Source organism: Phascolarctos cinereus, unplaced genomic scaffold, assembly GCF_003287225.1.
Source record: "Phascolarctos cinereus isolate Bilbo 61053 unplaced genomic scaffold, phaCin_HiC Scaffold_5;HRSCAF=322, whole genome shotgun sequence".
NCBI lineage: Eukaryota > Metazoa > Chordata > Mammalia > Diprotodontia > Phascolarctidae > Phascolarctos > Phascolarctos cinereus.
In genome coordinates, this window is record NW_027555958.1 from 191,986,951 (window position 1) to 192,230,743 (window position 243,793).

At 37.8% G+C, this 243,793-nt stretch overlaps 1 protein-coding gene across 1 annotated transcript; it reads left to right on the plus strand.

The window, feature by feature from the left end:
• The first annotated feature begins 111,586 nt into the window (after positions 1 to 111,586).
• IMPG1 (interphotoreceptor matrix proteoglycan 1) lies at positions 111,587 to 242,083 on the plus strand. Its single transcript, XM_078155616.1, has 16 exons — positions 111,587 to 111,626; positions 117,674 to 117,907; positions 126,599 to 126,765; positions 127,045 to 127,070; positions 135,794 to 135,864; positions 138,945 to 139,036; positions 140,578 to 140,733; positions 152,845 to 152,903; positions 159,888 to 159,908; positions 162,428 to 162,672; positions 167,324 to 167,400; positions 168,808 to 169,078; positions 207,243 to 207,739; positions 213,875 to 214,094; positions 241,159 to 241,365; positions 242,004 to 242,083. Exons 1-16 carry the CDS (start codon positions 111,587 to 111,589, stop codon positions 242,081 to 242,083), a joined length of 2,463 nt encoding a protein of 820 aa, XP_078011742.1.
• Positions 242,084 to 243,793: the final 1,710 nt, after the last annotated feature.

The window sequence follows — 243,793 nt, forward strand, 5'->3', positions numbered from 1 at the left end:
GTAAAATATAAGCTCCTTTTGGATAGGTACTGTCATTTTTTTTTCTTGTATTTGTATTCCCAGCTTGTCACATAAGTCCTTAATGAGTGCTTTATCTATCTTTTGTCTAAATTGTTCTCTTGGTTCTGCTCATTTCACTTTTCATCAGGTAAAATTGATGTGACTTTTTCAAAGATGAAGACAAATTCTTTAACCAAAGACAAAGCTCAGTAATGTAAATAACAACCACAAAAAGATTAAAAAGTATAGGCATAGAAAGGCCCTTTTCTAATATGATTGAAATAAAGCTTTCCAATGCAAAGAGTAAAACAAACATACCCCCTCTCCGCACCATTATTTTACATAGTTCTAGAAATGATAGTTTCACCAAAATGACAAGAGATCAATATTAAAGGCATAAACATTAGCAGAGTACAAAAATTATCCCTATATTCAAATGGCATAATGGTGTGTACAGAAAACACAATAGAACTGAAAAAAAGAAATTAATTGAAATGATTAATAGCTTCACCAATGAAATAAATCCAAAATAGGTCATCACCACTTCTGAGCAAGGTTAGCAAAGAACAACAAAGGCAGAGAAATTATAGTGGGAGAAGTTCCCTAACAAAAAAGGATATTTGGGATTTGACCTACCAGGATGCATATGGGATTCATGTGGATACAACTGCAGAGAACTCTGCAGAAACTGTAGGGTAGGGTAGGGAGGAAGACAAATATTTGAAAAAAGCATCCACTGAGCATAATTGGACAATAATATAAGCAACGATTGAATTGCAGATTTCATGTTGTGCCATTCACATTGTTGAGGAGATACTTTTTTGCAGTTGAATGGGATATCAGAGTTCATTTCACAGATGTTAGGCTGTATTGTTGAGCAGTGGTCATGGATACTGTTTGGTGCAATTTGAGGAGCAGTGAGATGAATCAACGAAACAGACTAGATGGACAGAAAAGAGGGATGGTCAGGAAGAGCAGCCTATTGTTTAAGGAATCCAGGAGCTGAATTGCCAGGTGAGGTACTCCTTTTCTTTTTTTGTTAGGGACTACTGAAAGGTTTATAGAAAAGTTAGGGAGAAATTTGATTTATATTGGAGATGTGATAGTTGGGTCACTAAGGCAATCTTTGACAAAGATCATCTTTTGTAGAGAACAAAAGAAATGGTAGAATTAGAAAAGGATGAATGTTGTCAAAAAGTAATTTTATACAGTGGATGTATGACATGAATGTGGAGGGTGACACCATGGAAAAGTTGGAGGGAAATGAGTTTGAGTGTTTTTCATGGCTATGGGTACAGAGAGAATTCTTGGCAAAGCAGGAGATAGGATATCATGTAACACAGACTGGACGATTTTGACAATATGGACTTGAGAAGCAGTTGTAAGAATAAAGTCAAAGAGGATGCAATTAAAGAAGAGGTACAGTAAAGTGGGAGGGAAAGTTTATATGAGTATCACCAATAGGAGTCTGATATCAAAAATCTAGAGAGAGTTGACACAGTATGTAATACCAACAGTCATTCTCCAAGGAATGAGTGGTTGGGAGATGTAGATGGTAGTTTTCATGGGAGGATTTGCCAACTATGAATGCTCAAATAAATGACCATGATAAGAGCGTGTTTCAAATCATTAGCAGTGAGGGAAATGCAAGTTGATATGGCTCTGAGATTTCCCTCAACACCATGCACACTGGAAAAGATGCCAAAGGATGGGAAAAATCAATGTTGGAGACACTGTGGGAATACAGGCACACCAATGGACTGCTGTGGCTGTGAGATTGTTTGGCCATTCTGGATGCCAATTTGGAGCTGTAGAAAAGGAGTCCCTGGGCTGCTCATTTCTTTTGACCCAGTAATCACTTTGCTGGGCACCCACTCCAGGGCTGTCAAAGACAGAGATGGGGGTCCAATAGATAACCAAAATATTCACAGCAACACTCTTCATGGTAGCAAAGAAATAGAAATAGCCACGATGGTGGAGTGAAAAGGTAGTCATTCCCACTCTCCCCTATCAAACTCTGAAAACCCAGAAAATATCACCCAAGAAAAAAACCCTGGAACAGCTGAACTAGAAGAAAGACAGGGAGCAGCAGGGCAGCAGCCTAGCAAATGGGTCTCCCAGTGCCTCAGCAAAAATAAGGGAGGCAGAACTACAATGCCCCAGGCAGATAAGTACCCTGCGGCATTCATCTGAAAATAGGTGAAGAAAGCAACCTAAAGGCTTTCTAAAGCCCCAGCCTTGCTGGTTCCAGCCCAACACCAGGTGAGCTGTCAGAGCCCTGCAGCCTCCAATTGTGAAGAAATCCTGAGGCCCAGGTGGACCTCTGAGTGCCTCAGTGATGGCAGGGAACCATTGGAAATCAGCTCAGAAAACCACCAGGCACCTCAGCAATCTACCACAAAGGAATCTCCCAGTACATTAGCAGAAATGAGGGATACAACACTGCAGGGGCCCCAGGCAGATAAACACCCTGCAGCACCCATCTAAAAGGAGCTGAAGAAAGCTAAAGGAAAGGAAAAGCAGGCAACCTAGAATTGCCTGAAAGTTCCAGCCTTGCTGATTCCAGCCCAACATGAGGTAAGCTGCCAGAAACCTACAGCCTCCAATTGCCAGCATAAGAAGCCCCAGCACACAAAGCCAGTGACCAAGACCTAGGCTCCCAACACAAGAAGCTTGGGTCAGTACCCTCTGTTCCCCAGCAGGAGAGCTCAATCTCTTTAAAGGCCAGGGAATAAAGAAACACCATGAGTAAAAAGAAACTTACCATAGATTCATATTATGAGAAGAGTGAAGATCAAGACAGAAATTCTGAAGAGGACAACATTGTCAACAAACCCACATCTGCAACAACAAAAGGGAATATGAACTGGTCTGAAGCCCAAAAAGCCTTCTTAGAAGAGCTCAAGAAGGATTTTAATAGTCAAATGAGAGAGGTAGAAGAGTCCTTCAAAAATACAATTGGCCAATTGGAAAAAAAATACACTGAAGAAAACAAGTCCCTAAAAAACACAATTGGCCAATTGAAGAAGGAAGGACAAAAACTAACAGAAGAGTACACTGAAGAAAACAAGTCCCTAAAAAACACAATTGGCCAATTGAAGAAGGAAGTACAAAAACTAACAGAAAACAATCTGTTAAAAACTAGAATTGGACAAATGGAAACTAATGTCTCTATGAGAGAGCAAGAATCAGTCAAACAGAAACAAAAAAATGAAAAAATAGATGAAAATGTAAAATACCTCATCAGTAAAACAACCGACCTGGAAAACTGACTCAGGAGAGACAATTTAAAAATTATTGGACTACCTGAAAATCATGATGAAAAAAAGAGCCTGGACAGTATCTTTCAGGAAATCATAAAGGAAAACTGCCCAGAAGTCCTAGAACCAGAAGGGAAAATAACCATAGAAAGAATCCAGATCACCACCTGAAAGAGATCCCAAATTGACAACCAAGGAATATAATAGCAAAATTCCAAAATTACCAGATGAAAGAGAAGGTGCTGCAAGCAGCCAGAAAGAAACAATTTAAATATCATGGAACCACAGTCAGGATTACACAGGACCTTGCAGCTTCTACATTAAAAGACCGCAGGGCATGGAACATGATATTCCATAAGGCAAAGGAGCTTGGAATGCAGCCAAGGATCAATTACCCAGCAAAAATGAGCATCATTTTTCAAGGGAGGAGTGGATATTCAACAAAATAGGAGACTTCCAAACTTTCCTGATAAAAAGACCAGAGCTCAACAAAAAATTTGATCTTCAAGTACAGGACTCAAGAAGGACTTAAAAAGGTAAATGGGACAGAAGGATACAATATGTTGTTAATGGGGGGGGCTGTTTAAACCCCTACAAGGGAATATGAGACTTGCAACCCTTGAGAACTGTATTGTTATTACACCTTGTTAAAGGAGTATACATAAAGAGGGTGGATATTAGTTGACTTTGATGTAATGATAAAAAAAAATCTAATCAAGTGGGTTAAATGGATCCAAATAAGTGGATCAATCTGATCTTAGAAAATGTACTGAGAAAGGAGGAGGCAGACAAGGGTAAATTACATTACAGGAAAAGACACAAAATCCTATTACAGCAGAGGGAAAGAAGGAGGGGGGAGCATTGTTTGAACCTTACTCTCATCAGATTTGGCTCAAGAAGGGCATAAATAATCAGTTAGGTATAGAAATCTAACTTGCCCTATAGGCAGTAGGAGGGAAAAGGGGAAAGAAAAGGGAGGGGGAAAGAAAAGGAGGGGGAAAGGGAAGGGAAAGCAGTAAGACTAAAGGGGAAGAAAAGGGAAAGGGATAATAAAAGGGGAGGGACTGAAGGAGGGTGGTCAAAAGCAAAACACTAGTGAAGGGGGAAAGGAAAAAGGAGAAAGAAAAGCATAAATGGGGGAAAGGATGGAGAAAAAGACACAGATAGTAATCATAACTGTGAATGTGAATGGGATGAACTCTCCCATAAAACGGAAATGGATTGCAGAATGGATTAAAAACCATAATCCTACAATATGTTGTTTACAGGAAACACATTTGAAAAAGAGTGACACATACAGGGTAAAGGTAAAAGGCTGGAGCAGAATATATTATGCGTCAGCTGAAGTAAAAAAAGCAGGGGTAGCAATCCTGATCTCAGACAAAGCAAAAGCAAAAATAGATCTAATCAAAAGAGATAAGGAAGGAAACTACATCCTGCTAAAAGGCACCATAGACAATGAAGTAATATCATTACTAAACATATATGCACCAAATGGTATAGCATCCAAATTCTTACAGGAGAAGTTCAGGGAGTTACAGGAAGAAATAGACAGCAAAACTATACTAGTGGGGGACCTGAACCTCCCCTCTCAGCACTAGATAAGTCTAACCACAAAATAAACAAGAAAGAAGTTAAGGAGGTGAATAGAACATTAGAAAAGTTAGGTATGATAGACCTCTGGAGAAAACTGAATGGGGATAGAAAGGAATATACTTTTTTCTCGGCAGTACATGGCACATACACAAAAATTGACCATGTACTAGGGCATAAAAACCTCACAATCCAATGCAGAAAGGCAGAAATATTAAATGCATCCTTTTCAGATCATGATGCAATAAAAATTATATGTAATAAAGGGCCATGGAAAGATAGACTAAAAAATAATTGGAAACTAAATAATCTAATCCTAAAAAATGATTGGGTCAAACAACAAATCATAGAAACAATCAATAATTTCATTCAAGAGAATGACAATAATGAGACAACATACCAAAACCTATGGGATGCAGTGAAAGCAGTTCTTAGGGGAAGTTTTATATCTCTAAATGCTTACATAAATAAAATAGAAAAAGAGGAGATTAATGAATTGGGCATACAACTAAAAAAAACTAGAAAAGGAACAACTTAAAAGTCCTCAACTAAACATTAATTAGAAATATTGAAAACCAAAGGAAAAATTAATATAATTGAAATTAAGAAAACTATTGAACTAATAAATAAAACTAAGAGCTGGTTTTATGAAAAAAACAATAAAATAGATAAACCTTTGGTTAATTTAATTTAAAAAAAGAAAGAAGAAAACCAAATTACTAGTATCAAGAATGAAAAGGGCAAAGCTACCACCAAGGAAGAGGAAATTACAACAGTAATTAGGAATTATTTTGCACAACTATATGCCAACAAATTTGACAATCTTAGTGAAATGGATACATATTTACAAAAAAGTAAATTGTAGATTAATGAAGAGGAAGTAAAATACTTAAATAACCCAATCTCAGAAAAAGAAATTGAACAAGCCATTTATGAACTCCCTAGGAAAATTCTCCAGGGTCAGATGGATTTACATGCGAATTCTATCAAACATTTAAAGAACAATTAATTCCAATACTATATAGACTATTTGGGAAAATAGGTGAAGAAGGAGTCTTACCAAATTCTTTTTATGATACAAATATGGTGTTGATACCTAAACCAGGAAGAGTCAAAATAGAGAAAGAAAATTATAGACCAATTTCTCTAATGAATATAGATACAAAAATTTTAAACAAAATACTAATAGATTGCAGCAACTTATCACAAGAATAATACACTATGAAGAGGTAGGATTTATACCAGGAATGCAGGGTTGGTTCAATATTAGGAAAACTCTAAGCATCATTGAGCATATCAACACCAAAACCAACAGAAACCACATGATCATCTCAATAGATGCAGAAAAAGCTTTTGATAAAATACAACACCCATTCCTATTAAAAACACTAGAAAGCATAGGTATAAATGGAGTCTTCCTTAAAATAATAAATAGCATATATCTAAAACCTTCAGCAAGCATTATATGTAATGGGGACAGGCTAGAAGCATTTCCAATAACATTGGGGGTGAAACAAGGATGTCCATTGTCACCACTGTTATTCAACATTGTACTGGAAACCTTAGCTTTAGCAATAAGAGAAGAAAAAGAAATTGAAGGCATTAGAATAGGCAAAGAAGAAACAAAGCTATCACTCTTTGCAGATGACATGATGATATACTTAGAGAATCCTAGAGAATCAAGTAAAAAACTACTTGAAATAATAACAACTTTAGCAAAGTTGCAGGCTATAAAATAAACCCACATAAATCATCAGCATTTCTATATATTACCAACAAAGCCCAACAGCAAGAGATAGAAAGAGAAATCCCATTTAAACTTACTGTAGACATTATAAAATATTTAGGAGTCTACCTCCCAAAGCAAACCCAGGAACTCTATGAACACAATTACAAAACACTTTTCACACAAATAAAATCAGATCTAAATAATTGGAAAAACATCAGTTGCTCATGGGTAGGCTGAGCTAATATAATAAAAATGACAATCCTACCTAAGCTAATTTACTTATTCAGTGCCATACCAATCAAACTACCAAAAATTATTTTATAGAGTTAGAAAAAATAATAACAAGATTCATTTGGAAAAACAAAAGGTCCAGAATATCAAAGGAACTAATGAAAAGAAATGCAGGGGAAGGTGGCCTAGCAATTCCAGATCTTAAATTGTATTATAAAGCAGCAATCATCAAAACTGCTTGGTACTGGCTAAGAAATAGGGAGGTGGATCAGTGGAATAGGTTAAATATGCAAGACACAGTAGTCAATGACTATAGTAATCTTTATTTGATAAACCCAAAGACCCAGCTTCTGGGATAAGAACCCACTCTTTGAAAAAAAAACTGCTGGGAAAACTGGAAAAGAGTATGGCAGAAACTAGGCATAGACCCAAATCTCACACCATATACCAAAATAAAGTCAAAATGGGTTCATGACTTAGATATAAAGGCTGATACCATAAGTAAACTGGGAGAACAAGGAATAGTTTACCTATCAGATCTATGGAGAACAGAAGAATTCATGACCAAACAGGAGATAGAGAACATTATGAAAAGCAAAATGGATAATTTTGATTACATTAAATTGAAAAGTTTTTGCACAAACAAAGCCAATGCAACTAAGATTAGAAGGAAGGTAGAAAATTGGGAAAGAATTTTTACAACAAGTCTCTCTGATAAAGGCCTTGTTTCTAAAATATATATAGAGAATTAAGACAAATTTATAAGAACACAAGCCATTCCCCAATTGATAAATGGTCAAAGGATATGAACAGACAGTTCTCAGATGAAGAAATTAAAGCCATCTATAGTCATATGAAAAAATGCTCTAAATCATTATTGATTAGAGAAATGCAAATCAAAACAACTCTGAGGTACCACATCACACCTATCAGATTGGCCAACATGACAAAACAGGAAAATGATAATGTTGGAAAGATGTGGAAAATTGGAACACTAATACATTGTTGGTGGAGTTCTGAAATGATCCAACCATTTTGGAGAACAAGTTGGAACTATGCCCAAGGGCTACAAAAATGTGCATACCCTTTGATCCAGCAATAGCACTTCTAGGGCTATATCCCAAAGAGATCAAATAAATGGGAAAAGGACCCACATGTACAAAAATATTCATAGCAGCTCTTTTTGTGGTGGCAAAGAATTGGAAATTGAGAGGATGCCCATCAATTGGGGAATGGCTGAGCAAGTTGTGGTATATGAATGTAATGGAATACTATTGTGCTATAAGAAATGATGAACAGGCTGACTTCAGAAAAACCTGGAAAGACTTATATGGTCTGACGTTAAGTGAAGTGAGCAGAATCAAGATGACTTTGTACACAGTAACAGCCACATTATGCGATGACTAATATTGTTAAACTGAACCCTTCTCAGCATTACAAGGATGTAGGACATCTCCAGAGGCCTTGTGATGGAAAATGATGTCCACATTCAAAGAAAGAACTATGGAAGTTGAATCGCTATCACTTATTTTTACCTTCTGTTCAGTTTTGTTTCATCTTTCTGATGGTTCCTCCTATTGGTTTTAATTTTTACTTACAACTTCGCTAATGTGAAAATATGTTTAATAGGAATGTAAATGTAAAGCCTGTATCAGATTGTGTGCCATCTTGGGGAGGATGGGGGGAAATTTTTTCAACTCAAAAGCATATGGAAGTGATTGTTGATAAATAAAAATAAATTAATAAAATTTAAAAAAAAAAAGAAAAAAGAAATAGAAACAAAATGGTGGCCAATTAAGTAAATAAATGGGAAAAAGACCAAATTAAAGTATATGAATGTAATAGCATATTATTTTGAGGTAAGAAGTTATGAATAAGGGGAACACAGAGAATCATGAGAAACTTCGTGTGGGTTGATGCAGAAAAAAATAGACAATCAAGCGAAGAATGAATATGATGGCTACAACAATATAAATGCAAAAATCACTAGTAGAAGTTTCAATAAAAGTTTCAAAGGACAGATAATGAATCAAACTTCCCCTCACAATAGAGAAGTGCAGGACTACTGGGATGGAATATTGCAAATACTGTCAGAATCAGTTACTGTAAACAGTATTTTGCCTTAATTGTTCTTCTTTGTTATGAGGTAAGGCAACTTTGTGATTCAGTGGAGACTCATCTTCCTGAGTTCAAATCCAGCCTTAGCTATATGACCCTGGGCAAGGCACTTAACCCTATTTACCTCAGTTTCCCTATCTATAAAATGAGCTAGAGAAGGAAATGGCAAACCACTCCAGCATCTTTGCCAAGAAAATCCCAAATGAGGACACAAAGAGTTGGATATGACTGAAAAACAGCTAAACAATAAAACAACAAAAAAGGGTCAAATCTGAGGGAGGAGGAATTGAAGTGATTGATGTAAGAAAAAAAGGTAACAATAAGACTTTTTTTTAAGAAACAAGGGTAGGTAACTGAGGATATATACATTCCTATAAAGATAGTTCCAGGAACACAAACACCCAGGAGAAGCTGAAGTTAGAAATAAATGCAAAGGACAATGAAGGAGGCCTTTTTAAAAAAGCTATGTTGACAATAAATAGAAGAAAGAGGACTAGCATTACTTTTCAGGTATATGGAGTAACGAAAGAAAATGATGGGTAAAGGTAACTGATTAATGTTCAATTTCCTTGTTTTTTCATCTGTACTGAGGAGAATGATTTCCAGAACAAAAATGGTTGCCTTTGAATTAAAATCCAAGCTTAGTGAACAGGTGCACACACACACACTTTTTTAAGAAAACAGAATGATTGTGTGATTCAATGACTATGTCTGAAAACATAGGCAACATTTTGTCCTAGTAGTGCCCCATTTGCCTGCCATAAGAAGAGAGGAATATGTCCTTCTATGTTATCCAAGACACTAGGCTTTTCAGTTATTAAGAACTGGACTTCCTTTTAATGTTATTTTTATTTAAATCATTATAGCCATTGTGTATATATTTCTTTTATGAATCTTTCCACATTTCTCTGAATTCCTTTTGATTTCTATTATTTGTTATGCTGTCAATAAATTAAATCTAGGAGACTGAGTGTGTTGATATTACATATATATATATATATATATATATATATATATATATATATATATATATATATATATATACAGAGAAGGAAGGGAGGCAAAAGATTATGGGAAAATAAGTTTCTCCAGTTTATTTAGTAAATAATATTTTATGAGCTGGGGTGAAGACTGGGAGCTAATTAATTAATTAATGAGAAAGATGTTTTAATTTTAAAATTTTTATGGGAATATTTAGCAATTTATGAGGAAAATATTAGAACATATTCCTCAATTGCCTTAGAACCCAAGAGAATGACTAAGGTAATCACCAATTAGCAGGCTGAAAGGTGGGGATTTTTGTGATTGGCTACTTCTGTAGCCAGTCATATCAACTGTCTAACCTCAACCAAATATACATAGAGGGGTAGACACTAAAAATCTGTTCCACATCAATGCTGAAATACACACATGAACAGTCAAGCAAATACACGTATATATGAATACAGACATACAACTTGCCTTTACTTCTCTGCTTTTAGGTCATTTCTCCCTTAAATACCAATAATGTCCTCAAAAAAATGGTAAATCAAGACAAAAGGGGGAAAAATGAGGGACAAATAATCTGAGAGTACTGGGAGAAAATTCAAGACATTTCCACAATTTACTTTTACAGCAAATTAAGATCAAACCTCTGAGGCACTTTCATCAAGTACCGTGAGCAAGCTCACATGACCAGTATAGCCACGGTTGAAAGAAAGAATCCCCTCCCTTTAGTGATTCCTTCATATTTATCCCCTATGGTTCAGTTTTACTCCTTTATATATAAACCATTTTGGATGACTATATTATGAAGCTCCTCAAAATAGCAGTTGTTGACAATATCAATGTGTTATAAAAAAGATTAGTTAAGCATGAAAAATTTAAAGTGGTACAGAGTTGTGATTCTGGTTTATTTTCCTTAAGAGATTTTGTTTCTAATGCATCCTAACAGATGGGTTGCCATGGAGACATATATACTCACTTAAGATATTTGCCAGTGTCATGGGAGATACTCACTATAACATGAAACAAATCCAACTGAACAAACAGGTAGCTTGGAAAGCTGTTTTGGGGGAGTTGGGGGGAGTGCTTCTGTGATCCTGCATGATAGTTCACGTTTAATATGCTTTCTGTGATCTAGACATGCCTTCCCCAACCCCCTACCTCAAACCCATTTTTGGAGCTCTCCATGTCTAGAAACATCCATTCTAGACTCTGCTACGCTGAAAATATCTGTTACCCATTCTGTACTCAATTGATCCTCCTAACAAATGCCTGATGTCTCCTGGCCCGTGATTATCAAAATCAGGGAATCGATCAGCTATATCTTCTAGGATATTGTTACCTCCAAAAAAAACTCCTAACCCTAGTCCCTTTACTTGAGCTATCCTGTTTATAGATGAGGAAACTGATTTGACCAAGGTCCTACAAATGGCAAAACTGGGATTTGAGGCATGAGATTTCCTCATACCGAACTAGAAAGAGTAACAAGAGCCTGACATAACCTGAGTACTAGGTGTGCAGAGCAGCATTTCACAGGATGATCAACCCCCATCCTCCTCCTGTGATGGTCCTAAGATCATTATACAGCTGAGAGCAAAATGTCGTTGTATTCTTATCTCTCTGGTGACTGAAATCCAAATGATATTCCTTACCCAGAATCCCTCTTCCTTTGCCTACTCTTTTTCTTCCTTATGTCTCAAGATAGATCTTAAGCTTTCGCTTTTGTTAGTTGAGAACAAGGACTGGGCCTGTGGTTTCATTGATATAGCAGACTTCTGAGTGAAGAAATTCATTCTGCTAATGGAAATCAGCCCCTGTTCTGCAACTTACAGCCTTTGTGGGATCCCTGGGGACACTGGGAAGTTAAGTGACTTGCTCAAGATCATGTGATCAGTACGTATTAGAAGTAGGACTTGATTCCAGATCTTGACTCTGAAGCTAGCTCTCTCTCTTTCTCTCTCTCTTTGAATTGATTCACTGGTAAGGCGCTAAATGACACAGTGGATAGAGCAATGGACCTGGAGTCAGGAAGACTTGACTTCAAATCTAGCCTCAGATACTTACTAGCTATGTGACCCTGGTCAAATTGCTTAACACTATCTGCCTCAGTTTCACCATCTATTGTTGTTGTTCAGTCACTTCAGTAATGTCCACCTCTTCAGGACCTCATTTGGGGTTTTCTTGGCAAAGATATTGGAGTGGTTTGCCATTTCCTTCTCCAGCTCATTTTACAGAAAAGGAACTGAGGCAAACAGACTTGCCCAGGTTCACACAGTGTCAGAGGCCAGATTTGAACTTAGGAAAATAAGTCTTCCTGACTTCAGCTCTGGCACTCTATCCACTGCACCACCTAGCTAGCTGCACCTTATCATCTATAAAGTGGGGATAATAATAGCACATACCTCAAAGGATGGTTGTGAGGATCAAATGAGATAATATTTGCAAAATGATTTTCAAAACTTAAAGTTCTACATAAATGGTAGTTATCTTTATTATTGTTATTATTCTTCACCATCCTACCTCTCACATGTTAGTCAAACATTCATAATATAAGTCTATTGTTTTAACATTTCTGGATCACCTACTTCTTCTGTGAAAGCCCCTAAGTCCCTAAATCATCTGGAAAAGAGTAGGATACAAACATTGATTATGTTTGTACAATAATGAACTACTATTATGAACAAGACACTGTATTGGAACCAGAGCATACAAAGGGGGGAAAAAAGAAAGTAAATAGGCTTTGCTCTCAAGGAATTTGCATCTGACTGAAGGGGAACAACATATACCCAGAGAAGTGAAAAACAAAGTAATTTGAGGAGCAAGAATGTATTAATAATTAGGGGACCAAATGAAGTATTGCTAATTATTAGTGAGTTTCTCTAAATGTTCCCCTTCATATGTAATAGTATATTAATTGCTTTGAGACTCTTGAATAAAATCAACAGAAATGCAAGAAGCAAACTGATCTATCCATCTATATAGAAAAAGAAGTAAATGAAAAATTAATACTACACAGCCACGCAACTGGATGTGCAACTTGTCAAATTAGTCCAAATACAACTTGAATAGGCCATGCAAATGGACATCAAGCTGGATCCAGAATTTAGCTGAAGGTGATAAACATGAATCACATTTGACAAATTGTGCAGGCGTTTCAATGATTTCAATGATATTTTATGGCTACAGTAATGAAAATCCTTGATTTTAGAATAAATTCAGTTTGACTCAAGAAGCATTTAGTTAACACATCTGATAGGCAAGGCACTGTAACACTCCTTCCAGATTCAAATTACAAATAAACTCGAGTCAATGCAAAAATGCAAAATGCCTGCAAAAGACAAATAGTGTTATCAACCATCACTGAATGCATAGAACAGAATTCTAAAAAAGACTGTTGAGCACCTGTATGAAAAGAAGGCAAACCAGTCATCTGGCAAGGACAAAGCATTATAGATGGAGAGCCCAAATGGACTCAAGAACAAAAGGAAGGCCTGTTACAGTGTGGTAGGTATATAGTCAGTACAGGAGCTGTAGAAAAACATTGGCAAGAATTGAATAAGGTGAGAAGTAGATGGGTTTGAGTTTTATTAGTTGAGAAAGTTTTCAGACTAGTGACGTTAGGGATACACCAAAGAACCGGAGTATTATCAGGTAGAACATGTGTAGATGGAAATAACTAGTTCAAGTAGTTCAAAAGCCACAGAAGAGTGAATAATATTAGTAAATATTAGTAAAAATCCAAAGAGAATGCCACCCTACCTCCACATCAGCAGCTATTTCTAAGAGTCTAATAGAAAATTACTGGCATCAAAATACAAAAATTAATTAGATAAGAAATTTGTTAAACTGTTAAGGTAGGGAATAAGTGGGAATATTGATCTGTTAGTGCTTGAATTCAGGAAGAATTGTATTCAAGTTCTGCATCAGAAAATGATTAGCTGTGTGACCATGGGCAAGTCATATGTCCTCTCAATGTATTCAGGCAACTCTCTAAAACACAAATGTGGTGCCATGTTAGTAAAGAGATTTTCCTCCCAAGGAATTTTCCATATTAATGAAATCACAGGTTTTATTTTCCCTTTTTTCAGAAATGTAGAGGGAGGGGAAATAGATTTCTATGAATTTTTTAAAAATTTAATAAATAGAAGGGTAGGCCAGGGTTACAATTGTGTAATGTTGCGTGTTTGGTTTTGGTGGGGTTTTTTTCAGATAAGGTTACTGTTGTCAGTTTTGTTTAATTATTTTACTTTGTGACAAGAGAGCTTTCATGCAGTAAAGTAATCTGTAAATGTTTGCACATCAATCTGGCTTTTTTTTTTGATCACAGGTCCAGAGACCATGCCCCAAATGGTTTTCCTAATCAAAAGTAAACTACTGAGAAACACAGAATGTGTCCACTTGGACAAGCCTTTTGCAAATGGGTGATGGACTCCATTTACCTGTCTTCACGATACAAAAAAGTTTCATCCCTGTTTAAAAAAAAAAACCTACAAATCACCTGGTCCAGAGATATGATGGAATTTAGAGCTAAAAGAGACATTGGATGTCATCTTGTCCAATTTCTTTCATTTACTGTTGAGGAAACTAAGGCCCAAAGTAGGTTAACAAGTTATCCTTGGTATTGCAGGTAGGAAATGGTACAGCAGGGATTCCAAAGCAGATTCTTTGACTTCAAATCTAGTACTCTTCCTATTTACAAAGGATCAAATGTCAAAGGAAACTACCTCTAAAACGTGAAAATAATGATTGTTCTGATGAGTCTTTTAAATTAAATAATACAGATACATATAGATATATGTATTGCTCATTACTATGATAGCCAACCTAGGAAACAGTCCTATCTTTCCTTTTTGCCTGTTCCTTTTTTAAATTTTTTAATTAAAATTTTAAATTAACAAGCATTCATTTTTTCCCCACTACCACCGCCTCCCCTCCACCTCCCAAAAAAGAAAATTGCAACCCTTGTAACAAACATATGTAATTGAGCAAAACAAATTTCCATTTTGGTCATGTCCTAAAATGTGTGTCTCATTCTACATATTTCCTTCATCACATCTCTGTCAGAACATTCTTCACCATAGGTCCTCTGTAATCATGGTTGATTATTATGTTAATCAAAGTTCTTAAGTCTTTCAAAGCTGTACATGTTTACATTGCTGTTGTTATTGTATAAATTATTCTCCTGGTTCTGCTTATTTCACTAAATCAGTTCATATAAAAAACTAAATCAGTTCATACATAAAGTCCTCCCAGGTTTCTTAAAAACATCCCTTTCATCAATTCTTACAGCACAATAAAATTTCATTACACTCATTTGCCACAATTTTTTCAGTGATTCGCCAGTTGACAGGTAATTCCCTATCCTTCAGTTCTTTGCCACCACAAAGACAGCTCCAATAAAATGTTTTTTGCATGTTTAGGACTTTTCCCTCCTTTTTGATTTCCTTGGGGTATAGGTCTAATAGTACAATAGCTGGGTAAAAGAGTATTCACTGTTTAACAACTTTTGGATCATACTTTCAAATTACTTTCTTTTTTGTCTTGTTTTATTGACATAATTTGTTTTTATATTGCAATCTTGAATACCACCACTCTGTCATGAGAGCTTTCCTATAACAAAGTTGAAAAAATTAAGCAAAATGAATAATACAGTGACTTTATATGAAGTCACTACAAAATTCAACATCTACAGTACCTCCCAACCTCTCTATTTTAAGTGTTTTTATTAGTAAAAATCAATTTTCTCTCTCCTACCCTCTACCCCAATGTAAAAAAGAAAAAAAATCCTTATAATAAATATGTGTAGTCAAGCAAAACAAACTTCTTCATTAGAGGTATATAAATACATACATATGTACATATACATACACACACACACACAAATATGTTATTGGTCCTCTGGAATCATTGATGTCCATGATATTTTATCATATTATTTATAATTTTCAAAGTTGTTTGTCTTTTTAGTGTTACAGTTATATAAATTGTTCTTGTTCTATTCATTTCATTTCTTATCAGTTTTTATAAAAGTCTTCATAATTGTTGATTTTATAATATTGATGCTATAATATAAATTGCTTTTCTGGATCTTACTTCCTTCACAATTCATATAAGTCTTTCTCTGTTTCATTGTAATCATCCATTTCTTCATTTCTACAGCAAAATAGTATTCTATTATATTCATACGCCATATCTTATTCATCCATTTCTCAGTTCATAGGCATCCCTTTAGCTTCCAATTTGTTTGTTTTGTTTTGTTTTTGTTACCACAAAATGAGATGCTATAAATAATTCTGTAAATGCAAAACCTTTTTCTATTTCATTTATCTTTTGGGTACAGACTTGGCCCTTATATGACTAGATTATGCACTATTCAGTAACATTTTATGTGTAACTTTACATTGCTTTCCAGAATGGTTGTACCCATTCCCAGATCTATCAACAGTGCATCAGTATGCCGCTTTTCTCACTGCCCTTCCAGTATCTATCATTTTATTTTTCATCATCTTTGACATTCTGATAAGTATGAAATGGAATCTCAGAATTGCTTTAATTTGTAAATCTCTGTTTAATATATTTTTTCATAAGGCTGTAGACAGCCTCAATTTCTTCCTTTGAGAATTGCCTATTCATATCTTTGTACTATTTATCAGTTGGAAAATGGTGACTCTTTTTCTTATAAATTTGAAACAACTCCTTATAAATCTTACAAATGAGCCTCTTGTAAGAGAAACTAGACATGAGGATTTTTTCCCAGTTTTTTCCCTTTTAATCTTAACTTTGTTGGATTTACTTTTTGTGTGTAAAAAATTTATGTAATCAAATCATCCATTTTATCTTGTGTGATCCACTTTATCCCTTTTTTGTTCATGAACTTTTCTCCTCTCCATAGATCTCATAGGCAATTTTTTTCCTTCATTTTCTAATTTGTTTATGGTATGAACTTTTATGTCTAGGTCATCCATTCATGTGAAGCTTACCTTGGCATAAGGTGCAAGGTTTTGGACTAAATCTAATTTCTCCCTTATTGCTGCCCAATTTTTCCAACATATTTTTGCCAAATAATGAGTCCTTATCAAAGTGGCTGGGATCTTTGGATTTATTGAAGAGTAAGGTACTAGGTACATTTGCTTCTATGTGTTATGTACCTAATCTGTTTTGTTTAATTGATCTCTTTACTTATTATCCAGTACCAAAATTTTGAGGTTTACTGCTGTAGTATGGTTTGAGCTCTGACATCCTGAGACCCCTTTTTCCCTACTGCTTTTCATTATTTCCTTTAGAAATTTTTTTTTGAATGGCGGCCCCCAACGGCTGCCACAGGACGGGCTAGCTGGAGACCATGGAGGCGGAGGAGGGAGGCCTCGCACCTTCAGCCCTGGGGACCTGAGAACATTGGGATGCTGTATACGAAAGAGAACTGCAGATTTCTCAAGAACGTGGAGATTCAGGAGAAATATGGTTTGGAGAAGAAAGTATGAACCGATTAATCAAGTGGATGGAAAAATGCAGGATCCCATTGGATGCTTGAGTGCTTGACAGTGGAACTGGCAATGGGATCTTTCTACTTGAATTGGATTTGAAATTCTGGAAGAATTGCCAACACCCACGTTTACCTTTGGAGGGAGATCTGGAAACAGGTAACAGCACAGGTTTTCCAAAAAAGGTGAGGTCTTTCTCTGGACAAATTAATTTTCCTTTTGAAAAAGCCTGAATGTCAGGTTCATTCTGACAGAGGTCGACATGTCAGCAAATCATTCCTCAGTACATGGCAAAACAGAGGGCTGCACATGCCAAATGCTTACAGTGGGGCAGTGAGAAATCCTGGACCTGCAAGAGGCTGGTTTGGAGAGGCTGACAGAATTATTTTGAATATATCTTATATTTGGGATGTACGTACTTTCTTCTTTGATTAAAACAAATCTCTGTAATTGCTGAACAATTTAAAATGTGGAAGCAGTAAAGTAACTTTGTAATTTAAAAAAAATTTTTTATCTCTTTGTTTCCATATGTATTTTTGTTTTGTTTTGTTTTTTTCAGTTCTATAAAGTAATCCTTTGGTTGTTTTATTGATATGGCACTGAATAAGAAATTAATTAAGTAGCATTATTATTTTTATTATATTGATTCATTCTTCTCACGATCAATTAATATTTTTCCAAATATTTAGTTCTGTTTATAATTTCTGTCAGCAGTAATTTGTAGTTATATTTATATGGTTTGCTTCTTGCTCGGTGAGCTCTCAGACATTTTAAACACTTTATAGTTATGTTAAATGGAATTTCTCTTTCTATATCTTTCTTCTGAGCTTAATTTCTATTATATTGAAATATAGATGATTTTTGTGAACTTACTTTTTCTCCTGCAAGTTTGCTGAAGTTAATTCTTTCCTTTAATTCTGGTTGATTCTGCAGGGTTCTTTGAGTACATCATCACATCATCTGCAAAAAAAAAAGGGTAATATTGTTTCTTCTTTACCTCTGCTTATCACCTCTTTTTGTCTTTGTGTTATTTCTTTTGTTTGTTTTTTCATTTTTGTTTTTTTAGGCAATGGGGTTAAGTGACTTGCCCAGGGTCACACAGCTAGTAAGTGTTATATGTCTGAGGCTAGATTTGAACTCAGGTCCTTCTGAATCCAGGGCCGGTGCTCCATCCACTGTGCCACCTAACTGCCCCCTTTGTCTTATTTCTATTGCCAGGATTTCTAATAAGGCATCAAATAGAAGTGATGACAATGAACAACCTTGTTTCACCTGTGGCTTCATTAAAACAGATTCTAGTTTATCTCTACTATATATAAAGACAACTTTTTTATTTTAGATATACAATATTTATCATGTTAAGGAAAGATGTTTTTTATTGCTATGATTTCTAGTGTTTTTAATAAAAATGAGTGTTATATTTTGTTAAAAGTTTACCTTACATCTATTGTTAAAATCACATAACTTTTGTTGATTTTGCTATTAATATGGTTAGATTTATGGTTTTTATAATATTAAATCAACCATGCATTTCTGGCATAAATTAAACCTGTTCTGAGTATATAATCTTTCCTGATTCACTTTTTTGTTATATTTTAAATTTTTTGTATTAATATCCATTAGGAGTATAGCAGTCTGGAGCTTTCTTTTTCTCTTTTGAATCTCACTGGTTTACGTATCAAGACCATAGCTATGTCATGGAAAGAATTTGGTGGGATCTTTTATTTTGCTATTTTTGTGAACAGCTTATGTAATACTGAGATTAATAATTTCTGATGATAAATGAGAGGGAGCAAGAGGGACAGGCAAGGAGCAGGTGTAGAACATGGTAACAGTGGCAGCAGGCCACATTTCCTATGAGGCTATGAGCCTAAGCCTCAGGAGGAGGAAACAAGAGTTCAAATTCTCAAGGGTTATGCTGCCCAGAAGCTGGTGCTCATTGGTGGAAGTAGGAGACTACTGTGAAGAATGAAAAAATCTTGATGCAATTACCAGGTTTCCAACATTCCACTCCAGTTACAGAAAATCAAGCCTTCTCTCATTGGAGTCATGATGCTTTGGAAGGGTTTAGGACCCAAACCACAAAGAGGGGAAGAAGAATCAAACTTTACAATGGGAATACAGACTATGATTTCTGTTACCTTGCTTTTCATTTTTGCCCTGAATAAATATTCTACATTTCTAAACTTAATGATATCTTTGGTTTCTTAGCAAGCATGAAATTGAATACTTTTGACACAAGCTAACTATAAAAATCCTAGGACTTGTCTGAGTGGTAGCAAAATGAGCCATAGAAGTTGTTACTGAGAATTCCAGAGTATAAATCCAATCTGTCCTATTAGAGGAGAAATTCCGAAAAATCAAGTTACATATATATTATATGTAATGAAATCAATATTTCAAACATCAAGTAATCACTTTATAGCATCACTATGTTTTAGGAATAGGCACTGTATAGCATTACAGTAGCCAAATGTAATTAAATGTATTTTTAATAAAAGCTAAATTTTAAAGTCATCTGCTCTCTGGGTATTACATAAATTATATTTTGACTAACAGATTGCTAGTCCAAGGTCTAGTTGACCTCACTCATGCTAAAGAAATCCCTCCTCTTCAGCCTAAAGCTAATCCCACTCCTGTTAAATCTGAATAATATGTACAGTTCATCTCCTTTATGGTAACTTATTCAACTGCATAGAAGTATGTTATATAATAATAATATGTTCGTTTTCATAGTAACTCATAGTTTTTATTAAACTTTCCTTTCCATTATCACATTTGATTTTCATAAGAGCCCTGCAAGGTAAAAAAATCAGATATCATTATCCCCATTTGATACATGAGAAGTGTGAGGCCCAGAGAGTTTACATGATTGGCCTCTAGCAGCATGTTTATTCCACTCTATAATGAAGTAAAAATGGCAAATATAGGGTATAGTTTATGCCTTCAAAGCTGTGTCCATTTCTACAGAACCAGACACATTAATTAGATTTCTCTAAACAATATAGCTCATAGAATTTGGAGCTAGAAGGGACATGAGATCATCTAGCTCAAGAGTTCTTAGACTAACAGTCAATGGATAGATTTAAAGGGGTCCATGAATTTGTACCTTTAGTATTTTGAAAACTATATTTCAACATAGGTTTCCTTTGTAACCCCATATGTTTCATTTTATTCACTTAAACATTTTCTGAGAAGGGGTTCATAGTTTCACCAGATTGCCAAAGGGATACGTGACAAAAAGAAGATTAAGAAATCCAGAGAGTCTATCATTTCCTCATACACATGAATTTAATAGATGAGGGACACTGAAGCCTAGAGGTCACACAGGTTGTAAAATTATGATTTGAACTCAAATGTCATCTACCTCCAAATGCACTACCTATAATCAGATGGTAAAGAGTCAGGGAAAGGGGGTGATGTGCAAACATCAACATGTATGACCAGAGAAGAGAACAGCTTTGTAACTAGCAAAGATCATGCTCAGATTATGAGCCTGTCAAAAGAGGACCACAATCCATGGTGAATGTAGCTATTTTCTGGGGCCACTAACAATGGCCTGGAATTACAACTTAGCCCTCCACCAGGAAGTAAGAGCTCACCCCAAGTCTCTCCCCTTGACTTCCTTAGTCTACCATTTTCTTCTTAGAAGTAGAGTACAGTAATACCTCACTGAACTTTGGATCACATTCTGCGCACCTCAGTTATGCAGAATATAACCTCAAACCTATGAGTCCAAAAACATAAAAAGATGAACTGTAAGTGATAGTTATATGTGTATATAAATATGTAGATTGATAGATAGATGATAGACAAAAGCACATAAGCGACCAAAATATATATAATAATTTCCATGCACTCAATATAAAGCTTATTGATGAAAGGAAAGCCTATTGGGCTTTCAACTCACACCCGTTTTTCTTAATTCAGACAAAATTTTAACAAGTTTTGCTGTCTGTTTTCCAATTAACAAGAGATTAACCAAAAAAAATGAAGGGGCTGGGAAGCAGGGAGAGAACAAAAGTGAAGTTTTAGATGATCATCTTATTTCTTCTCCTTGATCTTATTATTCAGAATCATTGTTTGCTGAGGGAAAAAGAAAAAAATGTTCTCACCCTGCTACTTTTCCTAGGGGCATTTCAGTAAAGCAGTAGATAGAGATTCAGGCCTGAAGTCAGGAAGACCTGAGTTCAAATGTGACCTCAGACGTTTACTAGCTATGTGACCCTAGGCAAGTCACTTGATCCCATTTGCGTCAGTTCTTCATCTGTAAAATCAGCTGAAGAAGGAAATGCAAACCACTCCAGTATCTTGGCCAAGAAAACCCCAAATGGGATCTCGAAGAGTTGGACACAGTTGAAACAAAGGATAAACAACAATTATCCACTTATGCAATTGTCTCTCCAATGACTTTATTCCCATTGTATTCTCTGTCCTAAAATCCTCCTTCCTTTCCCCACTTTTGCATGCTCTTCAAGTGCCTTGTTAGGCTAAAAGTATAACATAGTGGATAGTATGCTGGACTTGGAGTCAGAAATACCAGGTTTCAAATCTCACCTCTGACATTTGTCAGCTGTGTAATCTTAGGCAAGCCACTTAACCTCTCTGAGTTTCAGTTTCTTCATCAGTAAATCAGTCTTTTTCAGCTCTAAAATAATGTCAGCTCAGGAATTATTTTTTTTTCAGTACAGTGCCTGATATGTAATAGGAACTTAGACTTCTTGAATGATTGATCTTATAATCTTAATGACTTCCCTTGTGTTAATTAAAGGGTACCTTTTAATTATAAACTATTCCAAATAAAGGATTATTGTTTTAAACATTATTAGCTGATCTGTCTCTTCTATGAAAAAAACCCTCTCCCTTCCAAAACCCACTGCAATATGCTGGGACAGTAGGTACCTTACTTACTCCCTTTAAAAAATTAATCGATCAAAAACTATACTTACTAAGCATTTACACTGTATCCAGGACTATGATTTCCACCCCCCTTAAAATGTTCTAGCACTTTTATGACCTTCATAAGATGATTTTATGAAGAAAATGAGGACTAATATATGAGTAAATGTTCATCAGATTTTAAGAGTTAAAAGGGACCTTAGCACATCACCAACCCCTTCATTTTACAAGTAAGGACAGGCCCAGAGGAAGTAAGTTACTTGCCCAAGGTCACACAAGTAGAAAAGGAAATGGTTCAGCCTGAATATGGGATATCTATTCTTCATTCCTGGAGAAAACACATAATGTAAAAAGCCCTCTTTACTCTTTTATCATGCCTCATTTCAGATGACATATATATTCTTCAATAGATTCAAAAGCAAAGTTTTAAAGTTTATGTTCTATTCTGTGTTTTATTATGTGGACATTTGCCAAAATCTTTCTCATCTGTAACCATTTTAGTTCTCTCTGACCCAAGCTTATGAATTGGATATCAATTTGTAGAGGGGAAATGTAAATTGTGCCTTATTGGGTTGCTGAGACCGCCTAAACAGTGACACAGCCTCAGTTTGAAAACTGCTTCAGGTGGACCCTTTTCATACAAAATTACTTCAGTCAATGTGGACTGCTCACTGGCAATTATATGATGCAGCTTCTCTCTGAATCATCTTACTAAAAAGATAATAAAGCAATCTAACCTTTTTTCTTCTGTTTTGACTTTGAGATCCACCATGTGGAGAACTGATTCATGTCATTTTGCAGACATGAAGCCCAAACAACTGATCAGATGCACAAGTGTAAATTCTAGTTCCCCAAAATAAAATTTTATAGTTGGCTTCCCTCTCTCCCATCGTCCCCAGAAACAACCTTGACATGCACTCTAAGAATATACATCCTGTCTTTCCTGGGAATCTATGACCCAATGAAGCAGCCAGAGTAACAAAACCATAACTATGGCAAGTAGAATGGGGCCTTGACTCAGGTCACCAAAATTCAGAAGGGAGCCAACAGCACCATCGTTTTCCTTACAACATAGAAACAACTGAGCATTAACATCTCGTTAGCAAGAATAATTAGTAAAATTAGGAAGCCATGTGGTAGTTGTTTCCTCCTCCAAGTGATATTCCACGTAAGATCTCCTTGGGCTGGGCCCTATCCACCTGCAACTGAATTGAGACACATTTTTGGCACTTCCTTTGGGCACAAATTTGCTCGTTATACCTCTGAAAGGCAATGGTTATTCCTTATTCATTCATTTAATATTCATCAGTCCAACATTTGAGTTTCTGTTGTCCTCCTCCCTCCTTCCTAGGAACTGATTTGTATTTACTCTGTATCTATATGCAAGCATATGTATGCAGAGACAGATAGACAGACTTAGAGATGGAGCCAGCTCCTATCAGCTGATAAGTCAATTATTAAATTTTCAATGAGAACATTTACACATCAGAAATCATAAGATTCTACAAATCAAGACAGTGTTTGAGAGACTCTGAAGAAAAGGTGTGAAAGGGAAGAGTTGTTAGACTACCCATCAAACTGAAGGTCTACAGAGCTGTTACGTGGACTACATTGTTGTATACCTGTGAAACTTGGATAATATACCAGTGTTAGGCCAGAAAACTGAATCGCTTCTATTTGCATTGTCTTGGGAAGATTCTGAAGATCAGCCGGCAAGATAAGGTACCAGACACTGAGGCCATTTCTCAAACTAAACTGCCAAGTATTCAAACTTTACTGCAAAGAACACAGTTCCCATGGGTTGGCCACTTTGTTCGAATGCTAAACATATTTGCCTGAAAGACTATTTTATGAAGAACTCATACGGGGCCAGAACTCACATGGAGGTCAGGAGAAACAATACAAAGACATTCTCAAGGACTCTCTGAAGAACTTTGGAATCAGTTTGTGACACAGTAGACACCGGCAAAGACCAGCCCACATCAAAAAAAGTGCTGTTACATGAGAGAAACAGAGTTATAATATTTCTAAATAAATGTGAAATGCACAAATTTTGAGACATCTCCACTGCAAATGTTGATGTGGACTATTTGTGCCTGACCTGTGAATCTTCCAAGCTCATACTGGTCTGTTCAGCCACCGTGGACACACTTTACCTTGATTCCAACGTAGTGATGTCATTTTGCTCCTCTACAAGAAAAAAGGACAACTAACTTGCTGAACCAGTTAAACATTTCCTACATCCCTAGAAAGATAAAAGTTGGGTAGACTACCTGGAAATTTGTCACTAGACTTCCCAGTAATGAGGAGGAGATTTTTTTTTTGTCTAAAGCAATATATGTTTATTTCTTTTTTTATTTTAATTTATTTATTTTTAGTTTTCAACATTTACTTCCACAAGATTTTGAGTTCCAAATTTTCACCCCATCTCACCCCTCCCCCCAGCTCAAGATGGCATACATTCTGAATACCCCTTCCCCTAATCTGCCCTCCCTTCTATCTCTCCCCCCCTTTCTCTTATCCCCTTCCCCTTCTCCTTTCCTGTAAGGCAGGATAGATTTCTGTACCCCATTTCCTGTATTTCTTATTTCCCAGTTGCATGTGAAAACATTTTTTTAAACATGTGTTTTTAAAACTTTGAGTTCCAAATTTTCTCCCTTCCTCTCTCCCCACTCACTCTCTTTGAAAAGACAAGCAACTCAATATATGTTATCCAGGTACAGTTATGCAAAACACTTCCATAGTAGTAACGTTGTGAAAAACTAACTCTATTTCCTTTAATCCTATTCTGCCCCCCATTTATTCTATTCTTTCTTTTGACCCTGTCCCTCCTCAGAAGTGTTTGCTTCTGATTACACCCTTTCCCAATCTGCCCTCCTCTCTATCATTCCCCTGCTCTCCTGTCCCCTTCTCCCCCTATTTTCCTGTAGGGTAAGACAGATTTCCATACCCCAATTGAGTGTATATGTTATTCCGTCCTTAAGCCAAATCCTATGAGAATAAGATTCACTCATTCCATCTCACCTTCTCCTGTTTCCCCTCCACTTTAAGAGCCTTTTCTTTTCTGTTTTATGTGAGATAATTTACCCCATTCTACCTCTCCCTTTCTCCTCCTCCCAGTATAATCCTCTCAACACCCCTTAATTTTATTCTCCAGATATCACCCCTTCATCTTCAACTCACCCTGTGCCCTCTATGTATCTATCTGTATCTATATCTATATACATATCTATATCTATATACGTATATACTTGAATTGTTTCTTTCTGGCTGCTTGTTATATTTTCTCCTTGACCTGGGAATTCTGTAATTTGTCTACAATATTCCTAGGAGTTTTCCTATGGGAATCTCTTTCAGGAGGAGATCAGTGGATTCTTTCAATTTCTATTTTTCCCTCTGGTTCTAAAACATCAGGGCAGTTTTCCTTGATAACTTCTTGAAAAATGATGTCTAGGCTATTTTTTTGATCATGGCTTTCAGGTAGTCCAACAATTTTTAAATTCTCTCTCCTAGATCTATTTTCCAAGTCAGTTGTTTTTCCAGTGAGATATTTCACATTGCTTTCTAATTTTTCATTCTTTTGGATTTGTTTTACACTGTCTTGATTTCTCATAAAGTCACTAGCTTCCAATTGCTCTATTCTAATTTTTAAGGAAGTATTTTCTTCAGTAATCTTTTGAACTTCCTTTTCCATTTGGCCAATTTTGCTTTTTAGGGCATTCTTCTCCTCATTGGCTTTTTGGACCTCTTTTGCCATTTGGGTTAGGCTATTTTTTAAGGTGTTATTTTCTTCAGTATTTTTTTGGGTCTCCTTTAGCAAGCTGTTGACTTGTTTTTCATGATTTTCTTGCATCACTCTCATTTCTCTTCCCAATTTTTCCTCTACTTCTCTTACTTGCTTCTCAAACTCCTTTTTTGAGCTCTTCCAAGGCCTGGGAGTGATTCATATTTTTCTTGGAGGCTTTGGATGTAGGAGCTATGACTTTGTTGTCTTCTTCTGGTTGTATGTTTTGATCTTCTTTGTTACCAAAAAAAAAGATTCTGTGGTCTGACACTTCTTGCGAGGTTTGCTTATGATCCCAGCCAATTATTTGAGTTAAAAACTCTCTATTAAAGGAGAGGTCTGCTTCCAATGTGGAGAATGTACTGCCCCAAGCTTTAGGGGTTTGTACAGCTGTTTTCAGAGATACTTCTAGGGGACCTGTAAATTTTCAGTTCTTCCAAGGTGGTATGATAAGGGGCAAGGTGTTTACTCCTTTCCTGGTCTGTGAGGAGAATTTCCTCTCCTCAGCCACTATAAGCTCTGCCACACCAGCACTCCTCCTTGCCCCAGGACTGTCCCTCAGAACTGTGACTCAGATCCAAGCACAGGCAAAGCAAGAGATTCCTGCCTCAGCACTGGCAAAGAGATTCCTGCAACACCCCTCTGATCAGCCACTCGATTCCCCCTCAGTCTGTGGGCCAGAAGCTCTGAAAGTAGCCACCACCCTGGGGCCAAGCTCGGGAACTGGGGCTGAAGCCACCATGCTTCTCTCTCTCCATAGATACAGACTTTTCCCACTGACCTTCTAAGTTGTCTTTGGCGTTTGTGGATTGAGAAGTCTGGAAACTGCCACAGCTACCTGCAGTTCAATCCTATGAGGTCTGCTCCAGGTTTGCTGTGGGCGTGCCCACGCCAAACTGCACTCCTCTCTCACCCAGCATGATATACGTTTCTAATCAACTGTCCAGATTATCTTGGGCTGGAAATTTGTTTCACTCTGTCTTTTTGTGGGTTCTGCTGCTTTAGAATTTGTTTACAGCCATTTTTACAGGTATTTGGAGGGATTTGGGGGAGAGCTCAAGCAAGTCACTGCTTTCACTCAGCCATCTTGGCTCCACCCCCATGAGGAGAAGATATTAAGAAGGCTCAAGGGGCAGCTAGATGGCACAGGGGATAGAGCACTGGCCCTGGATTCAGGAAGACCTGAGTTCAAATCCAGCCTCAGACACTTGATACTCACTTGCTATGTGACCCCGAGCAAGTCATTTAACCCCAATGCCTAGCCCAAAAAAGAAAAGGCTCAACAGATAGTATCAGCAAATCCTGGGGAGATGTATGTGAATTGACGCAGTGAAGTGAGCAAAACCAGGAGAACATTACACATAGTGACAGCAATATTGTAAGGATGAGCATCTGTGAAAGACTTAGCTACTCTGTTCAGGGCAATGATTCAAGATAACTCCAACGGACCCACTGTGAAAAATGCTATTCACCTCTAGAGAATAACTTATAAATGAGTACAGATTGAAGCATACATTTTTTCACTTTATTTTTCTTGTGTGTGTGTGTGTGTGTGTGTGTATGCGTGTTTTCTTTTGCAATGCAGCTAATGTGGAAATGTTTTACATAACTTCACATTTATAACTGATATCATATTCCTTGCTTTCTCAAGGGATAGGAGAAGGGCAAGAGGGAGAGAGAATTTGGAACTCAAATTTTTAAAAAATGAATGTTTAAAAAATTTTCATGTAATTTGGAAATACTTAACAATAAATTTTTAAAAGGCTCTGAACACGCCTAAAAAGAAAAAGTTTGTCTGAAGATAGGTTTAAGAACTAGACACATACAATAGCTGGAGAATGAGACCATACTCTAGTCCAGTGGTTCCCAAAGTGGGCGAAACTGCCCCCAGAAGGCGCTGTAACTGTGGGGGAGGGAGGAGGTAGTAACCTTGGTGCAATTGTACGCTTAATCTGAGACTTCTTTCCTAGTTTGTAAGATTTCTAGGGGTTTCTGAGTAATTTTTTTAAAGCGGGTAGTAGAAACCAAATAAATTTAGGACCTCTGCAGTCTAGTCCTAATAGTGCAAGAGCAAGGATTTCATTATGCTGAACTAAGAAACTTCTCAGGTGAGCACTTATATCCCCCCGTGGAGGAACCACTTAAGTTCTAGATGAGGAATGCTTCTGAAGCACTACAACAGTGGCAAAGGATTTATGGAGAGAAATGGAAGAGGTTAGTGCAAAACCTCAAGAGACTAGCATTAGATCTCATATGTAGTCACACATTACATGACCCTGAAGTCAGGACTGGAAAGAGTAGAGAGGTAATTTGGGGAAGCAGAGACCCTGTAGTGAACCTATTCCTGGTTCATCAGTATCTGTCAACACAAAGAGCAGAAGTGCTCACATTTTGTGCTAGGTATGCACAGGCTTCTCCAGGAGCTTGACATCAAAGGAACACTGCAGCCAGAAGATGAAGTCAGGTCACGGAAAGTCTGGTGAAAAGTACATCAGTAGCAAAACTATTCTTGTTAGAAAGACAAAGAATCAAAAAACCAAAGGCCATAGCATCCAGAGTGTGGCAGGAGCAACAATTAGTATTAGTCCAGGCTAGGTTTTCCTTAAGAGGTATTGAAACTATCTTAGAGATGTGATTTGTTATGGCTTAATCCATTGACATAGATTCTTGAATGCCTAAGTACAAAAGCCAACCACTGACATATGCTTTTAACCAATCATGCCATCCTAGCAAATGTGAAGGCAGGGTTGCTGCACCAGAATGAATAAATTCTGTGTCTTTGCTGAATCCATTTTCCATGCTATTGTTAAGTAAACCTTCTTTTGTTAAGCGTCATATGTTTCATTTATTCCAATTTTAATTGTTAAGTAAACCTTCTTCTGTTAATGTTAGATATTTCATTTGTCCCAAACTTAAGCCCAAACTACCCTAATTCAGGCTTGAGTCAGGCCTGGCCCAGAACACAATATAATAACACTCGCAAACAACCATAGTCAAAAAGATAGAATCATATTCTGTTACAACTGTAAACTAGTTAGACGCTGAATAGATCATTATCCAACCCCGTTATGAGAATTGGTCTATCACTAGTCCCTAACCAACAGAAGTGATTCTGTTTAACCATTGACTGAACCACCTATGTACTGGGAAGTTCCTATGTACACAACACTGGTATAATCAGCTTCATTTAGGTAAGAAATGCAAATGCCTCCCTTGCTCATAATCAATTTATCGAACTTCATCTAACTCAGCGGTGCAAGGTTAACAAACTTTCCTAATAATAATGCTCTTTTGATCGATGAGGGACAGAGGTCCTCAATTCAAGTCATCAGCTGATTGCTTGATTGACTCCCCCTAAAATACTCCTTCCACTCAGTCCCTATGAATCTGCCCAGCAACAACAATCAGGTGTAAGAGCACAGACCCAAAGTTCTAGGTTCTCCTCATCATGAAGGGCTGGGGAATTGCAGGCTTGGATAGAGAACCAGCCCTGGAGTCAGGAGGACCTGAGTTCAAATCTGACCTCAGACACTTGACACTCACTAGATGTGTGACCCTGGGCAAGTCACTTAACCCCAATTGCCTCACAAAAAAAGGAAGAAATTAAAGGCTTTTATGCGTATGAGTAATCAGCTGCACATAAGAGAGGAATATGGAATTGTGTGTTACATGCTTATGTTAATTTGAAAACCCTAATATTCCTGTTGCTCATGTATTTGTGGCCATGAGAATAACTATTGTTTGTTTCTATGGTGCTATCTAATCCTGCCATGAATCAACTGCTTCTGTTTCACAGAAAGAAAGAAAAAGTAGGGGTATCTGCACACAATAAGCTTCTGATTAGCTCATTTTCTTTATCTTATACTGTAGCTCAGAAACAAAAAGAAGGTCCACCACTGGGAGGAGATAGAGCCAGGGATTGAATGTAATATCTAGTCTATGTTACATGTTATTATTGCTTTAATTTTTATTATGCATTCACTAATCCTAAGCACACCAACTTGTGTACTTAAAATATGACCTTGGATAGAGAATAAATGAAACAATATACTGGGAAGGGTAGGGAAAGGGTATAGCTAAGCAGGTGTGGGACAGAATTAGAGAATGAGTGTTCTTAGATAAAAGCCAAGGAGGTCACTACCATAGCCACAACGAAGGAATGTGGAATGAAATAACCATTGGTACCTATGACTCAAACAGTCATAGAACTCGGTGTCTGGCTACTGTTTCTCTCTGTGTGTCTGTCTGACTGCCTCCTTCTGTCTCCCTCTGTCTCTATCTGTCTCTCTGTCTCTGTCTCTCTCTGTCTCGTTATCTATATATCTATCTCTGTCTCTCTGTCTTTTTCTCTCTCTCTCTTTTCTGTGTGTGTATGTGTGTCCCCACCTTGCTCCAGCCCTAGCTCTGAAAAGGGGACTCTGTTCAAGCATCCCAGATGTTCATTCCCAAAGAGTGGCATCTTACTGTCACAGAGCCAACACCAACAGTGCCAGCCATACCTATGTTTCAGCTTCTAAGACCACTATGTTTCTTTAAGTCTCTTTGTTTTCTGTCTTCAAAAATTTCCATACAGATGAGGGCATGTGACCTTTTACATTAACAATCCATAGTAGCAGAGAAAAGAAGATTGAATTTGGAGTGAAAGGAGTTCTGTTCAAGTTCAAATTTTGTTATTTTACTTACACTTAGACAAGTCACTTCCCCACTCTTAGAACATAAATGAGGCATATGAGGAGATCATGGTAGAGGTACAGAGAGAAACTCAAATGTTCAAAGGATCACAAGCCAAGTAGTTTATTACTCACAGGCATTCAAGTTTATAGCTTCCCAGCTCTTCATGGTAAGGGACACAGGAGTTCTGGATCTCTGCCCTTATGTCTGTTTGTTGTTGTTGAACAGATTCATAGGGACTGAGTGGGAAGAGAATTTCAGGAAGAGTCAATCAAGTAACCAGCTGATCACTTGAACTGAGGACCTCTGTCCCTTATCACAAGAGCATTGTGTATGCTAACCTTGCATACCTGGATTAGATGTAGGTTGATAAACTGATTATGATCAAGGGAGATTTACATTCCTTCCAGAAATGAAGCTGACTATACCAGTATTGTGGACATAGGAATTTCCCAGTACAAAGGGGATTCAATCAGTGATCAAAGAACTGCTTCTGTTAGTTAAGGCCTACCAATAGGCCCAAACCTAACAATGGGGTTGGATAAAGTCATAAACTAAGAGCTAGAAGATATTTTGGAAATCATCTAGTACTCAGGAGGAAACTAAGGCCTAAAGAAGTGAATAACTTGCCCACAGTCACAAAGCCAGTAAGTAGAAAAGCTGGTATTCAAACCCAGACTCTCATGCCAAAGTCATCACTTTTTCCACTGAACCATGACTTCTATGGCTCCTTCCAGGTCTCAGTCCTATGATCCTGATAGACCTAAATGTCCTATGGAATTGGAATTATTAATTCTCCTCCCCAGATATTCCAAAATGGTGACAGACTAATGGAGAGAGGACATTCCTGAACAAATAGTCGCATCTACCTGCCCCTCTCAACCCAGCCCTATACTCTTATTCTCACAACCCAGTGAGATAGTACAATCCCCATCTTTACAAATGAGGAAATCAAGGCTAAGTAAGGTGGAGATTTATGCCCATATTCACACAACACAACAAATGTCAGGCTTGAATAGAAAGCTCACTAGACCTGAGATCAGAAATCCCAAATCTCTGTTGTTAGAAGCTTAACTTCAACCACCTCTATGTATTAGCTGTATGACCTTGCACAAGTCACCTAATTTCAATGAGCCTCAGCTTCCTCACTGCAAAAGGCATTTACATAGGTCTAGTGTGAGAATTAACTGAGATAGTCTCCATAGATATCCTTATCTTTAAAAAGCACTGTAAAAATAAGCTGTTATCTAGAAAGGTCCAGTCTCACTAGCCTGATTACAATTCTATTTCTTCTCTTGGAAAGACATGCCTAATTATAGTGAGCTTTGGGTATCTATGCCAATGAAGAGGAAAAGAGGCTGGGAGAGTATTGTAAGAGTCATGTAAAATGCATTTTGTGATTCTATTCTCCTCAATACATTTTCCCTTTCAAATTTTGCTTGGCTTAGGCTGATATTCATATTGTTGCCTTCCGTGGTAATAAAAAAAGAAAGATTGGTGACCAGACATGTGCCATCTGTGACAAAGATTAAACCTGGGATTACATAATTTTATAGATAATACAACAAAGAGGGTGTTACATATATAATCAAAGTTGATTGAATCATATTACTTGTTCCTTCTCCAAAAACTTACTTATCAAGGTAACTCATGGTGTTTCTTTTTTCTCTTCCCTATATACCTGTCATTTAACCTTTCCAAAGGAAGAAGGAATTGTATTTGTACTGGGGCCATAGAGCCTTCAGACACGTCATAACAAGGTTTCTTGGATTCCCTATCAGGTAGCCCAGTCTTCAAAAAGGCTTTATAGCTGTACTTTCTTTCCACTTGGCTGTGGCTGAGATAAATGGTCTCTATGAATATTTATATCTTAAAGAATGCAACTTCAGTAGGGTTTCTAGTTGAGAAGATAAGGCACCTTGGGAACTTGAGCCCTTCAGTTTGTTCCTTGTAGGACTGATCCATCATCCTTTCTTATAAGTTTACTTTAAAGCTGTTACATGCAATTTGCAGCCCCCATTAAAACATCTGCTTCAAAGCACCTTACTGAGAAACTGGAGGACAAACATAGGAAAGATGTACTTTGGGTACAGAAAGAAGACAAAGGAGGTTTTGATGATCAGGCCCAGTGGTTGTTAATACTATATTTTATCCTGAGACTTTTCTCTAAAAATCTCAAAGTGCTTTGAAAAGGAATGATAATTAAATTTCTGGAATGCTGCTGGTAAGATAGGGTATAGGTGTTAAGCTCTCTTTTCAGCTACTCACTTGCCAAGATAAGCCTTCCTCTCATACAAGAAGCTAAAAAAATCAGTTTGACTTCCTTCTTTCCTTTCCATCCTCCCTGCCAAGGAAGTTTACCCATCAGTAGAAAGACAACTATATTATTGATATAATGAAGGGAAGTCTCCATTCCAACTTGACCATTCAACATTTTGAATTTAGAACACAGACATTTAAAAATGGAAAGGACTTTATCTTGGAAATCATTAAATCTAAAAACCATATTTTACAGGTGAAGAAAGTCTTATCCAAGATCATAGAGCCAGTTAGTGGCAGAGTCTAGACTGAAACTCAAAGCTTCTGGTGCTCAATCTATACAATAGTAGTTCCAATCACTTAGAATGTTGAAATCTAGACTTTTTTCTGTGCCTTTTTTCCTGGGTTCTCTTTAGCTTGAAAATCAATTTTCTTTCCATTCAAATAAAGTGTAAGTGGGGGGTTTTTTAATCCAACTGATGATACTATCAAATTGTCCTAGCCTAGGTTCATTTGGAAAGTATTGATAGAAAGCTAAGGATATGGATTCCACTCCTATGCAAGCCAGTAAGTATTACATGGAGCAGGGTGGGAGGGGAAGAAGAGAGAAGAGTTGAGAATTTAGGATTGGAAGGGATCTTAGACATAATCTAGTATTATTATAATAATAGCTACATTGACAGCACTTTAAGATTTACAAAGCATTTTATACTTTATTAATAATAATAATAATGATGATGATGATGATAATGTGTTAACCTACAGCCCTATGAGGATGATACTTTAATTACTATCGATAGTTATTATTCACATCTTCCAGATTAAAAAAAAACAGTAGCATGGATAGGCTAAATGATTTGTGTATGATCACATAGCTTGTAAATATTGGAGTCAGGATTCAAATACAGGTCTGTACAGACACCAGGTCTATAGTGCAGGGGAATCTAGACAAAAAGTGTAGCCTCACAGTAGTAGATTAAACTTTATCATTACTAACAAGGGGAGGAAGAAAACAACTGCTAGCAGGGCCTGTCTCAGTGTTAGCCTCTATATCCCAACAACATTCCAGGTGAAGGCTCAGAGTCCTTCAGGGCTCAAACATACATATCATTTGGGATAAGACAAAGAATCAGTATAACACCAATGGGAGACTGCCTTATTATCTATATGACCAATAAAATAAAGGTATTTTCTAAATTACAAAGGAAGAAAAGAAGGAAGGAAAGAAGGAAGGAAAGAAAAAAGCATTTAGTAAGCACCTAATACATGCTAGACACTATGCTCAGCACTTTACAGAGACGTAGGAATGAGGACTAAGAAAGTAGGGAACTTAATCTTTACGGTACCATTCCAACAATAGGCTAGAAAGTGACAATGTGGTCACACCAGTCAAACCTAACCCATGGACAACATCCAACCTGCTTTCCACCACAACATACTACCTATCTAGTGAGGGTGTCTGGGGTATTCAGGGAGGACTAGCACCTCTGATGTAAGGTTTTCCAAGCCCTTTTTAGGGCTTCTCATCCACCTTGTCCACTTTCACCCAATTCCCACCTGTGGCTCCAAGAAGCTGTAGCATGCCCAGTGGCCACTCCCTAGTAAAACCACCTTGGCAGATAAGCTAAACCAGGTTGAGGGAAACTGACAGGCCTCAAAGCCATCAGTGAGTTAGGGGGATGTTTACTCCAAGCATGTGAAGCCTTCCTGCAGTGGAATGGGCAGATAAGAACAATTTATTTCAACAGCCATGAAGACAGCTAAAGCAGGTGCTATGGAGTGCTTAGAGCTTAGTCAGACACCAAAGATGCTAAGGTCATCCATTGCATCCTGGGTCATTGCCAGTCATCCTGACTTTTATCTTGCTACTGGAGTTTGATGATTCTAGAAGAGAGGGTGAGGCTGATGACTTGGTGCAACTCTGCCTCATTTAAATCCAATTCACACATGAGTCAAGACATCACCCTGTGATGTCTTTGGTCCTCTTTGAAATGAAGGATAAACAACTACCTAGTTATAACCACCTCATTTTATAGATGAGAAAATTGAGAAAGTAAGTGATATTCCCATAGTCACACAGATCCTATATAATAGATCCAGGATTGGAGCTAAAATGCTTGGCATACAAATTCCAGATTATATTATTATAGACTTAGAGGTGGAAAGGATCTGAACAGTCATCAAGTCTTCTTATTTTACAGATGAGGAAACTGAGGCCCAGAGATCTCTCCCCCTGGACTCAGATAATTCCTTTGACCTCAACCAGCTCTGATTAATATGTAACTGGCCACAATGAGGCCTAGCTTAAAGAATGAAAATGAATCAATGGAAATACGTGGAAATGTGCAATTTTGCTGCCTTTATGAAATTGGAAGGGACCTCAGAGATTATTGAGTGCAACCATTAACTGATGAAGCCCAAAAAAGTGAAGTGACTTCTCTGGGTTAGAAATTAAGTGATACTTGCAGGACTAGAATCCATATTTCCCAACTCCTAAGCTAGTCAGTCCTCTTTCCAGTATACCACACTGCCTCTTCCCTCAAAACAAGCATAAAAATCATTCAAAGCATAAATTATGCTGATGGAGCCATATATAATATCACAGAAGCTCAAAGCAAAAACAGCCTACAGAAGTCAAATAGCACCTGTGCCTGCCTGAGAATCCTTTCTGCAATATCCCCAACAAATGATCTTCTAGTTACCACTGGAACAATTGTATGGTAATTAGGTAACTGGATTTGCCATCTAGCAAACTAGGGCTCAAGTCCTACCTCAAAGCATTTCCTGTGGGCTCCTAAGTGTGTGAACTTGGGCAAGCTGCTTCACATTACCATGCCTCAGTTTCCTCATATGCAAAATGAAGTGGTTGGACTCCATGACCTCTAGGGTCCCTTTTTGCTCTAAATCTATGATCCTGTGACCTGAGATAGCCCATTCCTTTATAGATAGTTCTACTGGTTAAGAAGTTTTTCTTGATATTGCAAAGCTTAAATTTGCCTCTCTGCAACTTCCCTCCACTTCTACTCTTCAGGCCGCATGGAACAAGTCAGTTCCCTATGCCCTATGATAGCCCTTCCAAATACTTAAAGGGCTAGCATGCCAGAGAGCACACCACTGTGCCTCAAAAGTGAATCTGGTTGAAAAGCTATTAATTATTTCATAATGGATCTTCCTGGCTTGCATAGCAGTGGCCGTTCAGACTTCCCACTGCAAATAAGAGTCAGCAGTAGTCTTGCTAACTTAGGCATTATATTGCAGTCTTCCCAACATAGACTCACTCTTTTGACCATCCTTGCATCCACCAGAAACTTGGATTCTACTGGGTCTTTCAGCTCTGAGAGATGAACCTTTTGACTTATCTTACTAGGAACCAGGCCTCTAAACATTTCCTGTAGGCTCCTTGCCATGCCTCAATGCAGATACTCTTCCCCTCCTCTATACCTCCACCTTTACAGAATCCCTTTATGTGCTGTCTTTCACCATTAAAATATAAGCTTCTTGAGGTCAGGGAATTGTCTTGTTTGCTTGTGCCTAACACTTAGTCAACACTTAAATTCTTTACCTACCTATCTCCTAGTTGGAGGCATGGTTTCTTGAACTCATCATTTTAGGGCAGTCCATCAGATAGGAAGCTATGACTCAAGATACATTGGAGTTTTCATGGAGAGCATCTAATTAGCATTCATTCTTCTCAAAACACTTTTGTTTCTATAGAATCTGATTGAACAGGTAGAAAATTTGAGACATGTCAAAATGGAAATGTCAGAAATCATGGATTAAAGAAAACTAGAATATTTGAGCCATTTTACAGGATTATTAAGTCCCACTTCTTTTTTGCTACCAGTGATCTTTGGGATTCTGGCACAATTTGACTTTTGTCTTTTGTACCTTTTGCTACAAGAAGAAAAGTGAACTTTAAAGAGAAATAATTATCCAATTGGACCTAGTATATTAGAATAAAAAGCAGTAAGAGTGATAAATAATGAAACTCAAAAAGGAACACAGTGTCCCTGTCCATGGAGTGAGTCATTTTCAAAATTGGCATTAATTTTTGGAGAGCTCCATACATACAATGTAGAAAGGAATGGGTTAGACAGCAGTTTTTAGAGTTTAGAAACCAAGCAGAAGCTTCTAAGGAAACCTATGTGGAGTGATTTGAAAAACAATAAAAAGCTCCATCTGCCTGAAGGCCTGATATGGCCCTGATCTCCCTCCTACCTGACATGAAATTATCTTTTATATATAAGTTTTACCAATTAAAAGACTGAGACCCAGAGTATAAGGTGACTCCCTCAAGCAAGACTGGAAACATAGTCTTCTGACTCCTGTAACTCTCTTATCAGACAGACAGACAGATAGATATAAACACACATATAAATATATGTATATATATATATATATATATTTATATGTATGTATTATATATAATATGAAGCTCCTCATATACTGATAAAGATTGACAGCTCATCAGTTATTTTTATAGGCTTAGTGAATTTCCTGGCGTCCCTGAAAGGTTAATTTAAAAATATAAGAATGTTAGCATACAAGCTCCTCAAGAGGAGAGACTGTTTTGTTCTTCATATTTGCATCCTCAGTGCCTGCACAGTAAGTGCTTATTAAATGCTTGCTGATTAAGTCACCCACCCATGGTCAATATATGCCCAGTATAGCTCAAAGGCAAGAAGATCTGAATCCAGGTCTTCTTCCTGGCCAACCCTTTATCCAGTATCTAGGGATAACGTATTTCTACCTGAAGGATAAATCTGGCCCACCACATGTTTTTGTATGTCCCACAAGCTAAGAATGTTTTCTCACATTTTAAATACAAAAAAAACCCCTTCATTTTAAAAATGTAAAAACCATTCTTAGCTCAGGCCATGCAAAAATAGGCAGCACGCTAGATTTGGTTGGCCCATTTCCTGTACCTTGCTGATCCCTAAGTCTATACCATTCTGACTCCCTTACATGATTAAATAACTGTAAAGGTACTAATAAGTTCCACAACCAAGTGGAAGTATGCATTGTTTCCAGAAGACACTGAGACTTTAATCTATGAGATCATCAGTATAGGTACCTCCCCACCCTAGTCAGATCTCAGCCTCTCAATGTTTTTCTTATGCTATGCTGTTATTGTCCATGTCTTCCCATAAATCTTTCATAGAATATCTACCAAATGCTTACTCTTGTCTTTTTTTGTTTTTAATTAATTGATTAAACTTTTCTCTATTGTTATCTATATCAACACAGCTAATCTTATTCAACAAACCCCAGATCATTAATATCTCAGTGAGGTATATAACAGAAACACATGCTCACCAAATATGTTTACAACTTAAATAGAGGAAATATGGTCAAAGTTCAAGTTGAAGAGAGATTCCCTGTAGACACTCACCAGATGTTCCTGCTTGCACATGACATTGTATTGTTTGATCAAGTCTCAGAACTTTTCAGAACCTCTTAAAAGAGATCTAAAATTGCCAGAGATTGGCTTTCTGTGTTTTTTTCTCTAAAATCTACTATAACCTGATTTATAAATAATTTTGACTTGAATTTTTAAGATAATATGTAAAGTAATACTATTTAAAATAACTGAGCATATTTCCTGTTTTATTCAAGACAAAGGTCCTTACATTTTGCATTGTGTAACTTTTAAAAGATGAATTTATCCTCTATTTTTATAATATCTAATTATAGCAAAAATATTATAATGGAAAAGATAGTAATGCCTTACCATCCATATAGGAAAAACTAAATAGATGAAGAACATCTGGTATGTATGATATATAAGTGGAAGGACAACGTATAGAGATCATCCATCATTATATACAGTATGTCCCAAAAGTCTTAGTGCAATTTTAAGCTTTAGTAATTGCAGAAGTATAAAAGCTGTACACTTATAAAATATACCATTTTAAAGTGTAATTTTTAGAATTTACTGTGCTATACATAGGTATTTTGGTGAATTTTTGATAAGGTTTTTTTTAATTTAACAAAAAGCAGTACCCTGTCTTGCTTTGCATGAAAGTTTCAGAATGACACTTTCTCAGCCTTCTTTCTTGATCACCTCAGTCACCTGGCATACCTCCATTAGACTTTTTCTTGTTGGGCCACATCAAAACTGTTGTGTATGCATAAAAACCTCGTGCCTTGGATGAACTTAAGGTTAATATTAGAAACATAATCCTAGGGGCAGGTAGGTGGTACAGTGGATAGAGAACTGGCTCTGAAGTCAGGAAGACCTGAGTTCAAACCCGGACTCAGACCAAACACTTGACACTTATTAGCTGTGTGACCCTGGGCAAGTCACTTAACCCCAATTACCAAAAAAAAAAAAAATGCAATCCTTTCTATCAATAAGCAGAAGCCAATGAAACTTTTTACAAAGTTCAAAAATCAACTAGAATGATATATAACACAATATTACAGCTATGTTGAACTTTAATAATAAACAGCAAAATTTTACATTTTTAAATAATTCTCCTCTCAAATGGTGCTTTTTGTAAATTTTAGCATCTATATTTCTGAAATTATTAGAGATTAAACTTTACTAAGTCTTTTGAGGTAGCAATATTTCTTAGTTCAATCCTACAAATTGACAATGAGCTGAGCCCAGGACTTAATAGGAGAAATAAAACAAGTTAAATAGCTTTTAGGGAACTCAAAATTTTTTTGCTAATGCAGCCTAATCCTCTCCCTGAAATAAGGGCTCATCTTTTGAGCACCAAGAGCTGAGAGTCATAGACTTGTAGATTATCTCAAAAACTGCAGTTGAGGATTACCTGAAGGACAGCAGAGAGGTACATAGTAAACATAATCAGGATGCAACACACAGCTAAACTGGAATTCCCCAAAATGATCTGTATAAAATGTGTCGAAAAAAGAAATACACAGTTGAAAAAGGAGATAGGACTCAATGTGGATAGATTGCCTGAATCTACCATTAAAAAAAAACTAATTAGGAAAGAACCTAATTAGGTACCTTTCACAGTTGTGGTTAGGGCATGAATTCTTACTAAAAATGGGTACAGATAATTACAGAAGACAAAATAGACAAATGGACAGAAACCAAATAGTTTTGATTACATGAAATTGCAAGACTTTTTCACAAACAAAATTAATGACTATCAAGAAGCCAATGGCTGAACAAATTATGGTCTGTAAATATAAGGGAACATAATTGTGCCATAAGAAGTGACCAAAGGGACTCATTCAGGAAAACCCTGGGAAGATGTCTGTAAATTGTTACAGAGTGAAGTGGGCAGGATCATAAGGATACTTTATATAATGACTGCAACATTATAAAGGTAGACAATTTTGGAAGACTAAATTACAATTAATGTAAAGCCTAGGTATAACTAATAGATGACCTACCTCTTAGCAGTGATAAACTAAAGTTACACAATGGTACATGCATTTTCATACATGACCAATGCAATACAAATTTATTTTGCTTGTAACTAAAGAGGTCTCATAATTTTCTTTTTTTTTTAATGTTTTTTTTCCATATGCTTTTGAGTTGAAAATTTTTCTCCCTTTTCCTCCCCACAACCCTCCCCAAGACGGCGCACAATCTGACATAGGCTTTACATTTACATACCCATTAAACATATTTTCACATTAGTGAAGTTGTAAGTAAACCAATAGGAGGAACCATCAGAAAGATGAAACAAAACTCAACAGAAGGTAAAAATAAGTGATAGTGGTTCGACTTCCATACTTCTTTCTTTGGATATGGACAGCATTTTCCATCCCAAGGCCTCTGGAGGTGTCTTAGATCCTCATAATGCTGAGAAGGGTTCAGTTTAACATTCTTAGTCATTGCATAACGTGGCTGTTATTGTGTCAGCCTGTTCATCATTTCTTATAGCACAACAGTATTCCATTACATTCATATACCACAACTTGCTCAGCCATTCCCCAATTGATGGGCATCCTCTCAATTTCCAATTTTTGGCCACCACAAAAAGAGCTGCTATGAATATTTTTGTACATGTGGGTCCTTTTCCCATTTGTTTGATAAGAGGTCTCATAATTTTCGCAGCAGTAAACAGCATCCTAGGACTAAGAACAAAGACAGAGCATATTGGGTGTTACTTCAGGCCAGGGATTTATCAGAGTTAAGATTGTGAAGGATTCTAGGGTGGTGGTACACTGCAGGAGGAGGAAGGTGGGCGACAGACTAAAAGAAGAGTTGATCAGACTAACAGTTATAATGACATGAAAGAGGAAATCAGCAGGAGTGGGAAGAAGGTTGAAGAACTGTGGCCAGAGTACCAAGCAGGTATTCAAAATTTGAAGATTTTTGTCCCACCTTCTCCATAATCAGTGAATAGCTTCAGGCAGAACATTTCATGTGCTTCCTACTTTCCTGCTATATGAATGATCATGATGACAGCTGTAAGATACTTTGAACTTTTCCTCCCTCAAACTCTGTATGTAGGGCATCAGTCTCTCTGTGTGTGTACTAATGCCTTTGGTCCTTTCTCCCCAGGTGAATTGCTCTGCTGCACAAGCAGATACTAATTCTCCATTGTCCTTCTGAGAATGAAGAACAATGTTATATTTTGAAAGATACTGGGGGGAGGGGAATACAGAGGAAAAAAACAAGAGGCCAAAATTAAATGTATCTTCTTCCAGTGCACTAATTAACAACTAGAACAAAAATGAGAACCTTAAAACTCCATTCAATTTACTTTTAGTTAATTAATATGCATGTTAATTGCAAGTTGGAAATTTACCTTGCCCCCTTTTGTTTTACCCTTCGGGTGAAGACATTCAAGTGAGACAGCAGGACCAGGGAACAGCCATGGCACAGCTCAGAGCATAGGCTGTCACTTAGCAAGAGGTCCTGTAAGGGAAAAGGGAATTCATAGCTCAAAGATTACATGAAAGTACATAATCAAATAAACAAGTGATGTATCTGGGAAGAAAAACGGAAACTGATAGAAGAGTGTGTCTGGCACAGATAGTTGTGAGGATAATCAAATAAACAAGAGAGGGAATTAAGTAGGAAAAGGAGAGGAAAACTAGAAAGATTTACAGGAATCCAAAGATCAATTCCTTCAGGAGAAAAGGGGTCGGGGGAAGCCTGAGTAGGACACAGCTGAAGAGGAATAAGAGGTGGAGATGGCAAAAAATAGCAAACAGCATGAAGAGAGATGTATGCTAAGTTAACATTTAGACTTGCTAAACATTTCTCCAGAAGCATTATCTTTTTTGAGAAGACAGCACCTCAACCACACATCTCTCTTATCTCCTTACCTCCACCCACCTCTATTTGATTTGTTTATTTATTCAATAAGCATTTTTTAACCTACCTATATATTCAAGACACTGCACTTGGTGCTGGGGGAATAAAGACAGAAATGAAATTGTCCTTTTCATTCAATTGATACCACACAGCTGTGTACTCCATGCAGCTGGAACACTAGAGTGCCTACCAAGCAAGGTAATATGAGCTCAACAAAAGTCAAACTATTGAATAACATTTGGAGTCTGCTTTCCTGGTCTCCAGGGAAAAGAATGAGGTTTGAAAAGATCATAGGATCATAGATCTACAGCTGGACATGGCTGTAGAGATCATCAAGTCCATCCTCCCCCCATTTTACAGATGAAGAAACAGGTTCAGAATGATTAAGTGACTTGTCCAAGGTCACACAAATAACAAAACTGGAATTTGAACCCAGGTTCTCTGACTCCAAATCCAGAATTCTTTCTACTGTAACGTGTGTATTCCTTTATATATTACTAAACTATTAGATGGAATTTTCCTTTATCATTTCATTAGAGGCATTAAAATTGTCACCAAATAAATTGTGTGAAGCACTAATGAGAGCAAACAAAGAAAAAGAAAGAAAGAAAACAGTCTGGCCTTTGGCATCCATTTCAAGAACCTGAAATTCCAAATCAATTTACATTTACTCAACTAATATTTATTGAACATCCACTCTGTCCCAGAAATTTTGCTCTAGGTATGGTAGAAATACTTCTCCCATATATATCTGCCCTCTGCAAGTTTATAATCTTCCAGAACAATTAGCCTATCTCATACTCCAAATGTCTAAATGGTGATATTGTTCATTAACTCAGGAAATGGTGGGTTATGCAACTCAATTTAATGAAATAATTGGTGTAACTAGTTTGTGAAATTCATATCAATATGAAGCTGTCCAAAATATATTAAAAGTTGAGTATTTATTTGAATCAAGTCAATGTACAATTTGATTCTTGATGATTTTAGTACAAAAGTGGTGATAAGGGAAGATAGTACAAGGCAAAAAATATGTTGAACATGGTTCAACATTAAATAATGAAAGAGGGGGCAGCTAGGTGGCGCAGTGGATAGAGCACCAGCCCTGAAGTCAGGAGGACCTGAGTTCAAATCCGACCCCAGATCAAACATTTGTCACATTACTAGCTGTGTGACCCTGGGCAAGTCACTTAACCCTAATTGCCTATAAAAAAAAAGAGACCAAAAGTTTTTAAATTTCCCAGAATTATTACACTTGCAAAATGGACTACAAGAATATAAATAAATGAAAAGAACTAATGACAAAACAATTGAAACTAAATGTTAAACATTTATAAAGGATTATGGCTGGCCCAAAGAAGAGGTATGAGAAAACACCTTTCCCTGCTCCTTGAAGAGGTCAGGGCCCACAAATGTGAAATAGTGTATATAATGTCAGATTTTTTTTGATGTGTTGATTAATTTTTTACTGATTTTTGTTCTTCCTCTTTCTTTCTTAAAAAAAATTCTTTGTTGTAAGGAATGGCTTTCCAGGAGAAGGAGAGGGGAAAATACCGAAGGAAATTTAGATGATATAAAAACAAAAAAATCAACAAAATCTATTTAAAAAGAATAGAGTTGGTTTAGATAGCACTGAATACAACAAAGAATAAAACTGGCTAAATCATAACAAGTGGGTGATGTCTGATTTCCAACATTTGAGTGACTAGATGCAGGAGTGGGGAACTCTGCTGCATCAAGGCCTCATGTAACCTTCTAGGTCCTTGGGTGTAGCCTTTTGACAGAGTCCAAGTTTTATAAAATAAATCATTTTATTAAGGGGATTAGACAAAACCTAATAAGATGAAATTTAATAAAGTCTTATTGTTGGGTTAAAATCAGTTTCATAAGTACAGAATGGGGAATGTGTGACTAGATAATATTGTGTATGAAAAAAATCTGGTAATTTTATCCGATTGCAAGGTCAGTATGAATCGATAATGCTATATGCCATTCAAGAAAGCTAATGCATGGGATACTAATGGACTAGTTGGTGGAGTTGTGAATTAGTCCAAACATTTTGAAGAACAATTTGAAACTACGGTCCAAATGGCTATAAAACTGCACATACCCTTTCAAACTGATACCACTACTATCTCTGTATCCCAAAAAGATCAAATAAAAGGGGAAATGACCTATTTGTACAAAAATATTCGTAGTAATTCTTTTTGTGGTGGCAAATAATTGGAAATTGAGGGTTTGCCCATCGATTAGGGAATAGCTGAACAAGCTGTGGTATATGATTGTGATGGCATATTATTGTGCTATAAGCAATGATGAGCAGAATTGTGTCAGAAAAACCTAGGAAGACTTACATGAACTGATTCAAAGTGAAGCGAGCAAACCAGGAAGACATTATACACAGTAACAGCATTGTAAGGATGATCAACTTTGAAAGGCAGTTGCTTTCGTTGAGACAAAATCCAAGACAATTCCAAAGGTCCCAATATCAAATAAATAAATAAATGCTGTCTACCTCCAGAAATGATAAACTCTGAGTGCAGATTGAAGCATACTTCTATTACTTTCATTACTTTTCTTGCTTTTTGTGTGTGTTTTCTCTTGCAACATGGCTAACATGGAAATATGTTTTGCATGACTGCATGTATTTGGTCAATTTCAATTGTTTCTGATTCTCTGTGACCTCATTTGGGGTTTTCTTGGCAAATATACTGGAGTGTTTTGCCATTTCCTTCTCCATCTCGTTTTATAGATAAGAAAACTGAAGCAAACAGGGTTAAGTGATTTGCCAGGAGTCATATCGTTTCTAAGGGCATGAGACTTGATTTGGATTCATGTCTTCCTGACTCCATGCTCAGCACTCTATCCGCTGAACCATGAAGCTGTCCTTTACATGTAAAAATCTATGTCTTATTGTTTGCCTTCTCAAGGGGTGGGGAAGGGACAAGAGGAAGGTAAAAAATTTGGAACTCAAATTTTTCAAGAATTAATGTTAAATATTTAACATGTAATTGGGAAATATTAACAAAATAAAAATTTAAAAGAAAGATAATGCAATCTTAGACTGTAGTAACTTAGTCCTAGAGTCAAAGACTAGGGAGATAATAATGTTGTATTTTCCCCACATTAGAGTGCATCTCTAGTAGCATGTGTCTGTGTAACATTTTAGGAAGGACATTGAATGGCACATAAATGAACATTACCAGACTGCTGAAGTGCCTTGAGTTCATGTATTGTGAGTGAGTTGAGGGAATGTCGACTGTTTGTCCTAGAAAAGTTAAGACTGTAGGGGACATGGTAGCTAATGTTTTCAAATATTTGAAGGTCCATCAAATGCAAGAGGGATTTAACCAGTTCTATTTGGCCCCAGAGGGAAGAACTAGAAGTTTGTATAGAAAGAACTGAAAATTATATAGAGATTTTATTTAAAGAGTAAAACCAATGTCCTAATACAATGATTGAAAGGTGCAATGGACTCCCATGAGAAGTTCTGGGTTCCCCCTCACTGGAGGTCTTCAGATAAAACCTAGATAACCACTTATTATATATGTTTTAAAGTATATTTGTTTTTAGGTACAGATTAGATTATATGCCCTTGGAAGTCTCTTCAAATACTAAGGTTCTTTGATTCTATATTTCTGTTCTCATGTCATGCTTTTTGAAAGATCATTTCCCCGGTTTTGCTTTCCATTACTTTGTAAGTCAATAATGCTTGTTCCATGCTGTTTTGAAAATGAATTTGTACTCCAAACTAGAGTTGCCCTTAGTTGTCAAATCTCTCTATCTGGTGAGGGAATCAACTATTTTTGATGAAGGAAATTTCTGGGCTTTTTAAACTTCCTTATGATTACTTTACCCAAGTCAAACTATTCTAAAAGATAATAGTCTTCAGTCAGTGTCATTACTTTTACCCATTTTTAGTCATTTATTTACATGGATAAACTTGAAGCTGTTGTCATCATACTCAGTGCCTTTTCATTTTTATCCTGCCTTCTAATTTTGTGTGACTTTTTTCCTTTTCTCTAAGAGAGAGATACACACATACACACACACACACACACACACACACACATACACATACATACATACCTACATACACTAGTCAATGATTTTACTCTATATAGATAGATGACACTGTAGTGCATCAATTGTTAGAAACCAAAGATTTTCCACTTGTTATGGATTAGTCATAGTGCCGAAGAATTTATACTTGCCATCCACAAGGAAAATCCAAGTGCATGAGGAATGTTGCTTGTCCAGATTATGACGTTCAGTTAAATGATTTTTTTTAAGTTTCAGCATGCAGAACTTGGAGAAATAATACTAATAAAGAGTTAAATGGGCTCAGAATTAAGAACAGAAGATCAGGCTGGATTGCCTTTGGGGAAATTATAGAGGTCTTTTAATGACCCCTAAAACAAAGGTCAATCTTTTTAAGAGCAATATTCTAACCGTGTTGTGAGCTATACAATGCAGACTCCCAAAAATTGGAAATTAGTTTCATTCAGAGGGCAATGGAATGGTTCATGTTGGATGTATGCAGGCTTTATCATATAACAAATAAGGAACCATAAAGAAGAACCTGAAAAAATAATGTCATCAAATAACTGAATCAGCTAAAAACAAGGTAGGTTAGTCAGGTGGTGAGAATGAGGGATGGTTGATGCATTGCTCATATACTCCTCTGGAAGTCTCATAATGTTAAGGGTAGAGCCCTCTGTGTTAACTTCATAGAACATGAACCAGAGTTGCACAGGATGGGCTAGCATGGATGGGTTGCAATCTCCATCACTAAAGGTGAAATCCATATCCATGAATTCATAGCTCCATTTAAGCATTTTAATTTCTTTTGAATGAGGTATATCTTTCTGGAGATACATTTCAGTCATGGGTCTCATACCGTCAAATGTCAGTAATATACTTGAAACCTTGTATCATTAGTTTATCTTGCTTATCACCATACATTGTGCATTTGTAAACAGGGCTCTTAAACAATGTGTGTTATTGCTGACTCATTTGTTAGATTTTGTCTTCTGTGAAATACTTGTAATTTCTACTATTTTGTTGATATGTTGTAGCTGCTCTCTATAATATTGAGCTTAGTGAATATATGAAGGCAGTTCTCTACCTGTACCCCTCTTTGTCCTTCCAAAAGGAAAACTGAAAATCAACAAAGAAATATCATACCAAAAATATGTGCTAATGAAAATGGGAGAAAAATTAATAGATATGAAAAGGAACAGATTGCCAGCATTTCAATGGCTATTCTTTCGCATCATCATTGACAAGGTAGTGAAACCATTATGGTTGGATATGACTACTTCAATATCGAATGTGCTATATGAGGAAGTGAGAATGAAATTTAAGAAGATTAAGTCAGAGAGAATGGTTAGACCTGACCAAATATACAAGGGAGAGAGTTGTGCTTGAGGCCAGTGAATTTTAAAGCTACTCAGTGATCCATTTTAAAGGTTTTTCAAAGAAGAAAATCCCAAAAGAATGGAAAAGAGAATGGACCAGTATTATCCCTAAAAACAGTGACAGTGACTGAGAAGATATCAATAAATACTAACATATAGTCTATTTTCTCAACCCTATAAAATCTGTTTGTGAATAACCTGTGTACTTACTGAGAATATCTTTGATGAAACTATATGAAGGGAATAGGTCACATTTCATGAGCAATTTTCTATAGTAGATAGCATCTATGTAGTAATACATTTGGCTGAAAGCTGCAAAGAATGCAACATTCCAATGTGTTTGCTGTTTATTTACTACAAGAAAGCATTTCACTGAGTAGAACAAAACAGAACCTTCAAGGTTCTTCTAATCAAGTGTCTCTCATACATAAAAATCATATAAGATTCTTTCACATATGCAACCATAGAGATACCTTTGTTCAATGATCCTCATTGAGAAAATATCAACCTAGAAATAAACAGAAGAAAATAAAGTAAATGAAAACTTCCCATTGCCCAGACTATGACATAGAGATGGGTGACTAGGCCATTTAGTTAGTCTATCAGGATATATTTCTAGGAAATTGGACTCAGAATTGAATAGAAAGATGAAGTCATGTTAGATCTCATTTGGGGCACTGCATGTTATTTTCAGTAACCCCAAAGTGATCCTTAGTACAAAAGCCTGTCTTTTCAAAACTAATGTTCTCCTAGATCTATTCTAAGTATTGCTAAGAATCAGGGAACAGAATCTCAAAAGAAGCAAAATTGGACACAACCCATAGGGTAGTGCAAAGACAAATGGTGTATCTAAATAGACCACATAGTGTTCCCAATGATAAATTAGGCAAAAGTAGCATAAAAGACATCAGCAAGGACAATTATGACTAGAAAAGTAGTTGAACAGCAATGTACTGAAAGTGAAGGATAACAGATGGCCAGCCCAAATGTTGTACTGCAGAATAGATAATATTAAAAGGTGTATATGAGAGCCTTAAGGGCAGTGGGTAGATCCTTTAGAAAGGAACATTGATAAGATTAGCAGAGAATAAGAAGCATGGATGATATGTAATCACAGTAAAGGGAATATCCACATTGATGAGACCAAAGACAAATGTATTCATTTGGACCACTTAATGCATGATAGGAAAAACAAATGTTACTAATAAGGGTTGAGAGTAATAAGAAAATCAAAGGAGGAATAAGACTATTGCTCAACATGGATGGGAAAAATGATAAAGGATGACAGAAAAAAATGAGATCTACATAATTCCTTTTTTTCTCAACCAAGAAGAAGAATCTTTTAACTGAGAAGGATAGACTAAAAATGGTTAACAAGGAATTACATATGTAGGGAGACAAGATGGTGAGCTTTCATGCTCATCAAAATACAAAGCAAAAGTCAGTGATTGGTTGCTGGTCAATATATAAGGAGTATGTTGCTGAATGTTGCCCACGTGTGGGATGCCACTCAAATTAAAAATAAAACAAAACACAGAGGTGTCCAAGGAGAAACAGAAAGTTAATTTATTATAGCTATAATTATTATTATTATTATTTCAAATCTCAAGATTTGGGTGTCCTCACACCAATGGCTCTGATGAGAGAAGACCACCCTCAGAGGTAGAAGTCAGTTTTATGTAACCCTGGTTCAATTCCCCTTTCTCTCCCAACTGTCCATTAATGTTAATTCAGCTCACAATCTCACATGTGGAACTCTAACATAAGACAAAGGACATAGCATACATCTCTAGATTTCTTAGTTTGTTGAGACAATGTCAAAGAAGCAATGAAAAATGTGCAGTTAGGCTAGACTTTGTACTGTGGAGCCAGTTTACCGTGAAAGATAATTTACAATTATTTTGGAAGGTCTCAGAGATTGAACAGACAATGAAGAGAACTGGAAGACATCTGAGTAAGGTCCAGTCAAAGGGAGATAAGGCGAGTAGATAAGGAACCTTTTAAGGGTTTTCTGGAGCCAGATTGTTTTTAGGGACAAAGGCGCATCTGAATAAGATTAAAAGGTAAGTTAAGGCTTAACCACTGGACAAATTTTGACTGCTAATATCTGGCACTAAAAAGAGAAGATCTTACAGTAATCTATTCTTAACCCTATCCTACCTTCTGAACTCATTACCTTAATTACACTGAGAAGTCTTCACTGGGACATCCCATTCACCCATGTAGGTGAAGTGTATCCAAAAGGGTCTGTCTAGATGTGTAAAATAGGAGATCTGAATAAATATCTCTAGTGTCTCCTCTGTCCACCCTTCTCCAAGGAGACTTTGATTCCTGCCAGGAGGAAAAGTAGATTAGCACCAGAAGCTGGCTGCTCTGTTCCCTTCAGAGATAGGAAGTACTGGGATAGAACTGTATCTACCTGAACCCTAAACATTGTTAGTCTAGGGGAAATAATTTTTAGTTTTAATTTGCTCTCTTGATTGCTATCCCTTAATGAGGAAGGATCATCCCAAGCTATTTATCAAAGGCTTGACCTCCAAACAAATGCCAGTTCCATAAAGACGACACATAGATGATAGCAAATAAACTATTTTTTCCAAGCCAATAGCAAACCAAAATCAAAGAAGGTATACAAATGGAAATATATCAGACAATACACAGAATGAATGTGTTCTCTCACTGGGAGTGAGCTCTCTCAGCTCAACTAAGAGTCCCAGATTTCACACAAGAGGAAATTCCTTGATATCTCTAGTATACTAGGCCAGGGATGAGGAGATGATCAAGGTGCTGATTCCCCTACATGTTTTCTTTCCAGATTTTCTCTCCCTTCAGAGACTTCTTTCTAAAGACAATGTAGAAGCATTTATCTTTTCTCTCAAAGCTCAAAAATAGAAGACCAGGTTCTCTTCTCCCAATCTCTCACCAACCCTGCCCCTCATACAAGTGTGGAACATTGGGTGATTATCTCCACCGAGTCAAATCTTAATGTAAATAGGCTTTGAGCCACAGGTTACATATATAACAAAGACAAGAATGTGTAACAAGGATAGTCTTTACCATCTTTCTTCACTTAGTTTTGTTCTTGCCCAACTTCATTTGCATGCCAATAAAAGGATGTTCTGTGAGTGAGGTAGGCTTTAATATAGCAGTCTATGGTTTTTTTTTCTTTTTTAAAGGCATTGTCCCCAAAACAATTTGTATGAACATAGGATCTCAAGAAGGCATACAGCAAAAGTTAGAAAGGATTTCCTAACCCTAAGTCAGATGTGAGATCTCTGACTACGAATCAGCACAAGGTAATTTTAAATTATTAATTTAATAACTAATAAATATCAATTATTAAATAATGATTATATAATATATAATAATTGTAAATTGTTATAATCAATAAAATTAGTATAATCTATAATTAAATTATAATTAATAATTTAATATTATAGTGATTATATAATGATGTAATTAATAATTAATAAAGTTATTAATCCAACTGGAAGTATTCTGCAAATTTTTATTAGTTTTCCCTGGTTACATGTCTTAGCTTAGGTAGAATCTTCAAATTATGGGCTAACAAGACTTTTGTAAGGAATACTGTTTGTGAAAGTATAATGGTGACTAGTGAGAGTCAACATAGTTTCTTCAAAAATTGGTTTTTCTGAACCAACTTTATTTTCTGTTTTGATGGGGTTACTAGATTGGCGTATCAGAGGAATGCCATAAGTGTAGTATAGTGTGCCTGAATTCCAGCAAGACATTTGACAAAACCTTTCAGACAAAAAAAAAATGGAGAAGTACAAGCTGCACCACAGTACAGTTAAATGAGTTCAGAACTGATTGAATGACAAGACCCAATGAGAAGTAATTAATGGCTCAATGTCAAGCTGAAAAGAGGTCCGTAGTGGAGTTCCCTGGAGATCTCTCCATGACCTTTTGTTGTTCTTCATTTTTATAAATTGTCTGGTTGAAAGCAAAGATGCCATTCTTAACAAATTCTCAGATGTCGCCAAACTAGGAAGTTTAGCTTACAGAGGAATGAAAGAGACATTGTGGATCACAATGAGCTAGAATAACAAGGAAAAACAGTAAGATGTCACTAGAGATAAATGTTACATAAATTTAATAGAGATGTGAAGTTTTAAACTGGGTTCAAAAAACAGTCACATGAGTAGAGAATTAAAGAATCTTTTCTAAGCAATTCTTTGTGTGAAAAAGACAATAGGGAGTTAGGGCAATAGTGGACTGAAAGTTCAAGATGAGTTAGCAGCCCAATATGGCATCAAAAAAAAAAAAGCTAAAAGAAGTTGTTTGTGGCCAGAACAAGGTAGATGAAAGTACAGCTATACTCTGCCTTGGTCAGACCACATCTGGATTTTCTTTCAGTTCATGGTGCCCCATATTGAGAAGGACTTTGAGAAATGGGAATATGTCCCTGTTAAGGGTGATCAGAAAGATGAAAGGACTATATACCATCCCATATTCACAATATGAATGAAATGAAACTAAATCAAAACTCTTCCCCAAGGAAAACACTAAGAACAGGCCAAAAGGAGAGTCAATACTCAAAATATCACTAGTCCTATTTCTAGCCTTGCTCCAGCACCCATCACCTGGTGAAACAGCTCTTGTAGTAGCAACGGGGCCAGCCATACTATCAACTACCAATTCCCAACCAATCAACTACCACCTACAGGACAAAAAGGTCAGCTTAGATGAAGCAGCAAGGCATCCTGAGAGAGAAATAGGGGGCAGCATGTGCAAGGCAAGTTAAATTATCACCACCACCAGTTGTGAACTAATCCACCCAATTGCAATTCGATTCTGGAGTGCAATTTGGAATTATGCCCAAAGGCCTGTAACACTATGCAACCTTTTGATCCAGAAATAGGCTTATATACGAAAGAAATTTTAAAGGGGGTCGGAGGAACATATTTGTACAAAAAAATATTTATAGCAGATCTTTTTGCAGTGTCAAAGAAGTGGAAATTAAGGGGATGTCCAACAATTGTGGAATGGCTGAACAAGTTGTGGTATATGAATGTAATGGAATATTATAGTACTATAAGAAATGATGAGCCGATATGATGGGGTTCTTGGGTGCTGTGTTTGGGTGCTTGTACTTGGACCCCAATTTCTCCCTAGCCTCAGAAACACTGTCCCTGACAGTTTCTCCCCAGCCCAAGGACTTAGTAATTACTCATGAGTGGGCCCCAGCAAGACCCTTATCTCTCTCCCTGGTGCAGTTCCAAACAGCACCTGAAGGATTTATTGGTTTAAACTGGCTTTGCACTGGGTCATAAAGACATTCTTACCCACTACTATGCTATCCTACCACCCTGCCACATTATCTACATCCTGGACTCCTCATTAACTGGATTCTAGACTTAAGACACATGTATACTCCCTACCTCTATCTTGTCTAACAAGATATTGATTGGTGGCAGACTGGACCCTGAACTCTAGTTGACTTAGTGACGTAGCAGGCCTAAAACCACACCTCCATGTGGCCCCCCCTTGTGGGCTTTTCCTAGTGAACTCTGGGTAAAACGCTTATGCAGTAGGTACAAGAAGTGCATGTTCTTTTAAGAACTGACTACTCCTTAACCACTCCCTAATCCCACCCTGAATTCCCTAGTTAGCATATTTGGCACATGTTTTATTGTATTTTATCCTATATAAACTTTAACTGTACCTCTCTAAGGTTGCAGGATCCTTTAAGAATCCTTGCCTGCTGAAAAGCATTAACATTAAACTTTGCCACCTTGACTTAAAGAATGCTTGAGTCTGTGAATTCATTCCAGATGACCCATCCTGTAATTCAGTCTTTGAGGGGTTACAACCTCTCAATCTCTCAGCCTGCAGCATTTAGATTTCAGGAAAACCTGGAAAGATGTGTATGAACTGATGCAAAGTGAAGTGAGCAGAACTAGGAGGACACTGTGCACAGTAGCAGCAACACTGTGCATTGATCAACTGTGAATGACTTAGCTATTCTCAGCATTAAAATGCTCCAAGACAATTACAAAGGATTCATGATGAAAATGCTATCCACTTACCGAGAAAGAAATGATGGAATCTGAATGCAGATTGAAGCATACCATTTTTCACTTTCTGCATTTTTGTGGGTTTTTTCCTTTGTGTCTGAGTTTTCTTTCACATGACTAATACGGTAACATGTTTTACATGATTGAACATATATAGCTTGTATTAAATTGCTTGTGTCTTGGGGAGGGGATAGGTGAGGGGAAAAAGATAAAAACTTTGGAAAAATTTTAAATTTTTAAATGAATATTAAAAAATTGTCTTTACATGTAACTGGGGAGAAATAAAATATTATTTTTTTAAAAGTCACCACCACCTTAACCATCATCTCCCCTCAGACCCTGAGATAGCCTAAGGATCCTTAACCTAAGAGCACCCAAGACCACTGATCCTGCTTCCAATGTGGGCCCTTGCACCCATCATTGAGAGAAGCAACCACTAGGGAAAAGGGGTCCACTTTCTTTTGCCAACACAAACCCTAAATGCTAATCAGCTGTCACCAATGGATAAGTAAGCCCCAGATCTCTGAGGTAAAGGTGTAACATGCCCCAAAACACCCATCCTGCTCCTGATTCAGTCCTCATAGCTATCCTGGGAAGCAATTCCTGTGGACATGAAGGCCCAGAAGCTACATTTGTAGTTAGTTGCTGCAGCTACAGCTACTGAAGACCCAAAATATAAAGCTAGTATTTGACAGGATTTGAACTCAGATTCCTTACAAATCCTGTACACTGTCACCAAGCTACCTTTCTGCACATATCACACTTGACTTTCCTATCATTCCTCCCACCAACCAACACTCCCCAACTCAAAAGCCCCTTCCTTAGCCTGTACTCTCTTATTTGTGTTGAAGCTCACTTTTGTATTTGTATTCTCAGCTCTTAGTGAAGTGTCTGGTACATAAATCCTTTCCTTGCATTCATTCATTTTTTTTTTCAAAATGAGAAAGAGTAGATATAAATATATGTAAACAAAAGTAATAATAACTTTAAAAAAAACAAGACATATTATTTCACTGATAGAGGGAGTTGCTATTTCTTTTACCAAAGTAGACAGGCCTTCTCTGAAACTTAATAGTCTTAAAGAATTGCCTGGTACACTGAAATTTTAATTGAGTAGTCTATAGGGATAAGGACAGGATGTGATAGAGGCAGGATCTGACCCCAAGTCTTCCTAATTCTGAGGCTGGTTCTCTATTCACTAAGCCATGTTGCCTTTCAATGAAAAATATATCTACATAATAATAATAAAATAATTATATAGAATTTTACTTATTAAGAAAACAATACATCACCAGTGGCAAGGGAATTTTAAAGATAGTAATGTGCCATCTGGGGAGATGATGAAATTTACCTTACTTCTTTTGCTTCACTTTCATTCTGGATCAAATTCATTTGTATGCAATAGCAGAGGGGATGCCTAGTAATTTCTAACCCTAAGTCAGCTAGCTGTATGAAATAAAGGACTCTAATTTGTCCCCAGAATTGAAGGGTTAAAAAGAAAAGACAATCTTAGCCTGAGTATTTTGCCTGGGGTTTTTAGCTGAATTAGTCATTCTTGGGCCCCGGATATAAAGAACCAAAGAACTGTCAGCCTGCTCTCATCAAGGAGAAGCTTTCTAATCGTTATTCCATAATAGGTGGGAGCAAAGATTGCCAGAATGTCTTCCCAAAAAAAGATAAAATTCACAAGCTAGATTTGGCAGAAGTTGAATGGCCCTGCAACCAATGGAAATGTTTAGCAGCAGCCAGCAGAGCAGTGACCAGGAGAGACAATGCATCTAGCAATGACCTCAAGACTAGTAGCAACAATGAGGGCAGCAAAGGACTATACCCAAAAGAGAGCAGAAATGCAACGACTAGCAGAGAGAATTTCAGCAGCCTTGAAGCATCAGAAGCATGAGTTGCCCTTCAAAAAAGCGTGTGTGCTAACTCTGTATCCTCGTGCATTATACCTAGAGGCATCCATCCTTTCTGCTAATAAAATACTTGTATGTGGGAAAGTACGCCCTAGGTTTATGGGGAGAAGGTTCTACTGATTTTTTTTTTGCTGTATTATTTCATGAAATTATTTTGTTTTGAACTAATTGTATCTCTGGGCAGCTAGGCAGCAAAGCAGATACAGTACCAAACCTGAAGTCAGGAAGATTCATCTTCCTGAGTTCAAATCTGGCTTTAGACACTTACTAGCTGTGTGACCCCGGGCAAATCACTTAACCCTGTTTGCCTCAGTGCCTCATCTATAAAGTAAGCTGGAGAAGGAAATGGCAAACCACTTTAGTAACTTTGCCAAGAAAATGCCAACTGGGGTCACAAAGAGTCAGACATGACTAAACAACTAAACGACAAACAATGCATCTCCTTGTTGGCCAATGTATTTCTAGGGGCTCACAAACTGCACCTCTGAGTGGATGAAGATGTACAGAACAGCTCAAATCTAGGGTAATTTTTTCCCTGTGGGCCCTGAATTGCAAGAAGATACTAAATAGGTGCTAAAATGTGATGATTTCATTTGAGATCCAAAACACTCCTGTGAGGTATATACTGCAGATATAATCACTCCCATTTTGCGAATAAAAAAATCAAAGTTCAGTAAAGTGAAGTAACTTGTCCATGGTCACACAACTAGTACTACAAATGTCAGACATAAGATTTGAACTCAGGTCTGCTTGATTTCTAGGACTCTCTCTGCAATTTGCTTCACTTTCATTCTAGTTCAAATTCATTTGCATGCAACATCAAAAGGGATGTCTGGGAATATCTAACCCTAAATCTACTAGCTATATGGAATAAAGGACTCTAGTTTGTCCCCAGATGCGAAGGATTATGTCACATTGACACAATCTGCAGCTGTACAGAGAGTCCCACAGCTGCTGAGTAACTATGAAGGTGAGAATGTAGGATAACACAGGAACTGGCTCCAGATAGTTTAAGGATGTAGGATTTTAACCAGCTTTGAGATTGAGAGAGACTGTTACAACAAAGGCCACAAGAAAATAGTCAGAGACAGGCCATAAAAGAAATAATTTCTCAAAAAATGACCAATTTTTACATGTTTCAGTTCCAAGTTTCACTCTCAGAACTTGAATAACTAAAGAGCAAATAATTGATGCACCTGGAGTTGTTACAAAGATTGCCAGAATTTTTTTACCGAGTTTGTCACTGGAGTGCACGTACTGCATGAACCAAAATAATGTCACAAGCAGGAAAATATATAGGTGCAAGATCAAAGACAGTCAAGGACACCTCCCTAGGGAACTGCAGAGAGTGGGAAAAAAACATCAGCAATGCTGAAACTAGAGGGGTGAAAGTACTGAACTGCACATAGACAGGAATATGATTTAAACTATGCTAGTGTCATGCTGGATAAACCAATAAAGGAGGTTTAATCGCTGCAACAAAAGCCCAAGGTTAACAGAGACAAACTTCACCAAGCGATCTGCTGCAATAATCCTATAAAAGATGACTTGGGTCAGCAGATATACCCAGACTATTCTCTAGACCAGGAAAACTTCAATGGAATAGACTGAAAAGGACTCAGATACAAATCTATCTAAGGGGGTGAGAGTTAGGGAAGCAGGAACAGGGAGAAATGAGCTCTTAGACAGACAGATGAAATTATTCTTGAAATTATAATGAAAACCAGCTCCAGGAGGAAAAAAAGTCTTTGATAGGAAAGACAGGGGAGAGAATAAGCTTATTATCAGCATGATGAGTCCCCAAGTCCAAGCACAGTCTGAGTAGTGCAGCGTGTACAGTAAATGTAAAAGAAACCACTAACTTAGGCAACAATGAACTTTATATTTTAAAATTCTGGAATCTAATGAAGTTGTCAGGAGGAAATGAGCAATAGTTAATTCCAACTTCCAAATGACCCCCTCATTCTTACAAGTTTCTAAGAGAACTCAGAAAAGGGAAATCTGTCCCAATGGACAGAAGTAACTATAAGGACAGGAATTTAGCCCCTTCCAGAGCTGGACAAAGAGAATTACAGAAAGTTTTCTCTGCACCCCCAGCAGGGCAGGAATAGGTAAAAAAGACAATTAGGTTAAATCCATTTTTGGCACCTTCAATTGCTGCTATTATTCATAGAATAATGAAAAGACTGATCTTATTTTCAATAAGAGGTATACATGTATATTGTTTTTGATGTTTTGCATGCCCCTGTATTCCCTCTACTATATATTCCTCTGGATAACTCAGTCATCCAGGCCTCAACTGAAGCAACATCTTAGTGACTACAAAAGGAGGCAAATAACTGCAGCTCCCCAGGGACTATTTAGGAAGGACCATAAAGAAGGAGTTGTTGATGGTGGTCACATTAGAGCTACAGGGACTGGCTAGGATAGGACAGTAATTGTATAAGAACTTAAGATCGGCTTGCTGGGTGGTAGTAAACATCTTGGTTGTATGTAGCAGAGAGACTGGTGAGTCATTAAACCTCAATAGTCAATAAACACTTATTAAGTGTCAGGGATTATGCTAAATGCTGAGGATACAAATAAAAAGTAAGACAATTCCAGTCCTCAAGGAGTTTTATAATCTAATGAGTAAGGACAACATACAAAGGAATTTGAAAGGGGAGGAGGCAGAGAAGGTACCAGGTGAAGGGACATGAGGGAGAAATTGGAAGAAGTCTGAAAGGAGTGCCACTGGTGGTAAATGGGAAGAGTGAAAGAGATTTGGAGAGTGATATTGAAGACAGTTCTTTCTGTATAAGGGCGATTTTAGTGATTATGAAGGGGAAGAGAGAGGGAGGGAGGGAGGAAAAAAAAAACAAAGAAGGAAATGAAAGGAATCCGAGAGTATAGAATTGGGCTAGCATAGAGCTGGTGGGACCCTGAATGTGCATTTGATCTAGGTGTAAGGCAAGCTGTGTGTGACATCCTTGGAAGCAACATAAAGTAATGGGTTTTGTGTTGAATGTGGGGTCTTGAAGAACTAAGTTCAGATCCTACCTCAGATACTTACTAGCTGTGTGACACTGGCCAAGCCACTTTAATTCTTTTAGCCTCAGTTTCTTCGTCTGTAAGGTAGGAATAATAGCACCTACTTCACAGGTGTTGTGAGGATCAAATGAAATAATATATCAAGTGTTTTACTTACCTTAAAGTGCTATATAATGGTGAGCCATCATTATTATTATGCTACTGTCCTCTCACACAGCAGAGAAAGATATGAGCAAAGACTATAAGATCACATTCTGTTTCTTACCTAAATCACGGGTTCCTGAGTTCCTCTTAGTTTTTGCATAGGAAGAGTTTGAGAGAGACAGGGTGATCAAATTGTAGGGCTCTTTCCTTGTAGCATATTAAGTTGTTTGTCTTGTTGCTTGGTTTTTCTTAAATTATATCATTATATTTTATAAAGTATTGTTTTACACAGTGGATAGAGCACCAGCCCTGGATTCAGGAGGACCTGAGTTCAAATCCAGCCTCAGACACATAACAGTTACTAGCTGTGTGACCCTGGGCAAGTCACTTAACCCCACTGCCTAGCCAAAAAAAATAAAATAAAATAAAGTATTGTTTCACAAAATCCACTTTTTTTAATGAGTTGGTTTTAATGAGCTCTTTATTGCATGCATTAAATGGATACTATCTTCACTAATAAGCCTGCCTAAATTTCCCATCCTGCAATATTATTTCTTTCCAAAAAAAATCTCCCTCTAAAGGATTTGCCCAGCTTCCTAGAAGTTTGTTTTTTAAAAAAACATTGTATATGTAATCATATAATATATAAATACATTTATTTTTAAATACATAGCTTAAAGTGTATGTATGTGTATATATCTATTTTTCTATCATATATATTTCAGGATTACCAATAAATTACTTGGGCTACATATAGTTATATCTTGGTCTTGATAATGATCAACCCCCTCCTTTTCCAGTCATGCCTGTCCTAAATATCAGATCATAAAGATAAGTCTTCCTGACTGCAGGTCCTGAACTCTATACACTGCACCATTAAGGTGCTCTGAAAGCATTACACTGTTTCACAAATGATTCAGCCTGATCTCTCCCTTTTGCTCTATTCTGGACTTGGCTCAAAAAATGGGGTGGTACTATTTCACTTCCAAAGTTTTGTCAATTTTCATTCATATTGTAAAATTATGTATCAACAGATTTGTGATTGTTGGGGTAGTAATCTCTCTACTGGACAGCTCGTGATGCAGTGGATAGAGCACCAGCCCTAAAGTTAGGAGGACCTGAATTCAAATACAGCCTCAGACACTTCTTAACTGTGTGACTTAGGGCAAGTCACTTAACTCTAATTGCCTCAATTATCTCATCTGTCAAATGAGCTGAAGAAGGAAATGGCAAGCCACTCCAGTATCTTTGCCAAGAAAACCTTAAATGGGGTCACAACTGAAATGACTCAACAACAATCTCTCTACTAGCACAAATTACAACCCTTTCATATTTCCTCATCAATCAATAAATCAAGTAACATTATTAAGCAATTACTACGTGTCATGCACAATGTCAAAGCAATGCAAATCCAAATTAAAAATGAAAGCACTCCCTGCTGTCAAGAAACTTACAATCTAGGCAGTTCTTAACCATTCCACCTCTGATAAATTCTCCATAGGGCACTGATTCATTGTACTGAAGGGCTTCACCTAGGTGTTTTATCACACATGGGTATTCTGATTCAATCCATGATTGTTGGATGGGGGAAGGCAGGAACTGCAGAAATCTGTTATTTCATCGATATAACAAACTCCTGGTAAAGAAACAGCTTCAGCCAATACAGATCGTCAACTTCTCCATAACATAAAGTCTTAAAGAGTTGCATGTGACAGTGAGAAGGTAAGTAACTCACCCAGAGTCACACAAGCAATATATGTCAGGGGTAAGACTTGAACCCAGATTTTCATGACTCTAAAACCCGCTCTTTTTCCACTACACCATGCTGCCTCACCATCTTTCTTTCTTTCTCTTTTCTGTCTTTTTTTTCTTTCTTTTTACAATTTTAGAGAATTCCTAGTGAGAAACTTCTGCCTCAATTTCTGTTTGTATCAGTTTCCTCAACTGCAGAATGGGTATAATGATGGCACCATCTACTAAAGTTGTTGCAAGGATCAAATGAGATAATATTTGTAAAGTGCTTAACATAGTACCTGGCATACAGCAGGTGCTAAATAAATGCTTGCTCTGTTCCACTTCCCTTCATTTACCTTCCCTTCCCCTGCCTAATGATTATGGCATTAAAATGTAAAGATAAACCATTGCTCATCCAATATGGTCAGAATAGAAGTATTTATGCAAGAATTCTTATTTCTGATCTCTCTGCACAAGATTGTGCCTATCTTCATTTTATTCAGTCTTGAATCCCATCTCCACGGCGGCAGTAATAGCTGTGGTGAATGGTTGGGCTCCATGTCTAACCGTGTGAAGTTTTTTTTTCTGTAATATTAGCATTTGTCCTAGATAGATGAGACAGTCTCATTTATTACACATGCATACCCCATTTATCATATCTTTTGGTTTCTGGAGCCCTTGACAGGTTGAGCTTTCTCTGAAGTGGTATGAGCTTAGCCTATACCAGAGTCCCTGGGAAGATCTCTATATGAATCACCCAGCCTATCTTTGTGGGAGAAGCTAAAGTTAATTCATGGTTCTGTGGACAACTCCAACCTGACATCCTGAAATTGAGGCAATTTTCTTAGCAATACAAAATTGGTTCATCCATCCCCTCCTAGAGTCTTCACAGTGATACCAGGCAGACCCAGCAGCCCATCACGGGTAAATTCCCATCTCCAGGAGGTGAAGAAATCCTCCAAGTTATAAAAAATTACTATAAGTATTTCATAGAACAATACCATCTCAACATCATTGTTTTCCCCCGAAAGAAATGTAGTTTTAGTGCATTTTATTACAAAGTTAGAAATTGGGTCTGACACCCTTTTTATAATTAGCATATGCATTGTTTGAATGCAAATGATGCTACTTAATTAGCCTAGTATTTCCCTTGTTTGCACTATTAATTTGCTTAGCAAAGCTTCTCTTTTTCTAGGTACAGGTAAAACTGTATTATAAAAATTCTATATAAAATAGTTGAATGCCCCAACTGATGTGTCATGGCTGCAGTAACAGCTCTTTGTTGAGTCAGTTACAATAAATCACAGAATTTTAAAGCTGTCAGATGTGTAATGCTCACCTTTGGGCCCCTTTAGAGCTTGCTCAGCAGACATACCAGACAAATGCATGCAAACTTGGGATAGGCCTGCTTCTGGGCATGTGTAAAGGAAGGCCCCATCTCCTCCAATGCTCTCATTTCTGAATATTTGCAGATATTTTCTCACTGCTTCTTATTTGCCATGGTGACTCAGGAGTTGTTACTGTATGATGATGAAAAGTCTTTTAATTAATTGTTGAGCCAAAACTCTATGGATATACTAAAAGGGAAATCCTTGCCCTTTGGGCTTCCTCCTCCTGATGGCTTTGAAGGTCAAGGATGGTAGGATATAGGGAGTGCACTTCCCCCTACCTGGCTGGTTTTGAGCTCATTGCTTCCTAGTAAAGTCTATGCCTAAGATGGGACAACTGACTCATGTCTTCTTCCTTGGCACCTGAATATTAGGATAGCAGCTACCAGAGTAGTTATTTATTGTTTATCATTCCCTTTTCTATGTGGTAATAAAATTATCAATTCCATACCTAATGTCCTCAGTATACCTTTTTTTCACTCTTCCCCCATGCTGGGGCAAACCCTTAGACTAGAGGGAAAAAAATAGAATCAGTTCCTGTGAGAATGAGGAACCTACTTCCCCTACTGAGAGATCAGGTTCCCCAAGTTGAGCCTGGGCAAACCTCAAGGGCAAGAAAAGTAAGACAGTCCTTATTCAATAGAAGTTCACTTTCTAATAGGAAATATCAGCTGCCATCCAAAGGAAAGACTCAGTGGTCATTAGGGCATAGTGAAAAAGCAAATAGGAATTTGTCTTCTTTAGCTACGTTTCCATTAACAAAACCATATCAGTTTCTAATGTTGAACCAGTTGATGGTGAGAACTTTCTTTCTGAGTCTTTAGTAACTGTTGTGTGTAGAGGCTGCTGAGGCTACAGCTGCTGCAGAAGCAGTTACCAGGTTGCATCTCCACAAAATTTGCTCCCCTGGATGATGACTGGTGAGGCGGAAAGGCTGAAATCAGAGCCAGTAATCTAGGAATGGGGCACTGTTATTCCACAAACTCTTGGGATCACTTCATCATCAGAAGCCTTTGTCTGGCAATTGATATCAGTGGTTGTAGAGGTAATAGGCCCCTTTCTCAATACAAGCTATTCCCTTGGATGATGACTATAGGGAAGCTGGGCTAAAAGCAGAGCTACTGGCCCGGGAGTGCTGTTATTCCTAGAAGTGTGGAGCACAGGGTCCTGGACTATCTCCACTGGAGTCTGAGGGGAGATGGTAGTCTTAGTGGTGGAAATTGTTTGACCCCATCTATCACATGCCACCTTCCGTCCTTCAGATTGCCTTGCTGTTTTATATATGCTTATCTGTATATTTACTTTTATGTCAAAAAGATGGGAAGGAAGGAAGGAAGGAAGGAAGGAAGGAAGGAAGGAAGGAAGGAAGGAAGGAAGGAAGGAAGGAAGGAAGGAAGGAAGGAGGGAAGGAAGGAAGGAGGGAAGGAAGGAAGGAAGGAAGGAAGGAAGGAAGGAAGGAAGGAAGGAAGGAAGGAAGGAAGGAAGGAAGGAAGGAAGGAAGGAAGGAAGGAAGAAGGGATGAACCTTTTTATTTGTCAGAGGCTTGCTTAACATGAATGGCCCAGGTACTCTAAGGGATCTTTTATTTTTCTGACTCGTTGGCTTAAAATGAAAACTGGGATCTTTGGTATATGGGACTCCTTTGAGGCTAGTTCCCTCTATAAGCACTCAACTGATGATCTTTCCCCAAGCCTTTTCTTCTTGACCACCTGAGATAAACTTGCTCCCCAGTGAGAGTTTCGTTGACACTATTCTCTTGGTAATCCTCCTATTCCTCTGAACAGACCTTCTGAGATTCTTTTGTTGACTCATCATCCATATCTTTCCCTCTGTGTTCCTTGGCCTTAAGACTCTGCCTTAAAAAGGTCTTTATAAACTTTCCTAAAACAATTATAAAAGATCTGAATCATAAATCTTTGCTCTGTATGCTAAAAGAAAACTAGCAGAGCCCACTCTTCATCTTTCAGAGGAAAATTAGCTCCTCAGCTAAAGACTTTCAGCTGAAGCCTAAAGTTTAAAGAAAAGAGAAGCTTTGCAGGGTCCTACCTCCAATAAATCCATTCCTGGCCACAAGCAACAGTTAAGTGACTTGCCCAAGGTCATGCTGGAGCTAGCCTCTAAAGCCCAATTATCTGCCTTCACATCTCATTTCAGTTCTGCAATTTACTACCAAGAGAACAAAGTAAATATGGGGCTAATGAACAAGCCCCAAGCTAATGAACAAGAAAGGCTAGGGCAAAACTCTCTGAGACAACCCACACTTTGAAATTTTGAAGGACATCCTAAAACTTGATAATCTCTGTTCCTCATTGTTCACACCAATAGGGTTTAAAATACCTTTAGAGTAACTGAAAGCTTGCAGGCTTGCCTCAGCATGTGGCATGTATGGAAGGAGCAATAAGAATTCATCTTAACTGATAGGGAGTCAAAGAAAGATATAAACCGAGGTCTAGAGCACTGGGTGATAAGAATAGAAAACAAAGTAGGTAGGTCAATTATTTTGGTTCCACAGAAATAGAAAAACAGTAAATAGGATATCTCAAAATGTTTTCCCATAGAAGCATTGCTCTTCATGGTGATAATGTCACTAAAACCTATATTAGTATGTTGCTATGCTTCAGCTATGATAGTTTTGTTTGGCTTTTGTGGAGTGACCTAGACACCAGGCAGCATGATGTATTGTAAAGAATGATGGGTTTGGAGTCAGGTGATCTGGGCTTGAATGCCAGCTCTGACACTTACCATCTATGGTACCTTGCACACCTCTTTGTGTTTCAGTCTCCTCTTCTGTAAATTGAGGGGGTGGACTCAATGGCCTCCAAAGTCTCTAAATTTCATCCAATAATGAAATGCTAGCTTTGCTACTTATTACTTGTGTGATCTTGGATACGTCACTTAAGCTTTCTTTAAATGTTTGGTTTTTTTACATTGTAGTTATTTATTGACCTACCACTTTCTATCACTACCACTAACTTTGCTCTTGTTAATGTGACAGTGGAGGTAGTTGTATACTGAGTTGGTGAGAAGGCAGGCAAATATTCATCTAGCCATTTTTGTAGGCCAAGCTACTCCTGCCCTGGGGTGTGACTTTTCCCTCTACGGAATGATTTTCCATTCAAATCAGGCCCATGAAAATAGCACTTACCCACCTCAGTAACACTCTGTCAAGTCACTGCCCCACTAATGCTACTGGCTTGTTTTCCTGGACTTACTCCAGTATTCTGCATACTCTGGCAATCTATAAAATTAAAACGATAACTCATTTCTACCTTTAAGCCCCCAGCCAGAGAATGCACTCTGGCAAAATACTACAGTTTTGAATCTCTTTCCCTCTCCCCTCCTCATTTTCCCAGCTTATCCTCTCAAAGCAGCATTTTAACACATTAAACACACAGTTTAGGGGCAGCCAGGTGACACAGTGGATAGAGCACTGGCCCTGAAGTCAAGAGAACCTGAGTTCAAATCTGGCCTCAGCTCAAACTCTTGACACTTATTAGTTGTGTGACCCTGGGCAAGTCACTTAACCCCAATTGCCTAAAAAGAAAAAAAAACATACAGTTTAGCAATTCAGACAGTTAACAACTTTATCACATTTTCCAACTTAGAAGACAGAGTAAAGTTTAAATACAAAGGGGTAAATAAACTTTAAAAAACACCAATAAGCCCCTCACTCCCCCTTGCCCATAAACCACCTATACTTGGCTATGCTTTCCTATTACCCAAGCGACACAAACTTTTCCTGCAGGTCTTCTAAGTTATCTTGGACTGGAAAATTGTTTCACTCCATCCTTTTGTAGGTTCTGTCACTCCAGAGGCTTGATTTAAAGTTATTTTGAGGGAAACTGTGGGGAGCTTAGGCAACTTCCTGCCTTTTATCTATCATCTTGGTTCCACCAGTCAGTCTTATAAATAATTTGATACACAAACACACACACATATACATACACATAAATACCTGTATGTATATATGTATACACACATACACATATATGTATACCCCCAAATCAAAGGCCGAAAAAAGGTGCCACATATACCAAAGTCTTCATAATACCAAAATACTAGAAATAAAGCAAATATCTAAAATACAGTGACACATATGATAATAGCTAACATTTATATAGAGCTTGTTCTATGCTTACATAGTAAGCACTTGACAAATAATTATTGACTCACTGATTTAATGAGGATCAAATAAATTGTTGAATCTAATCTTTATCTATTTTTCTTTCTCTCTATTATCCAGACCTATTTTTAGGTACAGTGAACTCACTGGGGTAGAAATTTACTTAACCAATAGAGATTGACAATGTATCCTTGACCTATACTCAGAGAGAACTTTTTCAGTTGCTGAGAAGTTAATGATTTGCCATGGTCACATAGTTCATATCAGAAGCAGGATTAACCCAGATCTTCTCTACTCTGAGTCCATCCTGTATATCAATATATCATCCCATCAAAGTCAACTTATACCCTCACCTTCTGTCTATGTATATTCCTTCTTACTGCTCTAATAGAGATACAATTCTTAAGAGTTACAAGCATCATCTTCCCATGTAGGGATGTAAACAGTTTAACCTTATTGAATAGGGGTTTTTTTCCTGTTTACCTTTTTATGCTTATTTTGAGCTTTGTATTTGAAAATGGAATTTTCTGTTTAGTTCTGGTCTTTTTATCAGGAATATTTGAAAGTCCCCTATTTCATTGAATATCCACTTTACCCCCTAGAAGATTATGCTTAATTTTGCTGGGTAGTTGATTCTTGGTTGTAATCCAAGCTCTTTTTCCCTTCTGGAATATCATATTCCAAGCCCTCATTCCTTTAATGGAGAAGCTGCTAAATCCTGTGTGAGTCTGACTGTGACCCCTTGACATTTGAACTGTTTCTGGCTGCTTACAGCATTTTCTCCATGACCTGAGAGCTCTGGAATTTGGCTATAATATTTCTGGGAGTTTTAATTTTGAGATTTAATTCAGGAAGTGATTGATAAATTCTTTCAATTAGTATTTTACCATTCAGGAAGTGATTGACAAATTCTTTCAATTAGTGTTTTACCCTCTGGTTCTAAGATATCAGGGCAGTTTTCTTTGATAATTTCTTGAAAGATGCTGTACAGGCTCTGTTTTTGATCATGGCTTTTAGGTAGTTCAGTAATTCTTAAATTATCTCTCCTGGATTGACTTTCTAGATCAGTTGTTTTTCAAGTGAGGTATTTTACCTTTTCTTCTATTTTTTTCTTTTTTTTTATTTTGTCATAAAGTCATTACTTCCACTTGTCCAATTCCAATTTTTAAGGAATTATTTTCTTCAGCTAGTTTTTGTACCTCCTTTTCTGTTTGGTCAATTCTACTTTTTGAGGAATTGTTTTCTTCATGAATTTTTGTACATCTTTTCCCATTTTGGGGCTTCCTTTACCAAGCTGTTGACTGGCTGTGCTGAGGCCTCTGGGCCTGCCAGGCCTGCTACATTGAGGCTGGAGGCCTCACAATTAGCCCACTCTACCTCTGGCTTGCTGAGTCATCAGCATGAGGCCTCAGCTGCTGATCTGTGCTAAGGCTAGGGGTCCCCTGCTGGCTTGTATCTCTTAGAAAAAAATAGAACATTGCTGGATTATGAGAAATTAGGAATAAAAATTTCAGAGAAACATGAGAAATCTTGTATTAATGGATGTGGAGCAAATTAAGGAGAACCAAAGAAATGTTATATAGAATAACTACAACAATGCAAATGAAGACAGCACTCAGAAGGAGTCGAATCTAAATTGGAATGACAAGCCTTAGTCCCAAAGAACAGAATATGAAACATATTTCCCTCTTCTTGGTAGAGTTGTGAGAGCTAGGATATGCAATATTTTGAATCCTTAGAGGATTACAGAAATATGTTGCTATCTTCACTACCCTTCTCCCATCAATGCCAAGTTGACTAGACCACTAAAGAGGAATGTCTGCTGGTAGGGAAGGAGTCTCCTAATGTTCTCCTCCTTATTTCCCAAAGAATTGTGGCATATGGATATAATAGAATACTATTGAGTTATAAGAAATGATGAACACATAGATTTCAGAAAAACCTGGAAAGTCTTATATGAATTGATGCAGATTGAAGTGAGCAGAACCAGGAGAACATTGTACACAGTAACAGCAACATTGTGCAGGGATCAATTGATTGACTTAGCTCTTCTCAGCAATACAATGATCCAAGAAGGTTCCAAGAGATTCATGATGGAAAATTCTATCAACATGCAGAGAAAGAACTGATGGAATCTGAATGCAGACCAAAGCATAATATTTTCACTTTACTTTTTCAAGCTTTTTTCCCCTTTTAGTCTGTTTCTTCTTTTAAAACATGATTAATATGGAAATATGTTTTATATTATGCACATATATAACCTATATCAAATTGCTTACCATTTTAGGGAGGGGGGAGAAAATTTGGCTCTCAAAATTTTATAAAAATTGAACATTAAAAATTGTCATACCAATCAAACTACCAAAAATTATTTTATAGAGCTAGCAAAAAATAATAAGATTCATTTGGAAGAACAAAAGGTCCAGAATATTAAGGAAACTAATGAAAAGAAATGCTATGGAAGGTGGCCTAGCCATTCCAGATGCATCATCATCAAAACTACTTGCTACTGGCTATGAAACAGAGTGGTAGATGAGTGGAACAGGTTAGATATGCAAGATACAGTAGTCAATAACTATAGTAATCTACCATATGATAAACTCAAAGATCCCAGCTTCTAGGATAAGAAATGATCCTTCACCATTTGACAAAAACTGCTGGGGGGGGCAGCTAGGTGGCGCAGTGGATAGAGCACTGGCCCTGAAGTTAGGAGGACCTGAGTTCAAATCCGGCCTCATACCAGACACTTGAAACTTACTAGCTGTATGACCCTGGGCAAGTCACTTAACCCCAATTGCAGAAAGAAAGAAAGAAAGAAAGAAAGAAAGAAAGAAAGAAAGAAAGAAAGAAAGAAAGAAGAGAGAGAGAGAGAGAGAGAGAGAGAGAGAGAGAGAGAGACAGACAGACAGACAGACAGACAGACAGACAGACAGAAACTGCTGGGAAAAGTGGAAAAGAGTATGGCAGAAACTAGGCATAGACCAAAATCTTATACCCTATATCAAAATAAAGTCAAAATGGGTGCACTATTTAGACATAAAGGCTGATACTATAAGCAAACTAGGAGAGCAAGAAATAGTTTACTTGTCAGATTCACGGAGAACAGAAGAATTTATGACCAAACAAAAGATAGAGAACATTATGAAATGCAAAATGGATAATTTTGATTACATTAAATTGAAAAGGTTTTGTACAAACAAAGCCAATGCAACTAAGATTCGGAGGGAAGCAGAAAACAGGGAAAGAATTTTTACAACCAGTGTCTTTGATAATGGCCTCATTTCTAAAATATATAGAGAAAGTCAAATTTATAAGATTACAAGTTGTATTCCAATTGATAAATGTTCAAAGGATATCAACAGACAGTGTTCAGATGAAGAAATTAAAGCTATCTATAGTCATATGAAAAAATGTTCTAAATCACTATTGATTAGAGAAATGCAAATCAAAATAACTCTGAGGTACCACATCACACCTATCAGATTGGCCAACATGACAAAACAGGAAAATGATAAATGTTGGAGAAGATTTGGGAAAATTGGAACACTAATGCATTGTTGGTGGAGTTGTGAAATGATCCAATCATTTTGGAGAATAATTTGGAACTATGACCAAAGGGCTATAAAAATGTACATACCCTTTGACCCAGTAATACCACTTCTAGGGCTGTATCCCAAAGAGTTCATAAAAATGGGAAAAGGACCCACACATACAAAAATATTTATAGTAGCTCTTTCTATGGTGGCAAAGATTTGGAAATTGAGGGGATGCCCGTCAATTGTTGAATGGCTGAACAAGTTGTGGTATATGAATGTAATGGAATATTATTGTGCTATAAGAAATGATGAGCAAGTGACTTTGGAAAAACCTGGAAAGACATATATGGACTGATGCTGAGTGAAATGAGCAGAACCAGGAGAACATTGTACACAGTAACAGCCACATTGTGCAATGACTAACTTTGATAGACTTAGCTCCTCTCACTCTAAGACATCTCTAAAAGTCTCATGATAGAAAATGCTATTCATATCCAGGGAAAGAACTATGGAATTCGAATGCAGATTGAAGCATACTATTTCCTCTTTTTTTTCCTTCTCTTTTGTTTCTTCTTTCTTATGGTTCTTCCTATTGGTTCTAATTCTTCTTTACATCATGACTAATGTGAAAATATGTTTAATAGGAATGTATAAGCAGAGCCTATATCAGATTGCATGCCGTCTTGGGCAGGGAGGTGGGGAAGAGGGGGAGAAAATCTAAAACTCAAAAGCTTATGTAAGTGAATATTGAGAACTAAAAATAAATTAATAAAAAATGAATTTTAAAAATTGTCTTTACATGTAATTGGAGAAAATAAAATGCTATTTAAAATAAAAAAAATATTTATAGGACTCAGTTAACTCATCTTTAAAATAAGGGTGTTAGATCCTTAAGGATAATCTCTAAAGAGTTCTTCCAGTTCTAAATAATATTATCTATGACCTAGTTACTACATATGACATCTTCCACGGGTTTCTGGTCACAGACAGAATTTTTCAGAGGCAGCATGGTATTCTGTGGCTAGTCTTGAAGTTAGGAAGATCTGTATCCAAATCCTGCCTCTGAGACTTACTAGCTGTGTGACCATGAGAAAGTCACTTAACCTCCTGGAGCCTCAGTTTCCTTTTCTGTAAAATGGAAATAATACTCTTAATGCCTACCTTGCTGCACTGTTATGAGGCACAAATGAGATAGTATGTGTAAAGTGCATTACAAACTTTAAAATATTATTGGTCAAATATCATTGGTAAATATGTAAGATATCATTTGTAAATATGAATTTCAACTTATTCATAATTTGGACACTGCCTGTACTAGTTCCCAGTTGGTAAGTAAAGTAAATATTTAGGTATTGCTTACAGCTTAATAATTGTCACCACCTGCAGATTAGCTCCTGAGCCCAACTCAGTAACTGACCTAATATATTATATTCAAGTAATAGAAAGGCCTACACAGAATTCTTTACTTGAGACATTTTTGCCTTTTCTATATAGAGTTGTCACTCCCATATTACATCAGTTTAGAAGCCAATTCCTTCATGTTTCCCCTTGACTTTTATCCCTGTGGATAAAAAAAATAGGCTCACTCAGCATAAGTATATATTCTGTGCTTTAGAGCATATTAGCAGAGCCAAATGCAATAATAGAGGGAGAAAGGGAATGGTGTGGCACTCACAGCTGCAAAATGGGAAGGGGTCTGGCTTTTACAGGATTTGTAGTTATAAATAGCTGCCAATTAAAGCATTTATCCAAATATTTGATTTGATCAAAAGTCTCTCAGCATCTGTCAACAAAAAGACAAAGAAATGACCTGAGAACTTATTTTGTTAATCAAAAAGCATTTTTAAAGTACTTCCTATGTGATGCATATTATACTAAGCACTGGGAATACCAATAAAAGCAAAAATAGAAAAATTGTCCCTGCCTTCATGGAGCTTATGTGCTATTGAGGGAGGCAACATGTAATTAAATAGGAATAAACACTATAGATTCAGGATAGAAGGGATGGAACATGAAGAGAAAAAATTCACATGCCTGGGGGCACTGGAAAGATCCCCTGCAAAAGGTAGTATTTGAGTGGTGTCTATAGAGATAGCAAGAGGCAAAGGTGAGGAAGATCATTCTAGGCATGAGGGACAGACAGTGTAAAGGTATGTAGACAGGAAACAAAGCATCCTATGCAAGGAATAGCAAGTATTCTTAGGCCACAGAGCATATATAAGTAAATCGTCAATAAACATTTACTAAGCACCTACTATATGTCAGGCAATGTGCTAAGCACTAGAGGTACAAAGAAAGGCAAAAGACATCCTCCCCATCCCAGCCCTCAAAGGGCCCACAATCTAAGTGGAGGGTCGGGTCAATATGCAAACAACTATTAACAAGCAAGCTTTGTGCTGGATAAATAAGAAATAATCAAGAGAGGGAAGGCCCTAGAATTAAGAGGGATTGAGAAAGGCTACCAGTAGAAGGTGGAATTTTAGCTGAGACTTGAAGGAAGCCAGGGAAGACAGGAGGTAGAGATAAGGAAGAAGAGCACTCAGTGTGTGAGGGTTAGCCAGTGAAAATGCCTGGAAATGGGAGATAGTGTCTTGTTCAAGGAACAACAATGAGGGATATATGGGAGGATGTAAGGTAAAAAGAAGATGAAAAAGGTAAGGAAGGGCTAGGTTATAAAAAGCTTTGAACAACTAACAGAGGATTTTAAAATTTTGATCCTGTTGATAGGGAGTCACTGGAGTTTATTAAATAGGCGGGTGATATGGTCTGAGCTACACTTAAGAAAGATCACTTTGACAGTTGAATGGAGGGTAAACTGGAGTGGGAAGAGACTTGAGGCAAGCAGATCAACTCACACACTACTGAAATAGTTCAGGCATGAGGTGAGGAATTGCTCCAAAGGAGTGGTAGTATCAGAGGAGAGAAGGGGGCATATACAAGAGATGTTACAAAGGTAAAATCAATAGGCCTTAGCAAAAGATTGGATGTAGGGGGAGGAGGTGAGACAGAATGAGGAATCAAGGAAGATATCTAGTTTGGGAACCTGGTGGATTGGGAGAATGTTGGTACCCCTGAGAGTAATAGGGAGGTTTGGAAGTGGATAAGGCTTTGGGGAAAAGATGATGAGTTCAATTTTGGACCCGCTGAATTTAAGATTTCTTACAGGACATATTATAATTGTCTACAGTCTATATATTATGTTTACAATTCAAGATGCCTAATAAGCAGTTGAAGGTCGGCAGAAAGGTTAGGGCTGGAAAAGCAGATGTGATGGGATAATTAAATCCATTGGAAATGAGGGGAATCACCATATGAAATAGTACAGAGGGAGAAGAGGGCTCAAGACAGATCCCTGGCAGACATCCACAGTTAATGGAGATGACCTGAATGAAGGTTCAACCAAAGGGGACTGCAGAAAGATCAGTCAGATGGGGAGAAGAACCAGGAGAGGGTAGTGTGCTGAAAACCTAGAGAGAAGAGAATATCAAGAACAGGGTTATTGACAGGGTCAAAGGCTTCAGAGACGTTAAGGAGGATGAGAAAAGGTCATTGGATGCAGCAACTAAGAGATCATCAGTAACTTTGGAGAGAGCAGCTTCTATTAAATGATAATATTCAAAGCTAGATTGTAGAAAATTAAGAAGAGAGTGAGAGGAGAGGAGAAGAACCTATCATAACTAACCTTCCCAAGGAGTTTATCCACAAAAGGCTGGAAAGATGAAAAGTGATGGCTGGAATAGATGGATTATATGGTGGGGTCAAGGCTGGTTGAGGACAGGGTATAAATATGCATGTTTGTAGGCTGTAAAGAAAGCAGCCAGTAGTTAGGGATAGATTGAAGATAAATGACAGAGTGAGAATAATAGAGGAGGCAATCTGTTATAGAAGACAGGACAGAATGGGTTCACTTATGCTTGTGGAGGGGTTAGCCTTGGCAAGAGCAAGAGCTACCTCGTCATATGAGATAAGGGTAAAGGAGGACATAGTGGCAGAAGACATCTAGGTTGTGTGAGATGAGAAGAGAAGAAGAGAGAGTTCTTGGTGAATGGCCTCAATTTTTCAATAAAATATGAGGCAAGGATCTCAGCTGAGAGGGTGGGATGAGGGGAAGCCATGGGAAGTTTGAGGAAGATTACAAAAGTTAAAAGAGTGCAGTGGAAAGTGACATAGTGAGTTAATTAGGGAGATATAAAAGGATTGCCTTGCAGGAGTGAGGACCAGTTGAAGTTATATAACATTTGTAATGGAATCGGTATGGAATCAGCTGAGCCCTTTTCAGGGCTGCTAATCCACCTCTGGTGCACACCTTCAGCCAACTTCACTTGTGACTTCAAGAAGCTATAGCCCATGCAGTGGCCACACTCTGGTAAACCATTTCAGCAGATGGGGTAAACCAGGTTAAGGCTAACTGACAGGCCTCAAACCCATAGGTGAGTTAGGGGAGTGTCTACTCCAAGCCGGTGAAGCCTTCCTCCAGTGGAATGGGAAGATGAGAACAATTTGTTCCAGTGGCCTTGAAGGCAGATGAAGCAGGCTCTGTGGAGCACTGAAAACTTGGTCAGACATTGCAGATGCAAATGTCACCCACTGCATCCTGAACCATTGCTAGTCATCTTGACTCTTTTCTTGCCACTAGACTCTCAGTCCTCTGGGCAATTCTCAGACATGTTGCTGATCTGCATTAATAAGAAGAGTTCCTCATCTAGAAGTTCCTTATACAAATAAAATCACAGGTCCAGTCTTTATGCCCAAAAATTCTTTCAAGATCTTAAGTTTAGAGCCACAAAGGACCTTAGAAGCCATTCACTCTGTCACCCTCATTCTACAGATGAAAAACTGAGACTCAGAAACAAATCACTTACCCAAGATCATCCAGGTAATAAGTAAAAGAACTAAGTCCCCTAGCTCCAAAAACAAGGGCTCTTCTTAACATAGTCTTTTCTGGGAGAGAAAAAGGCAACCTATCAAAATAGCAGCTGGCAATAACCAATCTTGATCCCAGAAGACAGTTGATGAAACACATTTCCTTCTGTTGGCAAAGAATTGAAGCACAATTTAAATACTGCATACACTGTAGATGTTCTTGCTGTCCTCACTCTGTTGCTTAAGCTTTTTTGGTTGTCACAAGGCAGGGGAAGAGTGAGGGAACATTAGGAAATGATTATGGTACAAAAACATAAGTCATCAGTATCACATTTAAAAAACAGGTGAAAAAGAAAGTTCTTGCTAGTTAGAGATGCATTCCCTGTAGTCTTGAAGGGCTTCTGGAATAATGGGAGGCCAAGTGTGAGGAAAATAAAAGCCAAAAATAAATCTGGACAGGCAGATTTATCTTCCTTATACAGTCCTAATTTCACAGATTAAGGCCCAAAAGAGGTTTCATTTACTACACAAAATTCAGTTTATAAAATGTCACTGAGTCAGATTATTTCTAACTTTTTCAAGGAGTCAGACACTAATGTTTCCGGAAAATCCCAGACCAATACAGAAGGGAGATAGCACATTGTCCAAATGCATTGACAGAGCTATGCGTGGCCCCAGAATCAGAATGGCAAGGCAGGTTTGCTGATTAGATTGTAAATCATAAGTAAGGAATTACGAGAGTGGGCTCAGTCAGTATTGTCCCTTAATGTCTAATTTTCACTGTAGTGGTCTAAAAACAATTCCATTTAAAGCTCTCAAAAATTAGCATAAGCAGATGACTAATTAAGAATTCAGTGCCTGTGTCACACACCTTCACATCCCACTGGCATCTGTCAGAGGTGAGCTTCTTGCTAATGAAACATCAGCCTGAGTGGGAAACAGAGAGACCCTGGCATAACAAACTAAATATTCATTTGTTCTTGAAGATGTCTGTGACTCCCATAAGGGCTTTGGAGAAAATTAAATGTCAGCTGCATTGGCATCAAGTTTCTCAATACCATCATTTTGGTATTGGTATTTGTTTGCCCCAGATTCAGGTTGGTCCTGTAGCAGTTACATTTAATGGTCCATCCATTTCTTGCTGATGCCACATAAAGTCCAGAATTTCAGTGCTGTTTCAGGGGCTGAAGAATTACAGTAAAGCCATAATTTATATCAAGCCCAGAGAGGTGGCAGAAGGTAGTGAAGAGAACACTGAATTTAACCCAAATGATACAGGTTTGAGGCCTGCCTCTATCACTTACTAGCATGTGAATATGGGAAAGTCACTTATAGCCTTTCTGACTATTCATCTATACAATGGGCCTAATGATTCTTTACCTACTGATTTCCATATATTTTAAATCCCAGACCTGTGGTTTCATTAGCACAAGGATATCCCAGTGAAGAAAATTCCTCTACCAATGCAGATTGTCAACTGCTGTGCAACTTTGACAGTTGCCTGTGTCATTAAGAGGTTAAGTGACTTGCCCTGACTCATACATCCAGTATCAGAAACAGTGTCAGAGACTGGAATCAAACCTTGCTCTTCCTCGCTCCACTGGACCACCCTGCCACTCTTTTACATCCTATGCCACAGAGTGGTGTGAAGATTGTAATGGTCAGGGGCACTATGAAGGCATATCATAGGATCATGGATTTAGAACCAAAGGGGCCTTAGATGTCAATCTAGTTGAACCCCCTTATTTTACTTATGAGGGAACTGAGGCCCAGTGAGGTTAAGTGACTTGCAGATATGAGCTCTACTTCTTGTAACATATGTGATACTAGGCAAATTATTTAACTTATCCAAATTTCATTTCCTTCATTAATTAAAAAAAGGAAGGAAGGAAGGAAGGAAGGGTAGGAAAAGAGGAAGGGAGGGAGGGAGAGAGAGGAAGGGAGGAAGGAAGGGACAAAGGGAGGAACTGAGGGAGGGAGGGACAAAGGAAGGAAAGAGGGAGGGACAGACAGAGGCAGAAGGGAAAGAACGGAGGGATGAACGAAGGAAGGAAAGAGAAGAAAGAAAAGAGAAATAAGAAAAGGAAAATAAGAAGGAAAAAGAAAAGAAAAAAAAGGGGGATTTGACCAGACCTGTGCCTGATCTGAAGCCTAAGATATCTCTTAGCTCTAAATCACCGAATCCTGGTATCAAATTAAATATTGTACATAAGGAACTTTACAGTCCTAAACCACTGTTAGCACAATAGTTAGCACAGTGATCAGCTTGAGGATATCTAGAGTACAGCAATACAATGGTGAAGTGCCTTTCCTTCATGGCAAATGAGATCTAGATAAAATAACTGGAAATGTTAAGTCTGCAGAAGAAAAGTATTTGAAGGGCTGTCAAGTGAAAAAGTGATCCGACCTGTTCTTGAGAACCCAGAAAGGCAAAACTAGGAGCAATGAGTAGAAAGCAAAAATAGGCAAGACTCTTGGCTTGACATCAGGAAGAATTTCCTAACAATTAGAACTATCCAAAGGTAGAATTGTCTTCTTCAGGAGATATTGAGTTCCTCCTCACCTGAAGTCTTCAAACAAAGGCTAGATCAGGCTGCTATAGAGGACTTGTTAGGAATGTCATAGGAAATTCTTTTTCAGATACGAGTCAGCTAAGAATGACCACTGAAGTCCCTTCCATCTCCTAAATTCTGTGATTTTTATGCTCTTGCTCCATGTTTTTGAGAACTAAATCTTAAGTTTTTCTCCTTGTCATAGTCACACTATGGGAAGAGAGCACTAGCAAGTGATGGAATGGTGCTATGACAAGAACATTGCACAAAGAGGGGGTAGAACACAGAACTCGAGTCAGAAGAACTGGTTTCAAGTCCTCATTCCACCCATTACTAGCAGTGTGGTATTATTTAATTCCACTTACTGTTTCTGAGTCTGCTTGCTCAAATATAAAATAAGGATAATATTTACTCCTACTATTTGCATCACATGAGATATTTTGACATAGTGGATAGAGAGATATTCTCAAAGGGAAGGGGACTGTCAGTTGCCTCTTCTCCCATCCCCAAGCACTTAGCACAGTGCCTGGTATATTTTAGGTACTTAATAAATGCTTATTGATTGATTGATTTATGCCCGGCAAGTGAGGGTGGATGGAGAGGCTTAATAAACGCTGGTGAAATGAATGAATACATCTAGAGCAAAGGAGAAATATATAAATTCAAAAACCCTTAGCTACTATTTGAACCACACTCCTGGTGACTGCTAATTGTCACCACCATATTTTGAGTTCAGCCTTCTAATCTGTGTATAAATATTTATGTGTGTATGAATGTGAGTGTTTTTATGAACTAGCTTTGTGATTACCTAGTTTGATCTTAACGAAATACAAGCTACCCAGGGCTATTCCTGGGAATCAGTTTGACAATTATTGCCATGCCCTACAGGGGGAGACATGTAAAAAGTAATTCAGAGATGTTGCCAAGACTCCAACATATTATTAGGGATGCTACTAGGAAAAAGTGATAAGCTCTATATTACTATGGCCCAGGAGGACACCCTGGAGGAATATGAGAATGATTCCAGCATCTGGAGACATTGATGAATGAGTCCTGCCAGATGCCAAATCTAAATGGCTCAGTGTGGAGTCCCCATAAGAATCTCTGCAGAAGAACAAAGAGTACCCATTCTGCAGTAAGCCAAGCCAGAGCCAGAGGGTCAGAGTATGTGTAAGCAGGTCATTGACAGGGAGTGGTTCTTAGGAAAGTATTTTGTAAGTTATAAAGCCCTATAGGAATTTGAACTGTTATGAATTTTTTTGTTAAGAATAAAGTTGGGCCTGGCCTACTGCCAGTAAATGTGAGATAGATATACACATATGCACATACACATATACATATATATACACATACATGTACATGTATGTGTATATAAACACAAATATGTAACTCATTTAGATTATACACACGCGCACACACACATGCACACTTACTTATTTGTTTATTTGCTGTTAACTCTAATCATAGCTAACACATAAAACAATGAGAAGCAACATGGCACAGTGACTAGAGAGCCAGCCCTGAGGTCAGAAACATCTGGGTTCAAGTCCTGCCTATGACTCATACTAGCAAGTCCTTTAATCTCTGAGTACCCCCAGATATCTCTATAAAGTGCAGAGCAGACAGTCATCTGCATTAACAGAGGGAGTTTCCTCACTGGAAATTCCCCAATAGCATCATAGACAGTTCTGGTTTCTCTCCACACCCTTCCCACAACCTGACATAAAAACCCATTTATATAGTGAGTTTGCAAAGCACTTTCCATGTTATCTTACTTACTTGAGCCCATTTTTACATATAAGGAAACTAAGGTTCAGAAGGGCTGAGTAACCTGCCTCTGCTCACAGAGGTAATGAGTCAGAAGTGGGATTTTAATTGAGATCTCTCCTGCCTTCAGGTCAAGAAATCCATCCATTCCTCCATATTGCTGTTCATTTGTTTGTAATATCCATAAATCATTGTGTACTTTTAAGGATGGGGGGGTGGGAAAGAATTGCACAATTCTCTGCAGGATCTCTGCATTCTTTGGGCTAATGTTTAATCTCTTTTTCCTTTGAATTGCTGTTTCTCAAGGGATTTACTCCACTGACAATGACAGTGAATGATATCTGTATGTTTTATCCCCTTAGACTATGAGTTGTGAAAGGACAAAACTGTAACTCTCATAACACTTTGCTACACAGTGTAGGGGGCTGCTGATTTTATGATCCAATCAATGTGGTCCTAGAAACCACATCATAAGGTAGTAGGCATGTGCTGAGTTTCATTCCAAATTGGTCTGCTGGAACAGTTGGCAATATGTGCTTACAGTTTCCCAGTTCTACCTCTAGGTGGCAGTTGTGTGTTAGATGGCCAATAGAATGTGATTGGAATGATCCCCAAAAACCTCAAAAAGTATAGAATCAGAAAGTTCTTTCTTCCTCCCCAGGAGTGATTACTTAAGAATAGAAAGAGTGGAGCCATAGAAATGTATTCTCAGAAAAAAACCTGAGTAATCTAGACAGTTCTCATCAGTGGTCATCATCCTTAAGTATCTGACCAAGTCAGGCCAGTAACTTCTTTCCTTCCCACTGTCTTCAGACAAGAAGAATTCCAATTCAGGTTTCTTCAGTGTTCTAGGAACACAAGTACAGAATGTCCATGTGCTAGTTTTCCCTGGATGAATTTCAACTAAGTTGAAGGTCATAAAGGATAAAGACAGAAGGAAGTAAACAAACTCAGGAAACTCAACAGAGGCTATGGTGACTGTGTAGTTATAACTATATAGATATAGTTAAGATCTTATCTTAAAAAGGCCAACATCTTTCACTGCATCTGGGACCTGTTGCTAGTTGTCTTGAATTACGTCTTGTCACTGGACTCCCCATGGTGGAGAGAGTGAGGCTGATGACTTTGCACAGCTCTGCCTCAGTTAAATCCAATTCACTTGCAAGTCGAGGTGATGAGGTCTAGAGGTTAGGAGTTTGTTTACTTCCTTCAGAATTTTCCTCATGTCAAGACAAAAAGCACTTGTTAAGTACCTACTACATGCCAGGCACATTGCTAAGTTCTAGGGAAAGACAAAAGGCAATCCTTGCTCTCCAGGAGCTCACAGTCTAATGGAGGAGATGACATGCAAACAACTATAACATAAACAAGTTATATAAATAATAAAGAATAAATTGTAAGTAATCATCAGAAAGAAGGCACTAACATTAAGAGAGACCCAGAAAGGCTTCTTGCAGAAGATGGAATTTTAGCTGGGACTCAAAGAAAGCCAGAGAAGCCAGTAATCTGTACCCTAGAGCTACAAGGTGTTTCCTTAATGTCAGATTTGCATTATTGACACAGATGAGACGGAAAGATTGGGAAATGGGTGTTGATGAGGCAGAGCCAAAAGAGGTAACTGGCAAAATGCCAAGAAACAAAAGCTGGGCTTCCACTATACTGTTTTAGACACAGATCCAAGTATTATCAATGATTAATTAATCAACAAACATTTGTTAAATGCCCTCTATGTTCTAGGCACTGTATGAAGTGCTTGGAATACAAATACAGGAACCTTGCACACAACTGCCATCTAGAGAAACTAGAAACTAGGGAAACTGTAAATATATATATTGCCAAATGTGTTGGAACAGACCCAATGTTAACAAAAACCAGTACATGCTTAGTTAACTGTATGACACTGCCTAATGATCTACTTTCCAAGACCACATTGATTGGATCATGAGATCAGGGGTCATTTAACACATAGCAGCGTTAGGAGAGCTACAGAGAACACAGCAGAGTAGGTCTTTGGTTTTGTTCTTTCACAGTTCATAGTCTAAAGGTGACATAGAGATATCAATAACTGTCATTAACAGTGGAGCAAATCTCTGTGAAAAAAATCAATTCAAAAGAAAAAGAAATTAAACATCATCCCAAATAATTAAGAGATCCTGCAGGAAATTGCATAATTCTTTTCCCCCAGAGAAGAAATTAAATGATTCCTGCTCTCAAAGAGCATACATGATTATGCTTGACTTTATTAAGGCATAGAAATGGCTCCCTAGGATATGAACTCCCTCTCCATTGCAGTTCAGAAGATCTTTCCTAGTGAGACAGAAGTTAGAAAAGCACAGATAAATTGACCATACTAGCCCAGAAATATGACCCTGATCCTAATTCACCCACACTGGAAAGGTGTCTCTTTCTCTTCCTCAGCTAATGATTCCATGAACCATTTCTGTGGAAACTAAAAATTCCTGCAACCTTCACCTTACCCAGGATAATTCTGTCCAAAGTAAGTTTGTTCCCAAAATCTATGTCAATGAAGGTATCTCTGCATTTTAGATTGTGGAATTGTTCTAGTGCTAAGTATGAGATAATAGAAGGAAAAATGTATACCTTGTGGTCTCTTATTGTGGCTTATGAATCCTTTGGCCCATGTAAAGAGAGAAGTAAGAAAGTCTCGTACAGTCAAAAAAAAAGCTAGATACAGAATCAGGAGACCTGGATTCAAATTCTGATTCTGAATGTGTGTGACCTTAGGCAAGTCACAGAATCTTACACTTCAAAGAATCCTTAAATGCCAGCTAGTCCAAACCATAACCACGACAGACCACATACCAAATAAGTGGTCTTCAAAGATCTGAGTGAGAGGATACCCACCAGAATGAGGCAGCCCATTCTACTTTTGGCTAGCCCTATTAGGAAGTTTTTCTTGACATTGTATTTAAATTTTCTTCTTAGTGACTTCCATCTATTTCTTCCAGTCCTTCCCTCTAGAGCCAAACAGAACAAACTTAATTTCTCTCCCAAGTGATAACCTTTCAAATATTTAAAGATACTTATCATATCCTTTCAAGTCTTCCCTTCTTTAGGTCAAACATCCCTAGCCCTTTCATGTTGTCTTATATGGCAAGATCATTTGGCCATTCACCATACTGGTTGCCCTTCACTTGAAACTCAGTTCATTAATATCCCTCCTAATCTGTGTTTGCCAGAACTGATCACAATATTCCTAATATCTGACCATAGTCATGAACAGAGGGAGGTGCAAAGTGGCACTTCATATTGTTCTAATAATAATAACTAGCTATTATTTGTTAGTAAAAAAAATACTTTAAAGTTTGCAAAGTGCTTTTTATATGTAATATTATTTGATTCTCACAACAACCCAGTGAGGTACATGCTATTATCATCCCCATTTTACAAATAAGGAAACTGAGGGGGGGAAAGATTAGGTGTTTTAGCCAGGATCACACAGCCTGCAAATTTCTGAGACAGTATGGAAACTCAATTCTTCAGGACTCCAGCACCCTACGCACTGTACCACTTAGCTGCCTCTCATGTCAACTGCCAATTTGCTCTCCTATTATTCTATTCACAATTATTTGTGTCAAAACATGGACAGACCCAAGTCATTTCATTTCCATTTTGATTCTTACTGAGGTTTGAGGAGGTTGGATTACTTGCAGGTGAGAAATCAAAGGCCAAATTAGGGCAAGCTCTGCAGAGCTAAGGCTGGAGTGAGGGCTCACCTATAGACCTGCTGAATTTCCAGAAGGGAGAAGGTTCTTGTCATCTCAATCTTCCTACTTGGGAAGAACCTCAGAAATTAATGAGGACAGATGAGGACATTGGTTCCTTCTCTCTTGGTTGCTATCATGCCCACCTTCACGAAAATGACCACCTCTCTGCTTCTGTCTTGTTGCAGATGTGATTGCAGCAAGCCTTTGTCAGATTTCACCTCTATTCTTTGCCTCCTTCTCCCTGCAAACAGCTTTTATCCTGTAACTGTTTGCTAATGGTAGAAAGGCTAATGATCAAGAAGGTGAGCTCTGAAGATCTGTCCCTACCTTAGAGGGCACTGCTTTAAGTGTTACTGCTGCTCCCACCCTGCTCCCACCCTGCTCCCATTCAACTGCTTTTCTCTCTCTTAGTAACAATGCCATATGAGCTGTCTGAGATATCGTATGTCGCTACACTGGGTGATACCTTGGTTAATAATGAAGGAGCTTAGCCAAGGCCACAAGAGATATGATCTTAGATATTTTGTCTCTGTCAGAGGTAGCAGGACATCACCTACTTCAGGCTTCAGTCAAAGCAATCAACTTGCAATTGTGCACATTTTCATACTTTTGTTCATGTTGTTTTCTGTCTGGCATACCATCCCTGCCTTGATTCCTTGCTTCCACATACACATCTCCATCATTTGGGATCCTTCGAAATCCCACTCAAATGCCACCTCCTCCAGGTGGCCTTTTTGGATCTCTCAGACTAGAATTTATACTTCCTTCCTGTGAACCCAGTGCCTTGAATTTAGTAGACAGTTGGGAAATTATTTCTGAGTTGAATAGAAATGAATAGTCACCAAGACTACAATTGGGTTAAAATAGTAACAGAATGAACAAAATTTTCCTCATGGGGTGGCTCAACATTTCAAGTTTGAAAGACTCTTTAATGATGTTGGACAGTTTGGAACCCAGAAATGTCTCATAAAATTGACCCATTTGGAAAGTAGTATTCTCTCTGCTCCTCTGCTAAAGAAGGAAACAAAGGGATCTTCAGAGAGAAATAGCATTTTATATGCACCCAAAGTACTCATTTAAGTATTGTACCCATAAGGCAGTCACTTGAAAATTTAAGTGGCAGGTCATATAGTCACCTTTCAGCACCTAGGATAGCTCCCTACACAGAAGTCGCCCCCAATAAATGTTTGTTGAATCTAATTTAATTTTGTCACAAAACAACCTTTTCTATTGGCTCTTCAGTTTTATAGCATTTTTCTTTCTTTTTCTGACAAGAAAAAAAATAGTATTTTCTGAAAGCCTATTTTTTAACAAAAAAAAATTTCCCTCTTTTAATGATGCCAGAAGGGGTACATTAAAGTAAAATGTAGGGTGATCATTAAAGGCCCTATGACCCATTTAGGTCTACTTATTTGGAATTATGGCTGCAGCATCAAAAAAATCACTACCCTATCCATGCCTTACTTGTACATTTTTAATGCATTAGAGAAATTCTACCAGACTGGAGAAAAAGAGGAAGACCTTACCTCTTTAAGAATCTATGATTATTGACAGACAACCAGCTAGAAGAAGAACTTCTGAATTAACTAACAGTGAGCTGCAATTAAATACAATAGCACTTAAAGGAGTTACTGTTGGTCCCTAAAAGCACTGTTTTAGCCATAATGGATGAATATCATTCTTGTTCTTGTGTATCAGGTGTTCTAATTAAACAGAAAAATGCATAAAGGTGCTGCTAGAACATAAAGAAAATGGCTTAAAGATCAGTTAACAACTGTTGGGTTTATTTGGTTAGTTGGTTGTTTTACCCAAAACAACCTTAGGTAACATATTTCCCTAAGAAGGACAATGTAGCAAAGTCATTTTCATTAATTTAAAATTATTTATTTTCTCTCCACTTAAAAAAAACTTAATTTCCCATAAAGCATGTGTGTATTAAATCTCCTTGGAGATGAACTTTACTGTATTGCATGGACCTTCACTGCCTACTATGTAGCCTTAAGCTCATATAATACTTAACAGCTCCCTATCATGGACAGGCTAGTGAGGACAGAGGAACTGGTAACTAGAGCACTTCTCTGGAAAGCTCAATGTAATGAAATATTTTATCTCAGAACTTCGAAATAGCAAAATTGAAGTTCAAAGTGCCATGATTCTTTTTAATGTGTTGTTGTTGGGTTTCTGAGGAATTCAGGATAACTATCATCATTTTAAAATTTTTTTTTAGAAATAGAAGCATTGAAAAACATGACCATTAAAAATTATAATAGGAAAACCTATTTTCAGCTAAATGAAAGAGAACAATGTGAATAAAGTATTAACACAAGTGTTAAGGACTCTGCTTCCAGTAATTCCCCAAAAGAACTAGAGCCTTTAAAATAGGGAACTCTTGACCTTCAAAATACTAGTGTGCGTTGTCACATTGGACTCTGTCTTTCCCTGTCTCTGTCTGTCTGTCTGTCTGTCTGTCTCTCTCTCTCTCTCTCTCTCTCTCTCTCTCTCTGTCTCTCTCTCTCTCTCTCTCTCACACACACACACACACACACACACACACACACACACACTTCATTGTGAAAATTTGAAAAACAGACGTGCTTAGAAAATGCACAGGTGGGTTTAAATGCACAGGATTAACTTTGTGGATATTTTAGGTAAAAAATAAACGCTATATGTAAGTCATACCCCAGGGCTACAAATAGCTGGGCTCATGGGTTACATCTGATTTCAGAAATGGCCCTAAAAGATCAATATCTCTATGGCTCATAATACTCACTCAGAATTTACAGCAGAAAATTTCCAAAAATGTTCATATCTAGGTTTCCACAACTGTGAGTAACAGGGCCCCTAGCTCCTATACTACACAGGCAGATGATTGCCTTAATCACATCCCATAGAAAATGCAGAAGATAAAAGGAATTCACCAGAGCCCATAAAGAGATAAAGAAAACTCATAAAGCTCTTCTTTGAAAGGAACTGAATTTGTCACCAGGAGAACAACATTATGGCGTTCCAGTGAAATCCTTCTCTTTCACAGGGCATGATGCAGTGCATCCAAAATTCATAATGCCTCCTTGTCTACTATCAATGCTTCCACTTCCTGTCCTCTTATTACCTTCTTTAACTCTACTGGTCTCATCATTCAACTGAAATTGCTTTCTCCAAAGTTACCAATGATCTTCCCTTCCCCCACCCCACGCAGAGTTAAATGACTTGCCCAATGTCACATAGCCAGTAAGTGTTAAGTGTCTGAGTGAGGTTGGATTTGACTTCAGGTTCTCCTGACTCCAGGGCCAGTGCTGTGTGTGCTGTGCCACCTAGATGCCCCACAATGATCTCTTTTTTTTTTCAGGCAATTGGGGTTAAGTGACTTGCCCTGGGTCACACAGCTAGTAAGTGTTAAGTGTTTGGTCTGAGGCCGGATTTGAACTCAGGTTCTCCTGACTTCAGGGCCAGTGCTTTATCCACTGTACCACCTAGCTGCCCCACATAATGATCCCTTCATTGCTGAATCAAATAGCTTTTTCTCAATGTTCATCCTTCTTGAGCTTTCTGCAGTTTTTGACATTGTTGACGATTTTCTTCTCTCTAGCTTTTTGTGATACTGATCTCTTCTCATTCTTCTCCTACCTGTCAAACCTCTTTTTTTCCCAGTCTCCTTTGCTGAATCTTCATCTGTGTCATGTTTGTTAAATGTGAATGTCCCCTAGAGCCCTGTCCAGTGCCCTCTTCTCTCTTCCCCTCTATACTTTTTCATTTGATGATCTCATCAGTTCCCATGAATTCAACTATCATCTTTATACAGATAATTATCAAATGTATTTGTCCCACCCTAGCCTCTGTCCTGACCTCCCATCCCACATCTTTAACTGCCTGCTAGACATCTCAAACTGGATGGCTTGTAGATAACTGAAGCTCAACATGTCCAGAACTGAGCTCTTTATCTTCATTTCTTCAACCCTTCCTTCTTCTTAACTTCCTCCCAGTCATTCAAGTTCACAACCTAGGTATCATTCTTGACTTCTCCACTCTGGCCCCAAATATCCAATCAGTTGCCAAGTCCCATCATTTCTACCTTCATAACATCTCTCGTGTATGCCCCTTCCTCTTCTCTAACACTGCCACCTTTCTGTACAGTCACTCATCACTTCATGCCTGGATCATTGCAATAGCTTAGTGGTTGGGTCTGGCTGGTCTCAAGTCTCTCCCACTCCAGCCCAAATAAATAGCTCTTCCTAAAGCATGCCTGACCATGTCAACACCATCCCTACTTCAATCAATTCCAGTGGCTTCCTATTATAAAATCCTCTATTAGGCTTATAAACCCCTCTATAATCCAGGTTCTTCCAACCCTTCTAGTCCTCTAGTCTTAAACCTTATGTGTATTCTGTAATCTAATGTCACCTGCTCCTTGCTGTTCCTCACACACAACACTCTATCTCTGGACTCCACATTTTTTCGCTGACTTTCCCCCTAGGCTGGAATGATTTCCCTCCTCATCTCCACCTCCTGCCTTTCCTTCATTCAAGTCTCAGCTAAAGTCCCACCCTCTGCAAGAAGCCTTTACCAATCCACCTAAATGATAGTGACTTCCCTGTTTATTATCTTCAATTTATCCTGCATCTTGTTTGTACATAGTTATTTACATGTTGTCTCCCCCATTAGACTGTAAAGTCTTTGAGGGCGGGTACTGTTGTCTGCCTCTATTTGTACCCCCAGCACTTAGTATAGTGCCTAGCACATAACATATGCTTGACAAATGAGACTGACAGTTACTTGGGCATCCCAGGACACTAGGTGCTTAAAAAATGCTACTTGGCTCACTTACTATAGTTGGACTCCCTGTCAAGTCAACCAACAAACACTGAGGCTTTTGCACAAGCAAATCCATGTCCATCAGACTTCATTTCCAAATAAATCACAGTTATAGAAGGGAACAAAACACACTGCTCTCTCATCTCATGATTTTAGACTTTTACTGTTCTCCAGTTTCAGGAGTGATATGGACAATCCACTGCTCAGGAACTCCTCTTCTCTCTCTAGAAAGGCAAAAAATCAAGCTCTTAGATCTGTGCTTACTCTTGAGACATTCCCCAAGGCAGGGGCTGTTAGAGAAATCTCCCATCTCAGCTCTTAGACAGAATTCCAGGATCACACTACCTAGAAAACTTAGAATTAGGATATAGGATAAAACAAAAAGTGCTTTGCCTGGCATACCATATCCCCCCCGAAACTGACTTGCACCTTCCTTTCCACCTTAATTTCTTACTGTTCTTGTTCGTATGCTCAACATTCCAGGGTGTATGGGATGTTCAGGGAGGACTAGCACCTCTGGCATTGGGGTTTGTTTAGCCCTTTTCAGGGCTGCTCATTCACCTTTGGTGTCCACCTATCACCCAACTCTCACCTGTGGCTCCAAGAACCTGTAGCATGTCCAGTGGCCACATCCCAGTAAAACCATCTTAGCAGATGAGCTAAACAAGCTTCAAACCTGTTAGGGTGAGTTAGGGAGATGTTTATCCCAAGCATATGAAGACTTCCCAGGCAGAATGAGTAGTTTCTTTCCAAAGGCCACAGAAGCAGGTGCTGTGAGGCACTTAGAGCTTGGTCAGATATCGAAGATGCCAAGGTCATCCACTGCATCTTGGGATCACCACCAATTGTCTTGACTTTTGTCTTGCCGCTGGACTTTGGTGACTCTGGAAGAGAGAGTGAGTCTGATGATTTTGCACAACTATGCCTCGCATCCAATTTACTCACAAGTCAAGACATCTCCTGTGATGTCATTGGCTCTCTTCAAAAATGAAGGACAAACAACTCAGCATTCCAGACAAACTATACTGCTAGCTATTCCTGTAACTCAATAGTCCTATCTCCTGCCTCCATGCCTTTTCAGTGAACACTCTCTCTCTCTCTCTCTCTCTCTCTCTCTCTCTCTCTCTCTCTCTCTCTCTCTCTCTCTCTCTCTCTCTCTTTCTCTTTCTCTCTCTCTCTCTCTTTCTCTTCTCTCTCTCTCTCTCTCTCTCTCTCTCTCTCTCTCTCTCTCTCTCTCTCTCTCTCTCTCTCTCTCTCTCTCTCTCTCTCTCTCTCTCTCTCTCTCTCTCTCTCTCTCTCTGTCTTTTCCCCAGTACCCAGCAAGATTTTAGATATATGCACATGCTAATGATAATTCATCCTTGAAAAACATTGTGAACTCATGTGCAAGCTAATAGCACCTTGAAAATGGCATTGGACTTAGAATCAAAGCACCTGTATTCAGATCCCTTGATTTTGATCCTTCTAGTGTCTTAATAGCTTTGTGCCTTCCGGCAAATCACCTTACTTCTCTGGGCCAGCTGATTTCTAGGTTCTTCCAGGTTCATTCAACCCTATGATCCTATACCCAAGACACATTAATATAACAGGATTATTTACGTAACAAAAGTTAAAGAACCATTTATTTTGTTATACCTGTCTACAACTATCCCTTGACCTATTCCAGCTAACAGTGATTTCTCTCCCTGTTCTGTGATTTTCAGCTTTAAAATGATTGCTCCAGATGTGATGACTATCAGTTGGGCAATGACCTTTTTTTAAAATTTAGCTAAAATTCGCTTCTCCCAATGTTTAATTAAAAGTAGGATGTAGGACCTGTTATTTGGTATGAGGCCAGAGAGGGTTTCCAGACCTCTAAAGGCCAAAATGGCAGATACCTTTAGGGAGGTAATTATCATCTTCCAATGGATTATTACCTGTTTGTATCATTTTGGAAACATCTTACCCTAAAATGTCAACCTTCCTTGGCCTTTGCCAGGAGGCCACTAGATAGGTGAATAGCTGATTTTTTAAGTTATTCCTTCTGTCAATGGCTACTTTTAATGGATTCTAGAGGCTTATTTATAATGCTATCCAGCACTCCTGGAACTGAGGCTGACAGATGCTACTCCAGAAGGTTAATAGGATGACAATTCTTCCATTGGCCCTTAAGAAGGGATTATGTCTAGCAGAAGATGAGCAGATTATTCCAGAAACAGAAACTGACAGCTTTTCCCCAGAAACTAGCACCCCCATTTGGTCCCTTGTGATAGACAGGCAAACCTGGAAGACTGATGCTCCACAGTCTATACTTTGATACTTGCTATGCCAATTCCTCCCAAGGACTCTAATATAGATAAATACATCAATCAATAAGCTTCATAATGGGAAGAATTTAAAGAAAGAAGAAAGACCATTTCAATTATTCTTTTGCTTTTAAAATAACTTCTGAGATAGTAATAAAAGGGATTTTTTTCCAATTGATTGTCATCAGAAGTAGTCCATGATCAATAACCAGAATGCATTTGGAAACTGGACTTATATTTTGTATTTTGGGACTTGCTCTCCAAGTTCAAGGATCCCAAGGTGAGTTCTAATTTAAATGGTTGCTATGTGCGAGTGTGTGTGTGTGTGTGTGTGTGTGTGTGTGTGTGTGTGTGTGCTAATTACTTGTTTATATAAAGCTTTGATGGATACAAACATTCAAGGTAGGAGAGGCCTGGTTGAACATTTGCTGCAAAACTTTAAGTTAAATTGCATTAAGCATTAGTTGACTTAAGTTAGAAGTTAGTTGAAAAGGAGAATTGATGCAAAAAAAATCTTGCACCATGTGGTTTTACAGCAGACAATTCTTATCATAAGATGCAGAATACATTTCAGGCACACATGACAAGTAGCAGCAGCAGTGTTATTTCCCTGAAATAGATCCTTCTTAGTTTCTTTGTGAAAACTCCAAATGCGAAATCTAAAAATATAATTTATGTCATTTGAAATTGCTCAGGAACAGGCATCACAACCTTCACCTAATCAAATCATCTGAAATAGGAAGATTTCTGTTTAAAATTCCTTTTTTTGTTAAAAAGAGGGAGGTGAGGTCTCCTATGACTGCAACTAAAATATGCTTAGAAATATTTTTCTAGTATGTACTGAAAGAAAGCAGCCACACACAATTCTTAGGGCTAATCTGAAAGTGACTAACAAAGGAAACCAGTCTAGAAATTAATAATGCTATGGAAAAAGAATGTATGTGTACTAATAGACACCTGCTGCAGGATTTTTTTTTCTTAGTCTGATCCCTATGATTAAATGGTTCACACCCTTTTGAAGACATTTGAAATAAACAACTTTTTCAAATCTATTAGGGTGATTGCATGTCTTTCAGAAAACTGAAACCAAAAATGGAACAGATTGTAAAGCATCTAAGAGAAAGCAAAAGCAGACAGTGCCTCTCTGGGTTAACTAATGAATACTTTCAGTTCCATCTAAGCACCACTTTCTTTTCAATCATTAATGTTTAATTTCTCTTTGACATCATTTGGGGAACACACAAGTTATTTTTTTTAATCTGGATAAGTTTGTTGCTTACATTTCCTTAATCTTTTATCATTGATATAATCTATTCGAAATTCATGCTATACTTTTTTGTTGAGAAAGAAAATAGTCTACCTAACAAATAAAGATTTATTTCTAATTAATATTAATTCATTGCAAATAGTAAAATTTGATTATTTAAAGATAAAGAGATATCATGAAGCATAACTGACATGAGCTCTGTGTGTGTGTGCGCGTGCGCGCATAAACTAGTTTAAGTTGACACACTGGACCAGTCAAATCAGTTTTAAAAAATCAACTAGCTGGTTTTTAAAAGTAACATAGCTTTTGCTATTTTTTATTAAAAAGGTTTTATCAATGTTTTGGGGGGGGTTGCCCCTGTCATTTCCTGATACAACCACTTCCAGTTGAACCCTCCTTTGTAAAAAAGAAAAAAATTGTTCTGTAGAGCCAAATGACACAGCAGTTATGTGCCATAACATTGAACTTCCCTTACCCCCAACTCTGATTAAGAAGAATAAAATGTGTTTCGTTATCCGTCCTCTAAGACTAATATTGGTCATTGCATTAACTAGAGATCAGTTTCTTTATGGTATTGTCTTCATTCACATTACAGTAGCCATTGTATATAGTGTTCTTGTTTCTTCATTCTATATCAGTTATATAAATCTTCCAATTTTTCCTTGAATTGTTAATTGTCATTATTTCTTATGGCACAATATTATATGACATTTGTATACCATAATTGGGTAAGACATTCCTCTAGTTAATTTTTAAAAATTATTACATGTTTTGATATTTGTTTATATGTATACTAAGAAATAGAATGAGGTAAGTTCATGAAAAAATATACTTCATAATAAGTCTATGCCAATAGATTTGAAAAATTGTTTATTTCAGATGTCTTCAAAAGGGCATGAACCATTTAATCACAGGGATCAGACTAAGCAAAAAAAAATAACATCCTGCAACAGGTGTCCTGACTTTTATACTCTAAATGAAACATATAATATGCCTGAACTAATGGAGTTGTAATTGTTCCAAAACATACTTTCCTGTGTGTAATTAATTGTTTATTATGGTTGTGTCTTCACAGAGAATGATTGGGGAAGATGGGGATAAGAGTGAGGTCAAATCATTAAAATAATCTTTTTTAAGAAATTCCTTCTGAGTATACATACTCAGCTTTAGCTAGGGTCAGATTAGTATCTGCTAACATTTGGGGGGGGGCCACTAAAATTTCAAAAGCTTTGTTTAGGTAGGCCAAACTCTAACTATAATTGCTTAAAGCCATAAGAATGTATAGTCTTTAGGGTTTCGAAAATTTACATGAAATGAAATTGCTTTTAGCTTGCCAAAAGATGCATAGTTCTATTCATTGTTCCAGGGAACAATGATTTCCATGCGGCTCTAAGACTTTTTTTCCCTAGGAAAACATGAGTTCCCTAGATACTAGTGCCAATGGCCATTGAGTTTTCAAAGCACTCTCCACTCTGCTCCTACCTCTCTACTTCACATCAATCATGTAATTTAATTGCTTATGACATTCTGGTGAGTCTTCCTCAGAGAGGAAGACATCAAATCTACCCTTGCCAAGCCCAGTAAAGGAGAGAGTATTTATGATAAGTGTGGTCCTTTTATATCATGTTTGGTCAGAGTATAAAATGAAATCTTTAACTAAGCTATTATTAGTTCACAAACTGCAGAGTAATTATTTTAGTAGCTAAGAAATGCCAGGAAATTTGCATGGAAAGATTGCCTCCTGATCCATTACTCCTGGGACATGTTCTCATTCCATAAAATTACATGGAAAAGAAGAAAAGAAATTTTGCTCATTGTTCTTCTGAGTATAGGGCATCAATCCTGTGCTGGAACCAGCTGCAGAGCAGTCCCTCTCAAAGATATATATTAAGACAGATCCAGTAACATTACCTCTACCTCCAACCTCTTTTATTGTCTGTTTGTGCTTCCCATTATGAATGATGTCATTTTGGAGGCAAATAGATAAAATGGCACCTTTGAAGAATCTGGCTAACACCAAAGGAAGCTGGGTAAATTAAAGGTTATTTAACTATGTGTCCAATTGTCCAAACTGTGGCACTCAGTTTGACTGGTCCTTTCTTAGAAAACAAGTGTCAGGGGTAGCTAGGCAACACAGTGGACAGAGCACCAGCCCTGGGGTCAGGAAGACTTTAGATCAAATCTAGGCTCAAACATTTACCGTGTGACGCTGAGCAAGTCACTTAACCCCAATTGCAGAAGGAAGGAAGGAGGGAAGGAAGGAAGGAGGGAAGGAAGGAGGGAAGGAAGGAGGGAAGGAAGGAAGGAAGGAAGGAAGGAAGGAAGGAAGGAAGGAAGGAAGGAAGGAAGGAAGGAAGGAAGGAAGGAAGGAAGGAAGGAGAAAAGAAAAGAAAATATGGCTGACTGGTGGCTCCATATTATTCCACTGAAGGCACTAATAGAACATCAAGCATATGAGCTAATTATGCTGACCTGATGTACTGCTTTCCATGGTCAATTCTGTCAGTTCTGACAGCCTGACTGTCTTGTATATCCCCTATATCTGAATATTAATAATCCTCTAAAATTTTTCAGGTTATTCTAAGTGCACAAGATCTGTTTCATAGATGTGGGGGCTAATTAGACTGTAGTGAGAAAGCAAAATTTTTTTTAAAATAGCTCATGGGGCGGGGAGTGTAGGGGGAGAGAAGAGCACTAGATTAAGATTCAGAGGCTCTGAGTTCAAATTCTACCTCTGCTACTTATGTAACCTTAGCCAAGCCATTTCCCTTCTCTGGGCCTCGGTTTCCTTATTTGTAAAATGACAGGGGTGGGACTAGGTGACCTCTAAGGTCCTTTCCATCTCCAAAGCCATGATCCTATGATTCTATTACATAAGAGCTGATATTTACTAGAGCCAAACATAGCCTATATCACAGAAACCAAAAATGAATGGCATTCATTTTGATTGTTACAAATGACCAGCACTGTATAAGAAACTATCAGTCATCTTATCAGGATCCAAGGTCAAACACTGCAATCACCATGGTTTTTCCCCTCATTCCTGCATCTCTCTTGAAGGATCTGGAACCTCTTGCTACTGCAAGGAGGAGAGCATTGCTACCATTAGGGTTGGGGATGTAATTTGGTGCAGTCAGAGGTCATTGAACATCATTGAGTTTCCACCTTCCAGACTGTGAGCTACTTTTGGTGTCTGCAGTTCATGTGCTCAGATAGAAGGAAGGCACTTTTCCAGTTTGTTTGATTTCAGCTTACATAGCACAAGGGAATCAAGTCAGACAAAACCATTGTAATTGTGGGAGGAGAGGGGGAGGAGAATGGGATTGGGAGGGTATGTGCCTTTCTTTCTCTCAGTCCAAGGTAAAGCACATGCCAAAATCCTGGTTACCATAAATTATTGTGGTAGTCTCCCCAAACTCCCACCGAAATTAGAATTCATATGTGGAAATGCTACATCAATCTCTTAACTACAGTATGCCCCTCTATAATTATTTATTGAAATCCTACTTCCCCTGCTTGTACCCCTACCTGAGTGACAAGGGATGGAGAAAGAGTAGGAAAGAGCTATACTACAGTGATAAATGTTTCTAAGTATGCATTTTCATTCAGCAGACAAATATTCTCCCTTTTATATTCAGTCATTCTTTAAGAAACAAAGCCTTCCTGTGGCCCATTGAAAAGTCATCTTAATTCACTTGGTATCCTCCCCTCCCCATTCAGCCATGTCTATTTCCTTTAACAGAATGAGTCTCCCACTTTCATAATTGCCCTTCAGAGAAGGGTCAAAGAAACTACACCAAAAGGCAAAACTGATGAGAAAAGCCAAAGCCACAAATTAATGAGTCTTTTCCTCTTCAAAAATCTACATATTTCATACCCAAAATGCCACTAATTGGGCTAATTTGGGGGCATTGTTATTCCTGCTGTGTTTATGAACAAACAAAAGACACATTCATTTAAATGCCACTCTGAAACATAATGAAATCATTACTAACACTTAAGACTTAGATTCACACAGAGCAATCAAAATGTTCTGCAGACATTAATAATACTTTCAGAATCCTTTAAAAATGTATTGAACACTTTTCCATATACATGCTGAAGTGGGCTTTTCCTCAGTTTATTACTTCCCAAGGCTTTTTTTCCTTTTTCAGATAGAAAAACTGAGACAAAAGTGCTAAAAAAAAAATTGTTCAGTCATACAAAATAAAAGTAGTAGAGCCAAAGCCCTAGATAGAATAGAACCCTGGAGATCTGCCGCCCATCTCATGCTCCATCCATTAGAAGAGACCCATCTTTTCCATCTAACAGTAGACTCATGTTTGGAATTAATCCTTTTCCTTCTTCCTCACTCAAAAGCAAACATCTACTGCCACACAGTTGAATGTTAAAGAAAAGTCCTAGGTCATATCTGCTGCCTGATCTTCCCATAAAAGTTGTGCATTGGGAACCAAAGACCTAGATCTCAACATAGTGACTGCCCCTTGATTAACTAAATAACTTCAGGCATATCTCTCAGTGCCCCTCATCTATACATTAAAGAGGATAGCATCACCCCAAGTGCCCAGAATCATTATAGAGCAATTAGGAAGCTTTGTCAGCTCCTCTGAGGTGCTGGGCTATTATATACTTTTACGGTTGTTTTAAATACTTACCTCCTGCTGTGTCATGGAATTCCTGGGCAGTCTTAAACTTAGGCCAAATTGTGGTTTGTTTTTCTCGGGTCTATAATTTCATTGGCCTAAGGAACTCCAAGTGAGGAAATTCCTTCTATCAATGCAGTCGGGCATATGCTGTAAAATGTATAGTCTTAGAGGGTTGTCTGGTATATTATGAAGTAACTTGCCAAGGGTCATATAAACAGTATGAGCCAGAGATATGACTTGAACTCAGATCTTCCTGACTCCATGGCTTGCTCTCAATCCACCACCCCATGACCACATAGACAGAGGCATTTGTCTCAATGATTTGATTTGAGGCAGCAAGAAGTTGTCCTTGGCTCAAAATGCATGTGCCCTATCCCATTCCACCATCAGACAGAAAAAAAAACCAATAATATCACAAGTACTCGCGTAAAGCAAATGCAAGAATTATCGAAACATTACAATATACATGAATCTCTCATGGGAAAGAATAGGCACACATTTATACGAACCTAGAAGAAAAACACATGAGCAAAGAAAACCCATGTGCTTAGAGTAATTCACAATTCTAGAACTGTAAGTAAACTTCAGGGTATTTCTTCTGTCTTAGAAACTGTCCAAAAATGTTCCATGATGAATGTAACTTCTGTGTTAACTAGATTTACCCCTCAACAGCATCATTTCCAGCTTCTGACTTAGCTAATGCCTGGAGCTAAAATAGTATTATGCTAATTTAGAAAAAGACAACTTTAATCCTAAAATGGGCAAAAGCCTCTCCAACCCTGCTCCTTTGCGTGATTCTTCTCCTCCTTCTCTATTTCCCCACCACAACAAGTGACAAGGTAGACAATCATCTTCTGTCTTTTCTTCTCAGCAAAAAATCGTTAACAGACAGAAATATATTCTATTTCTTGTTATTTTCTTAGCAGCAGGTGGCAATAGAGATCACTCCAGGTTCCCATTATCCAACTAATCTTCCCATCAGTGTGACAGGAGTGCTGTCACTGTTTGACACAGTTCTGAAATCTGTCTTTTCATCTATCTTCCTCAGCCCTCTCCCTCCTCTATCTCCACCTATTTCTTCCCTGACCTCTTATCTCCTCTGAGTTCCAGTTCTGTGAAGAACCCCAATTTAGCTTATTCATAACCAAATTTTCATCTTCTCAGATAAACTACATTTGTCCTACATCATATAAAAATACTAGAATCCATATTTCCCCAATTGTTAAACCAAAAGTTCTCCAATTGTTCAGATCACTGAGAAATACTGTATTCTCCTTTTGCCCTGGTATGCTGCTTGAATGGCTAACTTGTTAGATTCAAATTAGCAAATGCTGACTCAGAACTCTGAGTAAGACTTAATTTCAGTAACTGCTTTTCTTAGAACTTTGAGCAGACCTGTGCCCCAGAGAAGTGAACTGTCAAGGCAGACATAATTCATAACTGCTTCTCTCAGAAATAGATTTATGCCTCCAGACAAAAGAACTGACAAGGGTCTTTCCATTGTGTAAAAAAAAAAGATCTGAAAAAAAGTTTAATAAAATAGCACTGACTTAGGGCTTTTAAGAACAAAACACGAAAAATCAAATAAAAGTGTTTTCAAAAAGTATACAGCGCTATCCCAATATGATGTGCAAATTGGTGATGGCTCCTGAATATATATATACATGTGTGTGTATGTATATATATGACCTTCCTGTAGAAATGCAGCCAAATGCCATATCAAAGTCTGTTGTACCAATTCCAAGAAGCCTGAGGAGGTACTAGGAAAAGACAGGGTGAAGTGAATACAACGAGCTAAGGATTAGTTCTGTCAACGTGTATTTATTATGTTTACTATCCTTACTTATTAAGTAGTCTCTATGCCAAGCACTAAGGATACAACAAAAAAAAAGACAAAAAACCATCTCTTTCTCTCAAGGAATGTACATTTGAGTGGGCAGTTAATGTAAGGGAGAGAAATCTGTGAGAGTCCTAGAGGTGGAGCTGTCATTTGCCAGTTCGGTGTACTTTGTAGGATACTGAAATACCTGCTTGACCAAAAACTTCCATCCTCACTTCTGCCAGGCTGCCTAAATTACCACTTTTAGCCACTCTTTTTTTAATTGTGTTTTTAAAGCAAGGGTTTTTTACCTGGATTCCAAAGGCAGTCTGTGGATAGATTTCAGGAAGACTCTTAACTTGGATGAGAAGAAAATTCCATCTTTATTTTCACTAGACTTTGGTTTACTTTGTAATTGTATGTATTTTATTTTATGGATTTAAGAATATCACTCTGAGAAGGAATCCATAGGCTTCACCAGATGGCCAAAGGAGTACAAGACACACAAAACATTAAAAAAAAAAAAACCTGCTCTGGAAGGACCTTTTAATGGCAACCCAAAGAGGCCCTAATACCTTGGCATATTTTTAGACCTCCTAGGTAATTCCCACTCTAAGTCTATAATTAAGTGACTAGTCCCTTGCAATGAATAAATAAATGAGCATTTATTAAGTGCATAGTATGTGTGAAGCACTATGCCAAGTACTGAAAATACAAATAGAAAAGCTAGACAGTCCTTGCTCTCAAGGTGCTCATATTCTAATAAGGGGAGATAGCACATGTAGGGAGTTTCAACTACAAGTCAGACTGAAAGTCCCAGTGGTCTTTAAGGTGCAGCATCAAAGTACATGATAATATATCTAGAAAGCGTAGTGCTGAAAAGCAGAAAGCGAAGCCTTATATGAACGTAACACAGATCAGGTAAGTTTAGATGGGCAAGAAAAAGAAAGAAAACACCTGAACCATGTGGGGTACAACAGTGACGGACCCTAGATAAGAAGGGACTAACATGAGGACACTGGCTGATTATTGAAGGGGGCCACAGAGCAGGGAAGAAAACTCTGCAAGGAGTGGTAGGATTATTATGGCTGAGGATAAACCTTCATTGGGACTATTATTTTTTGTAATTTTATTTTTATTTTAGACAAATACTAAAACTTAAATACACAATAAGAAAAGAAAAAGAAGCATAAACTTAAATATTGAGACAAATATAAAATAAGAAAAGAAAAAAATTAGTAATATGCACACAGCAGAACATGAGATTCAAAATATACATCAATAAATTTCTATTTCAAGAAAGCCTATATAATAAATACTGGGCATTGTATTGAGAGCTGTCTACCTTTTCTTTGCTTCCCTGTAAGTTTTCTTTTGTTTTCTGCTGTGTACTTTTTACTTTGTTCTTTTTTTCCCCCTTCTTCCCCCCACCCAGAAGGCTAAAATTAAGCATGGATAGTTATATACAGGTATAGCTATATACATACACATATACATATATGTGGATAGACATACACACAATACATACATATACCTTTACATACATACACTTACACATACATATACTTAGATATCTATAATCATATTCATATATATACATATACATTCACATGCATCTATGTAAGACCATACTATACTAATTTGTCCTCTGTATCTCTGAGGGTGGATAACCTCTTCCTTCATACGTCCAAGTCTTTCCATATTTTTCCAAGTCCAACAATTGATCATTTCCTACACCACAGCAATATTCCAACCTCATACTGTGTACTTACTTTAATTAATACAAATCAACATTCATGAATATAGCTGACACATAGTGTTGTTTCCCTATTTTTCTCTTTTGATCAAATCTATTTTAGTCTTAACTTTGTCCGAGATCACGATTACCACCCCGCTCCTTCTTCCCTAACAAACTCTACTCCTGATCTTTACTTTATGTTTGTGCATATCTCTTATTTCCTATCCCTCCCAACTCTTCTACTTCTACCCACTACCTTGCCCTCCTATTACTTAATCTACCCCCCAAGTATCCTTCCCTTATCCTTCCATTTCCATTTACCTAAACATCCTTCTATGCACCACTTTAACCTATTCCTCCCCCATCTAATTCCTCTGTGTCAGTTCTTCCTTTTGTACCACATTTGTATAAAATAATAACTTTATTTAGCTGTTACTAAATGGTTTTATTTTTTTAAAATCACATCATACTCAGGTCTACTCCAATCTTTCTAATGAACTACCCAATTACTAATAACAATCTTAGACATATGTTTACATTTCCGCATATAAAAGGTAAACAGTCTATCTTTATTAAGTCCCTTGTAATTAGTCTTTAGTATGTACATTATATTTCTCTCAGTTCTTATATATGAAATCTTCTGCTAAGTTCAGATTGTGGTTTTTTTTTCAACAAAATCCTGAAAGTCTGACAATGCATTAAATATCCTTTATTTCATTCAGGATTATGCTTATCTTTTCTGGGTATGATATTTTCAGCCAGAACCCAAGTTCTTTTGCTGTTCTATATATGATGTTCTAAGACTGAGGTCTTTTAATGTCACCACTGCTAGGTCTTGTATTATTCTAATTGTGGCACCCCATATTTAAATTTTTTTCTTGTTTCTTGTAAATACTTTATCTTTGAGCTGGGGGTTTTGGAATTTGACTATGATATTCCTGCAGATTTTCCTCATAGGATCTCTTTCAGGTGGTGATTGGTAGATTTTTTCTATTTCTACTTTCCTTTCTTGTTCTAATGCTTCAGCTCAATTTTTTAAAAAAATTATTTCTTATATTATTGTATAAAAATTCTTTTTTTACTCATAGTTTTCAGGTAGTCTGATTATTCTTCTGTTTTCTCCTCTTAATCTATTCTCCAGATCAATTGTTTTGTCTTATGAGGTTTTACCTTCTCTTCTATTTTTATTATTTATATTTTGTTTTATTATTTATTGATCTCTTATAACTTCACTTGCTTCTCTTTGTCTTATTCTGAATTTCAAGGAGTTATTTTCTTCCTTAAGATTCTGGATCTCCTCTTCTAATTAGTTGACTCTTTTTATATTCTTCTTGTTTTACTTAGGTTGGTTTTTGTGTGTGTGTGTGTGTGTTTTGTTTTTCCTCAATCTCTCTCATTTGATTTTTAAGTCTTTTTTAAGTTCTTCTGAATTCTTTTTGGGCAAGTAACCATTTGATGTTACTCTTTAGGGTAGAAGAGAGTTTCTTTACTTTAGTATCCTCCTGTGAAGATGAACCCTGGTCTTCTCTATTACCATAGTAACCCTCTGGGGTTAGATTATTTCTCCTTTGCTGCTCATTTTTTTTGTAACCACCTATAGTCCTAGGAAATGGAAGATGGTGCCTCTGACCTCAGATCTTCCTTCAGTTCTCCCCTCTAGCCTGGAATTGAAACCAAGACCTCCAGCCTCCTGTAAGTGCCAACAGCCAGCAGTATCCCTGCCCCACTGCTTCTGTACTCACATGACATGTACTGGTTCCTTCTCAGCCCCAATGTGTTGTCTCTGCAGCACAGCTGGATCTGGCATTCCTTGTCAGAGAGGTTCCCTTGATCTTCCCCCTACTCAGATGCCCAACTCCCCTCACTGTGGGGCAGGTGGGAGAGGTTAAATGTTCCTGTGACTGGGACCCAGGCTGCCTTCCAACCCAGATAATCAAAGGACTCACTGCTCATTATTTAAGTGGAACCAGCATAGAGGTGTTTATTCTTCATGGGGACCAAATCTCACTCCGGGATTTTTTTTTAGATCTCCAATTGTCCCAGGAGGACCACTGTTCTGTCACTACTCTTATTTATTTTTACCACTTTATGTTTGCCCTGAGGCCCTATTTTATCTTGTTTGTGGGGAAATTTTAGAGAGCTTGGAATTTTCTGACCTACTCCACCATCTTCCCAGAATCCTATCCCATTGGGACTATTAAAGAAAGAGTTTGGTGACCAACTGATTTACATCTGTAATAAGATTTGAATTGATGCAAGAATAAATAGATGCAAATTACAAGAATGGAAATTCTGTTTGGGTAACGCTTGTACGTATAAAGCACCAACTTAAGCAGTTCAAGACAAAATTGTTTCAGTTAACTCATTAGATCTGTATGATTCTAAAAATAAACTTTTTGGCTGATCGTACAGTTCTGCCTAAAAGCAGAAGTTGGATTAAATGACTTCCCAATGTCCTTTCCAGCTCTGAGATACTATATCCCAAATCTTTATTTACTTCTTGAGGTCATTTTTCCCCCTAATATGATTCACTAAATGTAATACTTTGCTTATTGGCCCATGATTTTATAGGCATAGGTGAAGAACTCCCTCCGTCAATGGAGATAACATCTTCTCTGCAATTTGTTAAGGTCCACTTTCCCATTGCACAATGCTCAATCTTTAAATTAAATCCAAAAACTTGTATATTTTGGTCTTCTGGGTATTCTGTTGCATTAGTGCTACCTGGCCTATTAAATTTTTCTAAGGATGCCTGGGCCTTGTAATTTACCCTGCAGCTGCAACTTTAGGACTACCAGGTCCTTCTATCTTAAACATTTTGCCTCCACCAATTAGAACATGAGGTCCTTGAAAGACCACATTACTTTTCTATTTGTATCCCCAGTACTTAGCACCACATTTGGCATATAGAAGGTGTTTAACAAATGCTTCATTCATTCATTCATTCATTCTAGTTTTAGAGGTACCTGAAGTGATTAAGTCTCTGAATCAAGGTCATACAGTCAACATGGGGCAGAGGTCAGAATAAAACTAGTATAATATATTATATTCTATTCTACCTTATTAAATACAACATACTGGGTTATACCCAGTTCTGCTAACAAGTGACTGTGTGACCTTCACTAACATACTTATCTTCTCTCTTACAATCAGAAAAAAAAAATAACCCTGGAAAGCACTACTAAGGACTATGTAGTTCTGGGCAAGACTTTAAGAGCAGTGTGAGGTAATCTCTGTGCTGCCTTCCCATTTCTAAAATTGATTCTATCATTCTGCAATTTAACCTTTTCTTGACAAATAAGGATCATCACCATGAAAAAGCCCTCTTGTCTTTGGCCACAGCACTCTTTGGTGCTACCTCTTCTTTTGTAGCTAGGTTGCTATATGTGACTGCTATCCTTGCAAGTCTATTCCCACTGTCTAATCCTCTAAGATTGTCCTGATGCCTCTTATTTACAGAAGTCAGCTAGGAAATTCAGTCACTGAACTTGTAAAGAAGGAATAGCAAAACTTTCTGACAACTACTTAGGGGGCTCAAAGGCCTTTTTCTTTGGTTTGATTCAAGTTTATCTGCTTCTGGTTTAAGGCTACATTCTAGAGTACTAAGGTTTTCTGACCTCCTGAATACACTGGGCATTTCTACATAGAATCTGCTATGATAACATTTATTGCATAGAATCAATTAGATTCACTTCCTGAAACTCATATCATGTTTTTGTTAGGGTCTTAAAAGCCTATTGGCCAATCTCACAGACCTTGTCTAGCTAAAGTTGTTTGGTTTGAGTTTTTAATCCATACCTATTATTTCATCTGTGTAAAGAGCATGCAGGGGAAGAAATTCCCTCAACAGGGAATGCCCATCATCATCATCACTTTTATGTGGTATTGCTTCAGGCTGAGAGGTTGAGAGGTTGTGATTCCTCAAAGACTGAATTACAGGATGGGTTGTCTGGAATGAATTCAGTGACTCAAGCATTCGTTAAGTCAAGGTGGCAAAGTTTGTTGTTAAGCTTTTCAGCGGGCAAGGATTCTTAAAGGATCCTGCAACCTTAGAGAGGTACAGTTAAAGTTTATATAGGACAAAATACAACAAAACATATGCCAAATATGCTAACTAGGGGATTCAGGGTGGGACTAGGGAGTGGTTAAGGAGTGGTCAGTTCTTAAAAGAACATGCACTTCTTGTACCTACTGCACAGGTGTTTTACCCAGAGTTCACTAGGAAAAGCCCACAAGGAGGGCCACATGGAGGTGTGGTTTTAGGCCTGCTACATCACTAAGTCAACCAGAGTTCAGGGTAACTGAGAGTTGTTCAGTCTGCCACCAATCGATGTGTTGTTAGACAAGATAGAGGTAGGGAGTATACATATGTCTTAAGTCTAGAATACAGTTAATGAGGAGCCCAGGATGCAGATAATAAGGAAGGGTGGTAGGATAGTATAGTAGTGGGTAAGAATGTCTTTATGACCCAGAGCAAAGCCAGTTTAAACTAATAAATCCTTCAGGTGCTGTTTGGAACTGCACCAGGGAGAGAGATAAGGGTCTTGCTGGGGCCCACTCATGAGCAATTGCCAAGCACAAGGTCCTTGGGCTGGGGAGAAATTGTCAGGGACAGTGTTTCTGAGGCTAGGGAGAAATTGGGGTCCAAGTACAAGCACCCATACACAAGCACCCAAGTACCCCACCAGTATAATGCTGCCTATCACAAAAATAGGCAAGAAAAAGAAATGAAGGAGGTAAGTGTAGGCAAAGATGAAATGAAATTATTCTTTTTGCTGATGACAAAAATACAAAGGATTTTTTAAATTAGAAAACCCTAGAGAATAAACTGAAAAAAAAAAATATATATATATATATAATGCAAATTATCAGGGGAGAAAACAAACCCATACAAATAATTCACCTTCTGTATATTACCAACAAATCCAGCAAGAAGAAAGAGAAAGAGAAATTCCATTCAAAATAACTATAGAATGTATAAAATATTTGTGAGTCCACCTACCAAACCCCCACAGGAACAAATGCAAAACATTCTTTATGGAAATAAAGACAAATTTACATAATTGGAGAGATATTAGTTGCTCATCTTTGGGCCATATCAAAGAAGTAGTAGTAGTAGTAATAGTAGTAGTAAGTAGTCATAGTTGTAGTAGTAGTAGTAAATAGCTACTACTGCTATTTAGTGTCATATCAAATTATCAAACTAGAGCTAGAAAAAAATTCATCTAGAAGAGCAAAAGTTCCAAAATCTCAAAGGAAATAGGAAGAAAATGGGAAGGAAGTGACCTAGCATTACTAGATTCAAACTAGTAATTATCAAAACTATTTGATAGTGGGTAAAAAGTAAATCATTGAACAGATTGAAAATAGGGAGAGAAGACATAATAGAAGGCACAAGTTTCCAAAAGAAATAAGAAGGAATTAGATCAAAGTCAGCATAGGCTCATTAAAAGCAAGTTATGAAAGAATAACACCATCAGTAAAATACCATCACATCTGTATATTGTCCATGTACATGCCATGGACAAGATGGAGAGACCTAGGTTAAATATCCGTATAAGTGGGAATCCAAATGGGTTGAATAATCAGAATGAAAGCACAGTAATTAACAGACTGACATCATCTTGTTGGAAGGCTTCTAGTGGAGTACTCCAGTCATCTGACCTTGGCCCTATTGCTTTCAACATTTTAATCAATGGATTGGATGCAGGAAGAGATGACATGATAATCAACTCTATGGGTGATATGAAGCTAGGTGCAGAACCCCAAAAGACCTCAGCAAATTAAAAAAAAAAATCTGAAACTCATGAGTAAATGTAATATAGATAAAATTTTAGAATAGGAATAAACATAAACTTATGAGTAAATACAATAGTGATAAAATAAAAATATAATAGGGATAAAACCAAAAATCCTATAATGAAGTGAAAAGTTACACAGAATTTTAAAAGCTACCCAAATAGAGGAAGTGTGGAATGTGACTGGGCAACAGAAAATCATGAAAAAGACCTAGGGATTTTAATGTATTGCAAGTTCAATATGAGTCAACATTATGCAATGGCAGTCAAAAACAGCTAACATGACTTTAGTTTGCTTTAATAGAAACACGGTGACCAGAAAAAGAGGAATGATAGTTGCTTTGCATTCTTCCCTGGTTAAACTGCATTGGGTTCTGTTCCAAGTGCCAAATTTTAGTAAGAACCTTGGTAAGCTAGAGAGCCTACAGAGGAGGGAAACCAGTGTGATGAAGGGCTTTAAAACCATGCTGTTATGTGGGAGGGGTTGAAGGAATGGAGGATATTTAGCCCAGAAAAAAAAGAAGGCTCAGAGGAGATATGATAGCTTCTTTCAAATAACTGAGGAGCTGTGATGTGAAAAGGGGATTAGAAAGAAAGCAGAACAAGAGGCAATGAGGGGAAGTTGCAGAAAGACAGATATAGGCTTGATGTAAGAAACATTATTAAAGCTGTTTGAAATGGAATGGCTGAGTGAGGGAATGGGTGCAAAGGAAGGAAGATAATTGAAATATTTGACCTCTAACAGTCCTCTCAGCTCTAAAATTATGTAAATTAATGGTTCTATGATTAAAATAAAAACTATGCACAATAAAATCCTCCTATAATAATACTAACCTGTTAGGTGGGTAGAATTCCAACACCAGTGATTTAAAGGGGTCCCAATATACTCAGATTACCTAATGAGATTTTTACCAAAGGGAATGCAATCATCTATTTAATGAACATTTTCATTTTTCTCTAATTCAATTATTTCTTTCATCTTTGAATAATACTTGTCTTTTAATTACTAATAGTTATGAAAGCATTATGCTTCAGTTGATTCAAATTCAGCCCTTCATGTGGAGAAAGGCCTTGTACCCTGAAGAATCTGATTTATTTTTTGGTTGATTTCTAACAAATTACCTTCAATACAGCATTGAAATTCCACATTTTTCAATTTTAAAAAAAGTTTTCTTTTTAGCTCTTAAAAAAAGAGTCCCTCATTCCAGATCAACACTACTTAGAAATTCAGCTATGGGGATGATGTGTTTCATAGGCTGGGAAATACATACAAATGCATATGTGTATGTATGTTTACATACATGTGAATAGGCATGTATGAATTCCATGTGCATATTACATATATGCATACAGAGGTAAATGGCAAAGAGGACACTGAACATGAAGTCACAGGATCTGAATTCAAATCCCTAATCTAGCTTTGCCACTTAATAACTGTGTGACTTTGGATAAGTGACATCTTCCTTAAGCCTATTTCCTCATCTATAATATGAGGGGATTGGACTGGATGGTCTCTGAGGTTCACTCCAACTCTTATGTTTAAGCCATTTAACTTTTTTGAGCCTCAGTTTCCCCATCTGTAAAATAAGGGGGTTGGACTAAATAATCTCTAAGGTGCTTTCCAGTTTTAGATCCTATGAAGGCAAGAAGACTATGAGTGACAGAATCTCAGAATCAACAATAGAAAATGAAAATGTCAAACAGTAAACTCCAGTTGGAGTTAATAATAACTCACATTAATATAGTGCCTTAAGCTTTGCAAAACACTATATACTAATATATGTGTATAGATATACACATACATACATATCAATAGGTTTCTATTCTTAAAATGTTGCCATCTGAATCACACAAAAGAGGTGAATATTATCCACTTTGCTTCCTCAGCTTAAGTTTTTTTCCATTATTTGGCTGGGGTATTTATTGTAATCTAAATAAATGTTTCCCTTCCTTTGTAATCAGCCACCTACTTACCTCCACCCCTATTTCAGTTAATCCCCCCATTCATCTTCTCAAATTGCTCCACACAAACACACCAGGCAGCTGGAAACCAGCTTTTATCAGGGACTCGGTAATTCAGCCTGGGAAATTGTGTGGACTTGTGATAACTTAAATCAGAGGAGGAAGACCGTGTGGAGGTATAATCTCTGATGCCTGGAAGTGCAGTAGCTTGCTCCTACAGTTAAGAATCCTGGCTGCCCAACCTCACCAACACCACTGCTGTCAGTAATCAGGGTGGGCCTCCTCCCCTGCCTCCACATCTGCCCTATCTTCTTCTGTCCAAACCCTACACTTGAAAATTGAACTCTGATCAACACCTGATTCCAGAGAACCGGGGATGAAGAATACTACTCACCTCCTGGTGAACAGTAAAACATACATTTTTTGACATGACCAATGTAAGACTTTGTTTTGCTTACTGCATATTTTAAAGGGTTGTATTTTTCTTTTTTTTAAGTGGGGATGGGGTGGGGAGGGGAAAGAAAATAAATACTTTTGAGTTGAAAATAAATTAAAAAGAATGAATTTTAAGCAGCATCCTCACCTTATCTAGTCCAATCCCCTCATTTTCTACATGAGGAAACGGACTCAGACAGAGAAAGTAACCTGATCACAGTCACACAAATGGAAAATAACAGAACTGGGAATTTGAACATAGGTCCCCTGGCTCTAGATGCAGTGATGTTTCCACTATGCCAAACTGTATCTAGCTGCATGTGTTCACATAGCCCCACAAAGCTGAACTGCCATCAGTACATTCAAGTGTTTGCAAGCTATACTACTGGTAAATGAACATAGAGGGTTGGAATAAATAACCTATAATTATGCCCTATTCCAGTTTTAAATTCAATGATAGACAGACACATTTGTCTCCTGCTTTCTCCTACCCAACTCACACATCTTCTTGTCTCCTGTTGATTGGGCATGAAGTGAATGAAAAGTCTGAGACAGAGTTTCTGGGTAATTAACAATCAATTTATTAATTAGGCTAGCTGATAATAAATTGATGGTCACCAAAGACAACTAATGGAGATACTGAATGCTTTACTATGTCGTTAGTAAAAGGTGTGCCCCGACAGGTAAAAGATCAACCCTTTTTAGTGGACAATTAATGAAGAGGTAGATTTTCAAATGAGGAGGTGGGCTGAAAGCTCTCAGCTCCTCCTGCTGAGAATGTGGCTTGATCACAAGACTCAGTCACCTCCAGCAATCTGGACAAAGGAATCCACCTCTACCCAAACCATTCCGATTGGTTTTCTTCTTCATGAACTGGGTTACCCTAAACTCCAATGGGGTGAGGGCAATACAAGGACATGGCCTTGTAGATTGGGGTCTATTTATACTTTAAACAAAAGTAAGGTCTCCTAGTTAGGTACCATCCACAATCATGGAACACGTACCCTGAGGATCAGGCCAATCTCATCTATCAGCCTGGTACTTCAGAGACTGGCTCAATGACCTACAAGGACTGGTCCCTGAATGAGAAAATAGAAAGGAAAAACCTCAATCCTAATTTTAAATTGGTTGTTAATATAATAGAAAAATAATCACTTCTCTCAGGAACTAGGGGAAAATTGACCATTCCTATCAAATGGAGCTATAGTAATGCTGTGTTCATTTTTATGAAATAATCATAATAACAATGGTTCACAGTTTGTGGCATGCTGTCACTTTAAGGTTTGGAAAACATTTTAGATATATTATCTCATTTGAATTGAGGGGTCTAGTCAGTCTATTTCTACTGAATGTACCAACCATCCTTCTAGTCACTCAGGTTATCAACCTAGGAATTATCCTTGTGGTCTCAGCTCACATCCCAGTGACCAGATCTCATCATTCTGACTTCCATAACATTTCTCATATCTTTCTCTTTTTCTCCCAGTTTAAGACCTCATCACCTCACCTCCACTATTACAATAGCTTCCCAATTGGGTCTCTCTGCCTCAAGTCCAGGAAAATGGAAATCATCTTTCTGCTATTTCCATGTATCAGAGAGGAAAGAAAGCTGAGCATTCAGAGAACTAGACTCAAATTCTGCCTCTGATGCTTATTGGCTGTCTGTGTATCGATGAGTCACAACCTCTCTGAGCCTCAGTTTCCTGATCTATAAAACTGAGATAAAAAATGTCAACCTCACAGGTTATCATGAGGATCAAATGAGATAATAAATGTAAAATACTTTACAATTTTTAAAGGGGTAGGGAAATGTTTGCAAATATTCATTCATTTATTCAATAACTTTATTTAACAGTTGCATTCAACTTTTTGTGACCTCATTTAGGGTTTTCTTGGCAAAGATACTGGACTTCTCCAGCTCATTTTTACAACTGAGAAATTGAGGCAAACAGGGTTAAATGACTTGCCCAAGGTCACACAACTAAGAAGTGTCTAAGGCCAGACTTGAACTCAGGAAGATAGTCTTCCTGACTCCAGGCCCAGCACTCTATCCACTGCACCATTTAACTGCGCATATGCTCAATGAAAATGGGGGCATTTGGGAGAAATGCCATTTAGGGTGGAAAATAATGAGTTATGTTTTGGACATAAAGCCTATTGAGCTTGAGATGCCTAAGGGACAACTAGGTGAAGATGACTAGTTGGTAATGTGGAACTGGAGTTCCAGAAAGAGGATGTGGCTAGATATATAGGTCTGGGTATATACTGCACAGAACTGCATAGAATAAGTGCATAGAAATAATAATTAAACCTATGGAAGCAAATTAATTCAGAACAACCCAGAGATGAGAGAATCATTATCCTGGTGGAATGGGTAATCAACAGTGCCAGATACAGCAGATAAGTCAAAAAGGATGAGGACTGAGAAGAGGTCGTTAGAATTGGCAATTAAGACGACATAATTAACTTCAAACAGTTCAGTTTCAGCTGAGTGAGGAAGAAAGTTGAGAACTGGGAGACTCAAAGGATAGTGCCATAGAAATAGGAAAGCTTAGAAGGCAGACTGGGGAAAAGATGTGATTGCACCCATCCATGCCCACTCATCCTGTATTGATCACACTTTCTCACCTAAATATGAAGGGGGTAGGGGTGGAGAGAGAAGGGGAAGAGGAAGGGATGAGAAGAAGTAACTCACCAGTTACTGCCCTGGAGCACTTAACTCGCAGCTAAGAAAATCCAGAGACTTGGGGTAAGATAAATGTGCCTGTACAGCTCCTGGAGGTGTCCGAGTTGGATCGCAAATTTTTCATGCCTTGAGACACCCACAACATGGAAAGTCAAGAAAATAGGGGGGGGGAGGGAACGTCAGCAGATTGGTTGTATTGGAGACAAGTTCATGATTGGCTGAGAAGGAAGAGAAAGAAGGAGAAAGGGGAGTGTGAGGGTGGTGGAAATGTGACCTATATTCCCACCATCTGGTTGGTTGATCACCTCCCCCCCTTTGGGGTCAAGTTAATGCCCCTTTGGACAGCACTGAATTAGAATACAGAAAGGAGGGGTGTGGCAAGTTTGAAAAAAAAAAGCTAACAAAGTTCTGACCCCCTTTCCTTCTGTCTAGCCAAAGATGTTGAATAACATTCATTCCTTCATTGCCAGCCTTGGAACAGAGGCTGTTGAATGTTCTAATTCTTGGGCAGGATTCAATAAGAGAAACTATTTCTTTAATTTCCATCAGCTGCTGGGGCAGGGATGGGGCCTAACCATGCTGATTCTTGAGAGTGTAGTTGAACAACCATTTGCCAGCTCACAGCTCTCACAGCAGATGGCCAGTTAAAGCTCTAACCAGCAGTAATAGGATGGATGATGGTAGTATCCAGCCCCCATGACAGCTAAAAGCAGGCCTTTGTGCCTGAGCTTGTCAGCTCCTGAGATAATTACTGCAGTAGGGTTGGATTGTTTGGTTGGTTTTTCTGATTGTGGGGTTTTCTTAAAGTGATGGATTGTTAGTCAGAAGACCTGGATTCAAATCCTACCTCAGACTACCTGTATATTGTTAGGCAGGCCACTTCCCCTTTCTGGGCCTCAGTTTCCTTAATTTTAAAATGAGGAGATTAGATTTGATTTCTTGAATGTGTCTTGCGTCTCAAAATCTGTGATCCTTTAATTCTACTTCTATAAAAGAAATCACTGGAAAGCCCTCTAATTTTTGAAGTCCTATTTGGTATCACTTGTGCTGAAATACTCTATCAGGCCACAGATTAGGTTAAATCAGATTAAGACTCAAATTTACTGGGACCTAGATGGAGGAGGGATTAAAAAGGAAGTATACTTGGTGCAGAGCCCAAGTAGCTTAAATCCATGGCATTTCATTTTGAACAGCCTTGAACAAGGTATTTAGAAAATCTGCATAATGTGTTGATACATATTCAGGTATGTTAAACATTCAAGGTGTTTAGTTGGCTTTGCTCTTTGGTGAAAATTTTTCAGGTGTGTAATTGAGAATTTCTGCTAATGTAGGAGGAGGACAGAGATCTAATGAATCACAAACAGGCAGAGAGTTCGCATAAAGACTGTTTGGCACTTAACTCTTTTTCAGTTAGGCCAGGAAAATGTAAGCAGGATTGAATTATTCCTTTCAAAGAGGGCTGATCATTAATCACTGGTCCAGAAATGTTATCAGCTTTTTCTCTGTGGTACATTGTTCTTTAAATGAAGAATTTCTACCATAGCAGTGTCGGCGACTTTAGTCTCTGCTTTGATTCCATAATTAGTTTATCAGATATTGAAACCTTTTCCTTTTAGTAATCACCCAGTGGAGAAGCCTCCATGGCAGCGAGTAGGAAGCAGGCCATGGCATCTGGAACACGTGGGTCTAAGTCTGACCTTGAATACATATTAGCTGTGTGAACACGGAGAATTCATTTCACAGTCAATATCTCAAGGCATCTCTCTCTCTCCCCTTCTCTCTCAAGTTTTATTGATGTGTTTTGGTTTTTGCATTATATTTACAAATTACTCTCACTTCAAGAGAAGTCTCTTGTAAACAAATAAAACAGTTAACTATTAATATAGTGACTTCATCTGAAAAGAATACACAACAGTGCACATCTGTAGCAACCCTCCCACTTCTCTATTTTTTTAAAATTAATAGGAACCTATTTTCTCTCCATCCAACCATCTACCCCACTTTAAAAAAAAAAAAGCAAATTTCTTGTAATGGGTTTAATAAACAAAATTAATTCATTCAGTGGTGGGAGGAAGACAGGAAAGAAGGGGGAGAGTGAGAGCGAGAGCGAGAGAGAGAGAATCTGTCTTATCCTGTACCCTAATTCTGTCACATCTCAGTAATGGGTAGTATGTTTCATCAGCAGAAGCCCTCTGGAATCAAGGATGGTCATTGAACTGATCATAATTCTTTGCTTCTAAGTTGTTCATTTTTGTAGTGTTGTCATTGTATAAACTGTTCTCATGGTTCTGCTCACATCATTCTATATCAGTTCAAACAAATCTTTCCATACCTTTTTGAGTCATCTATTTCCTCATTTCTTACAGTACAATAGTACTCCAGCACATTCATATACCACAACTTATTCAGTCTTGGTTTCCAGCATTTCTCTAAGTCAAACAAGAATGGCCAATATGTATGAGTGGAGAAAGTTACCAGAAGGCTCTGATTCAACCTAGGCAGAACAAGAACAAATATCCATCTGACATGTATGAATATGAAACCAATGGACCCTATACACATATGTATGTATGCATGCATATACACACATACACATATGTATGAAACCAATGGACCATACACATTTATGAATATATGTATGTATACACCAATGAGCCATGCACACATATGAATGTATATATTTTTATGTCTGTAAAACCAATGGATCATGCATATATATATAGATATATATCTATGTATGCTTATAAATATACATTATGTGTATGTGTGTAAGTGTATGAGAGATTCCAAAATAGAACAGGTAAAGCCATTTCCACAACCCTTATAGCCCAACTGAGTACACCTTCCTGATTCATAAGAGTCCATTCTCCTGTCTCTCAGCGGCAAATCATCTTCTACAAACTTGCCAGTCATGGAGACCAATCAGGAGTTTCTGTATAATTTCAGCAAATCACATGTCTCTCAGCAAGAGGCCAGAGCCCATGTACAGAAAGTTCTCCTTACCATCCTTACTACATATATGTGTGTATACATGTGTACATATACATTGTATGTATGTACATACATGTATATTCAAAAATAATTCATTAAAATGTATATTATGTGTCAGGAACCATGATAACACTAGGGATAAAAAGACAAAAATAAATAAATCCCAGCCTGCCAAGGCTTGTTGATGAAAATCACTATGTATATGAATATAGAAAATTAAATACAACATAAATTCAAAGTAATTTCCAGGGATAAGGCACTAATCACTTGAGGGGAGAAGAGTGGAAAAAAGGAAAGGCTTTCTGTAGGAAGTAGCAGTTGAGCTGAGCTTTGATACATAAATTTAAAATCTGCAAAATTCTTTATATATAACATCTCATCTGAGCCTCACCAACAGATCCAGATTTTAAAAAATTAAATCACAGAATCATAGAATGTTAAAATGTGAGAGCTAGACAGGTTCCTAGAGGTCATCTAGTCATCATTTTACAGACTGGGAAACTGAAACCCAGAGCAGAGGAACAATGTGTCCAAAGTCGTACAGCTAGTTAGAAGGTGAAACTACTAGAACCCAGTTTTCCTATGTTTAATTCCAAGTGTTCTTTCCACTGCAACTACAAGTTTTCAAGAATGTTCTCTTTTCCATTTCAATCCTCTTTTTCTTTCTACAGTGAACTTCCATCCCAAGTTCTGGCCTAAGAATTATGTCCTTGTTTCGCTGGTATTTGCCAAAAATACTATTCAAATCACTAGGATGGGATATAAATAGGACTAATTCTATAAGGTACTTGACCAAAGTTTCTCACTCTCATTTACTCTGGTCAATTATTTAATTTCTTTAATATTTATTAAATATACTTCCCTTTTCTCTTGTCCTCTGCTCCCAAAAACAGCTGACTACAGACAGTTCATCATCATACCAGCTATGTTCACATTTTGTCAATTTCTTAGAGGAATATTTTCTGCCTTAAAAATTTTTTCCAGTTAGCTATTAAATTTGATCTCTTTTTTCATAGCAGATCTTTCAACTCTCAGTTCATTCTCATTAAACTTCTCCCCACTCCTTCTGAATGCCTTGTGAGATTAAAAATATCGATCTCCTGAAAATGCATCCAAAGAGCCTTTCAGAAGTCAGTCTAATACCAACATTGTAATTTATGCAGCCACGACAAGCAATATCTAATATGTACTAATTGCTTTTCCCAAGGGCTTCTTCATTAACACCAAGAAGACTCTTTTCACCTCATTGAAACCTGAAATATTCCATGTTCAAATTCTGTACATTTTGTTGTTTTTTGCATGGGGTAGAGAAGAATACTAGATTGCTAGAGTGCCAACACCAAGTTTTACTCTTCCCTGATTGACCTGAGCTTCCTAGCAACATTTAGACTTCTCTACCTGATATACCTCATATTTAAGGCACTCCACATGTGGCACTACTCTACCTTTCCAGTGTTATTTCATATTACTCTCCCCCACCACCACATACAATCTATGGTCCAGTGAATTTGAATTACTCTCTACCTCTAAATAAGACCAATTTCCCACCAACATGACTGTTCACATAGTCCCCTACGCCTGGACTGCCTTCCTTCTCTTTGCCCACTGGATTTCTATCCATCCTTTAGAGGCCAACTCAAATGGCACCTCCTCCACAAAAGTATTCTCTGATACTCCCATCAGTAACAACATTCCTTTTCAGAATTTGTATAATACACATTTTTTTCAACTCTCATGCTTTTAACATAAATATTAATGTTATCCTTAATCTTATCTTATTCTTCTACTAGATTGGGCTCTGTGAGAGGAGGAATCATGTTTCATCTAAATTTTGTACCTCCTCTAGCACTTAGTACAGGGCCTTGCCCTAGAGTAAGTACTTAATAAATATTTGTTGCATTATATCATTAGTGGTTCTCTTCCCTGATTTTTCTTATTTATTCATTTATTATTCTGAACTTCAGAAGTAAAAACAAGCATTTCCATAACATAGTAGGATAGAAAAAATGATTGCACATGAAACTACAAATCTATTATGTATAACATGCTATTCCTTTTAAATGTATAACGAAGTTATGATGTAACTTTCTTTTTTCTTTTTGTCCCTTTTTTTCTTCCTTGCCCCTCTCCACCTTAGAGATGGCTCCCATTAGACACAAATGTATATGTGTGTGTAAACACACATGTAAAAACATTACATACATACTTCTATTTATCAGTTCTTTTTCTGGAAGCAGATAATATCTTCCTTCACTGGTTTTTCATAACACTACCTTCTCCTGGTTAGCGCATTCCTCAACTTCAGCTAGATCATCCTCCATAAGCTGTCTCCTGTACGTAAACATAACCCAGAGCCCTATCCTAGGCCCTCTTCCCTTTTCTTTCTATACTCTCTTTCTATACTTTCTTTCTAAACTTTTATGGCCCTCATTAGCTCCTGGGGGTTCAAGTATTTCTCTATACAGTTGACTCCCAGATCTACAAATCCAACCTTCAAATCTCTCCTGAATTCCAGGCCCATACGAACAACTGCTTGCTAGACATCTCCATTTAGATGGCTCATACATATCTCAAATTCCACATGTCCAAAAAATCCTCAGGATCATTAGCCCTAAACAGCAATGTGGGATAATGGATAAAATGCTGAACTTGTATTTAAAAAGACCTAAGTTCAAATCCTGCATCAGACACCTGATAGCTATGCAACCTGAAGTAAAACATTTAACTTCTCTCAACTCCAATCTCCTCATTTGTAAAATGGGGATGATAACACCGACCTCACAGGATTGTTATAAAAATCAAATGAGATAACATATGTAAAATGCTTTGCATATGTTAAAGTATTATATAAATGTGAGTTATCATCATTACCATCAAATTTATGCCTTCTCCTGACTTCCTTATGCAGTGTATACAGCTTCAGAGTTATCCTTAACCTGTCATACTCCCCCACTGTATACAATCAATTCCCAAATCTTTTCCATTTTATCTCCAGGACACCTCTCCCTCATCTATCCCCTTTTCTCTATTCATTTCCCTTAGTTATCACTCTAGTTCACCTCTCATCTGGACTATTACAATGGCCCAGTCCCCCTGCTTCCAGGCTCTTCTCTCTCTAAACCATTTTCCACACAGCTGCCAAGTCAATATTTGTAAAGATTAAGTCTATGTCACTGACTTGTTGAAGAAGCTTCAGTGGATTTCTATTGCCTCTAGGATAAGTTATAAATTTCTATTTTCTCATGTAAAGCCCTTTACAATCTGGATACATACTCCTTATTCCAGGCTGATTTCATACTACTTCTCATCATACATTTGACATGGCAGTCCAACTGGCTAACTTGCCCCTCTCTCTATGTGACATTCCATCTCCCACCTCCAAGTCTTTACTTGGGCAATCCCTCATGCCTATAAGGTCTATAAATCTATCTCTTTCATCTGAGCACAGGTTTTTCACTAAGCAACTATTAATGGTTGCCTCAGGACAGGAAAATGTGGGAGTTTATGTTCACCCATAGCTTTCTGACTATAGGTCAGAGACTATACTTCTTTGTTAGCTGAAGAAGACAATAGTAACTGGGACATAAATAGCTGGGGCCCTTTCGTTGAAAAACAATCCAGAGTTATCTGTGTCCTCTAAACAAGGTACCAAGTTGAATTTCCAACCTATCCAGGGGAGATGCCTCCCAACAAAGTCTCCTGCTATAAGCTCAACACATTGATCAGGAAGACTTACATGATTGACCTAGGTCAAAGAATTGAAACCTAGGTTTGAACCTAGGTTCTCTGACTCCAAATTCAGAGATCTTAGTGACTGCTGGTATTATTGTATTCACCAAGAAACATATTACTATTTGACAAAGTCATCAAATAGTAACATCAAATGGTTATTAATTTTAAATAAATGTCAAGGAAGCCCCATTCATATAGATACATAAAATCATCATCATTATTACTTAACATTTACATTGCACTTTACAATGGCCCCATGTTGCAGTAGATAGATAGCCAACCTTAGAGTCAAGAAATTTGAGGTTCAAGACCTGCTTGTGATGTATAATAGCAAGGAGACAAGTCACTTCACCTCTCAGCATCTCAAGTAACTTTCAACAATTACTTGGGTAGAGTTAGAAGAAACTTCCACACAACGAGCTCCTGAAATTGATCAAGGAGCTCACCAAATGTATCAGGGATGCCCTTGATCATCTTCCCTTATATGTACTACCTGTGTGACCTTAGACAAGTAATTTAATCTCTCTGGGCCTCACTTGTTGAACACGTTGTCCTCTGAAGGCATAAATCTATAATCATAAGAAATATGAAAGTCAATCCCTTCAAAATAACTACATTTGGGCGCTCCCAAATTTTGGAACACATTCAATCTGATTCAATTCTACACAATTCATTTTAAAAACACCTAATATTTATAAAGCACAGTGTCAGATAGTGCTTTGTATCAGAAATCCCAACACCGACAGAATCACAGAGATAGACTCTCCCCACTACCCCCAAAATAGCATTTTTCAGTTTATAAAGTACTTTCATATATATTACTTGATTTAACCCTCCCATCAGTCCTATGATTCAGGAAAGAGATCATTATGTCCATATTACTTAGGAGACAAAGTGACTTACCCAAGATTCTACAGCTTATAAATAGCAAAGATGTCTAGATGACGTATCTGTATCATATACAGTTACCTACTCACCCGGATATCTATTTTCTGCACTTTCAGAACCTCTCATTAAGGTAAACCATGTCAAATCCAAGTACATGGAAGATGCTTCCAGTTTTGACAATACAGAAAGAACAACAAAGGTATCCAGAGTGTCAACCATCAGAAGGATATTTGATTTGGCAAAGCACCGGTCCAGAAGATCTGTATCTTTTCCAACAGGGATTAAAATCTGTCCACAGGAGTCAATGAAACAAATTTTGGCCAATCTCCAGGCTTATTACAGACTAAGAGGTAAGAACACAAATGATCCATGCAAAGTCTCTACTGGCTTTCCATTCTCTTCGGTTAAACTCAATTGTGAGTTTCAGCCATCTTTAATCTCAGTTTAAGGCTTTGGAATTGTATTCTTTACTCTACATCCTTTGTTCTTTGATCTTTACAAAGCATCCGGGTACCTGAGCAGTAAGTAAAACCAGGTACTATTATTCAATTCAAAAACCAGATCAAATTTCATAGCAACCTTTTTTTTTTTTAATGGCAGCTAGGTCATGTAGTAGATAGAGAGTTGGTCTGGGAGTTGGGGAGATCTTAGTTCAAATATTGCCTCAGATATTTACCAGCTGTGTAATCCTGGACAAATCATTTAACCGCTCCGTGCATCAGTTTCCTCATTTGTAAAATGGGAATAATAATAGCATTTGACTTCCAAGGTTGTTGTGAGGACAAAATGAGGTAATAGTTGTAAATCACTTTGCAAACCTTAAAGCACTATATAAATGCTAATTATCATCATTATTATTAATTACAATAATAAAAACTAAATTTACTTGTTTTACTCTATTACAAGAGTTCTCTTACAAAGTGGAGATAATCTGCAAATATAAAATCAAAACACATCAATTAAACTTTAAATAAAACAATTATAAAGATAGAAAGGGCTGTTTTCTATTTATTTTAAAATAACAGCTTCTGCTGCAAAAAACCATCAGGTCACTTAACAAACAATGACAATTGCCTTGCCATTTGTAGATTCCTTTTAATTTTATTATTATTTAAGCAAAAAGTGGGATTTTTCATGTTGTTCTCATAAAATAAGAAGCAAAAAATGTTTGCAGGACTGAGGGACTAAGCAGGCTGATTTATAACTAGACATGTCAGTTTCAAAAAAAAAAAAAAAAAAGCAACATTATCATGCAAGTTTGGTGGAATATACATGTGGCAGATCCAGCAAAAACCACTGAATTTTGGAGACCTGGAGGAACATCTGTGAGCACAGAGGTGTCCCAAATTAGGAGTGGTGAGCAGGTAATGATGCAGAGGTGTTAACAGAATTTACTAGACAATTACCATTGTTTCCAGGGGAGTTGTAGGACAGTTATTGCCTGCAAGAGGTGTACAACAAGGACCAATGTCGTATGATGCACCAAGAAATAATTATGAAATTAAATCACACTGCTATGAGTGCCTTGGGTGATTTCCAATAAGGCAAAGGTGTCTCATTTTGCCTGGGCTCCGAACCTGTATCATCTTTCAAGTTGAAGGTAAAATGGCTCTCCAATTTCATTCTCAGACATTTACTCCCATCATAAAATGGACACTGTCATCCTGCTTTATTTTAAGTCCATGATTTTGAAACATCTGCTGTAAGCACATCAGCATATGGTAGAGGATGTTGATTGAGATGCAGTTGTAAACCAAGGCAGAGCAATTTCAGAGTACTTGCCCCTTGCCATGTTTCAGAGCATCTGATTCTATGGTACTATCAAGAAGTGAATTAATTTAGGGGATTCATGTTGGGTTTTAGAGACACAATTAATTAGCAAAGTCTCATAAAAAAATTGAAAGCCTTGCAGCACTCACATGTTTCATTTCATTGAGAGATGAATATTTCATACGTTTACTCTCCTAATGGGAAAAAACTCCAACTCTAAGCACTTAAACATGCCAAGTTTCTGGACCCAATTTAGAAGGACCCTGGCAATTAAGAATAAAATGAGTGATACTAGTTAGGGCCATGAACTCTGGACCCCTTGTTTTCACAAATATGCTTGTAGCTGATAATAATTCAAGGGAATTTCCACATACATATGTCTGAATCATTCAAGGCACTCTGTTGTGAACCTTCTATGCACTTATACATCTTGTAATACTTAAAAATCACTTATTGGTCACCTGCTATGAACAAGACATTGTGCTAAATGCTGGGAAGGCAAATACCAAAGAAAGAGAAAAAAGGAAAAAACTAGTCCTTGCCCTCTGGGAACTTAAATTCTAATGATTTATGATAATAATCTACTTATCATCCCTTCTACTAAATTATGAGCTCCTTCAAGGCAGAAGCTAGGTCATTTTTCACCTTTGTATCCCGGAGCCTTGCATGGTCCCTTGCACAAAATAGGTACTTAATAAATGTCTATTGATTTCTTTTGGTCCAGAATTATGACTCTATCAGTGTAGCGAACTTCTGGTGTAGAAACTCCATCAGCCATTACAGATCAGCCATTCTTCTGTAACCTTTAGATCTAAAGAGGTACCTGTGGCCTACAGCCAGTATATATTTGAGGCAGGACTTGAACCCAGGCTAACTCCAAGCTTGGCACAGTCTTCTATGGCACACTGCCTATCTTGCTAAAGTTCAACTGAACTGGAATTAATTAGCTTTGGGCATTCTAGCTAGCCTGGGTAATGACACTCAGTCAATTCCATATTATTTTTATAAAGACATAAAGTTATATAAGCTCATGGGATCATAGTTTTAGAGCTGAAAATGACCTCATAGGTCATCTGGTCCAACTCTTCTTTCAACAGAGGAAACTGAAGGCCAGAAAGATTGTGACTCACCCAAGATTACACAGGAAGTGAATGCTGTATGTACTCACATCAGTATAAATAAACATAAAACCATCAACCAACGTTTTCAGGTGCTATGGTCTTATTTATGATAAGCACAATGGCAAACTGAAGCAGCCCTTGTTAGGTGCTTAAGGGGAAAGCCATTACTTGCAGCTACTGAATTTCTGCTACATAAAGTTTTCATTCTCATCTTACCCTTGATTAAGTTCACATCTTTCACTCTCTCATTTCCCTGGGTAAAACAAACCACAGCGGAAATATTTTCCACAGCAATGATAACCTATTATGGCTGCCCCAGGATGGAATAAGATTTGATAATCAGTATGGAGTTTCTTTGCATCTTAACAAATTTGCTCACCAAGAAATACTCCAATTACAAATATGTTTCTTTGACAGTCATTCAGTGGTTGTTCTCAGTTCTCCTCACACTATGATCTGTGCAAGTTTAAGAATCATGTCAAGAATCATGCAACTGAGTCTGAGTTTACATTGTTTGGGCTTGGGGGAAACACATTGACAGCCTTCAAAACTGAAGGGGACATGAAGATGACTTTTAGTTACATAGTATACAATACTTTCTAACATTTTCTAATACACATTGTAATGTCTAAATATTATTGCTAGAGCCAGGTTTAGAGCCAGCAGTAGGCAAAATTGCAAAGAAGGCAAAGCTCGTTTTTGACACCTTCCCATTCTGTGCCTTTTTTCCCCTATGTGATGCCCCCTCCCCCTCCCATAGGGCTAGTGCATCTAAGCTCAATCTTCTTCCTGCTACCTCACTCACTTTTGGCTCTTTGTTGGATCTGTAATTTCAACCATGCGAGCATGCCCTCAACCTGAGCAGTCTGCAATATACAACTCATTTCATGTGATATTTATCTATGTTTTTCCACTGATCTTCTTTAAAGGATAAACCCAACACGTCTACCTACAAAGCCTCTGGTTCTCCTCTCATGGAAAGTTAATCTGCTCAGCTTTGTGATGCCACCCTGCTTCTGAGTTGTAAGTGGGTGAGAGTTTGCAAACTCTCCAAACCCACTGATGTAGCAATCCTCAGACTAGATTTCATATCCCATTCAGCCATACAGACAACTAGCCACCTACCAGAATCGAAGCATCTTGACATTGGATGATACTCCTGTGCCCCTTCAATCACCCACTGACCATCTCTCACTCTAAGAACAATAATCAATGGAACATTACCATAGCTACTAGAAAGTGTGCATCAATCAACTGCCCTATGGCTCCATATACCATCCCTGTAATTCCTCAAATCAAATCTCCCTTCCACGACCACCATTGCCCATATACATTGACTCACTATCCTCTCCACCACAATGACTTTTCCAGACCTTCCAAATCTTCCTCAAACCTCTGATGACTCCCTTTCCCTCTACCCTCCCAGCTGAGAACCTTGCTTCAAATTGCACTAAAAAAACATTAAGGCCATTCACAGAAAGCTCACTTTTCTCCCCTTTCCCTCATCACAATATTGAGGTGCCTTCTACGATTATCTTCTCCTTTACATCTTTCTCATATAAAAAGATGACTCTTCTCCCAGCCAAGGTAAACCCCTTGACATGTATAAATGATCCCATTTCATCCCAGTTTGTTCAACAGATTGATGCCTCTATCATCCTCACTGTCATTAGTCTTCAGTCTCTCTCTGTCTGCTGGCTTCTTCCTTGACACCTACAAATACACTTATGGCTTCCCATCCCCTCAAAAAATCCTCGCTTGATCTATCAATTCCCACTATTGTCCTATGTCTCTTTTCCCTTTCATCATTAAAATGTTTGAGAAGGCCCTCTACAATGTCTCCATTTCATTTCTTCTCACTCTCTAAACTCTCTGCAGTCTGACTTCCAACCTCATCATGAAACTGAAACTGCTTTCTCCAAAGTTACCAATAAACTCTTAATTCACAAATCTAATGATCTTTGCTCAGTCCTCATCTTTCTTGAACACTCCATAGCCTTTGACACTCTGAATAATCCTATTTCTTCTCTCTAGGTTTTTTGTGACACTTCTTTCTCCTGGTTCTCCTCCTACTTCTCTGACCATTCCTCAGTTTTCTTTGATAGATCTTCATCCAGGTTATTTCCCCTAAATATGACTGTTCCCCAAGGTATTGTCTTTGAATGTCTTTTCACTTTATATTATTTTACTTGCCAATAACAGCTCCCATGGCCTCTCTACTTACCAGTCCTAACCTCTCTCTTAACCACCAATCACACCTCCAGCTGACTGTTGGATATCTCAAACTAAATTTCCCATAGCTATCTTAAATCCAACATATTCAAAACTGAGTTCATTATCTCTTCCCCAAAACCCATCCTTCTTTCTGACTTCTTTTTTCTGTCAATGTACCACCATCCCACCAGTCACCCAGGTTTACAACCTAGGTATCATCTTTGACTCCTAATTTTCTCTCATCTCCCACATCTAGTCAATTGGCAAGTTCTATAAATTCTACCTTTGTAACATTCCTCCTACATGCCTCCTTTTCCTCTAATGTTGTCAGGTTCTTATCACTCCATGTCTGCACTATCATAGTAGCTTTCTGGTTGGTCTCCCTTACCCAAGTCTTTCCCCACTTCAGTCCATCCTCCATTCAGCTGTCAAACTGATCTTTCTGATCATATAACTCTGTTATTCAATAAATTCCAGTTGTTCCCTATTACCTCCGGGATCAAATATGAAATTCTCTGTTTAGCTTTTAAAGCCTTTCATAACCTAGGCCCTTCCTATCTTTTCAGTCTTCTTCTGACTTACTCCTCTCCATATATTTGGTGATCCAGTGATCACTCTTGCCCAAATCAGTGAATTTTTCCCTGGCTATCCCCCTTGCCTGTAATTTTTTCCTTCTTCCTCTTCACCTTATAGTTTCTTTGGCTTCAGCTCAATTACCACCTTTTGCAAGAAGACTTTCCTGATCCTCCTTAATGATAGTTCATGTCCTTTGTTGATTATCTCCAACTTAGCCCGGGGTAGCTGGTGGTTCAGTAGAGAAAGCTATGGACCTAGAATCAGGAAGACTTGAGTTCAGATCTAGCCTCAGATACCTACTGCTGTGTGACTGTGGTGAGTCACTTAACCTCTGTTGCCTCGGTTTCATCAAATGTAAAATGGAAATAATAATAACACCGACCTCAAAGGGTTATGAAGATCGAATGAGATAGTATATGTAAGAATGCTTAGCTCAGTGCCTGGCACATAGCTGGTACTATATAAAAGCTATTCTCTTCATTCCCCCTTATATATCTCATTTACATTTAGTTGTTTGCATATTGGCTATGCCATTAGACTCTGAGTTTCCTTGAGAGTAGAGGGTGGTTTTTCCCTTTCTGGGTATCCCCAGAGCTTAGTACAGTGCCTAGCACGTAGAAGGTGCTTAACAAATGTTTAGTGATTTCACTTGTCTTGGCTATATGTGTTGACTCTGGTTATTAGAAATGTAAGGTCCTTGAGGGCAAGGACTATACTACATATACTATACTAAAGTAATGTATACTATGTACAGTACTAAATGCTATTTTCTTAATGTTTTTTCATTCAGTAGCTGCCATTCACATGGAGAGTCTCCCTTTTTTAAATGTTGCAGAGGTTACAATGTCCTACTCAGCTTATAGGTTGATGGATAGTTTTTAGACTTGGAAAGGAATTTAGAAGCCATCTAGTCTAAACCCATCATTTTAATAAGAAGCAACATTTATATGCCCAAATTCACAACAGGTTGGAAGTAGCAGAACAAGAATTTGAGTCAAGATTATCTGACTCTAAATACAGGGTTCTTCCCATCTTCCCAACGTTGTTTCCAGTTTAACTGAGATCAAAGTTCTAAATTTAATGAGGTGGCGCTTTTGTAAGGGAATTTCCATATTAACTATTCAATGGCATTGTGGTATAATAAGAATAGCTCTTGGATTTGGAGTTAGAAACCAAGGCTTCATTACTGCCACTGCCACTTACTAGCTGTATGACCTTAGACGATTTGCTTAACTTCTTTGGCCTCAGTTTCTTCATCTGTAAAAATGAAGGGGGTTAGATTTGATGAGTTTTGAAGATCCCTTAAATCTCTAACCTTATGCTTCTTTGAAGCAAAGATAACTTAGAGGGATGGGACATCCCTAGTCTTTTGAAACCATGCCCAGTAGGTAAAAGTAGGTGGTCTTGGTTAAAATAGTTAAAATATTGGAAAGAGCTTTTAGTTTTAGGAACTCAGAGTGTCTAGGGTTCTGTTGATAGAAGGCCATCTCATAAAGAAACAGTCATAGTAGGGAGTAGGTATATGAGCAAAATGAATGTAGTAATAAGATATCTGTATTCTGCTCCTATTAACATGTATGCTTTTTACCAGGGCTATCCTTAAGAGTCATCAAAGTAAACTATATAGCTTGAATTCAGAGTTGCTTCAAATGCCCCTTCCTCCTCTACCACCACACCCCCAAAAGCTTCCCCAATATACCCAACAAAACATGAGTTCCAGAATAGCAGCTTCATTCCTTTAGCCTGAGACTGTTAAGAAAGACACCCCACAGCAACACAAAAACTGTGTCCAGTTAATAGAATCATTGTTTTATGGAAGGGGATATAGAGATTGTCTAGCCAATTCCCCCGTTTTACAAATGAGGCCTAGAAAGGTTATGTGACTTGCCCAACATCACACAGTGATATTTTTCTGTGCATATGCTTCAGATCTTTTGTTAAAAGAAGCAGTACCCAATGCAGGAATTTTGTAATAACTAGATCCCAGGAATATGGGGCAGCTAGGTGGTCCAGTGGATAGAACACTGGGTCCAGAGTCAGGAAGACCTGATTTCAAATCTGGCGTCAGATACTGGGCAAGTCATTTAACCCTATTTGCCTCAGTTTCTTCATCTATCTTTAAAATGAGCTGGAGAAGGCAATGGCAAACCACTCCAAAATCTTTGCCAAGAAAACCCCCAAAGGGGTCACAAAGAGTTAGACGTGACTTAAAAATGACTTGATATCAACAAAAGACCCCAGGAATAGCGGTGGGGCACATAAAATATAAAGAACTTTTGGGAGGGTCTCCACCTGGAGCTGAGGCACCTCAAAATGCCCAGGCACAAGGGCCCTGAGCTATGAGGATTGAAGGAAGAGTGTCACTGAGGAAGAAAAAAGACAGAAGTGCAGGCAACAAAGACAACAATCACCCACTTTCCTACCTTGATCAGGGCCTGGTTACTGACTTGGGTACTTTCTGCCTGATCCTTTAGGAGGGGTGGTTCCTCCAAGACAATGCAAATTCCCAGAATAATAGATCTACAGGTAGAAGCAACCTCTGAAGTCATCTAATCTCGAGATATCAAACACAAGATTCCTGAGTGACACCAAACCATATACAAATGTAACTGGGAAATATTTAACAAAGTAAATAGAAATACAATAGAATATAGACAGTTAATATGTGGGTTTTTTAAGTCAATGGGAAGCCTGTAGGATCCTTATGCGTGGATTAATGGCCCTTATTCCTAGCTGAATTTGACATTTCTGACCCAATCCAAACCTTTCATTTTATAGATGAGGAAACTGAAACCAGGTCAGTTAAGTGACTTGTCCAAAGTCATACAAGTAGTGATCAGAGTTGTGATTTAAAACTAGGCCCCCTAGACCTAAAGCCAGTGTTTTTTCCTCTGTACCACAATACCTAGAAAGCGAATATCGACAAACTAGAACAATTTTAGGAATCAACACACTCCTGAGAATAAAAGAATACTATGTAACAATATGTGATACAATGGAAAGAACATCAGTTTTGGAGTAAAAGGACCTGAATTCAAATCCTGACTGCCATTTGTCTACTCTATAACCTTAGAGAAAGCATTTATCTTCTCTGGGAACCAGTTTTTTCATCTGTAAAAAGAAGAGGTTGGACTTCAGGGCTTCTTAGACTTTTTCCATTCCTGACCCCTTCAGCACTTCTTAAACTGTGGGTCACAAGAAGGACTGCATGACTTCTAAAGCCCTTTCCAGCTCTAATCTATAAAATCATACTATTTTATGAAACTTTAGTGTGGGCGGGTGTTGGGGATTAATTTGGAAGAAGGAGAATTTTCACTCATCCTGGGCCAAGTTTCCATACTTAACCACCCTCCTTTATAGTCTGTCAGGAAGCTGTGTGGGAAGCCTATCGAATCTTCCTGGACCGTATCCCTGACACGAGTGAGTACCAGAATTGGGTCAGTGCCTGCCAGAAGGAGACTTACTGCATTTTTGACATTGGAGAAACCTTCATCAATTCTCAGGAGCTCCAGGAACTTCTCCAGCAGGTGAGAAGAGAAATAGCCCTCTCTTTTTCAAGCCTGAGAATTTCTTCCCAGATCCTCCCCTGTCCTTACCTCTTTTAAGATACCTTACCTGGCTAAACAACAAGAACAGGACAGGCTTGGTGAGAAACAACATAGGTCTTTGTTCTGAGCAGAATAATGGGCTTGGAGGTGGGGCCCTAGAGGGTAATAGCAAAAATGGGCCACAGAGACAGAAAATGACTTCTACTGTTGGATTGACCTTACCTCCTAGTTAAATGACTTCTTTTATTTTTTTTTCAGCGATTAAAGCATCATTTCCCTGAGAGGTGAGTAGCCCAAATGATAACTCACTTATATAGTATCATAGAGTTTAAAGCTAGAAAGGACCCTGGAGATCATCACGGCCAGAGATGCTCAACCCTATTTGTGTCATGTATCCCTTTGGCTATCTGATGAAGTTTGTGGCCCTTCTTGAGACAATGCTTTTAAATGACTGAAGGAAAAACTAAGTTTCACTTAGAGGTTTAGTAAAAATAAAGGTCTAATTTTTTTCCCATCAAAGTTCATAGACCCCTGGAAATCTATGGACTTCAGATTAAGAACCCTTGAGTATTTAACCTAATGCCCTCATTTTACAAATGAGAAAAAGTGATGCCCAGAGAGGCAAAGTAAGTATGAACCAGGATTCAAACCCAGGTCAACTGATTTTAGAATCAAAGATTTAGAGCTGGAAGGCATCTTAGAGGTCCTTAAGTCTACTTCCCTTATTTTACATAAGAATAAATTTGAGGCCCCAAAAGACTGATTTTGCCTAGGGTCACACAACTAACAAGGTTTTGAGGTAGGATTTGATGGGAGGTCTCCCTAACTCTAAACCCAGGGTCCTATCTGTTCTGCCACGCTAACTTTCTACAATCTACAAGTAAAACATTCTCTCCACTATGACACAATGACCTTCATATGGGTGCCCTTGATGAAGGATTATAGATTTTGAGCTGGGAGGGATCTTAGGAGTCATCTCTTCCAACCCCCTCATTTTACAAATGAGAACCCTGAGAACCAAAGAGATTAAGTGATTCATCCAAAGTGGTACAGTAATAAAAGACTAAGTGGTAGGGGTGAGATTCAAATTCAAGTCCTCAGACTCCAAATCCAGGGGGCTATTGTTATTTTTTTTCAATTATACCACACCATCTTCTGAGAAAGATGTTAAAATGATATAAAACTGAGCTATTTATATATTTATAAGATTTTATTGTTGTATAGTCCTTTTAGCCGTGTTCAACTGTTCATGACCCCATTTATGGTTTTCTTGACAAAGATACTGGAGTAGTTTGCCATTCCCTTCTCCAATTTATTTTACAGATGAGAAAACTGAGGCAAACAGGGTTAAGTGACTTGGCCAAGGTCATATAGATAGATACAATTCTCAGTCAATAATAAATAATGTGAAATGAAGTGGGATATTAATTTTCAATTTCACAGTTTCAAGGAGAAGTTCTGTGTCATTAATATCACTATTCAATTTCCCAAATGCAACCCAGATAACTTTCTTCAACCAATTCAATTCTGAACCTACTTCATTATCTATCTGGAGTGTCTTTTTGAGATATATTTACTGATGAATCCATATATCAATTCAATTGTATATAATAGTCTAGATAATAACAAAGTTCTTCATCCACTTGGTTTTTCTTGTGTGAATAGTTAAACTTCACTCTTTTGAGGGTTTATGAATCCCAGTTCTAAGATTCAGGGGCAGCTAGGTGGCTCAGTGAATAGAGCACCAGCCCTGGAGTCAGGAGGACCTGACTTCAAATCTGACCTCAAAATACTTGACACTTACTACCTGTGTGAGTCTGGGCAAGTCACTTAACCCCAATTGCCTCACCAAAAGAGAGAGAGAGAGAGAGAGAGAGAGAGAGAGAGAGAGAGAGAGAGAGAGATGTTCTAAGATTTAAGTCAATCATGCTAATGTCATTGCTATACCGAGAAATTAGCGAGTTAGACCCAGACTAATTTAAATTGTGGACTTTTTATATTAGTGCATGGCTGCCAGGGGTATTCACATCCAAATCAAGCAGCCCCCATCAGGGGTCAAGCTAGGGTTTCTATAGGGAGTATACAGGACAGGAGGGGGATGGATCTTTGAAGTCTGGCAAGAGGAAGAGTTTTTGGGCTGGTCAAGGACACCCCTCTCCCTCTGTCCAGACATGATAATGCTCTGCAACAAAGGAAAAAACTTTCTCACAATGGAGGCTTCCAGAGATATGATCTGAGGGCTGGGGCCTGAGCAGCCAGATAAGGGTCATGCTAAGGAATTTGAAGGCTTCCAGAGATATGATCTGAGGGCTGGAGCCTGAGCAGCCAGATAAGGGTTGTGCTGAGGCCCATGCATGAATACTGCTAGGCACAGTGTCCTTGGGCTGGGGAGTGGTTGTCAGAGATAGTGTTTCTGAGACTAGGGAGGCATTTTGGGGGCAAAAGTATAAGCACAAGCATCCAAGCACCCCATCATTACAGGTCAGGGATCACACAAACCAGACCAGGTGTCCTGGTTTCTGGTATAAACATAATCATCTAAAGCTATTATATTGCAAGTTTTCTTATCCATTTGTGTTGGAGGTATGGGCTGTGCTTAAGCTATGCAAGAGTACATTTCACTATTGTTTAGATTTAGGAGGAAAGAGGTCTAGGGCAAGATTAAGCAGCAACTTCTGCTTTCCATGGCCTAAAGGGTCCTACTACCTAAATGGTAAAATAATGTTCTGCATTACATCATATGCAAAGACTTGATTGTTTAGTGTGGGCCAATCAACCACCAAGTGTTTATTATGTGCCTGCTATGAGGCAGGCACTGTGCTGGAAAAACAAAGACAAAAATGACACAGTCTCAACTCAATGAGCTTGTATTCTATCAGAAAAAATCATATATAAAGATAACTGACACCAAGAAAAAACAACATTAATAAATTCTTATCTTCTGATATCTCTGCCAAGGAGAATGACTTGTGCATATAAGGGTGGAACAAAAATGGCTAATAAAGAGTTGCTATCCTATACATATATATACTATATTATATATCATATAGATATTATACATATATATACATATATGGAGATAATAAAAGCATATCTAGCTGCCTTTCTTGAATTCAAGTTAGCTGGCCTAGATGAATTATATCTTCAGGTACCAAAAGAATTGGCATATCTCATTGCTAAACCACTGTTAGTGTTCTTTGACAGATAATAGAGAATGGGAAAGTTCCCACAGAAATGAAGAAGGGTAAATGCTATCCTTTTTCAAAAAAGATAAGAGAAAAGAGTCTACAAACTATAGGCCAATGAGTTTGACTTTAATTTCTGAAGAAATTCTAAAACAGATTATTAAAGAGAAAATTAGTGAATATCTAGAAAGGGAAGTAGTAATCAAAAAGAGCTGGTATGACCTCATCAAAAACAGGTCATGACACCTAACATTAATTCCCATTTTTTTCTTTTTTTTTTAATAAGCTCACTAGTTAGAAGGATGCTAAAGCTAGAGTTTATTTAAATTTCAGCAAAAATGTTTGGTAAAGTATATCATGGTGTTCTTGTGGAAAAGATAGAAGGATATGGGCTAAAAAAATAAGTGCAATTAAACAGATTCAGAGCTGAATGAGAAGACAGACTCAAAACTTAGTCTTTCATAATTTGACATTGACTTGGGAGAAAGTCTCCAGTAGAATACCCTAGAGATCTGTACTTCACCTTGGACTTTAATGTTGGGTATAAACGCATACATAGCATGCTTATCAAATTTCAAGATAATACAAGCAAAAGATAGTTAACACAGTATTTGATGGAATCAAGATCCAAAAGGTCCTTTATAGATTAGAACACTGGCACGAAATTTAACAGAGATAAATGTAAAGATTTATGCTTGGGTCCAAAAAAAATGTAAGATAAGAGGGATACGGCTAAACAGCTGCTTACCTGAAAAAGTTTGGCGGGGGGGGGGAGATTAGTGGATTTCACCTTCAATGTGAGTCAACAGGGTGATATGGAAGGCAAAAAAAGATCTCTCTTCTAAATCTTAAATTTTGGGGGCTAAGGACTCTTTTCCACCCTTAAAAATTATTGAGGACCCCAAAGATCTTTTGTTTATATGGGTTATATCTATCAATATTTATTGCTTTAGAAATTTAAAATAAGTTTTTAAAATCTTTAATTCATTTAAAATAACAAGAAACCAATCACATGTTGACACAAAAATATTTTTATTAAAAGTAATAATATTTCCCCAAAAAAAAGTAGTGAGAAGAGGAGCAACATTTTTCACATCTCCTCCTAAATGTCTGGCTTAATAGAAGACAGATGGATTATTTTGTTAGCTTCTTCATTCAATCATTCACAATATGTTATTTTGGTTGGCGTATATGATGAAAACTCAGCCTTACACAGATACAGAGTTGGAAAATGGAGAACTTGAATAGGTAAATAATTTCTTGGTATCATTATGAAAATAATTTTAACTTCAGCAACACCCTGAAGAGCCTCAGAACCTCTAGGAGTCTATGGACCACACTTTGAGAAGGGTTATTCAAGAGGAAGGGAACAAAAATGTTAAAGTGTCCAAAGTCCATGCCATATATGAATGAGGCAAAGGAACTAGAGATGTTTAATAAAAAATAGAAGAATGAAGGAACAAACAGTAGTTCTCCTAAAGTACTTAAAGTTTTGTCATGTGGAAGAATGATTAGACTTGTTCTGATTGACCCCAAGGGTAAGAACTAAAAGTAAGGAATTAAACTTGTAAAGAGGAAAATTTTAGATTCTATGTCAGGAAAAACTTCATCACAATTAGAGCACTGAAAAAGTGGAATGGGCTGCCTAGACAGTGGGTTTCCTTTCAATGGAAGTATTCAAGCAAAGACTGGATGAGTATTTATTGTAGTGAGAATTCTCTTTTGGTTATGGGGTTGTTGCCTTCTGAGGTCCTTCCAAACTTAGATATTCTGAGGTTTCATGAGCATCTCAAGGGCCTCACCATCCTTCTTCCATCTGAACTCAGTTGATATTGATATTGATATTGATGATCAAATAGTCTAGAACAAAGTAACCAACATTTGTCATATTTGCACTTTGTTGGATGAATGTGTCATTTTGTTTTACTAAATTGAATGCTTTCTTACAGTCAACAAACAATAAGCACAGTAGAGTCTTGTCTTCTCAGCATCTTTCAGTTAATTGTGTGATGTTAAAGATGTATTCCACTGTTTAAAAAAATGAGTCGTGAAAAATGAATATAGCAGATTATTCTCATGGATATTTTTTAAAAGTGGAAAAGTAGGTATATCAGTCACAAGCACTTATTACATGCCTATTATATATCAGGCTCTATGTTAAACACTAGAGTAAGCAATTATTGCTATTTTCTTTCATTATCTTGCTTTGTTAATGTTCCATATTCTTTCCTAAGCATTTGTTATCTTGTCAAGTCAACAAACATTCATTAAGCTAATGGTATGTTCTGGGCACTATGTTCAGCTCTGGAGATATTTTTTAAAGGTAAAAAAAAAGTTCCTGCTCACAGTCTAATGGGGAAAAGAATATGCAAACAGCTCTCTACAAACTGGATACATAACATGATAAATTGAAGATTATGAGCAAAGGTAAGGCACTGTAATTTAGGAAGATCAGGAAAGACTTCTTAAAGAAAGTGAGATTATTAGCTGCGACCTGAAGGAAGTCATGGAAACCAGCAGCCAGGGATGAGAAGGGAAAGCAGTCCAGGCTCTTTCTGATATCTTCAGTATCAATCCTTTAAAACCCTCAAAATTTTATCATATCCAGCATAATACTCCCCTCTATATATTTTGTCTGGTCCTTGTTCTTCCCATCATTGTTCATTTTAGTATAATGCTTACTTCCTCATGTAGCACAAACAGGAACTGTGGTACTGAAAGCTAAATAGAAGAGCCCCACTGTCATTGCTACAAGACAAAATTTATCATAGAAAGATATTTTCTGATTTTTTTTCTGTTGCCCTCCTTTCAATTTCATCTTTAAATGATATTGGGATTATCTGGCTTAATTAGGTTTCTTGTTTTTTATTCTATAACAGAATATTGTTTATAACCTTACACTATCCTTATCTACAACATTTTGCAAGTTAATTTGTACTCTAAACCAGATTTGCCTTTGATTTTCCTCTCTCTGTTTAGGTAATCTAGTATTTGTTGCCTGAGACCTTTTCTGGTTTCCTTTGGCATCCTCATTGTGGTGACTGATTTATATTAGTTATTCTTCCTAGGTAAATGATTGTATTCTGTGTCAATATTTATTCCTTTGTCGTCTTCCAGTTTTTTAGCATTTTATGCTTATTTAAATAGGTCTGAATGGAGCTGTTTTAACAGCATGTCATTTTATATATACATATATATGTATATATGTATAAATATATAATATCCTCTCATTATATTACTTTTGGTCTTTATTTTTATCTTTGCTCTAACAAATCAATGGGCTAACTGTATAGCTGGATACACTTTATAAAGAGACATTTCTTCCAAGTGGAAAAAGAAAGTTTCTAAACCACTTGGTCTCACCTTTCCTATATTTTATGAAAAATGATCACCATGAAAAACTACCTATTAAGTACCCACGTTGGCCTAGTATTGTGGAAGCTAGTCAAACATGAATATGCTAGTTCCATACAAGCATAACATAATAGAAACATTGAATCAAACTTTCTGTATCTAGTTAACATTGTTTAAAAACAATGAGGAACCCAGAAGTTCCTTATGGCCTTGTCATGGCTGTCTTTACAAGCCACAGTTTGTCTATGAGACAAAGCTTTGGGTCCTGGGCAGTTTTGCTGCATCCTGAAAGTCATGGTTCTGACCCACTAAGAAGCTACCATCTAAAACATGTAAACAAGATTCAAAAGAAAAGAAAAAACTCTTGCAACTACAATCCAAATAAGGTCCCTTTAAAATCATGGACAGCCCTATTCGGAAATGTTCATATATGGCCCTATGCAGAATGATACAAGTGATGTTCTCTACCTGCTCCCAAAATATCTATCACTGTTCCATCATCTTGCCATTCTACCTTCCTAGCTGGTTCAAAAATCCTATCATTAGGGTAACTATGTTTTAGTTACTCTAAACAACAAAGGCAAAGGTGCTATCAGCAGATGGTCAATGCTAGCATAAACAGACTTCAACAGACATTCACAAAAGTCCTAATTCAGTGTCTCATTGCACCATTCAAGATAAAAAGAGGTTCTTAAAAACTAAGTCAGCAGAGCAAAAACTTTTGCAGGTATTAACAAACGGGAACATTTTACACAGAGGTCCACTGAAGAATTATTTTGGCCACATCAGCTCATGAAGATTATCTGCTAAGGCATATGTAAGGGCAAGGATGCATTAGGTAAATCAATCAAATTACCCCACCCCATTTAAAATGTCTAGAAGCTAAGCCCTGATACATTTAGCAGATGAGGACACATGTTGATTATTCACTAGGCATTAATAAGACAAGTAGTCCAGTGGATAGAGTCTCGGGCCCGGAGTCAGAAAGACTCATCTTCCTGTGTTCAAATCTGGACTCAGATACTTAGTAGCTAAGTGACTCTGAGCAAGTCACTTAACCCTATTTGCCTCAGTTTCCTTGGCTGTAAAAATTTAGCTGGAGAAGGAAGTGGCAAACCACTCCACTATCTTGCCAAGAAAACCCCAAATGGGGTCAAATGACTGAAGAACAATGAACAAGACCTTGACATCTCCTTGAATTAATCAAAGATATTTTAATTAAGTGCAACAGGAAATCTGTTCTGACTAGGTGAAGGATTCGGTCACATCCTGAACAATTGCATAAAAGGAGGAGGTAGTTCAAAACTGAGGAGAGATTTTTCAGGTATGGGACTAGATAAGGAGTTGAGACATCAGGAGCTAAGATAGTAAGAATTAGCAGTACAAAAGCAACCAGAAAAGGAAAAAGAGAAATTAGGACTCAGCTGTAATGGGAAAAGGAGTGACTGAGGACAGCCTTTGGCCCTATAGGCATCTTACATCAGAAAACTCAGTTTGAAATCATCATTAGTACCCACCTTCTCAAGGACTAAAAGAAGTTCTAAGGAAAACAAAGATCTATTCTTTCCCCAAATTTCCTTCCCCATGCCTATCAACCCTGATACTTTTTTACCCAAACTTTTCTGGTAAACTGAATTTTGCCTCCAAAATAAAGAAGCCAGGGGTTAACTAGATATAAAGGAAAGTAGAAAGCCAAATATTAGGGATTTTTCTAACTCAGGGCTGGGAGAAATTGTGATGGTATTCCTAACTTTTCATTTAATATAAATTCCCTAAATGCAGCAGAGGAAGGAACCACAGGGAAGTGAGGGGCTATTATACTGCCTGCGGATTTAAAATAAGCTAGCTAAACCATATGGCTCCGGAGGAGAAAGGGAAGCCAGTGACTCTGCACAGCCCTCCCTCAGTTAAATCCAATATACTTGCCTGTCATGACATCTCTCCCTGATGTCATGGTCCTCTTCAAGAACAAAGGACAAACAACAACAATAAGCTAGCTAAAGTAACAGTATTACACATGGGAAGTTTGGGATAAATGGCATATAGAGGGAGTACGTAGAATGATGCAATCAAGGTTCCTTAAAACATGTTACCTGGAAATCAATCAATTTACAAGCCCTTACTAAACACCTGTTTATTACATGCCAGGCTCTAAGTTAGGTGCTTGGAATAAAAATACAATAAGTAAAACACAAAATTTCTCCCATTATATTAATGTATAACAAGTTGGAAAATTACAACCCAAAAATAGGTACATCAAAGACCAGCTTTTCTGACTTTAAAATTTTGCTGAAGGTCAACCATAGCTGTGCTGCTCTCTAGAGTTTGAATCAAAATATTCCTCTTAAAAATGGATGGCTTAGAATTTAAAACACAATTTAACTTAGAAGCAGATTTTCAATCTATTCCCACTACTGCCATCCAGTGCCTATTAATGGTTATGTCTTTCATTTCTATTTTGCTTCTAGAAAAGAGGAAATTCTCACAGAGAAGGCAATAGAAAGTAAAAAGTCTGAAGAAATCCCTGTGCTTCCTACAGGTAAAGTTAGATTTCATTCTTAAAACATTACATTTATAATATTTTATACATTACAACCAAATCATCACAAAATGTGGCATTTTCGAAACAACCCTTTGTAGAAATCCACAAATAAGAAAAATCACTTTTTAGAAGCTTACAAGCCAGAAATTGAATATTTATGTTTGTATATGTTAAAATGTTGACAAGATCATGTTTCAGGTTCTACATTTGAACAGAGATCCATAAAAAACTGTACCTTAGAATTTTTACATTTTTTAAGTCTTTAAAGCATGAACCGTTAGCTCATCTTTTCAACCAGCTTATCAGTAACTAATATAAGTACTATACTGGCTCAATGTCCAATTATGAAGATCTTGCTTTGTGGAATACATTCCTTAAGATTTTCCCCCAGTAGTCTTAGAAGGAAATAGCTACCTAATTATTAACAGTATTAACAGTCCAAAGAACATTGACCTCTAATATCACATTTCCTTCAGAGGAATAGTATTAGAAGAGAAAAAAGCTATATGCAGATGCTCTATGATGAATTTGTTTTTTTAATTTTGTTAAAATTAAAAGTAATCATTGGAATGTAATTGAGATTCCTACCTAGAAAAGTTAAAGTCAGTACATTTGAATTTTAGTAGCATTTTTGTCACAATTTTTTTAAAAATAAACTCTTTCCTACTTAGTTTAAGTTCATTTGTAAGAATTCAATCATTTATAAGAAGTCTGAGGGGCAAATATCTTCCAAATATCTCCCCAAAGTACATATTCATTACATGTGTTTATATGTATACATGTATCTGTATCTATATATATATATATATATGGCCTAAGAGGTCTAACCTCATAGTCAATAAGACCTGAGTTCCAGACTTGCCCCTAACATAATACCACCACTGTGGTATGAACCAGTCAATTAACTCTTCAAGACCTCCAGGCAGCTCTCTAAAACTGTAAGTTACAGAGAAGTTTCTGATAGGCATCACTGGAGGGAGTTAACACAAGGTATGTCTATATGCATATTTGCACATCTGTGTATATTGATATGGATATTTTGAGTTGACCATTTACCAGACTTTCAGACTATTTCTCTAGTGGTCCTGGACTAACAAGAATGAAGTTCAACCTCTGTTGTAGGACTCACCCTTGAGGGGCAGCTAGGTGGCACAGTGGATATGGCACCGGCCCTGAAATCAGGAGGACCTGAGTTCAAATCGGGCCTCAGACCAAACACTTGACACTTATTAGCTGTGTGACCCTGGGCAAGTAACTTAACCCCAATTGCCTAAAAATAAAAAAATGAAATAAAAATAAAAGACTCACCCTTGGTTGTCCATAAATACCAGGGATGGGGAGGATTCTGAAAAACTGATGTATGGAGATCAAATGTTGAGAACTATCACTAAACATGAATACATCTTGTGTACATATGTATATGCATGTTTACATGTGCACATGTGCTTATAAAAATTTGGTGAAAGGGATCAGATTTTGTGATTTCACTGGTTTAGGGAATTAGGGTACAGGAACTCCTTCCCCTGATGGAGATCATCAACTCTTCCATATGTTATGTAACATATAGTCTTAGAGAGCTACCTAAGCATAAGAAAGAGTAAGAAGCCTCTGATTTCACAGGCACCAAAATTCATTTTTTATATTAACGCTTTGCCCCTTTTTCAAATGAAAATAGAAAAATAGGATAGAAGGTAAAGGTTTGTATACAGTATGTATATGTATGAGTATGGGTATAGGTATGGATATATGTATGTGTATGTGTATATGTATAGAGACAAGTATAGATGTAGTATGAGTATGGGTATATGTATATGTATGTGTGTGTATAGATGTAAATGAATACATGGCCTAGGAGGTCTAACCTTAGAGTCAGAAAGACCTGAGTTCCAGTCTGGCCTCTGACATACTAACTCTTTCTGTGGTCATAGGCAAGTCAATTAACCACTCAATCATTTACACCCTAATGTGAATGAGTTTATCATATCCTTTTCTAAAACAAGTTTGGATAGTGCTGATGGGGCCACAGAGAAACAAGGCATCTGATATAGGAATGAAGGGGGAACAGAGCCTTGTTAACAAAAGAAGAAAAAGAAGGAGGAAGAGAAGAAGGAAACTGGATATACCAGAAAGAAAAAAAAAACATTTACTTTAGCTGTCTAGAGTTAGTGGTTGTATTGTTGTAAACTTAGGTCAGTTCTCGCTCACTCAGGCTTCTATAGTTCCACATATGGTATAGTTCGATGATTACTAGTCTGCAGAATAAGGTTTCCTCAGGGGCTACAAGATCCTCAATCAAGGACAGATTCAGTAATATTCTGTATATTCTGCTTACTACACGTAGACATTTTCAACAATAAGATTTGAAAGCCAAATGGTTTTCTGGTTAACTAAATTTTAACTAGAAAATTCAATTAACTGAAATACTCCACTCTTAAGGCTTTTCAGATTCACAAGGTTTTATTGTATAATTTCACACAATAAAACAGAACACATTTGTTTTCCTAAATGTGATGATTTTCCTTGGCTGCAATACAGTCCAGAATCTTCTCTTTGGAAGGCCTTAAAAACAAGAAAGATTGCCCTGCATCTGGGATGGTTTTAAATAGATGCAGGCTCTAGGGTGGAGCTCATTAGTTGGGCCCAAGGCTCCTGCCAGCTCCCTAAATGATAGAGAATCCAAAAACACTTCTCATATCAAATTCAAAAGCCATGGATAGCATCCAAAGAAATGTTTCTGAACAGCCAATTTCATATTGTTTTAAATATGTGCTTCCACTCAATATTCACAAGAAGAGAAATTAATTTGCTCTCATTAAATAAAGTTATTTTACAATGTATATCCCAAGGACTATTAAACTCGGGCTCTGGGGAGAAGGAAAGGAGAATTTCAATGAGAGAAAACTTAGAGCCACATTTTAACTCAACAATATGCTGATTTTTTTTTTAATGGATTGAAAATGCACTTACCATCAGTGGGTATTGGAGTGACAGGGAGACTCCATGAACTTTTGCCCTTGTTCTAATTTAAGCTCTCTACTGGGGTATTCATGTGTGTGATTTTTTTGAAGTCTCAGCAGGTGCTGCTAGCTTCTCTCCACTTCCCTTCACATCCACTCCTAATGGCTCACTTCTCAACAAACTTTTCAATGACACAAAGACTCCTGTGAAGGTGAGGATGTCCTGATATCTTATCTAACTGTTCATTTGCCTGCTTTCTGTGCTTTGGAGAAAAAAAAAATGGATTGTCAATTCAAAAATATTAGTGCTGCCTATTTGTTCCTTCAATTAAAATGGGAAGATTTTGTTTCATTTGCTAATTATAAATTATGTATTTTGCTCATGACTGACAGAAAATTGGATTCACTGTACTTGTTTTAAGAAGGAAAGAACCATAGAAAATGGTTAAGAAGCAACTTCACTATCATATCACCCTATGATTCAATTTTGGGCTGATAAATCCCACCCCAATCTTATCACAGTGCCTTAAACATAGCCAATACACCTGAGATCTAAGAGATGCCTTCTTTTAGCTTCTGGAGGCCTCTCAGCACTCTTAGATAGGGCTACATGTCATCATAGTGTTGAATGGGTTGAAATCCCCATCGTTTTCTACCCTCCTTTTTTATTTTTGTGTCTGTATATCCAGAGCCTAACCTACATATATAAAGACCTGGCTTCTTGTTTTATTTTTGTATTTGCAGGGCCTGGCACATAGTAGACACAATAAATAGTGTTGATTGATTTATTCCACTGGAAAAATTAAAGTACTGCTTCCATGTTTGACCGTCATATACCAACTTTTCAGGTTTTTTAAAAAAAGATTTTCTAGATCTTCCCATATTGAGGCATAAATTCAATGAAATCATGGTTACTGCTTCAGCTAATACCTTTACAGAATCCTCAAGTATATATTTTGGGTTTTCAGGGAAACACAATGTTGATCTCAAAGTCATGTATGTGTCAAAAGGCTGCAAACCAATCTCCAATGCCACATACTTAAAACCCAACTTCTATCTTGCTCTATGACCTAGGAAGCTAATTGGAGAACAGAGCAATGACAGAACCATGCCAATTTCATATCCAAAGGGCAGCGAGAAAGGCAGGTAATGGGTCTCTGAGCAAGCAAAAGGCAGACCTACTTGCTCAGAGCTGTGCTGCTATTTTTAGATACTCCAGCCCAAGCTTCTAGTTGTGACCCAAATATGCCATTCTCCCTGAGAGTGCCTTTAAGCCAACTTTTGACTTGAAGGTGCTTTCAGGACAATTTTGATATTATGTTCATGCATGAACAGCATCATTATATCGGCCCAGGCTTCCCTCTGGTGTTAGTTGGGTGGTCATAATAGCTCATATTCATTTGCACATTTGTCCAATGTAATCATCATTTCAGCATTATCAAACAGTATTGATAAAGTCCAGTATACACATGACCATACTGGATTCTACAAAGAAAATAGATCTATTTTCCACTAGCTTTCAATCACAGACAAATTACACTGCTCTCTAAAGATTCTAGGTTAACTAAAATAAGAAATTTTATTCCAAATTTACCCCCCACAAAGTCTATTTCTCATTCCATAGAACTCCATCTCTAAGTCCACTGAAGGTTCTCGAATCAATTTTTTTCTGACCACTTCAATATTTAGAAACATCTCAAAGAATTTGCTTTTGGTTTATGCTAAACAAAATCTATCTCTTCTTTTTCCTTAGGATATAGAAACTGAAATCACTAATATCATATCAGAGGGACCATTGGAAGAGATGTTAGAATTTAGTGTCAACCTAGCAGATCAGAAATTTAAGGCAGAACTGAATGATCCAAGATCCCCATACTACCAGGAACTAGCAGGAAAATTTCAACATCAGGTAAGTAAGTATACCTTTTGCTGGATATATACTTATTTTGAATAATCACAGACTTAATCTCTTTCAGCTGATAATATAATCTAACATTTAGAGGAATTGGTTTTTACTATAGATCAAATATAAAACATTCCAAAAAGTTGGCAAGATATGGGGAAAATTCAGTGTTCTGTTATTATAAGAAATTAAGTATATTTTATTTGAAAAATACTCTAAGTAAATGGAGGAAGTATTGGGGGGAGTGTCCACAAATAACTATATTTACCCCTGTTTCAATGGTCTCAGGCTTTGTATTATGAAATCAAGTCAACTCAACATGCAAAATTTATTTTTGTTCAAACATTTTTTAGTGATGTCTGACTTTTCATGACCCCATTTGGGGTTTTCTTGGCAAAGACACTGGAGTGATTTGCCATTTTCTTCTTTAGCTCATTGTTAGAAAACAGGGTTAAGTGACTTGGCCAAGGCCACCCAGCTAGTAAATGCCTGAGGCTAGATTTGAAGATGATTCTTCCTCATTCCAGGCCCAGTATTCTATATACTGTATAACCTAAGTGTCCCTTGATATTTATTAAAAATGTATTAAGTACTTAGTATAAGCCAGGCATTTAACTAAGCACTAGGGATACAAACAAAGGCAAAAAGGAGTCCCTTCCCTCATGGAGCTCTACTGGTAGACAGAACATGCAAACAACCATGTACAGACATGATATATAAATATAGATATATATACATATTTATATATAGAATAAATTGGAGATAATTTCAGAGGGAAAGCACTTTAAGATTGAGAGGGACCAGGAAAGATTTCTTGCAGAAGGTGGAACTTTAGCTGAGATTTGAAGCAAGCCTGGGATCCAGGAAGCAGGGATGAGGAAGGACAGCATTTCAGGCTTGGGGACAGCCAGTGAAAGTGCAGAGTTGGGAGATTTGGTGTTGGGTGCCAGGAATTGCAAAAAGTCCAATGTCTCTGGATAATAGAATAAGAAAAGGAGAGAGCGAAGGCTGGAAAGGTAGAAAGGCATCAGGTTGTATGTTTGCCTTCCTTCCAAAAAACATTTCCAAGTAGGTATATTAAATTCAACCTGATTTCCTTGCTTAAGAATAAAGTGAGGGGGCTTAAAGAGTACTTTTCTTATTCTAGGAATAAAATGATGCCTAGAAAGGAAGGAAAAACTATTGATTAGAGAAATGCAAATTAAAACAACTCCGAGGTATCACCTCACACCTTTCAGAGTAGCTTATATGACAGGAAAGGAAAATGATAAATGTTAGAGAGAATGCTGGAAAACTGGAGCACTAATATACTATTGGTGGAGTTGTGAACTAATCCAAGCATTCTGGAGGACAATTTGGAACTATGTCTAAAGGACAATCAAACCGCACATATCCTTTGATCTACTAGTTCTATATACCAAAGAGATCATAAAAAAGAGAAAAGGACCAACATGCACAAAAATATTTATAGCAGTTCTTTTTGTGGTGACAAAGAATTGGAAATTGAGGTGATGCCTATTACTTGGGAAATGGCTGAATAAGTTGTGATATATGAATGCAATGGAATACTATTGTGCTTTAAGAATTGATGAGCAGGAGGATTTCAGAAAAACCTAGAAAGACTACATGAACTGATACAAAGTGAAATGAGCAGGACCAGGAGAATATCATATACTGTAAGAGCAATGTTGTGTTATGATCAGCTATGAATGACTTAGTTCTTCTCAGCAATACAAAATGATCCAAGACAATTCCAAAGGACTCATGATGGAAAATGTTATCCACATCCAGAGAAAGAATTGATGGAGTCTGAATGCAGATTGAAGTATGCTGTTTTCACTTTTTTTTTTCATGGTTTTTTCTTTTTGGTCAGTTTCTTCTTTAAACAACATGACCAATATGGAAATATATTTTTAATGATTGTGCATGTACAACCAATATCAAATTGTTTGCCATTTTAGGGAGGAGGTAGAAGAAGGAGGGAGGGAGAAAAATTTGTAACTCCAAATTTTCTTTTCAATGAACATTAAAAATTGTCTTTACATGTAATTGGGGAAAATAAAATGATATTTAAAAAAAGAAAGGAGGTAGGAAATAATCCACTAAAAAATGAGAAAATAACAGAGCACTGGCCATGAAGTCAGGAGGACCTGAGTCCAAATCTGACTTCAAACCAAACACTTGACACTTACTAGCTGTGTGACCCTGGGTAAGTCACTTAACCCCAATTGCCTAAAAAAAAAATGAGGAAATATACTTGCTCTCCAAAAATAGAGAAATAGGTGCTTGATCGTAATTACAGTTAGGTGAATTTGTATCTGATTGAACAAACATTCCCAAAGTATTGGCACAAAGGAAGTCCTAGTATGTCAGTTGTCTTTTGTGTTCTGTCTAGCAGTACCTTCCAATCTGTCCATTCAGCTTAATGTATCTTATGATCTTATTTATGGCCATGCTTTCTGTGTGGTAATGGAAGACAAGCATATTTCTCTCTGTTTTACTTATTACTAATGGAAGTAATAGAGGCAATGTGCCATACTAATTTTGGAGTCTGAAAGACCCAAGACCTAATATATATTTGTTGTATAACCATGGGCATTATTTACCCTCTCAGTATTCAAACAACTTTCTAGGACCATGCATTTGAAGCAAATTGTTAATCTGCAATAATGGAGAGAATTTCCACACTGGGAGTTCCTTACACTGTATCACAAGTCTGAATCACCCACTTCATCCACTCTCCAAAAATGCTAGCTAGGTGGTACATGGGAGAGAATAATGGACTTGGAGTCAAAAAGATCTGAGTTTTAATTCTACCATACACTTAGTAGCTGTGTGACCCTGGGCAAGTCACTTACCATCTCGGAGCCTCAGTATCCTCATCTGTAATATGAGGTATTTGATCTCAATGGCTTCAAAGTGCTCTAAATCTATAATATTATGATTTCACATACTAAAGATTCTCAGAGACTCAAAAGATATTCCATAATTTTTTGAAGCAGTGAGACCCCTAACCATCAACTAATATTTTTAAGTGCTTACAGTGAATAGTTGCTTTAATATGGGCGACCAGTATTCAGTGGTAAGAGAATACTTGTTCCATGCTTTTCCTTCTTAAAGCATCAAAAGCTAGTGTCCATTCAACTAGAACATAAATGTGATGAAGAATCTTTTTTCTTTTAAATTATTCACTTCCTTCTAACTTCAGAGAAAAATTTCAACAAACAATTCAAAATGCATTTGTTAGGTCTCTGATTAATGCCAGCACTGGACTAGAATCTGGGGACGCAATGACAAAAATATAACAGTCCCTGACCACAATGAATTTACATTCTGCTGGTACCACACCTACACAGTTTCATAGGTTTAAAGTTGTAAAAGACCTTAAAGATTATCCAGTCCAACTACTTCATTTTACAGTTGAGGAAACTGAGGCCTAGAAAGGTTAAATGACTTTCCCAAAGCCACACAGGTAGTAAGTGGCAGCACTGGAATTTGAATCTAAGACTTCTACTATGCTACAATGAAGAAAATGAGACAGACAATTATTAAGGTGGACCTGTTGGTGACATGTAAGTTGAGCCTTGAAAGAATATAAAGATACTGAAAGGCAGGAATGAGGAGGGGTATATTCTAGGCATGCAGAAGGGCTACAAAACAGCATGGAGGTAAGTGATAGAGTACTGAGTTTGGAAAAGAGTGAATACCTCTCCTTGTTTAGAATGTAGAGTATGAAAAAGGGAATTATATAAAATATGGGTGGAAAAGTGAAGGGAGCCAGACTATAGAGAGCCCTTAGTGCCTGCCTAAGTGTTACAGGCAAGGGAAAGTCACTGATAATCCTTTAATAAAGGAGTAACATAGTCAGATCTGTATCTTGAGAAGATGGTTTTGATGACTTTATAGAAGACAGATTAGAAAAGGAAGAGACTAGAAGCAGTGACACAAATCAGGAAGCACCTACAGATGTCTATATGAGAGGTTTAAGAGCCAAGACATGATTGGGTGGGTGGAAAGAAGGAGATGGCCGTGATAAAAGGTTTCGTATCTGATTGGATATCAAGGGTGAGGAAGAGGGGAAAGTCAAGAAAGACTCCACGGTTACCAACTTGAGTAACTAGAAGAATGGTCATGCCCTCAGTAGAAACAGGGAAATTTGGAGAGTTTATGGATAAAATAATGAGTTCTACTTTAAATATTTTGAATTACAAAATGCAAGACAATTCAAGAGAAGATATTCAACAGATAGTTGATGATGTATGGCTAGAAAGTTCAGGAGAGAAATTTGAGCTGGATATTCAGATTTGGAAGTCAACTGCATAGATATGATATTTGAATTCAAGTTGACTGGTGAGATAGCCAAGAAAATGCATGCAGGAAGAGAAGAGGACCCCAGAGACTCCTAGGGAACACTCATGCTAAAAAGACAGGTGTTTACACAGAACTTCTAATTCCCTAGAAAGGAATGTGTCTAATATATGTGCATGATAAGACAAAGTGAGGATAACAAATTGGTGAGACAGGGTTAGAGTTTAGTAAGAGAAAGGAAAGGAAGTTTATTGTGACTTTCAAGGTACCCAGGAAGTGAGGAGAGATAAGGTACAGAATGCCATGGCATTTGTCCAGGGGAGTTAATAACAATAACTAGAGAGACTGAGATATTTACTTCCAGCAAATAGAGCAAGGAGGATTTTAAAGTGACTTGCATAGACTGCACAATGTTGATATATCTGCTACTGACAAATAGCTTCTATCTATATTCAAGATGCAGGCAGGTCTGTCTCCTAGAAGAAAACAGAGAATCACAGATTTAAAGTTGAAAGAGACCTTGAACTAAATCTAATCTAACCCCTTTGTTTTATAAATGAACTGATGTCTATAGAAGTTAAGAAACTTGCCCAAGTCTCCCAGGTAGTAAGGAGCACATATGGGATTTGAACACAGGTTCCAAATCCTTTCTCTTTCCATAATGCACCATGACATCAGAGTTAGGGAGGTTGAGAGATTCCTTTCCCCTTCCTTGGTTTTCAGAGAAAATGAGATTTTCCTTAAACCACTAACACAAAGAAAGACACGTGGGGTAGGAGGTGCTTACTGTGAAAACAAAGAAAAAGTATCTGAAGAGATCAAAGGAAATCCTGACCTGTTTCAAGAGGTATGGGGTGGGGAAAGGATAAACAGAAAAAAAGAACTGCCAAGCACTTGGAGCTAAGAAACAGATATAAGGTTCATCCTAGAGAAGAACCAGCTAGTTGTCCTGCATAGAATGCTGGTTTAGGTCTACAGATGCAGTCCTATGAGGGATTATCAAATAAAGGTGAGAGGAAGGAGTGGAGTAGTGGTGATTGATGCCTCCCTGCTGAAGGGGGATGAATAGTCATAATTGAATAGTCATAATTATAAACTCATCCTTCAAAAAGTGGAAAAACCATCAAGGAGAAATTCTATCTAGGATCTGATTCTCACCAAGGAAAAGAAACTGTTTGCTGGTGTATAAATGATTTTAGAATGTTGTATTAGGAGAGAGGGTAGCTGGGCATAGTTTGAAATGCAGCTTAGTTTTGGAAAAAGTAGATTTCAAAGCATTATGAGATAGAGTAGTTGGATCTCACAAATTAAAATTCTACAGGGGAGCTCAACCCAGGAGGGGTGGATGATAAGTTCTCAAGAACAGAAAATTTGAGGATGAATAGGAAACCCATCAACCAACTTAGCTTTAAAGACATGCATAAAAGATAGAAGCAAGGACAGGTAATGAAAGATAAATATGAAGTATGACATCATCTTCTAAGCATAGTGTCAGTAGCACTAAAGCTCAAAATGAGCTGAAGCTGATGATGAAAGCTAAGAATAACAGAAAGAGTTGCTAGTGGCAGAAGGGTGGATTACTTTTATTGAGGAAGACCAAAGAAGGAACAGGACACTACCACTCTAGGGCTGGATGAAAAGATAATAACTGGCTGCAAAGAGAAGGCAGAACTGCTGAACTCTTTCATTGCTTCTGTTTCCCTGAGTGAAGAGAATTGACCTCTAGGACTGGAAAAGACAGAACAAAAATGGCTGATAAGAAACTGATAACCAAAATAAGTTAGGGCATAGTAAGAAAGCACTGAGCTGCCCTGGATATAATCTGGCTTAGACAAAGAATATCATAGGGGACTGAAAGAATGGGCAGATGGGATTGCTGATACTTTGTCTACGATCTTTGAGTGATTATGGAAGACTAGAGAAGGACATATGTTGTACCAGTTTCCAAAAAAAGGGAAGATAATGGGTACTGAAAAGTATGAGCAGAGAGCCTAACTTCAATTTCTAGCATAAATTTAGAATTCATTACTTTTTAAAATAAATTTTATTGCTATATTTTATTTTTATATCACCTAAATTTCCTCCTGTATTCCTCCCACTTTCCTTTCCCATAGAGCCACCCTTTATAACATAGACTTTTTAAAGGAAAAACTAAAAGAAGAAAAAGATTTTTTAAAAAGTCATAAAACTGATCAATATATTAAAAAATTGACACCTTATGCAATACTTCATACTTTTGGACCACACACACACACACACAGAGTCCTGCAAAGGAGTGGGGGTGGGGCATTGTATCATTCAATTGAAGGGATGGTTAGTGAATATATGGAAATAGTGATCCATCAATTAAGAAGTATTTATTAATTGCCTACCATATGTCAGTAACTGTGCTAGGTTCTGGGGATACAAATAGAGTGAACAAAACAATCCCTATTTGCAAGAAGTTTAATAGGGGAAACCACAAGGATATATTTAGGTATATACAGAATAAATGTGAAGAAAATAAATTGAAAGTATTTATATTATAGAAAGAGAGGGTACTAGCATTTGAGAGGCTCAGTAAAGGCTTCATGTGAAAGGTGGCACTTGAGATGTGTCTTGAAAGAAGAAAGGGGTTAATATCTTCTTGCTCCATTGTTTGCATTAAAAGTCATAGCTCTCAGGGGCAGCTAGGTGGCACAGTGCATAGAGCACCGGCCCTGAAGTCAGGAGGACCTGAGTTTAAATCCGGCCTCAGACCCAACACTTGACACTTACTAGCTGTGTGACCTTGGGCAAGTCACTTAACCCCAATTGCCTAAAAAAGCCAAAAAAAAGTCATAGCTCTCAAGTAATGGTCCTTTTATACTTTGCCTTGATCAGGGTTCATCATCTGTATTGTACTCAGCCCTGTACACCCCATTTTATGAAAAGCACTGATAAACCAGAGTGTCCAGACAAGGCAAACAGGATGGTAATAGGATTCCAGGTCATGACCTACGTTTGCGGGAATAGGAGTCTTCAAGTTTTCACCTAGAAGAGGTATTCAAATTCTTCTACTTGGCCCCAGACAGCAAAATTAGGAACAAAGAGTACAAATTGTAAAGGAAAACAATCTTTTTGTAGATCAAAAAACTTTCAATTGTGCTATTCAAGAATAGAAAGGCTGCTTAGGAGGTTATAGGTCCTTCTTAACTAGGGATCCTTAAGTCAAAGCTGGGTGACCATATTGTGTATACTGTATTATATCTATATATGTAGATAGATTGATAGACAAATACATACATACATACATATATACATACATAGAATACAGAAATATTGCAGAGACAACTCCTACGCAGGGATTTGTTGAATCAGATGACTTCCACCTATGAAATTCTGACAGGCATGGAATTGGCCAGTCACCAAGTATGTACTGGATACTGTGCTAAGGGCTAAGTATACAAAGAAAAACAAAACATAGTCTTTGCCTTCAAGAAGCTCACATTTTAATACAGAGGGGTTGTTGTTTGTCCTCCATTCTCGAAGAGGACTATGACATCAAGGAGGTGATGCCATGACATGCAAGTGAAATGGATTTAAGTGAGAGAGGGTTGTGCAAAGTCACCTTGAGTAAAGTAAGTCAGCCTTACTTTCTCTTCCAGAGTCATCTGGGTCCAATGGCCAGATATAGATCAGGACAACTGGAGATTGCCCAAGATGCAATGGGGGACCTTGGCCTTTTCAAACTAAGGTCTTTATCAGGTCTCAGTTCGACAGAGGCAATGCCCATTCAGTGACTCAATAGTGTGGAGGGACAATACGCAAAAAAGAAAAAAATTATATGACAAGATATTTACAGAGCAAATGGAAAGTAATCTCAGAGGGAAGGCACTAACAGTAGTGGGAACTGGGAAAGGCCTTCCGTAGAGGGTGGAATTTGACTAGAGATGCCAGAGAGACCAAAAATTGAAGGCTAGGAGGGAAGGTATTACAGGTGTGAGGAATCATTAGTGCACAGGCACTAAGATAGAAGATGTAGTGTCTGAAACAGAAAGGTTCCGAGGACAAGTCCAAAGTGTTCAGTGCAAGGTTCTCAGTGAAAGGCCTGCTGTACCACACACAATAAATCCTGGCTAGAAGAGCAGCTGATTAGAAAATAGGCAAGTGCAGCAGAAATTTTGCCAGTAAAACATGAAAGGGGTGACCATAAACCAGGCATTGGCATTCATTGGCAGAACTATTTGCTCCCAGGCGGGTGTTCAGGTTGTACTGCCCAGGATAAATTATCCTTTCCATTCAGCCTGATGGCATTTAATTACCATCCAGACAACTCTTGATAATAGGATAAGATAAAATTCATCTCCTGAACACTGAAATTTCAAAACCTAGAAAATAAGGAAAATGGGGCTAATAAGAGGATTTGCCCATCAAAGTGTGTCTCTCTATTAGAGAAACAGCATGGTGTAGTAGAGAGAGACTAAGAGTTAGAAGTGGTGGGCAGGATTTTTCCCCTTCAACATCTCTTAACTGTGAGATAGCAGTCTTCAAGTATTTGAAAGTCTGTCCCTTAGAAGAGGGAGGAAATTTGTTCTGTTTGGCCCCAAGGGCAGAACTGGGAGCGATACATAGAAACTTCAAAAATACAAATTCAAGCTCAAGGTAAGGAATAAATTACACCTAGCTGACTTATAAACGAGCAAGATTTCCTCCTCTGATATTCTCAACCACACAATAGCTGACTTCCAATATTTGAAGGGCTGTTGTTACATGGAAAAGGGATGAAATTTGTTCAGCTTGGCCTCAGAGGGCAGAATTAAAAACAATGGGTGGAACACAATCTCTGGTATCCCTTCTATGATTCTGTTACTTATCAACAATAATATGTGAACAAATACTTTGAGCCATCAGGGAAGAAAATAAAAGAGTAGAGCATAGTACAAAAACCAATGGCCTGAGAGTCCAGTGACTAGATCTCCTCCTCATTCTACCACTATTTAGATATATAACTGGACCAAATCACTTCTCCCCTTGGCCTCAGTTTCGTCATCCACAAAATGGACAGGTTAGATGAATTCATTTTTAGCTCTGAGTCAATGAAAATGCTCATACAGAGCATTAGGCATACAGCCTAATGGATGTCATTTTTAAAAATTGTTAATGAGGGGGTGTCATGCTTCTGCACTCTGGAAACTCCACTAAGCTAAAGAAGGAAAGTTTTGTGAAATCCAAAGAGATGTCTCTTGCCCTCCCCACTTTTTACTTTTACACCATCATTGACACACCCATAAAAAGGAAATCCTCTGGTTCTGAATCAATTGCCCTCCCAGTAGGCCAGCTATGCAAACATGCCCCACATCCCGCAAAAGCTGGATAGTAGAAAGCCAATCAGCTTAGTATTAGCCCTACTGCTGCATTAGAAGTCATCTGGGCCTAATCAGGAATTAATGGACAGCATTTGGTAGTAATTTAATTTCCATAATAAACCTAATGAGCAATTTAATACAAATGTCCAAGAGGAATTGGCTGCTATTGTCTGAGCCCCTTTCTTTCTTCATAACCCCACCCAGCTGCCTTTGCAGGTCATCTTGCCACCAGTGACCATTTTCCTACAGTATAATAAGTAGAAAACAGTAATGAAAATGATAATAATAATGACTCGCATTTCTATAGTGTTCTTCTGAGGTTTTCAAAGTACTTTTTCACAAAAGTAAGTATAAATGGTACTGCTGGCAGCTAGGTGGCACAATCGATAGTGTGCTGAACCTGGGAAGACCCAAGTTCATATCTGACCTCAGACACATACTAGCTGTGTGACTGTGGTCAAGTCACTTAACTTTTGTCTGCCTCAGTTTCTTCAACTGTAGAATGGGAATAATAATAACACCTGCCTCCTACAGTTATTGTGAGGATCAAATGAGATAATATTTGCAAAGCACTATATAAATGTAACTATCATTACTGTTGCTGTTATTATATTATCATATGTTATTACATTATTATTATTATCTGCCTTACATCTTCTCCATTTTACAGATAGGGAGATTTAGGCTCAGAATGGTTGATTGTCCCAGTATTACACAGTTAGCAAGTATGAAAAGTAGGATTCCTCAAACAGGTCTTCTTTAATCAGTGATTTTCTTTTCACTTTAGGTGCTTTGTTGAGGGGCAAGGGAGAGACAAGTAAAGTGGGGATGATATGAATCAGTCCAATGGTGTCATCAAAATAGAAAGTTCCCAGTGAGGAATTTCCTCAACTGACACAGATTATCATTTTCCCTACAATTTATAACATTAGAGAATTGTCTAGGGGCACTGAGAGACTAAGCAATTTAGTCAGGATTGCACAGCTGGTCTGCATCAGAGATTCTGGAAAACTTTTCCAGTTTCTGGAGCTCTCTGGTGGTCATAATGGGTCAGATAGGTGAGCTCTCAACCTTATCTTGTCAGGGGCCCAGGCCTCCACTTTCCTACCTCTCCATTTCTCCTCCTCTTCCTTTCCAGCATTCCATTCTATGTTTTCTTCACCTATTAGAATACAATCATCCTGAGGGCAGGGACTGCCTTTCTTGCTTTTGTTGGAATGCCCAGCATTTAGCACAATGCCTGGTCTATAGTAAGCATTTAATAAGTGCTTTATCTGAGGGTCTGCACAGCAGAGCAAAGAAAGAAAGGTACCCAAAATTGTTTATGGCCTGGATTTGTTATTTAACTCAACTCCCCTTAGCCAATGTCTCAGCTTTAAAGACTGTCATAGGTGTAGTAACCAGGTTAGCATTCACGCAGAGATTTTGTTCAATATTTCGTATGGTATCTGGCACCTAGGAGCTGGACCACCAGGCAATTACCAGGTTCTAGAGTCTTCTAGAACCTAACACAGGTAAATCAATATAAATGTGGTCTGAAGCTCAAAATGAGTGACTTGAGGATTAGCTGCATTACTGTTCTGTTCAGGCAGCATAATTGAGAATGACTAATTACTCATTTTGGTAACAATGCAGTCTCCTGCTGCTGTGTTTGCAAACACGGCATAGAGAATGAAATGGTGATATACACAAAGGATGGTGAAATGTCAAATCAATTAAGAAAATGCTTTATAAAGTACATGGAAGCCAAAATTCCAGAGTCATTTTGCACAGTTTCTGATATTACTGAACCATCTTTTTTTATGTTTAGTATACATCTCCACATTAAGACTAGTTCTAACAACACGTAATTGTTCTGGACTTACTAAGGGTGATTCTCAGAATATTATGCATACCTCCTAGGTTTATAAATAAAAACCTAGTAGCCAAGCACCAGCTAGTTTTGCCTACAAATGCACTCATAGCTTATTCAGAGAAAATATTGCAGAAGACTAGGGCAGATCATAAATGACTTGGATAATTAAAGCAGGAAAAATAACAGCAAGAAGAAAATAAGAGCACTTGGACTGGATTTGGGAGCGAGTTACAAACAAATCCAAGTGTTTTGGACTAAGTATTATGTCCATTCTCCTTTATTGATTTATTATGCTAATAATAGTATCTATCTCTTAGGATTGTTGAGAGGATTAAATGAGATATTTGTAAAGTGCATAACACAGTGCTTTCCACATTGTAGGCACTTAGCATATGCTTATTTCTTTCCTTCCTTCCTGTTAGATATCTCTCCAAGAGGTACTTAATTCTTCCATCATTGTAAATCATCCAAAAAGTTCTCCAGGTGGGCATTATTTCAAGTTAGGGAAGACTCAGAAGTCTAAAAGAGGGACATTACAAGATCATTTCTCTCTTACTCTCTCTCTCTCTCTCTCTCTCTCTCTCTCTCTCTCTCTCTCTCTCTCTCTCTCTCTCTCTCTCTCTCCAGATGCAAAAAATATTTAAGACACTTCCAGGATTCAAAGAAATCCATGTTTTAGGATTTAGGTGAGTATGAAAATCTAACTCCCTCATTCAGTATTTTCCTTACCTCCCTACTTTTTTTTTTAAAAGCTATATCAATACAAAACATGGATTATTCACTCCAGGGTTTGGCTTTCAGTTCTATCCTAAAAATAAGATGCATTCTAGATAGTAGGATTTTCAATGATGAACATGAGTCTGGGTCATTTTTAAATGAACTGAGTTCCTTCTGCCCGAGGAAATCACTCCTTCATCTACACTTTTCAACCATGATTTGATGGCAATGTTCTTAATGATCCTCCTATAAAACTGGCTCTTATAAGATGGATCAAATAAGGATATAAAGGCCTCTTTGGCCTGTAGCTTAGAGAATGATCATGCAACCAGCTTTTCCAAATCCCATACAAGAATACCACCATCTGTAAATCCCATCAGGCAAAAGGAAAGAATAAAACTGTCTTCCAACTGCCCTCACCATCAGCATTCTGGCACATGAACCCACAGCTGATGAAAGCAGCCTTGTTTTTATCCATCAGTATCAAAACACACTAATGTGGTGGGTGGTTTTTGGCAAGACTTTTTAAAACCATTCATTATGCCAAGCATCCATCTCACACCCCCAGATGGGTTCATAATTGGCTATTTTAAAAATCCACAGCAGGTTTATAATTCAGCCCCAACATGCACAGAAAATGATTCCCTGTATCTTAGGTTAATGGCAGGGAGCAGGGAGATGAGAGTACAGGTAAAGTTTTTTCTGGAATACTCATTGTCTATTTTTTAAAGCCACAGGATACACCGAGTCAGCAGGAATAAGACAAGCTCATAAATAGTTTTCTGTGTGTGTTCGCTTGGTTGGTTTATTTCTTTCTAAGTTTCCATGCCCCACTGATTTGTGTAACTTCTAGAGAGGGAAATATTAAAAAGTGAACATAATAAACAGTGAAATCCTTAATATTGACAAAAGTAGACTCATTTGTCTTCATTTCACAATGCTAGTCTGTAGCAGTTCACATGAAATTATATGTATGAAACTAAAATGAAAATGGAAAGAATAAAATTCTGAATATGCTGAATATAGGCAAGTTGTCTCTAGAAAACCTGCTGCAGTGAAATTAGCAGATTTTTCATTTAAAGTTGTTATGGATGACATAATAAGAAGGAACTTCATAGTGAACTCAGATATGTTGAAGTTGCTAAGATCATCTTCAAGTAAATGAAAAACATCATCAAAATAAACAATTAACAGATAATAGTAATTGGCATTTATATAACACATCGTGGCATCATGCCATATAATGAATAGAGCTCCAATCTTGGAATCTTTGAAATAGACTACCTGAGTTATCCTAGCAAACACCACTTAACTTCTCATTTTCTTGGGAAAGTCTCTGTAAGTTACAGAAAAGTTGACAATCTGCTCTGATGGACAAGAGTTTCCATATCAAGAGTTCCTTACACCATGAAATCACAGACCCAATACACACACATACATATTCACACACACACATACAACTACATACACACACACATATATATGTATACATACATACACAGAGGCACAGGGTATTCCAAAAGTCTTAGTACAAATTTAAACTTTAATAGCTTAAACCTTAATATCTTTAAATTACATTAAGACTTTTGGAATACCCTGTGAGTGGAGAGAGAGAAACAGAGAAAGAAAACACAAGAGAGTGTTTTAGAGTTTGTGAAACATTTCATATACATTATCTCATTTGATCTTCAAACCAACAGTCAGGTCTTACAATAGGCCCGGCACTCTAACCATTATGCCACCTAGCTGCCTTGAAAAATCAAAGAATGAAAGAAAAAACTTAAATATCAAATTAATATATATATACACATTAGGACACAACTTCCCCCTATGGGCTAAAGTCTTTTTAAGGACTAGATATGCTTCCTTAAATGGATTATACAGTCAATGCAAAGATATTCCCTATGACTACAGCTACTTTAAAACTTTGTGTGGCAAACCTTTTAAGTCATGTACTTAGAAAATGATAATTTTAATTAATAACACTAAAAGAAGACATAAAAACATGAAGAGTAACCTCACTCCTTCATTGATACTCTGAGTCCTTATTCAGGTCAAGGGCATGACCCTGACTTTTCAAAGGCTTTGCCAATGAAGCACAAGCTCTGGCTGATCGGTCCCACTGAGCTAGGAATATTGGCCCCTTAATGGACTACATGCTACATGCCTATAATGTTCAGGCCAGGTCCTACCATCTGCCAATGCAGCATGGGACTGAATGTCTGTTGTCCAAAGACCAGCCTCACTAATTCCACAGAATCTCACTCCATCACTAAGTTGCCCACAAACTGATGAATTTTTCAAGAACAGCATCCCAAAAAACTAAGTCAACAAGGCTTTGTATTTGTGAAGGAAGAAGCCATATCGATGAAATCATAGTTCATAGGATCACAGATTTAGAACTGGAAGAGGACCTGAGAGGCCTTCTAGCCCACCCTCTCACTTCACAGAATGAAGCAGAGATTTTAAGTGCTTTGAGCAAAAATATACAGGTAGCAGATCTAGGACTCAGACCCAGATCATCTGACTCCAAAAGCATTCTCTTGGGGTCAGATCCAAAAGAAATGTACATCATGTAAGTTTCTTAATACTTTAAATGTAGAACATTCCCTTAATTTCATTTTCTAGTGTCATTAACTATTTTTTCCAAACCCCAAGCTTATAAACTGAAGGGTACTAATCTTGTATTTAGCATTTCATTCCCTACTGATGTCCCTTAATTGTGAAAATGCTATCTCAGTCAATCTATTCATTTGGTATCCTTTGTAAGTTCTTTCTCTAGCAAAGAAAAAAAAAACAATCCTGCTTCCTTTTATTTGTGTTCCCATGCTGAACTGGAGTGAAAGCATCCTTTTCACTGGATTATCAAAATCCTTCCAATATTGTTTCTGCAGACTCAGATAACTTCATACTAGGTTTCCTTTGAGCATGATAAGCCCATATTCCATAATTATTCACTCAAAAGGAATAGAAGTTTCAGTTACACCTGAAAATGAGGCCATGGGAATTATTTCATCACTCCCTCATCTGCTGAAAAACAGTAGTCAGCAGCAGAGTTAGGCTCCTCTCACAAAACAAGCCAGAGAGACTCTCATGTCTGTAATCAGGAGGCAGACCTCCCAGGAGAGCAGGCTACTGTCATTTGACCCCCTCAACGGAAATAAGCAAAAGTACAGATTACTCCCCAGACCATTGCACAGGTCTGACCATGTCACTCCACCATAAACTCCAGTGACTCTACAACAGATCTTCAAGGATCAAATGTAAAATCCTGTTTGACTTTTAAAGCCCTTCACCACTTGACCCCTCCCTACCTTTCTAATCCTCTTCTACTTTTACCATGTCTACTACCTACTATACTATCCAGCAACACTAGCCTTCTCATCGTTTCTCACACAAGGTACTAAATCTTCCAGTTCTACTCATTTGCATTGACTGTCCCCCAGTGCCTGGAATGCTCTCTTCTCACCTCTAACTCCTGGCTTCCCTTACTTCCTTCAAATTCTACTTTCTGCAGGAGGCTTTTCCTAGTCTCACTCCCACTCCCCATAATACTCCTCCCTCCCACCACCCAGTGTCTTCTTTCTGAGATTGTTGTTGTTATTAATTCGTTTCAGTCATGTCTGATTGATCATGACCCCATTTGGGATTTTCTTGGTAAAGATACTAGAGCAGTTTGCCATTTCCTTTCCCAGATCATTATACAGATGAGGAAACTGAGCAAACAGGGTTAAATGACTTGCCCGGGGTAGCACAGCTAGTAAGTATCTGAGACTAGATTTGAACTCAGGAATATGAGTCTTCCTGACTCCAATCCTGGCACTCTATCCACTGCACCATCTAGCTGCCCCTAATCTCTGAGATTACCTTCCACTTAAACATCTTCTATGCACAATTTTTTGCAGATCTTCCCCAATTAGAATGGGAGCTCCTTGAGGGCAGGGACCATGTTTTTGCCTTTCTTTGTATCCACAGAATAGCACAGTCCCCAGCACATAGTAAGGGCTTAACAAATGCTTACTGACTGACTTGCTTGACAAATGATCCATCATCCTGGGGGCGGCTGGGGTGGGGGGAGGCATTTCCATCCCTGTACAGCTACCTTCATTACTATGCATGTTCTCTTGGGAGTGCTGAGAGATAGAAAGTTAGGGTTAATTGAGTTTACTTTAGTCCTTTTTCGCCACTGCATGAAAGGTATCTACTGATAGCCAGGTGTTTTTAGTACATTCTACTCATGAAGTACTGAGCTGTTAATCCCTTAATATCTAATATAGTCTTTTCTCATCTCCTTCTGTCATTTGAGATACAAAGTGGGTAAACTGCATGTGTCTTCTAGACTGAATGGCCATAAACAGCCAGAGCAATTTAAGTGAAATCATTAGTCTCATTGGCCATCCTTTAGGAGTTAGTAGGAACTGAGTACAGGGCTCATGTTCATGGTCAATGCACACACTCTACCTAATTCTGATGAATGAAGAAGAAAAATAAAATGATAGGGAATGGCAAATAGTTATTCCTGCAGTGAGGCTGAAGTGTGAAAAATTACTCTAGAAACAAACTGCTCACTATATCAAATCAAAGGATCTTAAGAGTGGGACATGACCCAAATCAGCTGTTTTTAAACCATGGACTCTTTTAGCAGGCTGGTGACACCTGTAGACCCTTTCTCAGAATAATATTTTTAAATCCATAAAATGAAATATATAGGATGATGATAGAAACTAATTATATTGAAATACAGTAATTTTTTAAAATGTAAATTCACAGACCCAAGGTTAAGAACACCTGTTCTAAACCAAACCTCTTTCCCTCAAGAGGAATCTCTTCTATAATACCTCAGACAAGTGGTCATATAGCCTCTGCTTTAAAACTTCCAGTAACAGAGAACTCAAGGGGAGCTAGATGGTGCAGTGGATAGAGCACCAAGCCTAGAGTCAGAAAGACCTGAGTTCAAATCCAGCCTCAGACACTTGCTAACTGTGTGATCCTGGGCAAGTCATTTAACCCTCTTTGCCCCAGTTTCCTCATCTGTAAAATGAGCTGGAAAAGGAAATGGTAAAGCACTTCAATATCTTTGCCACAAAAACCCCAAATAGGGTCATGAAGAGTCAGACACGACTGAAATCGCAAAACAGAGAACTCACCACTACCTTGATACTCCATCTCAACCCTGAGAACCCATTCCATTTTTGGACAGTTCTAGTTATGGGAAAGTTTATTCTTATATCTAGTCAAAATCTATCTTCCTAAATTATTCCCCCATTACTTCTAACTATGCCCTCTGGGGCCAAACAGAGCACATTTAATTCATTTTCCATAACATATATTTAGTCCATCATATATTTAGAATCATAGAAAATAGCTAGAAGGGATTTCAGAATCTATCTCATTCAACACTCTCATTTTACAGACAAGGAAGCTGAGATCCTAGAAGATTCAGGGCCTTGGCCAAGGTCACCCAGGTAGTTCATGTCAGAAGCAGGACTGGAGCCCAGGTTCTCTGACTCCATCACCAGCATTCTTTCCATGCTGCCTTAAAGGCAGTTGTGATTTCACCTCTTAGCCATTTCTTCTCTAGGCTAAACATGCTCAGTTTCCTTCAGCTGATACTTGCATGGCATGCTCTCTAGGGCCCTCACCATCCTGGTTGTATATGCTATGTATGTGCTTCAGCTTATTAATGTCATTTCCCAAAATGTGGTACTAAGAACTGAACCCTATACTATTGTGTTGTCTGAAAAGGACAGTATAAAGTAGGATTATCACCCCATCCTCCTTTTGGATACTATACTTCTATTAATTAGCCTAAGTCTACATTTGGTTTTTGGACTTTGGGGGGGGAGGGCAGGGCGTGGAACAGTTGCCATGTCACAGTATTAACTTATATTAAGTTTGCAGTACACTAGAAACCGCAGATCCTTTTCACATGAACTGTTAGTTCAATCAATAAACATTTATTAAGCGCCAGTGGTGTGCCAGGTGCTGGACTATTGTTGGGCTCCATTCTGCACAGTTGATTGTTGGAAGTTAAGTACAGAGCGCAAAGAAGCTTTCCAGAACATCAGTAACTAGTGCTGTCCTAGTATATGTTTAACAACCAGCTTTCTGGGGAGGGGGTGGGGGAGAAGTACATACACTGAAGTTTAATTTTCATTATTGAAATTTTCTCTGTCACTTTCTTAAATCAAGATAATCAACAAAACAAATAGACCCTCAATTTGTAGCAATTACTAATTTCCAAGGTGCAAATGCTGACATTGAAAATTAACAACTGGCTCTCTTGAGCCATATATTCCTGTTAATAATCAATTTAATAAATGATTTCATCTCTCTACAAGATGCTACTGGGATGCCCTTCTTGGAAAAACTTCTTGTACAATAGGACTACCCATAATGCATGCTGTAGAGAACAACTTTGTGGCATCTACCAATACATAGTAGGAAAGCAAGCAGAAAAGGGAAAGCAAAGTGTTTGGGAAGAAAAAGACATCAGACATGAGTATATACTGACACGGGCTCAGCTACAATTCAGAATCCATAGGATGAATCATAGAAGAGATCTGATCTTGTAGGTCAGCTAGGCTAACCTTCACTTTACAAATAAGGAAACTGAGACCCAAAGAGGGAAAGTAATTTTTCCACAGTTATAGAGGTAAGCAAGCAGCAGAGTCAGGATTTGAATCCAGGTCATCTGCCTACAAATCCAGTGTTCATTCTATTACCCTTCTTGAACTCTTCACTTTTATCATGCAGTTTCACGTTATTCTCAGAACCTCTCCTTAAAGGCTAATGACCATGAATGTCTTTCCTTTATGAAGCCTAGACAGAAATGACAGACAATAAGAGAACTATATGCACATATGGAATGTTCATTCATCAATCTCCATGGCTCACACAAATATTCCTTCTTTCCTTTTCACATGTTCCCACTTCGGGGTGATGAACTGAAGACCGAAGAAGGAAAGAGATGGGTAATTTGCATTCTTTCTTTTGCTTTTAGAAACCCAGAAGATTCATGTATTCAACATAAATTTACTGAGCACAAGCTCAGTACAGGGCACTATGTTGGGTGCTAGAGACACACACACAAAAGTGAAATGCCTGCCCACTAGGAGCTTGTGTTCTACTTAAGCAGTTTCCTAACAAATCTATACCCTGGGCCAAGAAAGTTAGCCAGCCTTTATTTCAGTTATAGTATCAGGGCAAGGCAGTGATCGTTAATGTTTTCTTTAGAAGTTGAAGAAATCACTTAACTTTATCACCAGCATGGGTTGGAGGAGGGAATTTTTAGCCTAAAAACATTCCATTATAGAAGATAAACAGGTAAATTGAACCAGTGAATCAATCTAGCCATCGATCAATAAGCATTTATTAATCATCTATTGCATGTTGGGCACTGGGTCAAGCACTGAGAATACAAAGGCAAAACTGAAAGTCTGCCTTCAAAGAGTTTATATTCTAATGCGGCATTTATTCTAACATATCTAACAAGCTAAAAATTACCCTACAAAACTTAAGGTCTATTGAGAAATGTGTGTCATTGTGGAATACCATGCTTGAAAAGAGCATCCGTGGTATAGGAAGCTGTCCATGTGCACCTATAGATATGCACCCTGAATCTGGAGTAGTGCAGACATTAATTTGCTATCCCTATACCAAGGTCAGTTTAAACTGTGAAAAAACCTACTCTGTCTTGGAGAGCTCTGGAATAAGCAACAAACTCCTATAATTGACTAGTAAAATAATGAACTATAGAATCTTGTCTCATCGATTGCGTCAGCCAAAGCACTCCAGAAAATACCTAGGGAGCTCTTACTTAGGACCCTTACAACAACTCTATGGAACTTTGCAGGGGCTTATTGCATAGAAGAAAAGTTGCAAATTGTGTGATGGTAAACCCCTAGAGGGCAGATTCTTCTACATCAAGTATTTGTAGCCCAGATTAGTATGTTAAAAGAGACTTCATTAACCTCCTGATCATAACATTGAGGATGCCTCCTTGGATTCCTCTTTCTCCTCACCTCCTTCTCAATATTTATTCCAAGGTGACATAAAGAAGAAATAACATGCTAGCTATTTTTGTTTTAATTAAAAAATTTTGCTACTTGAGAAAAGTGGATGATTAACATTCCTGGACACTAAATTATCCTTCTTAATGACAATTACATTAATGGAGATGCATCCTGCTGCCTTGTTTCCTTATACACATTTCAAAGGTGGCCTCCTTCTTTAAAAAAAAAAAAAGGAGGACTCTCTGACTTTCATGCTGATTGATTCTCTTTAGCTTAGCTCTTGTAGAAAACCAAAAGTAGATATCTGAGGAAGAGGAGCTTAAACCATTACCAAACAAGCACCTAAACTGCCCCTCATATATGTACTATCTATACTACAACCTGTCATAGATTCCATGATTTAGGGACCTTAGAGGTCATCTAGTCCTTCAGTTAACAGACGAGGGAAGCTGAGAACCAGAAGTTTGGTCAAGTGACTTGACCAAAGTCACACTGACCTTATTATTAAATTATAAAAATAGCAGAGTCAGGATTCAAACCCAAGTCTAATGACTCCAGATCTTGAGCTGTTTTATCATTTTCCCATGGTATATTAAAGTTAACCAGCTTTTCAAATCTCAATGAATGTTTGATATTCCTTTTTTAATGTGTCTCTATACCAACAAAATTACAGCTGGCCTGAAGTTTTGTAATAATAGCTTTGGGGACAGGAAGACTTTAAGTGTAGAAATTCCTTCTACCAATGAATAAATGAATGAAAAATCATGTATTAACCCTACTTGTATTATACCCTACTAAGTGTTGGGAATACAAGTGCAGAAAAAAAAACACAGAGAGAAAGAGAAATAATTCTTGTCCTCGAGCAGAGTAACAATTTGTATGCAACTTATAGTACTAGAGTTGTCTGAAGCACTGAGAAGTCAAGTGATCTGCATGAGGAACTGGATAATATGTGTCAAAGTCAGGACTTGAACCTGGATCTTACTGATTCTAAAGCTGGCCCTTAAGCCACTATATATCTCTCTCTGTTCTCAGTGGCATATCTACAGAGTCACTTTGTCTCACTTTGAGATTCAAGCATCAGATTCCATAATCTTTTTGTTTTGTTTTGTTTATTAGCATAGAACAGAGAGAAGGGATGGGAATGACTTGAAGTACAGGTATACTCAGGGTGAATAGAAGCTGAGGTTTCCTTCCTGTCATGGCAAGGGTGGGGAGAATTAGTGTGAGCTGGTAGGTGCAGGAACAGAAAAATAGATGCCCAGAGGTTGGTGTGGGAGTTGGGCAGGAGATTTTAGCTGAAACTAGACCAGGCCATCTGTAGGAGAGTGGGATCCCTGAGGACTGGGATCCTAATAGGAATAGAAACATGGCCCTTCCCTCAGGGCAAAGCCCTTTCGAAGGGCAAAGATCTTTCAGAATTTTCTTGGCATGTAACAGATGGCTCTTGGTGGGTCATGTCTTTTCCCACCCTGCAGCTCAAGCAGCACAGTTGCTCGACAGCTGGTGATCTTTAAGAGAGACAGATCAGAAAGAGGAAGGCCCAGCGGCAACCTGTCAACCATTCACCCTAATGAAATTGAAAATGCAAGCAAGCCTGGGAGCTTGGAGGAGGAAGAACCTCAAGAAAGCAGTCTCACCTCAGCAGGGCTGCAGCAACTAATTACCACAGCTCTAGAGGAAGACAAGTCTCTGGAACTGGGAACAATTCAGTTTACTGATGGTCAGTCAACAGTTATAGCTGTGGGCTTAGCCTGTAGATCAGCCATAGAATGCTATAGCTGCAAGGGCCCTAAAAGACCATCTAATCCAACTTCTTCCTTTTATGGATAAGGCAACTGAGGACCAGAGCGGTCAGATGACTCACCCAAGGTCACAAGGAGTTAGGGACCTCCTAGCAACATCTCAGATATGCTATATGATTAGCAGTCACTTGACATTTTCCAGGTTTTATAAGAACTGAGAATCCTTCACCTAGTTCTCCCAACACTTAGCATGATGGTTTATCATGTACTGTATATATGAGATGCTGCTATAATGAGAACCCCTGAAGAATCTGTCAGTAATGGGGAGTGAGGGGAAGGGTTCTGATCTGATCTCTCCGCCAATGTCTATGAGATTAACATTTGCAGTTTTCATAACTTTATCACCACACCTCATACTTAGATCAGAGATTTAGAACTAGAAGGGACCTCAGAAGTCATCTATTCTAATACTCTCATCCTACAGATAAGGAAAATGAGTCCAGAAAAGTTAAGTAACACAGATAATAAGTGGCAGAAGGAAGATTTGAACCTTATTTCTCTGACACCAAATCCAACACACTTGTCATTGTACCATTTGGTCTCTAGCCTCCTAATTCTCCTGGACTGTGACCTATTTCTGAGGTAGATATGAGAGCACATGTCCACAGTGCTTCTGCCACTCATTTCTACTCAATCTTGGGTCTGTTCCTAAAGAGGAATAACAAGAAACTCTAGGACTACACTTGCAATTCATTCTAGCCCTTGGTCCATCTTGCTAGTACAGGAAAAACCCAGGGAGGCCAACCAATTTCAGAATCCTCCTGCTTCCATGGCTATGATATAGTCCATGGAAGTTCACGGGCAGCTCAAATCAGACCACCTGCACCACTCATCTCTACTGATTCTGATGTTTTAGGAACACTCTCATTGGCATGATCTCACCCCTAGAAATTCTCCTGAGCTCAAGCTATCTTGGGTATAGAGCTGAATTGCTAATTAATTTATGGAATTATTAAGTGGAGCATGCATGTCGAATTCTTTGGGTACTTGCCAGGAAATTATAGCAGTGGGGAGAAAGGCTTTGATCACACTTTAGTAAGACATAAAAGGTGCAGAGGCAAACAGCACAAAATGTACAGAGACAAACAGTGAGTGACCAGGGGAGGGGTGGTAGGGGTGGTGGTGGTGGTGGTACAGAGACAGCTAGCTTGGTGATAGGGATGGAGTGGTGGAAGACAGGCAGCATGGGAAAGACAGTGCAGAAATGAGAATCACTTATATAACTACGGATTAGAGTTGGGAGCACTCAGCTACATGGACCCAGATGGAGATGGAGGAGTATTCTGAGTGCAGGAGTTTGGAGCCTCATTTTATAGGGGGTTTGTGGGGAATAGACTTGCCTGTGCCACGTTGGGGTTAGTTCCTTGACACACCCACATCACCTCAAAGTTATCAGCAATATTTGGTGTTCTGGTGGTCTTTTTGAGGATTCTGGAGTTTATCTGAGGCTTACATAATGTTATCAGGTCCAAAAAGCTCTTAACTGTCTTCCTCTGATTTAGCATGTATTCTAGGAATGTGATTTTTAGTTAATATACGATATCATTTGCAAGTAACTATTATGCTCCTTTGATCTATGGGACAGTCTCTGCCTTCTTGGTTCCCCTTTGCAATATTCCTGCTATTGCTATTTTATACTTGCTGCTCATAAACAGTATACAAACTATAAAGGGGGTGAGGTGGTTACAGGGACCAGAGCAAGTTACAACTTTAATACAAGAGTCTTGATCTAAAGCAACTGTCTCAATTGTCAAGCATGCGCTATGAAATGGGTATAACAGTGTCAATTGGCTGGACAGCCAAAGAACTCAGTGTTTTTATTGAAGTAATTGCTACCCCCTCCCCCCAAAAAATGAGCAGTCATTTTAGCAGTGTCTCAGATGTTTCCACATGGTGTAGACTAGGTGGACATTATATGTCAATCCCCCTTTCCTTTATTAGTTTCCTGGGTAGCCATAGGCAAAAAAAAAAAATCATCTCTCCCAGACAGAAGACACAGTCCACTGCCAATATTACACATCCACCATGTGATACACAGCCATTCACAGTATACATTTTTCCTTTCATCCATTTTTTCACTTTATGGATTTTTACCTCTATATAGTAGACACGAGCCATACCTATAAATAGATGAACGAAGGTTTTCATCATGCTGATAGATGCAATTAAGTGGTGAAGTGGATAGAGTTTTGAACCTGGAGTAAGGAAGACCCAAGTTTGAAGCCTTAGATATTTACAAGCTGTACGACCCTTGGCAAGTCACAACGTCTTTCAGCTTGTTTCCTCAACTATGAAAGGGGGATAATAATAGCTCCTACCTTACAAGGTTGTTGTGAGGATCAAGTAAAATGCTTTGCAAACCTTCAAGTGCCATATAAATGCTAGCTATTATCATCATGGCTATGTCAGAATGATAAGCGAGGCAGACTCACCTGTCAATCATCCCCTGAGGGAGAGGATCTGTCTGAGCCTGTCCAGAGAACTTGCTGACCTCTTCTTTTGTGTGATTGGAGCTTCCCTAGCAACTCATTCCCTTTCAGAGATATGGATTTATTTTTCTAAGCAACTCATTACTCATTCTTTCATAGGGGCATAGCCTCTCTTCAAACCCAACTTGCCAAATGGTTTCTTCCAAGGAAAGGTAAAATGCCTGCCTAAGCTCAATCCCTGACTAGGGGCTTTTTTTTTTTAAAACTAGCAGTGTCTGAGTTTCATATTCTTTTGTCAGACTTGTAACAGTCCAGTACAAATGTATCCACTTATTGGCAAAGAAGATGATGGGAAGTAATTTTCCAAAGCAGGAAAGGTAGATTTGAGAGGCAATCACCCTGTGATATCCAGCTCAGCAGTCAATTAAAAGTGTTCTCAGCAGACACGAAGAACAGTCAGAGGATATGGACAGCACTGCTCTGAAGGGGGAGGAGGGGTGGGGAAAGCAGGATGAAAGAGAGAACCCCTCCATCATGTATTCCCAAGGAGGTACTCTTCATATTTTTTTTTAGGCAATTGGGGTTAAGTGACTTGCCCAGGGTCACACAGCTAGTGAGTATCAAGTGTTTGGTCTGAGGTCAAATTTGAACTTCAGTCCTCCTGACTTCAGGGCTGGTGCTCTATCCACTGCACCACCTAGCTGCCCTGAGGTACTCTTCATATTGTCCTGATAACTCCCATCCTGGTTCAGCCAACCCCATATCCGGAGCAAATTCTTCATCTTTCTAAAACAGGGAATATTTTCACTTTCCCTTCGGTCTAATTACATGAGCACTAAGTATTAATCTCAGCTTGGATTTCTGTTGGCCAATATTTTTATCACAAGTTAAAACTGTAGAAATTACTGTGTGCATTTAGAACAAAAGCTAAGGCTTTCTTTGCACAGAGGGAAGACAGGAAGTTAAAGAGAGTAAACAACCCATGGGAATTTTCAGCTACCTACCCGGAGAGAGAGGGAGGAGGCAGAGAAATAATGTGCCATCAGTCACTAACCCTCTCTGCTCAGCTCACACTTCTCCAACACTCTGTACTCGTAACTCTTGTTTACAAGGATTTCCTCGTTCTTCTTGCTTGCTAGGCTCTCCCATTCTTCTAAGAACTTTCCAGTGGAAAAAGCACTGAATTTAGAGTCAAAGAACATGATTTCCAGCCTGTGTTGGAGTTTTGCCATCTGTGTGACCTTGGGCAACTAACTTAACCTTCCTGAGCTTTCGTCTCCTCATCTGTAAAATGAAAGTGCTAGACTAGATACCCTGGGAAGGTCTCTTCCAGCTCTAGATCCTCTGATTCTATCCATAGGCCCTTTGTACAAGGGAGAGAGAGGAATATTTGGCAGTCTCTGTGAGCCCTCTCCTTGAATCACAGTCCTTTTCAGGTATGGCCATAGGCTATACAGATTTTTGCCTTATGGAAAGTTTTTATGGCAAGGGTTGGATGCACTGTAAGCCTTTCCAATTTGATAGAACCATTTAGAATTTGAACTCCCCTGGCATAACTTCTGAAAACCCAGGGTTACCTCTGTATTTCCTACCACAAGATTAGGATTTTCTTGGAGGTGTTCATGTAATACCTATAAGTAGATCTTTCAGGGCTAAATATAGCGCAGTGAAATTCCTCTAGACCATAAGAGATGAAATTCAGACCCACAACACAAGAGATGCTCTTGCTCTCATTCTCTGCATTATATTTCTTGTTTCTATTTTCTAGAAAAGTCAGCCAAGCTTTGGTTGCACCTGAATCAGTTTAAAGAATTCTTGATCCCAGTTCTTATCATTTCCCTTAAGTTCACTGATAATTTAGGCCCTTTGGCCTGGCCACCTGGTCTTCGTGGCGCCTCTTAGATTTGTAACATATAATTAAATAGTATAAATTTCCACTGTGTAAACTGTTCTTGTTACATAAACATGTGGTCCTTTCCATTCACATCTGTTTTTCAGTTAATCATAGTTTAGTTTGCATTAGCTTTGTTTTGATTCCTTATATCACAGTTCTACTGGACTTCAAACATAACTCTGAGAGTTTTAAGGCCCTATCCTGATGCTCACTGCCACCAAAATGCATCATGTTTTCCCCCTGCAGAAATTGAAAAGCCTCCAGAGAGCTTGGAACATGACACCCAATCAGTAATGACTACTACCCTTGCTGAACACTCATTGGTAAGTGACCTCAATTCTTTAAACAAGATGTAAAGTATTTAAAATCTTCTTACCAAAAAATAAAAACAAAAATCACCACCTCACTAAGCAGAGCACTATGACAAAGCAAAATTTAAGGTCTGATTTTAAATTCAGGTTACTTCAATATTAGGTTTTAATGCCTGCTATAGCAAAAAAAAAAAAAAAGATTCCTTCTGAAAACATAATCATCCAAATGAAAGAAGTGCCTTATTGGTTGCTCTTACTAAATCATCTCATTTTTCAATCCCATTCACCAATTATGCAATAATCTTTATGACAATTTGCTAGTAAATTTATATTTTGTATGATGTCAATCAATTGTTCCTGCAAATTAATCAGAATGTTCTGCATTTTTCCTATTTTTAACAAATGTGATTTGATCATAGATATGTCCCAAATTAAAGTATTGTCTAAGTTTGGCTCTGGGCATGAAATGCAATCTTGTCTATAAAATTCATACATATCTTCATTTATTGTTGATCCCTATAGGTCTTTAAAATAAAGTAAAAGTTACAGGAACAGATAAGAAGCTTCCAACATGAACTAAAGCAATATTTTTAGTATAAGCCTTTGTAATAGAGTTTAAAGAAATAAAAGACAAGATTTAGCTGAAATCAAGTACAAGTAAATTTTAAGTCAGTCAATCAACAGAGCATTTATTGAATGCTTACTACTAGCCAGGCACTAGAATAAGCATTGAGATTACAAAGAAAGACCAAAAAAAAAAAACACTCTTAAAAATCACATTCCCTACTCTCAAAGAACATAAGCTCTTTCTTTTTGCTTCCTTTATTTCTTCTTTCCTTCCTTTCTTCTTTCCTCCCTTTATTACTTCCCACTTTATTCCTTCCTTCCTTTTTTCTTCCTTCCTTTCTTCCTGCCTTTCTTACTTTTCTAAAGACTGGATCTCCCCATCTCAGGAACACTAGAAAGGCAGGGGCTATTCATGGGTCCAAACCCACCACTGATCTTCACGGAAGCTTGGACCTACTCTATTTCCAATTTGGGCTGGCTGCCTCTTCCATAGGCAACCTAGAGGCTTCCCCTCGATGCTGCCACACTTAGTGTGGACTCTCGCTCAGCAAAGCTCACTGAAGCTCAGAACGCCTAAGCTGAAAAGATCTGTCAGCCTCAGCCTCCCAGGCAGCAGGGATTATAGACATGTACCATGCCCCAAGAAGCATGCATTCTAGTAGAGATGATGGGAATGAAAGCTCATTTAATATAATCTTTACTCTCTCTCTCTCTCTCTCTCTCTCTCTCTCTCTCTCTCAACCCATTTTCCAGGATGCTACCTTGAATCTTGGGTTTACACTTGGTCACCCCAAGTCTGAGACAGAAGAAAGATCAGAGCAATATTTATCAAGTGAATTCCCTATTTCCAAGACAGCTGATGAAACTCTTGTGAGCCCCGTGAATTTGACTCCACCAACCCTTCTGACCTATGAGCCATCAGTGTTTCCAGAAGCACCTGAATCTGGAAAGGAAACTGTAGGAGAGGACGCTTTGACTGAACACCATTCTGAAAGAGTTCCCAGTGCTGTGGAGAGTACTAAAGGTCCTTTCTTGATAGATCAAGAAATAGAAGAGGAGCAAACAACTGGCATCACAGAACTGCCTCATCTAGGATTCAGTACTGAGGGTCTATCTGGACAAGGTAAGTCATAAAACCTACTCATCTGAAAAGTAATCATGACATGTTATCTACCACAAAAGACAAGTCTTGCAGATCAGGGAGATGGAGCCTGAAATGGGCAAAGCAGTATGAAGAGCTAATGGATTCTATAATGATCTGGATTACACATAAATGAATATCTGTATCATGTCAGCTACTATTTTGAATAAGCTGAGATCTCTGGTAGTTTTCTAAACCAATTAACAGTCAGTTGATTTAAACAACAAACAAATCATATCATTGCTCTTCAACAAACTCTCACTGGATTTTCTCCATCATTTAGATGCCCCCAGACACTAATGAACTCATCATTCCACATGGGTCATAAAATCATGCAAGTCCTTTTGATGTAAGCTGTTAATATATGAATAAATAATATATCTATTTTATTATAAGGACTTACTGTGCTTGCAAAAAAAAAAAGACTTCCAAATCCCATTGACTTTCTAACATCATATCATTTTTTTAAAAAATTGCAATTTGAGGACTGAAATTAATTTCAGGAAAATAAAATAATCTGATCATAACTATAGACATATATATATAATACATATATACACATATAAATATGATTAAAAGGCAGGTTATGATTATGATTATAGTACAGTGCCTGAGTCAGAGGCCCTGCACACTCTTCAATCCAATGACATTGGCCTCCTGGTTCCTCCATGAACATGTCTTAATTCAGGGAATTTTTTTCTTGTTGTCCACCATGCCTAGAATGCTCTTCCTCCTCAGCTCTGCCTACTGACTTTCCTGGCTTCCTTTATGTCTCATCTAAAATACCATGTCTTCCAGGAAGGCTTTTCCAACCTTATCTTAATTCTAGTGCCTTCCTTCTAATTATTTCCTATTTATCCTCTATTTGGTTGTATATATTTGTTTGCATGTTGTTTCCTCCACTAGATCATGAGCTCCTTGAGGACAGAGACTATTTTTTGCCTCTTTTTGTATCTCCAACACTTAGCATAGTGCTTGGCAAATAGAAGATACTTAAGAAATGTTGATTGACCGATTAATGCTTACCACCACCCTTGGACAAGTAACAACCTCACTGGGTCTCAATTTCCTCATTTGTAAAATGAGGGAATTGAACTAGATGATTTCTGAGGTCCCACCCATCCCCAGTTCTATCTTGTGATCCTATGCAGGTTCATAGACTTGTAGCTGAAATGGGCCACAAAGATCACTCATTTTACAGATAAGGAAACTGAAGCCTGGATAGGTTAAGAGACTTGCCCAAGATAATAAGTTACAGAGCAAAAAATCAAGCCCAGACCTCAGGACTCCAGAGTCATCATGCTTCCATTGTCCTGTGCTGCTTCAAAAGGAATAGTCATGAAGTTTGGAGAACATAGCTTGAAAGAAAACTGTCACATTTTGATCCTAGTCTCAATCTCTGTTCCAAATTTGTGAATTCATAGATATCAGGAACTCTTTTCCCTAATGGAGAGCACTAATTAGTTAATAATATATTGGCGAAGTAGATAGAGCACTGGGTCTGAAGTTAGGAAGACCTGAGTTCAAATCCAGCTTCAGGTACTTATTAGCTGTATGACTCTTGGCAAGTCACTTAACCATGTTTGCCTCAGTTTCCTAATCTGTAAAATGAACTGGAGAAGGAAATGGCAAACCACTCCATTATCTTTGCCAAGAAAACCACTCCAGTATCTTTGCGAGTTAACAACAGCAACTGTCTTAGAGGGCTGTCTGAAGTTGTTGAGAAAGTAAACAACTTGCCTCTGGTCATGCATGTGGCAGAATCAGGATTTGAACTCAGATCTCTCTGACCATGCAGCAGATCTTCTATCCATCATTCTTCCGTGCCTCTTATATAAGATAGTAGCAGTAATGGATATAGAAAAATGATTTTACTTTTAAAAAAATTTTGCTGTCTATAAGTCCCATAATATCCAGGTTTGTTAGTATTGTCTGAGATTGTGAGTTCTAGGGGACAGATGTTCTGCCCAAAGGTAAATGAAGTCCTAAACAGGAAGAATTTTTAGATGTTGTCCTGAGTCATGCTGGGTTTCTAATTAGTGTAGTAGTTTCAGGAAGGAGCAGGGAAAGGGGAGGAAGGAATAATGGTAATTAGTGCTCACTAAGGAACTAGAAATTCTAGGCACATGTAAAATCACAAAAGAACCTCACAGCAGGGAGTAATGGGCGGGTGTGCTGGAGCCACCTTGTACCAATTTGTGAGAGCTGATTGTTAAATTTCAATGTCTCCATTTACCCTGTGGCAACTGGAAAACACTATAAATCAGGGCTTGATTTATTTTTTTTTATTGCCTAGACTTAAGGAAGTAATGGATAAAATATTAATAATGCATATTAAACTAAAAAGTCTATTCTATTTTTGGAGAGTCAGTTATTAAACATTTACTAGCATACCACTAGATAGATGGATAAGTAAGTGAATGAATGAATGAATGAATGAATGAATGAATGAATGAATGAATGAAAATATTCATTAAGGAGCTTATAATGTGCTAGGCACTGTGCTAAGCAATGATGATTAAAATACAGAAATTATAAATAATCTAGGATCCAGAATTGGAAGACACCTCACAGGCCTTCTATTCCAACCTCTTCATTTTATAGATGAGAAAATTGAGGTTAAGTGACTTGAGCAATGTCACACAGGTAGTGTCAGAGTTGGGATTTTCACTCAGGACTTCTGATTCCAGACAATGTTCTTTCCACTATACCAATAAGATAGTACCTTATGAAAGGTATACATATACATAGTGGAGACTATATATATGGGTGTCAATAAGCCTTTATTAAGTATCTATTATGTTCCAGGTATTGAGCTAAGTGTTAGGGATACAAGGAAAGGCAAAAGACAGTCCTTGCTCTCAAAAAGATCACAGGGAGATAGAGAGGAGCACAACATGAAAACAATTACATACAAACAGAATATATAAAGGATGAATTAAAAGTAATCAACAGAGGAAAAAAAAACTAGCATTAAGAAGAATTCAGAAAGGTTTCCTGCAGAAGATGGGATTTTAGCTAGGACTTAAAGTGAATCCCAGAATAAGAAGTGGAAAGTGAGAAGAGATGGAAGATAGATGGCAAAATATCTAGGATAGATGGCTGGAAGAGAAGTGAAGTATGTTCTGATTAGATAAAATGGACTAATTGAACTTGTTCTAGCTCACTCACCAGTCAAGACTATTGAGCTCCAAAGTAGGAATTCCAAAACTGAAACTTCCCCAAAGGCTAGGACACTTTTGTTTTCTGGCAGTTAGGCCAAAGAAACTGATCCAGATATAAAGAAGCCAGGGCAGGGCAGATAGTAAGAGGAAATCACCTCAGGAACCACTGAGATGAGTCTAAAGTCTAAAGTCAAAGTATGATAAACCAGATAGTTAAATGGAGGGACCAAATGCAAAACTAATAGGTCAGAAGAAAGGGTAATCTCAATGATATAGACTGCTGTAAGCTGCCTTGACTGAATGAAGTTTTTATTTGCACCCTGCTTTCCCAATCACCTTTCCCTTATATTGCATAGGGCTTGGGGTATAATGAGCAATGGAAGGCAAGTAGGGAAACAGTGGCATGTTTTAAGCCCTTACTTATACCCTGAGAGGAATTCACCAATAGAAGAAGAAGCCAAAGGAATGGAGGGATTTTCCAGGGTGAGAAGGCAACCGGTATCTGGTAGTAAAATCCAAAGAGTCAAAAGCAGAGCCAGAAAGAGCCATGTGTCCAAATCCTTACAGCAGATAACATGTCAGTCTTAGATTTTATTCCGTACCTAGGATAATGCCATATGCAAGCAAGTATTTAATGCTTTTTTGTTGATGGTGATTAAAGAACTATAGACAACTACCATTGAGCTTTCAAACAAGTCTTCTGGATATGGAGTTAGAGAACCTGTATTCAGATCCCAGCACTACAGCTTACTATGTGATCATAGGCAAGCCATGCCTCTCTTGTTCTGACTTTCGTCATCTATAAAATAGAGAGATGGACCAGATGACCCCAAGCTTCCTGCAATAGTTAAGTTATGATCTTATGATCTGTCCCTTCCATTCAGTCTTTCATGATCCTCCAGACTAATCTTCCTTATGTATTGAGCTAGTCATGTTATGCTTCTGCTCAAAAATCATGAAGGATTCCCTATTGCTTATTGAGTAAAGTACAATATCTTTATCCCAACTTTCAAGACCCTCCACAATCTGGTAAATTTCCATCCTTATATTACTCCCTTCCATATACACAACCAAACTGGACTACTTTCCTTCCCCTAACACATATTACATTTTGCTGCCTCTATGCCTTTATTCATGTTTCTACACAATTGTAGAACATTGCCTTCCCCCAACTCCCTTTGACTATTGAATTCCTACCCATCTTTTAAAACTCAACTCAGTTTTCACCTCCAAGAAGACTCTGTGATCCTCCTATTACTATCTTCCCCTCAGACTTTTTATAGCATGTCCTTTTGCAACTCTTCAAAGCACTTATCACTTATTGTATATTATAATTATCTGCATATATCAACTAAGCAATAGGTATTTACTAAGAGCCTCCTATGTGACAGGCCCTGGGGGTGAGAAGACAAAAAGGAAAGGAAGGTTCCTCCCATTAATTACATTCTCTCCAGATTAATTCTATCCCCTTACTAGACTGGAAGCTTCACGAGTTCGAAGGCCATATTTTATCTAAACTTTTATCTAGTAACTATTTCAATGTATTACAAACAATAGGCACTTCATAAACATTTCTTGAATGAAGAAATGAAAGAATAAGGGAATGAATGAACTGTAGCTAATATATTAAATGCCACATGAAAGTTCAGGTTCGATGAGTAACAATTGGAGTATAAAAATTAAATATGTGTCATAACTGGAGATACTGTTGTACTACCTAAAATATGTGCATCATAACTATCAGTAAAACCTGGAATTTATTTAAATAAGTCCAAACAATAACAAGCATCAAGATTAAGGGATTATCAATAAGATTTGGGAAAATTTACAAGAGAAATTCAATTGACCTGGGTAAGAACTGATAATTATGGCTGAGTTGGCACACTTTCCTTTCTCAGGTTTCCCATTCAAGAGCCAGGGGAAGAGTTCTGGCAATAGGAAAATTGTTTTATTGGCTTGCTGCTTATGAAATATATAGAAACTGGCCAAGAAAGTCTATGAAGAAGAAATTTAGCTAAAGGATGGTTTGGAAAGCATAGTCTGAAAGACTTCCTGTTAAATTTTAATCCTAGCCTGTTTCCTGTTTGGACACAGTATCTTTTTTTTAGTTGGGGAACCTGACCTGTGATTTCTTGGGTGTAGGGAGCTCCTGGTGAGGCAGTTCCTCCACCAAGGCAGATCAGAACCTTCTCTCCAATGTATGGTCTTAATGAGTTGCTTGGAAGCACTGAGAGGTTAAATAAGTTGCTTAGGGTCATACAGTCAGCGTGTGTCAGAGAAGGCATTTGAACTCAGGTCCTCCACACTCTATGGCCAGCTCACTATCCATTACACCATACTGCCTCTCTTGGCCACAATCTTTATACTAATTTGATTCCAGAGACAGCAGTTTAAACCTAAGATCCTGAGGTGCTTTAAAAACTACTTCAAATCTATCTTCCTCTGCTAAATCCATTGCATTTATGGGCTTTTAGTGTTCTATTTCACCTGCCCTAACCTTAGTTTCCTCATCTATAAAATAGGAGTGGTAATAATGTTACCTATTTTATAGGAATATTGTGAGAAAAGCACTTTGTCAACCTAAGAGTGCTATCCAAATGTAGATGGGTATTATTATTGAAGAATCACAGAGTCTCTGCTGGAAAACCTCTAACAAATGGGACCCTGCTCCATCCTAAGGCAGCCCACTCCACTTTCCTTTCTTTTTTTTTCTTTTTTTTTTGGTTGGGCAATGGGGGTTAAGTGACTTGCCCCAGGGTCACACAGCTAGTAAGTGTTATGTGTCTGAGGCTGGTTTTGAACTCAGGTCCTCCTGAAGCCAGGGCCGGTGTTCTATCCACTGCACCACCTAGCTGACCCCCACACTCTACTTTCAAAGAGCCTAAGCAGGGGTACTCTGGGAGCTCAAGAGCCAATTATTAAATTTTCAGTGTGAGTATTTTAACTTGGATATAGGCAAATATTACAAAACAAAGCTTGCTTGTTTCATTGTCTAGACTTGAGAAACTGTTGCAGAAAATGTTTACACAGATTAAATTTTAAAGCATGTCAAGCATATATTTTTAACAGCTAGTTAGTTGTTAAACATTTACCAGCCCACCCCCTGGCTCTAACTATAATGAAGGTTTTCCTTATATTGAGTCTAAATTTATCTCTTTGAAATATCTAGATGCACAGTGATCCTAGTTCCACCTGCTTGGGACATAGCAGAACAAATCTAATCCCTTGTTCATACTGCAATCTTTCAAGTGAGTGTCTCCCACTTCCACCGCCCAAGTCTTCTCTTCTCCAGGTTAAATAGCCCTAGTTTCTTCTTGGGCACCATATTCTGGAAACTCTATATTATACATATAAAATGAGCATTTGAAGAAAATTCTTTGGGTAAGGGTAGAAAATACAATAGGATTAAGAATTTAATTACTGATAACCTTTCGAATCAAAATCTATATCATCATAATTCTTGCTATTGTTATTATTCCATCCCTTGTAAGAAGAAATGGGTTAACAAAAAGCACTATAAGGTGGATTTACTAAAGAGAAGTATCCAAATATGTACCCTTTTTTTCTCCAATTTACTTTGGATATTTTTACTAAAATTATAAAATGTTCTATTTGGAGGGTGGTCATGGTTTCTGTTGTAAGTGGATTTGTATAGATAAGCTTTGTGTTCAGTCATTCAGTCATGTCCAACTCTTGGTGACTCTATGGGCCATAGCATGCCAATACTGTCCCTGGGGTTTTCTTAGCAAAGATACTAGAATAGCTAACCATTTCCTTCTCAAGTGAATTAAGGCAAACAGAGGTTAAGTGACTTGCCCAGGGTCACACTGTTAGTAAGTGATTTGTATAAGTGAACTCAGATTCTCACTCTAAATCCAGGGTCTACCTACTGATCGACATAACTGCCTAAAGAAGCCTTCCTTATCTCCTAACTTGGCATTTCAGTTTTGCTTACTTAATACTGCCGTGAAGATCTTAGCGTTGGACTTTTATTAATAATACTTGAGTTCAAATCCTGCCTCAGACACTTACCAGTTATGTGACTCTAGGCAAGTCACTTAACCTCCACCAGCCTCAGTTTCCTTATCTGTAAATTGGTAAGTAATCATTGCGCCTACCACACAGGGCTATTATGAGGGTCAAATGAGATAACAGATTCAAGTGCTTTGCAAATCTTAAAGCACTATATAAATGTGAGCTTCATTCCTGAAGATGCAGACCACAGATGAATACACAAGTCTACAGTTGGTCAATAAACATTTATTAAGCACCTACTTTGTACTAGTTACTGTGCTAAGCAAAGAAAGGTTAAAAAATAGTCCCTGCTCTCAAGGAGCTCACAGTTGAGCACACCCAGACTGCAAGCACAGTATACAGGTACCAACACACAGTCAGATCCTTAGAACAACCTGAATACAAAGTGAAAAATGTCTGGGTGTGAATAATACAATCTGTGATTATTTTATTATTTTTTTGTTGTTACCATTTAAATATATCTCATAGTAGACCATGTTCCCCAGTATGTTTGCTTCACTTTTGCCTTTGGGGTCTCTGAATCTCATTCTTTCTTCCACACAAATTTCTTGGAGCCTCCAGAAACGTGCTACAAGAACTGAATTTTCGCTTCCCAGGTACCACCCAAAAGGTCAGCAGCTCAGATGCCACAAGCATCCCAGCGTGCTCCTTCTTTCAATTCCTTGACAGGCAGGACTCCACATCCTGAAGGGGCACAAGCCCTTCCCACATTGTATAAAGGCAATTGCTACTCTGCTATTTCCTTTAACAAATCCCCTGATGCTGAAACAAAACTGTAGCTTGTCCCTCAGCATCAGGTCCAGAAGTAGAAAGTTTGAAAAATAAGAATCAGTTCTCTGCATGAAGAAACCCCATCTGAAAATAAAGGCATTTGTGGTAATTGTAATAAAGTCTTAAGTTTAAAACCTATTACCCAGTTGTTTCACACAGAGAGTTGCTCACTGACTTTAGAATTTTCCATCCTGGGCTTTATCCAAAAGCAAAGGTGGGATGAGAACAGAGAGGAGGGAGGAAGGGAGAACATTTATATTCCATCTCCGCAGAAGTCTGGAGGAAAAGTTCACCTCAAAAATATACTTGGTTGTCTGACAAGCACAGAGCATACAGCTTAATAACTTTTTAAAACTCAGAGAAGAAGAAATGAATGCGATTTTCCTTTCATTCACTCATGCATTCACTTGTTCATTCATTTGTTCTTCTAACAAGAACTATAAAACTGCTACTATGGGCACAGCACTATAATAACATTATTGTTCATCATTTCAGTCATGTCTGAATTTCAGGTCTTCTTGGCAAAGATACTGTAGTGGTTTGTCATTTGCTTCTGCAGCTCATTTTACAGATGAGGAAACTGAGGCAAACAGGGTTAAGTGACTTACCCAGGGTCACACAGCTAGCTGGTGTCTGAGGCCAGATTTGAACTCAAGTCTTCCTGATTCCAGGCCCCCGCTGTAATAATAGCAACTTACTTTTATACAGTACTTTAAGGTTTACAAAGGGCTTTCCTCAATAATAACCCTGTGAGCTAGAGAGTTCACATATTAGTTCCTATTTGCAGGTGAGGAAACTGAGACTTAGAGAAATTAAAAAAAAATGGCAACACAACCAGTAAGGACCAGATCTTGGCTCCCAGTTTCCAATGCTAAGACCCTTCTTAGGCTCACAGATTTAGAGTGAAACTGAGGCTCAGACAGATGAAACAAACAGTAACACAGCTAGTAAAGACCAAATCATAGAATTATAGATTTAGAGCTAGCAGGTACTTTAGATGCCCCCTAGCCTAACCACCTCATTTTACAAGTGAAGACACTGAGCCCAAGGGACGTTAAGTAATTTGCCCAAAATTATATAAGTAGCTGGTGTCAAGGCTGAGATTTGACCTCAGGACCTCTGGTTCCAAATCTATTGCTCTTTCTACTGCATGGCATTGACAAAGACAGCTAGATCTTTTTGTCCCTAAAATCTATTCTCTTTCCACTATACTGAATATTGTATAGAATACGAAATTGTGAGATTCTGGGTGAGGTGGTACCAAGAAGGAAAATAAGCACTACAAAGAGTATGAATCAAGCAGTTTGTTATACACAAACATATAGTTCCCTCACTCTGTAATGCCTTGGGCATAAAGAAAGTGTGGGATGATGAGTACCCTGATTGAAAGCCCAAATCTCCTAGGTATGCCCTTATATCTGATTACTGCTTCTGGGCAGATTAATATGGACTAAGTGAGAGAGGGACCTCCATGGAAGTCAATCTGTGAGTGGACTAGGCTGCAACTTCCCACCCTACCATTGGCCACAAAGATATTATAATTAGGCAAGTTTTCTAACCTTGCCCACCTGGATTAGATGAAGTTTGCTAAGCTGATATTTGTAAAGATCTGAACGATGGCAATTTTTTTTTAATTCAAGTTCCATACATATTCCTCTTATTAGGAAGAAATGAAACTGAAGAATTTGGTTAGGACATATTTAATGTAGCATCCACTATTACTTATAACCAAGAAAGGAAAGGCTGATATATAACCAGAAAATGTGGTATATTGAATTGTATGTAGCCTCTGCCCCTACCTCATAACCCTTATCTATTACCCAAAATTCTAAGTTTGTAGTGAGTGTGGGTCAGCTCATCCACTCTTATAACTGATGAGCCCCTATTAATGTATTTCTTTTACCAGCCAACCAAAAATATACTCATTCAAAGAAAAAGAGAAAAAGAGAAATAATTGACAAGACAAATTTTCTACGTACACATAAAGGTATATTGTCCTACTGATTATCACACTGACAGTGGAAGAAGGGGAACATACAGGAAATAAAAATGTAATTTGCTCTAAATATCTATCTTTTAAAAATATTTTGTGTTATTGTAGATTAGACTACTATCCATGTTGGAAGGCCTGACTTGAGTAGGATGGATTTTGTGATGTGAGTGACAGACCTTCAGTGTAATGTGAATGAGTCAAAGAATATTGTTCTGTGTGGCAAGTGGGAAATGGTAGGCTATTTTTTTGCCAAATTTAATGCCTTTGCCAATCAGAGCACTATGCCAACCAAGGGGTAACAATCCTATAAGTACAAATTAATTTGTAAAATATTATGGAAGAAGAAAATGGAAGATTATGAGTAGTATCACTTCACAAAACCGTGAAAAGCTATTTAGGAGTGACAAAGAGCTGGCATAGTTTCCTCATCTGAAAAATGAAGTCTATATTAAAACACCTTCTAAGTTTCCTTTGTGGCACTAAATCTATGATCTTATGATCCCTTAGTCCTAAAATTAATCTGGTAGTGCCATAAATGATGAATTGTAGAGATTTCCACAATGGATAAGACTGTGAGCAACTTAAGTGCAGGAAACTTTTTTTTTTTGCTTTGCTTTGTATCCCTAGCACTTAGCACAGTGCCTGGCACATAATAGATGCTTAATAAATTCTTGTCATTTTGACTTAATAATTCATGAAATGATAATATCATTGAGAGAAATAAGGAAGTCAGAAGGCAATGAGAAAGTCTGAAGTTGGGGGATTAAGGAGATAGGTAATCTGTTTTCAACATGTTGCATCTGCAATCTGAGCAATACAACCAGAAATGCAGTAGGTAATTGGAATTTAAGCCTGAAACTTGTGGAAAAGATGAGGGCTAAAGATGTAGATTTGGGAATCTGCTCTATAGAGTGGATTTTTTTTTTTGGCTAGGCAATGGGGTTAAGTGACTTATCCAGGGTCACACAGCTAGTAAGTGTCAAGTGTCTGAGGCCAGATTTGAACTCAGGTCCTCCTGACTCCAAGGCCAGAGCTCTATTGTGCCACCTGGCCGCCCCCTTTTATTTTTGAAGGAAAAGGAGTAATTACGTTTGCTAAGGAAAAGGTTGCAGAGAGAGCCAATAATAGAACCTTGAGGATCATCTGCCTGGAGATATTGGGAAATGGATCCATCCAGTAGAAAGAGATAGAGAAGGCATTAAAAAGGTACTACGAGACTCATGAGTGTGGAGTTACAGAGGCCAAGGTTGCAAAAAATACCAAAAATTACTATTACCAAAAAGGAAAGGGTAATCAGTGTCAAATTCTGTAGAAAAATGAAGGGTAGCAATTGAGAAGAAATCATTGAATTTGAAAATGAAGAGGCCTCTGGGACTTTTAAGAAAGCAATTTCTGAAGCATGGTAAGGATGGGAGCCAAATTATAAGAGGCTGAGGAGTGAGTTAGTAATGAGAAAGTGGAGACAGAAGGCATAGACTACTGCTTCAAGAAATTTGACAGTGAAAAAGAAAAGATATTTGGAATTATAGTTCATTGATACTTTTGAGAGAGAAATTGAGAGAACATTATTTCACCTAAAACTGAGGAAATCTGAACATGTTTGTAGACATAATGGAAGGATCAATAAAAAAGAGATATTGAAGATGCATGAAAGGGGATGATAGATACTTATGAGGCAAGATTAATCTTGTCACTCTCTTGACTTAACTATTCAAAAGTAACAAGGGTCATTATCCAGGACTCTGATATAATCCTTAGAATGAAAGTTTTGTAAAAACAAAGGTTAAGCCTTTGGTATTCATAACCCCATAGATTTAGAGCTGAAGGGATCTTAAAGATCATAGAATACAATGCTCCTTTTTACATATAGGGAGACTAAGGTACAACAAGGATGAATAATTTGCATTGGGTCGCATAATTAGGAGTATTCAAGGTGGTATTTGAACCCAGGTCTTGTTTATTACCAAATTTAGTTCCCTGTCCATTACACTACGCTGCCTCCAACAGGATGTTACCTGTCATTCTTCAAGGGATCTATAATATCTTCATGATGGAGATAACTTTCTACCAGCACACAACACAACCCCTTCGTAATTCAATAAATGGTCCTCAAGAGTCACCATAGCCAAAACATTCACTGGGCTATGACCTACAATACCGAACCTTTCCAAACTTAGCTAGGCTGGTCCTCAGACAAAAAAGATGCACTGTGATTTTGAGCATTCTGTGAAAACTTAAAAAAAAAAAAAGGAAATCTTCAATTTCTTTCATGCTCCATGAACAAGATAGAAAAATGGTAATGTACTATTTACTAATGGTTGACAAATTTCCTGTGTTGTCAGGTTCTTGAAATTATTGCTAAAATGTGTATATGCATATGAAGTATGTTGAAATGTTAAGATAAACATGAATCTAAACTATTTCCAGGAAAAAAAAAAATACATGAATACCATCTGTAGATCCAGAACCAGATTTTCCAAAACATGGTGGCCAAAGGTGATTGATGCAAATAGACCTGGTTAATACATAGCCAAACAGTGCAATAGAAGGATCATTGGCTTTGTAGTCAGAGGACACGGATTCAAACCCCACTGCCACCCCACCCTCCCCTTTGCTACTTACTACTTCTATGACCTTGGCCCAGTTTTTTAACCTCCCTGGGTCTCTTTTTCCTTATCTATAAAATGTGGTGATTAGTCTAAATTACCTCCAACGCACTTCATAGCTCTAGACCTACAATAAAGGGTTTTTTTGTTTGTTTTATGGGTAGCTTTGAGCCTAAGAAAATATTCCCTTCAGAGTCCCAATCCTGATTTTCCACTCTGTACAAGAACAAAACTTCTAGTGACCTAAGCACCTGATTTCATCCTCACAAAGGAGCAAACCTTGCAGCTTTGTTTGTCCTAGGGCAGAAATTTACTGACAAGAAACAGAATAATAATGGAGCAGACAAGTTGGTACTGATAGAGCTGGCAGGGAGGGCACAAGGTAAATGTGAATGAAAAAAAGATAACTGGAAGAAGGGCTAAGGGAGGATGACAGGAATACTGAATCAATTAGGGAAAGAATTGAATTAATCAAGTCAGGAAGTAAAAGGTGTCAGACTGAAGAAGTGAGGGAAGGCTATATGCCTAGGAAATATATGATTTGTACAAGGAGATTTCTAGGCACAGGCCTCAAGGAAGATGTAATGAATACCTCTGAGCATCTACGGTCTGCCTACTGTCAAGGATTGCTTTTGCTTAAAGGGAGATTCCCACTGCCTTTAATGCCAATTTCTAATTTCTTAACCCAGAATGAAAGGCCTTCCAGAAGACAATTCTACCAGCCTGAGCTGGATCCTGAGGGTTGTACCTAGAGAACCATCCAGAAACCAGAACTAATATTTTCAAGTGGACAAAACTGGGCAACTGTGTAATACATGTGTCTGTTTTTGCCAATACTCATATAGTTTGTACCCTTGGTGCACAGTTCTTCACTCTTTGGTGAACCAGTCCAACTCTATACTAACTTCTTCTCTAGAATCTCTTGTCCCTTATCATATTCCAGTTCTTGCCTTACTGTGCCTTGGCCTTGAAGTACTCCCGCCATCCATTGTCTTCACTCCGCCTTCTGTCCTATTGAGCAAAGCAAGAGAAAATCATAACACCATGCTGCTGGCTTAACTACAAATTTATGCTGCATAACCTCAAATGGGCCCTCACTGCAGCAAGGAAATTTTTTAATACCTCCCTAATTAACTAGGTAGCTCAGTGGATAGAGCACTGGACCTGGAGTCAGGAAGACCTGAGTTCAAATTTGGCCTCAGACACTTAGTAGCTGAGTGACCTTGAGTAATTCATTTAACCTTTGTTTGCTTTGATCCACTAGAGAAGGAAATGGTATACCACTCCAGTATCTTTGCCAAGAAAACTCCATGGACAGTATGGTCTGCAGAGTAAAATGGGAATAATAATAAAAGCTATCCCTCAGGGTTGTTGAGATCCAATCATCTATCCACCTATCTATCTATCTATCTATCTATCTCTTTGCAGTGCATGTATGTGTGACTACAGTGTGGTCACAAGGAGTCGGGCACAACTGAACGACAACAAAAACGTCCCTCTCTCCACAGAGGTTTTTCCAGATCTTTTCATCCCTCCTCAAACACCCCATGGTTTCCCTTTCCCCCACCCTCTCAGCTGAGAACCTTATTTTAAGGAATTATTATTCATATTTTACTCAAAAAATTGAGGCCGTTTACCAAGATCTCCCTCTTCTCCACTCTTCCACATCTCACATCACCCAGATGCCTCCTGCCACTATTTCTGCATTTCTATCTCACATGAAAAGGTGGCCATTCTTCTTACCAAGACAAACACCTCTGCATGTGCAAGTAATATTATTTTCATCCCATCTTCTCCTGCAGATTATTTCCTCTATTATCACCATACTCTCACTAAGTTTCAGTCTCTCCCTGTCTTCTGGCTGCTTTCCTGCTGCCTACAAAAAAGCCCCTGTTACACAGACCACAGGAAAACAGAACCAGTATTCCAAGCCCAGCCTTTAAATACCAAATCTAGTGATCCTGCCATAAGACCCCCACTGATGCCTCTGACACCAACATCTTGTCACCTTCACCTTGGGGTGGTGTCAATGGAAAAAAACTGTCAAGGAATCACTTGTGGGTAGTGGGTACATCTCATCCCAGATCTTTACTAGACAGAAAGCTACCCAGCTTATTATGGTTTGGTGCATGCTTACAACTCCTTGCTATCTACAAATTTCTGCCTATCAACTAACTTTCTTCTGCAATGCTATCAGAGTTCAGTTGTAATCAGAGGAGAAGTTGGACAATATTATAGCGGTCAGCGCTCCCTCAATCTTGCTTTTTAAAATCGTTATTGAAACTGAAATCCTCACTTAGACATGGTCCATCTGCCACGGTACTTTACTCCTAACTAAAACAATGGAACAATTTTCAAAACTCGTATTTCTGATTTCGTGTTAAGTGTCTCCTTTGTAGGAATTCGGATTCCTTGGTTCAACAAATTCAACTAATAGTTAACATTTATATAGGGTCTTAAGGTTTGCAAAGTACTTCACATATCTTTTCCCATTTTATCTTCGTGCAACAACTCCGTGAAGTAGGTGCGATTATTGTCACCATTATTGTCATTTTATAGCTAAAGAAACTGAGGTTGCTAGAAGTTAAATGTCTTACCCTGGGTCCCTCAGCTGTTAAGTAGCCAAGGAGGAATCTGAAGCTGGTCATCCTGACTACAAGTCCACCACTCTATCTGTTATATCACCTTGCCTCCCATAAAGACTGAACAAGAGCTAACATTTTACACCGCTTTAAGGTTTGCAGAGAGACAGATACATAGATAGATAGATGGATAGATAGGCAGGTGGATAGATAGGTAGATAGATAACTGGACCTGAACCACCCTGTGAGGTAGCTATTATTATTATTATTCCCATTTTACTATTATTATTCCCATTTCATTATTATCATTCCCATTTTACAAATGAGAAAACTGAGGCTAAGAGAGATCAAATGGCTTTGCCAGGGTCACACAGCTAACAAGTATCTGAGGAGGGATTTAAACTAAGGTCTTCCTCACTTCACATTTGCCTCTCTCTCCCCTAAATCATGCTACCTCCCTTCCAAATTCAAAGTATAAAAGAAACCTTCCAGTTTTCTTTCATTTGGGTCATTTCTTGTTTGGGGTTGGTTTTCTTTTTGGAATTTTTCAGCTTTCACTCACAGACTAATGAATTTCCTTACCCTTCGGGTGCCCCGTTTCCTTCCGCTGCTGTTGACATTTTCTACACGTTCCCGAAGCACAGAGCTGGGCACACCATCCAAGTAGATGCTTAATGCCGTTTAAAGGTAATCCTGAGACAGGAGCTTTCAGATTTCATTATCAGTATGCGGTTTGTTTTGAGAAGAACATACACTACAATATTCATTTTCCCCCAGGGCCACTGTTCTCCCAATTAAAAACAATTGCCTTTTCACACCTCAAATTGTTTTTCAACTCAACTATTTGCCTTGCAGCTCATCTCTCCAAACTCACATTGTGCATTTTAGAAGTCTTGCCACCAATTATCAAACATTTCATCCAGAACTATATGCAACCATCTTTCCCTTAAATATATTAACCATTCAAACCACTTTCTTTTCTATTTCCAGGCCTTTTTTGTCTAGTCCAGCCTGTCCCCTTACTATATTTCTGCTTCCATCTTTTCCCATATTGACCTTACCTTTCCTCATTTTTTCTAATCATATCTTCCACCAATCAGCAAAGAGCACTTTTTAGTGCATTCCACTCCTCCCACTGTACCCTTTGCTGGTTTCTCTTAATTTGGGGGCAAGAAGATCTTGTTCCTTGATTTCACTGATATGAAGAATTACTGATGTAGAAGCTGCATGTTACTTAGAGTCTTAGAGTGGCAGTGACCTGCCTCAGATAACACCTAGCACTTGGTTTCAGAGGAAAAAGAAATCCAGGAAGCTTCATGGAAAGGATACTATATGAATTAGACCTTGAATGATGGAAGAGATTTCTACATAAGGAGATGGAGTAGAGATAAGCATACTTATACCATATGTGTTGTCTACCCAGATAGAATGTAAGCTGCTGGAGCACAGGAACTATTTCACTTCGTCTTTATAACTTCAGAACTTAGCATAGTGCCTGGCACACAGTGAGTGCTTAACTTCCCTGGACCTAGGTTTCCTCATACACAAAATGAAGGGGTTGGACTACATGAATTCTGATTCCCTTCCAGCTCTAAATTTATGACCCTATGATCCTCTGATTGATGGAAGGGAAAGTCGATGCCAGGCATGCAGGATAGCAGAAACAAAGGGATAGCGATGGGAGAAAATAAAATGAAAATTGAGAGCAGAGAGCAGAAAATTGAGAGATACCAAAAAAGGAATGGTATGGGACGAGGATAAATTGACAGGTGCAATCAGGTAAACTTAAATCCTGGCTCTGATACTTTATTAGCTGTGAGACACTGGGAAAATCACTTAACCTCTCTGATCTCCCATTTCCTCATCAATAAATGAGGATGATAATACTCATCATACCTATCCCACGGGGCTATGGTGAAAATCAAATTATCTCATTGTACGGGAAGCAGGAAGCAGATTGTTACAATGGAAAGAGCCTTGGGCCAACTCCATAGTCAGTGGGCCTGATATGAATGATGATCCAGCAAAAGAGAATAACAAGGAGTGGTCAGACAATGTATTACAAGCATAGAGTCTAGACAGCAAAAATGTATAGAGGTAAGAGATGGAGTGCTGCATATAAAGAGATCTCTAGATTTGTTTTTCATGCTGTCTCCCCTATTAGATTGTGAGTTCCTTATCAGCACAGACTGTCTTTTCTCTTTATTTGTATCCCCAGTAAGTAGCATCATACTTGACAGATAGTATGCATTTAATAAATTTTTATTGACTGACTGTAATTCTAATCAAAAAAGTCCAGTTCACATCCTTTCTCTTTTGTTTACTAGCTATATGATCTTATGCAACACACTCCCTTCCTCTGTAAAATGAAGGTTTTAGACTAGATTACCTTTGAGCCCTTTCTTCCAGCTTTATAAACTCTAAAATCAATATGCAAACTTAAGGATAATCATGCTTTTTAATGGTATTGGATTTGAAATATCAGGCTGTTCCAAAGCCATTCTCCCAGAAGAAGACCTTCATTCTCATAAAGCCCAATAGAGCTAACATAGTCACAGATGCAGGATGTATTCCAATTTATATTATCATTAACCAGCAGAGACCTTTATAGGCCTTACTTTCTTTAAAATGAAGGGAATGTGATCTCAAAGGTCTCTTCTATTTCCAATGCTCTAGGATTTTCAAATTCTTATGCTTTCACCTCAGTAAAATGCTGAATTAAAATTGGAAATGGGTGATTGGCATAGTAAGACATCTAAATGTATTTTCGCATTCTTTATAATAAGTGTGTGGCACAGGTAGGGGGAGGATCTATGGGCACATTCTTAGGGAAAGACTAAAGGCCCAGTTTTAACCAGATGGTTAATAATAATCTTTTGCTTAAATTGTTGCGACTTTTCTCTGGATGTTCACATTTCTTATACTTATGGTTTTTGCAGATTGATATAATGCTTCCTACACCTTGGCCCCATAGAGTTTTATTTTTCCTTTATGAACTGATATCAATATATGCTCATACTCTGATGCCTCCAAATACAGCTCATTACCCTTAATAAATCTTGCAAATGCTTCTACAAAATCTGCTACACAACTAATGTCTGACCAAAGCATATGAAATGACTTATTGGGGGAAGGGGAGAAGATCGTCAAATCCAAGGGCATAAAATTAACTAGGCATCCTTCTGTTAAGACAATTCAAGTGTTACTTTTGCTTATCATTTAGGGTGGTGAGATGCTTAGAAATTTGAGCTTGAAATAACTTCAACTGGAACCATTAAAACCTCACATATTCCCCCTTTGTGTCTTAAAACTTTCATTTAAATTTTGTTTAAAAAAAAAAAGCATCCCTCATATGTACTGTCTGTGCTCTCTAATGGATCCCTCCAGCTAGTAAAGTATGATTTACTAATAGTAGCTTGAAAAGCTGTATTTCTAGAAAAGAAAAGATAACTCGAAAAGATGGCTGTTACTCTATTTTAAATTGCTAGAATTGAAATATCTGCTACAGCTGGAACCTGGCAAAAGCAGTTAGAACCCACACCAGTTTTCCTGCTAGGAGAGATTTCTATTTTATTAAGCTATAAGTGAGGAAGGATGTTAACCATCCAATTTGAAGTGACAGTGCACTGTTATGTTGACATGTTGAAAGTTCTTTTCATTAACAGATTCTTTGGGTCTATGGCACAGTATAGCATCATGCCTCATTTTCAGATTGGACACTATCAAGAACATAAAGGGCATTTTCAAAGTCAAATAGTCAGTCAGCCATTTGTAAGAAGTCTGCAGGAAATAATCATATTTGGGGCTTGAAAGCAATACTTTTAGGACATTGAGTTCTCAGCCCAACTTTTAATCTTCTTGTCCTTGATTAGTCATTCTAGGGCAGATCCTCCATATTATTTGGACACTGTGTAGATTTGGGTATTCAATATAAGCCCTAGGAAAGAATTGAACTTAGAGTCACTGCATATGAAGTAAAATCCCAATTGTGCTAGATCACAACCTCTCTGGAGTTAGTTTCCTCATCTGTGAAATGGAAGGTTGGTAAACTAGATGATATCTAAGTACTCTTCCAACCTTAGATCTATGAACCAATGATCTAATACAGGCAAACTATAACAAAGAATTGAGGCAATAATCCAGATAGCTAAGGCAGCAATACAATATAGAACCATCAATATACAGCTGAAAGATACCCCAAAGGGCATATAGTCTGATTCTCTCATTTTACAGATGAAGAAACTGAGGCCCAAGGGGATTAAATGATTTGTTCAAGGCCACACAGGTAGACAGCCCTCAAAGGTGAGATTTGAATTCCTGTCTTCTGACTGTGAAGTGAAGTTTTTCCCCTCCATTGTACCACTATACCTCCATCTGGGGTAGCTGTAGATAGATTGGCAAAAAAAAAAAATCTGATCACAATTTCCCGAAAATTATTTAGCTTGTTGCTTCATTTTATTTGTGTGACTACAACCTAAGTGAAACTCTCCATTCCCAGTGAGTTCCAGTTCAGAGGATTCAAACAGATGGCAGAGATCGCAGAATAACAACAACAAATATCGACCATCTACTGTGTGCAGAGCACAACACCAGGCATCAGAGAAGAGAAAGGGGTTAGGTAATCTAGGGCAATCTTACCCTTATGAAGTTTACAATTTAGATGGGGGCAAAGATATCAACTCATACAGCTACAATAAACAATATTCCACAATGAATATTATGATAACAGCATCTAAGAGAGAAGTCTGTTACTGACTGGGGAGAATCAGGGGAGTTTTCTGGAACAAGTAGCATATGAGCCAGACTTTAAAGAATGGGAAGGAATTTGAGAGGTGAAGAAAGAGTGTTTTAGGGTGGGGAGTCAAAGTGAACAAAAACATGAAGGAACAAGTTTGTCTAAAGCCTTGTAGTATGTGGGGAATGCAAAATGACAGAATGATAAGAACAAACAGAAATTTCTTTTTCATTAACTCAGTCTATAAAAATTTTTAAACATGTCACCCATAACCCTGGAATTTCAGAGTTGGAAGTGACCTAAAAAGATATTTAGTCCAACTCTCCTTTAAAAAAATCCCCTGGAAGACATTTTGGACAAGGGATTATCCAGCTTTTACTTCAAGACGTTCAAGTGGAGAGAAACCACTATATTTCCCAAGACAGCCCATTTGACTTTTGCACATCTGTACTTGGCAGGAAATTTTCCCCTTTCTTCAAGCCTAAATTTGCTTTTCTACATTTTCTATCCATTTCTTCTACTTCTGCCCTAGGTGGCCAAGCAGAACAAACCTAATCCCTCTTCCCCATGATTACTCCTCAAATACTTGAAGTCAGGTACTGTGTTCCACCCCTAAGTCTCCAAAAAATCTTCTCCAATTTAAATAATCCCAGTTCCTTCAACATCTAAATTCTGGTCAATGTTTCCCTTATAAAATCTGGTCACTCATCAATAATGGTACTGAAACAATGAATTAAGCACCTTTATACATTCACAGATACCAAGAAATGACATATTACTCTTAATCTTAACTGTATTCACTCATTGGGTGTGGGTTGAATAGTCCCTAAATTTATGTCTGTTAAAGGAACAGAATCAGAAACTCCATCATTTGCAATTTTCTCCTATGGTCAAAGAAAATTTAGATATGCTTGGCCTAATCGAATAAAGTTATCTGCCTAATATTCATATTAGGTTATAATGCATATTTATACAGCATATTAATATTTTGCTTTTCAAAAATGTTTAACTGTAGACAATTAAAATTCAAGAACATCTAGTCTAACACCTAAGAATGATACAAGTCCTAGGCCTGATTTATATTGGCTTCCTGGGCTGGTGATTTATTTTTCCTAGTACGTTGCTAAAGGGAGTCATCACAAAAGTAAAGAGTCATTTGTTCATTTTAGTTAAAAGAGCTGACCTGAAGTAGCTAATCCACTGACAACCTAAGAACCTATGGGCTTCCCATTTGTCCCTCTGCTGCATCCTAAGGACTTTGGACCTACCCACCTTGTTGTTCAATTTTCATTCTATATTGTCTCCTCCAATTAGTGTGAACTCCTTGCCAGGAAAGGCAGTCTAAGTTCTTCTATTTGTTTCCCCAATGATTATCACAATGCTGGGCACATAGTAAGTGCTTGATAAATTCATTCAAATGGACTTTGGGATTTAACCATGGCCCATTCTTGCCCCACATCTCCTGAACTGGTAAGTTGCTCCCTGAATCAGGAGATCAGATTGAAAGCCCTGGAAATACCTCCCCAGCCCACCCATATGTCTATTGGAAGGCCTACGTCACTAGTCAGGTATCTATCTGTAAGCCAACCCTTATAAATGGCTACAGCTATGACTGCCCTGAACAACCTCACAGGACTTTTATGAGGATCAAAGAAAAGAATACATGCAAAGCACTTTGTGAACCTTGAAGTGCTATATAAATGTTAGTTCTTGTTTTAATTATCTTCAATATAAATATTAAAGTTGATTTAACATAAACTTTAGTATGACCCTACCTAGACACAATATAACAAAACACATTCTTTTCCTCCATTCTGTGTTCATATTTTCTAATAGTATTTTAAATCCTTGAGTTTTGTAGGGTATTTATTCATTCTGTGATTAAGTTCAGCTTTCAAAGCATCCTCAGAGTATCCACACAGATAACTTTTCATTAGATTTTGCCCCATGTTCTAACAGCCTTTCCCTCTATTTACTCCCCCAAACAGGGAGAGCAGTCCCCTTCTCCTAAAGCAATTCAGTCACCTTTCCTGGTCTAACTCATTGCTTTTTCTCATCTCTTCCATTTTAGCAGCCTGAAACTACCTTGTTTTAGACATATTAGGCTGGGCTCTAGGAGCCCAACTTTCCAGGTCTTGCTGTTCCTCAATTTTCAGAAAGAGCAGAGGCTGCTAATCCTCCAATATGGCTAGGAGTCAGAGTCCTATTACTTAGCGTTGATTCAATTTGCTGTCTCATAGCACAAGTGTATTGGCTGCCTCCGTCTTTCAATTTCTCTATTCAGCTCATTAATTTCAGCACTATTCTCCTCCAAACCCAGTGTTTAACACCTTGTGCTGCTCTTCTGAGGAGAAGGTTATTGCTGGTAAATACAATTTTTTTTTATTTTTATAAAATTTCATGAGGAATACATTCGAGTCTTTAGCTAAGGCATCAGACTTGGTGTTGTTGAAATGTAACTGGCAGAACTTCCTTTACTTGTAATTTCACAAACCTGGGTTTTTTAAAATGATAAAACAGCCTCTGTGGAATCTTCCCTTCCCGATAATTCTACACTTGAGAGGCAGCATGCTATAGCAAAGGATGAGTTCAAGTCTTCCCTCTGATATATGCTAGCGCTGTGACCCTAGGCAAGCCACAGACTCTTCAGTACCTCCACTTTCTTTCTAAAATTGTCTGGCTAGATTTCTTTCTCAAAGACCATGTCTTAAACCCAATTCACTCTAGCTCTCATTGATTGGACAACAATAATTACCTGACCAAGCATCACTTAATGGTTATTTTTTGGGCCCTCCTGGCTCAGAGTGAATGTAAATAGTAATTGTTTCTCTTTTGACCAGCAACCTTAAGGGTCTTCCCCTCCCAATTTGATTTTTTTTGTTGTTGTTATTAAAGAGGCCATCCCTTGACTCACTTCTTAAACAGGCCAATAAATGGGAGTTGCCTCACTCTAAGTGAGAACTCAGAAAGACCTTAGCTTAAAAAGGCCACTGCATCCTGGACCATCTTCAGTCATCCTGATCTATATCTGGCCACTGGACCCAGATGGCTCTGGAGGAGAAAGTGAGGCAGGTGACTTTGCACAACCTTCCTTCACTCAAATCCAATTCAATTGCAAGTCATGTCATCATCTTCCTGGTGTCATGGTCCTCTTCGAGAATGAAGGACAAACCACAACCAGAAAATTGTTTGTCATAGTCAAGTTGCTGATCTGCATCAGTGGAAGGAGTTTTCATACTGAGATTTCCCTATCAATCAATCAACAAGCATTTATTAAGCCCTTTCTATCTGCCAGGCACTATGCTAAGCCTGGGAATAGGAAGACAAAAGTGAGAACAGTCCCTGCCCTCATGTAGGTTATAGTTTAGCAAGACAGACAAGATGTACATATGCAGGTAAATACAAAATGTATAAATGAATGCAAGGTGATTGGTGGAGGAAGGGAGGCCCTAGCAGCTAGTGCAACAGGAAAAGCATAAGGTAAAAGGCGGCATTTAAACCGAGCCTTAAAGGAAACGCTAGATTCTTGGAGATGGAGATAATGAAAGAGTGCATTCCAGGCATGGGGTGCAGTGCAATGCCTGTGCAAAGACACAGATGGAAGATCAAGTTCTGTGTAAGAGGAACTGCAATGTCAGCTTGGCTGGACTGCAGTGGCTGTTGAGGGGAGTAATGCACAGCAAGACTAGAAAGGCAGGTTGAGGCCATGTCATTAAGGATTGTCTGTGACCCTCAGTTCTTGAAGGTTATGCCAGTGGAATGTAGTTTCTGGCAGCTTCTACCATGTGACAAGGTTCCAGCTAAGCTAAGAAGGTTTTGAGTATAGTCTGGACAACAGATTGTGTTTGCTTTCTAATGAACAGACTACCTGAGCACAGATAGGCTCCCTACCAGTCAGCTGGTCATTTGGTGATAAATTCATTGGCTACAGCAACCCAACCAATGGAAAAAAAATTTATGTTCAACAGAGAGCCCTTTTTTTCCAGGGAGAAAGTGTGAGCTCATTAAAATCATTACAAAAATATCCCAAATTCAATCCACTCCATTCTTTTCCTACTATTCAATTCTAGGTGCAGTTCATTGTCCAGCTAGAGTGCCTAAGATATATTTAATGAGGAACTAGCTCTGTGGGTTATCTCTCCAGTTGCAAAGCATAATCTGTAAAAGAGGCATTAGAAATAGAATTATAAGAGCTAGAAGGGATCTCAGAGACCAACAGAGTCTAATCCTCTCACTTTGCAAAAAAGGAAACTGAGGCAAAAAGAGGCTAAATGACTCAAAATTGCACAGGTAATAAAGAAAGGTGGGATTTGATCCCTGGTCCACTAACTTTAATGGCAGTGCTACTTCCATTGTGCTATGGGTAGGGTTTTTTTTTCCTATGGAAAGAGAATATTGTCAGAGAAATTCGTGACTGGAGGTAGCCCAGTCATGTATGGAAAGTAAAAAACAACTAATGGATGCCCCATGTGGTCCACTGGTATTTATTAAATGTCAAACTATCTAAGGAGGTTTTCTAGTATATTAGATGGACCTCTTGTGGGGAATTTCTAGTAGGACATGGACAAGAGTCCACATAGGATGAAAAAGTATAAATGAGTTCATTGCGAGAAGAAATGCCCAGAATGATGAGATCATACATCCATCAAAGTATCAAAGTAAAATGGAACCCACCTCTCCTTCCCATCTCACAGGGCTATTGTGAGGCTCATGTAAACATTTGCCCATTTGTATATATTTGCTTATTTGTAAAATGAGAGTATCAATTAAGTGCTCCCTAAGGCCTCTTCCAGTGCTAACCCTCTAATGGGCAACATTATTGGGATAGGCAGGAGGAGCTGTGAGTTATGACAAATAAATTATCCCAAGGACATGGAGAAACAGATACAGATTCTGAGCATAATATTCTCTAGGAAAACAAAAATAAGAAATTGTATTTAATATGTAAGAATAAGGAAAATTGGTCCAACTATGGAAATAAGAAATCAAACTTTGCTTTGACAAACATTTATTTATCAGTCATCTGTTGTGTGTAAGACATAGTATAAGGCACTACGGATGCAAAGATAATGTTTTTAAACAGTCCTTGTCTCTTGAATAAGTAAAAAAAAAAACCTCAGAAAAAATACAGTAAGAAAATTTGAGAATCCAAAAACAATTAAGGATTAAAACTTTGATTCGACTGTGTTTTTTAGGACCTGATGTGATTAATGGAATACTTTAATGATTTCATTCATGCAGGAACTCCCTCTGCTGATACAGATCACAATTCCGACCCTTTGCATCCTACAATTTTGACGTTTGTTTTCCATAAATTCTCCATATAGTATATCCTAATATTCTCGAGGTCTTCTTTTAGGTCTTCTTATATTTCACAAGTGCCAGTGACAGTACTTGGCTGTCCATTGATCATTTCTCACTCTTGTTATTTAACAGGGCAACCTCCTCTTCCAATCATACAGCTTCTGAATGAGCTCTGTTTATACCACTTCTTGCATATAAGTCATCAAATTTCAGGTAACCTGAGATTTTGATTCTTCAGAGTCTGATACTCTTTGATCTATAACCATACAACAAGAGAATATTAATAAACTCTCTCCTCTCTTGATTTTTATGACACTGCTCTCTCCTAATTTTCCTCATCTGACTGCTTCTTCTCAGTTTCTGTTGTTAGTTCTTTATTTGTGTCTTGCCCTCTCACGTGGGGTTCCCCCAAAATGAAATACTTGGACCCTCTGTTCTTTTCTCTCTACAATCATCTTGAATAGTTATCTCTTCTGCTCCCACATATTCAATGATCATCTCTATGCATATGATTCCCAGATCTAGATATTCAACCCTAGCTTCTCTACTAAGTTGCAGTCCTATATTACCAACTGCTTTTTGGACATCTCCAATTGTATATTTCACTTGCATCTCAAATGCCACATATCCAAAACAGAACTCATTTTCTTTTCCCAAAAACTTCCCCTCTTCCCAACTTATTATGGTCAAGAGTACCACCAACCTCTCAAGCACCCAAGCTCACAAACCTAGTGTTATTCTCACTCACCCAACATATCTAATCCATTGATATTTACCATTCCTTTACCATATCTCATATACATCTATCTCTACTCTCATAACCACAACCCTAGTTCAGGCCCTCATCATCTCTCTCCTAGACTATTGCAATAACCTTCTAACCAATTTCTCAGTCCCAAGTTCCACTCCCACTCCAAACCATAATTTTTCTGAAGTGTTGATCTGACCATGTCACCTCTCTTCTCAAAGAGCTCCAGTAGCTCCCTATTACCTTTCAGATTAAATATACACTTATTTGGTGTTCAAAGCCCTCCATAATCTGACCCATTCCTACCTTTCCAATCTTCCTACTCTGTGTACTCTATGTATTCTACGACCTACCAACACTGAGCTATTTGCAGTTTCTAGAATAGGATACTCCATCTCCAGTCTCTATGGCTTTGTACTAACTGTCCCTCAGGCCTGGGTCTAGCCCAGGGGTTGAGAACCTGCGTCCTCAAGGCCACACATGGCCTTCTAGGTCCTCAAATGTGGTCTTTTGACTGAGTCCAAGTTTTACAAGACGAATCCTTTTATTAAGGGGATTTGTTCTGTGAAGTTTGGATTCAGTCAAAGGGCCACACTTGACAACCCAGAGGACTGCATGTGGCCTCAAAGTCACAGGTTTCCCACCCTTACTCTAGCCCCTTACCTCTACCTCTTAGTTTCCTTAACCTTTCTTCAAGACTCAGTTCAAATCCTACTTCCCACAGAAAGTCTTTTCTGTCTCTCCAATTGCTAATGTGTCTCCCTCTGAGAATTCCTTTCAGTTCCTCTGTATACACTTTGAATCTACCTGGTTGTTTACATATTATCTCTCCCTTTAGAATGTAAGCCACTTGAAGGCAGTGATTGTGTTTTTGCCTTTCTTGGTAAGTGAATTGCTTTGTACAAGACTGACACATAAAAGCACCTAATAAATACTTGTTGATTTGACTTGCTGACTCACTTATCCATTTGTAATCTCCAGGAGATCAGGGGCTATATTTATTTAACCTAATGCTTAGTTAGCACAGACCTCTATATGCAATGAGGGCTTAATAAATGTTTGTTGTTGTCTAATAATTGTATACAACCTATGTCTGTATCAACAGTCATAGGTATAGATATAGACTGTGCCTTTTGATGCTATCTTAGAAAATAATAAGAAACATTAATTAAATGCCACATATTAATTAAAATTCTACTAATTTCACATTGAAAAATAACTCATTTTTCTCAGGCTAGTGCCAGTATCAATAGCATAATCCTTGAAGACTGAAGTAAATCCTCTTTTCTCTCCTAGCCTCAATGGCATGCTTTCTAAGCAAATTTTTTTTAATAGTCTGTTCCAATTCTTTTTTGTGTGTACAAGTTGCTCCTTTAAAAAATTCTTTTTTGAATCCTCTCATTCAGATATACAAAAAGTACACGTCAATATTGTTCTCTAAGCATGAAATATCTTCCCTCTCCTTCATTTGTTGAATTAATACTAAGTCTAATGCTCACCTCAAATTCTACCTCCTCCATGAAGTTTTCTCAGTTGGAAACAATCTTGTCAGCCCTTAGCTAGTATTTTACTTGTTTCTACCTAATACATTAATCAGTTGATCCTGAATATCATATTTATCTCTTCCTCTTATTACACCACAATCTCCATGGGTAAAAAAGTAATTCATAGTTGAGAATACTATACTCAGATCTTGAATATATCCCAAATCCCCTAGATGATGGCAGTGAAAGAGTCATACTTGAATTGGCCTCCAAATCAATTACCAGACTACAAATTATTTGAAGGAAGGGGCTGTTTGTACTCTAACAAAACTGGACTATTCGCCATTCTCTGCACACCAGCTCTCACCTTCCCCACTTAATGCCTATGCATTATTATTGTTGTTGTATGCATCATTATTGGGTATCCATTATGTATTGTTCTTTATAATTAGAATGCTCTCCTCTCTGCTTGTTGAACTCCTAGGGATTCTTTAAAACTCTTCTTTCTTCTAGGAAGCCTTTCCTTTGATCCCTCAGTCAACAATGACCTTCCCTCTTCTCCAATCTCATATAGAAGTTTCTTTTTTATCTCTCTTCTAAATTTCATGTATTATTTTGAATCCTTCTTGACCCCTGTATAGCATTTGATACAACCAATCAGCTCTTCCTGGAGACTCACTCCTCTCTAGGTTTTTATGACACTGCACTGTCTTGATTTTCCTCTTCCTTATTGATTACTCCTGAGTCTCTTTTGCTGATTTTTTTTAACCATATTCACATGCACACACACACATACACACAAACTGTGCATGTTCCTCAATGTTCTATTCTGAATAGCTTTAAACTGGACTAAGACTTTTGGGCCATGTTCTAAATTTAGAGCTAGAAGAGACTTGAGTTTATTTAATCTAACTTCCTCTTTTTACAGAGAGGGAAACTGAGGCCTACAGAGGTGAGATGATTTACCCAAAATCACACAAGAAATAGGTGACCAATTCAGGACTTAAACATAGATCTTTTAACTCCAAGTCTATTGAACTACATGGATACATAAATAGATAGATATATGTATTATGAATGAATAAATGGATAGCTAGATTGATAGATGAATAGACAGGTAAATGGTAGGTAATCAAATAGATGATAGGTAGATGTGTATATGTAAATATTATATGTATGTATGCATATACTCTTGTAAAGTCTCTTTCCTAATATTTGACTTTGGTTCTAGGTACTCAAACATATATATATATATATATATATATATAATATATATATATATATATATATATATACATATATATATATATATATGTATATATATATATATACATATATATATACACACACACACACACACACACACACACACACACACACACACACACACACATAGAATATAGAACATATAGAATGTGTATCTGCATAGTGTGTATCTATAACAAATGACTGGTCATAAAAAAAACACATATACAAAATCTCATAGCTCCTTCCATAAGTAGGAGATTGCCGTTGGATTCCTTCTTTTTAGTGATGAGGGTTCTTCATTTCTGATGCAATATTTTAAAACATTTTTATTTAATATATGATGGGGGGGTTTTAGCAAGTAGGATTCTGAAAGATATGTTCTGAATGGCTATCAAAGCAAAAAATAAATAAATAAAACCTCATCTATGACTTTCAAAGCAAATGAAGATATAAGAATACTAGATACACCATACACACACAACTCAGAACAAAGAGTTTTGAACTGCTGGCTCCTGTTTTTAATGTTTCAAGGAAACTTCTGGTCTTATTTTACTTAATCTAAATTTTTACTAATATCCTAGATAAATATTAAGGTGTTAATAGAGGGAAAGTGATAGTGAATGCACAGCTAGGAAAATAGGTCAAGAATAAAAATAGCCAGAAGTCAGTCTTATCAATAATCTTATAATACATAATCACTATTATTTTGAATCTCAATCCATTCCAGAATTGACTACCAACTGAGGTTATAAGCAGTGATCCCTCCTATAGTATTTGTCCATTTCACAATGTATTTATTTGTACTTAAAGGATTATCACCTTACAGAACCTAATCAAGGTCTGTACCAGAACAGTGCCCACAAACTCAAACTAGATCCAGATAGAGCTTTTTTCCAAACACATGCTAATGATTTCATCTTGAGAAATAGATTTTAAAGTGAAGGCAACGTGAGATAATTTTGTCTCTGAATGACAAAAGCAGTCCAATAGAATAGGATTCTGAGCCCTGAATGTTTTTTTGTTTTTGTTTTTTGTGGGGCAATCAGGATTAAGTGACTTGCCTAGGGTCACACAGCTAGTAAGTATCATGTGTCTGAGGTCGGATTTGAACTCAGGTCCTTCTGACTCCAAGACCAGAGGTCTACCCACTGCACCATCTAGCTGTTCCTTGAACATTTTATTTTACAAAATAGGACTTTAATCTGCTAGATATGCACAGATCTGATATTTTTCTCTAGTTAGGACAGGGTATAGAAAAATGGGCTAACAAATATGCTTCTGACTTGTGATTTGGTGTCAGGGATAAAGAACGTCAAATATTACTCCTTAAATATGGACACAGCTAGGTTGAGTAGTAGATAGAGAAGTGGAGCAGGAGTTAGAAAGAGCTGAGTTTGAATTGACACCTCAGACACATACTAGCTATGTAACTCTGGGCAAGTCACTTAACCTCCATCTGCCTGTTTCCTCATAAAATGGGGGTAATAATAACACCTACTTCATATGGTTGTTGCGATCAAAGAAGACAGTATATGGAAAGCACTTCACAAATCTTAAACTGCTATATAAATGGTAGCTATCATATATATCAAGATAGCAGTTTATCAATACAATTTTAATTTTTATAATGCATCATTTCTGGGGAAAAAAAACTTTCTACCCACCCTAACCAGAAAGCTATCAGTTGTAACAAAAAATTAATAAGCAAATTAACAATAGCTAGCACTTACATAAGTGCTTTAATGTTTGAAAAGTGCTACAACAACCCTAGGAGGTTGGTGCTATTATCTCATTTTCAGATGAGGGAATTAAGGCAGAAAGAGGTTAAGTGACTTGCCTAGGGTCACACAGCTACTAAGTGTCGGAGGCTGGATTTTAACTCATCTTCCTGACTCCAGATCCAGTGTTGTATCCATTGTTCCACCTAGCTGCAGAAAAGGAGTTCGGAAAAATTAATCAATGTATAATTGAGCCTGGCAGTGTAAGCAATGTTCCATACCCATAGTTCCCCAACTCTACAAAAGGAGAGAAATTAATTTCCTTATCTCTTCTTTGGAGCCGATAATTGGCCATTATCAATCTATGCATTTTTACTCTAAAAAAATAAACACCAACCGAAAAATAGCACTATAATCTTAGATTATATAGCTTTAAATTATCTGATTTGATCACTGGGAAAAGAAGTGATTAGCCAACTATGGCACAAAACCTAGGAATTCACATTGAGAAGCATAAGCAGGAGGTGTTATGATTTGTGAAATGACTTCTAAAATGGCTTTTACTGAGTGAACCATCAGTCTCATGAGGTTCTCTGTTGTAGTACCATAAGGTCATAACTACATAACAACATCTGAACAAAAGATTAAGTTATCACAATAATGTCCCTCCAGGATTTATTTGTTCAATTATCTGTCCCTTTTGCTTCCAAAGTTATCATAATATCATGAACAGTGTCCAAAAGTTGACAGTGTAATTCCATGAGAAGACATGGTCTCACTCAAGATTTCACTATTTCCAATTGTAGACAAATTTGCCACCATCAAATCTAAGAGATGCTGTCTTCTAATCTCAAAAAAAAAAACCCAGTTAATGGAAAAGAAATGAAAGTTACTAAGAAACTGAAAAATAGTTACATTAAAGAAAGATTAAGGTATTTGCCTTATTTAGCCTAAACTAAAGTATGGTGGGTCACTATTCTCTTTCTACATTGTATATAAGATAAGAGGAAATTAACTTCCATATTATTATAAATAAAGAATGGATTTGACTGAGAAAACATTAAAAATGTATTGAATAGTTGAAAGAATTAATGGAACTTAGGGCGGCAGCTAGGTGGCGCAGTGGAAAGAGCACCAGCCCTGAAGTCAGGAGAACCTGAGTTCAAATCCTGCCTCAGACAAAACACTTGACACTTACTATCTGTGTGACCCTGGGCAAGTCACTTAACCCCAATTGCCTAAAACAAACAAACAAAAAAAAAGAATTAATGGAACTTCTCTGAAAAATCTTTTGAACTATAAGACAGACATCCAGTGCATATGGTTTATAATCATCCCTACCTAAAGACGGTATGATAGATAGCAATCGGTAGGTTACTCTGATTCTGTCATGCTATCAGGATTGACCATAAAATCTCAGAGCCCAAAGGGACTGCATATAGAAGTCATCTATTCCAGTATTAACCAAAAAGCTCCAGTACATCCAATATCTTCTATCCACTTGAAGGCCACCTCTCCACCCCAAGGAGTCTATGAAAAATTTCAGGGAGTCCATGAACTTAGATCCAGGGGAAAAAAAAAATATATATATATATACACACACACACACACACACACACACACATATATATATATATATATATATATATATATATATATATATATATAATATATATATATATATATATATATATCTTTATTTCAATATGATTGGTTTCCTTAGTATTTTATGCATTTAAAAACATTATTCTCAGAAGAGGCCTATAAGCTTTGCCAGATTGCTAAAGGGGAAACATTTATTAAGCACCTACAAGGTGCAAGCACAATGCTAAACAGTTTATAAAGTATTATCTCATCTAATTCTCACACTAGAAGATAGGTATTAATATCCCCATTTATGATTGAGGAGATTCAGGCAGATAGAGGTTAAATAACTTGCCCAGAGTCACACTCTAACAAGTGTCTGAGGCTGGATTTGAACTCAGATCTTCCTGACTCCAGGCCCAGGACTCTATCTACTGCACTACCTAACTGCTCAAGGTAGGGGTGGAGTGGATTGGGCAGGGGTCCATGACACACAAAAAAAGATTACAAGCCCATGAATCCTAGCCTCCATCTTTATATAAGAATACCATGAGACTGTCAAATTCCTTGATGAAATTCAGGTATATTCTATCTGAGGCATTCCCCCAATCTATTTATTACTAATTAGATTGACCTAATGTGTTCTTCATAAACCCATGCTGAGAAGTGTTGTGCTATAATCACCTATTCCCTTTTCAAGTATTTACAAACTGTCCCCTTAATGATCTTAGAATTTTACCATCAATTGACATCAAGTCCACCTGCCTATCACTTCATGTACCTAACATAATAATAATCATTGCTGTTTGTTTTTAATTTGCAAAGACCTTTATTATATTATCACACTTGAACAACAACCCAGTGATACAGCTAATTTAGGTATGACCATCCTCATTTTGCAGATTAGGACACAGAGTCAGAAATGTTCAGTGACTTGCCCAGGGTCACACAGCTAAGTTGGCATTGGAGGCAGGAATTGAATCCAGGTCTTTCTGGTGGCACGTTCAATACTTTAGCCACTACACAACCCAACCTGTTTTTGAGAATTGGGATAATGTTTGTCTGTCACCTGTCCCATGGTGCCCCTACTATCATTCCTCATTACCTCTCAAAAATCATAGACAGTGATTTGATAATTGTATCAGCAAGCCCTTTCAGTTCACAGGAATATAATTCATCCAGGCCAAGTGACTTGAACTCACTTATCTTAGATTTTAATTTCCTGTTAACCATTTCTGCTCTGTCCTTGCAAGCTGAAGATCATCCACCTTGTCAGATAAAACAGGATAAAAAAAAATTGAATTCTACCTTTTTTACTACATCTTCTACTCTCCCCCTCAAGAGTGAGTCCTAACTATCCTTCCAACGGTCCTCCTCTTACTCCTAACATAGCTTTTTAAAAAGCTTTTTTTGTTGTTGCCCTTATTGTATGTTTAAAAACCTCTACTCTTACTGCATTTTGAGATGTCTGCATTTTTTCACAGGAGTTTGCCACTCTTTTATATTCATCCTCATTTATCGGTGCTGGATTTCATCTTTTAAAAAAGTTAACATGTCAGTAAGTTTCCTATGCAGCTTCATAGACAACTAGGTGGCACAGTGGATAGAATGTGGGCCTGGAGTCAGAAACTCCCAAGTTCAAATCTGGCCTCAGGCTGTGTGATCCTGGACAAGTCACCTAATCCTGTTTGCCTCAATTCCTCATTTTTAAAATGAGCTGGATGGGGGAAAATGGCAAACCACTCCAGTATCTTTGCCAAGAAAAACCCAAATGAAGTCATGAACAGTCAAACATGACTGAACAACATTTATCTCATTAGTCACCTTATTCTTTTCTTCATTAGAATCAATTATAACTAAAACACTGAAATTTCATTCTTGAATGGCTATGATCCCTCTTGACCAAATCCCCTTTTCTAGTCTTAGCATGTAAGGTTTTACCTATTGTATCTCTGAATTCATGGAATTATATTCTCTTAGAAACTAACACATGTCAGACAATACCCAGCACCCACATTAAACATCACAAATTCTAAAATGCCATGATCACTGTCAAGTTTCCTGTCATTTCTAGTTCAGTCAGTTCCTTTTTTTGGTAAGAATTAGACTTTCAACAACCTCTACCTGCTGAAAGATGGAAGGAAAAAACCTATCAGCAAAACAAGTTAGAATTTATCATCTCTGCTTTTAACACAGGGAGAACAGCAGATGTCCAAATAGTTGAAGTCCCCCAACACAACTATATCCTGACTCTATGACAGCTTTGTGATCTGCTTCAGGAACTCATCTTCCAAATCCTCCAGCTGGCCTGGAGGCCTGCCATGCCAAGCATTACCACCAGAGCTGATCCTACTTCTATTCTGAGGCTAATACTGCCAAAGCTGATAATCCCACTGTGATATTGCCTCTGTTCCTCTATGCTTTGATACTTGAAATTAAAAGTAGAATTATTAGTATGAACTTTTTGTTGAAAATATTCTACTATGCATAATTTCTTCCAAGTATCAGCCATAAAAAGAAAACTAAAATTATACTAACAGGAGTCAAAGCCCACATAAAAAAACAAATGGTTGGTTCACTAGCTTGGTTCACTTTGATTTTATTATTGCAACATAAAAATACATTGACATTCTCATTTCATGGGGTTTTCTGTAGTTATATCAGGTTATTACATAAGAATCAAATAAAACAAATTCCCATATTTGTTTTAGCTTATTTTCTATTAATCAGCCTATAAGCATGTTTTAAACACATTTCATCTGCCATACATGGCAGGGAACCAAAGGAAAATGAAGCAGGCCCTACCATCAAGACCATTATATTTTATAGGGGAAGGCAACATTTATGCATTTAAGTAGAGACAAGATTAAATACAGAATATGTTCAAACTAAATACAAAGAAATGGGGGAGGGGGGGAGTAGAACAGGCACTAGCCCAGGGGATCAGGAAAGGTCTCATGTAGGTAGTTGTATCTGAGTTTAGTATTAACGAATAGTAAAGATTCTAAGAAATGAAAATGAAATTACAGACATTAACAAAGGAACCAAGATAGGAGTTGAAATGAAATGTGTGAGGAAGAGCAAGATCAATAGGGCTAGATAGAAAAGAGAGTGAAGAGGAATTATGTATAACAAATCTAGAAAGGTGGATTGGAGCCAGGTATGAGGGATTTAAATGCCACACAGAGGAGGCTGTATTTGATCCAAGAGGTAATAGGGGAGTCACTGGAGTTCATTGAGCAAAGGAGTGACATCTTCAGAACTGTTCTTCAGCAATAACACTTTGACAACCATGTAGGAGATGGCCTGGAAAAAGGATAGACTTGAGTCAGGGAGACCAATTAATAGGTTCTGTATCACAATAGAGGTCCAAAACTAGGATGGTAGCTGAGAAAGTAGAAAGGAGATGGGTGCAAGACACATTTCAGAGGTTGTATTGAGAAGACTGCCACTTATTAGCTATGTGGAATAAAAGAGGATAGAGTTAGGGATGACTTTGAGATTGCAAACCACTATGACTGGAAGGATAGCAATGTCCTTGACAGAAATTTGGAAGTTATGGAGAGTAATAGGTTTTAAAGGGGGAAGCTAATGTGTTTTAGATATGTTTTACACATGCTGAGTTTGAGAGCCTACAGAACAACTAGTTTGTAATGTCTAATAGGAAGAGGGTGATATGGGACTGGATCTCAGGAGAAACCAGTTAAATATCCACTGATCTGAGAATCAAATATGTAGAGAAGATAATGGAATGCATAGGAGCTTATGAGGTCACCAAAGAGGGAGAAGAAGCCCATGGCAGAGACTTGAGGAATATCCTGATTTGGGGACACCATATTCAAAATAACCCAGCAAAGCCATACGAACCCTCTTGGTCAATTCCTCTTTTCTATCTTCAGGATATGAGGATATGAGGAGGAACAGTCATACAGGTAGGATGAAAACAGAGAGCAGTATCACAAAAACCCAGTGAAAAGAGAATATGTAAGAGGAAAGGGTAGACAGCTGTATCAACTGCTACAAAGAGATCAAAAAGAATAAGGACCAAAAACGGCCATTTGTTTTGGCAGTTAAGAGATCATTGGTAACTTTAGAGAGATTTGTTTCAAGTTGAAGGGTGGAAGCCAGATTATATACATCCTTATGACCTATCCTCACCAGATTTCAATGCATTGGTTAAAGAGTTAGTAAGTGGAAAGGAAGTGGAGGAATGGAATATGGATAACTTTTTCTAGGAGTTTGGTTGTAAAAGGAAGAGAGAGGGTGATACCTTGAGAGGAGATGACAGTTCGATAAGGTCAAGTGATGATTGTTGTTGTTAATTTTGTTTTTTAAGCATAGAGGAGACTTGACCATGGCTGTAGGTAAGAGTAGTTGAGGCAAGATTTGTCTGATTCTGTTTTACCTAAAGAGAATTGGCCTTTTTCTACACCCATCGCTTTGATCTGAAGCCAAAATAGAGTGTAATGAGCCTTGGCTTAATCATACTTAAACAACTGAATGACCCATCAACAAGACAGAAAAATAGCTGACCTTTAGACCTGTTTAGATGTTACCATTTAAAGACTCAGATTATAAAGTGAGGTGATGAAAGTTATTTATGAGTAGAATTGATGACATAATGGAGTACTTTCTTGGAATCAGTCAGAGTTTATGCATTATATAAGATACTCCAGAATGATTTAAAGCTTGGCAAATTAGAGCTATGCCCATGCAAAGTCAGGATGAAAAAGTCAACAGAAAATATTCTAACTGCCACAGACTTCACCTACCCAAAGCATGAATAGAAAAGACCAAAGATCATATTCTGCCAAGAGGGACCTAAACACAGTTTTCTAAGGCCCAAAGAAGCCAAAGCAAAATGCTGATGTCATAAAACATTCCATTTATTCTTCATGCGTTTCCATAGGAATTTGAGTTGACCTCCAGTATCAGTGGGTCCCCAAGGACAGTTTAGCTTATAGGGCTCAGCCTTCCACAGACTGCTGAGTAAATTCCATAGGTGAAGACATTCCTCAGTTGCACAAACTGCAGAGGTGAGTAAGCAGGGTATCACTCTGTAGACTGTACGCAGCAAAGAAATGGGTAGTGGTTTGACAAAAATAATAACAACTAATATGATTTCACCCTTCAAATCTATTTATCACTGAAAACCTCAGTTTTACTGATCTCATTGTAGTAAATTAGCTGACAGAAGAGGCCAGAGATTGCATCACTGAATCCAGACGGTCCATTCATCATGCTTAGTATTTGGCCTTCGACACCGTTTCCCCAGATATTTGCCAAGTTCCTCCTGTAGCAATAACAGAAGTCCTGCTATTTGGATTCACACAATCTTTTAACCTATATGTGATGTATTTGATTTATGAATGCTGGACTATTTTTCATAACCCACCACATCTTTCTGTTAGAGCTTTATTTAACATTTCAGGCTCACAGATAAGTAGAATTTACTCTAACATTGCAATATCAGGGGAATGCTTTTCCATGATCCAGTGGAAACTGATCAAAGAAGGCAACTCAGAATTGCTACTGAAATTTTCAGTCAATGTCAAGTGACAGGATTATTAAATGTTGAAAAATCCAGATGGCTCCTTCACAAAAGTCATTAGGAAACATAATAAAAGTAAAAGGCAGATTGGTATAATGAGTAGAGGACCAGCCTCAGAGTCAAGAAGGCCTGGGTTCAAGCTACACACATCCTAGAATCCCCATCTGTAGGGACAATATTCCAAATGAATTTAATTTATTAAGTTAATAGAAAAACAAGCAATCAATAAGGACTCATTAATTACCTATTAAGAGTTAGTCACTACACAGAGTAGTACTGAAGCTAAGGAGAGACCAGCACTTAATATTTGGATCTAGGAGTCATCTATGTAGAAATGATAATGGAACTCAATGGACATGATGAAATTACCGAGAAAACACATAAAAAGAGAAATTAAGACACCCAGGATAGACCCTTGGGAAACATATACAGTTAGGGTATAGGACATGGATGAAAAAATATGTGGTTGCTCTCGTTTTTAAACACAAGGAATTCACTTTTAAAAATTCAAATGAAAAATTTTTGTATTTTTAATACAAAATTGACTTGAAATGTTCTTTATTCTTTTTCTATTCTTAGGGGAACTTCCAAGTATAATGGAAACATCAGGTGATGCTTTGCAGAAACCACAGACAGTCTTTGGTTTACTCTCAGCCCAGCATCTCCCACCCAAATGGAATCTTTGCCATTTTTCACTGAATGGAGTGAGTTCTCTCAACCTGAACAAGCAGGGACATTTCCCATTGATCAAGAAACTCAGCTTCCAGTGGTAGCCAGTCCCTTCTATGGTCAATCTACTTCCAAAACCACAATTTCCTCAGGTACTGCAGGAAGCAGTACACACATTTCAGGTACCCAGGACAGCACCCAAGAGCTTGACAGAATGGATGAGGTGATGGTGGACACTGGCTATGCTTTTACCCCAGAAGCCAGCTCGGTAGATACCGCTTTAACCACCACCTTGAAATACATTACTACTAGCTCTATGACGACAGCTGGCAAAGGGAAAGAATTGGTAGTGTTCTTCAGCCTGAGAGTCACAAATGTGCCCTTTTCTAATGACCTCTTCAATAGGAGCTCTCAGGAATACCAAGACCTGGAGCAACAATTCATACAGTTGGTGAGTGAACTCCTTAAAATGCTTTCAGTTGCTTTTACTTTGTTGTTTTGTGACTTTATAATATAATCACTGGCTTGGCTAGTAATCCAGGTTAGAGGAGACATGCTCTTCTGACAGCTGCTGCTGAAGGCATTCAAATGGAAGACATTCTGATCAGATCAGTCGAGTGAGCTCCTCTTGTAAACAGCCAGGCAGGCTCTGCCTTCCAGTCTAATGAAATGAAATTCATACTTAAGACTATTTAGTAACACTTCTGCTTAGCGTGGCTTCCGGAAAATAATCAAAAGCTCTCCTAGTGAACCAAGCATGGGATCTAGAAACCATGCTTATAAATGAGTTCCTTCTAATTTGAAATGCCACAAGCTGGCTTCAGGAAAATCTGACAGAAAGTGTTCAAAGCTTGATTGGACACAGCTAAATGCATACTGAATGGTTCTTCCAAATTTCTGTCAAACAAAAAGAGCTCAAATGGTTAATCACCCTGATCCATCATACAGACCTGGGTGAAGATAGCAACACAGACATTGGGGCATAAAACCTCTTACTCCATTTGGGTCTAGGTAATAAAAACTATGATTTCACTAGGATAAGAAATTCCCAGATGAGGAAACTCTACCAATGCAAGTTTTTTACTTCTCTGCAATGCATAGTCTTAGATATTTCCCTAAAGTACTGAGACAATAAGTGACTTACCTGGGTCACAAAGATAGTATGAGACAGAGGTTAGATTTGAACCCAGGTTTTTGAGACCAACTCCATTTACATCAAGCATATCTCTCTTAATTTGTCTTGACACAATCATTAAGAATATTATTTGAAAAATTCAAGTCAATTAAACCATCATTTATCAGCCTCTGTGCAAAACAAAGGTAGCATGGTATATGTAGTAGATAGAGAACCGACCTCAAAGTTGAAATGACCCAAGTTCAAATCCCACCTCTGATACACACTGAGTGTTTTACCCTGAGCAAGTAATTTAATTTTTCAGTACCTTAGACAACTCTCTAGGCTTATAAGTCAATGAACAGTTGCAGATTTGCATCACTAGAATTTTCTACCCTGATGAAATCTTGGATTAAAAGTATCCCAATCCCCCTCTTCCCAAAACAATGTGCAAGGCACTGTAACCCTCTGAAAATATAAAAATGGAATAATTCCTGCTCTCAAAGGAGTTACATTCTACTAGGAAAAAAAAACAGCAATGGGCTATATACCAAATCCCTAGTATTTCTGAAAATAATAAAACCAACTTTATTATACAATTCAAATAGCAATTTGACTAACCATAAAAACAAAAACCTGGATGACAGCAGGTTTTCCATGTGGATACTTATATTTTATGAAATGGTTTGAGTTTTAAAAGCCAAAAAGCAAAAAATGTGGCATTTTTTTTAAATCTTTTAAAAGATGTTTTAAGAAACATCTTTGAGAGATACAGCATGAGGGAATGGAAAGAGTCTTGGACATACACAGAGTTGGGGGACCTAGATTCGAATCGCAGTCCCTATATTTACCAGTTAAGTGACTTTGGGCATGTTACCTAAGCTCGAGGCAGCTGGGCAAGTTTGAATCCCACCTAAGACACTTTGTAAGTGTATAACTCTGGGTAAGTGACCTAACATGTTGTTGTTGTTGTTGTTAATCTTTCATTCCTGAAGAGGACCAATGACATTACGAGGGTGATTCTTGACTTGAGCATGAATTGATCAGCCTCAGTTTCCTTAGCTGTAAAATGGGGGTAATAATAGCACTTACCTACCAAGGTTGTTGTGAAGACCAAATGAGATATTTGTAAAGTGCTTAGCACAGGTAGTAGGCACTTAATGAATGCTCATTTCCTTCCTTCCTTCTTTCCTTCCTGCCTCTCTGAGCATCAATCTAAGCTCCATCAAATGAGTATCACACTTGTGTACCCATCTCACAAATATATTGAGGAAAGTGCTACAAAAACTTCAAAGCAGTATATAAATGAGTTTTGGGGTCTTTTTAGAAATGGGCTCTAAGGTTGTACCAGACAAATGCTGCATTTGAAATAGTTGATTTGGACATTTTTTTTAAAGAACATAAACTTTTATACATCTTAGAAGTCCAAATCATCAGCCTTGTTCTATAGGTGAGGAAGGAGAGGCCCAAGTGTCTGTCCAAGGTCACACAGCTGGTGATTACTAGGCCAGTGATCTTTCCAATTATAATAGGATCATAGATTCACAGCTGAAAGAGATCTTAGAGGCCACCAAGTCCTAATTGCTCAACTTATATAATAGAATAGAATCTTCTCAGTGCTCTAGGCAATTCTCTAAGAATGCATAAGTCACAGAGAAGGTGTAAACCTGCTTTGGTAGAAGGGGTTTTTCTCATCAAGGGGCTCTCCATAACAGTAAAATCACAGGTACAGTCCCTATCCCAATTTAACAAAATACATTTACAATTCATAAAGTGCTTTCTTCAGAACAACCCTTCAAGGGGGGCACATGAAAAAATCATTCCCATTTTGCTAATGAGGCCCAGAGAGTTTCAGTGACCTACTCAAGGCCACACAAAGCTGGTCAATGGAAGAGCTGAGATTTGAACCCAGTATTTTTCTGTCTAGTATCTTTACCTGTTGTCACTCACTTTACCACTCTTTGGGGTAAACACAAAAATACTAGAGTCTTTAATAGTACCTAGGACACTTTAAATGCAAAATGTTAAAGCTTTGTTGATTTTACAATCTTGAGATATGATTTTACACCTACTAGATTGACTAAAATGATTAAAGGAGAAGGCAAAAAATGTTGTAGAGGATGTGGAAAAATTGGGACACTAATTCATTGTTGGTGGAATTGTGAATTAAGCCAACCATTTTGGATAGCAATCTGGAATTATGCCCCAAGAGTTTTTAACTGCCTATACCCTTTGACCCAGCAATACCACTACCAAGTCTATTTCCAAAAATGATTAGGTAAAAAGGAAAAGAACCTATATGTTCTAAATTGTTTATAGCAGCTCTCTCTTTGTGGTGGCAAAGAACTGGAAAGTGCACAGATGCCCATCAGTTGGGGAATGGCTAAAATTGTGGTATATGATTGTGATGGAATACTATTGTGCTATCTGAAAGGCTGAGTAGGATGTTCTCAGAAAAACCAGGAAAGACTTACATGAAATGATGAAGAGCAAAATGAGCAGAATGAAGAGAATACTGTATATAGTAATAGCAATATTGCTTTAAGAACAATTTTGAGCAAATAAGTCATTTTGACTATTATAAATATCCAAATTAACTATAAAGGACATATGGAGAAAGATACTATCTGTATCCAGATAAAGAACTGAAAAACAGAAGTATATATAGAATAATTTTATATAAATGTATATCTATTTGTGTCTAATGGTAGCCATCTTTAGGGCAGGGTAGGGGGAAGGAAGAATAAAAAAGTATATTTCCAAATGGATGCTCTAGATATATTGCTTCATTAATTCACTCATAAAGGAATTATTAAATGCCTACTATCTTCAAGGAATGGTCATATCATAGTGGATAGAATTACGGAATTTGAGAGTTGGCAGGGCCTCCAACAGCTATAAAATTTAGTCTTTTGTTGATATCGCTGTCGTCCATGGGGTCACAAAGAGTTGGACATGACTTAAGGGCTGAACGACAGCAATAACAACAATACTGTCCTTGGGGTTTTCTTGGCAAAGATACTGGAATGGTTTTTCATTTCCTTCTCCAGTAGATTAAGACATACAGAGATTAAGTGACTTGCCCAGGGTCACATAGCTAGTACCTGTCCGAGGCTGGATTTGAACTCAAGTATTCCTGACTCTAGGTCTAGCACTCTATCCATTGAGCCACTAGCTACTGCAATTTAGTCTTATTCATACACAACAGGAATCCCCACCATAGCATTCCTTGTAAGTGGTAGTTCAGCCTCTGCAAGAACATCTTTAAGATGAGGCAACCCACTTCTGGCAAGCCACTTCACATTTAGATAGCTTTCATTGCTAGGAAATCTTTCCTGACATTGAGCTTAATTTGGCTACTTTGAACCTTCTACCCATTGCTCCTAATTCTGTCCTCTGGAGCTAAATAGAGCAAGTTGAAGCAAAAGCCCTTCAGGTACTTAATCAAAGCTATCATGTTCCCATGAGTCTTTTCTTTCCCAGGGTAAATAAGTCCAGTTTTTTCAATTGATCCTTATAGACATGGACTCAAGGACCTTCACCATCCTGGTTGCCCTCCATTGGACACTCTGCAGCTTATGGGTGTCCTCCTTAACACACCCAGAACTGAACAGAGTCCTTCAAATGAAGTTTGATAAGGGCAGAATTCAGTGGCATTATCAGCTCCCATTCCTGGAAGCTATGTGTCTTCATGCAGTCCAAAGATCACATTTAGTTTTTTGAAAACCCCGTTACACTGCAGACTCAAAGGAATCATGCAGTCCACTAAAACCCTTAGACCTTTTTCAGAACAAGTGCTAACTATCTATACCTCCCCAATCTTGTACCTGTGGAGCTGATTTGTTTTTATGCCAAAGCACAATACTTTACATTTATCCCTATTGAAGTGCTTATTAGATTCAGCCCAATGTTCCAGCCTGATAAGATCTTTAAGAATGACTTTGAGCAAATAAGTAATTTTGACTATTATAAATACTCAAATCAACTAAAAAGGACATGTGCAGAAAGATGCTATCTGCATCCAGAGAAAGAACTGATAAATATAGAAGTATGTATGGAATAATTTTACCTATATGCACCTATGTATATATTATGTATACATTTATGTGTGTGTGTGTGTGTATGTGTGTATGGTAGCCATCTTGGAGGGGGGAAGAAATTTACATAACTTTATTATGTATTTAAAAGGAATAGCAAGTTGTACATAATAGATTTGCAGTTTCATTTGCAATCATCTTTTTATTATGGCATGCTTGTTTTATTCCATAAATTAAAAATAAATAATCAAATTTTAAAAAGAAAAAAGTTAATCCCAACTGTTAGCCAATGTCTTAGCTACAACTCTGCTATTCAATGCGTTAGCTATTCCTGCTAGGTTTGGGTCGCCTGCAAAATGGGCAAGCATATTTTATATGCCTCTATCCTAGTTATTGATAAAAAAATATATATTAAATAACATAGAGCCAAGCACAGATGCCTAGTGTATGCCCCTTGAGACCTCCTGCCATGGTGACGCTGAACCAGTTACTCTTTGAGACTGATTGTACAACCAGTTCTGAATATATCTGATTGCATTATCATCTAGATAATATGAGAGTTTGTCAAAAACTTCACGAAAATCTAGGTAAACTACATCTACATCACTCCTGCAATCCTGGAAACAAAAGAAATGAGGTGAGGCTGATATGATCTATTATTGATAAAGCCATGCTAGCTCTTTATAATCTCTGCTTCCCTATCTAGAGGATCCATTTCTTTAATGATCTGTTCTAGAATTTTCTCAGAAATCAAACTCAACCTCACTAGCCAAGAAAGTGTCAAGAAGACCTGGGTCCAAGACCACCTTTGAAATACACTGTGTAACAGTGAGCATTTCTCATAACTGTCAGGCAGCTCTCTAAGACTCTGAATTTCAGGGCAAGTAAAAGGCACTGGTAAAGGGAATTTTCTCATTAAGGGTTCCCTAAAACAATGAAATCACAAATACCGTCTGAAGAAAAATGTGCAAATCTGTATTGGGTTCCAGGAACACAAAAACAATAACGAAATTTTGTCTGCTCTCTAAGAGTTTATTTCTGCTGTGTCCTATTCACTGGGGTTCTAAGTAATCTGGTCTTCTGCCTCATATGGTACATTGTACCTATATTATCTTTAACTGAACTTGACTTTCTACTTTTGCTGCTAAGTATTTTCTTTATTTAAAAAAATGAAATGACTCTGTGTAATCCATCATGAAGAAAACTACCATCCATCCATCTCCATATACAACAAGAAAGAGGTATATATTGGGCGTAATTGTGGCAAATAGAACACTAAGTAACAGCGCTCAGCTCTAGTATCAATTCCCAAACAAAAAAAAAAAACAAACCCTAAAATTTATGCCACAGGTAATGAAAAGTGAGTGTAAGTGGAATTAACAACATCTGGGCACTTAGAAAACAGTTAAAAGTAAACTCACTTTTTGCTTTGCAGCTGCTTCCCTATCTGCGATCCAATCTTACTGGATTTAAGCACCTGGAGATTCTCAACTTCAGAAATGGGAGCGTGATCGTGAATAGTAAGATGAAGTTTGCGAAGTCAGTTCCTTACAACATCACAGAAGCAGTGCATTGTGTATTGGAGGAGTTTTGTTCCACTGCAGCCCAGCAGCTCAATCTGCACGTAGACACTTATTCTCTCAACATCGAGCCAGGTAAGAGTTTTATGTGAAACAGGGTGGAGAAAGAAGGTAATGTCACACAGCATAAAGAGTGCCTAGTTTGGATTCAGAAGACCCAGATGAAAATCCTAGCTCTGCCACTTATAACCTAAGTGGCCTCTCTGGAGTTCAGGGTCTTCTCTTTAAAAATGAAGGGGTTAAATTGGATAACCTCTAATGTCTCTTCTAGCTTTAGATGGGTGACTTTTTTATAGATCTAAGATCTTTGATGCTATGGTCTTTTCCCTCTACTGAGAGTAATCATACTTGGCAAATCACATCTCTGTAGCTATGGCTTAAATAATTAGAAAGAGAAGAAATTGCATCAGGCAAGCAAAAGGCAGGGAGGGGACATACTTGCTGCTTCACAACCTTAGACCTTTAATTATCCCTAAGAACTAAACTTTCTCAATGCTCAGTAGAAATCCAAAATATGCAGGCTGTATCCACAGTCATTTACATTCTATGGAAATTCTAAAGCAACAACCACTGGGGGCTCATGCCAAAGAAACCTTCCAAACACAGGTTTACAATTTCACACTTAACTAACAGAATAGCCTTTTCATAACACAGTTCAGTATGGAATTGGCAGCATCCTGAGGAAAGAAAAAATATTCATTGGAATTCAACCCGAGAAAAGTCACCTGCATCTTGGCAGAAAATGGGATTTAAATTTTGACTTCCATTGTGTCCTGAAGTCTGCATCCATATAGAGGTATCAGTATATAGGGCTCCTACATGCTCTGAGGATTTATCCCCTATGCCTATATGCCTACACAATAGCAAATAAGCATTTGGCCAAGGAATAAATAAATCAAGGTGTGCTGCTGCATGAGACTAATTTGAACTTTGTTTAAAAATTTGGGTATTACACGAAGGGAAAATCTGATCTGAGATCCTGTGGGTACCATTTCTCCTAACACTAGCTAGATAACTTCGAGGATATCGATTAATCTGTCAATTCCTCTGCTGACTCATCCGTAAAATGAAAATTATAATATTTACACTACTTACCTCACAGGGTTGTTATTGAAGTACAGATCTAGAAGTAGAAGGGAACTTTTAGGCCATCAGGTCCAACCCCTCATTTTATCAACGAGAAAACGGACTCAGAGAATTTAGGTGACTTGCTCAGGGTCACCTACCCAGTAAACATCTGGAGCAAGAGTCAGACTCAGATCTAGTGCTCTATCTGTGAGAGTCATTATTATCACAGATGCAAATCATATTTCCTTCTGCTTAGTAAAGAGCATATCAAGTAACTATCTTCTCCCCTCTACCCCCCCCCCAAAAAATAGAAATCATCACCTGGTAAGCAGCCTTCTGGCAATGAGCGTCTCTGAACTTGGCTGGGCTTTTCCTTGGAAGAAAAGTCCCACATTCCATTATCACATTCACAGACTAAGCCTTTCCATTTGTAGGAAATAGTGTAGGACCTGCCAGAGCTTGAGAGCCCACAGTTACCTGCATGTTAGAATGAGGTCTTGGAGAAGAACTTTAGTGGAGTAAGTGAAAAACATTTCTGACTGGCAATGAATCATTCCCAATCAGTTTCACAAATGAACAAAAGCTTCTGTTTGGCTATGAATTAGTCTAGTGATGAGACTTTAGCATCCTCTCTAGTTTACTGTCGATACAGAGGAGGGGGTGGGAGGGGGATGAGGAAGAGAAATGCCTTGGACCAAAGCCAGAATGTTGGCTCTGTTGGGAAACACTTTACCTTGAGCAGAGGCAGCCTTTGGGCTGCCTTCTTTAAAATGCCACTGCATTTTAGCAAATAGAGCTCTTTAAAAACCAGTAAGATATATCTGAGCATTCAGCACTGAAATTTGGTTTGCTTTCCTCTAAGTGGGAAGGACCCATGAGGAAAAATCATCCTAAAAATGGGCCAAAGAACCATTAATCTTATGACAATTCCCCATCACAAACAAGGAACAGGGTGCCTCAAGCCAGGAGATTGACCTCAAATTTTTATTGATCACCTACTGTACGAGGGAAGCACCCTGGTGGATACAGAAAAGTATAAGTATCTATGCCCTCAAAAACCTTACGGTCTACTTGGTGAGAAAGAAAATAGATATATTTTAAACATAACACTTCAGGGAGGTTGATAATTATATAGACAATAAGTACTGAAGCAGTCTAGAGGAAGGAGAAATCATCATGATCTGGGGCATCAGACGAGGCTTCATGGAGGAGGTGGCATCTGAGTTAACTTTTAAAGGAAAAGAAACAGTTCAACAGATGGAAATGCAAGGGGAGAGGAGGTGCATTTTAGGCACTGAGATGGCAAGAGCAGGAGCAAAAGCATGGAGACGCGAGAGAAGAGATAAAAATGGAGGACAGATAATTGTCCTGACTGGCTAGGACATAGAAGGGGAATAACATGAGATAAGATTGAGTACATAAGCTATACAGTCAGATTGTAGTGGATCTTCAGTATAGCTAGTAACATGGAGTCCTCAGGAGACAGCCAAGTTCCAATTCATAGGGGGAAATGAAATAAACATAGAAGGAAAGCCTCCAGATAATTTAGAGTTTGTTAAGGATGGAAAAGAAAACAAAAAACAGCAGAAGAAACAGAAAGCAGATAATTGGGACTAAAAGAGAATAGGGCCAGGACAATATCACTGGGAGAAGGGAGTCGTAACAGCAGATTTAGGCTTGTGAGTGAATAAAAAAGCATTTATTGAGCACTTACCATATACCAGAATATTGCTCATAGGGAGCTGACCCTGATGACAAAGTTTAGAAAAGTATGATGTTAGGAGGTGAACTGCAGGGTCCCATTGTCCAGAGATAAAGGGAGAGTCCTGAACGATCAGAAAAGGGTACAGGTTCTACATAGAGCATTATATAGTGAAAAGAGCTTCCACAGAACTACTTCATCCCAGGTAAAGCTTATCCCTTCATTTTCTGTGTGGTTTACCTGCAATAAACATGGGGAGAAGGCTGGGCATGGTAATCTGTCATCCTAGATGCCAGGGAGGCTAAGGCTGGTGCTCTAAGGAGTTCTGTGCTGCTCTGATAGCTATAATTAAGTGTGTACACTAAGTTCAGCATTAATATAATGAGCCTGGAAGAGAGGGGGAGCGACCAGGTTACATAAGTTGGGGTGAACCTGCCCATGACAGAAATGGAGCAGGTCAAACTCCCGTGCCAATCAATAGTAGGATCAGGGCCATGGAACTCTGGCTATTGAAAATATATTGATAATATATTGACAATATTGTCCTACTCATCATTTTCATGACATAAGTAAATAATAATCTGTGAAACAGGAAACCAATGAAGAATATGAGAAGTAACATGAAAAAAAAATTGAGGTACAGGCATACCTCATTTTATTGTGCTTTGCTTTATTGCACTTTGCAGATATTGCATTTTTTATAAACTGAAGGTTTGTGGTGACCCTATATTGATCGCTGCCATTTTCCAATGGTATGTGCTCACATTTATAGCCTGTTGGAGCAATTTGCCTTCTTTGCAGTGCAAGCAACTAGGTAGTACAGTGAAGAGGGCACTAGGCCTGAAATCAGAAATACCCTGAGTTCAAATCCAGCCTCAGGCACTTACTAGTTGTGGGTCACTTAATCTCTGTTTGCTTCAGTTTCCTTATCTGTACAATGGTAATAATAATAGCACTTGCTATTATTATGCTGTTATGAGGATCAAATGAGATATCTGTAAAGTGTTTACTATGTTCCTAGAACATGGTAAGTGCTATATAAATGTTAATTGCCATTACTATTATTATTAAGGCACTTAGCATAGTGCCTGGAACATAGTAAACACTATATAAATGTTATTGTTTTTATTATTCATCAACCTGTCCATGAATTCTTTCCTGCACTCTCACACTGCTAACACCCCATTCCACCAGGTTACTCTGTATCTGTTTGCATATGTTTTGAATATACCTATAAAAGGTGCTTGTTATATCTCCTGATAGAATGTAAGCTCCTTTAGGGCAGGGGCTGTTTTGCTTTTGCATTGTATCCCCAGTATCTGTACAGTGCCTGGCATTTAGTGGGTGCTTAATAAATGCTTGTTGATTGATTGGAACAAAGTGGGAGTGGGGGATTTCTGGAGCAGCAGAAATGGTTGTAATCCCTTCATTTCAATTCACTTATCTATTAAGCCCTACTTTATGCTAGGCACTCTCTGGAAACATCATAAGGAATTGCTCCACCTGTCTGACCCAGAATCTGCTCCAAAGACGCAGAATATCAGAAAGACACGTAAAACATAATCTGAAACAAAAAAACTATAGAGACTAAAAGACAATTAAAAACAATGAACAATTTTAAAGGAAACCTATGTGTACTTTGTGCAAATCCCTGTCACAGTCCATGCAATTGGGAGGTGAACAGGAAGCTGATGTAATTTTCTTACTAGAGAAGTGACATGAGGATTATAGAGAGTGGTGAAAAATTATTCCACCAGTGATGTTTTAGGGAAAAAAAGCAAAAATATATAGAATACTAAACAAATGGAGACGGTCTGCCAAGAAGCTGTTCATTTGGACTAGCTGGGACATGAGTAATGCATGAACCTCAGTGTGTGGTGGCCAACAGAGCTAGAAAGCAATGACTTCTATAGAGGTCAAATGAACAATACCAACAGGATTATATCGATTCTTCTTGGTATATCAAAAATGATAGATCCAAAAAACTGGAGCATATGGAAATATTTAGAGTCAAGAGATCTTCTGGTACAACAGAAAGGGTGCTGCATTTGTAGTCAAAGGACCTGGGTTCGAATCCTCAACTTGACATTTACTACCTGTACGATTTGACTTGATAAATTGTCCACTAAGATAAAGTGGTTATGATTTACATCAGTGATGATAATGAATCTCATGAACAAAGCTCTGGAATTGAACTCAGAAAGACCTGAGTTCAGATCTTTCCTCAGATACTTATTAGCTATATAACCCTGGGCAAGTCACCTCACCTCTATAGGCTTGGTTCCTCATCTATAAAGTGAGTGAGTTGAACTGGGTAGTCTCCCCCACCCCAGGTCTAATAGTCTGTGCTTCTTAAAGAGCCTTCAAAAAGGCAACTTAGTCTGTCATTTTTCCTTCACAGGGATAAGGTAAGCCCACTCTCCAGGTAAAGTGATTGAGTTGCATAGCTAGTGAGTGATAGAGAGAGGACTAGAACCCAGGCCTCTTGCTCCCTACCTTCCACTCTACCTTATTGCCACTCAGGCATCCACAGTTGCATCTGAACAGCATCAGTACAAAAGACAATGGATGTGGCTCTTAGAGGAACAGCCTTATTATTTTACTTATCATTTCTATTCTTCCTGCTTCCCAGAAGGATTCGAGGGAATTAAACAGGAGGTGGGAGTTGAGGGAATGAAAGACAGTCTACAATGGCAGAGGCAGAAAAGAAGAGTCTCTGGGGGTTTTTTTGTTTGTTTGTTTTTTTGGTTAGGCAATGGGGTTAAGTGACTTACCCAGGGTCACACAGCTAGTAAGTGTTATGTGTCTGAGGCCATATTTGAACTCAGGTCCTCCTGAATTCAGGGACAGTGCTCTATCTACTATGCCACCTAGCTGCCCCCAAAGGGTCTTTGTTTTAAGAGGCATCATGGGATAGTAGGCAGCTAAGTGGCACAGTAGATAGAGCGTTAGGCTTGGAGTCAGTAACTGAGTTCAAATCAACTTCAAATACTTACTCGTTGTGTGACCCTGGGCAAGTGACTTAACCTCAGTTTGCCTCAGGTTCCTTATCTGTAAAATAGAGGCAATAATAGTACCTACTTCATAGGGCTATCGTGAAGATCAAATGAGGTAATGATTGTGGTAAGGTACCTAGGATAATGCCGGACACATAGTAAGAACTGTTATAAATGTTAGTGATGATGATGATGATGATGATGATGATGATGGAAGATGTATGACATAGAGCTCTGGACTCTGAAGCAAAAAATCTGGATACAAATACCAGCTTTGAAATTTTTTCCCCTGTGCTACTGGAGAAAAGTGACTTAGTTTCGTCATCTATAAAATAAGAATACTACAATACACTCCCTACTCTAACAGATAAATATCAAAGAAAGAGAAAGATGGGAGATTTTAAAAACAAATTATTAGGAGATGACTAAATCCAGAAATTGGATTAAACCAGAAACTTCTTTCCCTTACACGTGTAACTTGGGTTTCATAAAATCTTCTCATTGGCAAGAGAATGATTACCTGATGCTGTGTGCCAGATAGAGTGATTCAAGAAAAAGAAGATAAAGGCCTCTCTCTGAACCTCATTCATAAGTGAGATTACATACATGGCAACTTTGCTCAGCCTCTGACTTTAGAGGGCTTTTAGTAGGAACTAGCTAAATGCCAGTCAAAGGCAATTGAGCAACGTGGCCTTGTCTCATGTAAAAAAGGTAGAAAAGCTGCTATGATTAAATAAAGCTTTGCCCATCAGCCTCTAGCAAGGTGAAGAGGCATGGCCAATAGACAATTCACCACATCATTTAGCCACAAGAACTTTCAGCAAGAATGACTGAGAACTAAGGATCTTACTACCAGAAAATTGGGAAGTCAGAGAATTTATAGCAAGACTCCTTGAGGAAAAGAAAGGAGGCAGTATGTGCCAAGCAAGTCAAATCATCACCACCACCACAAATACCATTTCCCCTTAGACCCTGAGGGAGAAAGCCCAGGACCCTGAACCCAAGAACCCTGAGAATAGAGCAGTGCCTTCTAGACCACTAGAAGGAGGAATCCCTGTGGATAAAGGGTCTCCCTTTCTCACCACCTCCAACTGACACCAATGGGGAGGTAAGCCCAAGAACCCCAGAAATGGCATAGCATTAGTCCTGCTTCCAGCCTGGTCTCCATAGCCATCATTAAAAGGGAAGAATCCCTGTGGAGAAAGGGCCACCATACTCAACACCTTCCATAACTACTGAACAACTGTAAACCCAAGAACCCCAGGAATGGTGGACCACTGGTCATGCTTCTATCTCATTCACTGAAAAATCATCCCAGAAAACAACCCCTTTGGAATGCATTCTTGAAGCTGCCTCTGCAAATACTAGAGCCCCTGTTGCCTTAGCAGCCACAGTTACTGAAGACACAGAAAAAAAAGCCTCAACCCCAAAGTCCTAGGTACTACCAAATGCTTCAGCATCAGTAACAGATAAGGTTTTTATCAGTGGAAATGTTACTAATGAAGATACATATTTTATCTGCTTTGCCCCTGTACCCTAAGGACCGTTGAACTTTTCCATCGAATTTGCAGCTGAAACCCCCTCAAATGCATTGTCTCCCACACTGGAATATGGGCCCCTTGCGACAGATATGTCTCCTCTTTTCTGTTTTTGTCCTCAGCACTTAGGATAGGGCTTTGCATACAGTAAGTGCTCACTCAACATTCATTCTCTCCTTCATTCTGTATATAGTATGCAAAAGCCAAGTAACTACAACATGCAAGTGAAGACGTATCTCAATCAATAAACATCTATTAAGCGCCTATGATGTGCCAGGCACTGTGCTAAGCAATGGGATTACAAAAAGAAGCAAGAGACAGCCCCTGTCCTCAAGGAACTTACAATCTAATGAGGGAGACAACATGCAAACAATATATATACAAAGTAAGCTATATACAAGATAAATTGCAAATAATTAAGAGAGGAAAGGCACTGGAATTAAGAGGGGTTAGGAAGGTTTTCTGTAGAAGGTGGAATTTTAGTTGGATGGAAGCCACAGAGGTCAGTATTCAGAGAAGAGAATGAAGAGAGTTTCAGCCATGGGGAACAGCCAGAGAAAATGCCCAGAGCCCAGAGATGGAGTGTCTTGTTCATGGAACAGCTAGGAGGTCAGCGTCACTGGAACAAAGAGTATGAGTACGGTTTTAAGGTGTAAAAAAGACTGGAAAAGTAAGAGGGAGTTAGGTTATGAGAGAACACTTTATATTTCCTCCTGGAGGCAATAGGAAGCCACTGGAGTTTATTGAGCAGGGAGGTAATATCTCCCTCCTAGAAAAGAAGGTAAAGAGACCACAAAAACATACCTATCTATTGCCAAAATTATTATGGTAAAATGCCCTTAAAATGGAAGATGAGATAAAAATTTAAAAAAAAATAAGAAGGAAATATATTTGAAAAGGCAAAAAGGAATCCTGATCTAAGTCAGGAGGTTAGAAAGTAAAAAAAAAAAAACACATGGTGCACATAAGGAAAGGCAAAAACAACAATAATAACTAACATTTATATAGTGCTTGCTTTACACCAGGCACTTTACAATTACTGTCTCACATGATCCTCACTACTATCCTGGAAGTTAGGTAATATTCCCATTTTACAGTTGAGAAAGCTGAGGTAACAGAGGTTAAATAACTTGCCCAGAGTCACACAGGATGTGTCTAAGGTCAAATTTGGACAGAAGTCTTTCTGACTCCAGGTCTTATACTCTATCCATTGTGCTACCTAGCTGCCTGGTACAGAAGGACCACAGAAATACTTGGAGCTGAGGAATAAGTAAATTGTTCTTTCCACTCCTCTGCAAAGGAAAAAAATTTATTTTGCTCCAAGGAATGATGTGTATCAATAGATATCCTTAAGAGAGAGGCCATCCACCAGTGTGCTTCCTATTCACGTAATTGCAGTCACCATGCCATTATTAATCCCTAAACATAAAATATGTACTTAATGAATAGGCAAAAGCAAGAATGACCATTATATTATTGTTGAGTTGCTTCAATTATACTGACTCTCCATGACTCCATTTTGTGATTTTCTTGGCAAAGATACTGGAGTGATTTGCCATTTCCTTCTCCAGCTGATTTTACAGATGAGGAAACTGAGGCAAGCAGGGTTAAGTGACTTGATCAGGATCACACAGCTAAGGTGTCTAAGGCCAAATTTGAACTCATGTCCTCCTGATTCCAGGACCAGTGTTCCATCCACTGCAGCACCTAGCCGCCCCTAATATTATAGTATAGTTATTCAAAATTAAGGCAAATGAAAGTATAAGCAATACTTCACAATCCTTACATAAACTTAGTTCATGCTCTCCCACCAATACCTTTAGTATCCATGGAGGGAATGGTGGAAGGAGCATTGTTGACCTAGCAATCAGAAAGCCTGGGTTTCACTCATAGCTATGCCCAATAACTAGCTGTGTGCCTTTGGGCAAGACATTTCATTTCCGTGGTTCAGTTTCATAATCTATAAAATGAGAGGTTTAGACAAGATAATCTCTAAGACTCCTTCTAGCTCTAACAGTCTATGGTTTATCATCATCATCATCATTTTCATTATCATTATTATTTTCATTGTATGATTCAGTTTTAAAAGCAAAAGTGCCTCAATGATTTTCTCTAATGGGAAGGAGCATATAATCCTCAGTTTACATGTATCTCCGCAGAGTAGTCTAATGCATAGAGACATTCTCAGATGCATACTAAGACACAGATGCATAAAAATGAATAGTCATATACTATCTCTATACTGTCATGCATAAGACTCACTTCTGCTGGCTTTCTGCTATCATCAGTGTTATATCTGTCTGGATGGCAAGTGAAAAGAGACCCAAATTATCCACAGAATAGAGTATTCCTGGTTAATCAAGAGCAAACTATATTGCTGGTTCTGGACAAGAATAAGAATATGCATATAAACACATAAATATATATATATATATATATATATTATATATTATATATATTATATATATATATATGTGTGTGTGTGTGTGCGTGTGTGTGTGTGTGTGTGTGTGTGTGTGTGTGTGTGTGTGTAACAAAATGGAGCCAGAAGTATCAGGGGCTATTGTGCCATTTGTCAACATTTGGGTGTGGAATAGGTAGAGATTTCCATTTATTTCCTATGTCAGATTTCAAACAGAATTCTAAGGAAACATGCTGTATAGATATTTATAACAGGATTCAAAATAGTCAGTTTTAATTTCTGCATAATTCTAGTTTTTTGAAATGTATAGATGAAATTGGGTTTTTCACAATTGAAGAAATGGATATTCACATTTTTAACTAAAAAAAGTGGATTTAAAATCTTTTTTCATTTGGTCACTATGACATTTCCAAACCTTGATTAACTCTGCTTTGTTCTTTAAATATGATCACCTTTGTAAAATCTTAATACTTAATTAATTAAAATCTTAAAACTTAATAGAGCACCAGGCATGGGGTCAGGAAGTTCTGAGTTCAAATCCAGTCTCAGATACTTACTAGCTGTGTGACCCCAGACAAGCCATTTAACCTCTGTTTGCTCAGTTTCTTCATCTGTAAAATGGGACTAATAACAGTAGCTATCTCCCAGGGTTGTTTTGAAGATCAAATGAATTAAGTAAAACATTTAGCACAGTGCCTGGAACATAGTAAGTGCTATATAAATATTAGCTATGATAATAATTTTCATCCTACATAACGCTCCATCTCTCTTTTCCATGACTTTTCACTAATTGCCTCTCATCTCTGGAATGTACTCCCTCACAACCTGTGCCTCTTAGAATCTCACTCTTCTAATGTAAGCTTTCCAGATCCCCTGGTCCAAGCTTCCAGTACTACCTTTTTCCTCAAAATTACCTTTTATCTATTTTGTGTATACATTATACACACATTATACATATGAATACATATATACATACACATATAAACACATATATATGTTTACACAGATATGTCTATGCATACATGCATATATATATGTATGTGTATATACATACTTTTTAAAATAATACATACTTTCCCTGATTACATGGAAATTTCATAGGGAAATGACCATTTCACTTTATTTTTTGTGCCTCTTGGTGTTAATTAAATGTTTGTTAGTTGATTGATTAATGTATTTAACTTTGAGACATTGTTCTAATTTGTAGAACAGCTAATTAAAATATCCTGCTATTATCTCTAAGATAAAAAATAAAGATGATTACTCAGTTTCCTTAAGAATAAGATTCCAAAAAAGAATAAATTCTCTACCTCCAATAAACAAGAGGTATCACCATAATGTGTGCCTAATCGTTGCCAGTTTTGATGGTTATGGCTAATATGCAGTCATGTCAATCCAGCCAACCCTTAATTATAAAGTATGTAGTAATACAGGCCTGAGATAGAACAGATCATGGAAATGCCAAAGAATCCCCAAAGGTTGTTGTAGCAAATACAGGAACTCCTCCTGATTCCTGGATTCAGTATCTGAAGTTGGAAGGACTCCCTGCCTCCTGTTTGCTAGTGCTAATCCAACTTGTTCCTGATACCCTCCTTATTAGAAAAAGGGAGATTAGTAGGTATTAAAAACCACTAGCTGCCCCAACAACAACAAATCACTAGAAGTATAGCTTTCTCTTCTAACGTAATCAGAAGGCTACAGAACAATATACAGGCAATTACCTCTAGGGTGACTGACTCAACCCTGCGACCTGGCAGCAGCATGATACAGTATAAAGAGAATTGGCCCTGGGTCCAGATGAGCTTCAATTTAAACCCTACTCTGACATGAGTCTAATGTCATCTTAGTCACTCCTGCAATCTCAGTTTCTTCATCTGCAAAATGAGGGGTTTGGACCAGATGGCCGCTGACCATTCAGTTTATAAGTCACTCAAACTTACTGGGTCTGTCATGCTGGTAGAAATGTTCATGTTTATATTAAGTTGAAAATAACTTAAAATTAAAACTGGTAATTTAAATTTAAAGGCTAAAATTCTGACTATGAATTGATAGATAATTTTAAAAGGGAGATTTGGAGAGAACATAAGCAGCAGTCCAGAGTATGTGGGCCATATTCTTTGGGAAGAAATCTCCACAACCTATAGCCCTTCCCTTCTTCTCATTTCCCTACCTCCCGCCCAAAAAAATGGGTAGGGTATCCAATAGTTTAACTCTTTCCCACCAGACACTCCTCACATGTGCCATAATTAAATGGTTTGATTTTTATTGTCTTCCCCTTCCCTTGCCGTGTCTCTGACTGAAGTACTATGAAGCAAAACAGTGATGCAGGCAAAGTTTATTTCCCCATCTCTACTTTCAGAGCTCTTTAAAAAATAATTTTTTTTTTACATTTTTAATTCATTTTAATTGAATTCTAATTTTTCATTATTTTAATTTTAAGTTATTCTCAACTTAATATAAACATGAACATTTCTACCAGCATGACAGGCCACGAAAAGAATACATCAGGACGAAATATTTTAATACACTGTGCCTTTTAGACTTACTGAAGAAATACAATCAGTCTTCAAAACGACAGCAGCTTTACATTCTTTGAAATTGTGGGAAGGTAAAATTTTTGACTCAGGGTATTATGCCTAACATCGTATAGATATGATCGAAAGCATCATATTTAATCCACTGGTTACCCATCTTGAAGTGATAGAGATATACAATGTACAATATAAAGCTTAGATTGAGACCAAGTATGAGGATATAATTACAATAGTATTGCATACTATTTTATCTATGCAGATAAAATATTTGACAGACAACATGGCATAGCAGATAAGGGGCTGGCCTTGGAGCCAAGAAGATGTGGCCAGGTTCAAATCTTGCCCATGATTCTGGCTGGGTGACTGGGCTTAATTTCATAACCTCTTGATGCTGTAAACAGCTCTCTAAAAGTAAGTTGCAGAACAGGTTCAGACCTGCATTGGTAAAGGGAACTTTCTTATCTGGAAGTTCCTTGTATTAGTCAAATCATAACTCCCTATACCATCCCTTCATCTGAGTGAATATAGCAATCTCTGAGTGAGGGCTCCTTACGGTTTACCTTGTTCTGTCTCCTGGGAAGAGATTTTTATAGGACACTACCTGAGACCTAGAGGCAAGATAATGGGACTTGTCCCTTGGAGCACCCAGTACTCAGATCAATGCAACTACACAATCTTAAGTTGGGATGTACTAATGATAACAACTGTAATTAACAGAGATTATTGAAGTAGAGATTGCTCTAAGTGACCATTGTAGGAACCACCTCTATCATAATTGCCAAAAGGGAACAAATACATAGAAGGAAAAGATTGTTGTTTTCAAATGTTCTTGATGAAGTCTTGAGTAATCAGTTCTTGAATAATTAAGACTTGGGTACTGGGTACCCTTAGCTTCCATGTATCATCTAGATCACACTGACATATAAATTCATAGAAACTTGATGACTGTGTCCCCAAATTGAAAAGAGAGACTACTTATAACATTGTTTTGTATCTATGATCTCATTAGTTCAGATCCTCCTACTAAGCCATCCACATTTAGTCGTCTTTGGGAAGTTCTTGTCTAGTTCTTTTCATAAATCCCCCATAGAGGACTTGTTTATGATATATACATGCTAAATATACCAGTGGTTATTGTTGTTCAGTCATTTCAATTGTGTCCAATCCTTTATGACCCCGTTTGGGGTTTTCTTGGCAAAGATACTGGAGTTTGCCATTTCTGCTCTAGCTCATTTTATAGATGAGGAAACCGAAGTTTTCTAAGGTTTGCAGATGAGGAAACTGGGTTAAGTGACTTGCCTAAGGTCACACAGCTAGAAAGTATCTGAACTTGAATTTGAATTCAGGTCTTTCTGACTCCAGGCCTAGCACTCTATGCACTGTGCCAACCTAGATGCCTTGAATATACATGCCTGAAAGCCATTATTGCCTCCAAAAATTTGTTCCCCTTCAAACAAATTCCCTTTAAATACAAATTCCTCTTGGATGTTTTTGCTACATATATTCACACACACCTTCAAATTCTAAAACTGAACCACAAACTTTCCATGGCAACATGAGGAGGCAAAGATGGAGCATTATGCCCCTTCCCTGTTCTAAAGGTGGAAAAGCCAGTGTTCCAAGAAGCTATAAAGCACACAGCCAACACCAGCAGAGGAGCCTCCAATCCTGTGGCTTTGATTATCCTGGCTGTGTGACCCTGGGCAAGTCACGTAACCCTGCTTGCCTCAGTTTTCTCATCTGTAAAATGTTTTGGGAAAGGAAATGGCAAACCACTCCAGTATCTCACCAATAAAAGCCCAAATGAGGTCACAAAGAGTTAGCCACAACCAAAAACAACTAAACAATAACTATATAACAAAAAATTTGGTATCATAAATGTTTACCCAAATGCAGATAAATGAATGAAACTTTTGATTCTTAATTCTTGGTATAGTTTTTGAAAGAGATACCTGCATATAGTGTTCATTCTCTGAGAGTTCTAATATGCAGAGATAAGTTATTATAAATAAAATTAAAGCCTTGTGAGTACATTTAGTAAGAATGGGATACACTTCTCCAAAAATTTTATGATTTTGTTGAAATCAGTTTGGAGTTTCTGGTTACTGCAGAGATTAATTTGTTCACCTTTCACTGTTTCGTTGTTAATTTTTTTGTAGCTCCATGTGAAAACAGTTTTTTATCCAAACCTCATTCATTTATTTATGATTGGTAGGAAATATTTCTTTAACTGTCTGTTTCAAATTTTTCAAATGTGCTGTAACATTCCGTTACTTTGTCACCCTGTCTCTTCCTCACTGTTCTCTCTCCAATTTGCATTTTTAAAAAATTAACATTACTATTTTTGTAGTATTTCAATAGGAAAACATAGATTTATTTTTTGGTTTTTTGTTTTTCTTTTAATAAATTGTTCTACAAAACCCCATGAAAATTTTCTCATTCCCTCTAGGGGTACATGTATCCAGATTGGACACTCCTGCTAGTCCAAACCCCTGATCTTACAGATTAGGCAGCCCAGATACAGAAAGGCTAAGGGATTTGTCCAAAATCATACATGGCAAATGCTTACAATCCTGCGTGTGCAAAGTCCCTAAACTTCCCTTTAGAAGTGTAGAAAAGTAGACTGTTGTTCTGGGAGAAGGAAAGAAAGAGTGAGAGAATATTGTTGCTCAGAGAGAGAGAAAGACATTACAATGGTAACTTCCTTCCAAATTCTGACAAACATCTGAATTTTTTGTTGCATCCTCACATACTGTGGGGGTGAGCTATATGTTTGTCCAAATGCCACTTGTTATAAGACTAATACAAAGTGAATGTGGCATATTCCTTCGGTTACTTTGGATTTATAATTCACCTTCTGCAAACCTCCTGAGTGATTGTATCCATAATTTTAAAGGTAAACAAATGTTAAAACTTTGTGTGATTCATCAACTGAAAAACCAAATAAATCATGGTCAACACAGTATTCAGCGGGCATCCCAAGTAACCAAAGCCCTCTTTCATTTGAAATGTAATGAAAATTCTTCAAAAGCACAGAGGTTTTTATGCCGATTATCTGTGCAACTGGAAGATTTCTGAAATGCAAACTCATACATAAGTTATCTTCTCCTTGCATTCGGAAGAAACCTCCTCAAACCTAGGCAGATAGACCATAAAACTTGTGAGTGGGAAATTTTTAAATTAATTACAGGTTCACAGCCAAAGTAGAGATCAACATTCTTGCTGAAATTCTCATCAACAAACTCATCATCTTTGGAAAATATCAAATCTTCAGAACTAATCTATACTCCTGGAAAAATGGTTATAAAGAGTCGCCAAGAGAAATTGTACCAGTATTCCAATCTAATAAAGTATTTTTTATCTGCCTAGGAATAGTTATAGTCAACTTCATGTTAAACTGTCTTAGAAAGAGTTTTGCCCAGGTAAATATTACAGTAAATTAAGTCTCTTCCCAATAAAATTTACCATATTCTTAGAATGTGAGAGCTTTTGTCTCATAAAAACAAATGCAGGCAATCCAAAATTTTCAGAACGATCACTTTATAAACATCTGAGTTTAAAGTGTCCCATAGAAATGTCCCATCTGAGTTACAAATATCAATCCAGAGAGGGACTCGCTTATCCAACTGGCACACAGGAAAAAGAACTATTCCCCACCCTGCTATGCCTCCAGGTTTTTTTTTTTCCCTTTCCACTACCGACCCCATCTTGCAAGAGACTTCACCTTTCTCAAGGGTCTCAGCCATTGGAGGCTTTCTTCCTCATCTCCCACACTTCTCAATCGTTCACTTCTACAGATCTACACTGCTACTAAGGACTCTGTCTTCACCTTTCACCTCCCCACCTCCAAGATGTTAGATCAATAAGGTGTTACTGTAGATATCAAGCCAGTACAGTCCTAGAATGGGGGTTGCAGATGGCTTCTTGGTGGGTAAGATTACCAGCCAAAGAGAACAGAGAAGATGAAAGTATGTTTCCTACTAAAAACTCAACAACCAGCAGCTTGAAAGCATTTACCCAAACTTTGCCTAGTCCCCCAGGATGGGAATAGAAAATGAAAAGGGTCAGATAAACAGAGCCTGCATCAAAGGGGATTTCCTCAGGGAGATAATTTTTATTTTATTAACCAGGATAAGCTATGGTTCCACTCCCAAATTTTTTGTCCATTTGAACCATACAATCTAAATTCCAAATATCACTCTTAAAAATGAAAGTGCCCCCAGGAAGGTATCATGCTGTCACTGTCTTGCACTAACTCCACAGCATAATTGAGGCCCAACTAGTTAGAGATTTGAAGATGGCAAACTTTGAAACGGGGGGGGGGGGAGAGAGAGAGAGAGAGAGAGAGAGAGAGAGAGAGAGAGAGAGAGAGAGAGAGAGAGAGAGAGAGAGAGAGAGAGAGAGAGAGAGAGAAGAGAAGAAGAAAAGAGAGAGGGAGGGAAGCAAGGAGGAAGGAAGGAAGGAAGGAAGGAAGGAAGGAAGGAAGGAAGGAAGGAAGGAAGGAAGGAAGGAAGGAAGGAAGGAAGGAAGGAAGGAAGGAAGGAAGGAAGGAAGGAAAGAAAAGAGGAAAGGAAAGAGAAAAAATGGGCTTAGAGCAGTCACTTATTGGAGAAACCATGACCTTTGCCTTCAGTTTTTCCCAGCACTAGGGTCTTTTCCAATGATGAGTCCCATCTCCTTTTTATGTGGCCAAAGTATTTAAGCTTCAGCTTCAGCATTTGACCTTCTAGTAAATAGTCTGAATTAATTGCTTTAATTATTGGCAGACTTGACCTCCTTGCTGTCCAAAGGACTCTAAAAAGTCTTCTTCAGCACCACAATTCAAAAGCAACATTCTATGGTGCCCAAATTTCCTTATAGTACAAATCTCACAACCATACATTGTTACTGGAAAAAAAAACCATAGCTTTGATTATACAGACCTTTGTTGGCAAACTAATGTCTCTGCTTTTTAGTATGCTGTCCAGATTTGCCAAAGCTTTTCTTCCAAGGAACAAGTGTCTTTTAATTTCATGGCTGCAGTCTGCAGTGATCTTTGAGCCCAAGAATATAATATCTGACACTGCTTCCATTTCTTCTCTCTCTATTTGCCATGAAGTGCTGGGACCAGTTACTTTTTTTGTTTTGGGGGGTTTTTTTGACGTTAAACTTCAAGCCAGCTTTTACAGTCTCCTCTTTCATCCTCATCAAGAGACTTCTTAATTTCTGGTCACTTTCTGCTATCAGAATGGTATTATCTGCATATCTGAGGTGGTTGATTGTTGTGCTCTATCCACTGAGTCACCCATAATAATTATTGTTGTATTACCTTATATGGAGGAGACATGGCTTAGTCAATAGAGAGTTGGTTGAGTCAGGAAGGCTGACCTTCAAGTCCTGCTTCTGACACATACTCACTGCATGACCTTTCACTAACTCAAGCTCTGAATTACAGAACAGTAGCGGAGCCACTCGGAGGCAGCTATTTGGCTCCGTGAATAGAGTGCTAGACCTGGAGTCAGGAAGACCTGAATTCAAGTCTGGCCTTAGACACTTGACACTTACTAGCTGTGTGACCCTGGGCAAGTCACTCAACCCTGACTGGCTCACCAAAAAAGCAAAAACAAAAAAAAAATAAGAATCAGTCAGTCAATAAACATTTATTAAGCACTCACTATGTGCCAGGCAATGTGCTAAGCACTGGGGAAAGAAAGGCAAAAGACAGTCCCTGCCCTAGAGAAGCTCCCAATTTAATAAGAGAATCAAAAGAGACAATATTTATAAAAAAAAAAAGCATAGTACTTGTCACATAGTTGACATTTAATAAATGTTTGTTTCCTTCCTTCTACTACAATATATCTTCAAACTACTATGTCATTAATTCAATATCCCATGCAAGAGTTTCAAAATCCTTGGTAATATCAAAGGGTTTAACATCATTAATAGATATGGTTCTGTCAACTCAATATCTCATACAAGAGGATCTAAGCCCTTGGCATGGTCAAAGGATTCAATAACAAAAACAGACATGGTTTATCAGAAAAGACAGTAAGCTTAGGATACAACTGCCTCGCTACTCTATTCAATGAGCCACTGGCCTTTTTCATCTGCCCTTCAACTGAACCTTCCTATATGTTTGTTCTCTACCTATTAGAATTGGCTCCTTGAGAGCAGGGACTAACTGGCTTTTTATTTGCATGCCAGGAACTTAACACAGTGCTTGGCACATAGTACATTTAACAAATGCTTTCTCATTCATTCAAGAAAATATTTCACATTCAATTCACTAAAGCAAGTCATAACTCCATCAATCAATCATTAATAAGCATTTATTAAGTGCTTACTATGTGCCAGACACTGTGCTAAGCACTGGGGATACAAATGCAAGTGTGAGAGAGAGAGAGAGAGAGAGAGACCCTGCTCATAAGAAACTCACATTCTAATAGAGGAAGACATTCTAAGAAGGGAGCAAAAGAAGGAGAGAGTGAATAAGGTATCCATGTAGGGGAATGGTAGCAAAGTATGGAGAGTCAAAAGCATAGCCAGAAGAAGAGTGAAGCATGGCCAGCCTGATCCCATCCCAAAATGGAGAGCACATCAATGGGAGTAGGGGACCAGGAGGGTGGAGAAATGTTCTAGGATGATTTCCTGGTCTTCATGATTTACTGCGACAAATACATACATACATACATATACATATACATATACATATACATATACATATACATATACATATACATATACATATACATATACATATACATATATATACAAACATACATATACATATATACACACATATACATATACGTGTGTATATATGTGTGCATGTGTATATGTATATATATATGTATATATGTGTGTGTGTGTGTGTGTGTGTGTGTATATACATGTATATATGTTCAGTCACTTGATGACCAACGTCTTGGTGTTGGACTTCTCTAAATTTAGCTGGAAAAATCCCCTGAGGGTAGATTCACCATCCATCCTTAGGACCATACCTGAAGTATTTCCAACTCAGTAAAATCTGTCAGAGCTTACAATCCATACCTACAGTTTTCAAGAATCCAGGGTCACCTACGATGCCATGATGGGTCAGTAGAAGTAGAATTTAATGGATAACATGAGGAAATGATCAAATAATAATTTGTTATGTATCTTACCCTTCTGAACTAAGCCATAAGCAAACTCTCAGTTAATGCCAATCAAATACATATTCTGAAATTAATTTAAATGTCAGTAATTTTTAAAATGTCAATATTTACTCCAGTGGGATGTATGAATGTTCTGTAGTCATCATTTGTCAGAATCCTCTATAAGCCATTTTGAAAGTCTCTTTCTCCCAGTAGAATAATACCTTAGTACCAGTTACACAGAGGTCCAATGGGTCCTTAGCCTCATGATCAGCTTCCTCCTGGCCAGATATAGTGGCAGAGTGATATAGCCATTACAATTACCTACCTAAACATTAGGTACGTTACAAACCAAGAAAGAGCTATTGAGTGTAATAGTGATTTGCCTGACATTAATCAGTGTGTGTGTGTGTGTGTGTGTGTGTGTGTGTGTGTGTGTGTGTGCGCGTGCGCGCGCACGTATGTATGCGTGCTTGCGTGTGTGTGTGTGTGTGTGTGTGTGTTGTGGAGGAGGAGGAGAAGGAGGAGGAAGAGGAGGACGAGGAGAGAGAGAGAGAGAGAGAGAGAGAGAGAGAGAGAGAGAGAGAGAGAGAGAGAGAGAGAGAGAGAGATTCTGTTTTTGAAAACCATCAGCAAGTACATGTTAAGGGCCTACAATGTGTCAGGTGCTATGCTACAAAGTTGGGATATGATAGAAAAAAAGAAACAGTATCTACCATCTGGAGTTTTCATTACATCAGGGAATTCAAAAACCTACATATTTAATATCTCCCACATCAATGCTGAAGCATTTTGGGATTTGTAGTCTATTGGCTTAAAGCAGTCTCTTCTTAACCTGGAGAAAAAAATGGAAAGGATTATCCCAAGATTTAAATAGCAAAGAGGGATTCGAAAGAAGCCCTTGGAGTTTGAGATATTGAAGAAGAGTTGAGCTTTGAAGGAAACAGAATTCTAAGAGGCCCCGGAGGTAAGAACAATTCAATTCAGTAAACTTTTATTAAGTGCCTGCTATGTGACAGTTATTATACTAAGTGCTGGACCACAATCCCCTAAAACTGCCATGGTTCCGTGCAAAGGAAAACCCCAAATTGTTACAAAGTGAACAGGCATGGGCGAACTGCCTAAGAGATGCTTGCCACTGGGAGAAAGCTAATCTGCACACAGCCAAAGGAATGTAGAAGGAGGATCAGGCAACCAGTCTACAGATTCTGCAGCAGCTGCTTTCTCAAGTGCCCTTCAGCTAAGAACAGGAAACAATAGGTTCCATCACCCTCTGTGAACACAGATGGGACAATGCTACCTCCCATTCCCTAACGTCCCTAAGCCCTCCCACTGGATACAAGCACAAGACTCATCAGGTTCCCTGTTTTGTCTTATATGGAATCTGGTCACTTTAATAATGCATGATTCTGCAGCCTTCTAGAAAAGCTAGATAGTAGAACTCTCATAGTAATTTAGAAGGCAGTGGATCTGCTTGACTGTGAGACTATATAAGGGATTTTTGTATGCCACTGTAGTTGGCAAATCCCAAGAGGCCACAGGAATGGACTTATTCAAACACAAATTTCACCAGCTGGGAAGTTGCTGAACAATTGTAATTACTAGGCGATAATGATTACATCAGCCTTTCCATAAGAGCTACCTTCTGCCATGGCGCACATTTCTTCTCTCTGGTTTCATCCCCCTTGCCACTACCAATGATTTTTTAAGGTCACAAAAATCAGTTCAGGTACGTAAAACTTTTAAACATGATCTTAAGGTAATTTTCAATTTTTTTTGAAATAGAGAGCCATCTAGTGGACATTAAGCATCAGTACAAGAGGAAAAAAAATATCTATAACATAAACCAGGCCTCAAAGCAAAATGCTTAGATATTTTTAGAATTTAAAATAATGAACACAGCAAACCTCCTTATAAATATACAGGTGGCAGGAGATTCTACTAAGGAAACATCACTAAAGTGGAGCATGTAGAACACTGGGCTGAGATGAGGAGAAAATTTTAATTCTCCTTCCAGCTTCATTGATACAGGATTTTTTCACACAGTATCTAACTCATAACAATGCTTAGTAAATTTTTGAGGAATGCAATTCCATATAATTACATAGTAAATATGGTGTTTTTGCTTTCAAGAGCATGGACCACAGAGGAATTGGGATGTAGAAGAAAGACTATTAGACTGAGAGGCAGGAGACCTGGGCCGTAAGTCTACTCTCTGCCAGACTTTCTGCTAGTTTACATCCTTAAAATAGCCATTTCTTTCCTTGGGCCTCAGTTTCCATAACCTGTAAAATGAAGCCATGGATGTTTTCTAAGGCCCCTTTCAGCTGTAACATCCTTTTGACTTTCTTTAGCCCCATCCATAAAGTACTATATTTAATTAAACATCTTTGATGGACTGATTAATATCCCAGAGGCATCCTCTGTCCTCCTTATGAAGATTGTAATGGTAGGTGATACCTATTTTTAAAAATTTGAAATTCATTTATTCAACAAATATTTTACTTGCTACCAACTATGTCCTAAGTAGTATAGTAGATTAAAAACAAAACAGACTCTGCTTTCAATGAGCTGGGATGGGGGGAGCAACATGTATAAGGATAAGTCAGTATTGTCACTAAAAACTGGGAGTACCAGAATAGGACTTGTGTAGGCACTTGAGGTACTTTCAAGGCACTAGGCTTTGAAAGACATTGGGAGTATATGTGTCTGTGTGGAATAGGGGTTTGAGAATTGATGGACAAACTGACTTTGTGGAACAAAGTGACAAACATTCACTTTGAGCTCTGGGAGTAATCTTAACAGTTTTGAAAGACTTCAGAATCCTGATCAATACAATGACCAATAACAATTTCAAAGGACTGGAAATAAAGTATGCTACCCACTCTTGACAGAGAGGTGATACCGACTTCAGGTACAGAATGAGACATATATTTTTGAACATGACTAATGTAGGAAACTGTTTTGCTCGACTGCATATTTTTATAAGGATTTTGTTTTCCTTCATTTATTTTTCTCAATAGGTAAGATAAGAGGCAGAGAAAATAGATTGTTAATTGAAAAAAAAATAAAATACATTTTTAAATGGTTCAGAAGAAGTCCAGAGAGTCAGAAGCAGGGAAAGGAGTAGAATTAACATGATTATAGCCTTCTTTAAAATGGAGGTTCCTGGAGGAATTAGCTTAGGAGAGGAAGGAGCTACAGGAATGGAAGGATCTCACTTTGGAGGTTGAGAAAACTGTATGCTCTTACCCTCAGTACTGAGCATGATCCTGGATTGGGATAAGAGGTCTGTGAGCCCATTATGTAGGTGATATAGTCAGGGGAGCCCAATTCAACAACACAACTTACTTCCATTAACAACACTATTACCTTACTTTTATGGTACCGGATCTCAAGACTGAAAGGACCTCTGCCCAGCCTCACAGCCCAGAGGTTCTCCTGGTAACAGCAGTGGAAGCAGGGGCAGCAAGTGGGTGGGCCTACAGGTACTGTGGTTGGCAGTTGTGGACGCCCAAGATCCCTGGGCACCCACCTGATCAGTCAAAGAGCAGGAGGGCACACAAAAAGCAGTGCCAGTGTCATAAGGTCTAGGTAACTGAGGATGTGATGAGTCAGAGGAGCTCCATAGCCACGAGGCAGTAGCAGAAATGGTGGCTTTGTGAGTCACAAGGGTCATACAATCTGAGGCTCCTGGAACTGTCACATCTGCCCTCCTGGAGCTCCTGGACGTGTGTCCTCTCATCTGCTGCATTTGAGGGACTTATTGGGCCTGTGGCAGATAACTGCCACTGAACGGAGTATTTAGACTAAAAATGCCAATTATAATTTCACCTTCAAGAACTAAAAGAAATTCTTAACAATCATGTTTTCCCCTAATTTCTCCTCTCCATGCCTTTCCAGTAACAGGCATGTAATACATGCAACTCAATTTTTTTACCTAAATGTTTCCTGTATCCTGATTTTTCCTCAACAGTATTTTGCCTGAAATAATGATATTTTATAAGAACAATATGATTAACTATGGTTCATTGTTTTTTAATATCATGGTTTAACACTTTTTAATGTAGTGTTTTGAAGGTCTGGCTCTAAGTTCAATTTATTTTAATACTCAGTTTTCACATCACAGCAGAAAGATACCTCACAAAGGTACACAGATGCAAATGGAAGACCTGCATCATTAACTTTACTCAATAGACATTCAGTTTTCAATCCCATTCACCAACTATGCAAAGGTTTTAGCTGAATTTCAGCTAGCAAGTTATCAATTCATGCAAACTAATCAGAAGGTGTTATACTTTTCCGTTTATAACAAATGGGTTCAAGATCCACTAAAACTCTTTATTTAGATTTTTTTAAGGTTAGAAAATTCTATTTCCAAGATTTTTTTAAGTGTTCAGATATCAGAATTTTTATAATCAATCTATCTTCCTTATATGGGGCAATAAAAAAAATCACCTAAAGATGGAAACATTTCTAAACATCCATTTTCAGAATACTCTCTCCATAGAACATTTCTCTCAAAAAGCAGTTACTTCCTCATTCATTATAACATCATCTTTACTTTGAAGGCACAGATTGTGTGCTCTTTTTTTTAAATATCTGCTAGGTTACACACTAGTGATGGACACTTGCTATCACAGTAAAGTTTGGCAAATTTGGAACACTATTTCTTCTTATAAAAAATGTGAAATCCATCTTTAAGTTGGCTGACTTTGCCACAAGATAACCAGCAAATTTCTATTATTAATTCCATCTCACTTCTGGCCAGATATGATTAGATCTACATTGTTTTTAATCCCAAGTCATAGCTGACAAAGATTTATATTAGGAGTAGAAATGTCAATTATGCCATCTTATTTTTGCCCTCTTATGTTCATATTATTAATGCTATCTTCTGTATGTGATTTTTACAGGTACCTTTTTAGGATTCCTATCCATTTTATGAGGGTTCATTTAGTTAAAAATGTCTCATAAAATCCACAAATCTATTTAACCTGCAACACATCCAATTGTGTCCTTGAACTAGCTCATATCTGCTCAACAAAGCCAACTGTTAAATTTTCAGTGTGAGCATTTACACTTTGGAAACTGACAAATCAGGAATTGATTTATTGTTTTGATGATTCTCTAGATTAAAGAAAGTGATGGAGAAAAAGTTAATAATGCAAATTAAACTTTAAAATGTGTCATGCATGCATTTTTTCCAGAAAGTCAGTTGTTCAGCATTCACCACCACACACCTAAATATATCACAATACACTGGAAGCAGCAAACAAGTAAGGATAGCACTACAAAACCTCAGTATTAGAGAATTCTGACTCTTCCTTCAGGATACCTCATGTATTATATGTGACAGCATAACATATGGACAGACTTAGGGCACTGATATCAATCCATATTGTGCCCTTGTCACTAAGACTTTTGGGATACCTTGTACTAGTAAAGCTTAATTTATTTCTTATTTTTTAGATTAAAAAAATAAAAATAGTTCTGTTATGTTCTTCCTAGTTTCCCACCTGCACCATGGTCTTGAGCACCCCACTTTGGAGACGTTTCATTTTTAGGTGGATTCCCAAATCAATCTCTCAATCTCATGGGAAAATCAGGGAGAGCATAAACCAATCCACACAGGTTTAGTGCGTTTGTACTTCAAAATATACCCAGTTCTGTTCCACAAAATGGAGGGATGATTCATTTATCTAATTTATCCTTCTTCCTCTCTGGGAGGCAGATGGGATCAGCCCACTCTGCTGCGTCACTTTTGTGAATATAAGTAGGCCAAGCTGTTCAGAAAGAAACAGCTCTCTTTGTAAGTTAAAGATTCACTTTTTAGAGAAAACTTCTGCAATTGTCATGAATTACATGTACTAACTAGCAATGAAGAATCAATTCAGCCAGTCTACTTTCTAAACTGAAAGGGAGTTCTCAAAGAGAATGAGTGTTATTGCAAAAAGTTAAAGCAGCTAGGTGACACAGTGGATAGAGCACTGGCCTTGGAGGACCTGAGCTCAAATCTAGCCTCAGACACTTATTAGCTGTGTGACCCCGGGCAAGTCATTTAACCTCACTTGGCAGAGACAGAGACATACCCAGACACAGACCCAGACACAGAGAGACAGAGAGAGACAGAGAGAGATTGCAGAAAGGGTAAGGAAGAAAGTTGCACTATCCTCCTGACTTTTCCTTTTAGGACCAAAGTATTTGATTTCACATTTATAGTTTCTGGTGCCATAACAGGCTCAGAATCCAACTTCTCCACGCATGTAGTTGGTAAAAATTGTTCTTTCTTACATTTGGCATAAGGACCTAAGCAGGACTGGTCTAAGGCAAAAATGTGGAGTTAGCAAAGGTGGTTTTCAGCAGCCTCACTTTTCTCCTTTTGTTGGCATCCCTCACAGATAAGTGATCTATGAGCCTTAAATTTGTTCCACCTTGTTTCTACCAAAATCAGCAGCTCTCACTAAAGGATCTGATGATCTCATTCACACTAAGGAGTTAATGATCAATAATAAAGTGATGTATCACCCCATCTAGGGATGGCCACTGTGGTGTGGTGGAAAGGACACTAGAATAGGAATCAGCAGACCCAGGATCTAGTCTTGGCTCTGTCAATGAGAAAGTCACTTTCTCATTCTGGGCCTTGGTTTCTTTACCTGTAAGGTAAGGGAGATTGTACTAGATGTAGTTCTGTCTAGTTCTAAAAATCTATCATTCCACCTATTCAGGAAATTTTGAGGAAAATAAAGGTATGAAATACAGAAACTAATGATAAAATAGATACCGTGACTCTTTGAATATAAAAAAAGACAGAGTAGGGGTAATGGCTTGATCCAAAGAAATAATTTTCTAATAGAAGCATTTCCGGGCTCAGCAACAGGCTATGGTAGAGAGGGGAGGGAGGAGAGATCATTTTTTGGAGGACCTACCTGGGATTTTCCAATGGTAGACTTGAAATGACTGACTGTGCTACACACATACATACATACATACATACGTACGTACATTTATTTACATATAAAAATACACATACTATATATATAATATATATTTTATATGTGTGTATAGATATTTACATGCATATATGTACATATACATATATGTGTATGTGTATATGTATAGATATAGATAGATATAGTTAATACTCTACCTGGGCAGCTAAATGTCACAGTGGATAGAACACAGGCCTGGAATCAGGAAGAACTGAGTTTAAATGCAGCCTCAGACACTTACTAGCTGTGTGACCCTGGTTAAGTCAGTTAACCCTGTCTGCCTCAGTTTCTTCATCTGTAAAATGAGCTGGAGAAGGAAATGGCAAAGTACTTATTTTTACCAAGAAAATCCCAAAGGGTGTTATAGAGAGTCGGACACAACTGAACAACAACAGAAATCCTGTATCTAAATATCATATCATGGTATCTGATTAGATGTGTGTGTTCATGTGTGTATACACTTAGATGATCAAATGCATGTTCTGTGACAAGTTACAGGTTTATAAGTAGTCTCTACTAGAAATGATTACTTAAAAAAAACAGATTTACTGATAGTCAAACATAATTATATTTAAAGTAAAATTTATTATTTTTATCTACAAGTTCCCAATAGCCTCTAAGAGTTTATTTTTTAAGTGCAATTATTATTCCACCACTAGGAAATACACTATGAATGTGGTAATAGCAGATATATTTTGCTCCCTCAGCTTCAAGTTCAGCCAAGTACTTGTTTATGCATCATTGCATCCATTAAAACATTTCCTTCTTCTTACAGCTGATCAAGCGGACCCATGCAAATTCATGGCCTGTGATGAATTTTCACAGTGCATAAAGAATGAATGGACAAAAGAGGCCAACTGCCTTTGTAAGCCAGGCTACATCAGCCAAGATGGACTGCCCTGTCAAAGCCTGTGCAACGTGGATCCAGGCCGTTGTGTGAACGGAGGAAAATGTGAACTGGTTCCAGGAAAGGGAGCTGTTTGTAGGTAGGCAAATCAATTGAATTGAACACATTGTACTGGAAATCTGGACTTTTGAGAAACCCACTGTCCAGAGCAATTAATGTAGCATTCCCTGTCAGCCTTTCAGCAATACTTGCTGCATCCCAATGACCAAAGATTTCAGGCCAGTTTCAGAAAGTTGTATTGTAAATTATAAAGCAAACTTCTTTTTTTAAAGAAAGCAAAGTTGCAGGATTATAACTTATTTTTATATTCAGAAAGTTCAAGTAGTTAAATACACCAAAGTGGAGAATGGAAAGGGCACTCCATACCAGACCTGTTTGCTTGACTGACTCTGGGCCCCAGTCCCCACATTATCCTCTTAGTGAGGACTAACACTGTGCCCTTCTCTGGACCTTTATTTCTTACACAAGATACATTACTGAAACATTTCTAGAAATTGCTTACATTTTTCCTCTTACAAATTAAAACATCACCTTTGTTTCCCCTTAGGTTGGAAGCCAAGAAATAGAGTAAGGATATAATATTTGTGAATAAAGATTTTTTATTCTGATATTAAGTGATATAAATAAGATTGTGGAGGGTATTTTGATAGTTTAAAAACATTTTTTCCCTCGAAAGTAAGATTGTCTTAAATTCAATTCTGTCTTATATTTAGGTCAAATGAGAAAAGCCCTGGATGTGGAGCCAGTGGATCTGGTTTTTAATCTCAGCTCTACTATTTACAGTACTCTGTGACCTTGGAGAGCTCAGTCCACCATTTTAAGTCTCTATTTCTTCATCAATAAGATGTAAGGGGCGAGGAAATAATATTTGTAGACTAAATTTACTTTTAAATCAATTATGGGGAAAGCAAGAGACATCTTTACTGTTATAATGATATCAAACTATATGACTTGAATTCAGTCAGCAACATTAGTAAGAACAGAATAGTGGCGCAGTGGATAGAGCTTCAAGCCTTCAAGTAGGAAGACCCAAGTTCAAATATGACCTCAGACACTTTCTAGTTCTGTGACTCTAGGTAAGTCACTTAACCCCATTTGCCTCAGTTTTCTAATCTGTAGAATGAGCTGGAGAAGGAAATGGCAAACCATTCCAGTACCTTTACCCAAAATGAGATCACAAAGAATTGGAAACAACTGAACAATAACAATCTCCCTTACAAATCTGAGTTATGATATTTTCATTCTAAAAGATCCAGTCTCTGAACTCTCAAACTCAGAAATTTAAACTTAGGTTTACCCATGCATGTAGTCACTCCAAAGATGGTGCTCCCCAGGAAAGTTCCCTTCTTGGCTATAAGATTAGATCCTGGGGCCAGCTAGGTGGCAGAGTGGATAGAGCACTGGCTCTGGAGTCTGGAGCACCTGAGTTCAAATCCAGCCTCAGACACTTGACATTTACAAGCTGTGTGACCCTGGGCAAGTCACTTAACCCTGCTTGCCTCCTTGGGGAAAAAAAAGGTAGTTTTTTAAGAGACAGCAAAGTGGCGCAGTGGAATGAGCTCTGGCCTTGGAGTTGGAAGGACCTGAGTTCAAATTTGGCCTCAGACACTTACTAGCAGTGTGACCTTGGTCAAGTCACCTAACCCCAATTGCCTCACTCAACAACAAAAAAATTAGATGTGAGACTCTCACTCCCACCTGCAGAAGAGATTTAGGTTTAGGAACAGTGGCCTTGATCTCCCCTCTACAGTTTCATGCAAACACATGTTTATACATGTGCACACACAGAGCAATAATAGTGATTTATCATGGAAGCAGAATACCATAGGAGATGTGCTTATACAAAGCCTTAAGGGAAGTTTAAGGACCATATTCTTGAATCCCAACCTACTATGTAGATAGGAGAGGGAGGAATTCCACCCCAAGTTTCCCCACCCCCACTTTCTGCACTCTGGAAGAAGACAATGACTGTGTTCTCCAGCTTGCTTTGTAGACCACAAGGAAGGGTAGCTGATCCTCAATCATCCAATCAGTAGGATTCCCTGTGTCCTATCCCTTGGTTTAAAACCATCTTTACCCCAGACATTTTTAGCCCTGCCATTTTTGCTGCTGCTACTTTACCCTGAAGACCACTGAGGTCTATGACTGGGAAGAGCTAAGCCACTCAGCTCAGTGCTCTCTAAGACCATGCATCCTCAGCTTTAGCAATTTTCCAAACTTTACTGTACCCTCCTTGCCTGTTTTCCTGCTTTCCACTTGGATAGAGTGCTAGTTAGGCTTGAAGTCAGGAAGATGTGAGTTCAAATCTAGCCTTAGTCACTCACTAGCTATATAACTCTGGACAAGCCACTTAATCTCTCTCTGTCTCAGTTACCTCAAATGTAAAATGAGAATAATGATAGCATCTACCTTGCAAGGTTGTTGTGAGGATCAAACAAAACAATATTTGTAAAAGAACTTCACACAGTGATTGGCATATAGTAGCTTATATAAATGTTCATTC

Excerpts from the sequence above, each read along its gene's own strand:
- IMPG1 (XM_078155616.1), top strand. The coding sequence starts at position 111,587 with ATGGCAGCGAGTAGGAAGCAGGCCATGGCATCTGGAACAC. Across the intron at positions 126,766-127,044 it reads TCCAGGAACTTCTCCAGCAG|CGATTAAAGCATCATTTCCC; the intron begins GTGAGAAGAGAA and ends TTTTTTTTTCAG. Across the intron at positions 169,079-207,242 it reads TGAGGGTCTATCTGGACAAG|AAACCACAGACAGTCTTTGG; the intron begins GTAAGTCATAAA and ends GATGCTTTGCAG.